This window comes from Falco rusticolus, chromosome 1 (assembly GCF_015220075.1).
Source record: "Falco rusticolus isolate bFalRus1 chromosome 1, bFalRus1.pri, whole genome shotgun sequence".
Taxonomy (NCBI): Eukaryota; Metazoa; Chordata; class Aves; order Falconiformes; family Falconidae; genus Falco; species Falco rusticolus.
The window spans coordinates 35,044,326-35,332,683 of NC_051187.1; the positions used below are offsets into that span (position 1 = coordinate 35,044,326).

Consider the following 288,358-nt stretch of genomic DNA (forward strand, 5'->3'; position numbering starts at 1 on the left):
AGAAAGCTCAGTGTAAACTAGGGGATGAATGTCATTTGATAGTAATTTTTTTTTTTTTCATAATCCCAAGTTGGTTTATTCGGAGATTTCTTGTATGGTTTTTGCTCCTTTGCTTCTCTTATGAAATATTCCATACAGTTTTTTCAAGTTTTACATAACTGTTTAGTGCCATAAACAATTATTAGTTAAAAACACGAAGGGACAAACAGTTCCTGCCCATGGACAAAACCAAATATTTACATAATTTATAATGTTTTATTAAATGTACATATAATTATTCCTTTGGGCATCTCCACATGACATTTGCCATTTAAAAATATGGTAGGATGATTTATTGTCATATGAAGAGCAACATAAGGTTTTTTTGGTTCTGAGGGAATAGAGAGATGGAGAACAGTTGTGGCAGTGCAGGGATGGGAATTGCAGGGGCTGAATGTTAGTGGTGTTGCCTGTGGGAAATATGGCAGAAGAAAGCACAGTGGAAGAGCATGGCTAAAGGAGGGTGGCAGGAGTTCAGGATGGGATGAGAACTGCAAAAGAGTTCAGAAGTCCGGCAGGAGAAGCAGGGACTTTGTAATATTAGTGACTGGAGAAACTTAGAGGGAGAAAGAGGCATTACATAAAGCAAGATGAAAGCTGTGTGACTGGATACTGCACCCAGTGAGAAGAATCCCTGCACAGGGAATCTTCAGCCTGGCCTGATGCTCATTATTTGTTTTCTTTTCCCTGCTTGTTAGTTGTTGAGGCCAATGGCCATTAAGGCAGTGGACCTCCTGCTATTGGTTTTATCTCTACTTTTACAGTCCTGTCAAGCAGCAGTAATGTAGATAAGCTGCTAGATGGAAGCTGTTCAGACGCTAATTAAAACTATACTGAGAATTAAAAGGAAAAACTCAGCTATACTGATATTGAAAAGAAACTTCTTAATAGAAGAGATGTCAGTTCAAACCTGCCAGTCAGATGGTGATGCTTAGCTCTGCTGGGTCAGCTCCTACCTGACTGACTTAAAGATTTAGACAAACCTATTAAAATACATAATAAAGATATGGCTATGTCAAGAAGAATCCACTCGTTGCCTAACATAAGCAAAGCAAGCCCTCATATAAAAATTGCATGGCTGATCCTTTTTTCCTTCTGCTAATGTAATTTCACTAATTTCAGCAGTGCTGCTATTGACTCGAGCATCACGCTTACACAGCAGCACAGATATATGTACTCTGCTTTCTAGCCGGCATCGTATGTAGCAATGGGTTATGTTGTAAAGTGTTTATAGTGTTTGAATCAGAAGAGGCTTCTGTAATCTTTCACTGGGAATTTTGACACAATCTATTATTTACAGTCTGGTTTGTGAAAGGAATTCAAGAGCTGAGGCCAGCAGAAGTAAAGCAATCTAGAAGGGTGAAACTAGCACTTTTCTTACAGGGTATCTTACTGGGTAAGTTCAGTCTTACAAAGAGCAAACATACCAGTTTCATACCTATGCATTGCCAAAGGCAGGACTATAGGGAATGGCACCACTCATGAGAGCATTAGTGTTTGAGGTGTCTGAAATGATGAACTCAAGAGGCCAGGGCAGTTAGAGGACAGCTTAAATTTAAAAATTTGTATCCATAGACAGTGGGAAGGATTAGAGTTCATCTCTGAACCAGGTAGGACAGAAGATACCTTGCTGTAGACATATTCATTATTCTGGCAGTTGCATGTGATACAGACAATACCTTGCTGTTCATCAAGGGCAGAACATACATTTGCCTCTGGAGGAGGGCATACACATACTAATCCCACAGGAACAGCTGGTTAATTAATAAAGCCATGAGGAAAATTCTGTTTGGCTTGTTCTCTCTTTTCTGACTTCAGGCTTGATGAGTCTGAGGAATGGAGGACTACACAAAAGCTGTTTACTGCAATGTCTTGGGACCTTCCAGCAGCAGAGAACGTGCTTTTTAATGGCTGTTTTGTTGGAAATAATAGTTATGCATCTGTATGGAGTTCATGAGCATCGTTCCATTACATACAAGTTTTAATGTGGCACTTGAACAGTTCCTGCCACATTAAAGCTACAGCATCAAGTACCACTTGGGCTATATCACTGCAGCAGGAAAACATAGAAAATAGGTCGTGGAAATAATCCTGCTGGTTCCAGTAATCAGAGTATACAATGGGGTCGAAAGTTCAGAGTGAGCTGGGGAATGCAGTCAGAGAGTTTCTTCTGCCTGAGTGCTGGACACGACATATTCTCTCTGAGGGGCTGCTGGAAGGAGGATTTCTCTTAAGTGGGACATAGTCATCAGCTGAGCTTGATAAAAAATGCAAAGTTTACAGAACCATTTTTTCCCTGGAACCTTGTGTCTTCCTTCCTCTCTGAAGAATGAAGTTCTTCAGAACAGAGTGGAGGGAAAAAACTTGTTAGATCTCTATATTGAGACATGTAAATTCTACGTACTGGAAATAAATCTAAGTTTCTGGACAGCTTTGTGATGGTTTGTTCATTCCCACTCAAAGAATTTAGACACGGTATAAGGGAGAAAAGGAGAAAATCGACTGGATGCACATCAAGTTTAAGATTAATTTTGGGTTAGAAGCTGTGGGTATAGTGATTATTATTTTTTTTTAAATAGTTAAATTGTTTCGGAATTTCAGATTGGTTATTCCTTTGGCATTTTGGCTGCTCTTGCCCCAGGGCCAGGACACAGGATCCAGTGCCATGCTGTGGACTTAATTCAGAATCTAGACCTCCTCCTGAGGTTTTGATACAGGGATTTGTGTCCCTGATTATCCCTCTACTCCTAGTCAAAGTAGAAACTCTGTTTGAAAACTCTCAGAGAATGCCAGGGCTGCTCACCTGGGTTCTGTGTATGTATGGCACATGGATAATAATAAAACCAGTAACTTGTGCTGGGTAAACTGTAGCTGTGTATAGGCTATGCACAGGCTAAGGTCCTACTTTTATATCCTCCTGGCTCCTGGCAACTGGTAGTTTATAGTGTACCCTTATGTGAGGGATGCATATAAGCCATCATGTTCAATAATATTAAAGGATCAGTTCTCCATGAAATAGTTTAAGTCCTTTCCAATCCTAGTGCCTCCACAACATCCTGCATCAATGAATTCCACAGTTTCAATTATAAAGAAAAATCTTTGTTTTGTCTGATTTAAACTAATGTATCAGATTTCTTCACTGTGGCTCCTTGATCCTTGTAGTGTGAGAAACAGTAAATAATAATATTTCATCCGTTTTATCCATAACACTCAGGATTTGCATCTCTCTCTGTCTTCATTCTCTTCTCTCTGAGCTGAAGAGAACTAGTTAATCCATCTTTTGTCACTGCTACAGAGTCCTTGCATGGCTATGCTCTTCAATTTCTGTGCATGTGAAATGAGGACAATACCTCCTACACCATAAGATAATTGGTGCTTCTAAAGAACTTATGGACTGTTATACAGAAAAGGTATTATCATAGGATTCAAAATGCTGCATGCAGATTAATTCACAAGTATGCATACAGGTGACATGAGCATACATTTGGACATTCTCATTCACAAATATTCTTACAAAATGTAGATATCAATTACAGGCATCAGTTTTTTCAAATTTGGCCATTACTTACTAGGACACACTCCCAAAATTATCTTGGCTCTAAAATACAAATATTCCTGTGTAAGAAAGGTATACAGTGAGCCCATTCAAGGTATTAATTGGTATTAACTGAAAGAAAAGTCCCACACCTTCTTATTCATTGCCTCGCTCATCAATCACAATTCATAGAATGCATCTATCATTCCTGGACCAAATGAAAAGGTAAGTATGTAAGTATTTCTTAAGTCATTTTACCATAATTAAATTTTGATTTGTCTCTTTCAAACCTTTATGCCCTTGCTAAATCTTTGAAAGAGAGATTACTGTAAGTAGAGTTTAAATGGCAATTTTTAAAGTTCTACCAGGGTCTCTTCTGAGGGTTTTGCTTATAGCTAGTTTCTTAATCATCAAAGCTTGTTTTCCTCTTGGATTGTCTGTTCAGATCACTTTGTTTTACTTAATGTAAGTATTCCAGCAAATTTCAGAACGAAATAGTGATGAGTGTGATTAGAATCAGAGCTTTGTTAAGCAGTATGAGAAGATCCTTTATTTCAGCAAGGGAGATATATCACCTCTGTTGCAAATTATATCATGCTGACAGAGTGAAATGTACTGTAACCTGATGAAAAAAGAACATGATCTAACTGTATTGATACAGGAGGAAAGAAATGCACACAATGTTCAAAACAAGTATGTCAGGAAGAGTTCGGTTTTTTTCTTGTTTTCATTTTCTAAAGCAGTTAGTGAGGTAATTGTTTCTCTGGGTAGAAAAGTACAGCCAGTGCCTGCTTGATAGGTGAGTCTTATTCATTTGCTCATTAATAGACAGTTTACAGTATATGTAACAGGGACAATCACAGTAAGAATGATAAAGAGCCATCTCAAACAGAAAATGTTACAGGATCCAATCTTGTGAAATTGTACACCAAACACTTCTTTAAAACCTTTTTTCAAGGGAACAGATGGATTGTTTACAGGCAATAATTAAGACCACGTCCCTCCCCTAAAATGGTTTTGATGTCAGGGCTAAATTTCATTTACTGTTACATCAAATCTCAGATTAAGTCATTATCTACTTCATCCAAACCAACAGAGACTGTCTGGATTAATATAGGGGTTGTTGGGAGTAATATCTACTTAAAAGACCTATATAGCAGTAGAGAAAGGAAAGCCCAATGGTGAAAAGCAGTATCACTGCGCACTAATATAAAGCAAAATTATTTGGGTCTGTGGTCTTGTTTGCAATTCACAGACTCCACTGCCCATATAAAAATCTATTGATATTTCCTGAGGTCAGGTAGTAGGGCAGTGTTTGTAGATGGTTGCTCACATAAAGGATTTTACAAATATGTAAATAATATAATTTACCATTGATCCAAGTTAAAGGCATCATTGCCATATTCAAACTGATAAAAAAAAGAGTAGTAGGATTGCTTGAATTTTTGTCTTGTGTACACAAAACCAGGCTGTCCTTTATCACTCTTCTCAAAGATTGTTTGATATTGCAGTTGAGGCTAAAACTTCTTGTATGGACTCACTGTATTCAATTTTTAAAAGTAGTTCATCTGCCAAAGCAAGTTCTTTTTAAGTCCTGCAGTCACTGACACTGCCAAACCTGTCTGTTTTACTGTTCCATCACTACACTTTTCATTCTAATCCATTGCTACAAAACATGCTTCTACTGAAGAAACCCATTTCCAGCTAAAATAGAACACAGAGCTTCCACTATACTTACTTTGTAAGCAAAAGTACTTATTTTTCAGATCCTCAGGTAGGTACACTTACTGATACACTCTTTGTAGGTGTTTGTTAAACCTGTACTTAAACTGGGCTTTGAAATGGCAGCAAATTGTGTGTTGGATTTATCATTAAGGGGGGTGGCAGGGGAGAGAAGGAAAAAGCATTGTCTAGTGCATGAATAGAAGAAAAAGGAAGCTTTTCCCCCCCATTTTTCAAACACACATGATTACAATAAAGATGGAATGAAATGTTCCATGGCCCCTATGATAGGCTTAACCAAATGTATTAAAATTGAAATTTATCCCAAAATTTGAGTGAGACAATGTGCTTATCCACATCTACATGCTTGCCTATAATTTCAACATGTAAGTTTTACATGGCATTATTTTCTTCTTGTTCTAAATTGCCATGAAATGTTGCTATAATGATATGACTATACACTATTCCCATCAAAAGAAAATCTCTGCCTGTTTTGACAATTATCATTTGTCCCTGAATGGTACTGTCTTTTACCACCTGAATAGTGAATAGTTATCCTTGCACATTAGCTTAAGTTTTCCAAGTCGTTTTGAAAATTACAGGCTAATAAATACACATGCCCTGTGTTGTTACCGTTAGTCTTAACAAAAATGTGGGAACAAAAATATTTTTAAAATAATTTTAAAAAATGAAGTATTATTAAAATGCTTTGGAAAATGGCAGGAAAGTTACTTTTTCTTTTTTTTTTTTTACTTTCAAACTACTCAGTTCTGTATTACCCAAATGATCATTCTCTGCACTTGCATAAAACAAAAATAGTTTTGCTCTTAAAAGATGAGATTTGGCACTTAGGGCAAAATTTTCCTCTCCAATCTGCAATGCAGATGCCTTTGCTGCAGAGCAGATTTCAACTGCCTTTCTGCATTCATTTCATGCATAAAACTTCCACTGACGTCTATGGGAGCTCCATGCATGGACTCCATTTAGACAACACAGAACAGGCCAGCGAGAAGAATATTCCCCTGATTTACCTTGAATACCCAGGACCAAAATCTGGACAAAGATTGAAGTCATGCTGGTAGCAACCATTTTAAGATGTTTCTTACATGATCAGAAATTTTTCTTGGAATAATTGAGAAGAGGTTGTGGTCTGTTGGAGAAGCTGATATTGTGGCAAGGGTTAGTACAGTTCTGTGACTAGTTTCTCTTCTCTGAATTGAACAAGAGGTGGTAACTCTGCAAACCTACTAGCTAAAATTTGCCATTAAAAGCATAGCATTGCAGTCTACGTTATGTGCAGGGCTGTTTCCAGCATGCAGGAAGAATTCATTTCCCTACAATGCTGCCTTAAAGATGTCTGTGCTCCCTTCCATTAGCAGCTGCACTGGAGTGGTTGGTTGGTGCATCTAACTACCACTGTCCCTCCAACCCGTCCCTTCTGTGACACGCTTAAGATAATGTGCAAAAATTCTACTGGGAGGAGACCCTCAGGATGAAGTGGATATGAATCCTTTTGGTATTTTTACGGGGAAGGTTCCTTCCCCTGTGTAGGAAGAATGTGTTAAAGCCAGTACCAGTTGCTGTTTCTGTGTGCCTTGAGGCAATGCAAGCAGGATTTTCTCTTTAAATCACTGCTAATTAGAATGAATAAATCTAACAAAACAGCAGCAGTGAATATTAATTGAAATAAACCCCCAAATCTCACCTAGATGTATTTTGAATTTTTCTGTTGTTTTTTGTCATACAAATGACGAGTCATACAAATAAATCTATTTATGTGTGGCCGTGCTTAAGAAAGTGTGAAAAAGCAAATAAAAAAATCACAGATGCCAGTGAAAATGTATTTTGGTAGAAATTTCTAGCAGAAATAATTATTCAGCCATGTTGAAATCTATTTCCCTCTCCTCCCTAAAACACTATATTTGAGAAAAAAGGGGGTGTGTGGTGTGCAGGGTGGGGAAGAAGGCAGTCATGTAGTTCAGATTTTCATGCAGGATGTGGCAAGTAACTAAAGATACAGGGTGAAATTTTTAAAAATACTTCTTGTTAAAATGAGACCTGAGCACCTAGCAGTCCTACTGAAAATGAGTGGGGCTTGGACACATTAGTAATTTTTTAAAATGTTTTTTTAGTAGTTTTTAAATGTTACTTCTCCTCTTGCAAGGACTGAAGTAGGTTCAGGGGAGCTCATGAAGCAAATCTGCAACACTTAGATTCTTCATGCATTGCAAACAGAAGAAAGGGCTAAATCCTGGTAGTGAACTGGTGCTACAAATGGTTGCCGAGTGCAGTTGCGTGCATTTTTCCAATAATATCTCACTGTCCTGTCAGTTCTTTACACTTTAGTCTCCTTTGGTTTCATTGAGGCTGTGCATATGAGCTTATTGTCCTTGCAGGTCCAATCACTAGATGTAGTGATCTTAACAATAAAATGTAAAGAAAAAAAGCAAAATGGATACATTTTACCTGTGTTTAAGTGGTGCAATAGAAGATTCTTTCACATAATTGCAACAAAGGCAGTTTTACAAAGTAATTACACTGAACAGGATTAAGGAAAGTAAAAATAATTTTGGAAAACAGATATTACAACATAAAGCCATAGAACTTTTGTTCTATAGGAGGAATAGGAAGACTTTCTTTGCATCTTATTACTGGCTTACTATTTAAATTTCTGTCTGACTACTTAAAATTAATTTATTTTATAGAACAGAACATTTTAAATGTAGTATCACATCTTTGTCTGGAATTTTGATCTTTATAAGGATGTAATTTTTAAATTTCTTGGATGGGACAAAAAACCTTTCAATTTAAATGCTTGATTTGCTTATGTGGTCTCTGTGTTTGGTTTTTTATATTTTTTCTAATAGCCTTGGGCAAGTCACATTTCATTCAAGCCCAAATTAGGTGTGAAGAGCTGAAACCTGCCTTCTAACTTTGCCCTCTTCATAGACTTGAAGAGAAGCCTCAGTAGGAAGGAAATCGGAAGATTAATTAATATCACTTGTTCTGGCATTAATCATTCACTCAAAAAATAGTATGTAAGATACAATGGTCAGCATTGATTTAAATATGTGAAGTAGATTTTTTTTTAAAGAGGAGGTGCTGTCTAAACCTCAAAAAAGGTTCTGAGATGAACCTTTGCTTACATGATTCATATTTTGGGTTTTTTTAAATGCTTTATTGATCTTTTCCATTCCATGGAAATGCAGAAAAAATCAAATTATCATTTTCAATTACAAAATAGTACAGAAGGGAACCAATTATTTTAAACCTTTCCTTTTTTAAGGTGTAGTCAACACCAAAGCTAGAGCACATCTCAGACTGTATATTCTGTGATTTGTAAAGTTACCAGTTCCAGTGCCCGCGAACCAGCTCAAAGTTGTCTTGTCTGATATACCAGGACAGCCTGTCTCCTGTGTAATAAATGTATTGAAAATCCGTGTGATCATGTCTCTACTAGCGCATGTTTTCCCATCCCCTGCCTGTTACTGCATTACACAAGAAATCTCCAAATTAGCCTCTAATCCTGGCAAGCATTTCTTGGACCATACCGCTATCCTTTCATGTTGGCCAAGTTTAAAGGGGGAGAAGGAGGAGGAGAAAGATTAGCCAGCTGCTTTTAAAACCCATCAGTGCATACTGTATTTACTGAGATGGCTAATAAAGACAAGCTTTGGTCCTCTTGATTGCTTTTCGGATATAGACCGTGTTATGTTTGGGGAACAGAGATCATGTTTTCTTGCACTTGTGTCTTGTGATTGGTGTATTGCTTAAAGACTATGAGGAATAAACTTGTGCTCCAAAGGAAGTTGGCAATAAAGTTACTCTATAAAAAGAAACCTGCAGTTAGGATATTTTCCTATTCTGAGTCAAAGCAGGGTGTCAACTCAGAAATTCTGACCCAGCGGGTCAGGAGGGTTTCCGGGACTTCTTGAATCACAGCTGAAATGTGTTCCCTTCCTTTCACCCTTTTGGCCAAAGTCCAGCTGGGATTATTACTCAGAATTATTTTATTCAATTCACTGTGTGACTGGTGCTTGATGTGAATGCATACTGTGTTTTCCCCATGCTGTAGCTTTTTTTCCTGTCTTAACTATTCTTGTTTCTCCCCTCTACATACTGTGCACATGACCAGTTCCCCCCTCCCTGTCCTGCCCCCGTCCCGTCCCTGCCCCATCCTCCCCATTTGGAAGACTTTTTATACCTAAAACACAGGAGATGCTGAACTCTACCGTAAACTGATGGAGATAACTGCTCTTGCTGTTTCCAGTGTCCTTGCTTATGGTATTTCACTTGTAAAAGAGAAACACCAGCGAACTTATAAGCTACTTGGGTAGTGATTTTATTCCAGAATTATTTTTTCATTAGAATTATTTGGAGAATACACTTTAAATGAAGATTTTTTTTCCTTTTAAAAAGCTTTGAACATTTGAACAAAAGCATGCACTTTGTTTCTGTTTCATCACATTTACAATAAAGACAGTACACAAAACATGGCAGTTTGTTCTGTATTGACTGTGATTTTGTGGACACATTTGTATTAGGAACTTTCCTCACCTATCTTTCTCTGTTTGTATATATGCTTGGCAACCTAGATGGAGAATAGGAAATATTTCTCATAGTTGTCATTCTCAGGTGTTACCAACTCCCAAATATAGTATAAGAAACCATAAATTATATATACCGTGTTTAACATGCGGTTCTGTGATAGTTTATGATGTGAAGAAGGGAAAATTTCAAATCTGCCTTTTGAAAGAGGGCAAAATGTAAAATGAGTTAATCTCTTCTCAGCTTAAGTTTGATGAAATGGAGCTAGTAGGACATACCTACCTGGATGGTTTTACTGAGTTTGATCATATATTGTATCCTATCCTCCTGGTTTTCTTCCCCCCAGGGGTACACTAAATTAACTGATGACATGATTTCTTTCTCTCGCCTGTTATGCAGGCAGCACATGCTAAGGATGAAATGGTCAAATGTAAAGATAATGCAGTAATTAGCAAAGACAGTAAGCACCTAAAAAGAGAAAAAAAAGTCTAAAAGGTGGACTAACAATGTTAGAAGGGAAATTAACTTGTAGTTAAGTGAAATTCATGACACGAGCAAATTCACTGAAGTTTTAGTGGTTCTGTGGATCAGAGCGTGCGTTTGCAAAGTGCCTTGTGTGATACCATTAGATAAAGCAATAAGTGGTAAAACAATGCAAAAAATGTCTGTGCCTTAATCATTAGGCTGTAATAATTCTCATTCTCTTTTGTCCAATGTATCTCTTGCTCTACTACACACTGGACTATCATCAAAGGATGGGTGGAGAACACTCCACCTAGAACACCCTGTAATTTAGTAGTTAGGTCATTTTCAGGGGAGATGTGGGTTTGAACCTCCTTAGGCAGATGTCTCCCACTTCCTTGTTACTGTATTGAAAGGGGCCATTGCCCCAGCATCTTAAGAGACCATTTTCTAAAAGGATGACCTTAGGTACCTAAACTTGAGGAGGATGTTCTTGGCTGGGGATCCAGTTCTGTCGGAGGTGAGCAGAGGTGGCCATGGAGGTCAGCATTTTTTATCTGAGAGCCCAGAGGTATACAGCCTTGCTGAAGGAAGAGGCTTCATTCATAGCCTCGCTTCAGTGTTTTCCACTGGCTGGGTTAGGAGCAACACGTTGTCTTCTGTGACTGTCTTGCTGAGGGACCTAATTTTCCTTCATGATTGTATGTGCTGAACACCACTCTAGAAGAACAGGGCCCCCCTTCCTTTAGACAGGGTGATGCATCAGCCTAAGTCCATTGTAAACCTATCCCTCAATTCTTTTCCTGTCAGATTAACGCCTCTAATAGCTCCCAGGTTTAGACCAAACCAACTAAGTATGATGTTGAATTCATGCCATTGCCTCAAGCTCTTGATCCTTCTCTGCTTTTTAACAGGAAGGTATGAAGTGGTCAGGAATCAAAGACATATTATTCTAGGTTGACTTGGCACATGTGTAAAGGACAGAGTATTTAAGTGATGGAGAATCTAGCTCTTATTTTTCCTCAGCATAAGTCTGGATTAAAAATCCGATGCCATGTTGCAAAGACTATCTGAAGTTCCCTTCCCATTCAAGACAGCCACAGTTGTTTATCTTTCTTATTTCTCATTTGCTATGCAATAGCCTACAAGGCTTCAAACTGTGAGAGCAAGCAGGGAATGGCAGTCTTTCCTTTACTGATTTTGCTCAAGCACATGCAGGTTATTTTAGATGATGATTCCTTTACAGGAGAAACAATGAACTGTATGAATCAAACATTTTCACAGCAGTTGAAAACTATAGTTTGGCAATGAAGGGGAGCGGGAAAACATTAAAGACAATGTAGTAATAGCAGACAGGGAAGAAAGAGAGAGATGGGGTAGAAGATAACAGGGCACTGGGTAGAGCACACAAGCTAAACAGGAAAAAATTACACGAGGAAAGGAATGTGAAAAAAATGGGGAGGTAAACATTAAGAAATCTGTCTTGCCAGGTAGCCAAGCTGTGTTGTCTCACTTTGGAAAAAGGGAAGGTTAGAATTGTTGACTGACCTCTGATGAAATATAGTATTTTCACAACATCTTAATAATAGTAGTAAAGTAATTATATTGCATAATGGTCTGAGAAATGGATACTTCTAACACTGATTTCCAGCACTCTGGCTTGCTGGTGTAACTGCCAGGATACCTTACTCCTTCTAATAGGATACACTGATACTCTGTCTTGCAGGGGTACTGCAAGTGCCATACAGCTGTATTCCACAGGGCAGGCCGTGCCCTAGCTTCAGATTTTGTGGTGCTTTTTAGCTGATATGTGTCCTTTAAGCACGTTTCTTTTGTTTGAGGTACTCTTACGGAAGTGAAAGACGAGGTTTGGTGTCCAGCACTCAGAACATAATTGAAATTTCATGGCTTGAGGCTTTTGTATAATTTGTTCAAGGAGTTTAAGGCATGTGGCCAAACACACAGCTGATCTGTGTTTTGGTTGTACAAATGTCCCTGTATTGAAACCTGAAGGGGATTTTTTCCCTTCTGATCTTCTCCTGGAAACGACTCTTAAATCCATGTCCAACAAACATTTGCAGTGGCCCCTCTCTCTCTCGTATTTCGAGACAGACTTACAGCTGGTTGTGGGCTGGGATGACCATACTGCAAAACCCCAAAACCAACTATATGTTTCCTAAAGGCAAAGCCCAAAGACTTTTGGGCCCATTTTTGTGGTGTGCTCCTGTGGTGAAGGATCGTTTACTTCACAAGTGATACCAGTGCACATGCCTAAGCACCACCTTTCCCATTGAGCACTTCTTTTCTTTATTCCTCCTTTACATCACATTTGCCTTTTCTACATTATTTATTTGGGCACAACATCTCTTATACATGCAGTCACTTCATAAATCCTGCAAAGGACAGCCTTTTTTCGCTCCTGAGTGTGCATAACGTTGTGTTTCGCAGTCAGAGCCTTACTGATCTGAAAACCTGCTGGTGACATTCACGTGTAGTTTGCCCTGTAGCTGAATTAACCCAGGTCTCTGGGAGAAAACCACAGACCTTGAGCTACTCCGCATTTCCCTTATGCGATACCTAAGCCGCTTTAAAACACAGCAAATTTATAACGTGTGGTGTCATCTCACAGACTCTGCCAATGAATGTAAATGGCATAAAGAGCATGTGGAACAGATGGAATGAGACATGCACGTAAAGAATTAAAGTATTTGTGAGGGAATTTGGCAAGGATATTGGAATGCTTCAAGCACTGTGTACGGGGGTGGAGGGAGGGAGACCAGGATGAGTTGTGGGGGCCTGTATGCTGGTGATCCATTTCTTTCAGAAACAATATGTGACCTATTTCTGTAATCATGCTAAACACAGCAACAAATACTCCTTTTTCCTCAGCTTCTTTCAGGAAGCTTGACGACTTCTTTAGTTGGAGAAAATGTTTCCTTGAGGAAGAGCTGTGGGTTGTTTGATTTTTCATTGCAAATATTCGAGCAAATGAAGGATAGCAAAGAGGCAAAAAAAGGCATGGGTGGGAATGGAGTGACTTGTTAGAGTCAGTAATGGTGCATTTACCTGTGCTCCATGTGAGGAAGCAGTGAAGAAAGTAATATACTAATGCAGTTGTTAAATTTACTTACATGAAATGACTTAGGGTTTTAATTTCAAAATGGCTTTATGTATTGGCTTAGTCTAATTATTAAAAAGTTACTTTTTAGGAGATTTTACACGCACAAAGAGTGAGGGGGTTTGAATGGTTCATCAAATTGGAAAGAAACAGGAAGTATTTTTATGTAGAGGTGACAAAGAAAGGCCACTGGAAAATGGAATTTTCTGCAGACTCTTTCCTTTTGCAATTCCTCTAAGCAGAGTTGGGAATGTAACACTTTTGATTGACTCATTGCATAACCTTTTTCTTGGAAGGTACATCTGGAAATTTGTCATCATAGTTTGGATTTGCTTTGAGTGTAGCCTTGCGGGGCACTGCTTGATCTGCTGCGTGCCACTGGTGACACACACTCAGATTACGGTGACATCCCAATCTTCAATTCAATTTTGTATTCTTCAGTCTTCCTTTCTCGTAAAGGGATCATAGAAACCCAAAATCTGTGGATAAATGTTCTTGCTGAGGCAAAACATCTAAATTCATGTATGTGAAAGGAAGGTTTCTTCCAGCCACGGGAAAAGCAGATACATCAACTGAAAAGATTTTTGAAAAGAAAGGAGTGACACTTATATGAGCAATGCAGACTAGCAGTCATGGGAAAAGGTAACAACTGATGTTTCTCATTAACTCACTAACACAGCTTTTCGTGGTGCTACTGGACTTTAAAGGAAGCCCACAGCCAGTCAGTTTGCCCAAAAAGAAATCCTGAAACAATGATGTGAATAGAAGAGACAAGTCAGGTTTCCCTTGATAATAATAAAGGGCTCAAATTACCTTCCTTTCCATCCCCAAAGGGGGCATAAAGACTTCATTTATGAGATTGTTTGCGCATGACTAATCTATTTCTACTTGCTAATTGTAATGACTAATGTGTGTTACAAGACAAATATTAGCTTGTAATAATACCTGAACAAGTAGATTTATAAGTGTTAAGCAAAAACACAAATAATTAGCAGAAGCTACCTGGTATTATCTTCTAATTAACTATAAAGACACTTTCTATTTGGAAGAAAACATACGAAGATTTCTCAAGAAGCTGTAGAAATAACTAGGCCAAGCTACTGTTCCCTTGAAAAAAAGGCAGTAGTCAGGTAATATTTAATTTTCACGGGAGCTGAATTCAGTCATACTTCCCCCACTGACGTCAGTGCAAGAAAAGCACTTTCGGCCTGTTCGTACCTGCTGAGACCATATGTCCACTGGGAAGAATTTGGCAGACATCTTCGAGTAGAAGTAATTACAAGAGACAGGAACAGTCCAGATACCGCAGTTCGGGAGTTATTTCTGCACTGACCACTGCTCACAGAAATTGATCTGAAAGAATGTTGTTTAGCAAATACTAGGTTTGATGCATACAATACTTTTGACTTGGACTGTTATGCATTGTTTAAATAGAACGTGAAAACTGCATTGATGTTACACGTACTTAATTAAAAGTGAGTTCTCTTTAAGTGAGGTGGAACATCAGAGTCATCATGGAATGTATCTCCAGTTTTTTGCAGTTGATAGACACACATACTACCATTTTTCCCATTGTTGAGTTGTAAAGTTTGTGTACAGGTTAAAGCACATCAGCTCATATTATATTTGAAAACTGGATTTAAAGGAACTCTATTGACTTTGATACCTCCTGAATGTGTGCTTGAATGCTCACAGGGCAGCACCCCCAGTGAATTGTACCCTTGTTGCCTGAGAAACAGAATTTGAGTATTGATTCCTACCCTGTGCCAGAATGTCCTTGATGGAAAGATAGCTGGTTAATCCCAGGCAGGAGCCAGAGCACACACCAGCATACAGGCAGCATGCGTGATTAAAGATTTTGACCTCAAGTTTTAGCTTGTGACTGAAGCAGGTGTGACACCGTAGACATAGTCTCTGAAAATTGATGAAAGTTGGCTCCTGGCTTCAAAGTTACAAGTTGGATATTGGCTTATAAATGGTATCATTACTTAAAAGGAGTAGTCTGGAATTACTTTTTACAATAATAATGTAATCCTTCACTTAAAATCTGTGAGTATTACCTAAAATATTTGACCTATATTACAGACAGTCATCCAGAATCCAAGTGGCTTGCCTAAAACCACAAAGTGAACTGAGGATAATGCTAGAAATGTCTCTCATGCCCCCAGTTCCTTTCTTCAGTTTTGATATCTTCCAAGTTTTTAATGTTCTGATAAGTGATCATAATATTGCACACAGAGAAATAGGATGGGGAGGCTCCCCTTTTGGCAGGTATCACAATTATATGTGAGTAGTGTGCGTAAGTCTGCAGTTGCAAATAAGTACAATGCCAAACTGTAGACTGGGATTGTGCTCAGGCTGCAATTCAGTGGTTTGCATCCTGTTGAATCTTAGTAAAGATTTAGTGTATTTACAATGGTAAACAACAACAAAATAATGATTTATGTGCATTCATGCAGTCCGTCATCCTGGCTTAATATTAGGAGAACAACTAGAGATTCAGAGGAATGATTACACCGAAGGTTTTCATTATAATCCAACTATACAGCTATGATTTTAGTGTAGATTTTACACAAAAATATTTCTTCCAAATACGAATTTGGAGCACCAACTGTGTTTTGCCAAATACTGTATTAGCCTGGAGTTCTAGAATGGAATTTAGACACTGCAGTTTGCTGTGACTTGTAGCTTTGTCAGTAGTTTTTAAAAAATGTCTGTTAGCAATGCTCGCTATACTTCTAACAAAAAAAACCCCACCCCACATTTCAGAATAAGTTTGTATCCATAAAGCCCCAACAAACATGAAACAATCAGCAAGTACAAACACTGCTTCTTTCCTAAGATGAGTGGCAGGGTTTGTTTAAATCAGCAGAGCTGATCTTTGCCCAAGTTAGGTCCACGTGCCAGAAAGCTGAAGGTCATCCCTGATCAGACTAGAACAGGATCAGCTGCAGCTTTAGAAAACACAATTGCCAATATGAACAACTGCCTCTTAGGCAAAGTGGGCATGAGAAGGCAAGGACAGCTTCTTGTTTTGGACCAGAAAACACACTCCTGTTGTGGCAGGTCATTGTTGCTTTTTCCATCTGGCTTTGCAAATCCATTCAAATTTTTAATTGATCTTCTGCATAAAATCTCAGTCACAGGATTTTCAGCAAAAATTATCTGCTGAGTTGATACTTAGGTATTAGTTATGTCATGTGTCTTAAGTGGGGCCGAGAGGCTTCGGTCTCCACATAGGAAAACAATAAATATCACTGTTTATTTCCTTTCTTTATTTGTCAAGCAAAGACAACCCTTTCAGATTCTTTCTGAAATGAGTGTCAGAAAAATTCAAAAAAAGCAATATTCACTGGGCTGCAGAAAAACGGAAGTGCAAACAGATATCTCTAAGCTTGCCTAGCAGTCTGAAAGATAGGTTCCCTTTAACCAAACATTTCAAGCCATGGCTAGTTTCTTGAGTAATCAAGAAAGAAGTTGATTAAATGAAAAGCACTTGAAATATTTTATTATATATGAATATAATTTCCTATAAGGAAAATATTTAAAATTCTTCATAGTAGTAAAATAGGATTTGCTCTGTAACTCCTTTTTGTATCAGGGCTTGTGAAACCTTAAATCTCAGAGAAATGTGTTGTTTCATTTAATAGGGCTTGGAAACAGGGATGACAACACAGGGCACCTATGGAAGTCTTATGCCTTTAATTCTTTTATTCGTTCTCATAATTTCAGCAGAAGCTTTCAGCACAACATTTATCTGCAGTTGATGGATCACTGAATGCTTACAACTGAATAAAATGAACATCAAAGACATCAAGTAAATTATTTTAATGGTTGGATCTTTCACAGAGCAAGCTTCACATTTCGTGTATTTTGTTTCCTATAAAAATACAGTTTATATATGTTTTAAAGGCAGAATTTGGCTATAGCTTGCTATTTGCTTTGATTTACATTTCTTATAACTGAGCTGTAAGTGAACTTGACAGCTTTGTGGCCAAAGGGAAGTCCTGATACTAAGGTTCCAGAAAAAAAGGGCTTTAATGAGGTCAGAGGGGTAACAGAATGTAAACCCAAACTTTTCTTATTCAATCTCATTATTACTGATGAGCCTCCAGTGGGTCCTCACTAGTTGTTCAGACTCCCAGTTTGGAATGGGGTGGAAGGAAGCAAAGGCAGAAGCAAGAACAGACATTAACTGTGAATGTTATAGAAATTATTACAAATACTGAAATGTGTGTGTCTGCCCAGAGTGAAATGCATGGGCATAGCCTGTGCGCTTTGTCAGTACACCTGTGACTGACTAGCTTGTTTAGTTTTTAGAAGAGTTATTTTCAGGGATATGAGTCTGAACCTTAATCTCTCTTTAAATGGTGAAGTCCATTACAGTGGCATCTACTTCAAACTGGTTTCTATTCATCTTATAAATGCTCACTGACTGTTTTGTTCAGGATACAGCAGAGACAGTGGCACACCCCTGTTCAGATCAAAAACTTGTTTAATGTTTTGTTCTCATATCAGTTTGCAACATAACTTTTTAGCCTAAGAGATCTAGAAATACAGGATGTGGAGTGCAGCAGTAAGATATACTTCTAATGATAAGAAAAATAAATCTAGAGGGAGGAGGAGAGGTAAAATTGGTAATTTGAATGTAATAGTGCCTATAAGGACTTGAATGTGAATGATGGGTGCATGTATGATGAAATATTAAAAATTATCCATTACTTACAAAGAATCTGCACACTGGTTGCTAAGGGCCTGAAGTTCTAGAGCTGTCATTTGGAGTTTTATAATACCTTTTGAGATTATGGTAACTGTTTCCATATATCCATATAGAAATGCCCTAGCCAAAGCTTTGATAGCTTGGATACTCTGCTCTTCTGTCTTCTAAATTATCCTTTCTTTCCTCCAACAGTGTGTGAAAGTGTTTACACCAGAGTACAATGAAAATAGCCAAATTACAAGGATGTAAAAGTCAACTCTCACAGAGCTTTTATTCACTTACAATTGCAGGATCAGGCCCTGAGCATAATTCCATGTCATCAATATAAAAGCATAATAACCTGAAACAGAGAGTTATCAGCTCCTATTTCTAGGTCATAATTAGTAACACAGCATTTTAAATTCCAATTATTTAGGTTTTTAAAAGTTTCTTCATAGTGCTTCACTTTGCAGGATTGTGGAATCCATTAGATGAACTTAAAACTGCAGCTTGGAAATTGCACCGTTTGCAACAAGAGGAACAATAACTCTCAAAAAGAAAGAATGAATATTAGAAGGGAGAAGAGCTGGAAGATAATAGGAAACAAAGAGAGAGTGCTACATTAGTCCAGACTTTAATGTGGTCAGTGATCAGAGACCATAAGCCATAGTTTTTATTCATCTTTTTTGTAACAGAACTTGAGCATCACTTTAAAAAGCACGAAGGTTTCTTAGGATTTACAAGAAAAGCTTTATCATTTCTCACCACAGTAAGGCAAAATGATTTCTAGAATTACAAAAAAAAGAAACAATTTGGAGTGATATACTTAACCTGCCATTTGCCCATACTTTTCCTGCACTTTGTCTAGAAAGGCCATACTGTCCCTGGCAGATTTTTTTTTTTCAATTTTAATTTTAAACTGCAAAGTAAATCTTGTAAGTTTGGCCCGAGAAGTCCATATATAATTCAGGGCAATATTTTACAATTCTTGTTTTTACAGCCATAAACACCTTCTAATGCCAAAGGGGAAGAGGACTTTAATCCAGATAAAATAAGATTCTTAAACACTGAAAACTGTACTCAGATTTATGGGCCGATTTTAATATTTGAGCTCCCATGCCAAAAGCTGCACATTCCACATGTGCAGCATGGGGTGTTGCCTGACTGGCTGTTTCCAAGGTCATAGCACATCAAACTACATCACCCATGCAGAGTTACCCTATAATCTATTCCAATAAATAAACTTGGAGTTTTGTTCTCAGAATGTGTTCGCCAAATGTTATTTCCATATTTACTTTGCCTTTTAGCCTTAAATCTTTTCAATTTCTTCTCTCGTAGTATTTTTATCCTGTATCTTATTTAACACCTTTTAATAAGCTGAATTCTTACCAAGCGAGCACAACAACATCTGAAAGATGAAATCTATCTCTTTGATGGTATGAAACCATGACCCAACAGGCCCATCCTCTGCCTGGAGGGCTAGTAGGAGCTTCATGTTAGATTATTAAATCCTTTAGAAACTCAAGTGTGTTTATTCATAACGCAAGGTATCTAGCCAACATCACAATTCTTTCCTCTTTCGAGTGCAAAAATAATTTACAATTAAAAAGTATTTGCCATTTTGCTCTGCCTAAATCACGCTTCCCTTTTATTCCTGAATAGTTTCAGTTGTCATTTGCTTCTTTCTGTCTTTCCAAGTAGCTCATTTGCTTTGGTTCTACAGGATATTTAAATGAGAATTTACAATCGTGTCTCACAGAAACCAACAGGGCATGCTGGTGCACAAAACTGTTCCTTACCTCCAACTAAAAATAAACACGTTCCTTTGTCTTCCTTTAGTAGTTGCCTTTGCAAGATCTTGCTGGCCAGTTCACTCTGTACTGAAACTTACACCACTAACACTTTAAGTTCTCAAAGGCCTCTCTGCCACATAAAGCATTCTCATGTGTTTTTTTTTAAAAACAAGTGAAAACTTGCTACCACAATGATAGCGTTTTGACTGTCAAATGGGACATCATATATGGGACTGCCTAAAGCTTTATTTTTTAATCTTATCTATTACTATTTCCAAAACTTTTATTTTTAGCATTACATGTTCTTGAAAGTATCAGTTTGCATTTTGCTATTTGCTTCATCCCTACCAGTTACACCTGAAATGTCATCTAAATATCACTGTGATGTAGGAAAGAAATCAAACGGCTTCTGTGCTCCTGAATTGTTTTTATCCTTCTATCTAAAGCCACATTTCTAGAGACTTTCCTTGTCTTTTCTCAGATTGGTTGTTGGCAATTTAAACTTCACACAGCCAAATTTAGCCATCTTTTTTTCCTCACTCCCTCACACTTCCATCATTCATAAAGGCACCATGCTACCGGTATTACTCTTTATAAAGAGTCAGGCACCTTTGACGCCTTCCTTTCTTTCACTGTTCATTCCTCTGTTCATGCCACTCTACACCGCTCTCACTCAACTCCTGCTGCTACTTCATCCATAACAGTAAGAGATCACCTTTTCTCTTTCTAGACAGTAAAAGACCTTGTCTAGGCTCCTCTTGCCTGCCACTGCTTCCTTTGCTGCCTCTCTTCTGTCTTTTACAATCCAGAGAACAAGGAGCTACTAAGATAATTTGTCTGTTTGTTGATAAAAGTATAAGAGCACTTTCTTGTAACTCCATGTACAGCTTTACGTCTGCTTCACCAGAGTGAGCTTGAATGTCTCATTCTTGTAATTCTGACTCACCTATTATCTTGAACTTTTTTCTCTTTTTGCTTTCCTAATGATGCGACCTTCAGTTAATCTAAGTCCTCTACAACAGTTTGCAGATTTCTTTCAACAGTATCTTGTAGGTGGAAAAACTTTCCCAAATTGGTTTTCCAGGTCATTAATCTTTCCTCAAACTGCTCCTTAATAGGTACTGTTAGTATAATATTCATATGAGCAGGGAATTTTCAAGTGTGTAACTCTCAAGAGGTATGTTGAAACATTGACCTCTGCCACATGTGTGCTTTTCTGACTCTCCACTCCCCACCCGCCCCCAAATCCTGACCTTGAAACAGTTGTGACTTGTGAGAAGCTTGTTCATGTAAGTAGTCCCAGTGACATCAACAGATTTAGTCATCTGAAGCTATTTATTTGTGAAAGCCATTTGCAAAATCCCTGCAGTATAACTACTGTGGGGTCTAGCATCACATCTGACAGTAGTCTACATTTGGTCTTTTCTTTATCCTGGAAAAGGAAAAGAAACAGAAACTTCGTGAAGTCCCAGCAGACTATCCCTGCTGCTGTGGATTATCAAAGGACAATGCTTAGTTACTGATGAATGGGAGCACTATAAAAATCTCATATCGCATCATGTGGGAAGGTTTGGAGTCATACAAGCTGTTTGACTTGCTTTTGTGCACTATAAAATAATCCAAGCTATTCATTTTTATTAAAAATATACTTAATTTTTACAGCTATTTCTATAGTTAGAGATGATTATAAACAGACTACATGGATCTGTCTTGCAGTATGTATGGGTAATGATGGTGAGCAAGGATGACTAATTCGAAGACTGCAGGAATTAAACTATGGGCCTCCTGAAGAAATTCTCTACAAACAAATCATTTACTTACATATTTATGTTCCTCTTAGAGGAAAGTACCCATCCCTTCAGAACATCAATATCTTGTTTTAAAATTCAGGCCATTTTTTATCTTTACTAGGAATAAACAAACATACTAAAGTAGCCATTCCTCTATCTTAGTAAAATTAAAATGTTAGTTTACAGGCAATCTGTAGATTATTGATGGTTTTTTGGTTTGTTTGTTTTTTAGAAAGAACATTTGGTATGGATTTAATGTGAGAAAATATTTTGTTATTTTTTATGTTAAAATTAGATGCTGTTAATTTTCTTTATGCCAGTGAACTAGTTTGGTTGTTTGGGGTTTTTTTATTCCTCTTAAGTCTGTGGCAGTATAGGTCTTTGGTTTAAAACCAAAATCATGACCACTTCTTATTTATAAACACTTGAACAAAAAAATGTAATTACTGGGTGAATTAAAAAACACTTCAGAAATTAATGCAACCTCATAATAAATAGACAATGAGACCCCTGGAAACATACCTGATATTAGGCCGTTCATCTGCAATATATTACAAGAAGATGCAATAAAAAACTACATAAATCATGGACAAAGAAGTAAAATTCTTTGAGTTTTAGTAATTTTAACTGAAATTAATAACTTGAATATAATGTATTTAAGAGCAACTTAAGAGAAGGGAGGAAACAAAATTATTTTCTTTGTTGCTTTTTGATATGTAGAATAGTTAGAGACCATTTACTTGTATTACATTCATAATTTGGGTCTCATATAATTGTCCTCCACCCTATCCTTTCCATTACTGGTTACTGTAGGGAACTGGAGAGGAAAATTTAGAAAACAGTAAAGATGACACTTGATTAAATTAGACCCAGGACAATCATTACTTGTAACGGAAAAGCTGGAATTTGTACTAATGAATAACCATAATGTCTAACTCAAACATGTGGAAAAATACTTTTTCACCTACAAATGAGTTGTCTTTGACATGAGATTTCAAACACTACTTCTTTTTGACACTGACAAAACTTGGCTGAACTCCAGTTCTGCTGGTGGTGTAAGAAGGGCCAAACTCTTCACACCCAGAGTTGAGAGAACTCTGAAGCTAGTGCTCAAGCCAATTGTATTCTTCTAGTATATATTCTTTTCATAAACTGATAGTACAGCAAGAGGTCATACTTTAAGGCAAAATAAAACCAAGCAGCTGCTTGCCATTCTAGCTTTGCTTTAGCCTCCTGATTTATGTCTGTCTGTCTTCCTCCATGTTTAGTTTGAAGCATAAGCAACACCTGCTGGTGAAAACAAAGTCTATGAAACTGCTGAGCCATCCTCCTGGAAGAACAGGTTTGATCATTACTGTAAGCTCTTGGTAAGGTTTCTAGAATAAAATAAACTTGCCTATCAATATTTGGACTAATTTTGTCAGGGTAGGTAGCTGGTTCCTCCCCAGAGTGCTTATCAGCTCTGTATGGTGAAGGCTGAGTGTGACCCAGCTGATTTCCAGGAGCCTGGAAACTCGTTTCTGCAGCTTGAGTTGTGTAATTGCAGCTTGCAAGTTAATACATTGGCAGAATTAATAAAGAAGTTCCTGTATATTGCTGCTATGGAAAAACGGTTATGTTTTTTAAAGCAGAAACCCCAGTGTTCTTGTTCATGTTCATTGATCAATTTTTTAAAATAAGTGAAAGAAAACAGGGACTAAAACTTGAATACCCTGAGTTGGGAAACACGTTCCACCACATACCATCTAGGATAATTATGCATGAGGAAGTGTCACTTGTATATGATATCTGTAAGTGGAATAATTTCTGTTTTAAGTAACACTATTGTCAGAAGACAGCAAAGAAACTTTCCTAGTTTGGTACTGTGAAGTGAATGATTAGACTGTAATGATTTCTACTTGTTTGTGATAACTGAATGTAATGTAAAGTCAAGTAACTGGCAAATTCCTTGGAGAGATGCTATCTTTTTTCAGTTTAAAAACAAAATGAACTTTGCAACGCAGAGATGTGGTCAAAATGTCTGACCAGTAGCCTTTCACAAATGTAAGCAGCAACTCTTCAACTTCTGAACATTGACCCATTACAGGTAATTTAATTATACTAAAGTATTTTTAATTTAAAAAGTAATTAAATGTTCATAAGAATCTTGTAAATTGTCCAAAGCAGCACAGTGTGAGTATATTAACATTTCTCCCCCTGAAAATGGATCTGAATCATGTGTTAGACCTCACATTTTCATGAGAAAATCAAGCATAGTAAGTCATCACTACTTGAAAGATCCCAAAGAGGAATGCTGACAACTGGAAATACCATTTGGAGGGTAAGGAGCATATGGAAGAAAAATGAATTCTGCAGTGTCTAATTCTGTACAGTATTGTTAGCTTTCCATGGGATAAGCAGTAATGTGATTCTCAATTTCAAAATACTACTATAATATCAAAATATCTTTTTCATGATAAGGGATGTTCTTTTATTCCAGAAATGAAACAGATCTTTCTTCGAAGGGTTTGTTGTACTCTAGGCAACACTTAGTGGTAGGGTGGCTAACTGATAACTGCAGTGTGTTTGCAAAGAACTGTACTATTTTAATACAGAAGGATGTGTGTTTCGTTGGTTAACGCATATTACTTGACATATTTACAAGTGTCAGATTGTGTTCTCTGTTTGTAACACATATTGACAAAAGAAAGTAATACTGTCCAAAGTACATACTCCCCCGATTCTGGATTGCCAGGCTGTAGCAAGCAATTTCTAGGCTACAGGAGTTTGGCTACATTGTCAGCTTTGCTCCTTACCAGCTCAGGGGTTTTACAGCATCTTTGTGCTTCTTTGATTCTCTTAGATGAACTGAAGGAGGGTAGAAGTCTTTCCCTAAGGTGAGTCTAGGCTCTTTTTTTGCTAATAGGTGTAAATAAATAAATAAATAAATTACAGCTGTAACTGAACATGAATATTTCATTTGTGTTTGAAAATGCTTTTTCTCTCACTAATATAGGACCAGTCTTTGCAAGACAGAATTTCTGTTTGGTGTGACAGTGAAGGGAACGGTGCATGATGGATGGGATTTGTCGGACAAAGAATGCACGTGGTAAGACCACTGGTCTTGGTGGAAATTTTCTTTTGGCCTGAATTCTATCTATTGCTCTGTGTATGTAATTTAGCTAAATGGCTGCGATGCTTGTTTGTGTTAGAGATTTGTTACGGTGAGGTAAGTCCAAACAAACTCCATTCAGTCATTAGAATAGATGCTAATCTTAATTTATTATGAAGAAAAGTAAATTGCAAAAAAGATGCCTAAATAAGATTAAAGTCACGATAAGGAAAGCTGCTACTGAGCACAGGGTGAGACCTCTTTCCACTGAATCAGATCATTGAAAACTTGCTACATTTCTGTATTAAAGCTTAAGTGGAATTGTGAAATAATCTTTCTCTTTCAAGCAGCAATATCTGCTTTGTATCACCTACGGAATGCTCCTGTTGGTGAGAAGCTCAGGCAGGTGAGCTTTAATCTGCCTAAGCAGATCAGGCTCCCACTGGTTTGAATTAAAGGGTCATTACGAACAGGGAAAAAATGACTTGTTATGAACATTACGTTTTAAACAAAGTATTTGGTATTCATCGTTTATTATTTTGAGTCTAACCTCTCTGCTTCTCCGCACCATGGCTGCTACAGGAACGGATTTCATTTGTTTATTTAACTTTGTTAACTCACTAATATTGTGAATTCCTTGTACTAAAACATAACTCCACAGAACGCCTGAAAGCTGTTCCAGAGGGAGTGCAGGGCGAGCTGCTCGGGGTGAAGCCGCGTTTCCCGTGCTCCGCAGAACGTAGCGTTGAACTTGACTGTTCAAGGGGAGCCCTTGGGGGGCGATACCCTGGTTTAGGGATGACAAGGAATGCGTTTCCAGGCCGGTTTTTAATCGCTTCGGAAGCCGACGGGTGCCGGGGCAGAGCCCGAGCAGGGGAGCGCAGCGGCCCAACAGGTGGGAGCGGCAGCGCGCTCCGCCGCCGGCGCCCCCTGCCCCGCGCAGCTCCTTTCAAATAACGTTTTCCTTGGCCGAGTGCGCGGCGGGCGTGGGGCGGCAGGGGCGTCCCCGACCGAGCTCGTCCCGTCCGACGCGGCGGAGGCGGGACGCGCCCCCGCGGCAGCGGCCCCCCCACCCCCGCAGCGCCCCGCCGCCCGCCCCGGCGTCGCCGCAGCGCCCTTCCCGCTACCGAGCGCCCCCAGCGGCCCGGCGGGCGCCGCGGCGGCGGAGGGAGGGGCCGGGGGGAGCCCCAAGCGCCGGGCCCCCGCCCTCCGGCGCGCGTCACGTGGGGCGGCGACGGCCAATGGCGAGGCGAGCTGCGCCTGGCGGCCGCCATTGCTGTCAGAGTGGAGAGAGGCAGAGGCGAGTGTGTGAGGAGGAGCGGGTGAGCGGGGCCGCTGGGCGGGCAGCGCCAGGCGGAGGGGGGCGAGGACGGGCAGGGACAGTGCTACCTCTCTGGGCCGGGGCTGCCGCCCGCCGCCCGCAGCACCGGGAGCCCCGCACGGAGCGTAAACAAGGCGGCGGGCAGCAGCGGCGGCAGCAACAGCAGCAGGAGGAGGAAAACACCATCCACCCACAGCCAGCGGCGGCAGCAGCGAGGGGCGGCCGGGCGGGGAGGGGACACGGCCTCCGCCGGCACGCGAGACAGCGCCCCCCGCCCGCCGCCGCCGCCACTGCCCGCGGCCCTCCCCCGCCCCGCCCGGCCCGCGCCCCGCAGGGGCCGCCGCCGGGCCGCGGGAGGAGACCCTCCCCTCTCCTCCCCCTCCGCCGCAACGCGTGCCCCAGCCGGGGGGGGGCCAGACCTGGACGCGGAAGGAGGGCCCCGGGCCCCCCCCCCTTCTTCTCTTCGCCCCGGCGGTACTGAGGCGGGCCCGGAGGACCGGAGGGGGCTTCCCCCCTGCGCCGCCTGCTGAGGGGGCTCGGACCGAGAGGCCCCCTCGCCCCGCCGGAGCGGGCCGCGCCGCCCGAGGATTACGCGGCTGGCGCCGGGGAGCGAGGCTCGCCCCCCCCCCCCGCCTGCGGCGCGCCCCCTGCCGGCCGCCCGCCCCCGCTCCGCCCGCGGCGAGGGGCCGGCCCGCGGCTGCTGCCCCGGCCAGCGCCGAGGAGCGCCCGCTGCTTCTCCCCCCGCGCCGGGCCCGTCTCCTCAGACATGCCCCGCTCTGGCGGCCGGGCTCGCCGAGGATCATGACTGCAGCGGCGAACTGGGTGGCGAACGGGGCCAGCCTGGAGGACTGTCACTCGAACCTCTTCTCGCTGGTGAGTGCCCGGGGGTGGGGAACGGCGGCTTAACCGGGCGCTCTGCCGCGCAGCTGGTTTGCCGGTTGGGTGCAGCTGCCAGGGGCTTTATAGTCGGGGCCCGTGGGGCTGCTCCTCCGCTGGCCCCTCCCCCGGCTCGGCTCCCCGTGTTTATTTTGCTCTTTAACGTGGTTTGCTGCGAGCGCGTGTGTTGCTCTCACAGCTGCGCTCCCCTGAATAGGAGAGCGGAGAGGCAACGGATTGTGTGTCCCCTGCCTGCACTGCCCGCATGTACAACCATCTTCTCTGGTAAACAGTCCTTTCTCCCCGCCTCCCTTGGCACTCCGTGCCCTGGGTGCTTTGTGCCTACTAAACTGGGGGGTGTGTGTGTGTCTCTCACAATGACAAACGCCATTTCAGCAGCAGCAAACAGTCGTGCAGCGTGATTGTCTGTCGGACTTACGCTCTGGGCTCCTGTGACTGCATGTCAGCTGTTGTTAGAGTGTGGTCTTATCATAGATAGTGCTTGGGGGCAAGAGGTAAAAAAACCCCAAACCAACAAACCCCAAACTGTTTAATTTTTTCTTCTGTGAAGTAAAACGGTGGCGGTAAACGTAGTATGCTGGGTAGTGTGTTTGCATAGATGCTGTCTACCCATCTTACTGGTAATTGACAACTTCCTACGCGCATTGCGTGGTTTAATGTGGCAGAAATTATGGTATCAGTTTTGGCTAGCTACAGATTTGTAACTTGAATTTGAAACAAGAAAACAGTTTGTTTCTGTGGAAGGGCAGAATCATTTGGAAATACCTTGCTTTATTTACCTGACACATAGGAACCTTCTCCCTGTTGGCTGGGCAACAGCTGAGCAGAGCGAGAGGACTCTGATCACTCAGAGCCCTCTAGTACTACGAGGGATAATGCCAGAGGGTAGGAAGGACTTTTTTAGTGCATGGTATGAAATAGTTAAAAAATTGTAATGCAAGTTTGGGGATAGCATGATAGGTGGTAGATACCCCCTTCTGCGCATCAGAGCTCTGCCAGAATTGGAGGTGAGTGCATATTGTTCTAACAGAAAGGAAGAGATTCTTTTATTAGCTTCCTTACAGGAATTAAGAGGGGAAAAAAAAGAAAATTAATTAAAAATGCTAATGATGAAGCTTTTTGTTTTATGAATTTTGCCTTTTATTGCCATATGTTTGTTATTTTGCCCCTGTGGATTTGGTTTGTTTAAGTACGTACGTTTGGGTTTTATTTTGCTAGTACCTTTTAAGAATCTGAGGCGAGAGCCCTACCTAGTTGCTTATGCTGCTAGGAAACTGGCCCAGAGATTCTTCTGTGAGAATAAATGCAATTCTTACTTTGTTTTCTTATTGAACTGTTAGATTGTAAGATTTTATCCTATGTTTCTGCCTGATAGCTATTTCTAATGGTTATTAATATATAGCAGTGCTACAACGTATCAAGATGCAGGAACTGTTAAGGTCATTTTGGCTAAGGCTGCTCTTGCCCAGTAACAAAAATAAAGCAGTAAGTGTGCAGGAGACAATGTGTCTGATAGTAAGAGCAAGGTAGCCAATGGTTTGTCCTTTACAGAAGCAGTTGTGAAGTACCCATTTACTAATGGAAAATTGAGTAGTGTGTTTTTAAGAAGTGTAATTTTTCATGTAGTTGCAATCTGCAGATCTGTCACTGGTAAAAATAATTGCTGGCATCCAATTAGCATAAATTATAAAGTGAATTTATTTCTTAGTTATTGTAGTTTGGTCTTCACACCCCCCACCCCCCCCCCCCCCCCCCTTACTAGACTAGGGAGATGTTAAATTGTAAAAAGGTGTGTAATATCACTGAAATAAGTTTGCCAAAATTCTTTTGCAGGTGGGTTTTATAATAATAATGAATTTAATGTGCAACCCTTTAATCTCCCATGTAATTTTGTGGGAGGTATCCGTACCTGTAATGTGGTGCGATGCTTGAAAATGTAATGTTTTTACTGATTTTTGGCTCTACTTGCAAAAATCAAGTAGTATTTAATTTTATTTTTTTTTAAATACAGTATATATGCAAACTATTAGGGTGACTTGTGTTAGTATTTATGTATCCGTGAAAGATCTTGAGAATGGAAATACTGACTGGAAATATGTGGCCCACACCATTGACCCTTGAACCTCACATTGTCGTATTAATTTCAAAATTTATGAAGTGTTAAAGCTACAGTAGTCTGGATTACTAATTAGAGAAACTTTTGCTAATCATTTACTTCTTCAGAGTAACAGAACAAAAACATGCACAACCTAAATCAGCTGTTGATGGGAATTCATATATTTTTTTTATGAGTGAGGTAGATTATAAATCTTTTTAAACAGATTCTGCTATTAGAAGTTGACTATTTTTTTTACCTCAGGTTTTGGTTTGGGTGTGAATAACAAAGAAATGTTCTTGACTGGAGAATTAAAGCTCTGAAATAATCTACTGTGATTCTGTTTGTTTATGTTTAAATAATATTTCTTCCCACAAACATTTGTTTTGTTTAAGAAGAACGCTATCTCCCCACCCCAGAGAAGCCAGAGCTCTGTGGTGAGCGAGTCTGGTTGCTGTAGTCGTTTGGGTTCATGTAACAATTCATGATTTCTAGCTGCTTTTTCTGTTGACTGTAGACAATCTTTAGAGAGAGGTTAGGTACACTGTTTCTTCTGAATCTTTTTTATGGGAAGTGTTTTCTAAAAGCTTTTTAGTGACTGATTTTCTTTTATCAGAGATGTCCAGAAAGCATAGAGGTCCTTAGAGTTCTTGACTCAAAATATTTCCCAGGAGGGGAAGGCACAGTCTAAATTTAAGGTTTTAAAGTTAGCTTTGAATATCCAGATGCTGAGTGTGATCTCAGACTTGCATAGATGGGTTTTGTGAAGTGTCCCTCAGGACCTGGTGACGCAGAGGGCTGTTGTCTGTATTGTGTGTCACTCCGTACTGAAGCAGGAATCCAGCGCCATTCTAGAAAATGGGTTAATGTTTGTATACTCTGTGAGGCAGAAACCGACACAGACAACCTAGACAAAGAAATCTAGAACTGTGCTCTAAATGTAAAGCATTTTTTAGTAAGATAGGAGCCAATTTGCATACTTGTCATCAGAATACCCCTCAGATACAAACTATACTGGTGTACACAACTAATAGACTTGCTCATTAAAAATATACCTTCTGTTTGAAATTGCTGTTTCCAGCGCAGCAGAAGAAATTATATTTATCTTACCTCTGTTCTTGCATTAGTCAAAATGTCTGCTGCTGCTTTTGAAAAAGAATGTCTGTTTATCAAAACAGTATTTAATAAGGAATTGTTAAGGGCCAGTTTATTTAAATACTCATTAAAAGTTGTCTGATAACTATTTGGAGGCAAAATGTTCTGAGGTAATAGGCTTTGTATTAAAATTTCAGACCCAGCTGGCAAACAGTCTTCCTGTGAATAATCCTTACTCATAAAAGTAGTGTTACTGAAAAATTAATTTGACCTTTCCTGTGAGTAAGGGTTAATCATATGATGGTGAGGGCTTGCGTGAAATGTGAAGATGTTTCCTGAACTGTCTGGCTTAATTGCTGTGGTGGATCCAAAGGCACAAGTCAGTCTGAAAGTTGGGATGAAGTTGCATAATGTTTCATATGCTGGAGCTGGGGTGTGTGTGTGTGTAAGTACAGCAAGGGGTGTCAGGAATGACCTAAAATTTGGAGCAGCTTTCGTGTGGTGAAAGATTAGATACTGTAGGAGTCTTCAGCCTGGAAAAGGCATGATTATGTTCTTGGAAAGTGAGACCTATTTATAGCAGACTTTATAGAAGCTGGTATGGAAGATGTTGTGAGTACTTGCTTAAATGTGCTGCCAGAAAGGTCCCCTTAGTAGGAATTGTGCCTTTGTTCCAGTCAGTGTTCAAAGGCGAATTTACAAACTGTAAATTAGTCATTGCTGCTGTTAGTTTTTTTCAGTTCGCAAACAGGAACAGAAATTGTTGCCTTCGATCAGTGAGTTTGGTTGTTGTTTTCAGAATGAAACTGAAAGGAGTCAAGGAAATCTGACATGGCACTGGAATTATTTTCCTAAAAGGTTTTTCATGGCATCAGGAAGTGAAGAATGCAGGGTTTGCTGGTGAGGTTCTCTTTGCTGTTGCATAATTGTCAGTAAAGGACTTCATAGTAAATGGTTGATTGCCCAACCAAATCCTTAAGTGGCAGTAAATGAACCAGTAGTTTTTCTTGATTATTGTATTATCACAAATGCAGTGTTCCAAGCGGTAGGCTGTTACTTTGGTGTGCAGGATGTTACATCACTACATAGTAGATATCTTGCTTGTTTGAAATTTTATGTAGGTGTTAATTTATGTGTATATATATTTAAGAAATGGAATTAGCCTCTCAAATTCTCAAAAAGTATTTGATTCTTTAGTTATCTTCAACCTGAATTTTATTAGGTTACAAGATAAAAGTAGAAAAGTGATGTTAGAAAGCTTGCTCACTTCCTGCTAATAAAAGATTTCAGGTTTTAAATCACTTGAGTAGTAGGTTTCTATTATGTCCTGTCAGCATATTGGACAATTTAATTATATCTACTAGGGTGTGAGTTTGAAGAAAATGGACCCAGATTTGCAAAGAGATTGGGATGGAGTGACATTCAGTTAGCTTGCCCAGCTTTGGGAGTGGAATAATGAATCTGCGTTGGGTAACTAACCTTCTCTGAATATTGCACAAAGAAAATCATGTATGCAGGAGTGACATTTGCAGTTGAGGACAAAGCATGCCAAAGAATCTCAGGCTAGCCACTAAGAAATATTTGAGTGAGGTTTTCTTAAATCCTGAATATCTTCTGAATGTACACCTATGCTGGGGCTGTGAATCCTTCCCCAATGACTGTGGTCTGATTTTGGTGACAATGCAAGTCCTCTGATGAGATGGCTGTTGCAAACATCAACGTGATTAAGAAAACACTTAAATGTTAAGCTGATGTAGTTACCTAGGATTTTTTTTTTTTAAATACAGCTTAAGAATCATAATTTTCATTTGCTGTAATACTATCTGAAAACATATATTTCTGGATTTTTCTAAATAATTAATGTAGTATGAACATTATAACCCCAGTTCTCACCCCCCACCCCCCCCACCCCCCGATTCATTTGATCTTGAATTTTTTTCCCCCTTCTGCTTCTGAGAGCACTTCCTCATGTGAATGAGAGTAAAAAAGGAACTCATTAATCCTATATGTAGACCTTTCTTCTATTATTTTCTTTCTTGGCAATATAGTTCTTTCGGAAAAAATCTAAAGAAACTGAAATTTTTGAGCTTCCAGGGGGGATTGTGGTGCATATGAGATATGTGTTGAATGTATTAACTTTGGCCATTAGATGAAGGAATGGATTTTTGTTTTCATTTGTTTATCTAAGTTTTCAAAAAAGTTATGCCTTTGAAAAGGGGTGTGTGTGTGCAGCTGCACTGCTTTTTAGATACCAAAACCCCATCAATGTTCCTGGAATGCCATACTTTGTAATGAGTTGATCATCTATGCTTGTTTGAAGCTTTCTGTTTATTGGATGAGAACGCTTAACCTGTTCTCTCCACTTTTCTTTGATCACCCTAGGGAATTAAACTTCCCTCCGGCCCACCCCAGTCTTCACTTTAACATCCTTAGTTGTGGCAGCATCCTTTTATCAGGGTTTGACTAAAATATCCCAGCTCATATCAAGAACATTGCTACAAATTTTCTCTCCCATCCTGTCACTGGGACCATGTTGCACCTTTCTGCATTCTTTCATAGTCTTCTGCTGGTGTTACATCTCCTCAAAGTTATTGTGCTTTCACATCCAAAGCCTTGAGTCCTGTTCCTTCTCTGCTTCTTAGTTTTCACTTGGAACTGACTGTCTCCTGACTCCAATATACACCAGAATCACCAAATTATAAATTGGTATCTTTTGTGTTTTTTTTCTAGCTGTTCCTTTGTATTTGTGGAAGGTTACCAGTTGATGTCTGCAGATGTACTCCACTGTTGTCCTAAAAACCTTTTTCCTAAATTTGTTTGTGGGATCCTACAGACAACCCAATAACACTGAATACATGGTTGGTCTTTTCAGACTGTTGTTAAGGCTGGCAAATATAGTTTTGTATTTCAGATCTGTGTGTATTCATTTGCCATTCTGTGGGTGAGTAATGTGCTTTTTTGTGTAGAGTCTAGGATGGTGGGGTTTCTGACTTGTTGGTGCCATAGTAACACAGATAATATGAAAAAAAAATGCTCTGACTGGAAGCATGCTCATTTGCATATTAACTTGCCAGTTTTAAAAGTACACAGGTGTTTTCAACAGAAGATCCTAAATCAGATCCAAAAGATTTGTTTATATGGAGTATGTATTTATGTGGAGGCATTCTTCTTCAGACCACACTTTTATACCACTTTCAGTTCAAGCTCCCAAGTATTGCTTTAATAGATCCTCTTCCCCTGAGTTTCCCGAATCAGCTGGTAGTTTCAAAGAGAATCCGACTAATAAAAATCTTCTGCCTCTAACAGATTTCGAAATATTACTGAAACATTGTGTTAGGTTCCCTCTGCACAGGGTTGTGAATATACTGCAGGGATAACAGGCCTGTGATAGTAAGAATGACAGCTTGCATCATTTCCTGCTGTGGCTTCAGCTCGTTACAGTGTCTTGCATTGGTATGATCACTATACTGTAAAACGATAATGATGTCTGAACATAAACCACTTTGATACCATATAGTACGTTTAACTTTTCAGATCAGGAGGGTTCTTAGCATTTTACCTAGTAAGATGATGCCTGTTTTCTAATATCTCACAAATGTAAAAGGTTTAAGCGGTCTTTCCTTTGGCTCGTGCTGTGAATTTTGCTTAATTTTGGTAAATCCTGACTCTCAGTCTGTTAGTAAAATGTTATTTCTCATTGAGTCGCATGTGGCTTAATTCATGTTCCTGAGCAGAATTGCAGTAGTGTACAGAAATGTGACTTGAGCCTTCAGTGGCATTCCCTCTTTTGTTTCCTTGAGACAGGAAGTTTTGTGTGTTGCTGTTGAATAATGTGCCCCTAGGCAATATTTACATTTATGTGACTAACACAGATCAGCTCAAATATACATAAAGACCTTGTCCCTATACTAAGGAACGTATTTAAACAGCTTATGAAAACGGAGGAAAATGGACAGTCTTCTAAAATTAATTTCTAGTGCAAGATATGACATGCATTTGTGTCACTTCTCATTAAGCACTTACCTCAGCTTGCTTTAGTCAGCTAGTGTTGCAGTTTAGTGTACTATTCTTGTTTATGAGAAGAAAATAATATTAATTGCAGAGGAAAAGGCATGGGTTATTTTCCCTTTTTCATTTTTCTCCCTCCCCCTTCACTCTTCTTCCATGCCTTAGTGACCACAAAATGATTCATAAGCTCACATTTAAGCCTGGATCATGGAACTGACCTAGTGAAAAACTTTCTCCCCTTCTCAATCCCTAGCCAGGTCTGTGTACCCCTTATTCCATTCTCTCTCCCTCCCCATCAAGTTTTGGCAGTGGCATGGATTGAAGCGAGATCAAAGTGGCTGTGTAACCACAATCCATGTCTTAGGGAAGGAAATTTAAAGCTTGTTCAGTAAAACTTGATTTACTTTATCTTTTAGCTTTAAAAGAGCTATGCTGTGGTCAGTGCCGTGTTGTTGCCTGTCCTTATAGCTCCATATTTGCTCATAAAATACAATATTTTGAGAGACCAGAGGACTGAAAACAAATTTTAGAGGAAAACTGTTCTTTACCTACTGACCAGGATTGGCAACCATCTGTTTTTTAGTGACACTGCATTCATAGCTGTGAAACCAAGTTTCAAAATGTGTTGGTTTTTTTCAGTATAAAACCACGACTTTTTTCTTACTGGAGTCTCTGGTTTACTAGGAATTCTTAAGTCTAGTCTAGTGTGTCAGCAATCTCTTAATGTCAGGTTTTTGAGTTTCACTTCACGTATAGCCACAATATAACTGAATTTGTAGGTGGTTCTGGGCGAGTTACAAAACTAATTCCAGGAACATCTTGTAGTGACCATGTCAAGTATTTCTACAAAAAAGTAATTTCTTTGCTGACAGACTAGGTTAATTGGTTAAGTTACTTTAGTCTGAATTTGGTGGTTTCATTTTTAGCCCAGTGTTTCTGGTTATTTAATTTTGTTTGTGTATTTTAATAAAATTTTTACATGAATTCTCTTGTGAATTTCAGTAACTTCCTTCTGGCAAGAACTGCTGGATTCTTGTCTTTGCAGGAATGACAGTAAGAAAGCTGGCAAAATGAATCTACATGACCAGTCATGTGGTGGATTTATTTACTACTTTCTATATTACGGAATATTCATATGAAGCAATTCCTGAGGTGGAGGTTTTTTTAAAGGGCTAAGGGATTTTGGCAGACTGCCTAACAATTTGAGCTTTATTTGATGTCACTGGTCAAGACATTGTTGATGTTAAGGAGTCAGGGCTGTCTGTATTTCTGCACTGTTACTACCTTCCTAGCCTGGAACCAGGAATCTGGGCGAGGGTCCATTTGAGCAGACAGCTATTTTGCTTTGCAGGTCAGTGATGGACACATGCATAGAACAATCATGTGAGCTGTTGTTGGTATTCACAAAGCAGTTCTGCTTAGATGTGGTGTACAAAAATGTTCTAGTTCTGAGCTTTTAAATACAGTTTTTTGTGTAAGGGAAGAAAAGGAACTGCACTCTTTAACTCAGTATGCCGAAGTTTACTCTACTTGGGTTGTTACTTCCTCCAGCCTCCCCCCCACCTTTTTTTTTTTTTCTGCCCATATGTCAGATTACTTGGTTTGGGAAACGTCTGATAGTCTATTGTATGACTGATGTTTGACGTTTCCTTCCTCCAGTTTAAAAAAAAAAAAAAAAAAAAAAAAGAAATTAACAAAGTTAAAGTTGGGGGAAGAGAAAAGATTCCTTTGTTTACTTGCAGATTTGCTTTTATCATCTTTTTTTCATCTGCTGGACAACTTTTCTGTAAGGGTTTGTCTTTTGGGGTTTTTTTTTGTTTTTCTTCTAATTTGGAAAATGGGCAGTTAGTTCTGATTCTGTCTTTTTGAAGGGGACTTGCAAACCTAATCGTTCACCCTGTCTTTTTGAATGAGGGAGGGATTCTTTGGCTAGCAAGTTGCACATTTGTTAGCTTTCTTTTGTGTGCTATCTAGTGTGAAGTGGTAGTTATTTTATTATCTGTTCTCAACCATCTACTCAGAAGTTAAAATATAATTGGTTCCCTTTTGTAAAGAAACTGGCTAAAGCGTTATCTTTTAGCAGGCTCTGTAAAATACTGTTGGTAACCTGACCTGCAGGGTGGTTCACTACCTAAATGTAGGGTTTTCTAAAATGAAAAGATGTTCAAACCCTTCTCTCTCTTTGTCTTGGGAGATGGCATTTTGCTTCCAGGCATTGTATGCTTCCATTGGATACAGCCTGCCTGGGTGTATATTCAGTTCAGACATGGGTAAGCTTATTCCACTTCTTCCCCATAAAACCACCCAAAACAAATAAAAATAGACCACGTCTTGTTTTTAAATGCTTTTGCCTGCGTTGGCTATACTGGGTAGGTATGTTCTGCAAGTACATGGATAGGTCTTGCGTAGTAGCATCCTCTGAAAGGGATTCCTACCTGTTTGGCACCAGTGTTGATGTTCAGATTGGCTTTTCAGTTTCCCTTTCTCATGCTTGGTTGTGAGACTGTAGCAACTTCCCATTTTATGTGTCTGTATTGGTGCAAAACCCAGTAAGTACAAGCGTGTAGAGGTGCACATCTATGTGAGTTTCAATCACGTGCTGACCTGAGAAGATGTTGCTGCCATCTTTCAGTTTCCTCATATTTTTGTGTTGAATATATTTTTTACTCAAAAAGATCTTCTCAAGTAATGGCTAAATCACAGCCCTTTGGCTTCCAGCCATGCTTATCATATTCTCTTTTTACATCTCTGTCTGATGAACTTAGTTACAAACTTACTTATAGTGGAAGAGAGCTGATGAGCCAGGCACCAGTTTGGAACAGTGTACTGATATTTGCTGAACCAGTTAAGGGACTGGAGACTTGGTAACCAAAGCTGTTCACTGAAGGTTAAAGAAGTTGATGTAACTCAAAAATGCCTTTTTTTTTTCTTTGTTGTTTTTATAATTAATTTTTTTACAAGTTCCTGGAGTTGGTCCTGGATGACTGTTACTGTTTTAGTGATGGATGTTTGGTACTGACTTTAAGGATGGCAGATCTGAGAGCTATTTTGAGGGTGATCATTGATGATGCTCCTCATGGGCTGATAAATACTTCAAAGATGCCAGTATGGTACCTCATTAGTTAAATGACAAGGCACAGGAACAGCTTTGTTGAATCAGAACAAAAGTCCATCACAGTGTCTTGTCTAAACGGTAGCCAGCGGTTGTTTGGCCTGCTAGATTTAAAGAAGCATTTTGTGGGTGCCTAGCAGCTGTCAAATTGATATGTTGTCTGTGCCAGCAGCCTGTATTACATGGCTTTTTGTATTTGGGAAGTCACTTAGAGGCTTGCCATGGCTGCTCATAGAAAAGGTGCAATTTTTGTGGGAGAAAAATAGGGGATCCAAAAGATGTGCTGCAAAAGTGTGCTCCCCCCTGTAAACAATAGCATTTTGCTGGAGAAAGAGATGAGTAGGTCAAGGACATAGTAATACTTCCCTTCAATAATCTCCCAGGCTCTATATGTATTTGGTTGAGAGACCTCTTGAACCAGGTAGGTATTTAATAGGTGACTTTTAAACTAGTACCCAAGTTTTTATCCTGACACACAAAGGTCAGCCATCTCATTTTAGTCTTGCATTCTTCTAATTTAATTTGATACTGGGTAGACACCACGAGCAGCTGTTCTCTAGAGACCTTCATAGTTTCCCTTTTAGACCAAACAGTCCTAATTTGTTGTATGTAAAATGCACTTTTTGACCATTCTTGTAATTTTTTTCCTGTTTTCTCTACTTTTTGATGTGGCAAAACAAGAACTGCAGTTAGTGATGAGGGTGCACAGCTATAGGTGAATCCTGGTGGCCTAACAATTTCTGTGTCACCTTCTGTTTCTTTCACAAGAATTTCTACCTTTTGTTTTTGTGTTGCCAACCTGTTTTTGCAGTGGACTTTAGGAAGATACTGTTTCTCTTCCAGTAGGTCAGCATGCACTCATTTTCCTTCCATCTGCTGTGTTTTGTTTTAACCTTTTACTATAGTATTTAACCTTGAAGTTCTGTGATGGTTGGGGTACATACCAGCAATTTGGGCCCTTTTATCAGATTACTCAGATTCTTCTATGCTTGCCGCTCAGAACTTTGTTGGTAGCTTCTGCATCTGCCAGAACTGCTGAAATTCAAGCATTAATATTGGAGTCCTTTCATATTTTCCACTGGGAAAGATGTTGAGACTAGTCTGACTTTTGTTTCTTTGAAACAATTTGTTAGTCTTCCTGGCTGCCTCTGCTTCCACATAGGCAGAATCACACTGACATCTAGGAGACTCAGACAAAAATTCCTCATTTCTGTCATTACTGTTTACTTTTTAGGCATAACAGCTCATGCTATTAGGTTGTGGCTTCTAATAATGGTATATGTGGACTCTATTTTGGAAGTATCTTGGTTTTTTGGTCCTCAGTGCTATGATACAATGACTCAGATGTCCCCAGGTACAGAAGTCCATCAGGAAGGTATCTGATAATAGGATTTTGGTTACATCTAAATCCTTCACTGAGACTTGGCAAAGATAAAAGATGACATACAAATGCCCTGATGCTGTTGCTTGTCACAAACAGTTCTGAAGTATAGCATTTAGATAATATGTTCCAGGGAGTATGAAGAAAGAAAGCAGCATGGTATGAAGAGATCTATCCAGTTTGAAAGTAATTTTAAGCATGCTTGCTGCATGCAGTGTTGTGCTCGGTTTCTTGTTGGTTTTAAGAGCAAATGAACAACAACAAAAGGTAATTTTTTCCATCCTTCATTTTTAAGCTTGTTAGTGACTGTCCTTTATCCTTTTTTTTCTCAGCCACTTGACTGTGTGCTTATACAGGGAAAGGTTTAAAGTCAAACATGTCATTCTGCTATTGATCGGTTGCATATTAAGAAGAATGATGCTCAACTCAGCTGGTTGTTCAGCTCTTTGAAGCACCAAGCATGGCAGTTTTCCTGTTGGCCACGGGAGGCCCATTTCAGAAGTAGATTTTTTTGGGATGCTATTTTTTTCCATTTTGAATTCAGAGTATGAAAAACTTTGAAGGACTTGGTTGATGCAGTTATTGCAATGCTTGTCTGCCAGTCGCTTAGCCTAGCAGAAATGTCATTTTGAAGCTGAGCCATGGCTCATTCAGTGCATGATAAGGCCTCTCTTTACTGCCATATGGTTCCTCCCTTTTTAAGGGGCAGAAGGGATAAGCCCTGAGGGAAGGGAACACCAAACATTCCCTGCTTTTTTAAAATGGATAGGATAAAGACGAGAATGTTAATATGTAGTTTAGTAAATGATCTGATTTCAGAAGGCTACACAGGGTTGAGATGGTTGCTTTGCTTTGTTTTGTTTTTTTTAAATCAAGGGAGTTATAGACCCAGGAGTAAAAGATAAGAGAATGTCTGTGTGCAGGTGCTTGTTGCTGCTTCAGTCTTACTGTAGAAAGTTGGGCTATCCAAATAGGAATCTTTCTCAGAGTGTCAAAATAATATATAGCTATGAAGAAAACTATTTTTTTTTTAGTTAAGCAATCTCCTCTCTTCCTTGATGTGTTTTTTGCCTCTGTTCTTTGGATTCACTTGACAGGAACTTAGACAGATGTTACTAAATATTTCATTTCAGTGGGAGTAGGGGACAAAAGTTCTTGTCAGGGTGTGTGTTTGTCTCTCCCATAAGCTCCTTTTGGTACAGAATATTTTTCAGTCCTCCTGTCTTCGTCCTCTTCGTCCTTCCTCCTTAGTGAGGGGTATCAAGATGACATAAATTTTATCTGGTATTTAAATGGCTTGAGTAGAGTGTGAAATGATATTTTGTTGCTGTGTGAGGATGATGTAGTGAAATGAAATGTTGTAACCAAAACAGATGGTGCTAATCTTGAATCTGTCTGCAAGATCTTGTAGCATTTAATTAAAACGGTGGTGTAATTCCCATGACACCTTTAACTACAACTTAAATTCTTGGACTATGAACTAAGGGCTTTCTCACACAGATTTTTACTCATGTGAGTAGTCCTTAGTATGAGTCTCTGGTGGCTTCAGAATAGCTACTTACTTGAATGAAGCTCTTTAAGAAGAGATTCTAATAAAACTGGCAAATATATATACATGTGTATATATATATGTATATGGCATTTACATTTTTTTATATTCCAATTTGAAACATAAATTGTAGACTAAAGACACTTAGCAACTACAGTATCCTACATAGAAGCAAACAAAAATCTAGATTTGAGAAATTGCTTAGATTGTGCCTGATGTCAGAGGCTGGTAAATAGTGTTTTAAGGTACTGTGAGCAACTTAACCTCTTCCCCTTGGTTAGAAGGGCAAATGCTGAAAGGTTTTTAATTATTATATTCCTTTGGTTAACTGAAACTTGTTTGTAGAGGTATCTGACTTAAATGGTGAGGTGTGGTTTTGTTTTGTGTTTTACCTTACTTCTTTTCTTAAGAGAATTTAGAGAAACTTATGTTTGAAGCACTGTGCAGACCTGAGTTTGAGTAGCACCTTTAGACAGGGAATTGGGAAGTATTTTTTATACCTGGTTTTCGTTTCGTTTTGTTTCAGACAGGAGAACTGAGATAGATAAAATGACCTGAACGATGTCATGTTGAAAAATTGAGAAAGTCAGGGTTGGAGCTGAGGGCCTGTGTGGTAGACGTCTAGATTTTTATTTTTTTAACTCATAAGACCCTTCAAGCCTTTTGTGTAGATCTTTGCCTCCTTTCAAGTATATCTTTCCTATTTTGGAAGTACTGAGGTACCGATTTTCTGGAGGCCTGAATGTGCCTTAGCTTTTCTCACCTTTCTGTACTATATGAAGCAGGAAAAATAACATATGATTATATAATTTTAGCCGTTCTTTTTAATGTAGAGAAGAAGTACAATAATACAGAAGTAACTCTAGTTTACACTTTGTGTGCCCAAATACAACAATTTCTCAAACTTTAGATGCTCTGCCTTTTTCTGGTTCTGCTGTGTCTGTGTTCTTGTATAAACTCTCCAGTAGAGCTTTGTGTATTGAAATGGGTGGAATTACTCAAGTCTTCTGGAGATGTTCATTTAAAATTGGTCTGTCCATTTCCCTTACAACATATATAGTCCAAAAAGCATTTGGTGGGGATGAGGAAAAAAAGAGGAGGTGGAAGATGTGTTTTGTTTGTGTTCCATCTGTGAGGACTGCAGAAGAGGAAAATAGTCACAGTGGCTACACAGCACTAATTATATCTTCAGGGTTGCTGGTAGCATGCCAGAATCAAGTTGTGCAGTGTGAAATGTTACTGGGGAATTGTGATTTTTAGCAGCCTAAACGCTGCCAATGTGAATGGAGCACTAGGAGATCAGCAGAAGACCCTTCCTGCCTGTCTGTTATTCTGATGTAAGCCTGAGGGAGGAAGAAGAATCAGAGCTTAGGTTTTATTTCTACTAGGAATTTACGGTTCTGGATGCTGTCCTGGAGTTAAAATGGCAACAGCCCTCAGCTGTTGCAGATAGATTCAATGGTGTCTGTATTTAGAGCATCAGACTAATGGTAGTAAAAGAAAGTGCTAATTTGCTTTCTGTCTTTCTTCTGCTTGCTTGTGTGTATAGGGGATATCAGAGGTTTGAATACTCTTAGTTCATTTGTTTTGAAGCTGTTTAACTGTGAAGACAGTCACCTAGGTGGAAGGAAACCTGTGTTTGCAGTCCTTTTCAAAGGACTATAAATGACATTCAGTGGCCATGTTTCCGAATGAAAGCCTTGGCATGGCTGTTTTCATTACTGCCTATCTCTTGGTTATGTTTTGGGTGGTTTTAGATGCCTATATGGAGTTTTGACATTTGAATGCACTCTGCTACCCTGATAGCTGATTTTGAATACATCAGAAACAGATCTTTCTGTGTCTTGGGAATTTTACTGTAAAAAGTTGAATGTTAGTAAAGATTTTGGATAGTACCGTTAAACAGAGAGATCTGATTTCTGTTTCCTTACAGGCTTAGCCCAGTGTATTTAGAGTGGGCAACTTACAAACGCTTTATTCTGTGTCCAATCTCAGTTAACTGAATTTAGAAAAAAATAAATTTTTAAAAGGCCCCTCTTATCTGAGTTCAACCCTTCACAGTCCTCCAAAACATATGTTCCTTTAGAAACCAAAGCAAAGGTCTCTTGTGTTACGCATGATTTACTAACAATGTTGGTTAATAGTATGTAATTCTAAGTTCTTTTTTTTGTCAGGCTTTTTAGTGTAAAGAACATTGTAGCAACCATAATAAGCTAAGACTACACATATGGGAAAAGATGCAAGAAACATAATAGATTACATCGCCTGGCAAGACTTCTGCTTTGTTCTGTATTCATTTCTAACCAGCCGTAAGTAAAATGGCATGGTTACAGTTTTGTCCTCAGGTTAGCGATCTTGGTTTTTATCTCAGTGAGTATTTCAGGCTGCTTTAAAACCAGGAGCCTTACTAAAAAGAGCAGCTCTACACTCCCTGACCTGCTTTGCTGTCTGCTGTCTTACTGGTACAAGCATCTTTGTGGCTATGTAATGAATTGGGTATAGGACTAATCTGAGTAGGGGGAAAAAGTTTAATGTAATATTTCTGATTTTTAGTCAGTTCATTTCTGTGTGAATCCATGCAAACAGCAGCACTGCGGTAAAGTGGAAGTAGTGGTAAAGCCAGGAGCAGGTGACTGATGCAGCGAAGGCAGGCCAGTCCAGCACTGCTTTTGGCACCAGTGCTTGCTTGTGCTGGTTTAAGGTGTACATTAACAACAGTCTCTGTGTGCAATTTTAATGTTCTGTTTTATCTGATTGGAGCTGTCACTGAAAGGGGAGATCCCACTCCACTGCTGCTCTCATCTGTGTGTTCTCACTCCTGTCTGCTCTAGTGATTATGTGGCTGCAGGGTAAGCTGTCAGTGTGCTGATCTGATAGATGTTTTTCGTTCTTTTTGTTTCTCATCTTTAAATTGGTGAACTGATTCCAACCAAACCCATTCACCTAATGTCTGCATGATCACCAGATCTAGTGTCAGACAGGGAGATGGAAATGCGTGGCTGGGGATGAGGGAGAGGCTGCCATTTTGGTAGCAGCCTGTGTTTGCTGCTGATTAAGCATAGATGAAACCGCGTTTAGTTCTTCAGTGCAGTCACCAGAACCATAGGCCATTGGCTGTCTTGTCTGTAAAAACCTTGCTGCAGAATGAGCCCTTTTAAAACTAGTAATGTTTGTTTCTTTAAATAAAGTATTTTTTTTAAAAAAAACTTCATGTGGCTGCAGATGTTTTCCCTATAGTGTGTTAAATACTTTACACAAAATATCTGTAGAGGCATAGAATATATGTAAGTGTTCCTGGTGCAATCTTCTCTTGTGTGCTACTTCTGGATTCAGATCTTCTTTGAATTCAGTTTTAATTAACATGAGGACAAAATATAGAAGTTCTGAGGATTAGTATTGATGCTTACCTATTAAAAATTTAAACAGAAACAGACATATCCAAATAAATGCACTGAATCACATTTCTACAACTTTGACCAGGAAACGGTGTGTGACTTCTCATTTTATGCTGCTACTAAGTTCAAAACCCCTAGTACTTGTCTCTTCTTAAGAGTCACTTTCTGTGCAGGTGGTCACTAGTGATCCTGGTTAGCTCTAGTAGCTTGTTAGTCCTCATAGACTGTAGAATTAGACACTTCAGAAGTTTGTTAGTGTAGAATTAGATTGGATTCGGCTCTGCTGATTTCTCTGTGCTTTTCTTGACTATATTTCATCCATAGTATGGATAGGATGTTATGGGTTGATACCTCTGAGCTGCCAGAAGGTTGCAAGAGCTTGCCTGCTGTTTCAAACACCTGATCTCTACTTGTTGCTGCTTTGATCAAGTGAGTGGTGCTGCTGAGTAACCTTTTTTTGATCAGTTGGGGTTTCGGGGGTTTTGTTTTTGTCATCCTCCTATTCAATGTTCCGTGTGACTTGCCATATGTTCCTGGTGCATTATGACATAAATGTTTAAAGAGGTATTTATTTTCCTAGGTTGCCTATGCTGGTACTAATCTTTGGTGTTTTCTGATTCCTAGTCATATTCATTATATTGTTTTGGAAACTGCACATTCCTTTTCCACGCTATAGATAGAGATCCATGTGGAACAGATGTAGATGTTTTGGAGGAGTGCGTGTGAGTACTTTCTCCTAGAATATTATGTAACATGTGAGGTATTCCAGTGCTATGCAGCACCCTACTGTGAAAAAAAAAATGTTGTCCTTCCCTTTTGCCTCTTCCTCCCCCATTGCCGTGCCCTCTTGTGCCAGGAACATGGCATACGTGCTCTGCATCTCAGCCAGTCCTGACTATCTTTCTTGATTTGCTTTTCTGTAGTTCCTCAACACTTTGAATGGAGAATCAGCATTTTTGCCTGGGTGCTAAAGCAATAGTGCTGGCTGTAGAAATCTTCAACAGGGATGATCCAGTACTGTCTGATTTCACCACCGCTGGTGTCCTGCTGACATGATACATGATGGTAGTATTGCTTCCGCAATGTGGAGCTGAAGGTGGCTGGTGGTTGAGGGGCATGCAAAAAGTAAAAACAATTTCACTGCTGCTTAGTGTTTTGTTAGGTTTTTATTGGTTTTGTTTTTTTCCCCTTCCTTGCAGAGGTCCGCTACTCTATTCCTGTGTGCCTGATGAGGCCTCTTCAGAGGAGAATTAAATAGGCAATCTGGATAATCAGTGTTTGGGGAAATAGCCCTTGAGGCATAGTCACAGGAACTTTAGTCATGGGCCAGAAGCCGCCTGTGCTAGGCACTGTACAGGTGGAATGAGGTGAAACTGTTTTAGAAGATATATTTATAAGATAAAAGAAATACAAGTGCTTTTTTGCTTGTGGTGTTGGCATGATGAACATCACCTTTAGCTCCTCATAGTGAACCAGCTAGCTCTGGAACAAGTAACAGCCTGCTTCCAGTTTTCCAGAGGTGAGGGAAAGTAAATTTTAGAGTTTAAACTTCTAAATGAGCAAAGTTTGTGAATTTGAAAGGGGAAATCCTTCTGTGAGACATGTAGTATGTGTTTTGGAGGAGTGGTGTAGGCCAGTAGGTTAAATGCCCTTGTGCAGATGATGAAAATAGGAGTATGTGATTTGCAAATGTTTTCTTTTCTTTAGGAGTAAAAAATCACCCTTGTTGGTATTTTTGATATGTACTGTCCAGAGAAAGGAAAGTTTAGATACAGCTAATTTATTACTTTCGCGGGGTGAGCGTTCCTGTAGGTAGTGTTGCCACTGCTGTGTCTTTTCTCCCTGGCAATGACTCTTCTCGTCAAAGGTGTAGGTACTGTATTTGAGTTTTTGCAGCCTGTTCCTGTAGACCAGCTGGCTTTTCCTGCGGGACCACTGTAGACCTGAGCACACGGCTATTTTTAAGCAGCAAGGTGGAGATGTGAATACTGTAAATGAAGTAGTGAGGGACTAACAGCAGTGAGAATGTGGTAACATGGGTTAGAAAGAAACTAGAGTACAAGCCCACTGTGAACACAGAGTATATACATACCATGTCTTTATTTGATAATGATGCTCATGCTAGCTAGTCTAAAACTCACACAATATTCCCCCGTGTGTCTTGGGCAGGCTCCCAGAGCCAGTGGAGAGGAGCAACAATCCTAGGAAACTGGGGAAAAAGCAGGAGGGGAAACCAGGCAGCAGGCTGGGGAGGGGAGAGGAAGAGTGTGATCTGTAGGGTAACAGAAGTAGATAAAAAGGTAACAATCTGGATGTTTCAAATAAGGGAAACTGAATGTGACAGCTGTGAGTATCTGCTATTAAAGATGAAAAGAAATAAAAAAACCCCATTAGAACGTTTTCTTTGCTGACCTGGTTCTAGCTGCCAACTGTTTCATGGTTTGAGTACTTTGGCAGCTTCTTCTCTGGCAATTGTTTACTCATACTGCTATGCAGTGGGACACTTGCATTCCTTAAGAATTTTCCACCTGTGTGGAAGAAAATTTTCCCTAAATGTCTGGGTGGCCATTTCACTGTTCTTTTTATTTTTCCTTGATGGTTAATAAGAGAATTCTGTCTGGTCAAGAGACAGTAAATGGCAGCTTTCCTTATTCTGTTCTTGTTCATTTGAGCAAAATAAAAGTAAAAAGCATGTTTGGTAAACCTGTAACATCACAATATGAAACTGTATTTCACCGTTTTCAGCAAGTCACTTATGTCCGGTAGTACTTTCTGTTTGTGACTTTCAAGTGGTCAACATTTGGGCTGACGCTGGACTCACGTGACCACCAAGTATGTAGGGAACGGGCCTTATTCCCTCTCCCTGCTTTTTTCCTTCTACCTTGTAAGCTTACAATAAGATAACAGTGAGGTTAGAAATGAATGAATCTGCTGGAAATGTCTCAAGTTGTGGTGAAAAATCTAAATGCAAGGGTAAGCCAGGTTTCTTTAGTACTGTTTCTAAATTTTTTTTCCTTGAGGTCAGAAAAGAGGAAAATATGGTAACAGGAGGAGTTTTTAACTTCAGCTGCTTAGAGCTAAATTCTAGGAATTAAACAATGAAAATGAAACAAACCAATACTGTGAACATAACTAAATTTTGAAATTGTGATTTAATGTCTTTTTTTGCGTTCATTTGTTTTCTCCGTAGGCTGAACTCACAGGCATCAAATGGCGTAGGTACAATTTTGAAGGTCATGGGGACTGTGGCCCTATCATTTCAGCCCCAGCACAGGATGATCCAATTCTGCTCAGCTTCATCCGCTGCTTGCAGGCCAATTTGCTTTGTGTGTGGCGCCGTGACGTCAAACCGGATTGTAAGGAACTATGGATATTCTGGTGGGGAGATGAACCAAATCTTGTAGATGTGATACATCGTGAACTGCACAGTAAGTTTCTCTCTTTCATTGTTTCTTGATGTATTTATATTTTTTCCAGTGAAAAAGGATCTTTGTCATTACTTGCTACCATGTGTGATTTTTGTCACAATTTGTGTCTTTAAGACCTAAAGGGAAAGACAAAGCTTGCAAATTTGACTTTGCTGCTGCAAGTGATCTGCATATGATGTGCAAAAAGAAATGCTAAATGAACTTGGGAGACTTGCATCCAACATCATTACTTAGATTTATTTTTTTTTGTGTGACATCTCGGATGCACAGTAAAATTAGAGTAAAATCTAGTTCAAAGGATAATAATAATAAAAATAAACTCTAGCATAAGGTACTAGTTGAAGGAATAAAAAACCTGTACTGTAGAGGCGGGTATACTCCATGTCACCACAGCTAAATCTGCAAGGTCAGAACTTGCAATATTGGTCATGGTACAGGATTTGAGCATAAATGGAGGCAAGCTGCAACAAGTGAATGTAATAAAAGGAAGGAAAGGAAAGGTAGGGCGAAGGTGGTAACAATAAAGTTCAAGTGATTGTAAGTTTTATGCAATTGGATTGTCCTTAGTGTCTCCAGAATGTGTAGCCTTAAAATGATAGAACGAAACCAACTTTACCTGTCATGATCCCTTTTGGATTTGACTCTATCCACTATATATTAATTTCTTTTCAATGGTGTATAGTTGTTATGAGTAAACCTAGTTTGTCTGAAAACATTGACTTTTAAATGATGCCTTATTAGACTGCATGAATTTTACCTCTATTTTACCACTTGGTGTCTTGAATGAAAATAACTGAAGTTCACCAATCCTGGAGTAATAATAGTAATTAAAAAAAAACAACCCAAACCAATAATCAGGATCAGTTCCTGGTTTTTTTTTCAATAAATTTTCATCCTGGTAAGCCTTTAGACTTTCTCATTACTTGGTGATAAAACTTGTATGCTAGTTCAAATATATCGAATATTGTATTTGTCCAGTGTGCTTTAGGTGTCCTTTATCCCCCTGCCTCTACCCCACACTGTGTTGGTCCTGGGTTATGGTATGTTTGCTTTCTTACTCATTACCCTGTTCTAACCACCTATCTTCAGACTGTAACAAACCTCATACATTCATGAATACCAGATTGTTTATTTGGTAATAATAGCTTGTGAAATCACAGATATGAAACACTCTGTGTATCTTCAGGCGTATTTCATGCAGGTAGTTATGTGATCATGTATAATTAAATAGATTGCTCAGAAGTGCTGCACCGAGCCATTCCACTGACATTAATTTTTTATGAGGCACCTGTTTTGAATGAAGGCATGGGTAATATTTCTACTTACCCAGCAAATCTTTAATAATATATGCTTTTCTTTTTGTGAAATACAGTTTATTTAATATTTCAAATGCAGTATATGGGACTTAAGTGTCTTTTTATTTGAGGGGAGTTGCAGGTGATAGCTTTTGTTTCTGTTGTAAATTGATGTAGCTTGTTTATGTCTGACATCTTGGTTACTACAATATAATGCTACTTCCAGCGATTGGAAGTATGGTGAAGCATTTAAATGTATGAATAGCTGAATCTGCTTGAGTATAGTATGGGACAGAGTATAGCAAATGGAGAATAGCATAACTTTGAGACCTTTTTTTGCCTGTTCCAAAATTTTATGAAGCATCTGGGATGAAGCCTTCAGTACAGTGACTTTTTAGTACAATGAAGTCTGAAAATTGTCTGCAAGAGCACTGTTTTTTAAATGTCAACAGCAACAGTATCACTCCAGTAAAAACAGTCTCAGTGTAGTATGTTTCACAACACAAAAGATACAAGAAGATATATCTATGCTGGTACAATAGCACTGTCATTGAGTGATGCTTATTTGCGGTGCTGTCTCTAATTTAAGTGGAAAATCTCAAAGGAAAAGGTTGTACAGAGGGGTGTGAAGAAGTGCGAAGCTGAGGTTGGAGATGGACAAAGCACTGCCTAACTCATTTAGGGGAATAAAATACGTGATAATTAAAAGATGAAATACGCCCCTGCTGTCAGGACCCTACAAGAATTTGGGAATTATCTCCTTTTCTGCTTCCTTCCACTGCAGGTTTTGGTATTCTTTGTAGTGTGTGTGAATCATATAATGATAGGTTACTACTTCTATATTAAAAGCACATTGAAACCCTCAAAGTGACTTATCAGATAATAGTTCAAAGTGATGTAAATTGTAAAAGTGTTATAAATTTTACTGCTGATAGGGCTGTCTTGCTCTCTTTAGTAGTATTCTAGAGTTGAAACATCAGTATTGACAAAATACTGAACATCAAATTCTGCTGGAATGAGTGAGGCATTTATGTACATTGATTCCGTGAAATATGATGAAGGACACTGTGTTCAATGTTTCATGCAAGTAGCAAGGCAGAAGAAGAAGAAACAAGGTTATTTTGCTTTTTATTGTATAAGCAGACCACAGTACTGAAATATTTGATAGTTGAAGTTGGTTTCTTGAGTCTACATGCCCTTGACGATATAAAGGACTTTGCATGTTGGGTACAAACAGAAAATAGGTAAGTTACTGAAGCACAGTCATTGACTTGCCTGACAGCTGAGCCACTATAGCATGCTGTTTGTTTTGGTATAACCTAGTCATTAAATAAACTGCTTAAAATCTTTTTTGTACAGGTTGGATTTTCACTGTGGTCAGTAACTTACAGCTCAATGACCAGAGCTTTGGTTTTGTGATTGTACTCGGACATTTAGGAGCACACCTCCCAGAAATGGGGTACTGCAAATCCAAGTGAAAGACTAGGGTATATCCAAAACATTTTCAGGTTTACAAATCCTGTCTTTTGAGATGTATGAACTTTAGGAAATAATGGCTTTTAGTAAGATCATTAATTTTTACCAAGTATGAAGTTGCTCACAATGTTTTGAATTTCTCTTTTGCTGCCTAGGACTTGTGCTTTAAATGTGAACTTTTTATTAGGGTAATAAAAATTCAGTGGCAACTTCTAAATTTAAGGCTTTATCTCTTATTCATTCAAGTCTCAATTAGAACTATTGATCTTTTTGAGTAACAGAGTCTCACTCAAATAATATTGTGTGACATTTAGTACTTCTGTTAAACAAATGGGAAGTACAGACTGAGACTTTTCTACAAACTGTGTGGGTTGCCTTATCTTTATAACATTCAAGATAGATGCTTTTGGAAGCAGCAATCTGCCTTTAATAAAAGCATTTTAAATAGTCATAGGGAAAACAACTTAGTAGTTCTAAACAGCAGGTACTAGGAACAGTTGTTTAGCTATTAGCTTTCCAAAACTGTGTAGGTAATTATAATGCTGTCATGGGAGATTAAGTAAAAACAATTATTTGCAGAACAGCTATAGATCAGTTAAGTAGTTAGATTAGCTAGACAGCTGTGAATTTCATAGGTGTGTCTCTTGCACATACTCCTACATTTCTTTTTCCTGCCAGCCGTAGCTGTTGTGTTCTGTGTTCTATTATGATTTAATTTAAAATTAAGAAAGATGCAAGATCTTTATTCTGTCCCAATTGAAAAAAGCTAATTGGTATGGGGTCACTGAATGGGAGAAAAAAATTGAGTGTATTTTTTGAGAAGTTGGGAGTGTTTTAGTTTGTGGAAGCTCTGTTTTCTCAGAGATAAATGCTATTTAACGATACTACTACCTGAAGAGGTTTGACAAGTGTTACAGCTGCTGTACCTTTTCCCATAATTTTTTTTTGTTTGTATTTTGGGTTTTCTTTTAAATCATGCAGAAGAAAAGGAATAGAGACGAGGTAGTATCTACTGTTGGCAGGTTTTTTGGACAGGGAAGTTGTAGTTTTGCAAGCTGTAGTGATGTCATTTGCATTTGGTGACCAAATGCCATCTGGAGCACCACAGAGAATTTATACTTGATTCTTGTGGGTGGTTTTTTTTTTTCTATTCTCTGACCCACCTGCCTTGTACCCTCTGCATTCCACATAGATTATAAGCAGGTCATACCTGTTCCTTAGTTGCCTTCTCTGCTTTTCCAAAGAAAACTTGTCTGACAGTTTTGTCTATAAACTTGTAATCTGCATATTGAGTTTATGGATATATTCAGCTTTGTTGCATCTGTGGTACAAAATACTTGACTTGTCAGGAATAATGCAGGGATTATGATGTGTAGCACTACTGAGAATATAGTTTTGGTGACTGTAAACATGACCCTGGAGATGGACTCTGGAGACTGTCAGAAGGTTAGACAGTATCTTGAAAATAAGTAAGTTCCTGGTATTTGATATAAGGATGCAGTTTCATTCAAAGAACTAGAAACTTAATGGCTTGTTTGCTTCTAATCGCTGATTCTGGTAGGCGTTTGGGGTTGCCATTGTGTCTTCCTCTGAACAAGACAAACTAATATGAGGAACTTAAGGCATCAGTAAGAACCCCCAGACACATGTCTGTACCCTCCAGCCATTACTGCTGGCCTCAGCAATGCATAGCACAGAAGTAAAAACCCCATATTGTGACAGGTGCTTCATCATATAGTTTCAAAATAGAAGCCTAACAGTACAAAGCTCCTTGAGAGAAAATAAACACAATTTTAGCACTTTACTACTCTTGGGACAATCATCCTTGAAGTGCTGGTAAAGTTGCAGTTAACTCTTGACTCACTCTCACTTAAAATTAACTTAAAGATATTTTCCTCTCAAATCAGATTAACAGTTATTTCTGTGCAACTTTTTTGTTGCAAGGGGAAAGACTTTTGGGGGAAAGTTACTTTTTTTCTGTGGGCTGAATTCTTTTGAGCCAAACCATTTGTTTTTTATGTATTGTCTGGTATATTGCACTTGATCCATTGAGTTGCTGGAGCTGCTTCCCCCCGGAAAAGATACTAATAAACTTTGTACTACATTGCATGTAGAACATTAGAGTTTTATTGGAAACTCTTAGGAAGAGTGGATTATCTTGAATTAATAAGGTAAATTGTTACTGCTCATGATATTCACAGCTTGGGAAGTTTAAAAATGTAGTTAAAACTTGATCTGTGACAGGAGAACATGGACCTTCAGTTCATTCCTGTTTATAAATTCTTGGCATATCAGGCCAATGTGGTTGTAATCCCCATGCGCTGATAAAAGTTGAGGAAAAAATGTTAGCTGTAAGAAGGACCTTTTGTAAATCCCCTTTAGACCATATAGTTGTAGCCCAGACTTAATTTCTGCTATTGTTTCTTTACCTGAATGGTTAGATTTTCACCTACGTGAAAACAGAGCATGCCAGGTATGTTTTCAAGGATGTTTCCTGAGAAGAATAACTTGCCAGAGCTCAGTTTAGGTGTTTTTATTACAGCTAGGTAGGGCTCTTGATACTCACTGACAAACTTCCAGATTTCAAAGTTTATTTTACAAGTTAAGTCTTCTACATTAAGTAAATGTTCAACCTATAAATGTTAGCTAGATGGTGTTTTTCAGTATTTGTTAGGGATGTAAAGAAAAATAATGGAAAACTTGAATTTTGGAAAAAAAAAAAGACATCTTTTTCCCCCCCCTGCTAATATAAAAGAGGATAAAGGAGTGAGAAGTCTCCTTTACTTCCATTTCATTTAAAAATAGTCTGTTTAAGGTTCTTTCAAGGTACTCTGTTTGGTTTACTGTAGTTGTAAGGAGTTGGGGAGATAAAAAAAGATGTGTAGTGAGTTATGTTAATTATTGAATGAGAAAACATTCCTGTCTGTCAAAACAAATACTTTAAATATTCTTGATTTTATGTATTGCTTCACATAAGTACCCCTTCCTGCAAAATGGGTATACAAATTAATAGTATTGCTTTTAATGAAAGTGCTGTTAAATCTTTCATTCTATTATAAGATTATGGAAGTGGGAAAGAAGGGAGTGTTTTGCTGCTGAAATTGCTTTATGGCTGGCTTTGATACTCTCTTGAAATTACCAAAAGGTTATCTCCATGTTTCCTTCTTTGATAGGCTTAGTTGAAGGGTGTACAAGCATGGAATGTGTATTACAACAATTTGTTTTATGTGCTCTAGATAACTACATAAAACCCATAACTATTGTTATGCTCAGTATTATTTAGAATGAGGCCAGCTAATGTATGGAAAAGCAGTTTACAAAAAAGGAATAAAAGGAATCTCAGAGGAGCTGAAATGGAAGCATTTTTGAAGGCTTTCAGTTTTAAAAAGAAGCTACAAATATCAAGCAGCTGAGTACCACTTATTAATAATTTGAAGTGAAATCTGAAAATGGTTAATTGCTGGTTCTTGAGTTAAGAGTGGAATTAGAAAGTAGGTTCATACGACGGAAGACTTTATTGGAATATTAAGTTACTGAAAAGTCTTTTTCTGGGTTGATTACTTTTAATAAGATAAGTAATTTCCATTTTCTTAATTGTCTAGCATAGATTATTTTCAGAGACGTGAAAACCAAGTTAAACTTTTACATTCTTTTGGAGAAGAGATAGGATTTAGAAGTGAATTCATACTTTCTCAGCTTGCAGAATTGTTCTATGACCCTTATATTTGACACTGTTAATTGGTGTCCAGTGATTGCCAGTTGAAGTTCAGCTTAGACAAAATAAACTTTTTCTTTTAAGGAGGCATATTAAATGAGGTTATTATGCCATCATTTGGGATTAAGGAACTGCTTCATGGGAAAATGCCAACTCCTTTTATACACATGAAGTTGACAAGAGCCTTATTGTGTCCAGGCAAGATGTCTTCATTTTATTTTGTTTTCTTTTTAAAATAAGTATTTTTTCCAACACCCCAACTTCTTCCTTCTTTTTACTTTAAAATTGGTTTATGGTTATAGGCAACAAGGGTATGAGTAGCTTACAAAAAAAAGCAATCAAATCTGAGTTTCCCATTTAGAAATCAGATTGCACTTACCTTAAATCTTTTCTTCAATGTTTTTTCGTCTCAACATTAACAATGAACCTCAGTGTTCAGAGTAGTATCAAATCAATATATATGGCATGTATGAACTCATCGATTTTAGTCAGTGGTGTGCCTTCCTAACATACGGCATTTCCCCCCTTTTTACAATCTGCAATATCTAAGTCTAAAGGTAACAGAAAAAATATGAAATCTAACTAAGGGTCATATGTATATGCTTTCTATTTTATTTTTTTATCTCTCAAAAGTTAACATTTTAAATCTTTTTCGTATTTGGGAATTTGGAGGTTTTACTGTTATTTGCAACAAATTACCTTCTGAAAACAGTTTGAGGGGAAGACACTGATGGAAGATGAAGCCAAGAAATTCTCTACTGAATATCATAATTTTTTCCTGTTAATCTTCCTGCTTTCAAAATACACGCTTAGTTAAGTTGGAATAGTTGAAATGTTGAGTAATTAGTCTTTAAGTTTTATTGGCCACACAATAGTTATTGTTTTTCTGTTGTGTTTTTGTGGAAAAATGAATTGGCGTTCATTGTGAAACATTAAGAGCTACATTCTGTAGTGACCATTTAATGATTCTTTTGCAGAACTGTTTCGGTAAGACTGGACTTCATAGCAAACCGTATACATTTAAGGGCAGAATAGTATTGGTCCTGCAAAAATGGTGCACAGAAAGTGCTGGAAATCTGAAACAAGATTATAATAGCTCAGAATCCTTTTCAAATAAAAGCTAGAGTGAGGTTTTACTAATGAATGGGAGAGAACTGTTGTATAAAGTGTGCTTGGAATTAACTAGAGTGTTGAGACCAAACTGAAGTCCAACTTTTGAATGTAAATAAAATTGATGTGTTACCACAGGCAACTCAGTGAACCACGTAATTAGTTTTTTTCCATGAAAAGTGAGACATTATACTGCAGCTGCAGCAAAGCAGTAGGTAAAGGATTTATATTCTAGTTATATGAAAATTAAACAATCATTAAAAGACTGTATTTTTAAAAGTGCTGCTTGAGGGGGGGGGAGAAGGAAAAAATCCAATCAGTAAAATTTATTTTTCAGCAGTGTGTTGGGCAATGTCATCCACCGTAGTTGATGTGTTTTGCTTCAGGGTATTTTTACTTTTTTTTCCAGTGAAATGAACTCACTTAACTGTGTGAAGTAAATCTAAGTTAGCTTGAAGTGAAATCTGCATTAATAGAGCTCATTACTGATGTTTGTATTTTCATGTACTGAGTAATCCTAAGAACACAGGACAAGCTTTACTGGTAAATTTCATCTTTTTAAAACAGATTAAATGCCATCTTTAAAAAAATATAATTAAAACAGTTTTGTATACAATTGCATTTTGGTAATTCCATTTTCAGAATAATAATCTTATAGTGACAAACACGTGCTACTGGATTGCAAATGGAAAACATAGAAACATACGTCTTGTGAAGTTAACCCATAGTCTCTTTAGAAAGGTATATTTTCTATTACATAAGAGTTAATTTCTTTATTTTAATGTTCCTATTAAAGGTTATAAATCTTGATAAAAAATTCTTGTACCCCAGTTGTGAGAGTAGTTCCATTTTAAGTGGACTTAATTATACATATGCACAAGGACTTGACAGTAATCTCTATTACATGTTCATTGGATACCTAGAAACATGTATATATGGGAATTTTAAGGTTTGATATATGGTTCAGTGTGTCAGTGATCAGCCATGAAATTTGAGCATCACTGTGGTACACTGAGAATGAAGGCTTTGAAACATGTAGTTTCAAATAAACATTAGGAAACAGACTTCAAGGCATGCATAAGTTGTAATATGTAATTTCCAAAACAGTATGCTGTAAATATGCAAACAAACGAACAAAAATATTCTTGTAGAGGAGGAGCAAATGCAAAACAAATGAGCTGTAGTACATGGAATAGCTTAAGAATGAGACTGAATTCTTATCTTTGCTCTTTGCACATGGGAATTGTGGGTTTCAATAGGAAAAGGGTGGAGTTTTGCTGTTAGTTAAATATTAGTTCCTTTTTGTAAAAAACCAAACAACTGTGTCACTCGCATAATAACAACTAAACTTAGACTTCCAGTGAAAGTGTTAAATTGATTTTTTTCAATACTGAATTTTTAAGTAGTTTGAAGGAAAAGTGTATGCTAGAGGAAAGGCACACTACTGAAATACTTTTACATTCTTGTTGACCTAAACCATGCTTCAGACTTTTTCATTTTCAGCTAAGCAGTGTAAGCATAATGTGCAACAAAGCTACCTGTGCTCAGATATTGTAAAATTGACTATTGTGTTCCCTTTAGTCATTCAAGTGCATTTCAGTTACCTTAGTATTCTCTTAGTTCAGGTACAGGCTGGTGTGAGACAGGTCACTGTTTCTGCTTCTGTGACAACTGGTGACAAGGTGTGGAGCATCACACCCTTGGCTTGCTTTCTTTGCTTCTGCCTTTTACCATCTGTAATTTTGATTTGGAATGAGACCACTGCTACTTCTGTGCTCTAGCACCATTCAACTTGGGTGTACCCCCTTAGTGGCCCGCTGCTACAGGGCTGAAGTACCTGTCTCAGCATGAAAACCCAGTGGTCTGAAAATAGTTATCCTTGCTAAAAGACCTTTACTGTCCTTATTTCTGTTCTTTAATAATACAGTATGTGCCAGTCTCTTCACAAAAACATGGGCATTTTTTGCTTTGGAATAGGCAGTGAGCCAAAGGAGTCAAACAGAAATGTTGTGGGGGTTTTTTGGGTTTTTTTTGGTTTTTTTTGTTGTTGTTGTTTTTTTTTTTTTTGTAATAAATTGATGGGTGGAGAGTAACAAATAACAAGGCAAAGTTAGCACCTGAAACTTCTGGACAAATATAAATGTGAAGTTCCTATATTAAGGAGTGTATATTGATAAACTTGGTGTCAGAAGGGAGAATAGAGGGTGACAGGTATGGCAGTTTGTAAGCAGGGATCCAGGAAGCAACTCTTTTCAAGAAACCATTTTTCTTTTATAGTTAACTGGTTTCATGACATTCTAGTTGCTCTGTCTTTCTGAAACATAAGTAATATCTTTTTTACAGTCAAGGGAAACTCCAGATCACAGGTGATGAAGGTATTGTACAGTGGTTTTTGTTGGGTTTTTTTGTGTGGGGTGTGGGGGTTTTTTAAAGTTGAATGGCTTTAAGAATTCAATGCGTATTCTTTAATGCTCTCTAAAGAGATGGGAAGTATGAACATCATTATTTTGTCTGCAGGAGAGCTTACATTCTTATGTGTTTATGGTTCTGGAAAGTTAGTTAACCACTTGGGGCATGGAAGTTAAATCTCTCGGCCCCTTCTGAGTTCTAGTAAAATTTGTGCTGTGCAATATTTTGCAACATATGTCAACTAAATTGAATGGCATCTGTTCTCTAAGGCAAATGAAGGTGAAATGTGTGGGTTTTTTTCTCTCTCCTGTAATTTTTTTTTTTTGCCTCATGTATGAAAAGGATGCCATTTCTGATATTGTGATGGCAATAAGCAGTGTGATTATAGAGCAAGTATGGCTTCTGTGTTTGATCTTCTCTGCTCTGGTTAAGCAATGGATATGGTATTGGATTATGTTGGGTTGTGATGGAATGATGAAAGGCTTCACTGAAAATCCTGCTCTTTCCAGTGATTCCTGAATGTGCCTGGGAATTCTGCCACTTTAAAAGGCTGCTTATCAAGAGAAATACGTGTTTTCTGACACAAGTTTTACAGGTTTGCTTTAGCGTGCAATTGGCTTATTGAAATATTTTATTTTTGTTTTTTTCTAGCCTTACATTTTGAGTAACTTAGAACTCAAGGAGTCTATTGATGTCTTTAGCAGCCCTCAATTGGTAGTCCAATTCTGATTTTCTTTGAAGAATGAAGTAAAAAATTTCATTGCTCCAACATAGTAAGAGCAATTATGAAAGCAAGATTTATTGTCGTTGCAAAAGAAATAGATGCAGCTAATATAACACCTGGAAGGTAAAGGTGGTGGTTCTTTCCTTGTTTGTTTCAGTAAGGTAAAAGGATATATATGCTGTAACTTCTTAGCTGCTCATGTGAAGTTACCTCCTTTTCATGGTAAAAATCACTTCAGAACAAATAAAAAAAATATGCAAGAGACTGATACAATTCTGCCTGCTGGAAAAGGAAGCGTTCTTTGTTCAATTTTAAGCCTGACAAGCTATTTAAACCTTTGTGCTGTTTCACCTTTGTGCTGTGTGTTGTGTTGAACATCACCGTAAAGCTTCATGTGGGAAACCGCATCTCTTTATGTAGATAGCAGTATATTGAACTATTGTGTTGTATATGCAGAAGCTGTATATTTGGGGGTGAATTGTTACGATTCAGCAATATGAGAAAGGATTGAGATAAATGAAGTGCTGGGATATTTAATAGGACACACTAAAAATGCAAAGTGGTAGCTGGAATTGATGTCAATGCTGTTGGTGCTGCTTCTCTGCTGGCTTGTTGGTGCTTCCAGCTGAAGTAAGGTCCTCTGATCCTCTGTCTTAGAATCTGCGCAAACTCGGAGCTAGAGTTTATACCCAGAAGAGTTACACAGTTCAAATGGAGGAGTTCCCACTCATCTGTTCCCTTTCCCACTCTTTGGGAAGTAATTTGTTCAGGAGCTAATAAGCAGATGAATTAAAGCTGGGAATAATAAACAGCAATGTGTTTCAGGGATCTCTCTAGAGAGACGTTGTACTTGGAGAAGCTATCCATTGAAATGTTTAACTTCTAGGCACGTATCTGCTCTCCCAGATGTATGTAGAATTACTGCTCAGTCATCCTCTCCCTGCCTTTTTCTTAAACTAAACCAGATTGTAGGTTGCATTATTTTTTTATTATTTTTTCCCTTCCTGTAAACCACAGGTTTAAGGTGTGGAAGATGGGAAGAAAAATGTTTTCCTTGCAAGATTGTTACTGCTTAGTTTTAAAAGAAGTAGACTATGGTACTCAAATTACTAACGCCTCCCTTTCTGCTATATGAGTTCCTGCCTGGCCTTGTCCTGAAGGTTTCTCAGTAAGCCCACAAAATAAAATTGGGGAGCAAACATTACACATAAGCACTTTTCATTGTTTACTTCCATGTCCTGTTCTAGACAGGTGTCAAAACTTTGTGCTGACATGCTCCACACTTACTATGGCTGATCCTGTGTTACAGCAATTTCTCAAATTTAATTGCTCAGATTATTGTGTGCTAACAATCTAACCAAAAGATCATAAGTTATAGATAAATTAAATATACGTATATATGTATAAAGAAAACCAATTACTGTCTTTGAGGAAGTAACTTGAATGGGAATCTACATGAGTTCAGTTTTCACCTCTCTGTGGTTTTACAGTTATTTTCCATTTTTATTTATTTATGCCCAAGTAATAAACTTGCCAGCAAACCTGTGTTATATATCCTCTAGGAAGGACGTTTGTTTTTTCTTTCCCTCATTGAGTACAGTTTACATTTTGTCTGTTAACATAATGCACTGAATAGGAGGAGTTAAAAATAAGTTTCTGAACTCAAAACTGGCCAAAATACAAAATCTGTAGGAGTGCCATAGTAGATAAATTAAAAGCAGAAAACCAAACACAAGTTACCACTTGCTATCTCTGTAGGCCTCCTGCTTACATTCCCGTGTCCTCGCCAAATTTTGGAAGAAGCAACTGACTTTTTAGTATTTTCATCTGAGTTTAATTGCTTAGCTAATTGACATGTAATCACTTGACTGAAAAAGTAGAGACCTTGGATTACTCATACATTGGAAAATCTATGGTAGCTATTCATTATTAAAGATACCATTTTATATAGCTGAATGGTATATACAACAAACATGATGCTGATTTAGCTGAAATAACAGAGGGATGTGGAAGGAGCTGCACACTGATAAGGCTGCATGATTCATTATTATGTTAGTTCAGAATCTTTCATTGCTCAAATTGCTGAGCTCTGTAGTTTTGTACTGTCATTTGTCTTTGTTTTAATGGGATTAAGTAATTATGTGTGCATTTTCTTTCAACTAACTAGCCTAGTAAAAGCATGCAAAACTGAATAGCCTATAAATTGTCAGCTCTTCTGTTCTAGAAAAAGTGCTTTGATTGCACTGCAGTTTTTAAATCTTGCTGCATATATTTAGATGACCTACTGAGGTGAGTAAGACTATAGAAGTAGTTTATGTAACTAATGGGCTCAGGGTCTCCCCTTGGGAACGTGGCATGGGGAAAGCAGCTCTCAGCCTACAGTACTGGAATTTTGAGAGCAGCATTTTATAGCAGAAATAACAGATATGTAACCTAAGGCAGTGACTCTTCAGCTGTTCTTTCAGAGAGTGGAATAATTCGTCATTGGAACAAATAATATTTGGTATTGACATGTGTGCTTTTGGCTGCATCGGTAGTAGTTTCAGATACAAATTTTGCTGCTTCTTTGCAAAATCCCTGCAACTGTTAAGACTTCCACTACTTTTTTTGTTAGCTTGATATCAGTCGGATTTTTTAAAGTATTAACTGCTAATCATGTGTGATGTCATATCAAGAGGAGAGCATTTGTATTTAATGAAATTGTCAGGTGTTTGGTATGTGATATCATCAGCTCACCTAATTCTTCTTATAAGATTCATACTTTACCATATGTTTATACTTCAGTTTTATCTTTACTATTAATTCAAATTATGTCTTGTTTTGAGAGTTTATGTAATCACTTTAATGAAGTGGTTGTGTTTGCTTGATGCTTCTTGTTTATTTTAAATATTGGCCTGGGGAACTAAAGATTTTAATGCATTCAAAATGATAACTAGTAGTAACTATGCAATATTCCTCTGTAAATTAATTTTTAAATGATCTCCATATAATAAGATTTTTGTACTATTATACTGTCTCATAATTTCATGCTAGAACAAACTTCTGTTAATTTGCATTAGTGCTAGTCCATATATGCCACAGCTATAGTTTTTCATTCCTCTTCTGGCTTGAAGTTATTTTGTCAGCAGATCCATTTTTTTTTCTTGCCTGAAGTTTTGCGTATTACGCTTGACAATGCAATTTCTGAATTTTGTAGAGTTGTGATTCCGTAATCCCAGGCAGCCATTTAAATTAACCTGTTATGATGAATAATGAATGACTATTCCAAAAATTACTTTTCTTGTTGCCTGTGCAGTTAGTCAGGAGGCTTTCTGTGATTGTATCAGTGTTGTGCATATTAAGCAGTCTTGGCTTAAGAACAGTAACTCGCAGGACCCATGATAGAAATGGACAACTCTCACAACACCTGTCTTTGGAGATCTGTGGAGGAAAATAAACCAGTTTAGGCCACCTTGTTTGCTTGGTTTACAAGTGGGAGTTGTTTTTATCCTGGTGTTTCCTAATGGAGTTGATGAAATTCTACCTGAATGTTGAATCTCTCATATAAGTTGTAGCTCTCATCTGGCTGTTTACAGTGATTTGTAAACTCTTCAGTAGATTGCTGTAAGACTAGATTATACTAGTGGCTACTTTTGCTTTGGGATTTTTAGCTGATGACCTGACTGTAACCAGGAACTCAAAGGTACCTTAGCCAAGCCAAGGTGCCTGCTTTTGCATTTAGCATTTACTCCCTGGCCACTCTATCTTAAGTTTCCTCAGCACTTTAACTCGTTAAGTTATCCAGGATGTGTGACTGAGGAGGAAGGAGTTGGTCCATGATTGTATTGTGCTATGATAAACAAGTAAGCAATGCAAATGATAAATGATTAAGGTGAAGTGATAAGCAAGCCTTGTCTTTCTGTGTTCTGGTAGCAGGGGAAAATTGGGAAAAGGAGGAGAGGTGTTGTAGAATTGTTTAAGAATAGCACATAACTAATGTCCTTTTTTATTGTTGCTCACACTACTTCCAGCTAAGTCTGCATGCTAATCCTCATGTGATTAAGAATGCTGGATAATGACACAACAACCTCTGCAAAGTAATGCTTGAGGAAGATAATCCCACTGTGTGCATTTGATGCCACATCTGGGATGAGATTATAAAATAAAATTTAAAAAAAAATACAAGCCTGCTTGAACTGTAACTTTTTGAAAGCCTTTAAATATATAGAGCTTGCAGAAAACTGATGGAGGTAAGTTACCCTGTATAAATGTATTAGAAAAGAATACAGAGTGCACTCAGAGTACAAAGACTCAAGTTTTATTTGCCATGGTTGTTGTCAATATGTAGCAAAACACTCAGTAAGTATTGTCTCAGTCTGTCACTGTAGCATGTTGAGCATTTGCAGTTGTAAATCGCTATCATATATCAGAAATATGGAATTTTGCAACCAAAGAAAAACATACAGAAACTTTGGAGTCACAAAACTTTGCCGTCTACCATAACTTTGGTTGTAGCTTCTGTTCAGTGTTGCAGCTGACCAGTGTATAAAGGGAGTTTTCAGAAATATATGTACTGTGAAAACGTAGCTATGTTTATGTAATGATAGTTTATTTAATGGAAGCTTTGCAAAGAATTTGACTGCCCTGTGCAGTGTCCAAGTCAAGAGGGTGAGACACAGCAGAAGTGCTAGGGCACAGTCATCTTAAACAGAAATTACATTATCAGATTTCTGTTAAAGTAAATTCAGAGGTGATATCTATGTTAGTAAGTAATTCTGTGGAATAAAAGCAGTTCAGTAGATTAAAGCAGTGGGGTTAAAGGTTCTGTAGTCCACACTATATGAAATTGGGGAGTTTGTTTCGGCTGGACCAGAAGCCCTCAGCATGCATGGCATTAAATTAGTTTAAACAATGAACCTTCAGTTCAGACCCTTTTGGGGTTGATGGCATATCTCAGCATGTATGGGCAACGGTTCTCTGCTTCCTTGCTGCCAAAACGAATCTGTTTTGCATATACCAGAACTTGCAGAGTGGTAAGATATAGGTGATCAGAGTTGCCCAGTATTTATGCTTCCTAAATGCTGCTGTGATAATGTGGTCTGCCTACAGTGGGTGTATTGCATGGGTGGCATTAGTTCCTGGTGGCTTTTTCCCTCAAGAGACACCATTTGTTGTGACAATGTGTATTTGTCGCATACATTGATCTGAGTGTGTAAGAGATTTGTTGCATCTCGGACTTTGTGTGCACGTAAGGAAAGTCTGTTCAACATGTGTACAATAAACCTGATGAATCCAGGATGCATTGAATTGATTGTGTGTTACCCTGCTGGTCTGCTGCAGGGTTGGCTTATGGTGGTCATTTGTGTAGACTGCCAAATGCCTGGAAATTACACACAAATGTTGAAAGTCCTCATGTTTCAGGCACGGTTTCTCGGCATGAGGAGAGAATGCAGCCACTGAAGCTGTGTGGATTGTTAGTGTGGATGTATATTTCCTTTGTGATGCCAAACGTGTTTTTTCTACTCTGAACTTTAGTGTTGTGCTTGTATGTGAGGGAATGCCTGTGTTCCTGGCCCTTTCATTAAACTACCCATCTCTTCTAAAGTTGCTGAATATTTTAACATTTCATCAATATTTACTGTGTATAAAAAGAATATGCGCCACTACAGAATTAGAATGTAAAAGGTCTTTTGGATGTTATCTAGTCAGTTGAAATAGAGTTGGGAAAAGACAAGAAGCCTTTACTACTGACTCTTGGATTTCTCTTGAATTTAGTCTTGCAAGTAATGTGGTAATGGTTAGTTTCTTGTTGTTTTGAATTAAAACTAAAACATCAGATTATGTGATTTACGTAGTTTAAATTATTTTGCTATTATTTCATTTACATTAGTCTTGTATTTTTGTTAGGCAAATTAATTTTTTGTTAAATATTTGTGAAGAGAATTTCAAAATACTGTGATTAGTTCTTTTATTTTGAAAGAAATAGTTAACGAATAGCAAAATGCTTTTGGAGCTCTGAATTTCTGGCAAGTACCATTGGTACAGAGTGTACTGAACTGTAAATGTTGCAGAGTTAGCACAAACTGTCTGATATAAAAAGCACGTTTTTCTTATAAACACTGGCTGGTTAACAGAGTTGTTGGTCTAACAGAACAGCTTTAAACAGTGACTGTTGCTTTTGAGTGATATTAAATATTTGTCTTGTAGTGAATGTTGTCTTAGGAAAAAATCGCTGTAGATAACAAATAAACCAATCCTTTCATTATGCAATATAAGTTCATTTGAACTTCCTTGTTTTTATCTAGACTGTTTCAGTTTAATTTTTATGTTTTGGGAGGTTATTCTTCACTTAAAGGTGGTTGGTTGTGTTTTTTTTTTTCTCCTTTAGAAAGGGTATTTGTACAGGTGTCTTCTGACATCAAAATTGGTTATGTTCTTTCTAAGCTTTGTCTTGTTTCTGGCTTTGTACTGATACTTTAGGGGGTCTGTTACTGTAATGTTTCAAGTGACAGGAGTTGCAACAGTAATGGAAAATACCAACTTAAGTAAACATTTTCAGGAAGTATAAAGCAGTGTGAATGTGTAAACCTTTCTGAGCTTAAACTCTGTAAAACTGTTCTCTAGAGTTCTCTACCCTGTGAATGATGGGCTTGTAGATTTATTTTCTGTGGCTGTCTTTTTATTTTTAAATCCTATGAATGTATGGCATGTAAAGTGTCTGTAGAACACTGTATTTTGTGAATGATCATAGGTGTATTAACTCACAACCAGGATCAACTGACCTTTTTATTATACAGTGTGATTTGTATATCACTCTTCCTTACTACTAGATCCTGTAGTGTATATCTTTCTTTTTTCTAGCTGTCTCTCAACTCAGTTGCAGGAGGTGATGTGCTTTGTGTGTGTGTGTGTGTGTGTGTGTAGCAGTACATACTAAGAAAGAACAGAGTGGAAAAAACACCATTGTGGAGATGAATTCTGTTTTATTAATGATAGTGAGTTTATAGTCAGGGATGATAACTTCTCAGCTCTTGGTATGCAGATTTGTAATTGTGTTGGAAGAGGAGGACAACATGTTAACTTGACTTATTTTTCTCTTTAAAATAAAAATACCCGTTGTTTAATTTGGTTTGTCACTTTAAGAACCTCCCTATTACTTTACAAAAAAAAATTTGTTGGGCTGTAGATGGCCTAATTTCATCTCATGTGTGTTTGCTAGACCTAAGGTAATGGGGTATCTTCTGGGTTCTTCGGGATAAAGAAAAGAAAGCTAAAAACCTCTTACTATTCAGCATAAAGCATTTATGTACCTTTGATAGTATAGCAATAAGTCTTGATTAATGGTTATCTTTGATAGAAGCTGGATGTCTACGACACTTGTCAGGCCTGCTAGGTGCTTGCCTATACCTTAAAGCATCTCAGAGCCTTTGAAAATTGGCTTTTTATGTAGCAATCGATCTTTTGAGTCTAATAGAATACTAAAGGTTTGGCTTGAAAGTCGTGATGGTGTGCATTGAATGGCATTTTAAATACAAGGAAAGTTATGTTTAAAACTGCCACCCTAAGACTTGGCGATTCAGTAATTAAGACTGCTCACGGTGGTAGTTTTGAACATGTAACAGAGGAGGAAAAAAGCTTATTATCCTTTCTGATGACTATTTTCCCCTTTTATTCTAGTGACTGTTTAATATTTTAGGAAGGTACGTTATCATGGAATCAGTAGTTGAGGTTGGAAGGCACGTCTGGGTATCTAGTCCAACTTTCCTGCTCAAAGCGGGGTCAAGTAGAGCAGGTGGCCCAGAATGATGTCCAGTCAGGTTTTTAATATCTCTGAGGGTAGAAACTCCACTACCTGCCTGGGGAGCCTGTGTTCAGTCAACCTTACAGTAAAAAAGTTTTTTCTTTCATTTCAGTTTGTGCCTGTTACCTCTTGTCCCATCACTGGATCACGCTGGGAAGTCCGGCTCCATCCTCTTAATTCCTTCCCATCAGATACTTCTACACAATGAAAGATGCCCCCAAGCCTTTTCTTCTCGGGGCTAAACAGTTGCAGGTCCCCCAGCCTGTCCTTGTATGACAGGTACTCCCATAGCTTAATCACTGTTGTGGCCCTTTGGACTTGGTCTGGTTTGTCTGTGTGTGTCTTATACTGGGGAGCCCAGAACTGGACACAGTACTCCCAGTGTGGTCCCCCTAGTACCAAATAAAGGGGAATGAGGAGGGAATCACCTGTGTGATCAACTGTAGTTCCTTGCTATAGCTGGAAATCATGTAAGAGACACTTAGGTCATAAGTGTCCAGAGAACATCCACCATATACTTGTTTTATACCACAAGTCTGAAAGTGTTCCCCACGCAGTATGTCATATTTGAACTATATAAATTGAAAGACCATGACCTGTAAAAACTGCAGTGCCACAAAAATTGGGCAAGAAGGATAAAGAACGACACCAATGTCTTAAGATTTTTGTGATAGCTGAGAATTTTCTAGGTGAAATAAGTTCAAATGGTCCTAGGAAAGGAGAGTTGAAGCATTATAGGAGGCCAAAGTAAAATATATTTTTTCCTTTTCAGTTCCTACTTGTGTATTTGAATAAGCTGACTTTCTTAACTTGGTTTCATCTTCTTTGTGGTAATCTTACTATTCTGTATTAACCAGAATCCCTGGTTCATTTAGGCAATAATTGAGAGTAATTAAGAAAGTATATGGCTGTCAGATTTTGTACTGTAGCAGTCACTTTGTCTTCATACATGATAGTTGTTTCTTCTAGTCTTCTAGCCTTGAAGAGGCTGACGAGAGAGAGTATGCTGGTTCATTAGATTTTATTCTTACTGTTCTTCATCTTCAATGAAATTTAGATTGGTTGTGTAATTCATTAAGAATATATCATAGGTTTGTGTGTCGTGTCTGTGTCTGTCCCCCCGTCGTGTCCCCCCCCCCCCCCCCCCCCCTTTTTTTTTAATATATTTTTTAAACAGTGTTTATCTTAATCTAAGCTTGGAAATTCTTGGGGACACTAGGTGATTCTATCCTAAAAGAAAAGTCTAGTCTTTAAAGATGAGCCTGGTGCCAGCTGAACCTGTGTGGAGTGTAAGTGATGGGGCCAGGCCCTCTTCAGTCAGCAGGACCTGCTGCTTGTGTTCATGCCATAGCTGAGCATGAAAGAAACCAACAAGTGATCCATTTTTGGTATCGGTAGTCTCCCGATGTCCAATCAGAAGGAACTTTTTGGTGGGCAAAAGGTTCAGGGCGGACAGATTTGGTGTTAGAGGATAAAAGAGCAAACTGTTTATCCCCTTTTTAACAGCAAAGAAAATTTAATTACTTAATGCTTAACAAATGAGCCAAAGCAAACCTTAATCCAGGCTGTTTCTTTTTAGCAAATTGTGTGCATGCCATTATTTAAATATCTAATGAGATTCTGGAAAAATTGATTAAACCAACTAAGAAAATATTGTGAAATGCAGCAGAGATGAAGAAATAATTATATTGCAGTTGAGCATAAATAATGATTTTTATCAATCTGATTGTGTATATAGCAGTGCTCACTAATGGTGTATGTGATTTCCCCCCGCCCCCCCCTTTTCTTCATTGTCTGTTTTGTTGTTTGGGGTTTTTCTCTTGGTGTTTTTTTTGTTTGGGGTTTTTCTCTCCACCCCCCCCCACCCCCACCCCCCCTTCTATAAGCATCAGTCTCCTGCTGCCTGTTTTGGGAATTCTGTCGTAGTGGGATGCTGTGCAGCCAAAAGCTTTGAGTAAAGAAAGAAAGAACTTGTGTGGACAGATTATCAGCAAGAAACATCAAGGGAAGAAAGTATCAAAAAGAAGCTTTTTTTTGAGCTGAACAAGTTCTGGTTGGAAATGCAAGATTTGGAAATACAAGGCCAGTCTGAAAGAAAGTTGGAAACTTGACAACCTTCCTGTAAAATATGCCTGCCTTTTATTCTTTGCATGCTAAATTTTGTGAGCCTATGAATCTTGCTTGTTTTTTGTTGCGTACTTATCATGTGTAGATTCGTATGCTTATAAAACAACCGAGCTTGCTTTGTCACTGGGTAAATGATTAGCAAAGGAAGAATGTTAAACAAGAAATACTTTGGAATGTTAATTGTAAATCTAATGACTTCCTTTTAAAATCAACCTGAAGCAAAATTCTAGTAACTGTTATTAGGAGGAAAGAAATGTGGGAGTATAAATTAGATAAAGCTTGCAATAGTTTGAACGGGATCTAGTGATTTGGGCTTAAAGGGGACTTTCCACTGGCATTTCTAGCATGTTTTGCGGCTATTTTGCAACTTGTAATGGAGCTGCTGCATAGGATCAGGTTTTGAAGCTGATGCATTTCTCCTCAGAAGCAGTTGTAATTTCAAGGCTTGAACTTTGGATGAAAATATATGTTAAGTTATATTAAGAGAATTGAAGGAAATTTAATTTTTGGATTACTGGGTCTTAGTAAGAGAATGTGTTGGGAGCAGTACCCCTTGTATGTAAGTGGTTATTTAGTTGTGTGAGTATAGATGTCTTAGAACTTAGTTAACTCTTATGACACCTAGTTAAAATACCAAAATGAAACACACAAAATGCTCTAAACCAACAGCAACTGCCCTTCTTCCCCCCCCCCCCCCCCCCCAAGTAACACCTGGCTTTAAGTTTTCAGCTCCTGTTTTTTTTGAGTGCCTCAAATTTGAAGCCACCATAATATAATTTCAACACTAGTTGTGCTTCTATATGTGACTGTAAGAAACAACTCCCAAAAGAACTAAGGGAAACTGTAAAATTGATATTGAAGGTGAAAAAAAAAATTCAAGCAGTGTGTTCTGTGAAGAGGCAAAAATGTGGGCCTTTTTACTACAAATTCTCTTTGTTTTGCTACTAATAATTGAGTCTTATTTGCTATTTTCTAAAATGGGTGAAAAATTATACAAGTAAGGACTTTGTAAAATAGATGTGCTATTCTGCCAAAACATTAACAGTTGTGTATTTGTTTGCCTGTAAGTGTGTGTCCAAAAGTGGGAAGTGAGGATTATCCTTCCTATTTAAAGTAGGACATAAAACTTGGACTTACTGGGAAAATTACTGGATCATTTTTGGTGCCAGTGGCACAATGGAATGCGGGGAGCTGTGGTGCACTTGAGTATCTGCTGAATTTTTACTTGAATAGCTGGAATTCTGTGTATGTGTCGGTGAAGGTGTGTTAGTAAGAAGTACTGGTGATAACGGAGGAATAAAGACTTTCTTAATTTGTTTAGAAATTACTCTCCCACCCCCTTTCAGTCTTTGATATATAAAAAGAATACAGTAGAGGATCTCCTCACTCATTCTGCCTCGGCAAACCACAAGAGAAGTTGTTAAAACTAGATGACATATTTAGTAGTTGCCTTGCCAAACAAGCTTTTTTCCTTTCATACTGTAAATAGTTTTTCATTCTTAAATAATGATCTTTTTATCTGCATTACATTTTCCTCTACAGCTAGACTCTTATTCGTAAAAATTTATTTTTGTAAGGGTTTTTCCAGATTTAGGAGCTGCATTTGATGACTCATAGTATTTTTTTTTTTCCTTCGCTTTATGCCAGGTATGAGCAGCTGTGTACTTGATAATTAGCTTACTCCCTGCCTTTGCTTAAACACTGCATTCTTTTCAGTGTGTTCTGGCTGAGGGGGAAAAAATGCTGAATTTTTTTTCTGTTTGCTTTTTGTGTTCAGCCTACAAAAGCCAGTTTTAGTAGGCTGTTGAAGCAGCCAGAATATTTAAATAGAGCATCTAAGTAAAAGGAGGACTATAGAACTGCTGTAAATAATCCTTTTTTCCCCTCGATGTCACTTTCTCTGAACATAGTAATTCTGGATAGTATTGTAAAAGTACAGAGGCAACAAAAAGCAGATGGTTACTATAGTTTCAGTGAATGAAGGCAGAGTTTTACTTGGCTGAAGGTATTTTCTAATTTCTGTCATCTTGCCTGGCACTCATGAAAGCTTTTATAAACGCATTGAAGTACCGACTATTTTCATATAGCATTTGATCTTTTTTACCTATAAAAGCAGAAGTACTATCTCTGATGTTTTTAAGTACATCCTTATGCTAACGGTTTTATTGCCACTATGGTTTACTCATAACTGCCTTCAGTTCTTTTGAATAGCAGAACTAGTTTCCTTGTGCTGTGTCAGCCACAGTCCTGTTAGAGTGAATGTCTCTCCCATTGACTAAAAGACAGCTATAACTTCAGGCAGAATTTTACTCACCTGAACTTCAGAAGACAAAAGCAGCCATGGCTTCCATGTCCTGAGTTGAGGTTGCGGTATGGGAAATCATAATTCGAACTGCGGAGGAAGTGATTAGATAACATTTTTATGAATCTGCAGTATCTATATATATATGTGTCTGTGGTCAGCTAATGGATGATGTTGATGGATGTTGTGCATGAACCCGTGTTATAATAAAATAGACAGTTCAAAATATGAAGGGGATTCTGTTTGCCGTTATTTTATTAAATGAGCATCTGCCCTGTGGAAAGCCTTTTTTACTTTAAAGGTGATTTTACAGTCGTTAAAGCTGAATTTTCTTTGTAAGTTGCATTTAAACCCCCCCCGGCTCCTTGTACATATGTGGATTCTTCTGTTGTGAGATCTTAATGTCTTGTGTAAAACTTTTTGTACTGTCCATATACCTTGTCGGGTCTGTGACAGCTGATTGAGGAGGTAAAGGTTAGCTGTGGTCCCAAACAAAATTCCTATCACTTAACAAATTCAGGAGGCGAAATTATTCAGCAGTAGCCTGATGGCAACCTGCCCCCCACCCCACCACTAGAAGGAAGAACTTTTTCAAACTCCTGCCAAGCAGCAGTTGTAATATATAGGCTTTGCAATATCAGTACTTTTTTTTTTTTTTTGCTTGATGTTTAACATCTGAGATTGAAATAGGTAGAAAACCTTCTTTTCAGAGGAGAGCTTAAGAGTTAACAGAAGCATCCTCAAGTAGGTGTGTGCACACTATTATTGTAGATGCATGTGGATATGCTTTGTGCTAATTTCTGTTGTTGTTGAGCAGAGTTTGGCAGAAATTATCTATTTTAGTACACGTTGTAGATAAGTGCATGCATGCAAGTACATTTACTACTGTGGAGGAAGACTTAAAAATTATAGCTTCCATTGTGCTGATATATTTTTGATCTAAATTCCATTAAAATTTCATGAAAAATGCATTACTTCCTGAAAATGAAGTACAAGAAAAAAATTGTGGTTTAGGTTAGTTATTTTTTTTTTTTCCTCTAAGTTGGACTTCATAGATGTCATGCTTCTTCTGCATACCCTGTGCCTTTTTCTAAACCTCTTGTCACGAGTTTGGCATCAAGGGGTAAGACATTTTACAAGGTTTCTGACTTATCTGAAGATGTGAGGAGTAGTAGTCTGTATGGTGATATGGGGCTTTTTTTTTTTTTTTCCAGTTTAATGTCTTTTTTTTCTTTTCCCAGACACTTATCTTCTCTTTGCGTGATAGCTGTCCTCTTACTAAAGAATTTACGATGGAGCTTTCTGACCCCTGACCTGCTAGCCTACAGCATTTTCTGTAAGATGAAATGTAGTGTAACATCATATATGCTGTATAGCTTTCTTTGTTGCAGCTGATGGGCTGTCATGAAAGAGGACTTCCATGCAGAAGTCATACTCAAAAATATTTTTCAATTTAAAAAAGCTTTTGTTAAATGTTCAGGTGTTTTAATCAGAAATGGTGCTTACTATGGGATCAGTGAATTGTTTCCTCTCTGGAATTGCTAAGGTTTTTAGCTCACGACTTAAATACTTACATTTGTGGAACCAGAAGCCTGCTGTCTGATCTTGTTTTAGTTTAGAGAAATGAAGAGTTTGTGTACGTATATACACAAAAATGTGTATTTAAGGTACATGAAAACAGCAGTTGAATGCTAAGGATCTTTTGTGCTTCAAATTTAATTAGGAACTCAACATCTTCATAAAGATAACACAGAGCTGTTTATATTTAATAGGTATTTAATTTCATTAAGGTACACACATGGTGTATGTGGGCAGGTGAAACCAGAACATACCTTGAGTTCACTAATGGCACCCTGTTCTTACTTAATACTATAAAGTAGTGATCTTAGGATTTCTCTATTGCCCGTTGTGACTTTGGCATTTGTGAGGTGCTCATTTTGGCAGCATTAATTTTTCATCTTTTTTTCAGTATTTGAATTGGCATGTAGAACTGAGGAGGAATAAACCCACCTATTTTAAACTACATTTAATGTTTGTTTTTTAAGATTGAGTGAAACTCAGTTAAAAATTCCTTTGTGCCAATACTGGAATAGGAAGTAAGAAAAGAATTACTATTAAAAAAAAAAGTGAATGTGACAAATCTGCAAGTGAATTCCTTTAATTAATACCACCTTAATCGGGTGGGCTTTTATATTACATTTATCCTGTATTCTAAGGAATGGATTTTCTTAAGTGTTACTGTGGCTAGTAGTGTCTTTGCTTTAGAGAATTGTCAGGTTTGATGTCTTTCATGCGCTCTGTAAAATGCCTGCATAATTCAGTGTTAATCCACCTTGATTTTTTTGTTTTTCTTGCTCCTATAAGAAAAGATTAAGCAACTAGAATAGTAATAAACATAGGAAAGGTTGCTGCTCCATAAGAAAGTATAAGCTGGGAGCAGAGAATCACAGCAGAACAGGCAGGGGCAGTGGGCTCACCAAGGTCATAGTATCACAATACTGGATCAAGAAGAGCAGATGAAGTGTGAGGTGGTGACCAGCCAACAGTCCAGACCACGAGGCAAGTCCACAGTGATGAAGCAGGTCCCATGCCAAGCCGGAAAGCGACATCAGTGGCTCAGGACCAGAACTGGAGAGGTTACAGTATCAGGCAGAAGTAGACACAGAGCTGTAGCTTTAAGCTTTGGCTCCCGCCCTAGGCTCTGCCTGAGCTAGGAGCAGCAGAAGGGGGACAGGCCCCTGCTGAGGCTTCTTACAGCTCTTGGTGTCATGCTTGGATGGCTGCACTGTCAAAGCTGGCCTGAGCCCAAGTATTTGAGCCCCTAGGAGTGGGGGGATTTGCTCGGGGATCTGACAGAGTTATGTAGGATCAAAGATCCATTTAGTATCCTACAACTGCTAATGACCTAGCAAATGTCTAGGGAAAGGGTGCAAGAGGAGAGCAAGAATACAGTGAAGTGTTTTCCAGTTCATCCCCAAAGTTCCAGCAACCTCCAGCTTAATGATATATTTGTTAGCCAGAGACTGTTTCTATGTATTTAAAGTCCCTGCTTGTTCTGCCCCCCTCAAATTTGTCAGACATAATTCTTGAAACCCCATTCACTGCAGACATTAACAGTGACTTGTTGTGAGGTGTTCCCCATTTGAGAACTTGCTCACATTACCAACTTCTCTTTGAGCGTACTGCCTGTATGTTTTGCTGGGTTCCCCTACTCCAAGGTGGTTTAAGTCACAGATAATCTGTAGGGAAGAGAAGGCTCTGCCCCTAAACTGCTTGTTGCTTTGTCCTAGCAAAAGTACTTCATGGGCATCTGCTGAACTGACTGGGTTAAAAACAGGAGGAGAGGAACTGAAAAACTGGTTGGGGACCAGTTTTTAGGGAGAGATGCTACATTTTATCTTCTTGCGTAATGTATGATTCGAATGATGTAACTTCTGAGTTGTGGACTTGAAGTTTGTAAAGGTGGAACATACAGAAGGCAAAAGTGAGGAAGGCCTGGAGAGGTGAATTAATTCCATCCAACATGGAAACTACTACTTCTATCTGAAAATTAAATAAGCTGTTAGGGAATCTTGTGTTTCAATCTTCTATAAGCCGGGTGGGGGGTGTGGGGGGGTGTGTCCCGTCCCGTCCTGTCCCGTCCCGTCCCCCCCGTCCCCCCCCCCCCCCGTTTAGCGATTTGTTCTGGGTTTGTGTGGTTTTGTTTTGGGTTTTTCTTCCTTCCTTGCTAAATGTAACTGAACCAGGAAGGAGAGGTTGTTTGCAACCAAATCCACCATCCTGTAAGCAGGAACACACAGGTGTTTTCTGTTTGTGTTTTTATTTTGTTTTGTCAATGAAGTAGCACTATCACCTAACATTTCTTTACTTAGATTCCTTTTTTGTGTTTTTTGGCTATCAAGAAACATTGCACTTATTTTACTAGATTAATAATTCTTCCATTCTTTTGTGTTTGTTTTTCACTTGGCTAAAATTTAACTTAAAGATGTGAAACAAAATTTGTAATGCTACAATTAATTCTATTCTAAATATGTGAAGAACTTACATTTAGATTAACTTGTTCTATTTTGTATTTTGCCTTCAGACCTTACCAGTTGCACTTTTAAAATTTACCTGTTTCTGGCAATCATGTCTTAGCATTACCAATTTATAAGTGCCTTTTATTTTGCATTTAATAGTTTATTTAGTGAATAAGTATACATTAATACATTGATTGTTTACCTTCCTCTTCTGATACAGTAGATAAATTGAAAGAAAGCAGGCATCTTATCTGAGACACTGAAGGCATTACTGGAGAGATAGAAAGAGAGCAGAGATAGAAAGAGAGCCATAAAAGTTGCAGCTATGAAAGCTGATAGAGATCAACTTTTTTGATGTAGAGAATTGGTGTACAAGTGAGAGGCTGGAATGGAAAGAAGATGTGGGGAGAACATATGATGTTTCTGGATTTGGGAAAGGAGAAGTCAGTGCATTGTAGGCAAAAACCTACACAGATTTGGGTTCTTGTCTTCAGTTCCCTTCCCTTGTCTCTTAAAATTTGGTTTTAATAAATGCCGTTTATAGCTTTGGCTAGAAGCCAGATGGACACTTCTAAGAGAAACGAGTGCCAGGACAGGAAAATCTCAACAAGGATTACTATTTCTAGTTAAAAGGTTGGTTAGACTTAAACACAGAGAAGGCTTTACGCAATCTGTTCTGAGGAAAATGAATGATTCAACAGTGTTTCCATTTAAAATTATTAACTATTCCTGGCCTTGTCCCTTCATCTTCAAGGAGCAGCTGTTCACATCGGAACAAGCAAAACTTTAGCAGTTTATTTAAACCAGGTGGCATAAAAGTAAGTTCAGTCTGTAGAAGAAAATTAAGTTTTGTCTCTAGGCAAACAGATTGTTGCTGACTGTCTGTGATTATGCGTTCCTGTAGACACAGGTATCAGATGGGTTCATGCATTATGATAACTATCAAAGCAATTTGGCACAGAGTCAAAAAACCTGTTAATAACACAAAATAACAACATAACGCTTTATCCTAGATGAAAATTTATGATGCTGTGGCTTTTGAATAGCAGACCTCAGTAATTCTGCTTAAGCAACATCCTTTTCTTTTAAGGGAATCATAAGTCGTTGATATTCAGAATTTGTTCTTCTACTTTGGAGATGTTCAGACTTTATTCCTGGCAGACTGGGGTAGGGTGGAGCGGGGAAGACTAGTGTGGCTATGGCTGTGTAATGCTGTATGTGAACTACTACTAAACTTTGCCAGCCTGGCTTAGATCTGGACACCCCAATCCTCACACAGAGAAATGAATCAAATTTGTTTAGTCTGCTTGAGCAACTAGCATTCCTGGGGTCAAATAAAAAATCTCCGTGAAGCAGATCTAGCAGATCAACCACTAATTGCCCATCTTCCTTTTGATTTCTACAGTTAAGTTTTTTTGTGCAACATCGCTGTTTAAAAAAAAAAAGTAAAAAAGAGGAAAAGGAAATTAATATAAAAAACCAAAACAGCGAAATAATACTGTTTTGTTCAATATCATGATAACCCTGATACCCAGAAAAGGAAAAAGATTATTAAGGAAAAAGTCTTAAGATCTTCAGGAGCTTCAGCTTTTTTCCTACTTGGTTATTTCCTACAGTGGATATTTCCAAACCCTAAACATGCTAATTTCTTAAAGGGTAACACAGGGTTTTTTCTCTTGTTAAAGCCTGGAAGACATTGGTGTTTATGAATATAAAGGGGAGTAATAGCGAGACGCTGTACTGTATGTATATTGATTTTTTTTTTTTAATAAGTAATAAAAATATAGATGGACCATGATATGAAAACACCTTGCTGCAGGAAAAATTCCCCAGGATACCTGATTATTCTCCATATCTACTGCTGTAATTTAGTAAGGAAAACTGTACCACCAGCAATGTCTGATTTTAATGTTGTACTTTCTTCCTGAGTCTATTCTTTAAATATCTGTGATTGAAAAAACGAAATAATTTTAAAAGCTATTTTGCTTACCATTTCAGAGGAAGCTTGAAATTGTTACAAGGGATTGGAGTGAGAAGGAGGCTGTCATTACCTGTAATTTTCAGGCATAATTTATTGGGTTTTAATGTTTAAATTTTATTCAGAATGGTTTTAGAAAATTATTAATACTGGGTGTACTTTTCTGATGAATTTTCATGTTCATTTAATAAGTGCTAGAAATCACTTCAGTATCAGTATGTAAATGAAAAAGCAAAATAACTTCGTGTCTCCTGTTCATGGCTGAAATTCTGAAGAATGTCATCTTGAACACTTAGTACGTGAAAAGGTTTGGTTTTATGTTGCCTAAGAATTCTCAAAAGTTCAGTGTTTAGCATGGCAAAATACTTCTCATAGAAACGTCTGTTTAACGTACACTTCTGGAACGATGCTGGGGTTTGTATTTTTGCTTTAAAACATAACAGCAGTACTTCTTCTCAGTAACATAGTCTCATCTGCAAGAGGCACAGCTAGATTTAATATAAACATCTCCACTTACCATATTTCTGAACCCTTGGCTGTACCTCATTAGTACTTCCTGCATTTTGCATTGAATTTAATGCATGCTGTCTTTTATAATAATAATGATAAACTACCCTCTTGGTTTTCTGTTGTTTTTTTAGGTTTCTGTGAATCCATCATCTTTGAATTGGTTTTACATCTTCATCTAACTATCTTTACTGTTGCTTGCTGAATTCATTTGAACAAATAGAGCTGAACAGTTTATGAAAATTATCAAAATGTAGTTCATTTATGATATTTTTTACCTTATTATTTTTCCTCAACCTATACTTTCTCTAATGAAAATGTCTATGAAGCATAAATAAATTTAAAATATAGATTGAGTAGCGTTAAAATTCTGAATTGCCAAAATAACATTAGACTTTCAAATATACTTCACAGTCAGAAGAGCCCCATTTCCTAGTGAGCTTATTATCTAAGATCTTCTTGCTGCCTAGGGCAGCGCAAGTAATTTTGTCTTCAGAGAAAGAGAGGAAAAAGAAATATTTAAGAAAAAACCTCTGGTTGAAGCCCAAAAGTTTTCTTTTTTGAGAAGTGGATTTTTCAAAAAGCTGTAATAGTGAAAACCAATTTCCTTTACCTTTGGTCCCATTAGATGAAAGTCTTTGGTTCAGTCCAAGTTTTCCTGCTGTGTTACTCTGTGTTCTTTGTTAATCAAAGTATTGTAGGTAGATTGTGTTCTGTGCTCACATGTGAGGATTAAGGTGGTAGAGAAGGTGTTTGGAACCTCAGTGTTCATAGTGGAATTCTTTTTTTTCCATGATAAAATTACTGGCCACCCCTTAATGCCTTTTTCAAAGCTCACTGGGAACTTGTTTTAGTCAACAGCCAGAATGTGAGCATTAAAATATTTCCACTATTAAGGAGTGGACTAATGGATGTTTCCTCATCCCACACCAAAAGAGAGATGACTGTTGGATATTGTTCGAGAAGTTGCTTTCAAGTATTGAGCCTGGCAGGATACTATTTACAGTGAGAAGCTGGTAGCAGTAAATACATGCATTCCCACTGGTCTCTTTTATTTGTGTTTGTATGTTTCAACATTGTTCAGCTTTCTTGATGCTTTTGAAATGAAAAGAATTTCCTAGGGCAGCATAAATATTGACCTCTCACAGGATAAAATACTGTTTGTACATCAGTTTTCCAACTGATCCATACGGCTTTTAAGGTGGGTATCCTGGCGTATGAGTAACTTCATCCTACTCTATATCCACTGTGCCATTGTGCTTCAACCAAATCTGTTGGGGGGGTAGAGGGGCTAGTCAGAGGCTGCTGCTGTTTGGATCTGGGTTGCTAATAAATATTGTATCAGTATGTCTGATAGTACTGTGGTCTCAAAGAATGTGCTGGCATTCCCCATGGTTCCCCATCCTGATGAGCATTTCTTTCCTTCAATAAATTGTTATCAGCCCTGAGTCTTCCCAGTCATTTTATTGCTTTGAATTTCTTTTTCTTAAATCTGTGTTTTGTCAGGCTGTTGTTTCCTATTTGCTTTTCTTACGATGGTGGAGTACTGTGCAGTATGTATCTTTACAGCTCTAACCCTGCTGTTAGACTGGTCTTTGTTTTCAAGTACTGATGAAGTGAGGTTATAGAGTTAGAAAACCAGCTCTGGTAACTTTTTTTGGTTTGGCTTAAGTAGAGTTTACAGAGTTTTCCCAACATTAAGAGGAGATACAGTCCAAAGCTAAATTTATGTTTGTTATTTCAGGAATCTGAGCATGTAAGGCTTAAATGTGGATTGCTTTTGTAGATTTGTTTGTGTAGGTTGAGTTGACTCTGTGGTGTAGGTTAAGTTTACTCTGTGTTGGGACTTCGTTGGCTGTTGATGCTACTGACCTAATTCAAGTAACAGTTGATGCTTTTTTCTGTCTTTTTTTTTTTTTTTTTTTTAACTGCTTGCTTGTTTGTCCCTGTTCAGCTCTCATGTTGAGTGAGGGAAGAACTCTGTCAGCTGTAAAAATATTTGACTATACTTCAAGAATATGTTTATTTGTTTAAACTAAGGAATACTGTCACTAGAAAAAAGCTGAGTGGAAGATGATGAGCATGAGTGATATATTGTTGTGTTTAGTCACATTAGGGGGCTTTTATTTGTGTTAAGTGAGACCAAAATTTCAAATGGTTTACCTTATGAACTTTGTAGATTTCATTAAAAGACCTGCTTTATTTCAGTGCTTTGGTTTGGAAACACATTAACCTGTTAGTGTTGTAAGAAGATAAATGTATTTAACTGTCTAGTCTAAATTGTGGAAGTTACAGGATAACATTTATTGCAAGGAGGCTGGAGTTTATTTCCTCATTTTGAACAGAAAACCAGGAGAGTGTGTGGGTTTTGTTGGGGTCCCTTTTTTCCTATGAAATTATTTGATTTTTATTATGAAGCCCCTGGTGACAGAGCCATCTAGAATAGATTCTGTTTCTGGCAGCTGTGAGACTTCTGACTTTCGGCATGATGGAGCTGACATGAAACCACTACCGCGTAGTGAAGCTGCTGAACCACTATCGCGTAGTGAAGCTGCTGTACTTCTGTGTGCCTCTTTGTATTGACATGTTTGTGTATTTGCAAATACAGATTTTGGCGGGGGGTGGGGTGGGGGTGGGGCATTGGAGGATTTTTTGAGCACGTAATTGGTCTTTGTTTAATCCAAACTCACTGAACTGCTGCCATTCTCTACTTTGGTGAAGCAGTATGTATCCTATACACTGGAGGGAGACTCCAAATTCTCTGTAATACCTTGCAGCGAGGAATTTGCACTTGAGAAGTGAGCCAAAACTGAAATGGTGGTGTCTTTATTTGCATTTTTTTGTAATTTGTAATAATCTGTGTTATGTAATAACAATATTTGTTTTTAAGTATACTTGGCTTTCAATATTTATGTACTACTTGGTAACTTCTGACAAGTAATTAAAACCCTGAAATCTGATGGGTGTTAGGGATTCCTGCATCCCTTGTTTCCATTCCCTCTCCCACTTTAAAGGGTAAGTGAGCTGATTCTTTACGTAACATCAGTCTTTATAAGTTTCCTGCTGCTTTTGGCACTTGCTAGCCTCTTAGGGCTCCTGGATTTCATTTATTAATTTTTAGTTACCCAGTCTGTATGTATGTATATAGCTGTCCTTTGCATAACGAAGACTGAATTACCTGAGTGAGATGTCTGATGTGCTTAAAATGCCAACAGGCAGAGATTTATTAAAATCTATTTGTTGGTTGGTTTTTTTGGTTTTTTTTTTTTTTTAAAGTAATAAATAATAAACCCATTAGATGCTCAGAGTAGAAATTCTTCAGTTACAGCTATTGTTTGAGGTCACTCACATGTATAAATCCAGAGATACTATGTAAGGGAAAACTGTATGAGAACTTGCTACTTAAAATGGGGAAAATACGTTGTTACTTACAGTCTAAAAACACTTGCAAGTTCCACTCCTGAAATAAAGCCTTGTGGATGGTGTAAGGCACTCGACTAAAAAAAGTATTAAAACACTCTTTGTACTGAGTAATAGTCTCTAGAATTGCATTAAAAGGTTACTTCTGTAATCTACGTAATTCTTGTGTTAAATCTGACATTTTTTTTTTTGAAAGAATTAACGAAAGTGATTTAAAGGGATTCACTCAATATAATAATTACCTGATAGTACTTGTAATAGGGAAGCATTAATTGTGATCCTTGCTGCTGAAAGAAATAGATGACCATGCATTTAGGGCATGTGAGGAAGAAAGAGTAAGGGGAGAAAAATATTTTTAATCCACATCCTTTTAAATTATTTTTTTATTATTATTTGTTGCTTAAAAATTCAGCTCAGAGATTTCTTAATTTACCTGACTTCCACCAAATGCATGCAGATGTCCTCTGTATCAGTAGAGCAGCCCCTGTGAGGAAGGAGCACAGCAAATTGATGGAACAGGAGCTGCCCATTTTGGGTGACTTCTGATGGCAGGTGTGGAGTTCTTTTTCTTTTCTAAGAAATCACAGATTTGTGGGTCGCTGATGCTGTAAACTGTAAGTTCTGAAATGCGTCTCAGCCAAAAGACACTGCTAGTTAACACTAAGACAAGACCGTTGAAGTAAATAACTATTTCTTGACATAAACTGGCTTGAAATTCAGTTCAAAGAATGCCCAGGATATAAAGAGTATTACTAAAATGGTCATGGAAGTACTATGTAAACTTTTTGTGAGGCTCTATTTATTGAAAAGTATTTATTACCTGTTTTTAACTAAGTATTCTCAGTGTTATTGTATTCATACTATTACAAAAATAAGATGCAGAAGAAGTTGTAGCTTAAGTGCTTCTGAGGAATCCCGTTATTAGCTCAGACCAAGTAATGTCATTTTACATGGGATGAATTAGGCTCATAATTGTAAATGGAATTAATGAAATTTGGAGTGTTTTGTCCAAAGGTAATAAAGGTAAAACAAGTTGATCAGCACACCTGTTCAAGGACTTATCTTGCAGACAGTAAGCAATTGTTCAATTTAATGGGATTTCTTAAGTAGAGAGAACAGTAAGTGCAAACATCTGGAACTTACTCCTCTGACAGGCCATGCCAGGTTTATTTGTATACATAATGAGCTATGTGTAGGTTTTGAATCACTTGCATTGTAACTAGTGCTGTGACTTTGCTTCTTTTTTTTCCTCCTTTTTCTTTTTATATTCTGGGCCAGATGTGGGTTTAGGTACACACATTTTCTTGAGCTGTCAAAGTTGTGTGGAACATTTTTAGATTACTGAAAGTCCATAAACCTGACTCCTTGTTGATAACTTGAAACATGATGCTTTTCTTACAGTTAAATGGTTTCGCCCATACTTCCACAGAGGCCTAAGGCTCAGTATTACACATAATATGCTAGTTTATAAATACATGCATAGTTTAAGAAGATACACTTAAAAAGCAGGATTATTTATTTATTTATTACAGAATTGTTCTTAATGGATGGTATGGTCTCACATTTTCATTCACAATGAGGCATTCCTAGAGGCTATCGTGAGTCAAGTATTTTTGATGCAAACATATTTTATGACCTTTCCCAAAATTCAGTCTTTGTGGGAACAGAGTAGGTGGTGGCCAAAGAGGTTTTTTTTGGTTGTTTTGTGGCTGGTTGGTTGTTGGTTTTTTTGGTTTTTTTTAACAGGACAGATTAGCAATCAAGAAATGATAAAGTTTTTGAGGAATGATAGATTTCTTAATTCCAAGTATCCGAGATTAAAATAAACTCAGAGATAATCTTTACATTTTTTAATTTCCTCACATAAAAATGTGATTTGATTGTGAAAACAAAAGACAATTGTGTGATTTTCCCCTAGTCTCCTCTCCACTTGCATTTCTCAAGGATTTGCAAAACGGTAAGCAATTTAGAGATGTGCAGTGACATTTAGGGGTGATTCAGTCCAGTACTATATCAGAGCTCCTGCCAGTTTTCTGTTCTTAAAACCCTTTCAGACTTTGCAGCATCTTCACAAAACCCTTAGTTTGAAGGGTGCTGTGCTGGTAAGTTCAGTGCTTTTGTAGAAACACTTTCCACTGAAATCATACTTAATGAAGCTTTTTACGTATTGATGTTGACAGTAGTAGTACCAATGCTGAGCTTAATATTAACCTGTGTTTGGGCTGGCATTAGAGGCAATGATCTGCATTTGGCTGCTGTGCCAGAAAGGCTGGAGAATGCAAGCAGGCTTTCTAGGCAGGTAGGAGATCTAGGCAGATGCACTTTTTTGTTTTCAAGTGGTCAATTGATTTGAAAGCCTTCAGAATTCCTGAAGACGGACTGGTTTCAGAATAGTGCAAGGTTTCAGCTAACGAGTCAGTGTTAAGGAAGGGTGAATCCTGCCGCTGGGGAAACCACTTAGGGAAGGCATGGCTTTCCTCCTGTAACTTCAATGAGTTAACTCGGTTAACACAGTCTTGGCCTTCTGTTCTGAAGGTGATTGAAGGATCAAGCTAATTATTTTGATTTTGGTTTTAATGTACTAATTTATTTCTGCCCCCCTCCCTCAGTGCTCTTTAATTTCATGTTGATCATACCATTTTCATTTCAGTCTTCAAGTAGCCTGAAGTATCCTCTAGGATTCCTGCAGCTTACCGTAACAGAAACTGTACATCGATTAGGCTCTCCTTGGTCAGGCTGTCCTTCCACAGTGGATTTCCTGCTTTTTTAATTTGTTGCTGACACAAACCTGTATTTTAAGGAAAAAAAGGAGGCTTTCCCTGTAGAGCAAATTCAGGTTTGCGTTACTGGAATGGCAATCCAGGGCTTCAGTGGAAGAATTTGACAAGATTAAACACTGCTGGCTAAAGTGCAAATTCATTAGGTAAACTACCCTTAGTGTTACATAGAATAAACTTTTTAATGCAGTCTTGGCAATACTATTCTGTGGGATCAGTTTCTTTCTTTTTATTACATTGAACTAATGTTGTCTGGTAAGCATTTCTTAAGGATTTTAAGCATGGTAAATTGTTTCCCTGGTCCTGAGAGCAGTATCTGTAGCTACTGTTACTGGGATCCCTGTCACAATTTCTTGAAACTCAGAAACTGTGCTGCCATTATTTGGCTGTAAAAAAAAAAAAAAAAAAAAAAATCCTGGCGATAAAGTTGAGTATGGTATTACTTTCACTACAGGTTTTCACAAGAGGCCACATACTAAACTATTGTATTATTTCTGTTTTACATTGCTCAGAAGTTGCAAAGCAAGTGTAGAAGTGGTAGTATCACTGTTGGATTTGACCCTCTCCTTAGCTTCAGTAAATGGAATGCTTAGTGGCTCTGAAGCAAAGTCCTTAATTGCTTTTCACTATGCTCTTCTTATAGAAGTTAAAATTCTGGGAGGTAATGTTTATATAAAATGATTGAAAAATAAAACATTTGTACAGGTTTGAGATTATATAAATCAAAATATTGTCCAACAGTCATCTTTATGCTGTTGGGTCACCTGCTTCAGATGGTCAGAAACAGCTCGGAGTGACCTGGGCCTGTAGGGTAGTTTTGGCGTGGCTGGTTAGAGGTAATTTTTAGCACTAGGACAAAGAGGGTAGTGAAATACTTCTTAATCTTGTTGGGAGCTGTTGAACCTGCTAAGTTTGGAGATAGGAGCATAAATAAGTTCTAGATTGAGTAATTGATGGAAAAGCACACACAGGTGGAAATTTCTTCATAAACAGCTGGTCCAGAGAAAGTTTTCTGGCAGCTGTGCATTTAAGTGGAGAGTGTTGGATAAAAGCATAAAAACTAATGTTTAATAAACTAGAAGAGCTCATTAAAAAAAATAGGGTATCTGCTGTATTTTAAACAGTGGAAATGCATCGGTAACGTTTTTTTGGTTTGGTTTTTTTTTTACCATCCATTGAGGTATCAGATTAATCTAAAGTTGTATGGACTTAGGGTTAACAAGAGGAAATTGTTTGTAGAAACATCATTTGTCTGAAAGGTGCCTGTGTATTCTCAAACTGTTCACTGAATAACATTTGTGGAAAAAATTGAAGTGGCTTACCTGTAGTAAATACAGTGATATAATTTACTAGGAATTTTTAAAGTGTTGCTCAGTGTTAAAATCTAAAAGATGAATTTGAACAGGCACAGACTTGATTAATTGGATCATCTTTCAGAGTTAGCAGATATTGGTCATGTGTAGGTGGACTCTTTAAAATGTAAATCAGGATAAAATGAGCTGTTAAAAGCATACTGTGAGTAGGTTTTGTTGGATTTGTTTGTGATCAAATAATGCAGGCAGGGATTTGTGAAACATAAGAAAAAAATCCTTCTTTATGGATAGTTTTTTGTTGCTTATCAAAAAGTAACACCTACTCCCTCCTAAACCTCCCTGTCCTGTAGCATTTAATATCGCACACCTGTAGTTCAGTCACAGTTGTAATCCAGCACAGGTATCCATACATATAGCAAATCTTTTTTTAAAGACTGAGAGGGAACAAAAACAGTTTTCCGTTCCATTTATCCTTATGAAAAGTCAAGTATTGTGCTTGATGATCCTGCAGTTAGGGAAATGAGCTGCAGCCAGATGGGGCTTGCATTTTATAGTAAAGCTGTTTAATTATCTGACTTTCTCCTGCCTTTACAGGCTCAAAATGTGAGAGTTTTAAGGCATTAAGTATTTTATTAGACTGACTGTCATTATTAATGGCATTACATGTCAGCTGGTGCTTTTAAGTCAAATTCACTGGTCTCACAGTAGTACTATTTAGTGCTATAGAAGAGGGGAATGAGGTGAAATTAAGGATAAAACTTCCTGCTTTTAATAGTTTTAGAAACAGTAGCATTGGTTGGGTGAGCAATACTAAGGTGTTGTAAGGTTGACATTAAAGTACTCTTGAAAATTATGTATGTGTTGTGCTGAGCAATAAACCAAATGTGTTTGCTGTAGTATTAACCATTACAAGGAGACCTGAGTATTCTTAAGAGGGGTGTATGTTTGTGTCCTCTTATACTGTAAGATGTCACTTGAATGCTTTATATGGAGTCGAAACAACTGTGCTTTGCCTTAGAAGAGGTATACAATTGTTACTTTTTAAAGGTTTTACAGTGCTCCTGCTTGAGTGGCTGAGAATGAATTTTAATTTGTAACTTTTTGTTATAAGGATTCTATTTTTGTGGAAAATAGTAATTCCGTGAATGTCAGAAATTAATGATCACTTAATTAATGATTATGTTGCTGTTACTATGTATGAACCTCTGTTTAGACAGACTCCTTATTTGGTTCCTTAAAAAATATTTCTTATTAGAATAATCACAGCATTTCAAAGACTTTCTTGCCAAAATTGGATTGCTCTTCTGCACTGCCGCACAATGTTAGTTGCATTAATTTAGACATCCTTGGCTTTTTCTGTTGCAAGTTAACTTATCAAAGTTTGTATCTTTCACAGTGTATATAGTGGTATGTGTTGAACAAACACCATAATTGCACTGCGTAGTAGGTTTTTCCCAGAACTCTGCATGAAGTAATTGAGGAGTAAGTTGGAATATTAACGGTATCCAGAGCAAGCAGTTGCCTGTGAATTGCAATTTAATGGAAATAGTAATCAGAATTCCATGAACTGTTTTGAGAAATTAACCTAAAAATTATTTCCAACCTGTAATAATAGTATAATGATAATGTTAAAGTATAATTATTTAATTTTTATTTAAATTCTGTATAGCAGGCATTGCTTAGTGCACAAGATTAATTGCCATAGTAATAATTTTCTCTTGCTTTAATGTTCTCTTGATGAAAAACCTTTTTATAAAAAAAGATGCATCAACCAAACTCTTTTCTCTTGGGTTTTATCTGCTTTGAGACTGGATGCAGTTGGTACTTGCTGTGTGTGGACTGCATGAGTGGGACTGGGTAGGCAATTTGTGCACCCGCCATTTCCACGGGAGTACCTATTTTTTGGAGGCTGTTTCACTTCTGCTCTGTCTCATACTTTTGTGTTTCAAAGCTTCAGAACTGTTTTTGCCTCCCTGAAAAAATAACCAAGATGTATTTGCATTTCAATTTAGAAAATACGAATATGAACAGCAAAACAGCTATGAAAATATTAAATGTCTCTTTTTGGTTTGCAGGGAAGATTACATGGAAGTATGTGAAACTCTGCATTTTCTACTGGGGGTGGTTTGTGTACAATTTCTAGCCGTGACATAGAAAATGGAAGATGAAGTTGTTCATGAATTGTACAAATTGTAGTAATTCCTCTGTCCTTGTGCTTCTGTGCGCAAACTGCTTCCTTTTCATATGTCTGCAGCAGAGCCTTTTGCGGAGTTAGTAGTTGCTAGGGCAACTTTCCTGTTTGCTGCTACCTGTTCTGGGATCCAGAGCCTGAACTCATGGAAAAAGCAACTTGTATTCCCTTACAGAGATCTTAGCAGAGATGTAAGCTTCACAGTGCTTGAGATCAAAGTTCACCTTCTTCTCTTGGGCATTGGCTGACAGTTTTAGGGAGTATGTTTTTTGGATCAGTCCAGGTTTATTTTTTTCTTTAGCGAGCTCCAGAATTAATGGAATTAATTTCTCAAGTAGCAGAGACTGTACAGTATAGCATACTATGCAGTCTTTCTTCTGTGTGTACCTTTGGGTTTGTATTTTTCCCTTGAAAGCTTAAAACTTCATGTTACTTAACATGACATCTTGAAATTCATTTGGTTAATAGCACAGTGCTAATGAAACTTCTGAAGCTATGGGCTTTGCCATTTTGAGATGTCCTTTGTCAATTCAATGGACTTCCACAGATTCTGAGCTTAACTGATGAGGTTTTAATATGTACATCAAACTAATTTGCCTCAAGTGTCATGTAGGAGTAATGGAAACTATTTCTAATGCTTTAGCTGTCATGCTGTGCTGTTCTTCAGGGTGAAGCTGTTCCAGGCAGTTTTTCAGTATAAGCATGATGCCTTCCAGTAAACTGGTCTTCTGTAACCTCACTTCCACCTTATTTTGTTTGTGTCTTTATAGAGAATGACAAAGGAGATGCTTGGAGTGCCATGCAAACAATAGAAGACCCTGAAGGCATTCATTTATTCATTCATGATTTATGGGCTGGGAAACAAAGATCTTATCTTTCTCCAAAAGTAAAAGAAAATAAAATGAAGTGCCAGAAAATAAACAGTAGCATATTTCTGGTTTTAAATCAAGTTACACATAAAGAAAACAAAACATTTGACACTAATCTATAAAGTGGAGTTTCAGCCATTCTTAGATAGCTCATTTATTATGCTTCTGTTATTATTATGCTTTTATTATTCCTCATTTATTATGCTCCTTCAAACAGATGAAAAAAATATTTTCTCTGTGTGGATTTTTTCGTTAAGGTCTTTCAACTTATTATTTCTTTTGCTTCCAAAACTTTACCGTTACTTTGTATAAGAAAGAGCCTCTCTTAACTGTTGTTGGTTTGGTTGTGCTTTAGCTTATTTTGTGAGCCTTTCCAGTCCTCTTTGTACTTATTTTTCTTTAGGCAGTGCTTAAAAAAGTAAAAATGTTATTGTTTGAAGTGTTTCAGCTAGGAAGAGTTATTTCTGGCAGAGAATGTGCTTTCTCTCAGCCAGCCCGCATCTGCTGTTCTGTAACCATTTCCTGCCGGGAAGCCTGATCCATGAGCTCGCTTCTCCCCGGGGTAGTGAGGGAATCGGGGTGAATGGGAATTACTGCCAGAATCCGCGTGACAGGTAACACGGAGTAGATGAATCGGTTCGTGCATTTGTTTGTAAGTAGTACTTCCACGTTGCGTTGAGAGCCACCCTCATGTGAGCTTGAACTACAAGACAGGTGAATGACCTCATCGCTGGGAAAAAGGGACAAATCCTGCTTTCCCTGATCTGTTAGCTCCACAAATTTAGGAAGCTGGGTTGCAAGAGTAGGTGTAGTTCACTTCAGGTATTGAATTCGTAGTATTTTTGTGGATAAAATTTAGGTATTCAAAAGTTTTAATATGTTTTAGTGATCTGACACGGCGCGTAGGGGGCGTGTATGTGGGAGCTGAGCTGGCAGGTCTGAACCAGTCTTCATTCTCATGCCTGTAACTGTGAGAAGCAGCTGAGGACAGTGACCTCTGGCACAACTGCATAGATGTATAGCGACAGCGAGAAATAAGAGAGGCTTTTGGTTTTTCTTTTTAAAGCAGCTAGAAGAGAAAAATAACTTTCATATGAAATTATCTTAATATCAAAGTACTTGGAGAATTTTCAAATTGCTTTGCACAGCTGTGTTACCTTCAGTATTGAACACCACTTTCATACCTACTTTTTTTAAATGGATCTTGCAGATTTTTTTCTCTTCCAAGTTAGGCTTTCCTTTCTTCTGCAGTAACATGTGTTTTTAATATAACAAAGAATAAAGTTGAACACTTCTTCAGAGCTACACTCTATTACAAATAGCTTAAGAAATTTTCTACTGTTCGGTAAGAAAGTTTGTTTCATTTTATAGAAAAAATCCTCTGCAAGTTTCATTTAATCAGATCCTGAAAGCTGTATCTGACAGTCAGGGTATTCAGTCCTTTTTCTATTTGAGCCAGTTTTATTGGTTATTCTTTCAGGAATTAAGCAATGGTTATTACTCGTTATGGGAGGGTTTTTCCATAGCCTACAAAAATTATAGTAGTACTTTTACTGCAATTCAGAGAAAACATATCTCTTGCCAGACTTCCCCCCCCCCCATCCCTTCCTAAATTTAGATTAATTGGCTGTGGTAGTAGTTGTTCTTTTAATGATTTCTAACAAGGTCATATATTGAACAATAACATCTATAAAGGGTTGCTGTAGCCTTCTGAGATGGTGTGCTTCTGTAAGGTAAGCATTTTGTGTGAAAGGTAATACACTGAAGACAGCAGTGTTGTAGATCATTCTAGGCAAGAAAAAGCTATTAAATACATTGAACGAATGAGAAATGTGGCGCTGTTCTTGGCACTCTCCTGTTCTGCAGACTTGCATGTAGGCAGGGGCAGACTCTTTTCTTACTGTTTTCAAGAGGCCATTTGCTGTTTTTTGTCAAAAAGAAAAGCTTCCCTCCCTCTCCCCCCCCCCCCCCCCTTTTTTTTTTTTTTTTAAGCAAAAGCTCTCCAGGCCCTGTGAATTATTAAGATCCGTTAGCACAGTTGCTCTTTCTTTGGGAAATTGGCTGTCAGAAGTAGCAAAAGAGCTCTTAGGAGTCTCTTTGCTTTTGATTAAGTGGAACAGTTGGATCAGTAACAGATTCCAGATTTTATATGACAGTTACTCATTTCTGCACAGCCTGGTGCGATTAGTGCAAATTCTCTGAAATAGGCATGTGTAACTATGTGCATATACAAATTCAAGATTTTGCCCTAGTCATAGGCATTGTGTGTCTATACACACACAAACACAAAATGTGACATACTTCAGATTATTATAGCATTCCCTTTGTTCTTTGAGTACATAATGTTGAAAAGTGTAAATGGAGATGGGTTTCATACTGGCGGTTTTCTTGCTAAGTAGGACCTGCAGTGACACAATAAATATTGTGTCTGTCAGTGTAACATAATTTGGATTTGCCACCTATTTAATAGAGTTATAGTACAAATTCTTTAAAATTCTGAATTGTTGGTTTTGAAAATCTTTGGAAGAATCAAAATACATAGCTTTCCTTCTTTCTAGAACTAGGAAGACTCATAGTATTACAGTACTTTTGGTACAGTCTGTCTGTTTTCATGATCTTCTTAAGGAAAAGATGATTTCCCTGTAACAAGTCCACCCTGTCCATCAGTTACAGCCAAATGGGTGCATTTGATTCAGTTTTCTGTTAAGCCCGGTTGCCGTGTACTGTGCTGCAGTACATTCCTGTCTGGGAAGATAATGAATATGTATTTCAATGGAAAGCTTTTTTTGATAAATGCTTTGAAGTTTACCTGTTCTTGAAACAGGTTTTCAGCTCTGAGGATTAGCTTGCTGAACTGTTAGCATATGTTTGCATGTATAACTTTCTGTACGGTGGAAGGAGATTTGTTTGTTGCGGTAGCATCCTAGAAAATACATTTGTATCTTTTAAAAGAAGTATTTTGTTTTTACTGGACACTTCTGGCCTGGACCAGTTTAAAAGGCTGGAAAGACCATGGAGCGAGCCTTCTAAAGGGACAACAGGATTTAGAACTTTGAACTTTCTGTTTTCAGTGTCATCTTCCGGACTGTGGGCTGTTTTGTCTATTTTAATTTTTTTTGATCTCTGTAGTAGAGAACTGGCTGAGCTAGGCTCTGAGAGAAATGGTTAGTGGTTTAAGGCCCAGTTGGCATTCTAGGTTAGCCACACTGTTTCTCAAGAGTTAATACAGGGTTTGATGCAGAATGTTACACCTGAGATAGAATGAAGTCATGCACAACCTGGGGCCAGCACAGCAGCTTTGTAGAAGATGGTGGGGGGTCCTGGTGGGCAACAAGTGGAATATGGATCAGTAGCAATGGCCTTATGGATAATTGCCTGCTGCTCTGGGAATTGATTATTCCTTCCTGTTAGGCACTGGTGAGACTGCATCTGGAATACTGGGGTCAATTTTGAGCTCCTTGGCTGGGCAGGGTCCAGCAGAATGCAGCCAGAGCGTGTGCCATAGTGGGAGGCTGCGGGGGCCGTGTTCTCTACAGTCTGAAGAAGAGAAGGTGGAAAGAGGAGCTGATTCCTGTTTCTGGCTAGTTGCTGGGTGGCTCTACTTGAGGAGGAAGCAGGCTCTTTGTATATACCCAAGAAAAATAGAAAGATAGCAGAAACAAGTTACCATAAACAGGCAGAAATTTCAATTAGGTATCAGAATATTATTATTTTTTTTACCCCAAAAAGGACGTTCAAACACTGGAACAAGTTGTCCAGCGAGGTGGTGGAATCTTAATCATTGGAGATACTCCAGACTTGTCTGGGAGCACTGTTACCTAACTTTCCATTTGGTCCTGTTATGACCAGGGAAGTTAAAGGGGCTGGCCTTGAGGTTTTTTTGATCTAAATTCCTTTGTTACTCCTTTGCTTAAAGTATTTTTGGAAGCCAGCACCTCACTTCAGGTCTTCTGTGGCCCAGATGTACATGCAGGCCTAGTCTGCGGGGAGAAGCTGCCTGGTTTCTGGTTTAATAAAAGATTGATAGTGGACATGAGCAAATGAATATTATGTATAGAATTTCTCTTAGTGCTCTCTGTGCAGCACAGCTTCTGCTTTCTGAAAAATTCCTCCTTGTATTTCAGCTTGTTTTCTGAGGTAGAAATATTTTCCCGTAGTATTTCAGTTTTAAAGAAATTAAAGTTCGCTGAACTGAAACATCCAGTTTGCTTTTTAGAGCATTTCAAGCATTCATCGGTGGTGGTGCATTGTGCTCTGACCCCTTTTTATATCCTGAAATGCATCTAGTTACCATTCTGTAATACAGCCTTAAAAGAAGAATATAGCACTTGCCACCTCTATCCTTTCACACTTGTTTTCTTGCTTTTTAATGGGGCAGAGTTGCATTCTGTTTGAATTTCAAATTGTAATGTCCTGACATGCAGCACTCAACACTTAAAAAGATGTAAATTGAACAAAAAGTGTTTTATGCCGTGTAGTACAAGAGACATCAAAATTGAAGGAATCGGGAGACTGACTGACCTGTGTAACTAAATGCATGAGCCAGTCCTAAGCTGTCTTAAGGATTTTACTTGGTCATCTGCCTGATGGGGAAGTGCTTTGTTAGATCTTCTTTTTCTCCATGAGAATGCATGCTGTAGCTGCTTTTGATGATCTTCTGCCTTCCTCGTCTGTATTGTAATTTGAACAGCTGAATATTCTGTGACTTTCTAATGGAACTTTTTAGTAAGAAAGATACTTTGAGGGGACCTTATTCTTAATGAAGGTGTGCTGTTTTGGCAGTGGTGAGGAGTTTGCCTGTGTGAGATCTTGGGTGCCTGACATGCAGAGTAATCCAGTCTCCACCTAGAAATTATGTTCTTAAAAATTAGAGGAAGTTGGTAAGAGGGAGTGAATAATTTGTGAGATACAATCAAACTATTTTTTTAGCATGTTATCTGTTTCCTCTTTTAGGAAAATATTTCCTCCAAGCTATCATCATGTAAAGGTCCATCGTGCGATCTTATGCTCTAAAACCAAAGCCTGCTGTTGGGGGAAGTTGCTAATTAGGCAGAAATGGGATTTAACCTGTCTTATCTTTAAAGGCCAGTTCATCCTGTCATATCTACATTCAGTCATGAAAGTACAAGTGTAGTATCTTTCCAATACACGTTTTCACCAATTTCTGTGGGCCAGAACTTGTTGTTCCTTGTCTTCAGACAGATTATTGAGTATCTGAGGAAAAATGGTTTGCTAGCTACAGTATGATTACTTGGCACACGTCTTTGTGTTGAAAAGTTATTGAAATGGATGAGTGAGGCTGGGTTTATGTAACAGCAGCCTCAGAGCTTAAGTGAAGGCAAGATTAAATAAAAACATATTTCTGTATTAATGCAATTGGACCTACAGCTATCAAAAACATAAAGATTTTGGAAAGGCTGAGTAAAAGCTACACCAGGCAAGGTAAAAGGTTTCCCATGAAGTTACATTGCAATTGCAAAAGCAAGAGTACTGATCAGTGAATTCTGTGTTTATTTTAGAGAAGCAGGAGAAACTATCAGAGAAGTTGGGTCAGGAAAACTGGAGCCATGATCAGAATAAACCTTGGAATGGAGCCGTAAGAAAACCTCAGAAACTGTTTAGATCATTCATTGTGCAGAAGGAAACTTGGAGCTGTGACCAGAATTGCTCTTTCTTGCTGTTTGATTTCAGCTCTGTTCAAGTAACTGCAAAGAATCTACGGCTGTAACCTTAATCTCTTCAATGATTAACATTTTCTGAAGGTGGTGTGCCTAGATTAGTGTGCTTTCATAGGGGTGAAACATGCAAATAAAGCCAGATTGAAGTTTGGATCCATATTACTATGACAAATAGATAAGTAGTTTAGGACAGCTTTTGTTAAAAGCTGTGGTTACTTGTATATCCTTTTGTGCCTTGGAGGGAGTTGGAATGGCTTGTTGGGTAGTGTGTGAGATTTAAAGCTAAAAAAAATTTGGATGTCACTTAGCCAGCTTCCAGTAGGGAGCTATGGTGTGGCTCGCTCTTCCTTTTGTTTATGTTCTTCCTTCCAATGTATTAAAAAAAAAAAAAAAAAGAGAGAGAGAGAGACAAGATGCCCCCTCCCTTGCCGGAGGCTGTTTCAAATCTTTTCTGTCCTTCTGAAGCTATTTAAAGAACTGTGTATTTGAAAACATTATTAACAACATGTATATAATCTTGTAATAAAAGGGTAAAAGGTCATGATACTTTATATAGGTATAGTGCATTTGACTTCAAATTAATAACTTTATAATTAGGCAAGGGTAGCAAAATTTAAAAAGATATTTTATGTTGGTGTGACCCACAGAAGAGCTCCAAGTAGCTCTGAAACCTTCAGAGTTATAATATGCTGATGTAAAAAAAAAAAAAAAAAAAGTCCCTTTACTTCTATTAATGTGTTGTCTTCCAAAAAACACCCTTGGTACTGTGAATAGTGTTTGAAATGAAGTTTCTATTCCAAAAGCATAGAACAGAGTAAACTGCACACATAGTATTTATACTAGGGCTTAGACCAATTACTTTCCCCCATGCTTCAGCTTTTTTTTTTACTGATTTTGTTTCCTGGAATCAGTTTTTCATTATAGCTGTAATGTAACGTTGTGAAGCTCCACTGAAATACAGTAAAATGTGAATAGTGTACCTTCCCCCCCCCCCCCCCCCCCCCCCCCCCCCCCCCCCGCCAGAACCCAAGGTAGGGCAAAGTAGAAATTTGAAAATTTTAGTTGGGGTCATAATGCCTCTCAGTCTGATACTTAACAAGAAGTTTAGATGTGCACAGCAGCATAAGGTAGTGGTGATGATTTACTGCTTGTTTATTTATCTCTTTTCTGTAAGTAAGCTTTATGTGAGATATGCAGGGAATGTTCTATAGATTGAGACACTTGTTGCACTTGTTTTATGAGCCATGCAGTGTCTACAGTGCATCTTCTTTAGATAACAGAAAAAGCTGTGAAGAATCTAATGAGTTAAGGAGTAGAAAACACAAAGTAAATATGATGGCCAAACCTCAAAATAATACATGAATAACCTATAAATATAAACTAATTTGAATAGTATGTGCCAACATAAATGATCTGTTTGAATTGCAGCATTAGTGAAAGGGTAAGGGTATAAAAACTTGAGCTGTTATTTTCCTACTCTGATTTAACCTCACCTGAAACTTAAAACTCTTTGTTTAATGGCACCTGGTTGTATAGCTGGCTGCAAGCGTTAAGCAGTCTTTTGGTGTCATTGTAGATGGAATTTTTGCATATTTGATAATATAATTAATATGTTTATTGTTTAGATGGAAGGATAAGACACTTCTAACTTGTCATGGAGTTCAAGAGTTATATTTATCTGGAAGTTATGAATTGCTTCTGAGCTTCGAGGTATTCCACTTTTTTTGTGTTGCAGATATAGATTAAATGACAGACATGTTTCAGATCTCACTAATAATGCAGTTACTGCTATAGTAAGAGGCAAGGAAACCACAATTAAATAAAAAAATTTACTACTTGTTCTCCAGGAAGGAGAGTGTACACTAGCTGATGGCTGTTAAGTCTTTTAATCCTTTGAATAGGTGGAATGGTTCTGACTGATCTCTAATGTCAAAATCAGGTTAGCCCTTGGGGTGGAAGACTGTTACAGAAGGAGAACAAATAATTAGAAATTATGTTTTGTTTTTCAGCAAATAAGATATTCATAAGAAAACAATACAAAGACTAACCTAATAAAACATTTAAGATCTTTTTGCTCATTAGATGAAATAAATTTGAGGAGCTGCAAGTTGATAATATATACAGTCAAAAAATTAAAAAGAGAAATTGTAAAATTCATAAATTGGCATGTTTGCATGCATGTTGGAAGAGTTAGTAGGCTGTGTTCCTTCATTTTAAGCAGCTGGTGTTCTCTTAAGGTTCAGAAAGCAAAAGGCATGGTTAAAGAGTTGAAACCAAGATGTAAAATGTACTTAGGTTTTTAAAATATCACTGACAGTAACTGGAATGCTCACAGTGCTCAGGTGGAATATGAGAATGATAAAAGCAGAGTTGTAGTCTTTGTAGCTTTCTGTTTGCACATGGTTGTGAAGTAGTATCTGTTGCTGTCTGCCTTCTATGTATGTTTCTACAGTTCCATATTTTGATGAGTAAGAGAAACACTTTATCGTTGTTTTCTTTCTTTAAACTACAAATAAGTGTAAATTAATCACAGTTAGTGGTTGCTTCTGAAGGAAGCACTTCTAGGATGGATGGCTTTTGTGTATGTTTAGTATGTTGATAGTTATTGTCGAATAGACTTTCTCATACTGTGTTCTGTGAGTAATGGAAGATGAGAGGCTAAGGGAATTAAATCCCCGTTTACTCAGCGGCTTATTGTTTCTCTATTTTATCCCTGAAAACCTCTGAAAGATTAATTAACAGATGACAAACATCTTGGCTTCAGATATCCATCTGAAATATGTGATGTGTCTTATAGCTTATAATAAATTTCTTGCTACATTAGCAGTAAAAAAATACGAAATGACGCAAAATTGACAAAAACCCGCAAATCTCCAGCTTAATATTGTTAAAGGGGCAAAGAATTGTTCCAAAGGTGTGATAATTCCTTTAACAATCCAGAGTATTTAGCTCTTAATCACTGTCATCAAATCAGCCCCTGCATAAGGTATTTTCCAGAAGGAAGGCAGAACAAACCAGCAGCAGCAGGGGAGACTGGTCTGGCTCGTTATTAATGTGGTCCTCCTTGTAACAGTAGAAATATGAAGTTTGCTCTTAAAGGACTATAAAATGTCATAATGGAGCGTGTCCTTTTCAGGCCTCTGTGAATGCTATGAAGAAAAGTTACTTAGGCATTGCAGCTTTTTGCACTGAAATAGGATTACATTATTTTAGATATTTATGCAGTTGTTTTTAAGCCCTTTAGGCTATACAGAAACATGACATTGTATTTGTAATTACTAGGTGTTACATGTGTAGTTTGTTTAGACATTTTAGACAAGGATATGTTGTTTAGAGCATGTGAACCCTAATGTACTATCATGTAAATTGGAGAAATCCTTTTTAAACGATAATTAATTGTGCAATTTCTTTTCTATTTCCAGAAGATTATTTCCCCTTAAACCTGTATTCCAGGTGGTACTGGGAATCTTAGATGCCTTTGCCTCTAAAAAAGATGCTTCCGGCTATGTTTTCAGGATCATCTTGGTTTGAATCTGATCCACTTCCAAAAGAAACAGCAAATTCCTTCCCCCTTGCCCCCAGATGTGCTTTTCTGCCCAGCTTTGTCGCTGTTAGTGACTGTAAGTCACAAGAGGTCTGCGTGCTTGCAAATTCTCATAGAAGCTGAAAAATAGTTTGAGGGAAAAGTGGGGATGACAGAATGGAAGAGAAATAGAGAGAGGAAAAAATGATAGAGAGAGGGGTCAGGCTGTAGAAGCCAGGGAGCAAATGTCACACGCGATGATAGAATACATATTCAGCCTGTGTTGTGACATGGATATTAAGCTGTAAAGTTGTAGACATTGAAATACCCCGAGGGCCTTCAGTGGAGCAGCTTCTGAAGTAAGAAGAATGGTGACTCAAGTGCTTATACAAAGTTTAGAGAAAAAGTCTGCACTGTGGTTTTCTTAATGCGATGCCTAAAATGTGTTTCCGTGCCTTTATTGCTGGTGAATCTCAGTTTTCTGTGCTCTCAGAGAAAAACTTAAACATGAATTGTTAAAAATGCATAAGGTGAAATTCTGGAAGGCCCTGAAAAAATACTGGGGTTTGAGTATTAGTAGGGTCTAAGCTGTTTTATGTGACAGCTGGGATAAATCTACGTGGCCATCTTCAGGTACCAGCGCAGGAGCAGTCCCCATACTCCCGGAGAGCTGGGCATCGTGCAGCCACATTGGCTGCTCAGGGTCTCAGTTCTTGCCTTAAGTGTTGAGTAAGCATAGCTTGGTCACATTTCCTTCTGTGCGAAGCTTAGGCACGTCTCTGAAATTTTCAGTCGTACTTTCAGCTTACCTGCACGCAGATTAAATCAAAAGTAAATCACAGTCCACACCTCTAACAAGGTATGTAATTCCACCTGCACTTGCAGGGTGGCATGCCTAGCAGCCATTATCAGATTGTGTGTCCGCACATAAATACATAGATGACTTCTGCTCACTAGATTTTTTTTATTTTTTTTTTTTTTTATTGCTTCTGGTCCAGAAGCAGCTATCTATAGTTGGTTGTTTTTTGTTTTTGTTTTTTTTACTGCCTCTGGAAGAGAGCCATAACAGGAATGGCTGGCATTAGTCTGTGGTCATACTGTTGAGCATTGGCTTTCTGTCTAATTTGTCAGATAGTACAGCCAGAGCATAGCTAGATGTAGGGTGTGTCTGAAATTCATGTAAGGAATGTAGTACAGTAAATGTAAATCACTTTACCTGATGATAGGACATGTTTTAGGGTATCTTCATAAGAGAGTAGCTATTTTCCTTTTTCTGACATAAGCGGATCTTAAAAAAAAAAAAGGGGGGGGGGAGGAGACATAAATGTATTCTCCCCCCCACCCCCCTTAAGGTTTATTTTAATTTTCATTCCATCCAAAGTTTGAAATAATTGGTGGTGTTTTGTGCAGAAATGTTACTTACACAGTCTCCTGAATTGCTCTAAACTGAATTGTTGAACACCTTTGTGTTCCATTGAATGAGGACAGGTTTTTTGCTTAATGGAAACGCCCTCTGCTCTAGCAGTAGCTACACATGTACACTTGGCTTTGAGCTGGCTGAAAATTATTGCAGAAATCTTAAGTGTCAAGTTAAATAGCTGTCCAGTCTAGCAGCTCGCTGGGGTGAATGCTGTTTGGTGTGGTGTTCAGTACTACCAGTGGAACAGAGCGAAGGACGACTGTCGGTGGAGGGCGTAGGAGTTGACAGTGTGCCAGGCTCCTGTTGCTTATTTCAGCCAAATTTGAATCTGTTACTTGATAACACAAACCCTTTGGTTTGTTTCTAATTTTCTGAATGATCCCATTGCATCTTTAATGCGTACAGTGTCTTACACGTGTATATTAATCATAGATGTAAAAGGCTGGGGGGTTCTTTTTTTTTCTTTTTAAGATGGATTAATTAATACTGTTATGGTCTTTATGGATGATGGTGCTGAAGCACAAATATTGAGTTAGTTGGTTGAAGTCATCACTTTGCAAACAAGAGGGGAACAAAAGACAGGGTTTCTCATTTTTATTTATTTTTAGAGCCTTATCTATAGCTTCCTGTCTTTTTTTTTATCTTTTAAAGGAATAAGTCTTGTACAGCAAGCTTTGTTTTCTGCATTTTTATTTCCTTTAACAAATACCCAAAGTCGTAACTATTATGTTGCTTTATTTAAAACAAAAACAAAACAAAAAACCCAAACAAAAAACCCCACAACCAACCCACACGCAAAAACCCAATACCAACCCCAGAGAAAAAACTCCCATAAATGCAAGGCAAAACCGAGGAGTACTGCTTTCATTTGAAACTATTTCCTTGTGGCTTTAGCTTAAAAAGATAGATAAATTGGGATAGCCAATGTGGTTTTGGGGGAACTGACAGAATAAAATTTCCCAGTATTTTCTCTGAAACCACATTTTCTGTTCATAAATCTTATAATATTTTAAAAATACTTGTATTTAATTCACTCTCCCTATTTTCAGATGTGGATAATTTTCTGCATAGTTAATGCAGCTATGTATTAAAAAACCCCTCGTTTTGAATTTTAAAAAGTAAAAGAGGTCTTGTTTTTCAAAAATCAAACTGTTCCAGATCAGTTTTAACCTAGATATTTCAAACGTGATTTGGTTTGAGAGAAACAGTTCTGTGAATGCTAAAAGGAAATATATCATCCCTCTGGGCAGATGCCATTAAATAAACATGTGTTCACTACTACATAAGAATATTATTTTTTCTAATGTGGCATATGCATGACAAGCACAGAAGGCTTAACTGTCAAACTTGAAAAAAATATCTGTATAGCTAATTCTGTGCTTGCTCTTAAACTAGCTTTTGCATATGCTGTAAGTGTTGTTTTTCTGCATAAAATTCTTTACTTTTGCTTTTAAATATGCATTATAATACTGGGGCTATAATAAGCCATGAAGTAATAGAACATTACTGGACACCTTTAAGGGAAATTATTTAAAGGAGAATATATGCTGATATAGATTAGATGTTATTAAAACACCTGACATGTCAATATAGTTTGTGATTAATTTGATTTTACTGAATAATTTGTAGAACTTTCTCCTCTTTAGGCATTTTGAATAGAGTGAAATAAACAAAAAAATCCCACCCACTTCTCTGAAAATGAGATCAGTTGAATTGCATTTTGGAAGATGTAAATTCTGTTCTTTGTAACGCAGTTTTAAAGGGAGGTTCTGCAGGTAGTTAGTACAAGATCCATTTTACTGGCCATCACACTCATTAAACTTTTTTTTAAATTCCTTTTTTTTATGGAAACCTTCAGATTTCTTGCTTTTATAGATCTTCTGGACTGAATAAACAAGATAGAAGAAATGCAAGGTTTGCTGGCTAGAGAGGTATCATGTTCTAATGCTGAATTAAAACATGGTTAAGCCCAAGATTTTAAATTAACTTGTATTACTATTACAAACAACCTGCCAGAGTGAAAACAGTGCAGAAATCCTCAGTGGTTAAATAATCAGATTCTTGTTTTAACTTTTGAAAACGGGCTGTTCCTAAATCAAAGTTACTCGATAATGATGTTGTGTTGTGCATGCTGATTAATGTATGTGGTAATACTCTGTTGGGATGTTATAATGTGAATCTTTCAAAAGTGTTGTAATTTACATTGAAATTAATGATATAAAACTCTGTTTATTTCAGCTACTTGTATATGGGTAATTATAGATGGTGGTTTTTCTTCTGTTGGGTATTGTTTTGTTCTAGTTATTCACGTTCTTGATGAAGTGAGAGGTTTTTTCTTTCTATTCCTCCTCTGACTCCTGAGTTCAAGTGAGGGTTACTGTTGAGCATGGGCAGGTTTGAGCGTGGCGTATCTGTGGGATGATGTCAGGATGCTGAAGCTGGAGCATATCCTGTGAAGGAGAAGGGAGGGGATGGAGGAGCCCTGTGAAAATGAGTTACTGCATTTCTGCCTCGTTCCTCACCTCCTCTTTCCATGACCTTAAAACTGACTTTCTCCCGTGCAGCCAAACATAACTTACTTTGGGCCTATGGGAATAAGACACCTTACTATGAGCATAAATGAAAAAAAATGTGTTACTTCAGCATTTGATATTAAAGGATAGGGAATAGGTTGACTGGCGTTTTCTGTAAACGATTAGAAGCTGCTAGGTATGTCAGTACTCGAGACAAGCTAAGGGGAGGGAAATGGTCCCAGAAGAAAAGAAAAAATTCTGGGTAAGAAATGAAAAATGTTGGTGAAGGTGGTCTCTGGCATTTCCAGACTTTTTATCTATGAATTCTTCTTTTTGTTGTCTAGACTATAGTTTGCTTTGTATCCTTGGACTAGCAAACTCTTGACTAGAAAGTTCATCGGCAGATAGTAGTTGTATTTGCGTTTTTTGGAAGGAGAGAGGATGAGTGGTTTCAGTGTGTTCTGAGAAATGATCAGGATTAATTTATGAAATTAGCCAGGCCAGAGACCTCAAAGATGCACTTGGTTCAGCATAACCTCTTTCTGCTGACAACTGCCTATAAATGTCATGTGTTCTCTCTAGGCAAAGGTCTGTGTGAGGGGGGTCTGCAGCACGGAGAGCCTCTCCTCCAGGGAAGCTTTCTGTGAAGAGCTGCTTCTGAGACACTATGGCGTGAGCAAAATGAAATGATTGCTTTTAAAAGGTCCATTGTAAACTTAAAATATAATTGTCAACAGAGATCACATTATTAACAGTGTCTTCCTTTCCCAGATGTTGTACAAACATTATCTGTTGAATCAAATATATCTGGACAGTCAAAATAAACAACCTTGCAGTCATGATGTCTGTAAAGAGCAGGGAAAGGTGATGCTCCTATCTGTGGGCTGGAGGGTCACACTGGTGGTATGTAACTTGGATGGACTTGGGGGCTTTTCATGGCTGCAGGAATGGAGTCATCAGGCAGTTTCTTGTAAGGCTCAAGCTGAATTTTTTTTAATCATGAATTCATCTCTGCCGTAACATTTGTCCATGTTACAGTGATCCAGCGAAACTGAATTGTTTGAAAATTTTGGGCAAAAGGCAGTCAACAAAAGTAAGTTTACAGCAGCTCATTAAGGTGACCTGTCACAAACGTGTATCACCTATCAGCCACATATTTTGGCCCTATAAAAGATGGCTAGTTTCTGACTTTGAAATAGTACATTTCCCCAAACCTACTGAAAATAATGTGCAAAAATAAATGCAGCACATGGCACCTCTGAGTTACTTGTTGAGCCCTTCTTATATCATGTTGTATCTTTTAATAAATTTTGAAAAATCAGGGCTTATTGACATTCTAGATACGGTCAATTACCTTTTTAAGGTTTACAAAAATGGAAGTATAATAATTATAATACTGAGAATTGTCTGAGAATCTGGATGTTGTAGATTTTTCTAAGTAGCAGTCACAGGGCCTGCTTAACTAACTCCATATGGCCAAAAGCATGTAGTCAGCCTTTAAGTGGGACAAAGAGTGTTGGAGTCTTAATGAAATATGCAGTAATCATCAGGGCTGTGTTAGCTCTTTACATTATTTCACACTGCTGCTTTGAAACAAAGAACAGGATGTGGCACATTTAATGCTTTCCCCTTGAGAATCAGTTGGAGTAAAGTTCAATTTTTAATTCAAAAGGCAAAGGAAGCTGTTACAGAATTAAAGATGCGGATGCTGCCCAGATGAGCTATAAATAACTGATCCATGAACAGCAAAACCTCTCTAATAGTCATGAAAAGATAAACGTACACCCCTACAGCAGCATACTCATCATAAACCTGTTCTCTCACGTTTGGGTGGTGTTTTTTTCTGCTGAGTTATTTGGCTATAAAAAAGTGGCAACCAGGTAAACTGAATTAAACTGGGAGATGCAAATAAGAATTGTACCTTGCAAATATAATTGCAAATGCCTTTTGTTTCATGGTTACATGAATCTCTTACTGTATATTTTGCTATTCACACTTTGTGTGATCTTGTGTGACAAAACACTTAATGCTTGTGCCTGTTGGGGTGTGCATACAGCCTGTGTGGCTTGGTCTTCTGACGCATGAAAATGGAGTGGCAGCATTCTTGATCCTCTTGTTTCTCTTAATTATTTTTTTGATTGACTGTCTCTGTCCAACTTACTGTGTAGCTTCTGGTGCCAAGTTTGTATAGCCAATAGTTTTGGTAGATTTTAAGGAATATCAGAGAGGTGCTGAATTTCTTCTGTCTCTAGCTGACTAGCATACCAAACTATTATACGCGCTCGAGACTTCACAACTTAGTGTCAAAATTTGCTCAGCTTGTTTCAGGAATCTAAAAGTCTTAAATAGGTGAGCTAACAAGTAGGACTGTGTTCTTTGGTGGTAATTCTTTACTCCAGTACCTTTTTGACTGGTGACTCTATGGTTCCTTACCAGTAATATCATGGAAGGATGTTTTTTGTCAGCAAGCTGCAGTAGGATCCTTCTGACATGTCTGTTGTTCTTGCAGATGTAGAATACTATCTTGTATTTCTAGCTTCTGGAAGGATGGCTAGCATAGGTGAGGTAGGTGTACTCCTACAGGGGCTTCTTCGTTAAAAATAACATACCAAAGAGCAATAGTTACTGTAGGTTAACTGTTCTTTGGCAGAACTCCCGAAGTGAAAATGTTGTTACTGTGTCAACGTAATACTTCAATCCTGATAGATTTGAAATTGCTTTTGAGCTGCTTCCCTCCCATTCTGTTGTTCAGATTAAAATGTAATCTGGTATCCACTAGGTAGCCAGCCAGTATTAAATTAACAGCTTCCACTGAAAATTCTTTGTGTTCTAAGGGTTTAGCGTACATTTGTTTGACACAAGTATCTCAAAGTTCGGAAGGTGTCATTCCTAAGCATTATGAGTACAGAACACAGTATGTACTTTTTTTAGAAGTTTTTGTTTAAAAGTTGTTGGGGCTTTTTATTATTTCTTGAATAATGAATTTATTTGAGAATGTATTTAGTGTTTTTAGAGCGTGGTGAAGTAAGAGCTTTTTTGTTTTTTATATATATACACACACACATACACCTTCCTTTGATACACAAAAGCAAGAGAGTTTATTAAACAGCTATAGGATGATGCATGTCACTTGCACTTCTCTTTCTTAATTTGTAGTTAAAAAATAAGCCAAATGAGAAGTTATTTTTTCCCCCTCTTAGTTAAGCTTGTGTGTATCTGATTCTGTAACTTTTTCCAAAATCAGCTTACTTACAAATACTTGTTCACATGCTACAGCGTCTGCTATATTTGTGTAACCTCTACTTTCGAAGTATTCTGCTAGTGCGTTCAGCAAAGCATGTAAGGAATCCCATTCTTTGGTATGTCACTTAAGCGCATACTAAAATCTTTTTCTCATTTGCTATAGAATTTCATAATGGTTTGTAAGGGGGTCAGTCATCTCAGAAATACTTCTCTTGCCCTTTAGACAGTATTGGGCTGTGGCTGTTACAGGGAGGAGTCACTGACATTTTGAACTGATTACTTCTTGTAAATAAGAGTCACTGAGTGTTAAGCGAGTGGTAAGTTCAAAGAAACTTCCATTAATCTTGCCAGCACTTTAATTTTATCATCTTATTTACTTACCCGTTTTGGTGCAGAAGAGCAGTGCCTCCTGCTAACAGATACAGTGACACCATGTGCTGTTCCAAATGGAACTTCAGTTGTGAACAGGGACTTGGACTCCTGACACACAGAAACGGTGTGCAGGGGGGGTGTCTCTCCTGAAAGACCTAAATGGTGATTTAATCTATTTGTATTCCGTGAACGTCTGCCTATAGTATAATCTTTTTAATATTCATGTTCATATATTGTACATCTCTCTTTCTAAACCTCTGATGTAAATTAATATCTGTACATTTCTGTTGTTGATTTAAGGTGTTCTTGGCTGAGGATAGAGGGCAGGGAGAGGGCATAGGGATCTCGCTAGTACTGTGCTTCTGTAATGGTTGGAGTAAGGAGAAGCTGTCTGTTAATACTGTAATTAGGATCTCAGCATTTCCAACGTAATAAAGTCTGCGTATGAGGACAGCTTACAAGGTTGCTGTGTATGTGCCCTTAACCTTGTCTTGGAAGCTGGTGTTGGCACCAATGGACGCAGTGGTGCTGTCTGATAGAAATTTTGTACTGATGCTGGTGGCATGCAGTGACTAGAGGAAATGATGCCGTAATTGAAGTTTTTTTGGGCTAATTTGTGCCTGATGTCCTGTTAAAAGGCATTTTAAAATGTATAGAGACCAAGAGGAAGTTGTGGGGTAGATATTTTTTTTTAAATGCAGAGTAAATATAGCATTCCAATGGTGGTGTCTTGTCAAAAGAAAAAGACATTCAAAACAGTTTTTGTGAAATACAAAAAAACGACAGTAGTGAGAACAAGTATATATTGCCTTACAGATTTGCTGGCAATTCGTTGGGAATGAGAAGAATTTTAGGTATAAAACACTGCTTATCAAATTTGTTTTCCCATTGCGGTATGAATCTCTTGCTTTATGCTGAAAGAGATCCTAGTGGAAATGAACTACTTGTTAAATAATTCGTCTGTCTCTTAACTGTTCTGTCTTGAAAAAGATTTTTGTTTGTAGTGAAATTATTTTTCATGCTTAAAGGTAGGATATTTATGCATTTGCTACCAAGGCTCTGGTAGCTCTTTGTAACTTGGTTGAATTAAATTTTGCATAAATGAAAAATATCAATAGTCTTCCAAAATTACCCCCTGTGACCTAATTTTTATTTCTTTCAGAAGTCACAGGTAAACCCCACCACTTCTATGGCCAAAAGTAAGTTTTGGTGCTGGAAATTAAACAACAGCAGTAGTGACCTTTATTTTTAATTTTAACTAAAATAATGGTGGTCCAATTACTTGAGACATTAAATCCTCTCTAATTGTTATTAGAAAGAAGCTGCATATTGACAATTTGGATGTGCTAATGCTTCAGTCTAGTAAGAAAAACAGAACATCACAGAGCACAGATACTTGTTGTTATTTGTGAAATCAAGGTGTATTTTGCTTCTCATGTGATACTTGCTGCAAAATTCTGGGGCAGTCTTCCTGTGTCGGTAGAATTAATTTTATGGGAAACAACTGGGGCCATGATTATGTTGAAAGCTAATTCAGAGCTGCGTGACCAATGTAGCAGTGGTGATGGTGGACTTAGTAGTCAAGTACAGTTGGGTCAGAAGATACAGCTGCATAGAAAGCTGTGATCAGAAGGTAAGGAGAAAAAAGGTTGATACAGGGGATGATTATTTTTTTTTAACGTAAAACAGCTCAGATGGTAGCTCAGAGTAATTACATACTACATACAGAGTTACTAAACTGGGATTATCTTCCCATTTGTTATCCTCTTTTAAGCAACCTAGATATGTGTTGTAGAAATTTCAGTGTATTGTAGCTGGATTTTTATGCCAGCAAAATAACATCTAGAGTACTTGTAATGTTTTGTGCTTAAAGGCAAAGGCCTCTTACAGGTTATGTGGGTATCAAATAAGCAAGGAAAAAGAATAAAAGAAAACAAATTGAATTGTCGGTAGTGGTTATGTTTGGTAATTGCTCTTTATCAGCATAAAGAATGTATAGTATAGTGAATTTCCAACAGGTTATGTTTCCACTTGTTTTACATTCTACTTGGGAGGGGGAACTAAGCAAAACCCAGCTTTTTGATAATTTTCAGTTGGAAGCTTCAATTGCTGTCAGATTATGTTCTTTGGCCAAGAGAGATCAAGCTGAGCAGGGCTGCCAACTTGATGTGATATTTCAGATGGATATTTTTCATTGTTAACTTGCAGTTTAAACTCGAGCACTGTGATTTGTATTTAGCAATGTAGGAGTGTGTGTGTGGTTTGCAGTAGTTAAAGAGTTGCTATTTACATCCATAGCGTGACAAAGTCAATTAAGCATGGCTTTGCTGCTTCTGTTGTAAGTAGGTGAGAATTTGTGTATGGTTGTAGGCGTTCTGAAGTGAAAGATTTATCATATATGTAAAATCAGCTTATTTTTGCTTACATGAAGGACAGCCACAGTTCTTGCAGGCAGTCTTTTGGGTTTATAATTGTATGTATACTTGCTTTTTTACACTAAAATTGTTGACAGAAAGGGAAAATTGTGATGTCCATTACAGTGTTTAAATGTCAGTTAAACCAGCCTGACAACAGATTTCTTCTTCTCCCCTCCCACCCCGTATTTGATAATGATCCCACAGATTCCCTGTCATATTCAGTCAGTATTCTGAATTTGCTTGTTAAATTTCTGGAGTGTCCAGTGGAATTGGTTTGATGTACGTCAGAGGAGGCTGTGGCCTAAGGCAAGCACAAAAGGACGAAACACTTCACTGCTGTGCAAGTGTTATCTGAAGCTAATGCGTGGTGACATGGGCTGCATGGTCAGCCAGAACAGAGTTTCGGCTTAGGGCGTACGAAGATTGCTGGGATCACAGTGTCAGCTCTGATTTCAATTAAGTCTTTGCAAAGAGTTCTGTGCGTAGGTCCTTCTGCTTGACAGCTAAGGTCTTTCTTGTAGGATGCATAAATACACGGTTCTCATTTACTGAAATATGAGGAAAACACTAGAGTGAACTATAATCTTAAAGCTGTGTTTTTAAACAAGATTAAAATACTTCAGTAAAATAAGTTGGGGTTTTTTTTAATAGCATTCTGTTTTCTCATGTACAGTGAACCTCTGGACTAGGTGCACAGAAACATTTTGAGTGTAGAAAGAAGCTGCACGGCTGTGTGTGCATAACAGTGTCTTTGAGTGAATTAGCCTAAATAGCTGCTAGATGCCAGCTCGTGGGTGTGCGGTGCTACACTGTGTGGATTGACAAGAGCAAATTTCTGCCAGCATGGGGATCTCTGCACTTCATATTGCATCCTGCAGAAATTCCTTGAACGCTTGTGCTGCTCTTGCTCATGTTTGGTTCCGTACGATGGCTTTGATATTTCAGCATGGTGCTACAGTGTGTGTTCAAGGCTGTCTTGTAGGCTTGTCTACTTTTTATTGCCCTTTGACCCTGGATTTAAGTATGTAGATTTATAGAAGGAGTATCCTTCAAGGAAGATAAATTCTTGACATTATTCCTCATACAGTAGCTGTCACTTAACTGTTAGGAGCTTGTCTGCTGTTTCCAGAATGGGGACCTTGGAATTGAATTTAAACAGTCCCAATCAAGAAATGTTTCAAAAGTGAGCTGTTAATGTGGATCTACAACCTTGGTTTCCCTAAATGGGAATGAGTGAGGAAGATACCAGTACAAAGGAAATACAGTCAAGACAAGTAATGGGTGGCACTCCTCTTGTTTCCTTTGGGTTACACTTCAGAAACAAAACCATGTGTGTGGCATATTGTCTATCCTTTGAGTTGCCTTAGCTCTTAAACTAACCCTCGCTTTACACATAACACTTAAGGCTGGCAGGTGGAGGATAACACCCTCCCCCCCCCCCCATTATATTCTTGCATATGGTAATTTTTTGTGTGTCTTGTTTCCAATGTTTAGAAGATGACAACATCGACCAGGATGATATCAGTTTGTGGCTGTTTTGCCCTTTAAGCTACTGAATTAAAAATAGGAGTGAAAACATGGTGTATTGGTGACCCTTTGTGAACAGAATTGTTCAGATTATTCCAAAACACCTGATGCATATCTGCGTCTGCTGCAGAACTGATGCTAATGGTAAAATGGCAAAGAAACATAGCTTGCTGTGAGGGGCTGTGCTTTCTGTTTAAGTTGGAGGTTTACTGTTCATTGTTTATTTTATTAGTAGTAGCAGATTTCATATGCAACTGAATTGAGCAGGTTAAGATGAGGAGTTAAAACATCTTCCAAAGACTAGTGAAGCTGCAGTTAGGGAATACCTCTCTTTAAAGAAATGTCAAGAAACAATTTTTATTTTCTATATGTTCACCTATTAAACAGCCATTTGAGTTTTGGAGAGATTGAAATGGCAAGCACTTATTTTATATATATTTCTCCTCTTTATGCACATTTCTTGGGGGCATAGGAACAAAAAGGTACTAATGAATTACAACGGAGAGCTAAGTAGTAGAGAGACTTTGAGAAAAAGATTAAGAGTCCTCATTAGATTGAAAGGGGAAGCAGAAGCCACAGATAAGACTAGGGAAATTAATCTTAGGTTGTGAAAGATGACACCTGTTCTGAACTTGTGTAAATGTTGAGTGGCTGACAGCAGTGGAAGGGCTTGGCTTTTTTCCATTTTGCATGCAATTCAAGCAAGTTTGAAAAGGGGAAGAACATTTTACGTACCATTATAAGCAGATGATTTACTCGTCATTGACCTAGCAGACCTCTGCCCAAGTGCCACAAGACCTTAGAAGGGTATGCCAGTTGTGAGGCTTTTTCCCTATGTGAGCTGACAAAGGAAATGTTCTGAAGTTGACAAGGAGTGACTCAGTTTCCTAGCAGGTTAGGAAACATTGAAGTAGTAGAGTGGATTAGGTCAAGAAGTCTTACAAAAAGGCTGCCTCCACCTTTGGGTGGTTCTTTGGTGTCTTGGTGACTGTGATGGCAGGAAATGGGTATATGTTGATCCCTGCCTCATGTGAATGGTCTAATTCATGTTTAGTTTATTGCTGGGCAGGTCAGCAAGTCTGAGTAAGCAGAAGGCCCAGCCCATTCATTCCCCAGTGTCTTTAGACTTAATTAAATCCACTTCCAGAAAAGCTAAACTGTTTGGGAAAAAGATTAAACAAGACAGTCTGAGTAACTGAAAACGAGAGAAACTCTGAATTGTCTTTATTTTAAAAGATGTAAGATGACTGTGAACACTGGGTATGCTTTACACTGTATTATACTTTTCTTTACGCTAAATTATTCTTTTCTCTTTGTGTGTATCTACAGATAGACTAATTTATCATAATCTTAAGTACCATTTTAATAAGGCAAAGGGAGATTTTGTTACTGTTTATTCCTGGGGTCCTTGGAGAGCAAAACTTCAGAAATGTGTAGTAATAATTTTTAAGGGCAATCTGCAACCCTGACTTTTCCGAAACAAAGTACGCACAGTTGCCTTGTTTCTGATGTGGTCCATATGCAATGGATGTAACTGGTTAGTCAAAAAGTAGCTGGAATAAAAGGAAAAGGAGGACAGAGTCACATAGGCATTGCTGGGATGGTTATCTACTGCCTTGATAATTAAGGTGAGAGTTCAGAAACAAGTATGGTATTTTCAGCCATGGTGGAAAGCTAAATTACAGAAGTGCTGTTATATTTGTTGCTGAGGAGGTCCTGCTGTGCAGGTAACAGTCCAGTAAAATTAGAGTAAAATTAATTAAATAATCTGTAATCTTTCAGGTAGGTCTTATGTAAAGAAACATTAAACAATACTGAATTAAAATACAAATTCATGGTTTTTCTGTTTGTGATTTGTACAACAGTTGCTCGTTCTTAAGTATGCTTTCTTGGATGAGTTCTTATTCTCCTGCTTACAAGCCCTTTCATTTTGTTTCTGCAATGAAGATATAACAATTTATGACATCACATTAATATCCATGGCAACAGACTGTAAAGTGAACAACATATTACATTTGCATTGCAGAATCAGCGGTGAGGGAGATGGCTCCTGTTGAAACATGGATATGTGAAATAACTCCAACAGTGAATACAGGAGATGCTGTGAAGGGGAATTTTTTGTAGATGCATCTTCTCAAGTTTTATAAAACTGATTGCAGAATGGTTCTCCAGTCTTCAGTGATTTGTTTTTTCCATCCCTGATGCTGTATATAATGTTGTGTGATCTTAGTATTTTTTCCTGCAATACCTTCTGTTTACAAATAGGAATAAATGAATATATTATTATAAATAAGAATATGCTGATGGAGGAATTGTTTTTCTGTCCCCATCTGAAAGAAATCTGTAGTATTCCTCGCTTGAAAAGGTGAATTGGAATAGATGGGGATAGGGAGGGAGAGGGGTTCGTTTCCAACGGAAACTTTTTATTTAGTACTTTTGGTTTGGGGTGGTACTGTGTTTGTCCCTCTTCCTTTGGCTGGCCAGCCTTACAAACAGCCGTGTATTGTGCTTGTCTGATTGTCATGTTGATGTTTCTGCAAAGGGAGAGGAAGAATCTCCGAGCACATCTATACTGATTAATTTATAGCTGAATTTTCCTGTGTTGAAAGGTGCTGACAACATAGCAATTGTAATAACAGGCAGCGCTAGTGAAGCTCAGCGTTATAAAAAAAGCTGCCTCAATGTAGCACAGTCCGTCATCACTGTGGCAGGCTGGTTAAGTGTGAACTTGAGCTCAAAAAATTTTGAAACTTTCCAGGAAAGACCAAATGTGTGAAACTAATTAGTTGAAAATCAAAGACGTGTAACTGTTCAACCACTTGATGTAATGGACGTACGGATTTCCAAATATTTAGCCTTTCTCAAGGAATCGTTACACAAGGTTTGATACTGGGCACTTAGACTTTTTCAAGGAAGTTATTCTGCTTTTAAAGCTGTTTCATATGGAGGGTTTCATTTTAAAAGTAGCAATTAAACTGTTCCTATTGAAATTCATCCCTCTTCTAAAATGTTTGTTATTGAATGTGGTCAGTTTTTTAGAAGTTTTAATTTTAGCATTTATGATATTGTATCCTTTTTGAAGTCTGAGAAACAGATCCTATGAGGAGTCCAGGAACTGGTTACAGGTCGCTCCCTCTGCTGGCTGCTGACAGAAGTTGGCAACAAAAATGAATAAATTTCAAAGCCTGCTTGACATTCTGCTGGTAGCATGCATACATGGTGGTGGTGCACAAAACCTGTTATTTCACTTTTACTTCAGTTTAAATAGTGGCAAGCTCCAGTAAACATTTGCTTACAGAAGAGCACAAAGTATTTTGGCATGCTTCTTGGAGAGTACTAAAATCCAGTAAAGAACAAACAAAATGACAAAAATGTGTTTGTCTTGTCTCTGAAGTCTTTTATAGCCTTTTATTTTGTGCCTGTGGTTTTGAAAGTCTACTGTTCTCTCAAAAAAGATGTGTATGTGAGGGAAACAGTTTGCACTCTCACATTTTTAAAAAGAGGCTTCATTTCAACCACTTCTGCTGTTCTTTAATACCTAAACTTAAGATGCATTTTCTTTTCTTTTCTTTTTTTTCCTTTCTTTTTCTTTTATCCAAAAAATAGTAGCAAAACTTGAGAGTCTGGAAACCTACCTTTTATTTTGAAAATATTTATAAGCATCAAGTCTGACCATAAACACCTTTGCAATAATGTTGGTTATTGTTGAAGCCTGACCCTCTGCTTCTAAAGTATGTATAAAAATTATAAGCTGAAATCTAGTGCTTAACTTTGCTACTCAAAAAACTGTTAGCAATATTAAATTTGGCTTTGCCTATTGCTAACTATTACTTTTTATTTGTATATTTGCTGCTGGATGGGTGGGGTTTGGGTTTTTTGAAATGATTTCAACTTTTGCTTCTGCAACTTTTAAGTAAACAAATGGCAAAGTCAATTTTGTAGTTCACTTGTGTAAACGTGTAAAATATTATAATGAGTTCCAATAGGGAGGTAGGAAAACAAGTAATAAAATAAGCTTTTAAACGTTATTTTCAAGTATTGTATAAACTAGAAGCAAATGTGTTTGCTCGATTCCTCCTAGTTTTCAAAAATTAGTATGAAGAGGACTTACCTAATGTTCCACATATAATGGAATTAGTGTTGTAGTTCACACTTATAACCGTTAGCTGTTACGTGTTTGTGGTACATGTGTGTTTAACATGGGAGACTGCTATAAGATATTTCCTATATTCCTAAGTTAAGTCAATTTTGTTTTCTCACAATATAGCATTACAAGTAAGTTAAGGAAAAGAAACTTCCTAATGAAAATTGTTGTTTCTATAACTATTAGGTTGGGCAAAAAAAATAAAGGAAAAGAAGAAAACAGTGGTCTGGGGGCTGTGAGTAATGGCACAGTACCATAAGGAAGCATGAACTGAGAAAAAGTAAGCACAATTCATAATTTTTACACAGAAGAGTAAACTCGAATTTAGCTAATGGAAATCCAAATATTTACTTGGTTAAGTAAGCGTACAACTGAGATGGAAATATTACAGTTTTTTGTTCCTAGCTGGGTGGAAGGAAGATAGCCATGATCATGGAGAGATTAGGCAACATTACACTCTTAAATTTCTCTATAAATGTGTCTTTGGATAAGTTGGAGATCTTGTCTTTGTTACGTTTATAATCTTAACGTATCAATTAAAAATTGTGGCAGCCTGCAAGCATATTGTAAAACAGCAAATAATAATGAAAAAAGCTGGCTTGCTTAAAGATGATTATATTTTTTCCTGTCTGTAAATGTGCTCATTGTGTAACGCGAATGCATTAGCCTCCACAAAATGTAAGAAATGAAAGGCAGCAAGAAGCAGTTCCATTGTTATCACTCCAGGCATGTCTAATGAATCGTGTTTCCATGTTCTCTTGGTCACGCTGCAGAGTGCCCTCAGCCAGGGCTAAGCCTCCTGTAAAATGCTCTTTTAAGATGATTGTAGCAAGCGCAGAAATGCCGGCTGCGGGGGGGGGGCGGGGGGCGATGGGGAGGGGAAGCTGCAGAGAGCCCTGCTTTCCCTACAGCTGCAGGGATTACTCACAGGGCTGGCGCAGGAGTGACGGCCAACTGGTTGAGTGGTGAGTGGAAGGCTTTTCAGGGACTTGGCTCATCAGAATTGCAGTTTAAAATGGAATCGTCTGTCTTGAGCTGTGCAATTGTTTATAAGGCAAACCTGCCTTCAGGAGGAGGGAAGAAATCATCCCGGTATCGCTTTCCAAAATGATCTATCTGTGTTTCAAGAATGACGTCTTGCATACTTTATAAATGAGAAAAGACTTTTTGTTCCGTTTGCTTTCCAAGTATGGATTAATAAGGACTGTATTTTTCCTAAGAACAAGCCTTGTGTTACTCTGGTGATGGCTGAACTAGCTCTGATTTCTCTTTAGAGACTCACTGGCCTCATACATTCTGTTACCTCCGGCACAGCCTCTTGACTGTAGGGGATGGGGAAATACACTCAACGCGCTATCGATGAAAAACACTTATGTTTAGAGAAGAAAAGTATTAAGTCCACATTCTCCTTCCATTATCAGTGCAGAAAGGAAGATCTTACTGGTGCAGATGTATTGCAGTAGTTCTATCTTCTTTGAACCTAGAAAGATCAAAAGGCAGAAGTGGGGGGGTTGCAGCTGATGTGTGGAATGAGGGTTGCACACTGGCTACAAGAGTCCTGCGTGGTCATTGAAAATGGGAGGGAATGAAGAAAACTTGGAGGTTCAGAGGGAGAAAGAAGAGAGCAGGTCACGTTTGCAGAGTTGAGATTGTTTCCTTGGATTAAAAAAGTATAGTGATACTTCTTTTTAAAAAAAATTACTTGCTTTCAGATCTTCTGGGTTACTTTTATATGCTTCTGAGAAACTATTTTTTAATGCCCTTATACCAAGAAGTTGAAGAAGGAAATGAGATGTAACGGAAAGTGAAAAGTTCAGAAATGTGGGAGGAAATTCTAGAAGCTCCCAGGAGTAAACTTAAAGTACTTCTTTCTTAGTGGCATCCTTAGCCCTGAACGCTTTAGGGGAAGATGGTGAGAGTCTCTCCAAACTTGTAGTCTGTTTTCACTATGGTCAGGTTAATGCTTTTCATCTATAGGAAATACCACTGCAAAGAAATATAAAGTAGCTTGGAAATAAAAGTGCTTAACACAAACACATGGTGGGACAAATGAAACAGTTTAAATCAGGGATTTGGGGGGAATTTTCTGGCGCGCGAGAGCAGGTTTCACACTGCAAACAACTTCCTGCTTTACTCTAGGAAGCAGTGTAAATGGCATAAAAGTTTTGCCATATTTATGTTCATTTTACTTGTTCTTGGAACAGAGCTAGTGATTTTAAAAAGCATTCAAAGCAAAAACCACACAGCAAACTTAACTGTTTTATTTGGAATCTCTTATATCTCTGAAGCGAGCTGCTCAGCTCTCTGGCATTGCTAGTTCTGCATTCCTACATAGAAAGCAGACTTGAACTATAATTACACAGAAATGTTTATACTGATTTCATAGATAATACTTTTGGTTTTGGGGAAGTTAGATATTGCCCCTGGATTTTTGGAATATTTGGAAGTGAACTTCTAAAAAACCAGAAGTGATTACATACTTTACATGATCACTTTGTTCCTAATGCCTTTCAAAATGTTGCATAGTTAACCATGGCACTGGGAAAATGTCACTATGAAGATCTGCATTGTCGTGTGTTACAATGGAAAGGTGAAAGAGACCCTGCAGGAGTAAAGGAATGTGAGGGTATGGAACAGGAAGAGGGAGAGAATGTAACATTTAATGTATATTTTATAAAATATAATTTCCTACCTACTAGGAGTGAGGAAGCAATGAAAGTAATACTTCAAGTAGTGCTAACATAATCTAAAGTGCAGATAGCTACCTCTACCATCAGTTTTTCAACAAATAGCTATTATGCTAATTTCTGTTTCAGTAGGCAACAGTGAAAGTGTTGTATTCCTGTGATATTCGACAGCTGTTGTCTTTGAAGGTTTTATTTATGTTGCTGAAGTGCAACAATTTTAGTTTCATGGTCAACTCTGCTTGAAAGTGTTAGTGTTTATGTATCTATTTATATTTCAAAAATTGTGGCCTATCGAAATACAAACTTGGTCCTGTCTGAACAGCGGTTTTCAGTGATAGTATTAATTAATTTTGTGATTTCCCTGGAAGTTTTCCCGAGAATTTGTGATGTTAGGATACTGGATGCAAATACCAGTATGGCACATATTCTTAACCCTTCACATAAGCTCTATTTGCAAATACATGAACACAAAATGGACCGTTCTGGTGAGAATTTCTTCTGTATTGGTTCTTTTTTTGGCTGCCGAGTTGGCTTCGGAGACAGAGAGCCATGGTGAATTCTCAGTATTGTAAGAGGTGAGCAGTGCCATTTCCCTACAATCATAACCAGTGCAAGGAAATTAGATCTCTAAGTGGGTTGAATCTGATTTAGTAATAAGTCAATTTAATCCCTAATGACTTCAAAGACAGATTTTACAAGGTGATCAATGGCAGTATAAAAATGATCGATCAATAGCATCGCATTTAATTGGATTTTTATGGGTATAATATAGTTTTTCAGAATTAATGTACCATTGCGTTGCTTTGTAACTCTTTTAACTCAGTTTTTTAGAAGAAATGATGCTTCAGAATACTCGTTGGACTTTGAAATATTGTTTTAAGGGCATGCTAATAAAGGTTAAAGTGAAAAATTAAATGCTTGCTTTTAGTAATTGAATTTCTGATTTTGTTCAAGTTATTTGGCTGTGTGTTTTTAAAAACTGTTTCTACACAAGGAAAAATCCCCACATTCTTCATATTTCATGGTGACGACAAGACAAAATATCAAAGAATAAGAAGGAACAAATACTGATCTGAATATGAACCCTGTGTAGCTGAATAACTCCCCTTCCTCAGCAGTTTGACATAGTAATCTTCCCTCAAAGTAATCTCCTTGTCCCATGTGTCCTGCTTTAATCTATCAGTATTTCTGCAGTGTGCAGCAAGAAATTGATTTTCAGTAATTTTAATGGCTGAATAACTGGTGCTGTCCCAGAGTGTTTTTTCATATTTGCAGTGGCCAATGTGGTAACTGAAGTCAGTGTTCTGGATAATAGGTTTCATTAGTTTTGATGCCTGAGGTAAAAAAGCAGTAGGTGGGAATAAAGACTGTTTTTGATGTCTAGACGTTCATTTCAGCTGTTGCTGCAATATGATACATTAAAAGGAAATATGTAACATAGCTCTGAGGAAATATGTATTCTTTGAAACTAATTCTACTTTTAAACTGCATAAGGCAGTGTGACCTGAATTATTAAAATGTGGGTGGCTGAATTTCTTAAAGGTATAACTATCTCTGCAGTGCCGCCACAGTCTTAACTTGCTTTCTCTCCTTCCTTCCTTCCTTCCTATATTTCTTTTAAGTAAAATATGTCAGTTTGGTCACTGAAGCAGAACAGAGATCTTATTATCTTTCTAGTATCTCTGCTGGGGGACCTAAAATTATTGAAGTATTTGCTTTGATATTTTGCTGTGACTTCTCTCCTTGAAATTTTTATAATGGTTCTTTTTCTTTCTTTGAGAACATGGCTGGCTTCATAAAAATCATTGGACAGTTTGAAGACCTTAACATGTCTGACTTGAAAATAATAATAATAATAAAAAAAAGACCCCAAGCCAACTAAGCTGCTCATTAATGTATGTTTAAATTATAAATTTCCAGTGTAAGCCTAAATTATTGTAGCTGTCTTTAATTGTTTTAGCATCCAGTCTACAGGGATAAACTTAGAAATCAGCACAAATGTTCTATTCATTTTTTGAAATGATGAAAACTAAATGATTACAAACATTTAAAAACTTTATATGTGAAAGCTTTCGATTAATTGCCATTCTGTATGGAGACTAGCAGTGAGATTTACTGCCTCAGTCATAATCCATTATAAGTGTCAAATACACCTTTTTTCTTTTTGTGTTTTCTGCTAATATCATCTTTGGAATGAGAAAATAGGAAGTATTTTCTCTGTGGAAGATTTGTTTGCAACTGAAAAAACACTGCATTGTGTTCTCTTTCAGGTGTTAAAACCAAAAGTCGTGGGTGGGGGTTTTTTCCTTATTCCTATACACACTAGTACGTTGGATAATGGTAATAGGCAGGTACTCAACTGTAACATTAACTTTTTTTATTTTTTACTACACAGTGCTGCCCTGTCAGCTGACACAGAATTATTTTTTGCTATTGTGTCTGTTAAAATGTTGCTTGGTGTTTTATTACCTTTCCATGAAAAACTTTAAGGACTATTTATGTTTCAGTCTAGAAGAGTTAAGAAAGTGAAAATAATGATGCTTCTCCAGATAAATCAATAGAATATTCTTGTACAAAACTGGCTATCTCAAGTCTTTTCTTTTCTTTTTTTTTTTTTTCTATTTTTCTTCTCCCCTCTTGAAAGGTACTGAAAATCTCACTCTTCTTTTTGGATCCTTATGCTTCTTTAGTGCTCTCTATCTCCACTGGATTTAAAGAGCATATACCGAGAATGATAGAGTAAAGGCAGTTAGACTAACTCACCCAGTCAGTTTATAGAAGTATAGTTAATGGCAGAGATGATGTGACCTTGTCGTCTTGTTTCCCCCCCCCCAAGTATCCACATTTTTAGAGGTGGAGTTTTAATAAGCTTAGTTGTTTATTTTGAGACGTAATTTCATGTAAAAAAAAAAAACCACCAAAACACCAAAAAACAAACAAACAAAAAAACCAACAAGACACACACAGTAATTGTTTATTTTGGTGAGAAATGTAGTGGTAAAGTTATCCCTCTATTGCAGGAGGGATAAACAGCGAAAAGGGTCTAAACTGCCTGTTTCACAAGAAAGTACATGCTACTTCCAGTTGTCATCCTTGAATACTGTGGAATGTACACATGCTTAGATGAAGTAGTTGGCATATACTGATAAATGTATCACACGGATACAGATATCTATCACAGTAAAGGATCAGTAGATCTGACAGATCATACAGGTGAGAAGGAGCCTGGACTCCTAGAGGTCATCCAATCTGACATCCTACAGAAAATGGGATTGCCACAAACAATGGATGGGGTTAGTGATGGTTTTGACTGCCCAGGTCCTGGAAAATAGTGACCACAGTTCTGTCCCATCTGCTTTGCTGCCTCTCCAAAACTCTCAACCTCCTCTCTGACTTCCATAGAGAACAAAGTAGTTCCCTGCTCTGTCATACTCTTTTAGTAAAATTCAGTCTTTACTTGATTCTTCTGCTAGAAGTTGTCTTTGAAGATGGCTTTCACAGCTGTTGTGCAGCATCAAATTTGTTGCCTCTAAAGAGAAATATTTTCAACTAGAGAAACAGAAAATTACCTTCAGGACAGGATATAGGTGCTTGGCTTAAGTACGTTTATGAACCTGTGCAGCACCTGCTTTATGTTAGCTGTGTGCCTGAGATTGCTGTCAGGCAGCACTGAAAGGCTGACGAAAGCTTGAGTTGAAAGCATTTAAGGGTTAAAAGCGTTACAAATCGTGTAGACAGACGGAGACCAACAATTATTTCCTAGCCTTCAATTTTCTGTAAGCAATTTAAAATATTCTTCAGAATCTAAAATCTAGTTTCATTGTTACAGTGTGAGGAATTTTGCAGTTTGCAGGGATAGTCTAATTTGTAGGATTTTGCCAAGTTTTGGTACTGGTCACCATTTGCACATGGAAGTTGTAACTTGCTCCAGTTATTTAAGCTCTTTTCTTTTGGAGACTGGATCAGGAAGCGAAAGAGCAGAGGCGAAGTAAAATGCTGCAGTTCTGATTATTATTTTTTTACTCTAACAGCTGTATGTACATACTCTCAATTGTGAGATGTACATTTTTAGTAGGAAGAAGTATTAGAGGTAATTACATTTAAATATAGTGCATTAATTTATCTGGGAATCAAAGGTATTATTTATTATAGGAAAATGGTTCTGAAGATGTTTTATGATACGCTTAGGGTTAAATTTCATAGGGAAATTTTATTTACATTTTGTATATAATTTTTTTGAATGCCAAATAATAAGAAAGCCAGTTTGGAAAATTAGAATATTGAGGGAAGACACCACTTAACTCTCCCCTTTTCCCTGTTGTACTCAACTGCTGCTCCTCATTGGCAGGCTTGACCCTAGGGATTTACCTACAAGGTAACCGTTGTGAGGTTAACAGTGCTTTTGCCTGCTTTTTTTTCCTAGGCTTAGGGACACATTCCCTTGCATAGCCATTCCTTCTCCTGAGTGCAGGGTAACCATGAATGCAGCTGTGGTGTTGTGTCGAGGAGGAGAGCGCTGCCAATTTCCATTTCCTCATGTTCCGTCCCTTCTGCAGGTGTACTTAGGCTTTTCTGGGCACATGTGTCCTGGGGAGAGGGTCTCAGTTTGTGGAAGAGTAAGAGAATGGTATAGCCTGAAGAGGAGCTGTGCCAGTCACAGCTGAGCGGGGCAAAAGAATACAGGTAATGTCCGGTACTTAAATAATTTGGTATTAAAATTATTCCAGCCCTACAGAATATTACCTTATAAACGTTGTAAAGCGGTGTGATCTGATCTTAGTTCTTCTGGAGCCAGTGGTGAATTTATACTTGCAGAAAATAGTTTTGAGAGCTTATACAAGCTGTTCTTTCATTGGGTCCCATCAGTCTGTGCATACTTGGGAGCAGATAGTCAGTTATGATTGAGATCACCAGACTGGCTTTGAGAAGTTTCCTGTAATGTCATGGAATAAGTTCTTAATCTCTCCCATTTTGCATGAAGTTCTTAATGCAGGGACAATACTGGCTTCTGGCATGAATGCCCTGATAGGATTAGGGTGAAACTCAAGAAGAGCTCAGTGCCCTGTGGTGGTGAATTTCTTTTGGCTTTTACAGGTTCTTTCAACTTCATGACAGTATCTAAAAAACTGAATTTTTATTAAATATGGAGTTTTCATAGAGATGAACTTGCGTGTGATCTGTCTCATACTGCAATGTATACCTGTTTACATATTTGAGAATTGTGTAGTTTTTAAGTGCAAGACTGGTACAGTGTCTTAGGCTCCAGTAGTTCTGAACTGTACAGAATTTATACATCGATAGTTGCAAAAATGCATGGAGATTCTGAAGTTTAAGAATACTGTTTTAAATATGAAAACTGAGGCCATGTGAAGTTCTACCTAGTGAACAGGTATGGCGCATTACATACTCTGTGTCAGTAAGGTTTTTGAAAGAATTAAAGGGGCCTTTAATGATTTTACAGGGAAAGAGATTTGGCTCATGCTTGTGCCCAAATGCCTTTTCATTCTTCTGGGGAAGTAACTATGCTATTCAATAAGGTGATTTAGGTGCTAAAGCCCTGGCTTTTTCATTCCGTAAAAGGAGAGAGACTCTGTTACCAATATTTGCATATCGCAACATTACATGTTCAAAAAATGTGCCTCTTCTTGTTTGAGGTTTATATGACTTACAGTTGCCGGGAGAAGCAGCAGAATAATGAACAATGCTGGCTTTTGAGGCTTTGAAGCTGTAGTTGAATACTGCTGGCAATATTAGTGTTTTTCATACAGCTGAAACTCCTTAGAAGCTTTACTTTAAACGTGATTGTAGAGTAAACTATGCTTGGATAATAATCTCTGCATGATAGACATGCTGTTGGAGGATTTCATCCTTTAAATTGTCCAAGGAGGGATGTTAAGTATTCAGTTCCTAACGTGTAGAATTTTATGCTTGCATTTCTAAAGATCTGCTGAGTATTCTTGTAAAATTGAAATGACAGAACTCGGACAATTAACAAATTCTTACTCCTTGACAAAGTTATTAAATCATCTGTTTTTATTCTGCAGCTCAGATCACATCTTATGGCTGAATAAGATTTATAATCTGGTACAGGCATTCCAAAAATAGTTTTACTCTTGGTAGTTTTAGCATCCAAAAGAGTAAGGACAGCAGATATTTTTAAGATTTCTCTGTCCTTCAGGCACTCACTCAGTTGACTAGTTCATGCTGCACTCCACTGTGAGAGATTATTTTTCTTTAAACTCCCTAAAATCTCTGCAGTTTTGTACTGAGTTTACAGTTTTTGTTTTTGAATAAAAAAATTGTGTGTATTTTATACATTTGCTGGGTATTGCTTAAACTGCAAGAGTTTTAAGTCAGTACAATGAAGGAATTTCGCTTGAGTGTGACAGAGGTTTAGGATAGTTATTTAATGTTGTTTAAGTTATGTAAATTGATTTTACACCTTTAATGATTCACTTTGTTTCTTGTCTGCATCTGTGGTTGAATTTGAAAGGATCTCTCGGCAGTCATGGCAAAGAATGATCATGAATTCCTCACCTCCCTACTTTTAAAACTGAACACTCCAAACAAACGTGTTACTTTTATGCTTTTGTGTTTCTTTTTCTTTAAATTCAAAGTTGGTGTCTTCAGCAAGTAAAGATTAAAGCTACTTTGGCAATACAGGTAATAGTTGAAACAGTTTAACATGCTGCTGTTGAAAATTAAAGCTGTTGAAGTTATATTTTGTATTAATGTTTGTATTTCCCGGTATGAACATGATGATATTTTATGTTTTTGTAGTGGTGGAAGAAGGATTGTGGGAGAATGGACTCTCCTATGAGTGTAGGACCCTGCTCTTCAAAGCAATCCATAATCTTCTGGAAAGGTAAGAAAAATATCTATTGCACTTAAATATTTCATTTTTATATTTGAAATGATGTAGGATATCTACAGACCATTTATATTGTTACTGATCTTAAACCACATGTTTTTAGAGGTAGAACTTTTAGTGCAAGAGACACAGGATAGAGATGGATCTCTTAAGTCATTGACTCTGGGAATGTATCATAAAATGCTGTGCAGACTGATTAAGCGCTCATACAAAGAATAATGTCAGTATATATTTCTCGTTGGATTCTTGCTGTGGAGCTCTATCAAAGGCAAAAAAACCCAAACAATGTTTTCACCTTCTTGAGGTTCTTACAGATAATATGCTTATGGAGAATAATTGTATCTAACCTCCAGGTCTTTTGATAAGGCTAAATAGTACCTGTCTTAACAGGTACTACTGAAAGATCTTAATTCTGTTTTTCAAATCACCCTAGGTACACGCATATTAGAATTTAACTAAATTTGTGCACAGTATTCAGGGTGAAGCTTAACAGTTCTGGGCTCTGACAGGCCTAATGTATCCTAGCATTGCTTTCTTTTGTCTTGATGATTTTTATACGTGTATCTGTATACACACACACTTATATATGACTTGATTGCAAAGTTATTCTGTGATTAGTTAATACATTTATAGCTTTTTCTTCTTAATCCAGCTATCAACTCTTAAACTGACTGAAGATTATCTTGTTATTAGACCTTCAGTGTGTGACATTACATCTTAGACACTATTGCATTTAATTCTTTCTCCGTTAACTGCAGTTCTCCAGGTCATCATCACGTTCTTGTATTGTATCTGTTCTTTTTACAAATTTGGAGATCTCAGTTTTAAGTGTCATTAGGCTATTCCCACTTTTTCTGAATTTATAATAATAATAATCACAACAAAAGGTAATGCATCTCACCTGTACCTTTGTGTTACAGTAATTTTGTAGAATGTAGCACTGAATATTTTTTCATTCCGAAAGTAAGCTAATTGAAAATACTTTGATCTTGTCTCATTTAGTATCCTACTTGCTTCGATGTAGATTTACTAATAATCAGGTTTGTGTTATGTTCCTGAGGTTGTGTTCCCATGAGTGCAGTAATTGTCCCCTTGACTGCTAGTCACCTCTCCGTGCCTGCTCACAAGTGAGGTTTGGGTGGCTACCTGTGTGCATGTTCACAGGTACAAGGGCTAGTTGTATTTCCTATTTTCTATTTCATCAGGTTTTTTAGGGGATTTTTACATAAGTATTAGAGTACTTAGAGTGAATAAGTATAAAACTTAAATTCTAAGTTCACTATTTCTTTTGAGGCTTTGCAGTATAAAAGGGAAAAATAATTTTGTGTTTATTCATCTGTGGTACCCAGCCAACTGACTTTTAAAGTATGATTCCTAGTGGATATCTTTATTCATTGGACCTCTTTAAGCTTAGTGAAGTAATTTTTTTTAATTTTTTTTTTTTTTTTGGTAAAAAGTAATTTAATTGAAACCACTTGGCAGAGTTAGCCAGATCGTTCTACCCAGCTGTGCCTGAAAAGTCTTCAGAGCTCTTTTTCTTTCAGCTGTAGGCTTTGAAATACAGGTGGTCAACGCACATCAGGTGTGTGCGGAAAGGCTCGTGTCACTGCCAGGTGATGGGTCTGGTGCCACCGGCTCAGCCTCTGTCCTTGGGGACAGTCCCATGGCGCTGGGGGGCGGGTGGCATGCCTTCTGCAGCCCCCTCAGCTAAGCTGTCTTGTCATGGAATAGCTGTCGAGGGGACTTAGGTGATGGCTTACTGAATATCTCCCCAATTAGCTACCTCATTTTTACAGTATTATAGGTGAGTTTATTTTAAGGTATACACTATTTTGGTGGGCTTTTGTTTGTTTGTTTGTTTGCCATACGAAACCTTGTTAACATCATGATGCTTTTATCGAAAAATAACAGTGTATATGGGCTTTATTAAAAAGAGAAATAACACTTGAAAGACCCATTTTTATCCTGCATTTAGGAAAAGCTTGATCAATCAAAGTCCTGAACTTCTATTTGACCTTACCAGAAGGTGGTAGGGCCGTTGCCAGTGCTTGAAGTTTTATGGGTTGTTTGGGGGTTTATTTTTTGTTGGTGAAGGACAGATTTTCCTTGGGAAGCCCCTGGTGTGCCCCCCAAGCTGTAGCTGTTGGCGGGGGTTTTCGGCCTCTCGGAGCCGCCCCGGCGGGGGGTGAGTGCCGTCCGTGAGGGGAGGGCAGGGCAGGGCAGGGCGGCCCGCGCCTCCTCGGCCCCGGGGAAAAGGCGGCAACAGCTGGAGAAGGGGCGGCAAAAACTAACGCGGCAGGAAAACCCGGCGGTGGGAAGCAAATGGCACCGGGGAGAACCGTGTTGGGGTGACCCCCACCACCTCCTCCTCCTCCTCCCGTCTCCTCACCGAGGGGCTGGGGGGGGGGGGCGGGGCGGGCGGGAGCGGCGGTGAAAAGGCGGGAAGCTGTGCCCGGGCAGCGGGGAGAGGTGCCTGCTGTGAGGTAACCCTGGCAAGGGCGGGAAAAGCCCTTTACACAACTGCTTATATTCTTCTTTTCTTATTATTTTTTCTTTTTTTTCTTTTTTTTCTTTTTTTTTTTTCCTTTTTTCCCCCCACAGTACCCAAATTAGTGATCAGAAGTTTGTTAACTGGCAATTTAGAAAACGTTAGAAGATCTGAGGAAATAATACTTGAAATATTATGGTATTATTTCATAATCATTAGTGTGCCCTTGTCAGGTCACATTTTTTCATGGAAAAAACAGAAATATGAGAGGTCAAGTGACAGTGTAATGCTCCAACAGCTGTACTTAACAGGAAAGTATCACTCAGCCCTAACTAGCAAAATGAGCCAAGGAGTTCAGAGTATTTTATGATCTTATTTCATATGGTTAAATAACTGCTTTTAACTGTATACTCATTTGGGATTTTATGACCAGCTTCTTTTTTGATGCAAGTTCATTGTTACAGCTTACTGTTACTAGTTACCATCGAGTGCTTATACAGCAAAAATAATGCCGTGCTGTCATTAATTGTTCATTCGGCCAAAACTGAGATCCATGCTTCTGTAGTCATGTTTCCCATTTCATATGGGATTAGACTATAATAACCTGTGATTTAGTTTAGCATGTGGAGGGTTGGCTGATTTTTAAGGCCAGGTCTACCCATGAAGACTTCCCCCCCCCCCCCCCCAGCAAAGCAGCATTAGTTTGAGGCAGTTAAACCTGTCATTGTGAGGCAGGATGATGTGGCATTGAAGTGTGTGTGATTGGAGAGAGTTTATTATTGATGTAAACTTCACAGGCTTCCTTTTGTTTGTATAAAGCGGGCTGACACTGACAGGCTTTCTCTGATAGCAAATATTTCCTAGGGAAACAGTTGCTGAAGCATACTACTTTTTTCCCACTGGCACAAGACCAGTGCCTTTAGATCTCTGCTGGTTTAGCTTTCATATTCAGTTTAAGGTATTGGTATATTCAACAGAACTGGAATCTTTTTGCTTTAATTGAGAAAGATCTGTTAGAATTTTCTGGAGCCTAGCTTTAGCTTTGGAAAACCCTGCCAAATTTGTACAGAAGAATTAGAAACCTATTAGTATCTACATTGTCTGTCATTCATTTCCTATCTGTGTCTTCTGGGTATGCTTTTGAAGTATAGATTGCACGTTTTTTCTAAACTTTGCAAAATGTACTTTCCCAGAAGGTTTCATGTGAATTTTAATTTTTTTGATTTGTTTTGGCTAATCTGTAGCAACTGCTATAGAATTAAACTATTAGAAAACTTTGAAGAGTGGAGAAGTACAGTTCTTCCACCTAAAGAAACACCTATCAGACATGAAATGTGTAGGGAAAGCTCATATATTACTCATAATTGTAAACAAACTGCTAGCAACAAATGACCATTTTTTAAAAATTTTAGAAACATAATATTTACCTTACTGAAAACCGTTCCTTCATAACAAATTGATGTGATCCCTTGGGCAGTATGTTCAACTGCATGTTGAAGCATACTTAGTGTTGTCATATTGCTAGTGTGATTCATCTGTAAAGTGGATTCAGAAAGGCATCAAACACTCCTTGTCAACCTAAATTGGTTATTGATCAGTTTGCATCCTCAGTGTTAGTTGTGGCATTTTTTTAAAGCCACAGAATATACAGTTGCTATAAAGAAATTGTGCACTTCTAAAGGGACCACAGAAAATGGGTAACTTATTGCTCTAAATTTAGTGGTGTGGGAAGTATGTTTGTTGGAGTGCAGCTTTCTGAGAGAGGAAATGGTAATTACGGAAGTCTCAACACCTGAAATCATGCTGTGGATCATGTGAAGGGAAAAGGGTTCATTGTTAATATTTACTTAATACAATTTCCTGTCATTCATATACTATACTATGCCATTTACATGCCAAAAATACAGGAGTGCATATTCTTTATTGTGAAGTCTGAGAGAAGCACTGTATAGAAAAGAATCTGTACCATGAATTGTCATTGTTCAAGAGGAGGAGTTTGAAAACAAGAATGATGGATCATTCAACAAAAAGAGTAGCATGGAGCGGAAGAGAATCTATTGGAGATGAGGGGAAAATGCATATGTGAAGATCAGCATCAGTGACAGCATCATGAAATTGGACAGTGATTTTCTATGACTAGCGTGGGAAAATAAAGTTACATGGCAAAGTTATGTGGAACCCAGCAGCTACAAAGTTGATTTCGATATGATGGGAATTCAGCTGCTTAATCCCTTAGATTTTCTGTCTTCAAAGACTGCTTTTAATTACATCTTAAGATGTAACTAGTAATTGTTGCTGTAATTATCTTCTAGGTGCTTGATGGATAAAAACTTCGTAAGAATTGGAAAATGGTTCATAAGGCCCTACGACAAGGATGAGAAGCCTGTTAATAAAAGGTAAGGCGATCTGATTATTGAGTACTGTTCCTGTCAGTGTTGTATATGGCATGATGGTAACTTGATGCTGCATTTTGGTGGTAGTTTTTCCACTTCTTTTAACTTTGTAACAAGTGAAAACACAGACAGTAATTTGTTCAGTAATACACAGAAAGCAGTTAAGTAATTTTTCATGTCTTGTTGTGGTAATTTAAGATACGAAGGTGAGAATGGTATTTATCCCTTAACTCCACAGAAATATCATATTCTTTTATATCTTTTGAGTAGTATCTGCCTGTTCCTCTCATTATACAACAGAATTCCAGGCAGTTATAACAAATTATTATAATTTCTGGACACTTAACCCCAACCTGACTTTTTAAGCAGCAAAGTAAGTAATACACAGTTTCATTTATTTTCTTTAAAGACACCAGCCTTGATATACAGGTTTCACTGATTAGGCAGGCTGACAAATCAGACTTATATGTCTGATTAATGTGCTTCTCTTGTAGCAACATAACCATGGAAAAGGGCTAGCTGTCTCCACTTGCTCATTGCTGTTTCCTCTCCTAGCTTTAAAGGTTACAGTGTTCTCAGATCTTCTGGTACTTGCATTTATAGTCATCTGCTAAACAAGTTCTGTCAAAAATAATCTGAGTTAAACTGAAACACAGATTTTCTAACGGGAATCATTTTGACAGAACTGGGTTAGGAAGTGACTAAACATGCAGTTATGCTGGAAGATTTGAAGGTAATGAGCCAGTGGAAATGAAGCGGGGTGGTAACTTCTTCATCCAGCGTAGCTACAGTCACAACAGCATGTCTGATGGCAGCTGTAGGTACAGGTGGAAATTGTTCTGTAGATCGTACATAACTTCTCCCTCTCATCTCTTTATCTCACTGCATTGTCTACAATAGCAGTGTCTTACCTCTGCTACATGTTAATACTGTGAACAGTTGGCTTCTTTCTGCAACAGACTTTGTTAACCAGGTACTTCCAAACAGCAGTTGTTTTTAAGGTAATTAAACATGGATTTGTCTCCTTTATAAAACCAGAAAGCATTAACTTAGCATGGGGAATACCTTTTTTTTTTTTTTTTGCTGTTTGCTCTTTGTGGGTAAGTAGACTTACACTGTATATGTGTAACCTTTGATTTCACATCGATCTAATGGCAAGAAGCCATTGAAAGGTCCAGGTTTTCCCATACCTTTCTCTGTCCTGGCTGTTCGTAACCACCTTCCTCCCTTGTGTTTTCTCTGCTGCTTTTCTGATCACGCCAAGATCTAATTTATTTTTTTGGAAGATTAATTCCCTAAAGTGACATAAGAAGTGGTGTCTTCCAGCTTTTAGAAAACCGAGACAGCTCCTTTCAGCAAAAGCTATTTGTTTTATCAACTTTACTGCAGCCTGAGTGCTGAGATTAAATGTGTTTGTGAGTCTCATGTCTTTTCCTGGTGTGTATCAGTTCAAGAAATGAAGCGTCTGAAATAGTGGATGCTGTGTCAAACAGCAGCAGCACTGGTGTGGAAGGTATTGTGATTTTGGAATTCTGGCAGATTTTATTTATGTGTCTTATTTACATATGTGTAACACTGAGTCTCTTGTACAGTGAGGTGATCTGTAGAGGATAATTACATTTGTAAATTATTCTACAGTATGCACAGAAATATATCTGGTCTGGAACATGTTCCAAACCATGAATTCCTGTTGAATTTAAATTGTATTAAAAGTATTTCTGCATATCAAATTTGACATTTTAATGGCGAATTTTAGTGTCAAAGGGTAGACTATTGATTTGAAGAAGATAATGTTTATTGTTGGTTTGTGTGGGTTGTTGGTTTGCTTCATTTTTTATAAAGTACTTCTCAGTATAGGTCATTTAGATATTGCTAAATAAATACTTTTAAAATGGTATATAATAACTGTGGCCTAATATGAGATAGGTTTTGTGTTGTTTCAGGTTCTTAATCTTTCTGCTATAAATATATCATTGGAGTTAACTAATCTTACTGAAAGATGGTCATAAAGATGGCACAAGTTGACAGTGGAGTCAACTGTGGACAGTAACAGCAAATAGTAGGAGGCTTTGAGGGCTAATTTGTCCAGACACCTTTTATGTAATTCTTTAAGCTTTCTTTTGCAGTGTAGCACAAAAAGCTGTCTTTACACAAATTAAGTGATTGACATTAATTCCATATAAATTCTTTGTTAAGTTCTTGCTCTAAGCAGCCGCTTGCTGTAGATAAAGCAGTAAGGAGCAGTCACAGAAAGCAAGGCCAGCTGAGAGTGTTTAGGTATTTTAGCACTATGGGTAATGACTTCATAACCAAAGAAAGTGGTATTTTAAAAAAATAGTAGCTAAATCCATGTTAATATATAAATTACTAGAAATAAGTTGCCTTGTGTATACAGTGATTAGGTTGAAGTCTGGGAATGAGTAATCCCTGCTGAAAATGCAGGCACTATTCCCCTTGAATGGGCAAAGATAAAGATAATGGATCTGTATAAATGTATAGATCCCTGAATGAATGAAAACTGAGCAGGTGTCACTCTGGCAAAGAAATACAAATGGTTCTTAAGTCTACTTTGATACTTGTGGCAAAGTTAGTAATCTCAAATTTCCAACATCCTGAGTTTACGTCATTTCAGGAATATACGGAAAAGTCTTCGACTGGGCATAAATGCACAGGGAAGGAGTTAAAACTCATGCGACAGGCTTTCAAACAGTAAAATGATTCAGGGCCTGTGATTTTTGTGAATGGCATTAAAGGAGAAGGGCAGGGAGTTCTGTGAATTTAGAATGGAGTCAAAGATGAAGTGGAGCATGGCAGTGGCTGTGACCTAGTTAGTCCTGAGATGTGAAAAGGAGGTCTAAGAACAATAGGTGACCTTCTGAGGCAGTGTTAGAAACAATATGCAAGATGAGCTTTCCTGGTCTTTTCAAGGGGGAGTGAGGGAACAGCAGAGGGAGTTACAGACAGATCCCTAATACAGTTTCATTTTGCTTACATTGCAAACCAGATGCTTTTGACAGGAAATTTAATGCAGAACTTGTGGGTTTTCCTTCCTGAGTATCTTTAATGTTCTCTGTCACTTACTAAATAATTTGGTGTGTCTTATTGTCTGTTCTACAGCAGTGTGTGTCTAAAATATGTTTCCACACTACTGCTGGAAAATGGCAAACTTGCTTATTTAGCTACACAACTTCCTAAAGGAGATCTGTATCTTTGGAGTTTGCAGACTTTGTATGATGCAAGGCACTGATAGTGCCTTCCACTGTCTAGTAAAAAATCATCTTCACAGTCTATTCAGAATTACTTTTCAAGTTTTCTGGGGGGGGATTTGGTTTCAGAAAGCACCACCATAAAATGTTAAACATCTTACTGGCAAATAAATTTATGACCATCTTATGCAAGAATCTTTGCTAATTTTTTAAGAGATGGTTTTCTTGGTGGGTACTAGGAAATTGGGGGGGGGGGGGAGTCTGTTTGTTTTGATCTGTATGAACAACAGAAGTTGTTGCGCTGTTTTTAATTTGCTTAAATGTAAAGAACATGTGGGGGAAAAAATGTTGCTTTTTGTAGCTTAAATAACGGATGGTTCATCCCCTCTTCCAAAAGTCTGTTGGGTTTTTTAGCCTTAAGAAGAAAAAAGTTCCCTCAGTGAAATATTTTGTAGTTTGTTTCTTTTATTTGTTAGTAGGTGAGGAGACTGAAAGATAGGAGTGGTATCTAGATAGCTGCATGACCTTCTGTGCACTTGAAACAGTGGGGATGGAAGAGTGGAATTAGAGTTACGCTGCAATGAAATACAGTTTCTTGATACCAGTTTCCAAACAGATTTCTGTTTGTTACTATCACGTAAGACAGTTGGTTATGACAACCTCTTGTGATGCTGACAGAATATAGACATGTCTGAGTTAGGAGTGCATGGGCTGTATTTTAATAAATACAGTATCCCGAACATTCACATGTCAACTCTTCCCCCTTAGTTCTAATCCATGAACTTTTACCACTGTATCAGAGTTCAGTTAGCTCAACCATATCCAGTTTTGCTCAATAGCTGTGTTCATGTCTTTGCAAGCATCACAATCGAGTGTTAATCAGTGCCATCAAAACCTGAAGACTGTAGACACTTTAAGCACTGGTTCCTCTTTGAGATCTTGGAAATCATCATTACTTTCAGTTTTCCGGGAGTAGTCATAGGATTTATCTAAGGAATATCTGGATCAGTGAAAGCAAAATTGTCTTTAGGATTGTTGCAAGCTGCATTCACTTTCTTTTACGCTAGGAACTCCTGTCAGGCAGTATCTTCATATGAAAACATCTGATTTAGTGAGCCCTAGAGAACTGCCGTGGTGTGCCAGAGAGGAATGGGAAGCTAGTGCCTGTCTGTAAGGCTGGAGCACCTTGTCTGAATCTGGTGCAGAGGTTTGGTCCTGGCACATGATATTACACAGATAATGTCCTTTTGGCAAATGTTATTGAGGTGTTTCATTAAATGATGACGTAATTCAGTAAAAGCATGATAAAAAAAATTAAGTGATCTATGTAAATTTTTAATAAGATTTTAATTCCTCAGCTGAGAAGTGGTAACTGATTGTGCATGTAGAGTTCACTGCAATGCAGTAAGAACGTCTCAGTTTAAAACCGAGCATCTTAATTTTCTTGAATTTGAGAAAAATAAGCCATATAAATTGTTCTAATTCTTTAAGATTATGTTCTTGTATTTTAATTGTGCTTTAAAAAAATCAATAATGTGATCATACATGTTTCTTGAAAATGGTGTATAGTGATACTATAGTAATATGTATGCGCAGTGTTGCCAAGTAATGCCATCATAAATTAGGAAAGACTAGGAAGGAAAATAATAAAAATCAATCTAATTTAATCTTTAAAAATGTGTGCTTATTCCTGACTTGTCAAAATAAATGTGATAGAAATACTAAGTAATCATAAATACTGTTTATTTTTCAATAATTCTTCTTACCCCTGTAAAATAAGCTTTTCTATTTTAGTTTAAGAGGCTTAGTTCCCAGACAAGTATTTTTCATGTTTTTTAGGTTTAAATTCTGAGATGTTATGTTCATCTTTGCTGAGTTTCTTCTCAGTCTTATTTACAGTTTCAGTAAAATCGTACACCAAGCTAGTGTATTATGCCTCTGGTTGGTTAGGGGTTTTTTGGGTTTTTTTGTTTGGTTGCTTGTTCTTTGGAGATTTTAGATTTTTGTGTATGTTTTTGGTTTTTTGGTTATTTTCTTTTTTTTTTTTCTAATTGGTCATCTTATGTGTGCTAAAGCTGCCTTAATTCTTACCTACTCTGAAGGATTGGTAGTGTAACCAATGGAATGGAGTCTGCATTCATATTTTAGGAGAAGGAATAGACATAAAATACAGATTATAAAATAAGTGTTTTCACATGCCTTTTTCGGAAGAAGCTGTTGTCATTGGTGTCAGTGTGTTTATATTTATAAATATGTTTTAAAGTAATTTAGTGTAATTACATTCAGGTCTATTAATCTAATACCACTAAAAGTTTTACTGTCTTCTGACTATAAAACATAAAGATATAATATTATTAACAACTTAGGGTTACTTAAGGTTATTATTAACATTTTGGAAAAATGCTGTTCAAGCACTACGATTTTAATTACTATTATCAATTGTGGATATATGCTACTCTTTGTCTTGGGTTATTTTGTTTGTGTTGTATTCAAGGATATTGTATGTAAAATTCTTGATTGAAAACGTTAGTACACTGTGCAGGAAAGAAGCATTTTGGACTGAAGGTCATAATGTTCATGTGCTTTATTATCAAAGTAACTGTCTAGATAAGCTATAAATTAAGGAGTGTTTTGTATTCAGTTGTCTATTGTTTTTCATTTAATAATGGAAGTAATAAAGCAGTATCTTCTAAAAGATGTTTTTACAGAGCATACTGTAAAATTTTCATTGAATATATTAAATATACGATCCAGTTTGCATTACCTCTGCACAGCTCTACAGTATGGCTACAGCTGTTATTTTTCACGAGTGTCCTTTAATAAATGAGACAGGGAGTTAGATTGATATAATTGTAGCACCTACTGCTGAGGACTACTTTCTTCATGATAATGACCCATCCTTTTCATCTTCCTTTCCTGGAATAAGAGCATTAAAAAGACCGTGGCAGAGCAACCCCAGGCACTGATTCTTCAGATTCTTTGACCCTTGCCAATCAAGATAAAGTCCTGGGAATGATAGAAAGAACCCTGTTTGGGGTCACTGGTAAGATGTCACTGGAGCAAGTGCTTCTAGCATGCTGCCTATACCCTCTTCTGCTAATTCAAATGATGCTGTAGAGTATCTTACACAGCTGTTGGCTGAGTGCACGGAACTGAGCCGCACAGCTAAAATAAAACATAAGGGATGTTGATAGGTGTGCTGTTGGTTGTTCAGTCTTGTGATATTTTGTGAACCTTTGATAGACATGAGTTTGAAATTCCTTCTTCGCAAGTCTACCCTTGTCTTCGTAATGGGAGTTATGATATTACACTGACCTCTTTGTATGGATGCAGCATTATCTCAAAACAGTCCTGCTAGTAATGAAATTTATGGTGGTATTTGCACTGTGTGTTCTGGAGTGCTTGTGTCTCTCTGGCAGGCACGATGTCAGTTGCGGGTCCCTCATTTCATACAGAAATTCCAAAGGGTGGGCAGGGTGATGTGAGGCAGGAGGGTATGCAGCAGAATTGGCAACAGTTGATAGTCTAGCCTGGCAGAGTCTTGTAAAACAATGTTTGTGACCTCTAGGTGTGTGGCTCCTAGTGAGCTTCCAACACAGAAGCAAGATACTGACCGACATCTACCAGTTTTAAATGAATTGTTAGCAGAATTCTTAGCCCTTTGTGTCTTGAGAAAGAAGCATACCATCTGGCCCACTGCCTTTGAAGGTAGCCTGTTTTCCTGGGCTGTGCTAGAGTGAGTTGAAATGCTCAAGGTGCTGTCACAGAGTATCATGGAGCTTTCACAAGTTCGATATTGGTGAGGTGCCTGTGACTTGAATTGCCTTTTTTCTTCGGAGATACTCTGACTCCATCTGTTTCCAGTGTATGCTTATAACTACTATTTCCTGGTAGAATTTTGAGGGAGCTGAAATACACACTTTTGTGGATTCCCATTTACAATGCAGATTGGTTATTTCTAGAATTTTGAAGTTAAGAATCTTTTTACTGATTTAATGAATGTGCATGAACAAACATAGAAAGCTGCTCTTGTCATGTTTCTGGATTTTGTAAAACACTCTTGTAGGCTATTACTTGCTGGCTACATTTATTGTATAGGCAAATATTTTTATTTTTATTTTTATATATATATATATATATATAAAAGGTTACTGGAATGCCTATATGTATTCCAAAAGTTTGCATTATTTAATGTAATTGAGACTACGTTATTTTTCACACTTTTATAACTTTCTTTTAAAAAGTTATTTAAATGGTTAAAGTATTTTGGACTAGGGGTATACAAACAGCAAGCAGCTCAAGAAAATCGGAGTTGTGTTTTTCTGTTGGCTATTTCTTTTCTTTTTTGTGTCTTATTTTTATGTAGTTTACAAGTGACTTAGCATCTTCATTAAGTGTTTTTGGATACGCCTGTGTCAGGCACTCAAACTTCAATAATTATATATGAAGTCTGGCTTAATCAGGACTTGGTGACCAATTAGTGAAGTCCCACTAATGTTTAAGCTCCTTTTCTCATTATACACCCACTATTGGCACTGTATATAAAGGATAAACTAAGTGCCCCTGATGTGCTGTTAATTAGATTTGTCAGGACTCCCAGTTGCACTGTCTGCCAAACACAAGTGTTGTCACTTACTGTATCAGTAATGAATTGACTTAAGGGCTTTTGTAGATATTTGGAGTGCCTTAGTTTTGAATACTTAAATCTGTTGCAACTATAATTGTAGTTACAGTTATAGCTCTGCTTTCTGTACTGCAACAGTCTCCACAAACAAGAGATACTGGCTTTCTTGAATTTCTGAAAATCAGGCTGGATTTTGTGCTTAAAGTGAAGTGATTTAAAATCCTTGTAGGCAGTAGGTGGTCGTTTGAGTTCTGCAAAAACAGTGGCACTGTAGGATTTGTTTTCAGTCCGATTCAGAAGTCAATACGCCACCTCATATTCCTAAATAAAATTGGTGACTAAAGCCAAAAAATTCTTCAAATTCTCTCCAAAAATAGAAAACTTAAATTGAAAGCAATTCCATTGAATTATTTTAGTCAACAACAATACCTTTTTCATTTATTTTTCTGACACTTTTATACCTCTTTGAAATAACTTAATCTTGAAATACAACTTTTTTTCAGAACAGAGTTATTTAAGTTATTTATTCTGGAAGTGGGTTTTCAGAGGCTTATGTTCACTCTAAAAAATTTTTGCTAGCCCTTATTTTCTAAAGACTTGGACTGAAGTGGAATTATACTGCTGTCTGATTGGGTTTTTCCCCTCTTAGTCAGTCAGGAACCATTTCATTCTTGGTTAATCTGTCTGCTAGCACACCTTCAAGCATTAATGTTCATTTTAACTGATTGAAGTCACAATTTCAGACTCTCATTTCTCCTTTCTGTCCCCCAAATGTTTCTTTCCCAGTTTTTCTCTTCCTCTTAATCAGGTTTGGTTGTGTTTACCTTTAGTGAGTTCTCCTCAATGTGAGCTGTGCAGGTAGTATGCCAGCATAGTGTTCTGTGCATCTCTGTAGGCTGTAGAGTAAGTATTGTAAAATATTGCAAAATAATGTCATCTTTGTGCAATACCATGCTGTTAGGCAATCACGTTGATTGTTTAAGAAATCATTAGATGATGTGATATAAATGGACCATTCTGTGACTAATCTATCAAAAAAAAAAAAAAAAAAACCAAACCCAGAAATGCTTATTTTCAAAAGATAGCTGGCTGGAACCATTGATAGAGTTAAAGAAAAAGCAGAATTAGTCTTCTGAATGCTTTTAATGTTTTAGCTTATTAGATTTTCAGATTCAGGATAACAGTTTTAAAGTAGCTTGTCTTTGGTGTTAATTTACTGCTACTTTTGAAGATCGCAAACTTGAATGAACACTTGGTATATCATATGTAATCTAAATAAGGCTATATAAAGCAGCTATTCTGTGAAGGACTAGTGATGCAAACAGGCCAATGTTCTTTTAATAATGAGCCAGTGAGCACTGGCCATCCTTTTCATGTTAAAATGAACATTGCAGAGGACCAATCTGCTGATCTACAGTAATTACAGAATGGATAGATCTTAAAATATATCATCATTAATGAATTCTGTTAGCTTCAATTTACTTGGCAAGGGAGTAAAGCAAAGTTCTAAAGTATGGCTCCAGTTCGTTGTTGGAAGGATAGAACTAATGCTCACTGAGGTTTTCAAGTTACTTCTCACCTTTCTGCTTTGTTTGCTTCTGAGGGTTCACTCTTCTCATGCATAGTGACTGTAACTGAGCTCAGTAATATTTTTTTTTTTCAAATTGTCTAGAATGGGAGGAGCTGCAGTTAGAGCACTTATATTTGGTGGTACAAACAATAGTTTGTTTAGTAAAATGTATTATGAATCAACTGGTGGTTGTTACTCTGATGCTTTCTCTTGAGTGCCTTGTAGCAAGAATTACTGACTAGCGACTAGGCTTTTATTTTTTGTCTTTGAAAAAAATCTCATCGGAAGAAGTTTAGCTGCTTCACTGACAAGAGTGGGGCAGGATGGGTAGGGAGGAAAAGGTTCTGGCAGAAGATGTGTGATCAGTTGCCTGCATACCTCCCTCAAACTGCAATTTGGGGGTTAATTGTTGAGGAATTGTGTCCTTTGAAGGCAAAACCTCAGGAAGAAGTCTCATGTCCTCCTACTCGGAGTTGCACAGTACACCTTGTTCCTTTGGTCTAAACTTGAGACAGGTTATATGTGGTCTAAGCTGAAGGCAGGGTGAGGAGCATGTGCAGAGTAGGTAATTTCTCAGTCACAAATGCTGGGTGAATTTCAGGTGCTTTTAGTTTGACAGAGAAGTGACTTGGTGTGTTCTGAGTTGGGAAATGAGCAAACACTGGATAAAAAAATTCTGAGAAAGAAAACTGGAGCCATTTGCTGTATTTGGGTCTGAGCTGACTAGTCTCGCTTCTGGTAGGATATATTCACTTGTATGGCTCTCTTGCTTCTGACTTGTGATGTAGACAGGCCTCTCTTTCCCAGCATCAGTCATAGCAGATATTATGTTTTCTTCCCGAAAAGTCGGTAAACATACCCCCCCCACCCCCCACCCCACCCCCCCCCGTAATATATCAGACTGCGTTTAGTCTCTCTAGACTTTACCCTGTAAATAAAGCAAAGGCTGGGTAATGACTAAGGAGTAGACCTTTTTGCAGGTGCCCAGCAAAGAGCTCACTCGCCTCTTGAGCATTGACAAACTATTCTTCTTTACGAATAATATGCTTCACACTGCCATCTGCTGACATCACATTTGTCATTACAGCAGGGGATCAAATCATGGCTTGCCTCTGTGGTAAGATGCGCGGTGCAAACTGCTTTGTTATAATTATACCTCTGCAGATTTGCCATTAGAATACTTGGATGTGGATGCTGTTATTCAGGATTTGAAGTACTACTGTTAGATTAGTTTGTCTGTTACAAAGAGTCTACGTTACGTAGGAAAAAGGCACTCTAAATCCTGAAAGTGTGTCTCTGTAGAATGACTTCAGTCAATATTTTGGTCAGGGTTCATCTATCCAGGGAACTGCAGATGAAGTATACTCTGATCTCAAATTGCTCATGTGGCAATGCCTTTTGATCCTTGGTGATCTATAAGAAAAAACAGCAGTCATTCCTCATGCATCACTGGATTTAGCAATGTCTATGTGATTCTTCTGTGTGTGACTTCCAAGATAGTTTGTTCCTACATGAGTGATTTCCACCATTTCTCTCCACCCTTTCTTCTTGGCTTGTTGTTCCAAGTTTTCTGTCAATTTCTGAGAACCAGTCCAGATTTGGACTGAAAACCAGTTTTCTTAAGCTATATTGTGTAATGATTGCCATCTTAAATTTCAGCAGTGCATTTACTAGTTACAGAATATTTGGGAAAATTGAAACTTGCATGCAGAACAGTTATGCTCCCCTGATTTTCTATCCGTCTGGTTATGGTGACAATTCTTCTTTTGGTATTTCCTCCCTGGGGGTGGGGGATGGGGAAGGCAGTCCATGAGAAATGGGAGCCACCACCTTGAAGGTAGCTATATGAATCAATCAAAGACTTCCAAAATATGGACTCATGATTCACACCACAACATGGGAGAGCAAGGAACTAATCCTAATGGCCACTCTGACTGCAGTCATGACAGGACTGTTAAGAGAAGAATCTTAGGAGGACAAGATGGTAATGCAGGGGTAGATTGAATTTCCCACCAGAAAATGGAATTTTCTGTCATCTTTGAGGAAAGCAAGCTGCAAAAATTACTTTGAGGGATCTTGACGCTTTTTTATCTCTTCATGTTGCCAGCTGTTAAATACATGGGGTACTGCAAGTGTTTTTTGGATGATGAAATCAGTACATTTAATTATATGATTTCCATCTGTTGACTGGAAAGCTGATGGAGAAGATCTGAAGGAAGAACATCAAAATACTTTTTTTTTTTCCTTGCTGTAGGATCCAACAGTCTTAATTTATGCATTTGTATGTCTGATGTATGGAGTTATCCTTTTACTAGTCTTCAGATTATGTAGAAACATGTCTGTGTGCGTACACAATGTTACTTAAACAGTGTTTATGATCTGATGTTTTGAACAACAGTTCCCTAGCACAGGGACATATAGTGAAATTATTAACTGTCCCACCCAGTTCCTAGAAAAAGATTTAATTTAGGAAGGAATGGAAGTGTTGCCATGAGACAGATGTGGCATTTAACCAAGTAAGATAAAAAGCAGTGTAATACAGTCATTCTGGATGTTTCAGGAAGCTGTCTGCTATTATGTGCTTCTAGTTTCTTAAAAATAAATATACCCAGATACTCCTCTTAAATAGTCCCTTAATGTAAAAATTGTCTCCAGCAGTGGTCAAAACTGGAACAACTTAGGGAAGACTATAAGGTCATGCCAAGAATACAGTTATTTTTCTGTACACTTGGTCAGCTTCCTGCTGGTTTTGGCAATACAAGTCGACATATTTTTGTGTTTAACAACTGTTGATGAATTTTTCTTTTGTGAGTTTAATTGAGTTTGAACCCACACAGAATTTCAGCATGCACAAATACTTGTTGGTAATTAATACCATAGCTCATCCATGTAATGTGTGTGGGGGCAAAAATCTGGGGGTTTTGTTCTAATTTTTTCATTCATTAGTGCGCTGTTAGGTCTTATGCTTCCTGTATGAAGGAGAGAATGTAACTGTCTATATCCTTTTTTGTCTCAGTCCTTTTCATTTTAGCGTGTCTTCTCTTTTGTTTAGTTAATGTCCTTTCCGATGTAGGTTCTGTATATATTTAACTTCTTTGTATGGAAAACATTCCGTATTTCTTACCTTTTTTGTCACCTCCTTGTGCATCTCTTATTTCTACTGTCGTTCCTTTAGATGGAGGAGATTCAGAATGATACCTGTTTTTATGTGAATACTGACATGGTTTTCTGGGCTGTTGCATGGTATCTTCTGTTCGCTCTGCATCCCTTTCCAAATTCTGTTGGTTTTTTTTTTTTTTGTTTGGGACATCTTTGCTATTTCTGAATTGATGTGTCTCTGTAGAAATATTTACTAAAGTTTGAAGAACTTCTTTCCTGGCCAGTAATACCTTGTTCAAAGTCAGAATTCCTAAGGAAGAATTTATCCCCCCCTGCACCTTTTCTATATGTTTATCTATATTGATTCCATTTGTGGGTTTGGGTTTTTTTCCTTAATGCAGTCACTAACTGTTGTAAAGTTGTACTGCAGTTCTTTGCCTTGAGTTCTGGTTTTCCTATCTTTTCAGTATCATAGTAGTAGCAGAATTTGTTACAGTCCTGTTTGCCCTCTTCTACTGATTCTCATTATTTTGCTTTAATAATTATAACGTTTCTTTTAAATGCAAAGTCAAGGACTGTGTCTCAATACTGTGAAGAAATCAAAGGAGGCTAAGTGATCTCAGGAGAGGTACTTAAGTAGCTATAGTGTTTATATAAATGAGAGAAGTAAAAGAACTAATTAAAGTAAGCCAGAACAATGTATAAACTACCACACAGACCTGTTTAATACAGTTTAATCCAAACCTGCAGGACCTCTATTGTATTAATCGTAAAAATCAATAGAGAACTAAGTATGTTACTGATGGAAGTTACTATAGAGAAAGCTATTGTAAATGAAGGAATTAAAATACTCTAAAGCAGTTGATTGAGAAATTCTACTAGCCAGTGGGTTTAATTATCTATTCCCCTACCCCATGTGTCACATTTTATTTACAGGAGATAACACTAATACTGTTAATGGGACTAAATCGCTGCTCTTCTATTATAGTGAATGTTTCCTTAATATGTAATAAAGCTTGCAGTCTAGCAGGATTTTCTGCTGTACTTCATTTTTCTTAAGGCCACTATTGCAAAAATGTGAATATTCACAATTGTCACACAGACACTGGTGATTTCAGTTGAATCTTCAAAGATCATAAATGCTACATAAAGGGAAAATGAGAATACATTTTAGATGTAAATGACTAGCTCAAGAGTATAAAAAAATATCTCTATTTAATGTTCCAAATTCAAATGACTGTTTTGTGTTAGTGGAGATAATTTAGTTTGAATTGGGAAAATAAAATAGTCAATCCTTTTACAATATACTGTCATAAGAGATCTGCGAATAAGTGTGTTAGTTCAGTGACTTCTGTTCAGGTTGAAAACTAAACTGCTGTTTTGAGACTGGACTGACTTTGTTATATGGTGTATTTTTTGTGAAAGTTCTTTTGATTATGTATTTATCTTTAAGAACAGCTTCATATACTGCAGCTTTGTCCTTTGTGCAGTATTACAGAAAAAATCTAGCTCTCGTGGAGAGCAGATGGACCAACAAACCCTTCACCAAACCTATGTAATGGATTTATTTTAGAATCTAGTTCTGGTACAGTGCAAGCAACAGCAACCAAAAATTAAAACCAGCATTGCTTTTTTTTAGACTGTCATAATGCCTTTCTGCTTTCTGACGGCATGCTTTAATATTATGTGCCTGTATGACCTGTCTACTACTTGGAGGTGTGCTTTTTTTTTCCACTCCTGTTTTGTTGTGGACTGCTTTAATAAAGCTGAGCGTACAATGTCCTTGATACAAAACTCAAGAGATTAAACCAAGAATACTTGGCTTCCACCACCTTTGGAGCCAGGGGGGATATTGTTCTTTCTTCATGTGTCAAGTTACAAGAGGTTTTGTGATAGTTTCATGCTTAAAAAATTTCAGAGCTCTTTTTAGAGGTTTAAGCATTACTCTTTAAATGACAAAGTTTATAATTTGAAGAAATAATCTGGACTAAAGTCTTTTTTAAATGATGATGTTTTCTATAGACGTTCAAAAACAATTAGAATCACAATTGAAATTAAGTGCTCACGTAGTCGGCAATGCTACAGTAATTTCACCTTTACATTTTGCAGATGCATACTTCACTGAAATTCCATTACTTTGTTTTGGAAAGTACTAAGCTGACTTTATTGATGTGATTTTACTGTTAAGCTTTTAAATATAAACCTTTAAATACAAAAACCTTTTTATAAAGGTCTCTATAAAAGCCAGTCAAATGAATTTTTACATACTGCAATGGTAGCATATTAAAGCAAATAAATAATTAAAGCAGTTTATTGCAAAAAGTACACTGGAAATGTAAACATATATTAAGCACGAAAGAGACGTGTTTAGTTACACACATAAAACAACTAGAAGATCAGAGAAACTCAGTTTTATTTATTAAAAACCTGGATGGCACTGCAAAATAATAAGATGAATGTCATTCTGCCAAAAGCAAGCAGATCGCCAGCTGAACTGTGTAAAAGACTCATCTCTCTTCTACAGTTCCTAAATCTGCAAGATGATTTTTTGTTGTAGTTCAGAACCTTGAGAAACTTGGTTTTAGGTGCAATTAATAGCATCTATGTGATTTAATATGCAGGTAGCTACTTGTAGGGTATTCAGACATGTTTAGGCACCTACTTGGTGTTTATTTCAGTTGGAGTTGGGCATTATTTGTTTCTTTAAGATCCTGCTTGGTGTCTTTTTTTTTTTTCCTTGTCTTACAGCAAGCAATTGCTTTTAAAATCTAGCTCTGGTGATATAAGTCCTGTGTTGAGAAGATAAGGATATTAAATCCAAGTGAGGGTTTGTGAGATTTGGTATTTTAAATACCTGTGGTTTTTTTTTTTTTAAAAAGACTTAAAACTTTCCAGAAAAGTTTTATGTAAAAGCTTTGATTTCGTTGTGTGCTCCTGTTAGCTTGCTTTCCCAGTCCGCTCCTTGAGAAATTTCTGTTAAATGAGGAAGGCTTTTCCAACTCTTTTTGAGAATGGCAATAAAAATACACATTTAAGATTTTTACTTGTGGATAGAATTATTTAACTTTGTATTCATATGGCTCTGTGTGTGCATATGTGCACAAAATCTCAAAATACAATTTTATGCACGTAGTTTCTGTCAACATGCCAGAGAATATAGTTCATGAGCAAAAAAAAGCCCTCAGCTGACACACTGCTCTTCCTGGCTTTCTTGTTTTGAAACAATTCTGGAGCATCTGTCATTGTTTCACACAATTTCCTGTAAAGCTGCCTGTGGCAGTTGCGCTCATTCTTTATTACCCAAGGGCTTTGCTAGCTATAAAATAATGTATCTGACTACCTAATAGCCTAATATTCAGCCTTCCCTGGAGAAGTGGGAGTAGAAAGCTGTTTTTACTTTCTTTTTTGCTGACCATGCAAGCCTGACCCTATCTGAGAAGCTATTACTGTACTGTTGATGAGGTCGAAGGGATTTCCTATGGTAATGGCTTTTCTGGCTAATAGATGGCCTCTTCTGTGTACCAAAGAATGGCACTCATCAAATTATGTTAAAATTCTGCCTTAATACAGATGACACATCTGTATGTGATTATGTTTTTAACAACACCTTGGTTTTTTGCTTTGTTTGTTTATTAGTTTAGAGACCCCTTATACTGAAATGAACTGTAAATATAGTACAAAAATATGATGCCTACCGATGCTTGGACTCTGCTTGTAGGATAATTACAGCATACACACACACATTACATCATCTGTACATATTTATAGATATATGTTGCCACTGTTCTTTTTAACTAGATTTTTTGGGAAGGAATATAATTTCAGGTATTTTAGTGAAAAATGGAAATGTGTATACAGAGCTGCTCTTCTGTTTTGCAGTTGAGTAAACGGTTGTGCTTCCTATAGGAATTTTTCTGTAAAAACCTAAATAACAGCAGTTAGAAATAATTTAAATTTTCTAAACCTAATGATACTGCTTAAGGATCAAGGTGTGGTAAATACTTTGCTATTAGTTAATTTTACATGCAAACAGTTCCATTGGGATTACTTATAAAACCATGTAACGGTATGTTTGAAGATTTAAGTCATGCTTACATGTGTCAGTGCTGGAAAACCCCAACCATGGACCTATGCTACTGTTGTGCCCTGTAACTTGATTTATTAAAAACAAATGAACAAACCCCAAACACAACAATAAACCTGTATTAAAAAATCAAAAATAGTAAAGCAAAGGAATACTTAACCACTCTTTAGGTGGATGTTTGTTTTTTTTCAAATGAGATACTTGGAAATAAAAAGATGTTAATATAGGTTTGACTTATTATGAGGTAGGCCTCAAGTAATGAAAAGTGAAATAAACTAATGAGTATTGGTCAGGAAACACAGTTTTGTGGGTGAGTTTCTGACAGCATAAACGATACACATCTGTATTGTAGACGGTGAAAGTGCAGTGTGTTCTGAACTAGGATAAATAATGAGAAATGCATTTTGAATGTTGCAGTTAGAACATCATATAAAAAGTATTGTATATGATGCATGCTGGCTTTAATAGTACTCACACTCCTTCATCTGCAGTTTGATTACTTCAAGTTCTTATTTAAAAAACACTTGAGCCGCACATAATTTCAGGCTATCACATTCCATTGAAGCCATTGTAACCACATGATTGTTTAAAGTTATGTCCTTACTTCCTTGTCTGGCTGAATTAGGATACAGTCTTCATTTGTACATTCCAAACCCATGAGCAGCTTCAAAGAGATTCTTTTCCCAGCCAAATAGCCTGCTAATGATACTTCAGCTTTCTGATCTGAATGTGGAATTGAAATCTCCATTTCAAGTTGAGCAACTTTTTTGGATTGTTTCCTAAAGCAGGTATTAGCTATATATGGAATATAAGATTGTGTGATACGCTATAAAGGCTTAACTAGCATATAAGCTGCCTGATTTGTTTCTGGACTTCCCACTTGCAAAGCAGTTCAGCAATCCTTAATAAAACCCCCCTGTGTGTACCAACACATGAAAACAGGAATTGTGTATTTGTTACATACTCCTGTTATACTATCTTATGCTAGATATTATTCACATGTTTTGGGGATTAATTAATCATATGCTTGTCATGTACCCATACAATCTTAAAACTTTCCCAACATGACTTCAGGTTCCAAACCATATGTTTGGCTGTATTTACTGACAGGATGAAGGGAGTTAAGTTTCTTTCTCCCTCCTCCCTAGATGACCTTTAGGTTTTGTACAGGTGATCATTTGAGGTTGGTAATATGTGGGTGTATATATATCTCTACATGTGTATTTAGAAATACAGTGATCTCATCACTGTTACTTCTTTTTTTTTTTTTTGTGGGATGATTTTGTTTGCACAATGCACACAATATAGCTTGCATTTCAAGAAGCACTTCAAAAAGTGAGTCCTATTTTTAGGAGCTTAATTTTAGATAGGAATTTTATTGCCAGGTCAATATTTAGATTTTCTTGTTTGCTACTTGCTCTGACCTAGTCTCCATAGTAGATAGTAGCACTTTAAGAATGTTAACAAACTGGTTTTGATTAAAATTTTGCCTTGTGAACAGTGCATTATGAAAATGTTTGCTGATGGTTGAAAAATGTTAGCTGTGCTGTTCCACCCAGGTCATTTTACTACTGGGAGAGTGTTTATTCTTAAATGTAAGAAGGGAATGCAGGTAGTGTGATTCTTTTCCAGGGAATTACTCTAATGCAGAGATAGTATTTTATGTCTGCATCTTGAAAAGCAGGTATACTATAGTATAATTTTATTATTTGGTACCATCCCGTTGTGCTGGGCTAATCAATTCAAACACAGCAACCACCTTACCCTCAAAGTCTGAAATGGCACAAGAGGAAACAGCTGAAGCAATGTAAGAAAACTGTGATATGTGGTACAGGATTGACCTCAACAATAGACGGCACTTTGACCACCTCCAAGCAGTAGCATAGCACTTGCTTGGATTATCTGTGTAATAATTTGCCCATAGATGTTAAGCTGCAAACTGAAAGACTTAATATAGGCAGGAAAAATTAGCAAGGACAAGGCAAAATTAACATGGACTTCATTCACTTCTTTTATGTTGTCATACATTCTCTAGCCTTTACTAGCTCGCTCTCGGTAGCTTTAATGTGAAAGCTCACCTTGTGCACAAGCCAGTACTGTGAAATGCTGCCATGCTCAATAGTTGAAGCTGGTTGGTTCCGTTAGTGATGAAAAGATCTAGTGCTGGAGTCTGGCAAGGTGTATTTACTGGTAGAATTTTTTACTCTGTCAGGAGGAGCTTGCTGTATAAAACTCACCTTGAAGAAAATAGCAGTCGCAATTCTGTACCACTATGGAGAACAGAAACTTTCCTTGGGAGCGGGGTGACAGGCTTTGCAACCCACACGAATGCCTTGAGTTAGAAATGGTGCATATTGCAGAAGGTTCTAGTATAGTCACCTTGGATGGCAGGAATTAGTGAAGTTTATATTCTCTTGTGAAGTGTTGTCAATGAAGCCAGCCAAATCCCAGGAAGGGGTTGAATTCAACTTTTTTCAACGTATGTCTGGTTTTACTTAAATTTTTCCTTTATTCTGCTGATAATGTACTTAAAATATTGAGACTGAAGGTGGATACTAACAAAATAATTACACATTCCTGTGGTCTATACCATTTCTTTACTGTTTGTTTGAAAAAGAAAACTAATGACTGTGCCCCGACATACAGGGTGGGGAATGCATGAAGGGTAATCCCAAATCTTTTTCTGACTGCTCCTAATGTATACAGAGGTGTAGTACCAAGTTGTCTTAAATAGGCTAACAGCACTAAATGTAAGCCTCTTTTCCATCCTACTCACTGGAAGAAAAGGGTGATATCATGTTAGTGTTTAAAACAAGCTAATACTACTGCATAGGAGTAACTCTTTCTAGGAGTCTAGAACTCACAAGTTTATGGATTGTGTGCCTCCATGGTATCAAATTTGGTTTCTTCAGCTCAACGGTTGCAGTCTGTGCTTCTTGAAGGAAAGAAATAGAGAAATCTGTTTCTTCAAGTGACCTAAATAATTCTCCTTATTCTTATACTGAGCTATGTGTTACTCTTTGCACACGCAACATTAATAGGATCAGATAATATCGAAGATTTGCGTTTTTGGTTTGGGTTTTTTTTTTCATAATTATCTGTTTAACCTTGTGATTGAGGTTAATGTATCTTCTCCATCTGTTACTAATTCAGCTGAAGTAAAACTAGTTTGTCTGTTTGGAGGCTGTTGGCTTAAATGCTGGTGAGTAACCCTGAGAAGCCATGAATGATGTAATTATCTGACTTTGTATCATTTTTAAAGGTAAAACCGGTTACTGATGCAGGCCACCAGTACAAATTCTAGGTCAAAAAAATTCAAAGCTGTGTTAATTCTGATAGATGTTTTGCAATCATTGTGTGGAGGAATTTTGTAGATGCTGTTTTAACTTCCATGTTCTGAAACTCATCACTGCACTTCACACTAATGAGCAGACTGGGGAAAGAAGCCAAGAAATTAATGGACCATAGAATCTAAATTACCCTTTCAACCCTGAAGGAAGTCTTCCCTTGTACTCAACTCATGAATTGATCCTAACACAAGGAAAACAGAACCTGCTGAAGCCATCTGACAACAATGTTTTGACTTGTTATTAAATCGGCATAGTTTTTACAAAATCACACTGTGCCTTGTATCTAAATAGTTTTCCTAGATTTAGTTTTCTTTCAAACTTCCACATGTGATAAAATTTGATATCTGAACACCACCACCAGCCCTGCCCCGAGCCCCTGCTCCTTTGAATTCCTGTAGCTGCTGGAAAATTGAAATCTTTTCTGCTTTATGAAGAGAAGTTTAGAAATGGAAATTCTAGGGCTTGCTTAGATTGGTAACACACTACTTACGATCAGCCTTTCTTAGGTAATAGAAGAACAAATTGTAGGGAAAAACATAGTTAACTACAAAATTCTCATGAGACACATGTTTTTAGGTACTTCAAGAATCTTGATATTGTTTGCTTAAGTAAAAATAAAGCTGTACAGAATCCCGTCTGTAATTAGTTTCATATGGTTTAATTCTTTGGCAACAATTGTAGTGTGTATACTGTACCCAACCAGGGCCGTGTAGTAGTTCGTATGTAGGCATCAACTAGTTTGCTATAGTACTACCTGTTACTTGCAGTGAGACACTGTTATAATCGTTGCTAGTTTTCCCAGTGCTGATAGTTTCTTTAAACCATTATATGTCTTATTCCAGTGATTTTGTACTGCAAATAGGTGTTACCTTCCTCCTGCAACCCAGACAGACAGTGTTTTACAGCCAGTTAGTGTTTGTTTTTTCACTTAAGTGACCTTATTCTTACGGTTCACATGTACTGTGTATGATCATGATATGTATGCTTTGTATGCGTTTACAGATAAGGTTTTTAAAAAGATGAATATGGATGTCTTGTTTTCAGCAGTGAATGTGTAATGGAAAAGATGGATTTTGCACTACATGTACCTCACCATTCCCACCTCTAAACGCTGACTGTAGTGACTCAACAACTAAGACTACTAAGAAATCTTTCTCTGCTTAGAGTTTGTGAAGAAAAGAACCAACAAACCTGTCTAATGCTGGTATAGCTTAAATTTGCAAGGATCATTGTATTCAAATGGTTTAAAACAGTTCTCAAGAAATCAAACTAGCAAGAGGTAGCTCTTTGGTCTTGCAGATTCATCTCCAGTAGGGCATTTGCCAGCATAGTTATGTCTGAGGAGCGGAGGGGATCAGAGCTTTCCTCTTGATGCCAACAAGTGTTTTGAAGTGTTGGCTATATATCATTGGGATTTTTACACCTGAAAATAATCTCTAAGCATTCCATGCTCTTTTCAGCTTAAGATAATTTATTGTATGTTTTCTCTTGGTGGTTTTTGATGGGTGGTGGTGGTGGTGTGGTTTTTTTCCTCCAAAAGAGATCAGTGAAATGGGTCAGGAGAACTGACTATGTGTCTTGAATTAGATGAGCTGTTTCTAGTTTTCTGAATTCTTTTGAAGATATTCTTAGAAGTACCAGAAAGAACAGTTTCCCTTTAAGCTTGATGTAGGACTAATTGTATGACTGAAATAAGAATATCTCTTGTTCTATCACTATGTAGGAGGGTACATACAACATTTAGTTAGCAATTGCTAGCGGTTACGCAGCCACCAACCTCTCAAACTTATGCAGGAAGTAATCAGAAACTGACTACTTGTGTGACAAAAATAATTTTTACATATCAATACGTAAACAGATTTTTACAAACATATAATTTCATTTTTATCACTGAAATGCTTCTTCCTCTAAGCAGATACTTGCTGAAAGTTAAATTTATGTAAAATACAAATGTGTGGCTTTTAAGTAACTTTAGAAATTTCTGTATAATGCGTACACAGTGACAGAAGCAAGTTCTCATTACTGATACTCTTGCAAGACATAAAATGTTCCCAACTTCTGTCACTTATGTATTATTGGCCAGTGTGACAAAAAGCATAATACTTTAAATGTTAATTTTACACTTAATTTTTACACAAGGACTATGTAAAATTTCTTTATTCGAGGGAAGCTTTTATTTTTTTTCTGAAAGCCTGTCTTAACTAACAGTGTCTTAAAGAGGGCAAAAAATAGGCTACAGAATGCGTAAGAAATGTAGGGACTTTGATCCTTGTAGGCCATTGAAGTATGAAGAAAGTATGGCATCACTCATGCTTTTTGTTAATTTAGCTGGGGGGGTTTTGTGGTGGTTGATGGAGGGAAGGAGGCTTCTTTTTTCTTTTTGATGTTTGAGCAATTCTATTGGATTGTGTTGGTGATGGTCAGGAGAGAATAACATTTAATAACTTAAAACTGCTGGACGGCTTCTTCTGGTGGTTGGAGCTTTGGTCAGGAGGTCACACATGGTGCTTCCTCACTATCATAAATGTTCTGCTCCTTGGTTTGTTTGTTTTTTCTTCATTTGGATTCTCAGTGGGCTTTATGAAGTTACTTTAAACTTCATTTCATTGAGAAATGTGAATGTAGTTGGGTTAAGTTGCATACTTAAGTCTAAGTGATTGGGTTTGACCAGAAGTTACAATGATGAGATGAGAATATAAATCAATATCCTTTCCCAGCTCCGGTCTTCTAATTGAATTGTTGTCGTCCAGCATGCGGTTCAAGGCTCTTTTATTTCTCTCGTTAAAGTGCCAGTCCTCTGTTTTTGCAGAAATTCTTTGAATTCATTCATTCATATATTCGGTATTTTCTCTTTCACGGGTGAAAATTTGATTCTCATGGAATCCTACTCTATGAAAAATGAATACCAAGAGTCATTACATTGGTGCAACGCACAGTTCCAAGGAATTGCAGTGATGTTCTGTGCATGCAGGCAGAGAGTTGATTTGCCTTTGCTGCATGGAGTGGGTCTGAGATGTCCCAGTGCTTGCCAGCTGTCCAGCTATGCCTTGGGTACCTGCAGGGGCTGGGGTGAGTGGGTCTGCTTCCATTTATTCCAGAAACTGGAACACGGTACAAAATTGGATAAAACATTTCTTCAGTTGTGTAGAAGTATAGTACTAGCAAATACAGTTTTATTATAAATACCAATAAATAGGGACCTTAATTTAAATCTTAACCGAATAAAATTCCAAAGGATTGCTTGTTTTTGACAAATGCAGGTGAGGAAATGGATTTATTTTTTTTCCCCAAAACTTGTCTCCCTTGAGTACTGAGAGCACAATCACCTGATAAGAGACATACTTGTCAGCTCGTTAGTATTGGCAGCTAATACTGCAATGGGAATGAAATTGAAGCAAAATAGAGTAAGTTTTTTATTGCTTGTCTGCATTCCTGTCTGCAGTTTGCTGTATCTTAAAGAAATACCTACACTGAGACTAAATAAATGTAACTTTATGGATTATCTTTTGCTGAAAGAATGATTTTTTTGCATCTGCTTTTTGATTTTGTTCTTGAAGCAGATGGAGTATAAGAAGAAACAAGGAAGCATTTCCTTCAGTTTGGATATTTTGTTTAAGCACTTACTGTAGTGTCTTTAGCTTAATGAGCAATTTTAGAGCCTTGTATTTGTTCTACCTGTTTCAGTCCTAAGTTGTAGTAATTGTGTTGAACTAGAAAAATGGCATAGGCTTCTTTTTTTTTTTTTTAATTGCTGAATTGGGATGCAAAAATGGGATGCAATATCTTTATTAGAAAACATATCTTAAGCCAGTTATTCAGGTGCTTTCTTTAAACTGATTGGCCTCTAGCTACTCTTAATCTGTAGTAGTGCTATTTTTCTTTGTTTTCGTTCTGTGGATTTATTACAGTGTGCAGGAGGTAGCAAAGTACTGTCAGTTGGAAGTGGAAGTTCTGTGCTCCGTGTGGGTATGTGAAGAGTATTTTTCTGCTACCTGCTGATTTAGGGTATTCAAAAACTTTTAGTTAAACCAATGATGAGCTTACTAGGGATACAATGTTATTTTAAGATCGGTTTTCATTTCTTTCGCTGCAGTGTTTGAAGTACAGAAAGGTAATTCCTTCAGTGACATAAGAGGTACTATACAGTGAGATTGTTTGTTTTATCTCTGTGAAAGAGGAAAGTACTATTACCAGGGATGTGCTTACTTTAGTCTGTTCTTATTAGAGGGTAACAAAATAAGACATAAATGTATGAATGCTGTATCTAACAAGCAGGCTTCTCAGCAGGAGTCCAGCAAAATCTTTTATAGCTTCTGACATGTTTTCTGTTTTTTGCTCTTGGGCATAAAGTACCCATGTGATTTTCTTAGCAAATAGGTTACCAGTAAACCAAAGTAGACCGACTTTGAATCTACCTTCATAGTATTCATACCTGAAGTTGTTATCCAAAAACATGCCTACCAGTATTATCCTGTGATGAAAGCCAGCAGATGTTTAATCACAAAACGCCATGGAAATTCATGAAGCTATAAAAATGCTGGTCTAATTGCGGAAGGCTTACAGCCCATTCCTGAAATACAGATACCATGTAGGTATATGCTTTCTCATCTGTCTCTGCACATTTTGCAGGTGTCTATAAAATTGTGCATACTTGATCTCTACATACATTGATTTGAAGACTTTTGCTCCCTGCACTTATGAGTCTGCTGTGTCCCTGCCCTCATCTGGCATCTGTTTTCTTGCGTAACTTTGCTGTTTGTGTGCTCATTTTGCTACTGCACTGGCACAGTAGAGGCTTGGGGAAGATGGAGGTGAGGGTTTGCCTTATCCACCAGCAAGGGGTTACAGCCCACAAACAACCACTTTTGCCAGCCCTTGTTTCAGTAAGATGGAGGAGCTTGGAGTTGTGGAGGGATGAAGTGAGGGGGAGTAGAAGTCCATTGATATTCCATGAAGAGGAGAGAAGGTCCAAGCAGAGATGAAGCAGCATTTGTAGCGTATTTGTCCCTGTTTTGTACCCAGTGTTGTTGAGGTGGGGAGCAGGGGAAGAATATGGGAAGGTGATCTTCACAAAGAGTAATTGTATGTGATTCCGACTGTGGGAAGAGTCTGCTGTGTTACAAAATGAAAATGTAATAATGATATTTTACATTTTAATCCAGGGATTAAAGGTATTCAAAGATATTTAAGCCTGATAGTGTCTATTTATGTTCAGCTTCTGTATTAAAAAAAAAAGGAAAGAAAAAAAGAAAAAATGATTATTTTAAGAAATTTAAAATTTTGGGACCTCTGCACAATATAAGTCCAACTTGTGTTCCATGTTTCACTGTGCAACTGAACAGTTAAGTCTTTCTAGTCTTTTTTTCTGTGCAAGAGAATTCTGCATTTCCTACAAGCACAGAGAAATGTTAAAAGATACAGAATCTGTTGGATTTGTTCTGACGAGGTTAACAATAAAGATGACAATTTGGAAGAGGGGTTTGGGGCTTCAAGCAGTAACAGTACTAAGATCTGCCAGGCTAAGCTTAGAGTCAAGGTCTCCAAAAAACCCTCAACAACCCAACCTAGCCCCCCCTCAAAAAAAAACCCACAAACAAAAAACCCAAACAACCCCCCCCCCCAAACACAACACAACCCCACAAAAAGCCCACAAAACCCCCACACACATAACCCAAGCCCACAAAACCCCCCCACGCGCAACCCAACCCCACAAAAAGCCCACAAACCCCCCCCCGCGCAACCCAACCCCACAAAAAGCCCACAAACCCCCCCCGCGCAACCCAACCCCACAAAAAGCCCACAAACCCCCCCCCGCGCAACCCAACCCCACAAAAAGCCCACAACCCCCCCCGCGCAACCCAACCCCACAAAAAGCCCACAAACCCCCCCCACGCGCAACCCAACCCCACAAAAAGCCCACAAAACCCCCCCCCGCGCAACCCAACCCCACAAAAAGCCCACAACCCCCCCCGCGCAACCCAACCCCACAAAAAGCCCACAACCCCCCCCCCGCGCAACCCAACCCCACAAAAAGCCCACAACCCCCCCCCGCACAACCCAACCCCACAAAAAGCCCACAACCCCCCCCGCGCAACCCAACCCCACAAAAAGCCCCCCACAAACCCCCCCGCGCAACCCAACCCCACAAAAAGCCCCCCAAAAACCCCCACGCGCAACCCAACCCCACAAAAAGCCCCCCAAAAACCCCCACGCGCAACCCAACCCCACAAAAAGCCCCCAAAAAGCCCCCCAGAAAGCCCAAACGCAACCCAACCCCCCAAAAAGCCCAAACGCAACAGAACCCCACAAAAACCCCACAAAACTCCCAAACGCAACAAAACCCCACAAAAATCCCAAACGCAACAAAACCCCACAAAAACCCCAAACGCAACAAAACCCCACAAAACCTCAAAAAAAAACCCCAAACTCCACACAACCCCACAAAACCCCCCCAAAACCCCAAACACAGCAAAACCCCCCAAAAAAACCCCAAAAAACCCCAAACACAACAAAACTTTACAAAACCCCACAAAAACCGCCAAACACAACAAAACCCCACAACCCCCCCCAAAACCCCCAGACATAACAAAACCCCACAAACAAAACTATCCACTATAATGTACTTTTCAAAATAAGTAACTTGATTTTCCTTCACTAAAAGGAACTATATTTTACAAACTTTAATTATATTTTAGAAACCTAATATTTTCCTGTCTGTGTCTCCTCAAGTTGGTAGCCTGTTTTACAGTTCATACTCTGTCTGCCCAAAACAGTCAGATCCCTTCAGAATTTTGTTTTCAGCTGGGCTACTAAGAGAATCTTCTCTTTCTGATTAATTATTTTTTAAAAAATAAAAAAATATCAAAACAGTGTTAAGAAAATTTTCTCTCCTTTGAGAGTGATGTTTGTAGTGCTTTTAAGCATTCTTGTTGCATTTCAGGTGGTCTGAAGTTTGCTGTTCTATTAGATCTGCGGTTTCTTCCCAATAATTATTTTTTGAAGGAAAATAAAGCCACATCTTTATGAAGTAAACACTACTACTAATCATGTGTTGGTAAAACTAGGACATCAAAAAAGAGGAGTCTTTTAATTGTCTCTTAATTGTGCAAAGAAGACAAATTCCTGTAGCCTGATTCTCAGAAAGACCTAGTATAAGGATTTAAAAAAATTTTAGGCTCAGTAAAAATGCCCACTGTCCTAATACAAATACTTTGTGAATCTGAAAGTAATTCCTTGAACCTGACTCAGAAGCACTTATCGAAGATAATAATACTTACCAAAATTTTTCAGGTCATCCCTGAATAAATTTCCTTCATGTGTCAACTGTAAAATGATATGCTTTGAAATCAAAGGACATATACAGATTTCTTTTTTTAATATCTGAGTTGCTTCATGAGAAAACAAAAGACAGTAGACAGCTAGAGTTTGCTGAATATTTACTTGCTGTTTACTTTCTGTTACTCTGGACTAAATAGTCCTCAGATTTATGTATCGATGTACTCAATATACTCTTGTGTACTTCTCATCTGTCATGAAAAAAATAGGAAAAATAATTTATTTATCGAGGAGTTTAACTCAAAACCTTTTCTACACATGGAGGATTTTAAGATTTTTCCCACAATTGCACTGCATTTCACCACAGTGAGGTCTTGTCAGTAGTACTGCTTTCCAAGCTTTGGATTTTCTCAAAGGAACAGTAGTTACCCTGCCTAAAAATAAAACCCTATCCATCTGCACCCATTTTGCTCTTCATCCAGCGTGTAGGATGTGATCAGAAATATTAGCATGTTCTCTGTAATTCTGTTGTGCTTACTGGGAGGTATGCAAAAGTCCATGGTAACAAAACAAAAGCACTCAAGGGAGTAAAGAGCCTTTGTTTTAACCCTTGTGAAATAAGGCTTTTTCTCAATTCTGTTTCTCAAGTATATAGTTGTTAGGGTTGTGATACACTCCATTTCCAGTTCGTGATTGTATAGAGTGACACTGAGACCATAGCAGTTGCTATGGTAACGGGGTTTAAGTGGTAAAGATGCAGGTGTGGTGTCGCTAGGGCAGCATTGTCTCTTTTTTCCCCCTCAACTTGATAATAGAGTGAATTTACAGATATTTTTAAACAACATCGTGTGACTCCATTCTGTACCAGTTCTGTGCAAAGAGTTACCTCTTACACCTAAGATTTAAATTCTGGAATAAAATGCAAGTCTGGACTTAACCTTTTTGCCATTCCACTGATAAGGATGTTTCCATAGGCCAGGTCTGTCATTTCAATGACGGTAAGGTCAGGAAAGTTTTAAAGACAGAATAAAACCTTTTTGTGCAATTTATCTATTGCTGTCTGCAAATAATGGTATCTGATTCTCAAGACCTTCTGTAACACCTGAAACAGTCTCATTTTACAGTAGAATTTTTTAATAGGTCACTAAGCATTGACAAAGGCAGCTTCTGTTTTTCTGATAGTTAAGTAGAGTCGGTAGCCTGCGTATTGAGGAAATCATACGCCCTAAAGGAAAAAGTGAAATGATTTGCATGTTCTTTACTCCTTTCATTCATTTTCAATGTTAGTATTACCAACCTACTCCACACAAGACCACACATTATAACGTATGTTCTGACTTTCCTCTTTGCTCACGTATATTTGTGTCTTTTTTTTCTATAATAGTTGAATGTGCTGAAACAAAGGAGCTTGATAAAGGTCTGTATGCAGACAGCTGTTTAAGTGCATGATGGAAGCCTGACATCTCTGTGGGAACAGCGTTAAGATTATGCAGCCTATTGTACTTGCATCTTCAAAAACCTTCTCGTGTTTCCTGATAGAAATCAGGCTGGTGAACAATCCCACCATTTACCAGAATATTTTCAAAAGGAAGTGACTCCCCCCTTCACAGGGCATGTAAACACAATGTTGTGAAGACTCTGCCTGTCTTCAGATGCCAGGGGTGAAAAAAGAGCAGGTCAGTGTTACCAAGAAAATTCTCTTTTCTACTGTTAGCTCTCTTCCTTTTAGAGGAGAGGGATACCAGAACAAAACATATGCTGTAGCTGCTGGGATGTGGTGGAGCCAGGCAGCTCAGGGTTGGTAGATAGCTCTAAAGAACAGACTGAGTACTGGGTGAGGCTGCTCGTTGCATAAAATAATTGTCTATATCAGAAAGAAGGATGTGCCAATGCAGAGACCAGGGTTTGAAGAGGCAACAGAGACCCTTGCTGATGTGTGAGAATTTCTTTGACCATTCCTTTCCAGTATCTTGCATTATGTCTAATTGCCTGCTCTTTACAACAGTGCTCGTTCTTGTCCATGGTGATAAAGGTGCTGGAAAGACTCACAGGAGTGATTCCTGAACCATTCCAGGAATTCTGAACTACTAAAAAGAAAAGTCTTCTCAGGCTGTCTTGCTCATTCTGAAACTCCAGGGAAATAGCAGTTCACAGTAGTGTAAAACGTACCATGTCAGCCGCTGATGGAGGATGTATGTGTAAACAATCAACCTTGCAGTAGACAAAGTTATGGTAGGTTCTTTCAGAGGGGCAGCGTGGATCAAAAAGTGATTCCTTGGGAGTGAAGCTTTTTTAATCTGTCAGAATAGCTTCTAAATAAACTCTTTGTGTGCTTTATAGCTGATGAGGTATTGCTTAATATGACTTGCAAAAGTGAGAAACTTAAAAAATGGGAGTGGAGGAAATGGATTTAGAGCTCCTTTTCTTTTGGTTCCATTTTATTAATTATGGTATGAGACATTTTCTATAGGCTAGACTGAAAAAAATTGGAGCCTGAAGCTGCAGACTATGCTGAGGGATATTGATGTGATTTCAGTCTAACTCATTTCCCTTTTCCCACGTTTACTGGTAACACCTGTGTTTTCTCTATTTCTGGATTCTTCAGGAATAGGATGGTAACAGTAATAGCTGTAGCATGGACTTGAGTCTAGATGTTCAGAAATCTTGGCAGGCTGTCAAGTTACTGGGCAGGAGGAGAAACCAAAATTGGGAAGTGGTTATTTTTTTTTCACCCTGTAATTCAGTCAGAATTTGACAGTATTTTATTGAAAGCATGAAGAGAATGTTTCTGACCTTGAGGAAAATCCTGCCAAATCTCAGTGACCTGTTAGAAATAATGAAGTCTTAGGGGGTTTCAGGAAAGTTTTGTGAACCTTGTGCAATCTAAACACTTCAGAGGTAAGTGTAAGTATAGCTACTTTACCTTATAGTAGCTTGCACATATGGTTCATGGAGTTCAGCTTTTCCTTTCATTTAGAATCCTTTTCAGTACTTTATCTGGTGAGGCTGGTTTGAAGATCAGAGCAAACTGCGTCTTTTTTCCCTGTGTTTGCATTATCCACTGAAGCTCAGAATTATATGTATGTAGGTCTCTGCACACAGTGCCTATACGTGTGCAAGAGCAGTGTGCTTTCTGCGTGGTAATTAATAGACCAAGACATCTCTTAATGTCTTTAATTTTGTTTTCATTTTTTGTTTATAGTCATTTTGAACAGCGTTGTTTCTCTCTTGCAAGCAAACATGTGCCATCACAGAACTAGTCTATGAAGTTTCAACCATTTCATTTCTCTACGTGGGTGAGAATTCAGTACAAAACTGATGTTACAGCACATTCCTGCCTAAGGAATTGTTTGAACTGGCAGAGATCCTGAGTCAGCAGTAGAGATGGCAATATAGGCCAAGACACAGGAGCTGGGTTTTAAAGAGACTAAGCCTACTTAAGGTTTACACAAAGTTCTCACATGTCTCAGAATGGAGAAATCAGTAATGGTTTGTCATAACAAAAGACTGAGGATGAATAAATGATACTCTTTTTCCTTTCTTTTGATGGGCATTTTGTTTCACTGTCCCAGCATGAATGGGTGCTGTTCACGAGAGCTTTTTGTTTGGTTAAGCATACTGTGCAGCAGGATTTGTAGTTTCGTTCTTGTAAAGGCACATAACTGGTATGCCAGGTGTTTCTATAAAATACTTCTCAGCGCAGAACTGTGTGTGTGTTTGGTGGTGGTTTGTTTCTGGTTGGTTGTGGGTTTTGGGGTTTTTTTTTCCATTTTAGCAGCAGTTTCAGAGAGAAACTTGTTCTCAAGGGAAAAACTAAGGAGGAAATAATTTATATTATAAAGTTACTTGGTAGAACTGAAAACAGGAAGCCTTGCATTTGGTATGACAGAACAGTTATTTTCTTTCTCTTGAATTGTGTTCTTGGAACATGTTTTCTTTAGTTTTCAGATAATTTGTTTATCATATGTCTATGTGGATGTTTAAAATACAACAAATCTTGGACTGATGTAAAGTAATAGTATTTTACTTTAATGTCTCTTTATCTGAGCTTCATGTGGCTTCAGGACATGGTTTTAACTACAGTTTATTGGAAATACTATTTCTTTTCAAACTTTGCTTAATTGAGTAGCTTATAGAAGAGGTGAACTTCTTTATTTTCAGAGTTACAGTTTTGTGTAAACAGAAGAATGTCATGTTCATTCTGATACCCTTCAATGTGTTATTTTGTGGGAAAGTAACATGTCCTATCCAATTCTAATATTGGTGAGATTGTGAGTGGTTTAAATAGGCAAAAACCTCAATTTATCCCCACCCAAGATTGTCTTGCTGGAGTTTGCAGGTTTGGGATGGTGTCCAATGTCTCAGTTACCCATCTGAGTAATTATTTCCTTGGCTGACAGATCCATCTCTCATTTTTGATACCATTTTCCTGGACCTCCATAAAGAAATGAAGTTACGGTCTCTGTGAAGTGATATGAAGTGATACAGTGTGACTAAATTTGTTAAACTAGGTAGGTGTGCTTGGCAAGCAGAAATGAAAACCTGATTACAGAAGAGTAATCCTGGAAGGAGGATGGTTATTACAGAACCTGAAATTTTGGGCTTTCAAGTACAGAAATAAGAGGTTAAACAAGATGTTATCTTCTAGAATTAATTTCGGCCAATTTAACATTAACTTAAATATATGAAAGATAGAAGACTAAGGTGACAGAGAAAAGCCTGTAGAACTATATTGAGGGAAGAGAGGAGCAGTAGGTAGGTGAGGACTAGAAACTAATGAAAATTAAAATAATTATCTGGGACCTGCAATTGTCATTTTAAAAAAATAAAACATTCAGGATATGATTGGGAGCTGGAGCACAAGAGGATAGAGGAGTAAATATGGTTGACTGAATTGTGAGTCTTTCTTTAATACTTCATATCCCTGCTAATGCTGTTCTTTCTGTATTACTAAACGCAATTTGTGTGCCACCTGTTTCAACTACATTCACTCACCAGGGACATCAAATGGGAGTCAGCATGTAGAAGCTAAATTATTTGGAGAGGATTCAGTGATGGACTTAAATGTAAAGGGATTAATTGGTCTCTAAACTAGTCAATTAAACTGTACTCTGAAAGTGGAAAGATCACAAATGCATGGCAATGAATAAATTAATGCATTTTTCATGGTTTTAGTGTTTTCTACATGTTGCTTAATGTTGTTTTGAATCATAAAATTTATTCCATTAATTGTCATCATACTGCATAATGGACACGTGAAATAATTTTGTGCAACCATCCTCCTAAAGGACAGCTGGTAGCAGGCCTACAGCACAAATTTAAATGTATATTAATGGGTATTTACATCTTTTGTGGCCTCTTTTACAGACAACAGAGCAAAGGATAACAAATTGTCTCTGAAACCATGCTGTAAAATAATGGGGCTCAGGTGTCTTAAAAATCTGAGTCCAACTCATTAAACCTTGGATGCTCTTTAATATAAGTGTGAAGGACATCATGTACTTAGTCCATGGTACTTGAGCAAGGTGTGCAGTATGACCAAATGTAGATTTATATGCTTTGCTTTGTGGCTCTGGGTTTTCTTGTTTTGTTGGGGGTGGTTTCATTTTTCAAAAATTCTAATTCAGCTAAGGTATTCAGGGACAAAAATTTTACAGTAGCGCTGTCCTTCTGCCAAATCTAAGTTTAGCTGCAAGTCCTAGGAGTATTAAAGCTCTCCATGGAGATTCATATCTCTTCACATTCTATAATTTAAACACTGGGTTATTATCTTAGGTTTATGATCATGTGAATGTATCAGAAGATATGTTTGGGAGAGAAAGGAACATAGTCTTCCAGCAGTTGCAAATCCAGTTTCCAGTTGCTATTTTTAAATTGATCTAAGATGATCAGAAGTTACCTAGTTTACATGGTCTAAGAGCATGGCAGCTTCCTCGGTGGAAAGCTCCCAGCGCTGAAGTTTACCTGCCAGAAAAACTAAACATTGGTTCATACAGGGAGATGGGTACATGGGGTTAATACCTGATGACTTTAGACTTTTTAAGGTTGTGTGTATGTATGATATGAAACTCATGATACAATGTTATTACTTCTACTTTTCCCCTGAGGTGCCCATGACAAGCAGCTGTTTGAAAACACAAGTCAACTCTGCATTAATAGATTTTAGGTTTTGACAATAATATTCTTCTTCATTGTATTGAAGAAACTAAGTAACCACATTTCCCCCTGTGGATGTACTTGTTTTGTGAATGAAACTGATAAATGTAATTTCATCTTCAGTGAACTTAATGACAACAAAGTATGGCCTTATGTCCCTTCTTCCCTGTCAGTTGGCCGTATTTTTTCAAGAATATCCTTTCTGAATGGCCTTAATCTAATATAATGTTACTTTGGATAATAGCGTTCAGCTTTCATGGGGGTGAAGGGAAGAAGGCTGCATTAACCTACATTAGCAGACAGCAAAAATAAACGTATGTTCAGAGACTTTGCTAAGAAGAGGGGTGGCTTTTGATATGCTGTGTTTTTATTTTTATAACTTACACGTCAAAAGTATGCTATGTATTTGTGGTCTGGTATCTTAACTGTGGTGACATAGCCTGCATGCATGTCTGGAGAGCATCTTTGTGACTGAGTGAACAAGTAATTGAAATTGAGATAGAGCAAATTAGTTGTAGTATCTATTAACTTGTGAATTACTATAGATTGATATTACCATGCCAGTGCTTCTGAAATTAGTCAAAAAGCAATGAAAAAGAGGACTGCATGCTCTTTAAAAATTCAGGTTTATTATTGCAGGAAACATTTGTCTTTTCTTTCATGAAGTCTCAGGTTTTGTTATTTTTGTGCCCCATTTTTAGGATTTATATACAATGATCTTATAATCTAGAGAATTCAATGAATGTAGTTATTATATGATAATCACCTGTGTGATGGCTAGTGCCTGTCATGTATCAAATGTCGAACCTCTCAACATTTCCCTCGCCCTTCCCCCAAGGGCTAAGAGGGCTCTGCTTTCAGTGTTAAGGTGCCCGGCCGAGTGTGGATGGCACGGCTGACCGCCAGAATAGGTGCCCACATTTCAGTAGCCCACTGATTGCCAGCATGCAACAGCTGCTAATTCGAGAGCAGCATGACAATATTAACGGAAGGGATGATACTTTTACCTATAAAGACTGCTGGAAACATCTTTATGGGGGGTAAGGGGAAGCCTCCTTTTTCCAGAGCTTCAGGTATAGATAGGTCTGTGACCCGCAGGTGAATCATTGTGCAGCCGTGCCAGTCAGTGACTGTAATCCAGATCACTTTGTGAGACGAAGTAACTGATAGCTGTATTACCTGTGATAAAATTACCAAGGAAAGCTTAAATTTAAGGAGACCCGGGGTTTAAACTTTGCAGTACTGAGCTGTTAAGAAAAGGTCAGTTTATGCCTCAGGCTTAAAAAATGGAATAGTCGGCTGGCAAACTTCCATCAGTGCCAGTCAGACTTGTTCTTGAGGTTTAGGTTAGTAAAATGCAAAAAGATTTTTTTCAGTCCTGATCTCTAGAGCACAACTGCTCATGACAGTTCTGAGGTGATTTTATGCCTGTATGGTATTTAATAAAATGCTAAGACTAAGAAAAAGAGGGCGCTTTTGGAGATACCACATGTAACTTAACATGTAGCTTATTCATGTGCTGTGGATAAGTTATGTGTCCCATTGAATATATGTGCTTATCTGGCTGCATTCCTGTTTTGAAGAGTATTAGATTATCTGTGGAAATGAATTTTCCAAAGAAGTCCATTACAAAGACTTGGAAAACACAGTGATTCAGACAAGGAGAGAGTGGTGTCAGAATGGTGACGAGCAGTGAGTTTAGAAACTTTATATGCAGTTTTTCCTGATGTTGGTATTTTGAGTATGCTAAAGCAAGAAAGATTGCATCATCTCTGACAATTTTCTGGTTAATTTTCATTCATTTTGTTCTTATTACCAGCTGGCACTATAGTTTAAAGTGTTTTGGGGGCATTTGTTTTTTTTTTTATTTTATTTACAGTTTACAATAACTGATAATACTGGTACAGATACGAGCAAATTCTTGATTTTTCTTAAGGACATGTATGTGAAGCTCAGAGCTTCCAGTGAAAAATGTGTGTTTATTTCAGCTTTAACCTGAATATACCTGTAACAGCCTTCATGTTTCTTTTTTGGTGTGCTTTTATATTTTATTGTAAAGCCTATATCCTGTATTATAATAGATACAGTCACAGCAACTTCTTTATTTCCTAAATAGGATATGATCCAGTGTCTTATCAAAAGGAATTTATATTCATAATGAACAAGACAAACTGGCAGAATCATTTTTTGGTACTGATATTTTAAATAATTCAAAATAGTTGTAGTTCTAAATCAGCAGTATTCTTAAGTGTAACACATATGTAAAAAACCAAAAAGTGTTCAATAATCATGAGTGCCTCGAGCTATACATTGTGGTATAGTGCCTACTGCATCACTTACCTACTGCTAAGGGGAGAATGCTGGTTGAAATCTCATTGCAGAAATTTTATTTCATAGATCCGTAAGACCTCTTCCCCCCATCCTCCCAATTTTATCTGATATTGATTAGATTTAGCAGAAACTGGATTTTATAAAAAAATAATGATTTAGCACATACAATTTTTAAGTGAGCTGAAATTCTGTTAGAGGAAAGCTGTTACTCTGTTTATCTACTCTTGTCTGCAGACAGTCTATTTTCTAACCTGAAGTGCCTTAAATGTTTCTACGTCTTAAGTATTACTAGGAAGATGCACATAATCTTCACCTATTGAGTAGTACTGTTTGGATTCCTGTAGCTTGATCTGCAGGTTGCATCCTGTTAGAGAGATGAATCATGTCCCATTTGCAGAGCAGGAATCGTGTAAAGTTGTTTTGAATGGGCTGGGCTTCTAGTCAGGAAGCGTTAACTAAACAGAACCCCTGCATTGCCATACTCTGATTTTAACTGATTAATTTTTATGTTAGCGGATGTATTGACCAACCTTTTTGTGCCATCTGTCATTGTCCCATATTCCTGCGTATATGGTATGAGGATAAATATTATCCTTGATCCAGGGGCTTTCAGCCTTCCTTCTTACTCCATGTTGCCTTTGGTATTAGCTGATATGAAAAACAGGATTTGTCCATGGATGTGGAGAAAAAAAATAAATGTTGCAGTGGTCACGGCAGCCCGCTGTGTAATTTAATTATTCAGGGATGTTGTGTTACTTTGGATTATTTCTTTGACCATCAACAGTCTAGAAATTGCTTCATCTTAAAAATAATGAGAAGCAAATTTTAGATTAGAACAGCGTATTTTGACAAGCCACATTATATATACATGTGCAGCTAGTAATAAATCAATAAATTTCCATGTTCAACATGCAACACTAATATGGAAAAATAAGGGGTTTATTGTGAGTAATTATGGGAGGTTTTCACCTATCATGGGTGTAGTATTTCACTGAGGATTCCAGGAATAAAACTGCTACTTCAGTTGTACATGGAAGAAAATCTCGCAGTGCCCATGTGTGGAAGGAACTACTTAGACATTTTAAATAGTCCATTAATAAAAAAAACCAAACAAATATTAAACACTGCATTAACGTCTTGGGAAAATATGCATATTTCTTTATAGGTATAGGTTTCAGGGAAAGAACGAGATAGCTCTTGCTGTAGGACATGTTCCTCCCTGCAGAAAACATGTGGCAAAGGCTCAGTGATCTTCTTTTCTAAAGTGAAAACTTCTGTCTTCCTAAGCTTGAGTGCTGTCACAGTGTAATTTACTTACAGTGTGTAAGGCCTCTTACGTTGTTCTGTATACAGTGCAGTCCATCTTTATTATGGTCATTAAAAAAACCAAAGATGGAACCATCTTCATCTAAGGCATCATTAACAGCCAGTGCAGAAAATGCAGAGCCGTTTGTACTGTGTTCATATTAAAGATTATGCACGTTGTACGTAACCTTTCCTCTACCAAAGAGTTGACATGGGTCTTGTACGTAGAGACAATGTGATATAATTACTCCTCAAAATGTTAGCTGATGTGATGTGCAGCACTTTCCCCTTGACTTCTTGGAGGTGTTTGTACTGCTGTTAGCCCTGTCATGCTACAGATTGATGTATCCATTTGAAGTATAAACACCAGTGTCCCTCCAGGCTCTCAGGTCATCTTGTGCACACATTTATACAGAGAAAAAGAATAGATGGTTGTTACAGATGGGATCAGGGAATCTCCACAGTGAGGCATGTATTAGCCTTGGCAAGAGGTTTTGTTGGTGACAACTGAGGAAGTGTTGAGATAGTAAGTCTGTAACACAGAAAGCGTTTAGATAATGTTATCTAAATGCTTGCTGCATTGTGCAACTGTTATCTTAGTACTTCACCACTGGAAAAACACTAAAGGTAATTAATATTTATACCAAGTTTCAGTGTGTGCATCTCATACATTTAATAAAAGAAAAAAAAAATCCAACGGCATATATGAGACAACATACTGACTTAAAAAATACAATCGTTAAAAGCCCTGGGTAGTTCTGGAAACTGATGTTCTCTTCCCCTCCCCATGTTTGGGGTTTTTTTGGTTTGTGTGTGTTGGGGTTTTTTTGTTGTTGTTTGTTTTATTTTGGCTTGGGTTTTTTGTTGTGTCGTTTGTTTTTTTTTCAGGGAGGAGAAAAAGAAACAACAAAAGGAGTAATTGCCAAAGCAATATGATTTAATCTGAAACTTGCTCTTCTGTATTCCTGTTCTCTGACTTACAAAAAAATTGTGACTTTGGGCAGAAACAGCTACAGAAACACAGATTGTTTTCACACTGAAACCAGGTTTCTTACAGTATCAGTTTCCCTTGTTCATGAGACAACAGTGTGTGTCATATGAAGAAAAGACATTTTGAGTCCTGTGATACAGTGAAATGGCTGCCGCGCATGGTTTCAGCTGGGTCTTCGTTAGCCTTCAAACGAGCTCCTACTGCAGGGACTGCTGCAGTTCAGTGCCACAGCCCTCTCTCCAGCTGTAACACATCATGTGTTGGATGCAGCTGGGCAGCAGGTCTTCAGTTAGCAGTGGCCAACAGATGGAGTTTACAGAGCACGAAATAGGCTCTAGGTTGCTGTTTCACATATTTGAGTGTGGGCCTGCATCTGAGGCCATAGCACAGAGAAACCAACTGTGTGAGTTTCATGCCTCGTACAGAAATGTGGTCAGCTTTGTGCTGCCTACCATTTGTTGGAAGGCTGTTGCATCCAGAAAACTGGAATTGTCTCATGTCTGGAAATGCTTTCCTTTTTGGTTTAGTTGTGGTTTCTGCAAAAACTGTTACTAATTATGCCATGTTTCTTGAATGTATATTACGAACTACTGAAGTTGTACTTCTGAATAACTAACTTCGTCTAATTTCAGCTTGAGCAGCATTCAGATTCCATCTGGTAGGCAGAGAGCATGTTATGGATTACTTGCAAGCATGAGAAATGCCACATAAATGTTTTGCCTCTCAGACTGTATCTACACTACTTATTAGAGCAGATGGGTCATGATCTCAAGAACTGGTGTGCTGTCATCCAAACCGCTTTACTGTTGCGTGCTCCCTACTCGGCTTTGAGCAGTGGCAACTAGCACTCTTCCAAGGCAATGCCCAGGAGACGTTCTGGGGATAGCACGGCCAAGGATCATTTCCAGTAAATCATTGTGGATGATGCCCCCCTTTGGGGGATGAAGAGGTTTTATCATATGAACATGCTATTTCCCCTAAGGGCCAGAAAATAGGTCCTGGCCTTTTTTATTTGCTGCTGTTAATGAAGTCTCAGCTCTAGGTCCTTTTCTGCTCTCTTGGTGTACATGAAGAAGGTTTTTCTGCTAACACCCCTGCCTGGCAGGTCCCTGTAGTTCCTAAATTGGATCATCATGTGTCCTAGAGAAATGTACTGGAGATATGGGCAGTGTGAGAGTGCCTAGTTTCTCTCGTTTAAGGAGAAGGCGCAGGTCACTATGCATTGGAACAGAGGGTCTGACGTCTCTCAGATCAAAGCAGGCAGCCTTTCTTCTGTCTTCCCAATGCATTCTGTCTGTGGCTGTTCTGGGAACTTGTTTGAATTCAGACTTCACTGAGGATATTTATTTCCAGACTATTTTAAAAAAAGTAATTTTCATACTGGGCTATTAATTTACTCTCACTGATCATAAAACGTGATTAATTGTACACCATCAGTGGCTTTATGGACAACTCCTTATAAACTAAAGGAGAGAAATGACTTTGCCAGCAGCCTGGTGGCAGGGAAAGGGAGCTCAGGCACATCTGTAGAGAAAGAAGTACTTTAAAAATCCTCATCCTTGAAATTGTTCTAAAAACAGGATGAATGTTTACAAATACAGGATTCGCAAATTTTCACCACATTCTTCTAAGTAACCTTTAGCGTCAGTATTGGCATCTGTTTCCCATTGCGTTCTCTGGGTGTGTAAGTAGGTTGCAGTGTTTGGAATGGAACCTAGCTTAGAAACTGCTGCACAGCAGCAAGTGTTTTTCAAAATATAGAAACACTTTTCAGTGAGTGATTAAAAATCATTGAAATAATAATGATAAAATTGATATCATAAAACTATTTTTAGAATATCCCTCCAATAAGAAAAAAAATTGTGATGTTCTTTTAAGTTTTTTTAGTAGATTCTTCATGGTGCTCCCCCCCCCCAGTCCCAAAGTAATTGTTGTTGGTAGTTTTTTATTACCATTTTCCTGAAGTAATTGATTTCCACATTTGTCATCCAAAATAAGGTATTTTGAAATGTTTTATGAGGTACAGTTCTACTTTGTGTGCATTTAGTACATACATGCAAAGCTCAGTTGTGAATTGTAATACGTCGGCATTTTTGTCATCGACATTATTTGTATGGAAATAATCTCTTTAAAGTTTGAATGCAGACTAGTGCAGTTTCCACTGTGTATTTATATAAACCTGCTAACAAATGGAAAAAATATCTGAATCTGTCAGATATTCTCCTTTCTCTGCCGATGTTGTGTAGTTTAAACATAGTCATGTTTTCATAATCCTCATACGATTTTTATGTATAAGTAAATTTAATGTAGTGTTATTTCCTTTAAGTAATTTAGAGTAACTGAGGGATTGGCATTCATAAAGTTTATGGGTGGTTCTGAATATTACATTGACAAGGTATTCAGTTACATTTTTAGGAACTCGGAGGTTATTTAAGGTAATGAAGATCGCACAGGAAAGATCTGAAAGACAGTTGTTGTCAGTTGCAGGTGATTTGGTGCCAAATTGAGGGTTTGATTGATGTAAATGCTCTTTATATGAAAGTTTTTCTGTGTTATAGAGGAAAAAAGTTACCTTCAATACTTAGGAGAAGGACATAGGTGATTTCTTTTTTGGCAGCAGATTATATGACATTGCTATTTCTTTTTGGGGGCTTTTCCTTATTGATTTACTTGCTCGTAAAAGCTAGGGATCTAAACATCAAGAAAGATGACAAAATCAAGGAAAATAGCATGGAATATTTGTCACTGTGTAATTGGGGAGTGATTATTATTTGTTTTCTTTGTATTTCTATTAATGGAAGCCTTTTATTTAAACAATTACTGTAATTTTAGCATTTAAGTCTCTCTCAGTGAACATAGTAGAAATACTCCTGAAAGTATATGCTCAAGTGTTCTGCTGGTTCAAGACCACAGTGCGTTTTTCAGATCTTGGCCTTAATGCAGGTATAGATGGAAGTAACATATATTCTATTTGTGTTCTGTATATTCTATTTTGGTAGATAATGTCCTGACTGAGACAGCCATCAGTCACCTGTAAAGGAAAGAAAGGTTTCTGAAAAGGTACCTGTAAAAAAGGGACAAGAATTCCTGCGTAGTGTGACAAGAGTACAGTTACAGATTTACATTCTTTTTAAATGTTTCTAATTTTTTATAGAATAGGATAAAAAAAATAGGTATTGCTTAAGTTTGTGTTTAAACTTGCTGATGCAAAACTGCTGCAGTTACTACTGTCTCTGGTGGCACTGTTTGTATGCCTGGAAAAAAACAAGGAAAGGAAGAAATTAAAAAAAAAACTCAAACCCTAAATGGTAGGTAGCTGTAATAATCCATCCTGAAATATATTTCATACTAAGTTCATGGGTGCGTGGCTAAGCACTTTCATTTTATATTATGCCCAAGCCATAAATAATTTTAAATACTCCCAACTGTTTGTTTTTTGGTTTTGTTTGTTGGTTGTTTTTTTTTTAATGCATTAGATGCTTCAGTCTGATTCAGGTTTCTCATTTGGAACTTGTAGGGAATATGTGGCACATTGTGCTCCCCTCGTAAGGATCAGGAATGTCTGGTGGCTTGCTCAGGCTGGTCACCTTGCTTTCACACTTACGCCTGAAGAGACTTTGTCCCTTCTTCCTTTTTTCTGGGTAGCAGTATAGGCTCAAAAACATGATTCCGAAGCTAATTTTGTTCCTTGCATAATTCATTAATAGGTGCAAAGTAAATGTATAATGCAGGTATTCAAAATTGCTAGTATTTGTGATTATTGTACTTGTTCTGCGCAGGTATAAATTGACAGCTCAAGGTATTCCAGCAGAATCTGTAGAGCAGGGAAAATAGTTTGGAAGCTGTTTCACAAGCCTCTCTGGGGGTTTCTGATACTTTGAATGTCAGAGAGATAAGAAAAGAGTACAGAAATGAGTGAGTTTTCAAATCTGGAGAGGTAGTAGAGTGGCTTCTCAAAAGCCTGTCAGCTTTAGTTTTTGAACTGGGTTGAAATAAATTTACATAAAATAAAGCAAAAATCTGTCCGAACATGGTGCTTAACGTTTTTAGAAACTTTAGTTTCCTCTGCAGTTTATGGTTAGCTTTTTTATGGTACCTTTATTGGCACAAGGAGTGGTAGATATGTTACAAAAACTGGATGTTGATAAAACACTGTTGGAAGACTAGTGAGGACCTGAACAATTGATGTATTTTAGAGCTTTAGTCTCAAGTATGTAGGTCTTGAGGCACATTGTAGTGCTACAGCTAAGTAGTAGTTAAAAGTAAAGCCTCAGTGCTCACTCTGCTTCTGAGGGCTGACTGTTTTTAGCTTGGTAAATTTTCTTCTACTTCAATTTTATTTGGAGATCTGTCTCACACACATTTGTAGCGAGAGTGATTTCTGCAGCCTGGTATTTAAGGAATTGTGTGAAATGTACTAAAGACAGGAGCGTCAGGAGGCTGGGATGCACATGCCTGAGTGGAATACATCAGAGTGTGGTGACGCTATTTTCTTGAAATAAAATTCTTATTTGTTACTAAAGTAAACATTTTACTCTGAATCTGCCAGAAGCTTATTAGGAATGTAGGAAGTCCCCAGGCCTTGATCTTTGTTATTTTTAGCCTTGAAAGCTGAGCTTATAGCAGTGACTGGCACCAGAGGGAGCATCAAATTCATGTAACACTCTTCTCTTGCAAAGCACTGTCAGACCGCCCTGGGAGGGGAACAGGAAGGAACGCTTGGTGCTGGATGTGCGCAGAGCAGCTGGGGCTTACTGGCTCAGCACAGAGTGCTTCATACCACAAGGTCTTGTTAGCTGTGGTCTGAAGAAAAGGAAAACCTGAGTGACTGAGATCTGTTGCTTCTCTTTCTGTAGCTGAGTGCGATTTGCTTTGGATCCAGTGTTAGAAATGATCCCTTTTTCACTAATGAAGTATTTATTGCTGGTCATGAGTAGTAATACTCATTGCTATTAATCTGTCACTTTTGCAGAAAAGTAAAATAGCTCCCACTGTATTTGTAGATCTTTTTTTCCTTTAATTAGTTGTATACACTTTTACTCCGAGGCTATTTAATTTTCTGAACTTAATGATTAATTTTGGTGTTAGCTGATTCTAGGTTGAAAAAGTTAACGGCATGCATTCCCTTCCCTGCAAAAACAAATGAATCTTCTGTCTTTTAAACTCTGATTTTGACAATTTCTTATTCTCAGTGTTTATGGATAGTTGTGAATGTTGCAGAAGATTGCACGTGATTTGTTCGTGCCAGACCGCTTTGCACGAGTCTTGAAAGAGTCCCTGTGTGGTCCCAGAAGGCTATTTTTTTCTTCAGTTCAATAGAAGACAAGCAAGACTTTCACAGTCAAACACCGTAGGAAGCTTGCAGAATCAGGAGGATTTCTGTGTAATATCCCAAGACAGGAGTTGAAAATGACTACTTTACAAATAGCTTTGCTCCCTGCTTTAGAAAGGCTGACCTGCTGCATGCTGAACTCTTTGCAGAGATTATCCCTGCTTGATCTTAGACCAGATTTATCATTTTTAAAATTTATTAAGACCTTTTTTGTATTAAGGACTATCATCCTATTAGTAAGGAAACTAATGGGTTTTGGTTAAATAATTGGGCTTTGCTGTTACTTTTCTATTTCTTTATGTGCCAAAATCCATTATTCTTTTTTATTATTGTTAAATGAATTTATTTGTTTTTCTTGTTGGGGCAAGATAGCTGGATAGAAATACCTGGAATACCTCCCTCCCCATGTAAATTAATGATCAATTTTCACAACACTGATGATAGTGAACTTCCTTTGCCTTGTGAAAATGGAAACCTATTGAAACCTTTTATTTCATAGAATTAAATTATTGCTACAAAGTACTTCTGAATACAAGGTGATGGCACCAAGGAAATTTACTTGTTATCTGTCATTTGAGTAACCTTTTCTTTCCAGGTTTTTCTTAGCTGACTGTTTTCTTCAGGGTTTTTTTTGCAGTAATATTTGAGGGTCACAGAAGAGTAACCTGTAGTACAGGATGAAAAGTTGTTCTACATGATGTGTAGAATCATTCAGAGGTTTAGTGAGATTAAAACAGTTTCCTATTCTAGACCATCAGTGCCTTTGTTTAAAAATAGCTGACAGTAGTAGAGAAGTTGATTGACTTAAATACTAAAGTGAAATTATTATAGTTGCCTGTGTTATTTCTTTTTGGTGAAGGTAGTGAAGAGCTGTCTTAAAAATACTGCTTACATTATGGCTGATCTAGTGCCAAAGCCAACAGCTCTAAAACTATGTGCAGCTATTGTATTGGACAGAAAAATTGCTGCATAATTACCACTTTAGCTCTGTAAATTTTTACTTCATTAAAATGATGATAAAAAGCATGAAATGTGTTTTGTTTTCTTTTTTCCTGCAGCTTTGTGTCAAGGAATATTTAAGCAAATAGTTAGCTAGGATGGGAGGTCATTCTATGGGTAAAGTGGGAACATTTTGAATGCCATTCACATCAAATTAAGTTTAATCGTCAGTGGCAAATCAATAGTTCATCTTAAACCATTGTCAACTTTTTTAAATACTCATGTGCCTTTATTTTCTTTAATGGAGATTCTCATGAGGTGTTAGACAAACAGCTTTCCTATTCCTTTTTTATTGCTTTCCAGCTAGAACACAATACAAAGTGAATTTTGAAGAATTTCTGGGGACCCCTGCTTTTTCAGCTTGAATCCTGGTTAAAATCCTATTTGTTTTAATGATCTTATTACTTGAAATAAGTAGGAAAAATCTTCGAGATAATTGCCAACATTGTCAAATAGTCATCTAGTGACAGGTCATTCTGTTATATATGGTTATCAATCAGTCAGTGAACCTGTTGTATTCAGTAGTTGCAAGCAGCAAAACAGGAATATGTATTTGGCCTCTAAGGCTATGGAATTGCTATCTCCTATGAGTTCATTAACATGCTAATAAATCTGTTTCTCATTTGTCTCCCCCCGCCTCCAGTGAACATTTGTCGTGTGCCTTCACATTCTTTCTTCATGGGGAAAGCAATGTGTGCACGAGTGTGGAGATTGCTCAACACCAGCCAATCTACCTGATCAATGAAGAGCATATCCATATGGCCCAGTCCTCAGCGTCACCATTCCAAGGTAAGTGAGCTGGATTTGGAGCTCTGTGTACTTCACCTCACTTCTGTGTGGTAGGGACTTTGCTCCTGGGGCTGTTATCTTCAGAGGGGAATAAAGTAAGATTGAGTAACTCTTCAAATGGGTTAAATTTCTGTTCAGAAAGTTGTGGATGTAAGGGAAAATGTTAGGACTTCAACACTATATATAGCCAGCCATAAACAATACAGGAATTTTCCAGAGCTTTCTATTCATTAATGTTGCTTTTAAAGCTATGTGCATATAATAAATAAAACAAAGAAATTAATCATTTTTGTTTAAAAAGACTTACTATTAAAGAAAGTGAGCACACTGATTTGATTTTCTTACATGGTGTCCACTGGGCTACAGTCTGTAACTTCTATGCTACATGAATACAAATACTAAGCTTATCTAATTCAGGAGTACTTTTCATTCATAGATTGCCCACTGTTTTGGCTTTTAGTTTTAAAAAAAAAGAGAAAGGGGGTGTCTATGAAAATGTATCAGAAACAATGAAAAACTGGAAGTATCTGCAACTATTTATTTGTCAGTGCAAGAAATTAGAATTTTATAGAATTACGTTATTGGCTTATCAAATGCATGATGCAATTGTGGTGCAATGCTCTACATCAAAAAAATTTAAACATATTTGAGTCGCTGAATTATACTGTCTTTACTACAATCTGAAATCAGAATTTCAAAGCAATTAAAGCAAGAAGTCTTTATAAAATGAAACATACAGTAAAGAAACACCTAGAGACTTATAAAATGCCCATTTTATAGGGATGTTAATTTATAGAAGCTTTATTATTTTTGTTTCTATATATATAAAGTTTTGATAGAGACTCAGACACTTAAGTCATAGGAAGTTTTATTTCAGTGAGCTAAATCCATTCCTCTCTCAAATTAAATATGACTAAAAGCAAAACTGATTCTGAATGGGAATACCTGTTGTTGAGCAACTAGTTCTCCTTGTTTGTCATGACTAGTCACCTTCATGTATCGTTATCTCTATCGTTTTTAATGCTGGGACGTCTCTGGTACTGTATGTTCCCGGTAAAAACCCTGTTGTTGAATATCTGTCCTCTGTTACTTCCACGTACGGTCATCCTTTTGCTATAGTGCGTGCTGCTTCAGTACACTTAGATTAGTTCATTGTGAAAATTATTAAACTAAACTGCAAAAAGGTCCATTTTTAGCTCAGTAAGGATGGCTGTAAAGGAAGCTAGTGCAGTGTAACACAGCTTTGAATGTATAGCCTTACCTGACTTTGCAGTAGCTTTCCCCTGAAGACAGATCCTTAGATTGGCATGCAAATGAACTGACTCAAACTAGAGGCAGACTGGCTGGTACATAGCTGCAATATACATACTGTAGGGGCTGTTGTTTCTTACTTTACAGTTTTGGTGAGTCCTTATGGTTTAAATGGTACACTCACGGGCCAGTCATACAAGATGTCAGACCCAGCAACTCGTAAACTGATGGAGGAATGGCAGTATTTTTACCCTATGGTGCTGAAGAAAAAAGAAGGCATGAAAGAGGAAGAAGAGTTGGGATATGACAACGATTTCCCTGTGGCAGTTGAAGTCATTGTTGGTAAGTTTCAGTATTCTGCCTGAAGGTTTATTTTCCTCTGTGTGATTTTTAGGAAAAAAAAAATCTAATTAATCAGAAACAGCCATTATAATTTTCCTATCTTCTCTTGTAGCTCTCTTGACACTGGAACATCTGACTAGTTATCTTGCCTCAAGCTTCTGTACTCCCTGTATCCCACATGCTATTATTTGCAGTATCAAGCTACTTGTGTCAGCCCTGTACTTGTTACAGGGAGTTGGATGTATATTAGTATGTGAAATTCCTTAGCTCTTTCTATTTCGGGTAGTAAGTTTTGTCTAATTGACATTGAAAACAAGTTGAAGTAGCTAGGGCTGCTGAATATTATCAGGTGTATTTAAGACTTTTGGTTTTCTGTTTCTTTGTAGGTGGTGTAAGGATGGTATATCCTTCAGCCTTTGTTCTCATCTCCCAGAGTGACATCCCCATGTCACAGAACACTGCCAATACTGGAGGCCATATAAATGTGGGACACCAGGGGCTTGGAAGCGTGAAAGATCCTGCTAGTACCTGTGGGATGCCACTCACTCCACCCACTTCTCCAGAGCAGGCCATTATGGGTAAGTAATGAATTTAAGAGGCTGGACTCAGCCTTTTGTTTTTGCATAGCTTGTGATAAGTAAGGCTAAGTGTGTGAACAGTAGCAGATTAATGACAGGCAATAGACTGAAAGTTAGGAGAGGACTTTTCTGTGGTAGGTGAAACCCAATACTTCAAACACGTCTGAAGAGGACACAATTTAAACAACACTTTGTGAATTCAGTTAAACTCTGTTTTCTATAACTGTGTGTGTTTGTGCAGCTATATCTGCACAATACCTGCGAGCCTGGATTCTGGCAGTGCTTTAGACAGATTTTGCCAGTCTTTATGAAGTGTTAGCTTTCTTGTGTTGGGATGGGAGGAGGGTGTTGAGTCATTACGGTACAAGAATACAGTGAATGTTCAAGAGTATGTAGCTGTTTTTGTAAAGAGCTAGAAACGCAGCACTTAATTAAGCATTCATTAATAAAAAATTTGCAAATGCTAGCTACTGTTTTATGCCCAACACAGTTCGGTTTTAATTAAGGGCCATTCAAAATAAATGCATAAGCCTGTGGAACTGGTAAGACAGAGCTGGGCCTCCCAAATGAAGTCTGACGTAGGCTTGCACGGTAGGCACACAGCAAATGGAGTGCTGCCTTATATTTGCTAGTGATTTAATGTGTTTTGTCAGGGTAGAGTATGCCTCTTTCCAGTATTTGGATCCATAGTAGTTCAAATCTCAGAAGCCATCCAAATGCTTGATATGTGGTGTACTGAATCCTTAGTATCTTCCTTCACTGAAATGAATATGTATATCCTGTTGCTCTTCAGCCATGAAAATAAATATCTGTAACCTGTCGTCATCTGGAATACAGACAAGACCTTAAGATTAGTTGCTGTCAGTGTGGTTATGCTGTAACAAATTCAGGACTGCAATTTCAAATGAAAACTAAGGAACAGAGAGGTCAAAAATCTGTTGAGTGCAAACTTCTAAGATAATAAAGTAAAAAAAAAAAAAACCAAACCTGATACAGAAAAAAGAAATTCAGTGATTTAATTTTTTCCTCAAAAAATGTTTTGAAGTCACATTTATAACTGATTATTTTTTTCTGTGTAGATTGTCTTCTGAACTTGCTCTTTGCAGACTTGCGAGTTACTAACAGAATTACAAGATAGTTGAGCTTGGAAAGGGACCTCTGGAGATTGTCTTACCCAACTCTTCTGCTCAAAGCAGGGTCAGGTAGAGGAGGTTGCTCAGAGCATTGTCCAGTCACGTTTTGAATGTCTCAAGGGACAGAGACTCCACAACCATTCTGGGCAACCTGTTCCAATGGCTGACCACTTTCACAGTAAAAAGTTCTTTCTTATGTTTATATGGCATTTCCTGTATGTGAATTTGTGCCCATCGCCTCTTATCCTTTCACCAGATACCACTAGTTATATCCTCTCTATTCTCCCTGTCAAGTATTTTTATACACTGGTAAGATTCCTCCCCCAGCTTTCTTAGCCTGTCTTTGTAACCTTTGTTAGTAATAATTTTGCAAGTACTGCCATGTTTTATGCTTTGCAAATGTCTGTTATTTGGAATTGGAGTTCTCAGATCACGGAAGATTCCTTGACTTGACTCAAATTCGCAAAATCATTAAAGACCACTCACCACTGAGCAACCTTCTGCTTGAACTTGTACTTTTTTAGAACTTGTTCGTTAGTGCTTACCAAACTATACAGAGCAATAGAAGTGTTGAAGACATGAAGTTCCTACAGGTTTCTGTGAGGCTGTGCAGCCAGTTGGAGATAATCCTTGTTGTACTCTCACTGAGGTCTAAGGAGCTACCAAGCCCACGTAGCCTTTATTAGACAGTTTCGCATCAAGAGGATCAATCTTGATGCAAAGCCAAAAAAAAGTAATAATTGTCGGTTTCTTTGCCATGGAAGTGCTTGTCTGCATTCAGTTGTCCATCAACAGTGCCTGTATATGAAGACAATCAAATATTTAGTATTTACTGCTAATAATATAGAATGTGAGATTCAAATTCACTTTGAACAGTGTTTTTCAAGGCAACTGATAGTTAAAATAAGCAAAAAGCTTATTAGTAACTAACTGAAGCAAGACAATCAACTTCTAAATAACAAATCTCTGTCAAGGTACCGATGCATATTTTAATGTGCTATTCTATTGCCTTTTAGACATTATTGTCCCTGAAACAATATCACAAGGGGAGATTTTATTTTACAATATTTGTAAATTACTAGTATCTAAAAGGTGTTTGTGTTGTCCAATCTGGAAGTCACAGTTTCTGTTTGATCTCTGCTATTGTTTGAGGCTGATACAAAATTGTATCAGAGGGGTGTTCCTCTCCAGCGAACAATAAAAGGATTCCTTTGTATTATATCACACACCATTTTAAATAGAGAAATTGGGGAAATGGATTGGAAATATGTGTCACGCAATTCGGAGTCAGTAAATGGGATACATAAACTGGATTAGTTTGAAGCATGTGAATAATACTTCAGTTCTGCCCCATACTAGTAAAACTGTGGCTGTAGTACCATGTCCAGTTTTGAACACTTAGAAGATGTGGACAAATTGGATGGCATCCAGGGAAGTGCAGTGTGAATGATTATAGATTTTGCAAATGGGACTTACAGGAAAAGATGGAAAGAACTGAGGTTGTTTAGTCTAGAGAAGAAAAATTTGAAGGAAGCACGGGTGTAAGAGTCTTCAGAGACATAAAAGGAGAAAAAAGAAAATCTTTTCTTTGCAACCAATATGTAATGAACCTAAACTGGAGCAAAGGAAAACTAGGTTAGACAAGAGGAAAAACTTTTATCTGAGGAAGGATAATGAAGAATTAGAGTAAATTGACTAGTGGGAAGTTACAGCATTTCCATTAGCAGAGAGATCTGCGTGGGTTATTGAGGGGTTTTGGAGGTTGGTTGGTTTGTTTTTAAAGAACAGGTTAGTCAAGTATGTTGATGCAGCTTTGAAGCAGGGGATGGACTAGATGATCTCTTCAGGTCTCTTTCAACCATATATTCCATGATTGTGTCTAAAGTATGTAATGAAACAAATTGCTACTAAAACTAGTGAATGGCATTTTTCATGTGTAGAAACAACTGCACAGTAGGGATAGTGAAGTAACCTCTGGTGGGTGGCTGGTTGTATCCTCCAGTATTTATACCATTACATAACATAATTATTCATGTGTGTTCCAGTATTTTGTCAGTGATTTTCATGGATCGAAATGAGTGTCAGTGTATGAGAACAAAATGGTTTTGCCTGCTGTGAAGTTCTGTTTCATGTTATGTTGTGCATTGCTGCACTGTATAGGATAAAAATGTTAAAGAACTTTGGAAAATTTTTTTTTGCGCTCAACTGTAATGTGAAAGCTGTAGTAGCTCCTTGGTTATCCTCTCATACCTCCTGTCCTTCTCTTTCCATTAAACTTCCCCCCGCTCCCTGGAAGTTCTAACTGTCCTACTATTGACATATGTGATGTGTATGTGTACACATTATGTTTGTTTATATACACACATTCCTCCCCACCCTCCCCCGAAGAGGACAGAACTGCTAATTTTGAAGTTTTGACCTGTTTGGGTTTTTTTTATCATCTGTCAAGTTCATAGTGTTGTAGAACATTTGAAAGCCAGTGAAATAAATTGTTAGAGCCACAAACCTCAGTATGTCTGGGGATTTATGGTTTTGACTGCCTCTTTTTTTAATTAGAATTCCTTACACAAAGAGGTCTAACTGGAGGAAAAAATAAGCATGAAGAATTGAAGAACATACAGGGTTAGGCAGCTTGTGCACAATTTTAAATGTTGTATTTTGAAAGTCACCTAACAGAAATCCGTGGAATTACCTTGTTGGATGCAGTGATGTATAGCAGTGAATCCTCTCAGTGTTTCATTCTTAAGGCTTCTTAAATTGCGTCAGGCAAAAGGACGAAGTGTTCTGTACACTGATTTGACCTTGTTAAAATGCAGCATATCCTTACTTACTTTTCCATCCAGAGCAGAGCGTAGTGTTTCTCAGCTTCCAGGCCAAATGAACCTAAAGCTCCCTCTACTGTTGTAGTTCGATTTTGTAAAGATGGCTGCATTAAGATTTCAGTTTATCTCCGACAAAATCGTATTTCATAGTTGAAAAAGAAACATCTGCTTATACACAAGCTGGTAAGGTTTCTGCATCACATACAGAAAGAAATGAAGTACGGAATGTAAATCAGAGTTTTCAGGCTATTAACATGGTGAAGTAATATCTTCCCTTGTTACTCCTTTGATAATCAATCATACAGAACTACTGAGAACATCACATGCTCTGTTAATAGTATGTGCTAATGATCAAGTGTTGAACAATTTCTGTAGTAGTATATATCTCAGCTGTAGGATTTTACCAAAGCAAGTTTTGATTCTGGTATTTCAGTCCAAGCATATTACAAAGAGCAGCACACTAAGCCATTCATTTCTTCAGTGAGGTTTTATCTTGAGTATAAAGAACTGATTCTTGCTTTGAAATAGGCCACATAAATTATTGGTTTTCTTAATAGATGCTTTATAGAACCATCCATATTATAATAAATTTAGTCTTTAAAGCAGCTCACCAAAGACTATATAAATACAAGTTTAACATCCAGGATAATTGTGAAACAACTCTTTATCCACACTATTTCTTAGTGATTCAGTACAAGGCTGTAGGGGGCTATCTGAACTATCTCTGTTTAAGCAGCACAGTGTATTATCTCACGTGAAGTGCAGTACTTGCACACCTATTGCACAAGTACCTGCTATAACCTAGTGCCATCTTTGTTACCTGAAAGGCAGGTGTTGCTTTGAAATGTACTTTAGTCAGTCTTTTGTAATGATGTTTAAGCATTTTCTAGTGAATGTGAAGATCTACGTACTCAGCAGCCTCGTAAGAGGGAAAGTCTTTTCAATAAAAAATATCAAATGTGAATATTAAGAACAGCTATAACATTAATGCTTAATTTGTGTTGCAGGAGAAAGTGGATGCTCTCAGAGCAGTATCAGCCATTCAGCTGTACAGGAGGGGACAGTCAGTGTGCACAGTCCAAAGAAATCAGGCAAGATTACTCCAAAATTTCACAATCATATGGTTCACCGTGTCTGGAAGGAATGCATTCTCAACAGGTCACAGTCCAAGTAAGGCAGCAGTCCTGATGGCTTTTTTTATTAATAATGCATAATATATAGTTAAAATTGAAATATTTTTGCCTCAGATACTGTGATTCCTCACAGATTTCTTTTGCCGTTAATCAAAGCTAATGATGCAGAACAGTGTTATCAAAGCAAATTTGTTACTGTGTTCAGCTGAAAACTAACACTTAACATCGTATTTGCAGTTGTGTATCTTAATTGGGACAGTCTTTGAGGTTACAAATCTATAATATGTGCCTTCAGCTAGATGCTTTCAGATTTATTGATTGCAGTTTCTCGCTCCATTTGTAGTTACTAGACAGAAAGCTGGGTGACTGAAGAACCCAATATCAAAGTAATTACCAAAGAGTGTATATTTGATATTTAGAACTCTCAGGGTAATATTTGTAAAGCATTACATTGTGTGTGTTGGATTAAAATTCCGATCGACAAGGATATGGTAAATTCATGATGTTAGTATCATAGGCCTGTATTATTGGAGATTTAAAGTATATCAGTGGCATGGTGTGCCCTGAAATCTTTATTTTTCACTATTTCCATGCAATTTTCTCATTGAACGTCAGAAGAATTTCCAGATTCAGTTTAAATTGCTTGCCCCCTTCCTTCTTGTGCTCAAAGTCCAGACGGAGCTATCTGATGTAGAGCCAGTACCATCCTCCCACATAAATCAAACTATAAATTTTAAGCAGTAGTAGAGGGAACTACTGTTAAATGTAGAATTCTATTTCAAAGATGAAGTAGAAGGAAGTAATTTATTAGAATGAAGTAATTTATTTGAGGGGAACATAAGTGAATTTATGCATATGCATTTTAAAATTTCCGTTTTGCAGAAGGTGATAACTACTAAAATAATTTTATGTTCTTCAGGAGGAATCAACTTACAGCTGCAAATTTGGAAGAGGAAGTTCCTAACAATACTGTTTCTTGGGAGTTTGTGGATCCAGTCCAAAGAGTCAGTTGTTCTTGTTCCAGGTGAGCTTTGAAGAGAGTAAGCATGTATCATATTGGAAGAGCCATGCTTAATTCAGAGGTACTCTTAAAAAAGGGAGTAACGTTTTAGCTGGGAGAAGAGGAAACTAATATCAAAACTGTGATCATCACTTATATTCAGGTGATTAATATTCATCTTGTATCGTTGTCATTTGCAGTAGTCAACTTGAGTGGAAAAAATGATCCTAGACTAGAGAATGGGGGCCAGAATCACTCAAACATTTCTCGTTCATAATGAGCTCATCCTTCAGGCTTTTCAGAGATGTGAGCTTTAAAGTTCAGAGTGGCAAGACTCATGATGAAGAGGGGCAGAAGCTGCCTAAGTTTCCAAACATCCTGATTGAGGAATAGTGCAACTGTCCCTGTTTGGAGGAAGAGGGCAAATATTCCTAAGAATCTCTCTACTCCTTGTACCTCCAGTCGATCTGCCGTGACTCATTGGACACCAAAAAACACCCAAGAGAATATAAAACCTTTACAGCATGTTCATCCACTGTCAACTGGTTAAAAAGAAATCAGAGTTCACTTTACACAAACACTTTTAAGAGTTTATTAAATTATCTGTCATTGACGTATGCTTAAAGTTCCAGTACTGCTCACTCAGGAAAGGCAAACTAGGCACCACCAGTTCTGCTTAACCATTCTTAAAACTGTCAGAGAGATGTTACAATGCTAGAAAAAAACCAGTTTCTAGTGAAATATGCTGTGAAACTGCTTCTGCTGAGATTTTTAATTCCTAAGGTCATTATCTACGTACAGGTTTGATAAAGGGTTTTTATGACCTAAAGAAGTTATTCCTTAAGTATGTACAGATGTAAATGTCATTTGTATGATCAAACTGAAATGCTGATCATGTTATACTAATCGCTTTGGGTTTGGCTTTTTTTTTTTTTCTGTCGTCATCCACCCCAGTGCCCGCCCACCCTGCAAGTGGTCTTTGCCAAAATAACAGTCTATGCAACAGCCAATGATGTGGCTAAAATAATTCCCTGCTTTTTGTCTGAGCTGTTTTTCCTTTTTCTTCTTTATTTTTCTTTTATCAGTCAGGCAAATTGGAGAATAATGCTGTCATTAATAATAGTAAAATGAATATATTGTCTAACCAAACTCTTAAATGTGTTACCTGCCACCGCAGTCTCTGCAGAGCTTTCTGTATAGATTTGGCTGTACAGGGAAATCGAGGAATGTAGGGTTCTCACAGTCTCTGAAGGGTTGTTGATTAGAAATTTCCATTGTCCAGAATTGAATGAAGCAAAATTGTGTCCTTGTACCTTTTCTGTTTGACTTCTTGTGAAGCCAGTTCTTTGTGTATTTAGAAGAGATGAAGGGATGCAGAGGAATTGTGCGTCATATGGGGGGCAGAGTCTTCAACCTGGAGAGTGTGCTGTGAAAGTGTTGCTCCTCTGCAGCTCTTTACCCTTCGTTATATGTTCCTTGTATGTGTATACTCAAGAATACGGGACAGATACATGTTTTGTCAGGATACCAGGTGTTTCCTATGGAAAACTGCTGTCCAGCTTCGCCTGGGACATCATCAGTAAACGATGGAAACCTGATTCTATGGATAAGTTCAGCTGCATCTGCAAATTCAGTCTTTTCATGCCTCCAGTGGTAACTACCTCAGCCTGGAATTAGTAAACACAGCAACTGGGAAATTAAAACATTATCCTTGAAATGAAGGCAGTACCTGATTTCAAAGAGCAATAAATGTTTTTGCTGTAGCTGCAGCAATTGGATGGCTGCTGTCATATAGATACTGGTTTAGTCATTACTGTGCCCATTCTATGTATTGTATAAATGAGCGTATAAATGTCAAGATAAGATCTTAAATATGGAGTCTTAAAGAATTGTCTGGTACTCGGCATGAAATTCAATCCTCCATAGACCGAACTTTGTGTGTTGAAAAACAGAATGTGTAAAATAATTTTCTGCGGTCAGTTAAAATACGGTGAATGATGGAGAATTAAGTCAATGAAATGTTACAAGAACATGCTTAAGGCAAATCTTCAGTTACTAGGGCATTAGCTCCCCATTATGGGTGATTGCAGCTAAAGACCATCTGCTGTAGCAGAGAATTTGCAACATGTTCTGATAACAGCAAAGCCCACAGAGAAAGCCTGGATGATACCACACAGCGTGGATGGTTACAGGGAAAAGATGTAGCAAGTACACAAAGTTGTAGTTGTACCATTTGACAGCCACTGCGTACTGTAAAACTTGGATGTTTTCATAGCTAGGTCATAAAAAGCAGAACTGGTAGGTCTCTTGTGATAACATACTTTATCTTTGTAAGTAAAAAGCATATTACATGTTTTGAAATGTTTTGCTGTCCTAGATATTTTTTGTTCATAAACAAAGAAAAGGACAGAGTGACTTATTTTGAAATGACTATTTAACTTTAAACAGGTGTAAATATTAAGCACAATACATCTTTCAATTTCTGCTTAGCTTAAAAAAACCAAACAGCTAAACAAAAAGCCCCAAAAAACAAGGGCCAATAAAAATATGGACAGAGTTAGATGTCCCTGTTGTAACACCCTTGGGGACCATCAGCTATATGATGAAAATACTTTTTAGCAGTACCTGAAATACTGAAATTCAGTCCTGTGCTTCCTGGTCTCAAAGATACTGGATACAAATTGGAAAAAAACATATTAAAATATAAAGCTAGTGATAAGTTTGTATATTATTGCATTTTTTTTGTTTTGAATATTTTAACATATTTATTAATGCTTTCTTCATCAGTCAGTAGTTGCTTTTTTCTTTTTTATTTTTGTTTTGTTTTGTTTTGGGGCTAGAGTTGTACTTATTTTTCCTTACCTGATAAGGAGGAGGCAACTGCTGTGAAAGCATTCTGCCTTTCATTTTATCTGTGAACTTAACTAAAACAGTTCTGATCTGTATCTTTGGTAACAGATGCTCAAGAGCATGTGAGAGTAGTGGTGTAGTTCCACAGCAGTCGTTTTATTTGAAAGGCTATCTTTCTTTAGGGTAATGAAACAACAGCAGCCTGGGTTTTTTTGTTGTATTACCTTCCATCTGAGCAGTACTAAGCTTTTATAAACATTAAATCTTTCCTTTGAATGCTGTTTTCTGGAGACAGTCTTTTTCCATTTTATCGGGTAGAGAAACTGCAGCCAAGTTGGCTTGAACAACCTAGTCCAGATCCATGTGACCATTTCAGAATCTGTTAAATGATGAGGAATAGGCATAAGATTTCTTAATGCTGTTCTTTGGGTGTGGTGGGTTTTTTGGGTTTTTTTCCCCCATTTGATCAGATAACTGTGTAAACCATGCAGTGACTTGTTTCTGCCTCTGCTTTCAGGCACAAGGTTTTCAAACAGCGTTGTGCTGCTGGCTCCAGCCGTCCCCCAACGATAAATCAGCCAGGATTCAGCGTGGGAACATCATCATCTTCATCATTGCCACCTCCCGCCTCTTCAAAGCACAAAACAACAGAGAGACAGGAAAAAGGAGATAAACTGCAAAAGAGGCCTATGATGCCATTTCACCATCGGCCCTCTGTGACTGAAGAGCTATGCATGGAGCAGGACACATCAGGGCAGAAACTGGGATTAGCAGGAATGGAGCCCTCTTTAGAAGTCCCTAATTCCAGAAAATATGAGAAGGCGCTATCTATACCTGCTAGAAACCCGAGCAAGCAAATGAATATGAATCCTATGGATTCACCCCATTCCCCTACTTCCCCTCTGCCTCCCACACTTAGCCCGCAGCCCAGAGGCCAGGAAGCAGAGAATCTGGACGCGCCTTCCGTACCTGTAAACCCAGCACTCTACGGCAGTGGGCTGGAGCTTCAGCCCTTGCCCAGCTTAGATGATAGGACAGTCCTTGTTGGACAGAGGTTACCTCTGATGGCAGAGGTCAGTGAGACAGCATTATACTGTGGGATAATTCAGAACAATGAGTCACTAGATATGTGGAGGACCTATAGTGTCCCATCTAGTGACGATCCAGAGTTCAGGCCACCAGATCTTCCGTGTGAAAGATACGATGCCAAGATGGAAATAAACTCTGACAGCACTGCACTGAAAAGGTAAGAGTGCAAACTGATCTGAGTGGGGACTTCATTAAATTTTAAGCGTGACCAACCTCTATTTACAGTTGAAACTGGAACAAGTAGGAGGCTTCACTGTAGCATCAAAATTATATACGTTGGAGATAATGTTAAATGCTTAAATAGAAATGTGCTATTTTTTTCATATCTGGCTTTATAGAGCTGTTAAATCTTTTCGTAGCATGTATCACAGTAATTTGGGCAAATGTATGAGTTTTATTAAGCTTATGTCTTTTGATCATTTAAAAAAAAAAAAGCTGTGTTTAGTTACGCAACCTTCTGACTACATAAATGCTTGGCTTTGAGTGAAATTCTGTTTATGACACTAAGAGGCACTGCAGTGTGGTTTGTCCATTTGTGTGGGTTTAAAATTACACTGTACTGTGCTTTCTGCAAGTAGGAGCTGACACTATATTATGGAAAAACACTGCTTTTTTTTGTAAACCTACTATCAGATCTTTGAAACCAATAGGAGCTTTACTATTAACTTCAGTCTCTGTAGGATTGAAACTGAAAACCCTTGACAGTTTTTCTGGTCTGCACACAGAAAAGGGCATACGCTAATCCCTTGTAAATGTTACTTTAGAAAAATTAGGGTTAACGTGCAGCGTCTTCCTTAGTAAAGAATATGAACTACCTAAACGTTAAGGATTTTTCAGCTCTGTCTTTTTATTTTTTTTTAAACAGATTTTCTTTTATGCAAAGATAGTTAATTATTTTTAAATTTAGCATAAGAATTTGAATTCATTTTATCCTGGCCTAAAAATTACTTTTGCATTCTGACAATGCATAGAAAAGCTGTACTGAAGAGAGTAATGAATGAAAATGTGTAAGCTAAAATTAATTGAGGAAGAATTTTTGAGTTATAACAACAATGATTTTGGTAATTACAATGAAGTTTGCTAGGTTGAAAAGGTTATGTGTACTTCAAAGTGTTCTGAATTATCCAGTGACAAGATTCTTTATTCATTGTCCCAATGTAGTTCTTAATACAGTAAGATGTTTAATATTAAATGTAGGCAAATGCATCCTTTAATTGAGGAAATAAATATTCCTGCTAGATCGAGGAGGATAGAGTGAGGCATGGGCTGTATTTGTGTGTGACAGCTACAAATCTTGAGAGCTGTTACTTTTCTTTACTGTAAAAGGTATGTTTTTGTTTTGTTTCACGATGGCTTTGCTTTTTTTATTTTTACTTTCAGGCTCTTAGCACAACCTAATAAACGGTTTAAAATTTTGGAAGAGCAGAAACCAGTGCAGACACTGAACTATCTTGACCCCTTGCCTCTAATACAACAACCTGGAGAAGGCTGGGGAGATGCTAGTGATCCTTACACTTTTGAAGATGGTGACATAAAGTACAGCTTCACTGGCAATAAAAAATGCAAACTGGGGACTGAGAAAGATCCTTTGAAAAAGAACAAGGTAACATGTAAATCCAGAGTCTTTATCACTGACATTCCTGTTGGACTTCAAGTATGTAGCACAGTATTTGCTCTACAGCTTTCAGGGAGACAGAAAGCCTATTCCACAGATCAAAATTGGAGGGAGATGTATTTCTTTCCTGCACTGGCTCACAGGAAAAATCTTCATTTCACTGCGGTATTTCTGAACCGGTAGTTGCTGTCATCCCTCTGAACCTGTTTGTATATGAAAACACTTCTGTGGCAAGGAATGCCTCCTATTTATATATATTCAACTTGACCAGCAGCAAGTTCCAGATTTAAGCTAAGAAATAAAGTATTTTGAGCCTTTTAGTCACTTGTAGAGATGAAAGAATTTGCTGGGCTTTTTTTTTTTTTTTTGTTTCCTTGCTTGCTTCAGCTTGATATATCACCTCGCTGCAAAACTTAGATCTCTCCAGCCCAAGTTTATTTTAGTTCCCTTGGGCAAAATTAATGTAGCCTTCTGCTGAGAGGATTTGTGGCAGGGGCTCTGTATTGATTTGAGCATTTCCTTAGAAGGTGCTCTTCCATATGTGACAGAAAACAATTTAATCACCACTCTTTGGTCACCTGCCCTGCATGCATGATACTTCTCATGTACCTTATCCATTACGCAGCTGTTTTTATTGTGTGACTACTCACTTATTTGTTCTTGTGCAGGTAGCACCATGCTTAAAATCATAGATGATGTGTTTTCTGGAGAAATTGAGGTGGCAATTATCTGTACTGGCTATCAAAGTGAACTGATATATACATAGTCCTTTGTAAATTATACATAATGTTTCTGATTTTCCTGTTATGTAGATAAACAGCAGACACCTGTGTTTTTTCCCTTCTTAAATCTTTGTTTTACTTCTCAAAGCATTTAACCCAGAGCCCTGAGTTTGGCTTAACAGAGGAAAACAATTGTTATTAGGTAGCTTAAATTAATATCCGTTAAAAACTCTTGGATTTTTTTGTATAGTCAGAAGATGGAATTGGTACCAAGGAAATACCGACAACAGGTCATTCTACACCAGTTCCTGACGGAAAAGATGCCATGTCTATTTTCAGTTCTGGTCCTAAGACTGGTGAGTGAAAGCTCTTTAATTTGCCCTGCAAAGCAAAACCACTCAAAGCTATACAATAAAATCTGAAAGGAGAAAATCACATACTGAACATTTTACTGTAAGGTGACAGCTATAGACAGCTCCTGAGATGGAAAGAACTTGATTCTGCTTGTCCTTTTTATAATAACATAATTACTACATTTGTTTTAGAATATTCAAGTTGAGCATTAGCTACCCTTGATTCTTTCCTGATTGACCTTCGGTGCTTGCTTAGAACTTGACTGCAAGGTTATTTCTAGACTACATCATAGAAAAAGGGCCTCAGTGATTCTTGTTTCTCCCCTGTTGAGAGTGAGAAATAAAACTGAAAAAATGCAATTTTGTGTTTTTTAACTTTGCTTTTTTTTTTCCTGTGTTTTTCCTTTTCTTTTTGATAGATACCCGGCAAGACAATGCTGCAGGCCGAGTAGGCTCTGGTAGCCTGACACAAGTAACAGATCTGGCTCCATCTCTTCATGATCTAGATAATATCTTTGATAATTCAGATGAAGATGAGCTTGGTGTAAGTCTTTGTAGGACTGAGTGTTCTGTAGACTTAAATCTTTGCCAAGAAAGAGGAGGAGGAGGATGGAATCCTAGTGGTGAGTGATTCTCCCTAATAGATAGGAGAGGCAGTTTCCAAGTAGGCAGGCTTGGATTTTACTGGGAAGAACTGCTAGCAAAGAGAGGTATCCTTTCAGAAGATTGATCAAAGAGAGAAATCGTCACTGTGTATAATTCAGGAATATCAGGAGATCGTTCAGGTAACATCAAAGCTTGTGTTATCTGGCAGTTGTTCGGTCATGAGGGGCACCTGTGTACAACTAAGTCACTGACTCAGTCATTGCATAGACAGGCTATAAGAATACTTCCGTGGGTAAAAAAATTCATTACATCTAGTTTTGTGTCCTCAGTTTTTGTCTCAGTATTTTGTGTTTATTTGAAAGTTAAGGAAGAGATCCTAGTTTCATTAACTGGTGATTTCTTGGTTTACCTTGTCTGAGAAACTGCCCAAATTAAAATAAATTCAACCTTACTGAATTTCAGTAATTCTCAGAAACATGTTTCTTTCTATTCCTACAAGCAGTTTATTTTAGTGCAAAGAGGAAGAATTGCTGAATATTAGGAAGAGCAGATTTACATCAGTTATCAGGAAAAATAAGACACAAGGAAAGGCAAAGATTTAAATAATTAATATTTTTAAGCTTAATCTAGTATAGCCATAATGATCCTGAACTGGCTGATAGGAGATAATAGGATTTGAAAGTCTGATGTCTGGTTCTTGGCAGTACTTTTCAAGTACACCAGTTTATATACCACTTCTGCCAGTTCTGTGGTTCCACGCAAACTACACTTAAGATGTTGCAGTTAATGTGTAAATCTACTACAGGACTGTTCTGTCAAAATAAAAATCCCAACCTTTTTCTCTCAAGTTGGCCTGGACAGACCTAATATTCTTCCTGTTTTAAAACTTGCATGTGTTGAGCTGTCGCCTGTGGTAGTCCGCTTATGGCATTCCTACTCTGTGTCATATTCTCATTATTGTCTTAGAGTAGTCCAAATGTGGAAGCAAGTAGAGTAGTCACAATAATTTCAAGCTTGGTGTTTGTGATAACATTTTCAATATAATTTGTGTGTATAGAGATATATATGTTTATATGTACGTATCTGGGGTGGGGTATAGACAGGCAAAAATACCTCAGAGACTTTGTTCTCTTTTGTTTTAGTGTTGGAAGAGACAAAAAAGAACCCAGGCTCCTTGGAGGGAGTGTATGGGAGAGTAGAAAAGTACACTTATTTCGTTCTTGTGAAATCTCATTCAGAGAGTTTTAGAATTTTTAATAGCTTGTGAGTTCTAGTATTTTGTATAATTTTTTAATATGGTATGTGATTCTTCTGCTTTAAGGCTGTATCACCAGCTCTTCGGTCATCAAAAATGCCCGCAGTAGGGTCTGAGGAACGCCCTGTAGGGAAGGATGGTAGAACAGCAGTACCTTACCCACCAAGTAAGTAACGACAACTGATTACTGCTTCGCTGACAGTTAAAATCCATACTGCCTTTTCGTAGGAGGCTTCTAATGTCACTTTTTCAGGACTAAGAGGTAGTGTGCTCATTTTGTTTGGTAATTAACAGGTGCCGATATCGAAAGAGGATAAGCAGTTTTTAATGAAAACAGTGGATGGTAATATAGACATATTTTTAATGTGCCTGCTGAGATTTGAGATGCTCTTCCTTTGACATTATTGTCTTAGATTGGAAGTATGGGAGGGTTTTGTTATAAATCTTCATTTAGAAGCTATCCCCTCTATTCTCAATTCAGTATTTAATCTCAGTCACATCATTGTCATATCCCTCTTTAATTATAAATCATTCTTCTTTTTAAAGAATTTGAAGAGTTTAAAGCTGTGATGTATCAATTGACCATTATAGTGCAACCTGTCTTGGAAGAAAATTGCGTTTGGCATTCGACAAATTCAGACTAAAATCACCTTTATGATGTAATCTAGATGTGGACATGCATGAATAAAACCAAAGAACTAGGTTCTAACTGAAGACACATTGTAGACCCTTTACAGATAGATGGTTATGGTAGAAATTAAGCTTGTGCAGGCACTACACATGTACGAGGAAGGGTATAGGAGTGCAGGGAACTTAGAAATTACATTTAGTACTGGAAATGTTTGAAACACATGTTAAAACAACAGGGCTTTTTTGTACTGACTTGCCAACAGAAGTTGCCAGCAACTATTGGGATAGAGAACTTGTACTTTCTGAGGTGTTTGGGCTTTCTTGCATTCCTTGCACCTGAAAGGTGGTTGTAGTGAGGTGTTGCAGCAATAGGATGAAATGGCCTCAAGTTACACCAGGGGAGGTTTAGATTGGGTATTAGGAAAAATTTCTTCACCTTCTTCAAGGGGTTGTCAAGCATTGGAACAGGCTGCCCAGGGAGAGGTGGTGGAGTCCCCATCCCTGAAGGTATTTAAAAGATGTGTAGATGTGGCACCTGGGGACATGGTTTAGTGGTAGCCTTGGCACTGCTGGGTTAGCAGTTGGACTAGATGATCTCAGAGATCTTTTCCAACCTAAATGATTCTGTGATTCTGTTTATATAGGTGGCATTTCTTTTGACATGAAAGAGAAATGTGTATATGTACATGTGAGCAGAAAGGTGAGAATTTTTGGTATAACACCAACCAACCAAATTATGAATTACAAATTACTTAGTGGTGAGGAGGAAGAATGTTTGATTTTTGTGGCCGCTATAAGCAGAAATCAAATCTCTCTACAAATCATCCTTTAATGCCTTCTCATTAACTTCAGCTGGTAATGAGAACAAATTGAGGAGAAGAAAAAAAACAGTCTGAAGGAGATGAGTCAGAGCTTTATGGACCCATAAAAGCTGTGCTGATTTACTCAAATGTAGAAGTCTGAAGTATACAGAGATTGGATTTTGACAGGTTTAGTTGATCCATAGCTTTTTAAAATATGCAAAGCTTTTTCAAGCATGACACACATGAAAATGAATAATGATAGTTAGCCTGTTGCTGTAGGGTTGGGGGATTTTTTGTAATTAAACTTTTTTATGAATCTGCACTGCAGAATTTTGCTAACTGGAGTGAGCTTGAGTGTGAGAAAATGATCTACTATAGAGCTGTACGAAATAAGTTAAATAGAAACACTTCTGTTTTGTAGCTGTCCCCTTGACGCCAGCTGTTGAGGCATAACAGTACCTGCAGGGAACTGAAATGCCTTGTACATCATCATAAATCCCTACTGACCGCATTTCATTTTAACCTTCCTTCCTGTCCCCCTTTCTCCAGTTTCTAAAGTGCACTTCTCTTTGTTGAAAAACAGAGGCAGTGGCTAATCCAGCTGACATCCTGAAGATTATATTTCATACTAGCATTGGGTTGAAAACAGTTTTTTCCATTCTACTGAACCTGTTTTCAACATTAATTTATTCTGTATCAGGACAAGAGTAAGCCCTTACAAATTCAGAGGCTAAGGTAGGGGGCAGAGAAAGAACTGAGTGGGAATAATTCATAGCCCATTATTTTACTGCTCCGGGTTGTGAAAGAATTTGGGTTGAGTTTTGACTGTTATTACCAGCAGAACTCCATTTTGAGAGGACTTCACCTATTTGAGTTGTTTCACTTTGTCTAAAGAAATAAATAGACTGGCTGTCTCATCTCTGCACAATTCTGTTAAGGCAGACAGGAGATACAGCTTGAGGTTGCAGCATCCTACAAAAATGTACTGTTAGTGTGTGTATTTGTATACTAAATACAATTTTAATTCCATCACTTATTTCTTTTTCAATTAGTTTTTGAGACTAGTACTATGTTTCACCCATTTGGAGTTCCACAATGCAGTGTTTACCAGTCCGAAATTCATCTGTATTTATTTATGAGTTTTCCATAATCTTCAGGCTGCAAACATTATTGAGTACAAGTATGTCCTCATGTCCTATCAACTTGGGTTGGATGTATGTGTAGGAATGGAGATGGAATTAGGCATTTAGTCTGTCAGAAAAAGTATTTAAGAAGAGAAACCTAATTCAAGTCAGGAAAAGATAGCATATATTCTGAATTTTAAGCAAAATAAATATGGAAGCTGGTACCTGGAAGGAAAGAGAATGTAGCTGGGTGGAAATGCAAGACTGTTTTGATTTTTATTTGACTACATTACACTTCATAAAGCATTTCTTTTGGGTTTTTTTGTATGTTTGTTTTGGTTAAAGAAGAAAAATATATGATGGATGATTATATTACATTCATTTACTGAGAAGTAATTTAGGAATTTTTCTGGCTTAATGGCTAATGATGCGAAATTATAATTTTATGGCTTCCTCTGACATTTGTCACTTTTGGATGTCTGGCAGCCTGATTCTTAAGCAAAATTTCCTATGTTTGTGTTAGCAACAGTAGCCTGTCTTCTCTTCAGGAGTTACGTCGCTATGGACCAAATGAGACTACAATGACTCTGTGTCAGTGGAAAAAATGCAGCCAAGTGCACAGTAATTCCAAAAGCCTCCTGTTTTAGGGCTTCCTATCAGCTCTAAAAAAGTGAAGGAACTACTCTGTATCTCCTTAGGAACAGCTGCTGGGGTGAACTTTGCATTAATGTTGATTGATCTCTTCTATTATGTAATATTTTGTTGTTAAAATTGTACATAGAATTTGGGCACCTACCAGTTTGTTGTTTCTGCTGAACAATAAACTTGCAAAATATCCCCAGGAATTAACTTTTTGTCCAGATTTATACTGGTGTCAGAACTCTAGTAAGTCTGTAGAATCTGTGCTAGGTTTTAACTGATGAAATAAGAGCTCATGTTGAGTCAGTCACGTCTGTTTTATTGGATTTCCTTGAGAATTTGTATTTTAATGATTAACAGTGCATTATTTCATCACATTTAGCTGTGGCAGATCTCCAAAGGATGTTCCCAACACCACCTTCTTTAGAACAACACCCTGCCTTCTCCCCGGTAATGAGTTACAAAGATGGAATAAGTTCAGAGACTGTGACTGCCTTGGGAATGATGGAAAGTCCTATGGTCAACATGGTTCCAACACAGCTTGCTGAGTTTAAAATGGAGGTGGAAGATGGATTAGGTAGCCCTAAACCTGAAGAAATTAAGGTAACATGCCGAAGATGCGGTATTTTTATTACCTCCTCTATGTATGATTTGATTTTTATAAACAAGTCACATGTAGTGTGTGAAAAGGACTACTTTAACAAATATGAACTGGATCCATATAAAGTACCTTACCAGTCTTTAGCTGGGAAAAAAATTTTCTCTAGTAAAAAGAGGTTTTTAATTGTTTCCTTTATTTTAACTGTAGGTATTTTTCTTCTCGTAATTTTATGTTTGTAATGTTTTTGGGTGTTCTCAGGAAACTAACGATATTGTATGTGAAATGAGCCCTATGCCTAACAGAAAGAATGTGCATATATGAAAAAATATCATACTTGTGACTAAATAGCTGTTAAATGATTTATTTCTTCAGATAATTTCTCTGTAGCCCTTTTATGTATAGCCACTCCTTGCTGCCAGTCTCTGGGGATGCAGCTGGGATAAAATCGTGCATGTAGAAAGGCTGCCTTTTTCTCTCTGAAATGTTGCCTTTTTTGGTTAGGGTTGAAAATCTCTGAGAAAGCCCAGGGGTTGAACTTGCTCTGTTTCTTCTTCAGCTGATGTTACTTCACAAGTTTTAAGGCCAGATGGGACCATTCTTATCTGACTTTCTGTATAACACAGGTCAGGTAATGTCACATAGTTACTCCTATATTGAGTCCTGTAGTGTATCTGAGTAAAAAACTATTTTAAAATGGGGACTCTGCTGCTGGGTACTAGTACTCACCTCCCCAACTTTACATACCAAGATGTATCCATTTTTCCATAGCATCACATGAAAGGGCTTAACATAAGCACCTAGTGTACATTGATTTGTATTTCATCGTTCCATCTTTAGCACAGGTTAAGAGTTAGGATAAACTCATTCTGCCTGCTTGTGTCTACTCTGCATTACTTAACTTTTTGGGCCAATTTTTGTCACTTTTGTCAGAAGTTATCGTTATCATATTTTCATGCATATAGCATGAGGGAGTGTTTTATTTAAAAATGCACAATTCCTTGTAGAAATAATCACCTTGTTCTGCAGCAAGCTCATTTGTATGCAGGTAATAAAAAGGGAGATACGTACTATAACTCTGTCGTCCTGGTAGTTCCCAGCCCTTGATTTTATAGACTAATTCTTCTCCTGCAAGCCCACCCTGTCCCTAATCTGCCACAGCCTGTTCCTTGTCTTTCAGCAGCCATTTTTCTCCCCGACACCACCTCCTTCCTGCTCATTTGGTGTTCCTGTCAGTGCTGGAATTAACTGAAGGCTTATTTTTAAGCATCTGCATTGCTGAGAGAGCTATACAAGGAAAGATACAGCACTTGCAGTTGCATGGACAAGAAGTGGCTATATATCAATATGAGAATACTGACATATAAATTTATCTTAGTATAAATGATTTAGCTATGAATAAGTAAATTTTCCTGCATGGCAGTAACAGTATTCCTTAGGCAGACTGAAAGTAAAGCACAGGCAAGCCGCAGGGTGACTTTCTCTGTAAGAGCATTCGGTTTTGCCCCTGGGAGGGGAGGAAGTAAGACAGCTTGTTGCATTCAGGGGTTGTGTCTCCCTGTTATGATAAAGTGTGTCTAGTCAGTCGGAGTTACCACTCACAGGGCTGCATGCTAAGCTGACACCTGTGAAGGGGCTGAGCTGGCAGAGAGCTTTTATAGACAATTCTGTTGAGAGAGACTTTGCAAAAGTGTAAGGGAGTTAGTTGTCAGTGTGCCCCTGTGAAGACAGTGAACCGCCTGGAAAGCTGGGCGGATCTAGCAAGTCTGCCTTGTTATTGCAAGATCTCTTCTTCCTTCTTCCCCAACTTACAACTTGAGGGCATGATGAGAAAAAGATTCTTTTTAGAGGCTTTGCTGAGGTACACCTGTCCGTTTGCCTTATGCAGTTTATGTATCTACCACTTTTTATACCATTATAGAAGTTTGAAGTAAGTTTTCTTAGAAGGTTTGTAAGACTTTGCTTTGCCACAGACCTTGGTGGGGGGGGTTTCTTCTGTTTGTGCAGTAAACGATTTGCCTAAGACTAGGATAAGTTGGGTCTGTAAAGAAGATCTGGATTGGAATTTGTTGAGCTGAAAGTTTTTGAGTGGGAGCAGATTTTAGGGCGTCATTGATACAGAAGATATTTTAATCTCCCTCACAACCATTTTAGGAGTATTAAAATACATATTTCAATTCTGCCTGATAACATTTCCAACAGCACGGTTTAGTTGCTTTTAAGTGTCACACCTGCTCATACACACCAGTGGGGGAAACAAGCACCTAAACCCATCGCTAATCATTTTGAGAACATGTAAGTAGATTTCTTGTGCTGAGTATTCAGCTGCTGAAGATAGTAATCCACACATTTCTCATTTCTCAATGCTTTACAAGGTGCAAGGGAAAAATGCAAAGATCTAATGAGATGTTAAATACTGAAATTCTGAGAGAGATTACTGTTACTATTTTAATAATGGCTTTTACTTTGCAGTAGTGCCTCAAAAGGACTAGCTCTTTTCTTCTGAAAGAAACTTGGAATAGCCCTAGAAACTCTGGCTGAAGTTCTTGTCGTCATTCTCTGCAAACAAACGGCAGTCAATGAAAGTCCAGTTTGACTGGTCTTCATTTATATTTATATTGAATATTATGTTTACTAGATTGTTTATATATTTATACTTAATGATATGTTTATACTTAATATTTGGCATGTGTAAAGTGTCCATTGCTATTACTTGTATTATATTATTCCCCAACATGGTGGTTATTCAGAGAGGCTGACTTAAAGCACCTAAGGTTTCTTCACACTGTGACTCAGCCTCTCTCTCTATTGTCAGTAGAGAAGCCTGGCAAAGATCAGTCTTTTTAAGTGCCTAAATTAGGTGCTTAAAGTTAGGCAGTGTGACAATTTCATGGTACAGTACTCGCTTTTCAAACATAGCTTGTCTAAAATGAGGGTAATCTAATGGTGAGATCTACTGACATGGAAGTTGTATAGCATCTCAGTATAACAAGGAGCCTCAGCTGAGTTTCCTTGATGGAACTGCTCTTGAATATTTTGTAGAATGAATAAATGTACCCAATATTGGAAAAAATGCAGTTGTAGAGGGTTCAAACAGTACAATTAATGAAAATAAATATCTAAAGAGCAACCTTACCATATTGTTGTAAGCAATGTCACTTGGATGTTACAGGATTTTTCGTACGTGCACAAGGTTCCATCATTTCAACCTTTTGTGGGCTCCTCTGTGTTCGCTCCACTGAAGATACTACCAAGTCAGTGCCTCCTACCTCTGAAGATACCCGATGCCTGCATTTTCAGGCCTTCTTGGGCTGTTCCTCCTAAAATTGAACAACTTCCTTTGCCACCTGCAGCCACTTTCATTAGAGATGGCTACAAGTAAGTACAGTCTTGTAGGAAACTAGTTGGTCATATCTATACCTGAAATGGCTCATTAATTAAAGTGTTTGTATGTATTATCAGTGCTTTTTACTACATACCAGAACCATAAAGTAACCTGCAAATGTATTTTAAACCTTTTAAATATGTCACTGTTTCAGATCAAAAAAGTTCTGATAGTTGGAACACTGGAATTTCAAACAGCTTTAGGAAATTGGTGGTGTTACAGTATGTGTCCACTGCACTCTTTGTGCTTTCAAAAGAAGAGGAACATGTGGTACTTAAATGAACTACAGTTTCTGATACAGGAAAATACTGCGATTCAAACATAAAACAGAAGTATTAGGGAATAAAATCAACGCACTTAACCTCTCACATCTCTGTCCTTCCATTTCAGTGTCCAGTTCTCCAGCCTACCATTATGCTTCCCTCTTGTTTGTATGTGTGTATTTAGTTTGAGCTTCAGCCTGATCATTCCTGGTCCTGACGATACCAGTCTGTCATCTGAGGGCTTTTAAAATTTTAGTGGGCCTGTGGCAGCGCTCTTCTCACGTTAGCTCTTCTGAGTTCTTGTGGTTTAACCTGAATGGGTCACTTCTGGAGCTGCTGTCCTCCCTTTTCTAAATACTAAAAGAAAAGATGCCGAGTATGAGAATGCTGTGACCTGTAAGCAAACACTGCTATTAAATTTAAAAGCTTGTATTTCTTACTCAGTTCTCAGAAATTAACAGTGTTTGTGGAAGAAATTCATTGCTGGAGATTTTGAAAGCTGTCACAAATTTGCACCATTAAATTAATAAAACCTCTTAAAAGCATAGTAATAGTACAAAGGTCTCCTGCTGCACTGCATTCATTTCTAGAGGAAGTAGCCTGTATCTTTAAATCAGTCTGTAAATCCTTTAAATCAGTCCTTTTTCAGCTCCAAAGGATCCTTCAGTGTTCTCAAAAGAATTGCAGAAAAGAAATTGTAAACCCTTCATAGTGCCTAGGGAGCAATTTAATTCTCAGGTTTTTTCATAATAGTAACTGATTCACCAGGCCTGAGCTGGTTATTAATTTCAGGTATTTGTTGGGGGAAAAAAAACCCTTTCATTTTCAATATAATCCAATTAGAGTGAAGATTATTACTGCAGGCTTCCGACAGAGTGGTGATTGCCAATCAAGTTTTCTAGGTCACCTTTTCTTATTAGTCTGAGGCATTCAGTATGCTTCAGATTCAGAACTCCTTCAGACCTTTATTCATTTTTTTTTCCACTCTTCCTTTGAGATGGACATACATCAGTTCAAGGTAATAAAATGATTCTAAGGAATAAGGTCCTCACTGTTTTTCTTTTCAAGTCACTAATGATATGTGAGCATTAAAATAGTACTCCTTTTAAATTACACAAAATAAACCCTGTTTCCCCTCCTTTATTAAGAAACGTAATGAGTTCTTACACTTTTTTCTTGCCATAATATGTGATGAACATATTTCAAGAAAAGTGAGCAGCTTTTTAACGACTTGGAAAGAGTTAAGTAAAAATCTTATTCTTTTGATTGGCCTGTGTTACCTGTTTCTCGATATGAGTCATTCTAAAGAGAAGATAGAACTCGTGGTAACGTACAAACTGTTCTTTGGTCACATGAATTTGGCAGAAAATGAAAAAACAGAGTAATAAAAACCAGTCGTGACAGGAGATGACCCAAAAACATGATTCTTGGCTGTACTGGACTAAGAGTTTGTAATGCAGTGTTTCATATTGTGCTGTGGACTGCATAATCCTAAATGAGCACATGCATTTGTAGTATCTGATATACTGTTACCAGCTGCATACCCCCATGAGGCAATATTGTATATAACTGCCACATGCATCACTTCCGACAGCTATTCAAAGTGGTGATTTCTAAAATAAGGTAAGATTTTTATGCCTCTGAAATATTATTTTCATTCCCACTAATGTGTATCTCTTTACAGAGGAATTGTTTAAAACAACAATTCTTCCTCTTTTTCCCTAAGAGAGTTGAAAATATCCTAAAATCCTAACTTGGTATCTAGAGATTCTTCTCTAGAGCGTTTGTGTTTTAGGCCACAGGAATAATCTTTAAGAGGGCTAAGTGCTTGAGATGATAGCTTTTTATTATAACGATAAGAAACAACAGCGCTGATGAAGAGAATTGCAATTTCAATGAAAGACCTGAGTAGAAGGTTACGAGCAGAACGCATGTTCTTTCTTGAGTACAGTTACAATGAATCCTTTCAGTTTTCACCATCTCCTTGTATTTAAAAACAAGTTTTGACGAAATCGGTCTTCACAGCTGACCAGTTTGTGATGGCATTTGACTCTCTTTTTCATTTTTCTCACAGCAATGTGCCTAGTGTTGGGAGTTTGGCTGACCAAGACTATCTTCAGATGAATACTCCTCAGATGAATACACCAGTGACGCTAAATAGTGCTGCTCCGGCCAGCAACAGCGGAGCAGGAGTTCTGCCGTCACCAGCAACTCCCCGCTTCTCTGTCCCTACCCCACGCACACCCAGGACCCCAAGGACTCCTAGAGGTGGGGGTACTGCGAGCGGTCAAGGATCTGTAAAATATGACAGCACAGATCAAGGTTCACCTGCTTCTACGCCTTCCACAACACGACCGCTTAATTCCGTGGAGCCAGCCACCGTTCAGCCCATCCCAGAAGCCCACAGCCTGTACGTCACCTTGATTCTTTCAGACTCGGTGTTGAACATCTTCAAAGACCGTAACTTTGACAGTTGTTGCATATGCGCCTGTAATATGAATATTAAAGGTGCAGATGTCGGCTTATACATCCCAGATTCATCTAATGAGGATCAGTACCGTTGCACTTGTGGCTTTAGCGCTATCATGAACCGCAAATTAGGTTACAACTCCGGGCTCTTCATTGAGGATGAGCTGGATATTTTTGGCAAGACCTCAGACATTGGCCAAGCTGCAGAAAGACGACTGATGATATGTCAAAGCAACTTGATCTCTCAGATGGGAGAGGGAGCTAGAAGGACCCAGGAACCTCCCATGAGCCTCCTTCTCCTCCTCCAGAATCAGCACACACAGCCTTTCACATCTCTGAGCTGCCTGGATTATATGTCCTCCAATAATCGTCAGACGCTCCCATGCATGAACTGGAGTTATGACAGATTGCAGGCAGACAGCAACGACTCCTGGATAGAATGCTTCAATGCCCTGGAGCAAGGCAGGCAGTATGTGGACAACCCCACCGGTGGAAAAGTGGATGAAGCCCTAGTAAGAAGTGCCACTGTCCACTCTTGGCCTCACAGCAATGGTATGGGTCAGAACAGGTTCTGGTTTTTTCTTTGATTTTTCTGTGACCTCTGTAAATTTGTTTGAAATTCAGCAATCGTGAGCTGCTTAATCTTTATGTGGGAAATGTTATGCATAAAAATATTCTAGAAATAATGTAGATTTCTGATTAATGAAAGATTTCTGATTTTAAATGTATTTTAAAATACATTTAAAGTACCAATAATCCAGTTGTCCTTAGACTTTGTGATCTATAATTGTGAAAATCCATGGAGATTCACAAATCTGATGCAAAACAAATTCAGGTATTGAGGGCAAGGCAGAATTATGGCCCCTTGTTTTTTTGGAGAAGGGTATAAGCAATCAGTAGAAAAGAAATGTGCTGTATGAAAGTGTCGCAAAGAAAAAAAAAGTGATTTTATAATCAAATATTACCTATATTACATGTTTATATGTTGAAGATGCTTTGACTTCTTATGAACTGAGCTGGACAACAACAGTGAAACGTATGTGAAAAGGACTATGATGACAGCTGTGTTTCAGCAGTGTTTTCATAAAGTACCACATTCAATGCCATTAAGCTGATTAGAGCTGTAGAAATTTCATGGGCATTGTGAAGAGCAATGCAAAAGAACAATACACAAAGAAATGTTGTCACCTCAAAAATAATCCTTCCTGTTCCTCACTGAAAATGATTGATGCCCTTTTGTCATTTGCAGTATTGGATATCAGCATGCTCTCCTCCCAGGACGTGGTGCGCATGCTGCTGTCGCTGCAGCCCTTTCTGCAGGATGCCATCCAGAAGAAGCGAACAGGAAGGACTTGGGAGAACATCCAGCATGTGCAGGGACCACTCACCTGGCAGCAATTCCATAAGATGGCAGGGCGAGGAACCTATGGTACATATATTGCAGTATATGCCAACAGTTAAAATGAAAGCAGTTTTCTAGAAATGTGCACTTTCTTCTGGAAATACATTGGAACAAATGGGTGCTTCATATGGCTGGGGGGCTGTCTGCTCCTCACATGGTTTTAAAATGCTTTAAAAGGCATTTGAAGCACGTATGAATGCCATAGTGCAGGTTTCATCCTTCCAGATTGATGAATATTTAAGGAGTGCAGAAACGCCGGGTGAGGCTGAGACTCCCTGTCTGAGGCTGGCTTTTGGCTTGTACTGAAGCTGGCTGGTACGTAAATAACGCACAGAGGAAGCTGCTAAAACTGAACCAAATCCTAATGGGAAGGGGCTTCCTGAGCTGGTACCAATGCACCGTGGGTATGCCTCCTCCACAGAGAGGCTTCTTGTTCTAAGGTTTCCCATAGTCTTAATAAGAAGTTTAAATTTAAGTATGTCCTGACTGTGACACTTCTAGAAAACACAAATTAACAAACAGATTTTGTGTGTGCCTATTTGCATAATAAGGAGTGGCATTTAAATATGTATTTCTCACCTGCAGTTTATTGCAGTCTTAACTGACGCAGTCTTGTTTAGTGGGTTTTTCTCTACAGTTCCATCCAGTTTTGCTTTATTTTCTTGCTGTTGGTATTTAATATATTGCTGTTTTCCTTACGGGCTGGGACAACTTGTGGTAACCACAGTTCCTGTCTAAAGCTATTGTGCTTCCCGAGAAGTACTTCTCATCTAATAATTTCTACAGCATTTGTAACTTCTAAAGAGTTAGGGTTTGCCAGTTGTTATCAGAGAATAAAACTGAAATTGCCATATAGTAAGTAGCAGAGCCTTTGATATAGATTCAGTAATTTTTACTGAACGTTAACTTTATTAAAAAGTTGGATTCTGTTCTGCAGAAACTACTTGCTATGTTTTCAATTGATTTTTTCCTACAATATTTCTGCTAATGAGTCTGGGAGATAGCATGCTACGTGGGGCGGCAGTCTGCCCAGCTGCGAGAGGAGGTGCTCCAGAGCACTCTCCTCTGGAGAGGAGCAGGGGGCAACTTTTAGAATTATGGTAACTTTGCTTAGTATTGTATACCTGGGAATAAGTTTGCCCGACCATTTGATTTAGTAATTTTACACAACCAGGTGGAGGTAGATGAGGAACTATAAAATCAAATTTTATGTATTCATGTTATTACTTCTGATTGAACAGGAACTCCTGAGAAGTGGTTATGGTTATGACAAAGTAAAACCATGAGATGAAGCCTTGGGAAGGGCAATACGCGTATTTACAGTATACTGAAAGATGTTTTATTGCAGCTTTCTAGGGAAGTTTAAATGGTGCTTGGATCAGCTCCCTCTCCTTTGGCTGACTGTACTTTGATTATATGACATTTCTTAAGTACAATATAAATCTTTCTTCTCCTTTATTAAATACCTTTTTCCAAAGAAAAAGGGTGTGGGAGAACATGGTTTATCAGGCATGATACAGCCTCGATACAGGTTTCCACTCTTATGGTCAAACTTCTAGGAGACTCAGCATGGCAAGGGATTAGCGATTTCCAAAATTCCTGTAAAATAACCCACTTCCTGGTACATCAGAGAACCCACTGCAGTTAAACCAGTTATTTTAACACTTTTTTCTTTCTTTTTTTTCTTTTTGAAGGCTCTGAGGAATCTCCTGAGCCTCTTCCAATCCCGACTTTACTAGTGGGTTATGACAAGGACTTCCTGACAATCTCTCCGTTCTCCTTGCCGTTCTGGGAGAGGCTGTTGCTAGACCCATATGGAGGCCATCGGGATGTCGCCTATATCGTGGTGTGTCCAGAAAATGAGGCCTTGCTCGATGGAGCCAAAACTTTCTTCAGGGACTTGAGTGCTGTATACGAGGTTGGAAAGAGGAACCATGCTGAATTATTTCTTCTTAAGTGTCATTTCTGCTGTACTGCATGTTCATTGGGAGAAAGCCATGGGTTTTAAAGTAGTGATTTTCTGAATAGGGATTTCTTGCATTTTGAGGACTTTCTGCACTTCCAGAGTCCAAGAATACCATCCAATTGATACACTGTGATTCTCTGTGCATATTGGGGTATCAGTTGCCATCTGCTTTTTCCAGTACGCGTTCTCTCATTTTACAGAGGATGTAACACTAGTATTAATACAGTTGCAACTGAACACATGAAGGCCCAACCAAACCTAAAGAGCAAGGAGCAGGTTAAAGAAACTGTTGCTTTCTTGTAATTGCTAGGCTGGAGACAAAGCCCTTTCCTTTTTCAGTGTGCACATTGTGTACTCCTGAATACCTAAGAATACTTTGTGACCTTCGTTTTGCTGTAAGTGCAATTCAAGGCAACAGATAAATGTAGCCTTTTGGTTTTATATTTATTAAGTCGCCAGATGTGTGCTGGTAATAAGGGTTTACGCTACAAACCAGTCTGCATAACTTATTCAGGTGCTTGGCATTTAGTTACAAGCATTTCTTCTTTCCTCACCAGATGTGTAGACTTGGCCAGCACAAACCAATCTGCAAAGTGTTACGTGATGGGATTATGCGGGTGGGAAAGACTGTGGCACAAAAACTGACGGATGAGCTCGTGAGCGAATGGTTTAACCAGCCCTGGGGCACTGAGGAGTGCGACAATCATTCCAGACTCAAACTTTACGCGCAAGTTTGCCGGCATCACCTAGGTAAGTCTGCCATGGCGCTGGTAAGGCTCTTCTGCTTTCTGTAGGCATTTTAGAGATTATTTGCAGTAGGTGGACACAGGGCTGTTTCTTACAGTACAGATTATGATCTGTTTAACAATAAGAAAGGCTTTATCTTAATTTCTTAACCCTTCTGTGTTAAATTGCCTACTTGAGAAAGTTTTGTTGTCTGGTGATCATGTCAGAGATTCAAAAGCTGATTCTTAATTTTTTATAAAAGTCAGTTTGGTCTACAATGTTTGTATGTCTGAAAGATGTTCCACACAAGACTGAATGTATAAATTGATCTGGTTTATGTGCTACTGATCTGTAACATCACACCAGCGTGACGGCAAAGTGCATGGTGCCTGGAAGTGGAACGGTTATTTATTTAAGAGGCAAGTTCACTAAAATTCGCAAAGGAAGAACGAGTTAACACAGGTGACAAAGAGGAAGTAACAGTATTCTTGATGCCTGGGGCTTCAATCTACAGGGTGTGGATACTTGGAACCACATTATCCTGAAGGCATGGTCTCCTCTGCACCTCATGTAGGCTGACTTCCATCCTGAAACAGTGACACATTGTAAAAGATTAGTCTTTTTGTTTCATTTTGGTTTTGTTACGGCAGTCTGCTGTATTTGTTCCTTTATAACAGAATGTCAGATGTGCTGGTTTCATGGAGGAGTGTAGAAACTGAGAGTATGGAAGAATATAGAGTGTGCTGGGGTAGTATCAGAAGACTGGTCCTGGCTGAGCCTGGCTGAGTCCTTGGACTCGGATATCCAACATGGCTGTCCCCAGATTTCATCTGGGGAGAGACATGGTTCTGCCATCCCAGAATGGATCCAGAGGCAACATAACACGCATTGTATATGTGACTGAGAAACAGGATCTTAGCACAAGGCACAGGCCCATCCAAGAGGTCACTGGAAATACATTTGTTGAGACAGCACTGGTGAGCATGACAGACCATGATCACAGAACAGCAGCCATGTAAATGGTCCATGCTTGAGCTGAAATATGCAACCTATTTTTTTGTTTAAAAATAGTCAGGAACTTTTAAGTGGTTTCTTGAAAAGTGCTTACTCCTTTTGCTCCGAAAAAGGCGTGACAATTTGTCTGCTTACTTTGAGGAGTGGTGATCTGGTTTTGGAAAAAAAGCTTAAGCAAACATATCAGAGTGACCTGGGCAGTTCTACAGGCTGCTGAACACTTGCCCCATCCGTTGAAGAAAGTTTGGGGCTAGGCTAGAACAGGCTAGGACTCATCTGTCTCAAATGAGTCTGCTGCCTCATTCAGTCTGCTTTTAGTTTTAATTTACCATGTGACTTGGAGGAAGGAATTATTACAACACTACTTAACACAAACACCCCAGGCTTTCATGCAGAAATATGTAGCATGTGCACAGCCAATTGATGAATTGGGCTGTTCAGTTCACACCTGAGGCATCTGGCAGAGGCAGCGTTGGAATCTTCCGCTAACGGTGACTTACCACCTCTGAGAGTAAATAAACAATGAATATTCATTTCCTCTTTTTTTATTATTATTCATTTATCACTTACAAATAACCACTGTGATATCTCTCTTTCTGATACTGAAGAGAAATAACTATATTAAAGTTTGCCATTGTTGTAGCTCAGGTAAAAAGAACTTTCAGATTTTCAGCCTAACAAAGGGAACCTGCAGGAGATTGCCAAGCTGAACACTATATAAAGCTGTTATCGCAGCACAATCTAGCCAGAGATAATGACATGTCAGTACCAACTTCGGTTCACAAAGCTCCACAAAGTCAGTCCTGTTTTTGAGGACATTTGATTCATACCAGTCAGAACCGAAACCCTGAAGAATGGATTCCAAAGTAACTATTTATAATGGAGATTATAGTCACTTAGCATTTGTATACTCTTAAGAATATTCCGAAAGTGCAGAAAATATTGTATGACTTTATGGTTAATGCAGTTCACTTTGATCTGACAGACAGTTATTAATCTCCTTTCCTCTTTATATGCAATTTCAGCACCTTACTTAGCCACTCTGCAGCTTGACAGCAGCCTATTGCTACCACCTAAGTACCAAACCCCAGCGCCAGCAAGCCAGACACAAACAGTACCTGGGAACACTGGACCTGTACCCTCAAATTCAACATGTCTTTCAGCCGCTGGGGCACCACCAACAGGCAATTCTTTTAACTCCACACCCAGCAGCGGGACCACTAGCCTTCCAGCGGGGAGTAGCTCATCCTCGGGATCCTCTGTGCCGCAGCTGTCAGCATCTTCTGCAACACCTGGCGTTAACCAGATGACCGCTACCTCTACTCCAGGGTTTAGTGGGAACATTGGTTCAGGGCAAAACACCAGCACTGGGGGAAACACAGCAGACCGCTCGCAAGGAAGCACAGGCCCCGGAGGAGATACAGAATTGGGTCAGAACTTACCACAACAGCAACAAGAAGGACAGGAAGGGTAAGTTTCTGAAGTGCTCAAATGACTCAAAGTACTTCTAATTAAATCCACTGTTGTCCTGCTCTCATACAACACATAACCTTCAAGCCTTATGTAAATCCTTGAAAGGAGAGGCCCCTCTGACACATGCAGTACTACTGACCGGGAGCAGGGCCCGTTTTTACTTGTTCATAGCAGTTACTGATAAAGGGAAAAAACACCCCTCCCCTTTTTCATTACAAAGGAACAAAGCTTGATTCAACTGTATGAACATGGATGTTGTGGTTCTGTTTGAGATGCTTTAGGATACCCCACCTGGCCTGCATTTGCTGTACAAGAAAAACACAGCGTGTCTCATGGACTCTGAGCCATCTAGCTCGGTGTCACCTGTGTCAGGCACTGCAGGGTGTCTCACGTGGCACTAAATGTGTTTTACGTGGGCAGCTCCGTCACACTTGTAACGGTAACAGACACAGGTTTTTTTCCTAATTTGATTGCATTGCAAGTGTTGTTTTGCAAGCAGGTATACTGTGAGGTCAGAAACAGGATTATATTGCTGTTAAATCTTAGCAGTACAACCTTTTTGAAGACTTCATTATAAATAGTCATCATCATCAAACATAACAATTAGGAAAAGTTTTTTTTAACATCTTATTTAAGTAACTTTATGAGTGAACATGTTTTTCGTTACTCTTGTAATAATGCACATTGCTAATAGTCGTGATATATGCTTATGGAGTTGCTGTATCTTAAGTGAAAAGCCCACATCCTGTTGTAGTTCGGGTTATCCTTAAGACATCTGTTCACTGGATCTATGCAACATACCATTTTATCAACGGCAGTGCGGTTTCTGACAAAGTAAGTCTGAGCGGCATTTTATCACTTACAGATGTTGAGCCTCCTATTCATGGCCGAGGCATGGAGGAGTGTTTTACCAAGCAAAAAAATGTTCAGTTGCTCCTTCCATTACCAGTGGAACCTTTTCTGTAATCAAACAGAGGGCTTCAGTCTCCATGAATATTACTTTGGCACTTTTCCTCAGTTCTCGGTTTCTTCTCTCCCCCTTCCACCTCTCCCAAAAGAAAACCTTAAACAGCACCAAAACCCAGGCATGCACATACATAAAAAAGAAAACTCACAGAGCTAATATTAGTCAACTTTTCCATATTCTTCAGACGTAATCTATTCTGACTTCATTAAATGAAATTATGTTAGACTTCTGGTAAGTATCTTTAATGTCTAATTAATAACAGGTATTTTGGATTAAGAACTGCTGTAAGTCATCTGTCCTCAATCACTGTTGTCAGTTTTTTTAGTTTTGCCTCTTGACATAAGAATCACTTCGTACTCCCCTTCTCCTCCTCTGCTTCAGCCTTGCACACATTTAACAAAAAACAGTTGCAACTGAATTTAACAATGCGTATGTCTCCAGCGTTACAGAGAGGGAGAGAATAGGGATTCCCACGGAACCAGAGTCTGCAGACAGCAATGCCTATCCTCCAGCAGTTGTCATCTACATGGTGGATCCTTTTACCTATACTGCAGATGAAGAATCTGCCTCAACCAACTTCTGGCTGTTAAGTTTGATGAGATGCTACACAGAAATGTTGGATAACTTGCCTGAGAATATGAGGAATTCTTTCATTCTCCAGGTAATTCTACCTTCCTCTGTATCTTCACACTGGAGACTCAGACTATCACAACATACTTCTGATAGATATGCTATACTAAAAGAAAAAAAATGCAAGATAATATATAAAATTACATGATGTTTACACAGTATTTTGTTGACAGTACCTTATATTAAAAAAAAAACCAAAAACACTTGCTTTTGTTTTGATGAGGAAATTAATTTAAGGCAGCCACATTATCCTCACATCAAATCTGTTGGATGGTTCTAGCTACCACATATGTTGGATGCTTCCCGAAGAGGGATTTCAGTTATTTAAGTTGCAGCTTGGGTTGCCATTGCCAAAAATGTCCAGTTGCTCCTTTGATTACTTTGCATGTCAAGTTGTTTGCGTTTTATATTCTCTTGATTTATACTGTTTAATCCAAAAGAAGTATGTGAAACCAGACATTTAATGCATAATTTAACTATTGTATTGTTATTATCTGCTGCTTAAAAATAATTTACCATGTAACTTGACATATAATAATAGATACTTACTATGGAATTACTTAAGAATTGAATTTGTGTAGTCAGAAGCAGAGCTTGGCCCATTGCCCAGGCTGCCTGCATTTTGCCATGCCTCCTCTTTCACAGTGGCTCAGGCTCAACAAATGGGGGGGGGGGGGGGGAATGGGAGGCCAGAGATGGCAAGCCATGCATGTACGTGTGCAACACATGCACGAAGCATGATTTCTGTGTACCTTATTCATGTATGCTCAACTTGGCTTAAAAGTATTTTAATTAAAATTGGGGGGAAAAAACCAAACAAAAAAAAAATTGGAAGTTATTATAGTCTCAAATTGGGCGTGGAAAAAATTAGTCATTTTTTGTAATCTTGATCTCATTGTTCCCTGAAATGATGGGGGTAACTGTCACCGCAATATTTCTGGTGATGAACTGAAAATCAGATTCACACCTTTTAAGCTGACAGGTAGTTTAATTGATTCAGACCTGAAGACACTAAAAATAAAATAGCCACTGATATCGCAGTGTCTCAAATACAAGAACATGTAAATTGCATATTGAAATTGGACCTTAGGCTGTATAAGACGACTAACGGGCTTACCAACACTTTCTAAGTACTGCTTCTTTTTTGGGCACTTATATTTGTTTCTCAAAATATGTGGCATTTTGCCAGTTTAAGTCAAAAGAGTAGACAATTTTCTCTAAGTACAGGCTGACACAATATAGTTACCAGGACAGTTTTCTCGCAGCTGTACCACAGTATACACAAATATACAATAATTCCAAAATAAATGAAACCCAAATGTTTACATATTTATTAAGAATATTAAAGTAGAAAAGCCCAGCTTCTGAAATTCTTGGATAAAGTTGTCTTTTAAAAACATGCAGTCGCATTTAGTATGTAGAACATGCTACCAAAGTTCCAGTCATTCAAATAAGAACCATAGAGTATAAATATCTTGTGATACGTAAGCTTCATTACTAATAATACTGAAAAAAAAAAGAATCTGCTTGGGTCTTACAGTGTTAGATACAACTGAAATATTTTGTATTGACAGTTTCTGCTGCAAAGATCTCACTGTTCAAAAGAAAAGATGTTTTCACAGCCACATGTAGGACATTGTATTTCTCAACAGTACCTGTAAAAAAAATAAAAAGAGTATACAGGGATTTCATTCTGATTTTAGAAAGGATTTGAACTGAAAACATTATTTTTGTCACACTTTGTTTACTTCTGAAGGAAGTTCTTGTGCAGATGGGTGTTAACCACCAAACTCACATCCCATAGGCAAATCAGACTGTAGTTCTGTTTCTTGCTGGTTGAACATGTATATTTAAGTGACTTGCTTCGCAGTACTTTCTGAAACAAATTAAAGTGAACAGCAACATAAGACTGCTGAGCTTCCACTGTTTAGTTTAGTAAATTTGTAAATTGAAAAGGAGAAACAACCGCATAAATCATTATAGTAGAATCTTCATTTTACTCTCTACAATCTTTAAGAATGACACCATAGTGCTGATTGCCACATGACCAGCAAACAAATCCTAATTCTAACCACAAACTATGGAACCAAACCTGCCTAAACACAAAGTTCAGAATACTGCGATTATATAGTAGTAAAGGCTACCTGCAAATGTAGGTGTTGATCAGAAAAACAATTTTTTAAAAAATAAAGGTGTTTGAATACAGGTGTTTGGTTTTGGACTGAAGATTAAAAAAAATTAAAACTGCTCCCCAGTTTTAGGGTATTGCTTTTAAGTCACTAGTAGTTGCTTCTTGTGGTATACTTTGATAAATGTTATACATGTAATTAATTACCTGCCCTTCCCAAATTGCAGTATGAATGAGAAAGTAGACTGCAGAAAAATAAGACTTGACTGGGGAAAATAACCTGTGCTTTTTGTGTAGTTGATCGGGTTACTCATTCAGTGTTTGTATCACAGAAAGCAAAACCCACCTGGTTTCTAGTCAGGTGTGTTTGTGAGCTGTTACTGATGTAGCATAGTGCTGTTCAGTTATCGTGGCCCTGTAAGAAGGCTCCACCGTTACCCTGGATGGTAGGAGTGTCAGCTTTCTGAGGCATTTTGCAACCTTAAATATATCATTGTCATGAAACCAGGGGTTTTGTGTCAGGGAACAGAGTCGCTGCATGTTGCAGCCATCCATGCAAAAGGGCAGCTGCCCTGACAGGAAGCTACAAATTCTGTAATGCACATAACTGAATACCACGTACAGAGTCATGGCTGTTAAAGGGCTAATGAATGTGCGAACCTGGTTTGGTGTTAATGAACAGCACTTCGAAGACTTTCAATCATGTTTTATTGTTTATATGAATTATGCAGATTGTGCCTTGCCAGTACATGCTGCAGACAATGAAGGATGAACAGGTTTTCTACATTCAGCACTTGAAGTCTTTGGCATTTTCAGTGTACTGCCAGTGCAGGAGGCCACTGCCCACGCAGATTCACATCAAGTCTCTCACAGGCTTCGGGCCGGCTGCCAGCATTGAGATGACCCTCAAAAATCCTGAGGTTAGTATTGGTGTCAAGAAAATGACAGCCTGGTAATAAACTGTAACCGCTTCTCTCAAATATCAAAGAAATAGTAGAGAAAATACTTCTAGGAGTATTTTTTCAAGGTACAGAAGACTATGATAATATCAAGGGAAAGGGTAAGCTAATACTAAATAGAAAATTGTAAGAAAAATGTCAGACTACTTGCTTTCAAAACATTTTAAGCTTCTGGTCTTAAGTCATAAACTAAAAGGTTAAAGATCAGTGCGAAAGAGGAGAAAACGTGTGCCGTTGCTCAGGATTCTGAAACATTTTGTTGTATTAGTCTGTAGTACTCCCACAAGAAAATGTTTATGTCCAACCTTTATTTATATATACATACATATGAATTCACTTCCTGTGCCTAATGACAGATACTATAGTAATTCCCTGAGGTAATGGAGAAATCCCCCTCTTTCAGTGGGCTTATCTTTCATCTGTTTTTCAAACTGTAAATATTCAAGCCCCGTTTCTGGAATTTCAGGGATTTCAAAAGAAGAGTAATCCATCCTACTTTCCACGAAGGTTTTTCATTCTTTGAAAGATAACAATGACTGTTTTATTTAGATTTAATGGACCAACTAAACACTTAAAACACTTACCTTGGGATAAAGACATGCTTGTTAGGATTTAAAAACGTAGTTTCAAAATCATCATAAAACCAACCTATCACCACATTCCATTACTCACATAAAACCATAAGCTCTCACTGAAAACCTCTAAAAGCAGTATCACCCCAGGCGGCTCGTCTTCAAATTCTCTCCTCATGCTTCCCTCAAAAAGCTATCGGTTCAGCAGGGTGGATTTTGCAGCAAGTCACAACAGTCATACTTCAAGCTGTTTAGGTGTAAGGGGAAGAGCAATAAACTTGTAAGACCCCTGCAAGCATCTCCCTCCCTTTAATTATGTTCCTGCTCTCTTGCCAGGGTGGTACACTTCTAGAAAGTGACATAAGCAGAAATACGATACCCCTTAATGTCTCTGACAAAACACCGTAACTTATTTTTCCTCTAAGCAGATTAACTTGCACTTTGCATTTCATGTTTAATTTCCTGAAGTTACAAGACACCATAAATGGGGCAAATATTTTCATGAGCAGCTTGCATTCAGCGTACTTAATTAATCAGATCTCTACTTTTTCCATTTCACATGCGCTTGCTATTCGTCTGCACTGCAGACTTCCAAACTTCATGTGAAAAAATAAGAAAATACCCTGACCATTTCTAAATTATTGAACGTGTCTGGTCAGGCCCATCATGTTTTTTCTTCAGAGAGGAGTTACAAGCAAACATGGGTTTAGGGCTGACCATATGGCAAGCAGCTTTACAGAAGATGACCTGCAGGTCCTGTTTGGACAAGATGAATGTGAGCCAGCACGTGCCCTCTCTTGAGAGAGAGCAGACAGGGTGCGTTAGGAGGGGTGCTGACGGTAGAGCAAGGGGAGTGATAATTCTCCTCTCCTCAGCACTGGTGAGACCTCACCTGGAACATACTGTGGCTGGTTCTGGACTCCTCAGTACAAGGAACATGGACATGCTGGAGCAAATCCAGCAAAGGGCCACAAAAATGATGAAGGGATGGGAGCATCTGATAACTGAGGAGATACCGAGAGAGCTGCAGCTGTCCAGCCAGGAGGGCTCTGATAGTTGTGTATAAATACCTGATGGGAGGGAGTGAGGAAGATGGAGCCAGGCTCTTCTTGGCAGTATCCAGTGATGGGATGAGAGGCAGCGGGCACAAACTGAAATACAAGAAATTGTGTTTAAATGAAAAACACAAGAAAACTTTTTTACTGTGGGGGTGACTGAACACTGGAACTAGTTGCCCAGGCAGGCTGCACATCTCTGTCGCTGGAGGCGATGTCCAGTATCTCTGTGTCCAATGACGCAGATACCCAGAGTCCTGGGCAACCTGCTGTAATTGACAATTTGAGCAGGAAGATTGGACTAGAGACACTTCGGGTCTCAGCCTCTTGCAATTTTATGACTTTTTTTTTTTTTAAATAAAAGATGAATTTAATAACTTACGACTGTTAGGCTCTACAGGAGGACTACACATATATTATTTACAATACTAATTTGCTTCTCCTTATTGTTAAATGGTGTTGAACAGCCTTGACTTCTTGCAACCCTTTACACGTTTGTTTTCTGAGGGGTGAGGGGTATTCTCTTAGAGAGAAGCACTAACACATGTACTGCAGATCTGGTGAATTAGTTCAGTTCTGATTCAAAAACCAAAGCATTTCTGAAATAAAACTGTGAGCTGTAGGACTTAAAGAATTTCTGACATCACACCTGATGTTCATAGAAAGTATGTTATACCTAATGCCTAGATAGAAAACCAGAAGTGAGTCTGTCCGAGCAGTTTCTGAGTTGCAGTTCTTGGTCCTCGCATCAGATCATGCTGTGCACTGTTCTGTAGGCAGTATGTGAATGGAAGGAGGTGAGCAGACAGCATCAATTGTAGCAGAGGGATTTACAGAATAATAGGTTTAAACTCCTGCTGTTTCAAAGTCTGGTATCAGCCTGTCCAAAGACTGTTTTCATACCTTAGTTTCCCTATATATATATATAAAAAAAATATTTAGATAAAAGTTTGAAGTGCACTAGTTTTAACTAGCAGAAATGAATTGTCTGTAAACACCCTTTTCCCAATATCTCTTGAGTATGAATGCCTTGAATGTACTTAGTATCACTCTTATTTTTCCATACTCACTGCCAGTCTGTGTTTGTGTGTTTCTTGCATTAAATAGTTTTTGACATATCTGCTGATGATTGTGTCAATTTTATTGCAGAGGCCCAGCCCAATCCAGCTATACTCGCCTCCTTTCATACTGGCACCCATCAAAGACAAACAGACAGAGCTGGGAGAAACATTTGGAGAGGCCAGTCAGAAATACAATGTCCTTTTTGTTGGATATTGTTTGTCTCATGATCAGCGTTGGCTTCTGGCATCCTGCACTGACCTTCATGGTGAATTGTTGGAAACCTGCATAGTTAATATTGATTTACCAAACAGGTAGAAACATCTACTTTTTACCTTGTATCTAGCTCTGTAGTTGTCAGCCCTCACTCTCATCAGTTTTTTGCGCATCCCTTCTGATCATAATTCATGATGACCTGATCATGATAATGTTACAGTGAGAATATCAGTTGGTACTTACGTAACTTACAAACTGCAAAGAAAAAAAAGTACTGTGTTACACTTGTTCTACAAATGCTGCCTACAAATCTTACCTTCCAGGACAACTGATGTGTTGTTCAGCATATTCACTGCAATAATAGTACTGAAAGCGCACATACTTTTTCTGCTCTGTGTTAGTAAAAAGTAAATTAGGCACTCTACAGAACTGTAAGAACTCCTATAGAGGGGCAAGCAGTGAAACAATTATGTAGACTAGAAATCTGAATATTGTCCTCAGTTGTCTTCTTACTTCCCCTCCCCCTTTCCTTAACTTCCAGGTCAAGGAGGAGCAAGTTGTCTGCACGTAAAATCGGTCTGCAGAAGCTGTGGGAATGGTGCATTGGTATTGTGCAGATGACTTCGCTGCCTTGGAGAGTTGTCATCGGGCGGCTCGGCCGCCTGGGCCACGGGGAGTTAAAAGGTATGAACTGTCCGTGTTCTCAATGCCTTGGGGTGCAAGGCTGAATGGCTTAGAGCTGAGGGCGATGATCCTACCCTGGCAGTGAATTTGTGTATTGGTTTGCATAAACAATCTGTTTGTTTGTACAATGGGTTTGACATTACTCCCTCCTGTCTGGTAGACGTTGTGTAGATTAATCACGATTTGCGAAGTGCACTTCCAAGTGGAAGACATGGGTTTTGTCACATGTTAGAAAAAGGTCTGAAGAATAGTTACCCTGTCACAGAAGTAAAAATAGGATTCAGTTCTGATTCCTAAACTTAAACATAAATGTAACAATTATTGCAAAAAAAGTTACTGAACAAAGAATTTTTTTTTTTTTTTTTTGTGATATACAAAACTACCTGATAATCAGTGTTAACCAGCAATAAGGTACACTCTGCAACCTGCGAAGAGTTCCCCAGATTCAGCATTCCTAACAGCTTAAAGGAGCTCTGAGCGTTGCAGCTATAGGTGCCTTAATCCAAGCAAAGGCAGGGCCAGCCTTGCTTCCCTTCAGCAGTGATTCCTCTCACTCATCCAAAGACAATGCGTCAATGCAAAGATGCATTCAGCATCTTCCGTTTCTAACGGCTGTGGCTGCTATTCAGGTTTTGTTTGGTAACTGGAAGAAAATGGGATTCTGAGAGGGATTCTTCATCCATCTCCTCAGCTGGAACATGAAGATAAATTAGACGAGAGGATAAAGATATTTCATGAGCGTTTGTCCTTTTATATCAGTAACTGAAGGAGACATGAATCCTTCTGGTTACCTTATTGTAAGAGATTCTGTATTTCATGAGATGGGAAAAATACTTAAAACCAGTGCACAATGCATAACAGTTCAGTCTGAAAGCACAAAGGAATACTCTAGGGGGGAAAAAAGCGGTATATAAATGCCTTCTCCTGTATATCACATGCAGGGGAGAAGAGCTGTTGCCTGCCCTGGTAGGGGAACGTGCTACCCATCACGCACACAGGGGCTACATGGAATGAAGGCAGGAAAACAGACTAAGAATTTAATCAACTCCCTTCCTCTGTTTGGACACGTAATGTCATTTAAGTGGCTAAATGGAGTTTCTTGAATGGATATCTGCACCTCCATTGAAATTTGCTTTGTTTAGTGTATTTTATTCTAACAAAGTGTGTGAATTTATCTCTCTTTGCTTACATTTCAAGTTTTGCAATTAATGCAGCATGTTAGATGAAAGCAGATGTCCTTTTTGAAAAAGGGATCAGTGCATTTCAGGAAAAGATTCATATGTACAAAAAAAATAAAAAACACAAAACAAACAAAAAAACCCCACTTTTAAAAGTCTTTAAAAAGATTCCAGGTACCTCCTCCACCTTACATGTAGAGTGAGAGACTCATTCTTGAAGAAACACATCATCTTCAGTGATTTGTCAGAGTAATGCAATTAGCTCATGGGAACACCAACAAACTACCACTGAATAACTGCCTGGATACCCACTCTGCAAGCCATGCGCCTTACTTACATGGGGAGGCGGTCCAGAATAGTAGAGTGTTTAAGAAGTGCAAAGGGTTATTAATAGTTTGCTATTTTCAAGCAAGTGCTGGCTATTTCAGGACTCTGTTCTGCTCTATCATCATGTTTATTCATTTCAGACTGGAGTATCCTCCTTGGGGAATGTTCCCTGCAGACAATCAGCAAACAACTGAAGGAGGTGTGCCGCATGTGTGGTATCTCATCGGCAGACTCTCCTTCTATCCTTAGTGCCTGCTTAGTTGCCATGGAGCCACAGGGGTCCTTTGTGGTGATGCCAGGTAAATTTTATCCACATATTTAAATGCCAAAGAAACTCTTTTATCATACTTATCACCTAAGCACATTAATTTTGGGAGACTTCTGGGTCCAACAATAAGACCTTCACTAGTAGGGCTAAATGTGGGAGAAAACAGGGTAAGCCAGCAGAATCCCCCAACATACCACAAAGAGATGCTGTGTTGGGAGCGAGGGTCCTGGGGGGAAAGGTTCTGACAGAGGGTTGCCCCTTTCCCTTGGGGAGGCCATGCTTTCAGGTAGACAGGTTCTCATCAGCTGAATGTGACGATGTAGATGCCCTTGTGCAAGGAGGACTGCAGACACTTGAGAGTCTACAGTGTGAAAAAGGAGGAGCCTGTGTAAATGGGAGCAAGGATAAACATACTTGCCTTTTCATATGCTTATTTAGAGAGTTCTATTATAAGCAGCAGTCCACAGAGTTAAGTTGCAATAAAATTAAAATTTTGAGGTTCCCTTTATTAACTTGTTGTATTACGTAAGCATGTACTTTCTAATGTATGTGGTGACATATCCTTACAAGCTGCTCTGGTTTTTGAAGCTTAGAAATAAAAATTACTACACAGAACAGAATTAAACAAGCTTGAAAATTACTCATCAAGTTGAATAATTTTCAAAGCAGAGATTTTGTGACGTGAGAAAATAGATGGCAAGTTATGCTTTTTTTTCATGTCAATCAAAGTGGAGTATATTTCATAATTATACAGATATGTGCATCAAAAATAAATTTAATTTGTTCATTTAACAAGTAAATCTTTGATTAAGGGGCAGCAGAATGAAAGGAAAGGTAGGGTATTGTATGAGCATTCACGTAGCTAAACATTGTCTATACAACCTGTGATCTTAATTTCAAGCTCTTCTAGTAATTTATTCTTGTTACAGTAAGAACCTTTAAACACGCATATTCACTTCCGAACACAGCTTAGATGCACAAAAAATTAATTGAACACAGAACGTATATTTTGAAGATTACGCAAATTAATGTCTCTGCCATTGCTTCTGTCCCGGAAGATGCTGTCACTATGGGATCAGTGTTTGGCCGGAGCACTGCGCTGAATCTGCAGTCATCTCAGCTGAATACCCCTCAGGATGCCTCCTGTACACACATCCTGGTTTTCCCAACCTCTGCTACTATCCAGGTAGCACCAGCAAACTACCCCAATGAGGACGGGTTCAGCCCTACTAATGGTAAGTGAGCACGCGTCTGGTGTAAGAGGTGAAACATTTGCGAGTACTCAGTGGCTGCTCAGCACATAAGCAGAGCTGTGCCAGTCACGAGTGAAAAAACCTGAGTGGAGCAGTGTTCTCCCATGGACCCATTCCACCTAATTTAAAGAGAACACCGCTGTACTGTATGGTTACAGGATGGCATACTATGGGGGTTTTCTGAAGTCTGTTCTCAGATAATCATGCTGATTTATTCCAGAAGCGATGTGGACTAATCAATATGCGAAATAGCACAGGCTATAAAATGCTCTTTCTTGTTGCTGTGATTTATCAGGCTAACTTGTGTTTTATAGTAGTGCTTCACTTCATGCCCTGTTGTGTACAAAGCTGGTGAGGAAGGAAGTACTTGTTCTAGAATTTTAATCTTCTTGTAAAGTAAGCAAAATAGACCAACCTGAGAATTCTTCATGTTAGCAGTGTGCTTTTTCAAGCATATCTAACCCTATAGTTTGCAGCAGCAAGACTCTGACTAACACTTCATATCAAGTAAGTATTTTCCTAACTGTTCTGCTGTAAATACTTATCAATGATTGTAAAATTATTTAAACCAAGAGTAGCTACAAACATTTACAACAGAAGTATTTTATGAAAAGGAAAGTATAGTGACGAAGAAAAGCCCACTCTCTTGCAAGAAAGAGTCCGCTTTGATCTGTGCCTCCTGGAATTTCAGTGGGCCTCCCAGAAGGGAAGTTACCCCTCTTAATGCCTAAGCAGCTGTCCTTTCAAGGCCCCAGAATCCTGACTGAACGCTGTGCTGACAAATATTTAACCTGCGTTAACCTGCCCTTTAGTGCTTCAGATGCTAATTAGAATGAGGTACAAGAACTGGCGTTTTCCAAAATGGTGTTAAATTTAATTTTCTTAACTCGGTTCTACTTAATGATTAAACTGTTTTCTGTGCTATTAGCCATCTCATTTCTGTTCTGGAGGCCAAGCAGAGCATGACATTAGTTCTGTTTTGTTTACTGAGGTTGTAGGAGAGAAGTTAATAAACTTAATTCATTGCTTTTGCAATGTTTCTCCAGAAGATGAAGAAAAGCAACCACCTGTTTATTTCAATACTGGGACTTCCAGTGAAATTAGTTCAAGACACATGTGTCCTTTTGCATTTTCATGTGGAGTAAATTCTTCTTTTTCAAGAGAAATTATTTATTGGAGTATGTAGAAATGCATGACTCTTATTTAGGGCTCTGCATGTTTTAGTATAATTTGGCTACAATTCTAATTAATCCAGTTAATTCAGACAGCTCCCATTGTCCCTTTGTGCCCTAAAATACACCTTAAACGCCATTATATTGTTTAAATGTCTTTGCCTGCTGAGAAATCTGGATAAGAGAAAAAACCCTATAAACCATATTGTGATGCTTGTAATTTTTTGCTCTGTGTTTATAATCTTAGCTTTCCATTATGTAAATTATTCATGGTATAACCTGTGTTGCAAATGACTGAGCAATGGAATATACTTCTTACAGAATGCAAACATGTTTTCACTGTATCTTTTTACGCCTTTCCCACAGATTAACATAAGCCAAATTAAAATAGCAAGTTATGATAATACAACTGTATTTAATTTCTGAGATGAAAGTAAAATATTAAAAGCTGTGTTATAGGAAATCCTGGTGCAGTGTTTGAAATAATCATGAAAGCACATTGCCTGTGAGTGTGGAGCAGGCCTTGCTGCCCTTATTGATTCTGGGAGCGATTTCCTTGAAGCCGCTAGGACTGCTCCCAGAATAGTTTGAGCAAATGTGCCGAAGCGCTGGCGTGTAGCAGTAGAAGCCCAAAGAGCAGCACCTGCTGAGAGTAACACATGTAGGTTTGTTTAATGTACTTCAAGTATTTTGTTAATGGATTTCTCTGACCGACTGCAGAGAGGTGTCATTTTTTCTGTTAGAAAGTTCAATTTGGATTTTTATTAAGCTGGTATGACAGGATTTTTGTTCATTCTGTGACCATCGTTAAAATTCATGATTTTAATAGGTGTCTGCCAACTCTTCCTTTCAAGTCTGTGCGGTTGCAGTCAAAGGTACTAAGAAGGATTAAACAGTGAAGTGTTTATCTCTCCTTTCATCTGTCTCAAGATGTTAAAAAAAAAGATAATAAATTAAAGGGAATGGTAGTACATTACAAAAATGAGTACAGCACATTGGAAATTAATTGTCTTCCTTTCCCTTTTCAGATGACATGTTTGACCTCCCATTCCCAGATGACATGGACAATGACATTAGAATTTTAATAACGGGGAATCTTCACTCTTCACCAAATTCCTCCCCAGTTCCTTCCCCTGGATCACCATCTGGCATTGGAGTGGGATCACACTTCCAGCATAGTAGGGTAAGGCTGTAGCACTTCCAAGGGGATATGCTACTTAAAACACAAAAAAAGACCTCAATCCTCCAATAAAATCTCTTTTTCCTGTAGATTCTCAAACATAATTAGATAACAGCAAGCAGAAGTTAACGTTAAAATTGAAGGTGCTGGTTAAATACTGTTATAGAAGATGCCTCTGCCTTAACCATTTAAGTCTCAGGTTAATTGTTAGTGTACAAGATAATTGAGAGGAAGAGACGAGGAGAGAAAAGCAGAAAAGCTTTATTTTTATGTGGTAAAGCCACACCTAATGAACCGGTATAAATTTAATCTGTACTCATCCATTTTTTTCTGGAAAATCATATGGAATGTCCCTGGCACAAAGTGTGACAAGTCTTTGAGAGAAAGGAAGATACGACAGCTCCGTTCACATGAATTTCTAGGGGAGGCAAGAAGGGAGATAATTCTCCTAATAATAAAACCCTACCCTTAAAAACTCCGCAGGTGCTGGATGTTTATGCAGATGTTGTTTTCTTAGTAAAAATTAGCCCAGAGCACATAGTGTTTCTAAGGTATTTTTGTTTGAAGTGGCTTTATAAAGTTGGTTCCAACACCAGTGATTACTTAAAATGCAAATTATTTTTGGTAATTCAAGGTATTTTTTTGAATCAGCTTTAGCATAATTTGGATCGTGCTTGATGGAACTCTTTTACTCATACATTTAATTGTGTAAGAGACTTAGTTGTACTCTTAAAATGGTTTCCATCACAAGTATGTAGAACTTTGATGCTTCATAATTTCCTGTGGAGAAGTTTTATTGTAGAAATAGTGCATGTAAAGCAGTAGCGTATTACTTCTTTACTAAATAGTACAATATTTTGTTTAAAAAACAGGCTAACTTTTATGGAAGGGACAGATAACCCCATGCATTTAAAAGTTCTGGTTTACTGATCTGTAGTAATTTCAGTAACTGGATCTGGATCTGTTACTATCACTGGTGGCTTCAAACAGTCTCAAGCAGAACTAGAAACCTGGTATGAAAGGAAGTATGGAGTACTGAGAAGAGATGCGTGTACAGCTAAGATATATGTCTGTGAATGATGCTGCTCAGCCTTGGTAACAGAGGACTGCAGTCTTCTAAATGTAAATAAAAGATCTTAGGAAAAGAACTCCTATTCCCTGAAAATTACTAACTAAAAGGTGTTAGTTTCATCACCAGGAAGGAAAAAGTCCTGCCTGTATTTTCCTTGCAACAGCTGCAAAATGCTTCAGTGGTCAGCTTAATACAGCCTGGGAGTGAAAAACCCCTTCTGCGTCGGCCACCAGAATGCTAATACTGTATGTTGTGATCTCAGTACACAACCTCCTTACCTTGTGTTAATACCCCAACCCACCTTCCAAAGGCCAAGTAATTGCACATTACTGTTGCTTGGTTATTTCAAACTGGTATGTGGGCAAATTAAAGGTTTTAAGTTGTGTTACTAAACCCTCCAGCCATGAATCACAACTCATCACTCATTACAGTTTCTCCCTCTTACTTAGTTCATTCAACAACCTCTATTCTGTACCACTTCTCAAAATGCATTTGCAAAACTTACTTTCAATGGAACTCCATCCAAGTGGCTTCAGAACAGCACTGAAAGGTTAATGAACACAGAGCTTGGAGACCTGGGCAGACCATTTCTAGATGAACCTGTCATAGTAATTCAGTTTAACCATTAACAAGGGCCTAGTAATTGATGTGTAATTTTTGGTTTTAAAAAAGCAACAGCGTGTGATCATTACCTTGTGGGTCGGGGAAGGTCGAGCCTTCGTCCATGCAACCCATAATTGATTGCTGCAGTTGAGCAGCGTAAGGCCTGACCGCTCCGCAGCCAGTTTGCTGTTAGGCTTTCGGAGTGCCCACAGCCAGGTGAGCTGCAGCCTTCTCCGAGCTTTATGGAGTGTTTAACTTCCTTTGATTCCTGATCAAGATATTACCATTGGAGAAAGGCCTGCTTGAAGGACTAGCAGTGAAGGCTTTGTGATTAAGCTGGCTTCTGTGAAGTGGAATCTTTTTCTTAAACCTTTTGACTTAAAAGATGTGTATGGATTAAATGAACTGCTGTCCCCATTCTTCTGGGTTAAGTTACAAGCCAAAATACTTCACAGGCATCTTTTGGGTTCTTTCTCTGTGAAATAAAACTGAAAGCAAACTAGGTGTTTGCAAACCCAAATGCATTTAAAATAGGAATGTACTCTAGAATGGAATGGCAGTCCCACGTGCCGATACCCAAGGAAACCCTGGTAGGTTTGGCACTGTGGTTCGTGACAGATAGGATACATATATATGCAGGCACACAGAGAATGAGGTAAGCAAGCTCACACCAGGTGCTCCTATCCAACAGCCTCGGGTCGGACAGGGTATGGAAGGTTCATCTACATTTCACTCTACAGAAATAAAATCACAAACATATACGCTGACAGGCGGTGACTCAGTCTGATGAAATTTTAACTCTCTCCTCTCTAACTCTTTGGTCCATATATAGGTATATGAGTATCTAATATTGCAAAAATACAGCATATGAATAAGTAAGTGGTATAAATTGAAAAGTAAGACAGCTGTTTCCTTTTCCCCACACTTCGCATGCTGGGTAGTGTCCAAGTGCCCACAGCAAGGAATAGCAAGTGTAGCATTTTTTTTCTAAGCTCTGAATGTAACTAAATGAGTAACTGAAAAAGCAAACAGCCAAACTTTGGAAGTTGCAGGTACTCTCTGTTCTTCCATATTCCAGTATTTAATGCATGCTTTTGCTAGCTGAAGTTAGAAGGATCTGCAGTGCAAACTGCTGGTTTTGCTGTGCGTAGGAAAAGCCTATGAGGCTTCATAAACTTAAATCCAACACCAGTCTGCATGCGCACAAGCAGCTGTTCAGATTCACAGCCTGAGCCCAGCACCTCGGAGTTACTCTGCAGCATCAGATTCCACACATGCTGGGTTCCATTGGGGAGGTTAACATTGCTGTTTGGGAATCTAAAGTGATTCTGGAATATAAGCCTGGAGAACCCAACGACAGGGGAAACAGGAAGGGATTAGACAACTTTAAGATTCGTGTGTGACTAAAGGATAGCTCATTAGGAACAAGACAGAACTGGATAAAATACTGAGTAATGAGTAAACAAAGTTAATGTTATTGGAGTGGGACATAATGGCGTAAACCAACAAACCTGCCTTTTCAACTCTTCTTTCAGAGCCAAGGGGAACGTCTCCTTTCCCGGGAAGCCCCGGAAGAGCTGAAGCAGCAGCCTCTTGCTCTCGGATACTTTGTATCAACTGCCAAAGCTGAGAACCTTCCGCAGTGGTTCTGGTCGTCCTGTCCTCAGGCCCAAAACCAGTGTCCCCTTTTCCTGAAGGTCTGTCGTGGTATCCTTTCACAGGGGAAAGAGAAGAATTGTTCTGTTTATAGCCTGTGAATTTTCTTTGAAAACGTTGGCTTTGCATGTTACTGCAACTGTGACAATCCTGGAAACAGAAATGCAATTTCAGGTTTAAATTTGCTTAAGATAGCTGGCTATTGAAACTTAAATCTGTGTTGCTAAGGTCTTTACCTGAAAATGGAATAGTTCGGCAGCTTCTAAATACAGAATCATCGCAGCTCGATCTGCTATTACAGAAACATCCCAGTTTTCGTTTTCAGTCAGCCTAAGGCAGGAGGGACATACCTTCTGTTCTGCTGTACTCCAGTTATGACACACAGATCAGAAGTTAGAAAGGAGAGCAGCACCTCCAGGTAGAGTATTTACTATCCATTTCTGTTCCCCTAGTTGCACAGTAGAGTCTGCAGTGTCAGAGTGAACCGGATACTTTCCATTCTAGAACTGCAAGTGCTTCTGTGACACATAAGCAGAACTGGCTCAACTACTAGAGAGTCACTGAGCCCTGTAGAGTGTCATGCAGCTGCTTATCTGAATGAATCAGAACAATGTGAGCTAGTGAGCATGGAAAGAAGGTGAAATATCTGCCTTGGCGAGCATCACATAACTATTTAAGCAGACAACGTATGGAACAGTAAAGTTAGTACCATTCACTTCATCCATTCCCAGCTTTAATTAACAAACACTAAACATTTTTGCAAGACTCTTTTAACTCAACTCCCTCATCCGTGTCTATCAGGCAATTATCAGAGTAAAGGTGTTCAGTGTTTCTCAATTCTTTCCTCGTGCAACAAAAGCGATTTTAGGACCACTGGTAACAGTAACTTGCAGTCAGCCTGGCAGGCTTTGTGTCCAGTGTAGCATCTCCACCAGCAAAGCACTGGACCTTACTCCTTACACTGCACTCTTCATGGGTCGATCTCCGTGAAGTATCTGCTCTTCCTTAAACCAACAGAATGGAGATCTCAAAATAATATGAAAAATTAACCACCATGGTTTTGGAGCTAGAGAGGAAGTTTTATGCTAAAGTTAAAACTACCTTTTTTTTGTGAATGAGTAATCCAAAGACTGTTCCAGTGCCAGCAGTAAAAACATAGTCAGTAGAGCTCCAGGCAACTTCATGAATTCCTTCCATAAGCTTATACTAGATTTGTACTAGAGAGAAGGAGCCGCCACCCTTCCCTACCCCACCACCCCCCAGCCCAACACAATTGCGCTCTCAGATCTAGGCTGAATTAAATGTTTAATTTGACTTGGAACATGCTGTTTTGGTTTGGACAATTTTTAATAAAAGCAAGGGGCTGAATTCATGCAGTGACTTGTACACCATTCAGTGAGCAGGGGATGCTGTCTCCTTCATGCTGCACAGCACTGCAATTAGGAAACTTGTATGGCATGTGAGGCGTACATATTCAAGTCATCTTTGTCTGATTTGGATTAAGTATTTTTGAGCTAAAGTATTTCACCTCTAATGTGCGTGCCATAATTGGAGGAATATAAATTAGAGGTTTTGCCTCGGCAGGCTGTGTGGTGTATTAGGCTACCCACTTGAAAGGCTTACGTGGTTGCTCTACTCCCGGCACAGGATCAATATGAAATCCCTTCCCTACTCCTGCACAGACTAATGCACAAGCCTTGCTCCAGCAGAAGGGTAAGACTGGGAAGGCGTCGCAGCAGAGCAGGACGAGGGCTGCCCACAGCGCTCTGGTCAGACACCCCAGCTCAGTGCGGCACACTGTGCTGGGCCTCCTGCTGGGAGAGTCTGAAGACTCAGGACAGTTTGTTAATGAAATACAAAGAACCACTGACACATCCCAGGCATTCCCCCTCATCACTTCTTCCCTGACCAACATTACAGAATTCAGCATCCTTTTTTCAAGTTCCTTGATTCCAGTCAAAAAGAGAAGTCAGTTTATTAAAAAATTTAATTATTGCGGAACTTGGAACATGGTCATGGTGAGTTCCACACAGAATTGCCAACTCTTCTTGCTGCCCTGAAACAATTCAGAATGTATTTGTTCACTGTGACTCTTTAGAAGTACTTGCCTATACGAAGAGCTAATTTGTGCTTTTTTTCCTTTACACAGGCCTCATTACATCACCATATCTCTGTAGCGCAGTCAGATGAGCTTCTACCTGCCAGAAATTCTCAGCGAGTTCCTCACCCCCTTGACTCTAAAACTACATCAGATGTCTTGAGGTAAGGCCTTCTAGGTTTTGTGTTTCCTCCCTGAGGTTCTGGGGACTAAGCTCTGAAATTTCAGAGAGACGTTTTCTTGTCAGCCGGGCAAAATTACTTCTTGGTTTTGTCAACAGCTAGTAACTCTCCTATGCCCTACTCGTGTGTCTCAGAGCAGTGGGCAACTCTTACTATAGCTGCTACCTCCAGCAGCAAAGAGTGGAACTTTGAGGGTTCCTTCACCAGTTTTCCACAGGACTGTACAACACTATGTATGTAAGGAAAACTTAGAAACAGTGTTGCCTCACCAAGTGGACACCTCGGTTTACCTTCTAAAGATTGTTGTGTTTACCTGGTGGTCTAATCTGGACTGTGCCAGTGATTACTTTTACTCACCAAACTAAACTGAAGGAGATAAAAGTACTCGCCTGATACCAGTATCTTAGGAATTGGATATAAAGAGGACATTCTTCCTGAATTAATATAGACTTGTGTATCATATTGTTGAAGATAACTAGAGCACTGTTTGCCTCCATCCCAGCTGCTGGGGAAGGAAAAAAAGATCTGGTTTATGAGACAGCATACAGGGTGGGACAGCCAGTGAACAAACACATACATGAAACCTGGAGAGATCAGCAGGAGACATGAGGACTAATCTAATCTAAGGGAATTGGTGGTGTATGTATTCTACAAGATCTGGATTTGCATCGTCTTGAGGACTGAGCTATCACAGCTGTCCTGGTGTACTCCTGCCTTTTTATTTTCTCATAAAAGGGTGATGCAGTGCATGGGGAAAGGTCAAGATACAACAGACATAAGTTACAACATGAGAACTTCAAACCCAATGCAGGATCGCACAAGTGTGCTCAGGTACTGTCACAGGTTGCCCAGAGAGGCTGCGGAACCTCTGTCCTTAGAGGTGTTCAAGACTCAAGTCTTTGAGTATGGGGGTATTTGAACCTCTGTGATTCCGTACGCCCTCACTGGGGAGGGCCTACATTCAGGTAGCTTGGTTCAAGTTCAGATGTACTAAACCTAAAAATCCATGCTTCCCCTGCTCCCCTTTTCAGTGAGTTTCCCACTGTGTCAACACCACCAGCGTTGGTACAGCCAGGCAGGCCTCGTGACATTGCATCTCCGGGAGAAACCAGAGATAAGTTTAAGTAAATCTTCTAGAAGAGACAAGAAGGAAAGGAGTAAACAATTCCAGTTTCATTTCTCTCTGCATTTGTCTTCTGCAGGTTCGTTTTGGAGCAGTACAATGCACTGTCCTGGCTTACGTGTAACCCTGCCACCCAGGATCGCAGCTCCTGCCTTCCTGTCCACTTTGTGGTGCTCACTCAGTTGTACAATGCCATCATGAATATACTTTAATAGATAGAAAAGCACTTGTTCTTCTGGCTTATTCTCCCCTCAACCTGAGAAACGTGCCACAATCTGCAACGATCACGATTTTGCTTCTCTTCAGACCAGTCCTGTGCTGTGCTTCTGTTCCTCCAAAAGCACATGTGAATTCTGCAGTGTTCAGAACTAAACCACCCATTAACATCTCTGGCAGCTTCAGTCCAAAATCTGGGAACATCCAAGAACAGTGAACACAGAGTAACCTCAAGCCAGTGTTAGTTTGGTGGCCCAGGAACTACTGGTCAGTGTGATTATTTTTTTTAATATTTTATTTTTTTAAGGAAGACTACAGTATCTTTTTGCATTAGGAACTCTGATAAACAACCAAGAGCAGTTTCAGCCCTGCAAGTAAAAACACATTGTAGTGACCAGTTTGGGTTGTCTAAAACTTATTTCGTTGTTTGATCATCGTAAACTGGGACTTTGCAGGAGGAAAAAGGCAAAACAAAAAACCACAAAACCACACAGTTGTAGACTCGTATAAATATTAGAGTTTTCTGTCTACCTGGAGTTCCTGTCAGAGTGGATTGGGATGAATGCATGCATTTGTTACCTGTCCATGTAGATATGAATGGTCTGGAGATACTTTATTTATTTTTAGGTTTGGGAAGGGGAGGGATTAAATTATAAAGGACCAGGAACAGTAGAATATCTTAAAAATCCAGCTCCGTTCCACTGTAGGGTTATTTATCTACATACCTCTCACTCTTCTGACCTAGAAATCAAAAATGAAGCTAGTAACAATCAAAGTCCAAGCGGGGAAGGGAAGCGTGTTCTGGTAAGGACAGACTTGTATTTTAAGGAATTCTCACCTGCATTTAGCCTGGTTAAAGCAAGAAGTGGCCGCTGTTTAATGAAGGATAACACTACCTAATGGAAGAGGAGTGAGTGAGAGGTAGGGAGGAAAATTACTTTAAAGCCCAATGTAAGGGCAGATGGAAAGTGGTAAATTAATCTATTGTAGAGCTATGATTGAAATATATTTCCAGTAAATTTAGTGATGCTAGAAAACTATTTACTGAAACCCAAGTCGCCCTTTAATTCTGGGCAGACTCGTCCATGTACATATCCAAAAATATGGTTTTTGTTTACACTAAATCAGTTACAAATCTGGTGTATTTTTTCTGACTATAGGAATATTATTTCAAAGAAATAATTTTTAAAAATTATATCATTAAATTAGTACTTGAAGTTATACCACTGTGGTGGAAAAGTTACTTTGTTTAGTAAAATGATTGCCATTTTAAAGGTTAATGGCTAATTGAAGTATTTTTATGACTCCTTCATTCCAGGCTTCAAGGGGTTTATATTTAAACTCCATTTTCTAATGTTTGTTGTTGCACTGTGCAGCAGGCATGGACTGCCTTACATGAGGGGTCGGGCACTTTGATCAGGCTGTGTGACCTAGTTATCTATCTGTGGAGAAAAAACTACAAATTTTAAAGTTCTTCCAAAAGACTTTCATGTTCTGGTTAAAAAAAATGAAATTCTAATATTTTAAAAAGTATTTTTCTTGAGATAATGTAACATTTAAAACAAATTATATAAAATAATTAAAAAAAAAAAGAATTGCTTGTGTAATGAGAAGGTGAAGTCAGAGAAGTAACCTGTAAATGGATTATTTCATTCTCTGCACCAAACCTCCCATGTGGGTATCCTCTTTGCAATGTATAGGTTAAAAAAAAAAAAAAATCTGATATCAAACCATTTGTATCTAATGTGTACAGTGTAAAATTGACTTTAAAAATATTGCAGTACTATTTTTTCTTAATCAGAAAAGAAAATTCTCAAGGCCTTTTGAAGAGCATAAAAAGATGAAGATTGTAAACTTGTATAAAAAAATTTAACTTGGGGAGGAAAAAATGTAAAGTAGACATTTGTAATCTTTTACCATTTGGGGGTTATTTGTTCCCAGGATTCATCTGAACTTTGGATTTTTATTTTGTTTATTGTTTTTAAATGGGCCGTTTTTATCCAGGGGCGTTTCTTCCCCAGAAACCTGGTTCTAAGCAAAAATTAAAAATAAAAAAAGGGCAGCAAGGCGTAGTTTTCATCTGGTGTTTTATTTAATTTTTTTAAGTTAAGAGAAGCTGGTGACATATTTATACGTTTTTGTGCAAAATAAATGAATGGCAATAGATTTTAAAGAAAAATCTTATGTACTTCAGTGTGAAAAGTTCTGTATAGTATTTCCCTTAAATATGCATTATTTTACTTGTGAGTTTTTTACTGAATTAATCTGAAATGTACAAGCCCTGGCTTTCCTACAGAGTGAAGAAAGTTATTTTATTTTTTTTTTTATTTCTAACTTTGGAAAATCATGCCTAAATCAGAATTATTATTACAGTTGTTTGAGCTAAAGGGAGAGGGAGGGGGTGGGGAATGTCCAGCATGCTTGTATGTATATTTCAGAACCTTTTTTAAATGTAAAAGCTGTACATTTCTGGGGAGTTCTGAATTTCTTTTTGGTTTTGTTTTTTTTTTTTTTTCTCTGAGCATTTTGCAGTGAGCTTCTTTTATATATAGCCGACAATTTGAAAGAAAACAAAAAAAAAATGTGAAGTTCATTTTAAATCTACAGTATATCGCTGGTACAATACACTAAAAAAAAAAAAAGACTTTGATAAAAAGAAACAATAATAATAAAGACCTCCATTTTAAATGTCATTCATATATACCTTGTGGATGAGAGCTATATACTTTTACACACTTTTTTAGATGAATAAATTATTGAATTACTGAAACAATTGCTGGAGTTTTATTCTTGTGAGTATTCTCAAGTTTGTACTCAAGATCTTAAGTTTTAGCATTACCAGTGAAGAAGGGCTTGCCCTACGAGGTGTTGATTCTGGGTGATATGAATGGAACTGAAATTAATTTAAAGGCTCTTCACTATTTCTTTACTTTAAAGACATGCACTCCTGCCTTCCCTGAGTTAAGCCGGTGCCTGCCTGCCTCTCCTATCTGCTGCCTGTTAAAGCTCCTTTCAGAGTCATAGGGCTTATGAAAATAGATGAAGTTTCACTTTGCAACAGTACTTCTCTTTAAAACTGAAATCAAAGCAAAATCTTTCTATTTAAATCGTCTGTTGTGAGAGGAAATTTGGTGCCACTAATGTAAATGCCGATATAAGCAGATTTAAAATTCTGCCAAATGGGGCGGGTGCAAGCAACCTGGCAGAACTGGTGGCACACACACAGGAGTTGCTTTACATTAGCAACTCTAATCATGAAACCTTCGTCTATTACAGAGGAAATTTCTCTGTATACAGCAGGTGAGTCTTTAACAGGAGATTTCAGTGGCATTATCAGTCTTGCAACCTCCCCCTGCAGCAGGATTGCACGCAGGATAACTGAAATACAACCAGATGTGCTGCTTCAGCTTGCTCAGGAGAGGCTGTGGAATCCCCATCCGGGATGAGCCGAAGAGGCAGCTGGTGTGTCCTTGAGCAGCCTGGGCGAATTCTGCCCGCTGTGAGCAGGAGCGTGCGTGGGCTCTTAAGACTTCAGGAGGTCACTTCAGACAGCCACCCTGTATTTAGCAGGTTCATTTCTGGACTGTTAAAATGAGATGAGAGTGTTTCTGCAGACCCCAAATGCATTTAGAACTGATCTTTGTAGCTCACTCTCTTGCAAAGTATAACAAAATAACTTATTTTTCCGTGAAGAGAGGGAACCCACAGCTTCTGTGGCTGCATCAAGGAATTGCCACTCCATTTCATGGCTGTTTTAGTGGTCACTCGGGATTTCCTTAGTGCTTGTGATTTCCAGCCCACTCTAATTTTGGTGCACCTTATTTCTAAATTTAAAGTTAGATTAGTTATAAAAACAGTCCCTAAAATTTTGCCTTTTTATTTCTGTCCCAACTTTCAAGCTTCTATCTTTCAGTTCACTTTACTATCAGTAAATCCATAATAAATGACGTTGTACAATTAACTTGTACAAGTGGTTAGCGAATAGTTACACTTCAGCCTTCCATTGTGAGTGCTGTAAGTACAAGGAATTACTGCAGAGCAGTATTTTTTTAGATGGAGATTACTTGGCAGCTAATTCATGGGCTTTGAAGAGAAAAACTACCAGTTAAATACTCTATTCCATAAAGACTGTAAGGAAGAAATGAATGAAAGCACTAAAATTAAAATCTCAGTTGATTTGTAACAAAGAGTATTTATGACAAATGGATACAGTACTGTGATGATGGTCTCTTTAACAGCAATGAAGAAAAAAATTTTGATAATTAGGCTGGCATTAAACTACTCTTCTTTTTCCAACTACCATTCTGTTTTGGGCAAAACAACATGGCCACCTGAAAACAGTCTGAACACACATAGAAAGCATCAGAAGTCATGAAAGTAAACATTAGGTTTATGGTCTGTCTCTCACCATTTATGGTGGAAATAGAAACAGCCCTGAGATCCCAAAACAGGAAGTCTTTGGTCTTTAACAACAAAGCAGTATTTATAAAACTATGCTGCTTCCACTTCCCTATTTTGAAACTGAACCTTAACACTCTCAACAAATGTTTACATGGGCAGACCCTGTTTGATGTTCCACCGACTGTTCCCCTACCAGGTATCAAAGCGGCAGGGCTCTCCAGGGCATACGTAAACCTCAGCGCTGTTTTAATAAAACCTGAAACAAGGTGACACCGGCTTCTGTGCGAGGCCAGCTCTGAGCACCAGCTGCCCTCGGCTGTCCCTGCCTGACGTCCACCTTGCCGATGAACGTGGACTTGGGCTCTCTGGTTCTGAGACCATTCAGTACACATCGGTTCTAGTCTGGCGCTTGTCAGTCAACCGGCAGGCTAACCATGCTGTAAGAATATAATACAGCTTATATAAGCTATAAACATATAATACATGCTCATTTATCTGTATAAGCATTAGCTTTGTTGCCTAAAAGGACTACCTATTAAAACTTTTCAGAACTATGAAAAAACAAAACCAACCAAAAAAATGCTTAGCATCAAGGCCCCTTCCAGAAAGCCAGCAAGGACACTAACTGCTGGAACTTACTACAGACTTTCTACAAGAATATCTTTCATGGTCCTGCAACAAGAATCCAGGGCAACACCTGCCAGAATCTGCTGGCTACCTCTGCTTGCTCCGCAGAGCGTGCCCACAAGGGCCAGGGACTTGAGTTACCGAAGGCATTACAGACCCTAACGTGGATCTGGGGACACTACAGCTGCCTCTGCTGTATATGCTTCCTCCATTCCCAAAGCCACGTGCCATTTTTCAGTTCTTTACCGACCGCCTGGTACCTAGCCTGGTACCTCCTCTGCCTTTATGCCCCAGGAACTGCTCTTACCAATGCATGCGAATATCTTAAAGGCGAGTGTCAGGAGGACAGGGCCAAGCTCTTTTTAGTGGTGCCCAGCAACAGGACAAGGGGCAACGGGCACAAACACACACAGGAAGTTCCATCTGAGCATGAGGAAAAACTCTTTATTTCAAGGGAGACAGAGCCGTGGAACAGGCTGCCCAGAGAGGCTGTGGAGTCTCTGGAAACATTCAAAACCTGCCTGGATGTGACTCTGTGCAACCTGCTCTAGGAGAACCTGCTCTAGCAGGGGGTTGGACTCTATCTCCAGAGATCCCTTCCAGTGCTGACCATTCTGTGATTCTGTGAACGTGGTTTCTGTCCCACAGCATGTGCACCTTTTCCTGTTTGATGGACGCTTCATTTCAGATATACCTGCTTCTGCAGGGTAGTTGTCATCTACACATCGACATCATCTAACCTCACAGGCAGTGATACCCACTCCAGCTGGGTCATTTTAAAAGACACAGACAGGCCAGCAGAAACCGGATTCAGCCCACATGGCAGCCACAGCGGCCTAATCCTTCATAAATGGAATTTATTTTCCTTACACAAGAAATCAGATATATGTTTTGAAAAGTCCTTCTAGCCTGACACTGTCTTTGTTTTTATTTAAATGCTATGCCATTGAGAAAATGTCAAACTGGCATAAATCTAGGAACAAACTACATTCTGAAATGCATTGCTGCTACCTCGAGTTTTTTTTAAAACTTCCTGCCAACAGATTCCAATATCTGGAATCCCAATTAAAGGCAGGGACACACACCCCTGCACAAAAAACTCACTGGCTCCTGCAATTCTGTAAAGCCTAATCCCACAGATGCGGAGGGAGAAAAATCCTGGTTTTTTACCTTTGCAGTTGGGTGAGTATTTTAAAACGTGTTTTTAAGTCAACCTCTTTTTTTGTTTTTTGTGTTAGTTATCTGCGCTTTCCGTGCCGTGTCACACGAACCCCACGGAGCGGCTGTGCGGGCTGCCATGGCCCCTACCTTCCAGCAGGGGGCAGGCTCTAACGGCGAATGGTGCCGCAGGGCCCTCGCAGAGCGGGTTTTAAAAAAACAAATTAAACTACACACATCTACAGAGCCGGATCATTAAAGGTCAACCACGCGAACAGGTGTGGGTTCATTGGTCAAAGTGCTCCACCCCTACTTGTAATCAGTTTCGGTGGTAATTTCATTAGTGCCTGGGGAAAAGACAAGTACCAGAGAAGCAGGTGATGGGGTAAGGTGCGTATGGCAGGGAACGAGAGGCTGTTAATCCCGGCAGGGTAATGGCCCATAGAAGTGCTAAAAGAAAGGTGCTGTGAGCAATTCTCCCAGCTGCTGGGTTAAGCAGCATTTTAGAGTTAAAAGTAATTGCCCTTGTATTTCTTTCTCTGTTCAAAAAGGAGGGAGCGTGTGGAGTAGGCATTTTGCTGCAGTGACACACGCTAGTGCACAACTGGATTGTCAAGCAATGGACAGGAGAGAGAAAAGAAACCTGAAAGGGAACACAGAACAGGCAGCGTTCAAGCCTGGTCTCAGGGTGACTTTAGACATAAATAACAGGGACTCCAAGTGGAAAATAACACACACTTCAAGAGCGGGCCTGTCTCATCAAGATCCATGTTGTTCTCTGTTGCAACAGAACGACAGGCAGATAGGACACCCTTCCTTCACTGTTAGCAGTGGAACTGGACATTTCCCCCCCCCCCCCCATTGCTCGTTTGCCCTTCTCTTAGCACTTTATGTTGCTGACTTGTTTTTTGATGTTGGGCCTTTTTCGCCAGTGAATTGCTGATTCTATTTAAAAGAATCATGCTTCCTCTAGCACACTCAAGTAAACATACAACGCTCTTTCTAGAACTGCATTTTAGCACTGATGTGGCAAAACCTTCCCTCCCTAAACAATTTCAGTCAGAGGCAGAGAGAACATAGAGGGGGGAAAAGACAAGCAAGGTAGAAGGGTGAATTAAAAAAGGAAAAAGGTGAATCAAACTGTTTCAACAACTAACCTGAGAACACCTGTGCCTAGAAAGTGGCTCCCTTCCACCAGCTGTGGGAACTAGGCTTCATTTTCTGTGAATACCTCTGCTTTTGTTAAGTCATTAAGGCAACTTGGATTGCGGAATCTTCTGTCCATAGAGGCAACATAAATCCTTTGTTATAGTCTACAGATTCTTGATCAGGGACTTAGGATGTCCTGCGTTACATTTGCAAGCTTCTCATCTTTAGGGTCCTCCACCACAATTACTTTGTTACTTTCAGCACTTGCTCATTTCTGTTCTTTCTAAATACCACAGCATAAGAACCATGGCCCAACCTGAGTCTGCACTCCCTTTTGCTTAGAAAATAAAAACAGAAAAAAAGTTTCTATGCAATGTTATTGCTAAGGAAAGCCTGAAAGCAAAATCTCAGTGCAAATAAGAAACTCAGAAACTGGGTTTTTCTTCTGTTATACAGCTTGAAAACAATGGTTCAGTTCAGACTGGGGATCATACAGGGACTTGCACACCCTTAACCGTACACGCGTGTACCCATGCAGGCAGAGAGCTGGACAGAAGATGTCGTTCCCTCTGCTGAACCCAACAGCCACGCACAAATGCACACAAGCAGCTGAGCTGCCAAGCCAGACTGCACCTGTTCCCCACAGCCACCAGGCAAAGCCCTGCATAGAGCACCAGCCCCCCCACCTTTCCCTCCTCTCATGGCTTTGCAGGAGAGCCCTGCTCCCTGTCCCGCAGTCCCCAGTTAGACCTCTGCCTGCTCCCACCTCCTTCCTTCCCCCTGACATTTAGCAAAGAGCAGGGGAGTGCTGCACTGTCTCAGTGTCATAGGCGCTACCACCAAATCAGCTAACAGGGCAGGCAGACAGCAGCCCGTGGCACCCGTGGAGGCGAGGGGCGCCGGCACTGAGCATTAATGCATAATCTCAGTATGCCTGAGGCCAAGCAGTTAGGGAATGGAACTGCTGTTCCAAGTTTCTAAATTTCTGTGCAACTACTATCCACCAGTTCAGCCTCCTAAACAATTGTCTTTCCAGTTATTAAGTCTATGGTCATACAAAAGAACGGTTCCAGATTTAATAAGTAAATAAGGGAGGCGTGCAAAAAGGACTGGGCAGAGAGGAAAGATCTAAGCTCTAAGTCTGAAGCTGCCTATGTGATACTAGGCACATTGTTGGCTTTGTTACTCCTTGTCTGTGTAACAATCGTAACGATACTGATAGGCTTGTCTGGCACTCTGGTTCATTGTAAATGTAAGACCCTTGGACAGAAGAATGCAGAGCATTAGTCTGCAAACTTTAGTGAATGTACTAAGATGATATAAATTTTTTCAGGACAATGAAAATTAAAACTTCCTGCAAAGACTTACAGAAGGATTCCAGAATGTTGAGCAACTGACCAATAAATACCAAAAAAGAATTCATAGTAAGACACAAAAAAAATTTCAACAAAATTATGCCAAACACACAGGTGTAGAATTGCCTCCTAACTAGGGTACAACCTTAGGATATAAGATAAATTGGGATGTAACATCCAAAAGATCTTAGTCACTGTAAGTATTTCCATGAATAAAAGTAGCACAATGACTTTGAAAAATTAAATGAACTCTTAGGACTTAAAGTGAGAGAAAGTGAAACAGTCAAGCCACTGTATACACACAGTTTGCCTATGCCTTCAGCTCTGCCCGTTCCTGGGGCCATCCAATCACAGCAAGAATACAATAATACTGCAAAGGTACAGAGAAAGGTAACAAATACGATGAAAGGCACAGAATGCCCGTAATAAAAAGGAAAGACTCAACAGACCAGGATCATTCACTTCAGGGAAAAAAAAAAAAAAGTCTTTAGTTATGCAAAGGCCAACAGGGAATCGATTGTCCTCACCACAAGACCTAGAAGACATCCTCTAAAAACTGCACAGGTGTGCTGGTTTTGGCTGGGGGAGAGTTAACCTTCTTCAAAGCAGCTGGTATTGAGCTGTGTTTTGAGCCCCAGATGCGATTCACATTTGGCTACTGGGAAAATGAAGGGGAGCTTTACCGACTGTGTGTGTGAAGCCACACGACATCTTAAATCAGAGCGGCTTTCAATCCATCCCAAAAGCCAAGCGCGTTGTGCAGAGCCCTGCTTACAGACTCGGTTCCCAGCCTCTCCCAGTCCTGGCCGGATGGAACAGCGATAGGTTCTTTATCGCAATTTTGGCAGTCCTAGGAACAGTTCAGATCCACGCTGCTCCAGCCCTAGAATGCATCATCTCCACCCAAGGGCTACAACTGCCCATCCCAGCGCTGTTCCTGCTCCACTGGAGGAAATTCAGCTGGAGAAGATGGTCTTCCTTACCTTTGTATGTGAAACGATGCAATCACGCCTCGGTTTCTCGGTGTTAACATAGGACGAATGCAGCATGTTACAAGGCAGGGCTGCTATGGCTTTCCAAGAGAGATTTAAATTTGTTTCATGATGTACATACCTTGATCTTGTAGAGAGAGGTATGACGTGTTTCCAGACTAGGTGGCCTCTGAACTGGATGGATGGTCCAAAATATCCTTTTTTTGGCTACTCAGAACTGCCAGTGGATTGGTGCCTCTCATCCAAATGGTGCTTTCCAGCCCTATATTCTCAACTTTGGGCCAGAGCCCTTCACGCTTGGCTTCTCAAGCCCCAGAACTGCCTTATAGGCTACGCTGGATCTTATTAATTTGAATCCGTGCCATCTCCTTCTCTCATTTACCACTTATTGCAGGGGGCTTTGGTTGCGTGTGTGTTGGCATCAGGATGCTGTGAGTTCGAGGCCCCTGCCTTATGTTGGCTGAACTCTGCTGCCTCTGCAGATTGGGACTGGCCTGGTATTTCTTAGGCAGGAGAGAGGTAACTCTGCTACTCCGGTGCTATCAAAAAGCATCAGCATTTGCACTATAACCACACTTAAAGAGTCCTGCACCAATCAATGGTCTGGAACCTCACTCCCAAACAACTGCAGGACCCTGATGAAGTGATAGGATGTTTGAAAAAAAAAAAATATGCTGTGACTGCTCCAAAGAGGCACAACTTCCTTGGCTGTGCTGGGCCCTGGCCAGCATCTACCAAACACTGCTCAATATTATGCAGGACCCTCAAGGAGAAGAGAGGGAAAATATACCAACAGACATCATGGCTAACCAGACACTGTATCAGTTGCCCCTATAACTAAAAGAAACAATGGAAGTGGAAGTCAACTCATTTAGTAGGGGTTGAAAAGCTTCAATTTTCTCCTCTGTCCCTAGACAGCTCCATGGCCCAGCGTGATTGTTCCCCTGAGGGGACACAGGGCACTGCTGCCAGAGGCACCAGTCACACAGGGCACGACCCAGTTCAGCACAGCTCCTCCACTGTGCCAGGCAGCATGCCAAATGGGAACTTTGGCCATTCAAGATGGTGAGCAGTTTCCTGCCAAAAATGGCTTCATCCTGGGCCCTGACTCAAGCTAAAGCCTAGTGAAATTCAGAGATCCACTGTTGCTTCAGTGGGTTGGTAATGGACAGGTACTGCACCTTCACGTCCCTCCTCTGGCTGCACTACAGGTAGAAGTGCCTGTCTTACATCAGGTTTTTATTAAAGAACTGGTCTCCCCATTCCCAACCCAGCATGTTTAAGAAGATTGGCTGAACTTTTAGCATCGTTAACACCCCATCAATGCTGTGTGAAACGTGCCTGTAGGCCAACACTGGGGAAGTGTCCATCTGGAATCCATCCCTGACATGGATCAAAGTCACATGACGGCCTGTCCCCGGACATTTGGAAGACTCTGCTGTGGGGAAAGGAGGCCTGCAGTAGTTCTAAGCATTTAAGACTTCTGATAGGTCTAGCTGTCAGTAGCCCAAACTTTCTGTCCATGATTTATGCTCTGGCTGGCAGAGAGGACTAAGAGGAGAGTATCGTGTTGCAAAGGGAACTAGCTCATCTTTGACCAGGAGTCAGGTGAACCCTCACTGCTTTGCAAGATGAAACAAAGCTGAAGCTTCCAGGAAGGAGCAAGTACCAGCTGAAAAGGAAAAGTCTGAACTCTTGAAATTAATCTGAGCAGGAAGCAGAAGAGCAGGCACTCAGAAGCTGGCCGAACTAAGGACCAGATAAGTACAGAGATGGGACAGGGGAAGAAGATCTTCACATACAAAAAGGTCTGCTTAGTTCCTCTCATAGTTTGTGTCAAGGAATCACAGAAGGAACTGTAAAATCTAGGATAATTTTTTTCAGAGCCACATGCTTTGCTTGACTGATGGGAAAAAATGCAGGCCATAAAGGTATTACATCCATAATACACATCTGCAGTGAAATCGGGACCTACACAAAAGTGAACAGGCACATTTATCCAGCTGGGAACATAGCCGCTGTGCAGTTTTCCTTATTGGCCTGGATCAAATTCTGAAAAACTCCCAAGAGACATGTGGGGCTTCCACTGACCAAAGCAGCACAGAGGAAAGGAGTTTGTTTTGAGATAGTGCCTGATAGGTTCCCACACAGCAAGATGGCTGAAGTTTAAACTATCTACTTCAGAGCAGTGAAGGACTGATATGCTTGAACTCAATTACTCAGACACCTCCTCTGACTTCATGACTTTGGAAATAAATCAGAAGAGGGCTGATTAATGCCAGTCTCACACCCTGCTCCCCCTAAATGCTCAAGGGTGCAGGCATGGCATCTTTGGTCCAAAAGATGACTTTGCAGTTGATTCTGTTGTGCCTGTCTCTCAGAAAATGGCCTCCTTTTCCCAGAGATTTTCGCTGTGCTGGTTTTGGCTGGGTAGAGTTAATCTTCTTCATAGTAGCTGGGGCTGTGTTTGGACTTGTGCTGGTAACGGTGTCGATAATTCAGGGACGTTTTCATTACTGCTGAGCAGTGCTTACACAGAGTCATGCCCTTTACTGCTCCTCACCCCACCCCACCAGTGAGCAGGCTGGGGGTGCACAAGAAGTCAGGAGGGGACACAGCGGGGACAGCTGACCCCAACTGAGCAAAGGGATTTTCCGTACCGTATGACATCATGTTCGGCATATAAAGCTGAAGGAAGAAGAAGGAAGGAGCGGGGGGACATTTACAGTGATGGTGTTTTGTCTTCCCAAGCAACCATTACATGTGATGGAGTCCTGCTTTCCTGCAGATAGCCTGCTGATGTGAAGTGGTGCATAAATTCCTTATTTTTCTTTGCTTGCACATGTGGCTTTTACTTTACCTATGAAACTGTCTTTATCTCAAGCCATGAGTTTTCTCACTTCTACCCTTCTGATTCTCTCCCCCATCCCACCACGGGTGAGTGAGTAGAGTCTGTGTGGGGCTTAGTTGCCAGCTGGGGTTAAACCACAACCTTCACTCTGGCAGCACTTGGCCCTCAACACATATCAATTGATACATAGTGCTTGTCTGGACACATTTGGACCAGTTCTGATTCTCTGGCCCTTTCTTCTCTCCCCTGCTTTCCAAATAGCCATCCATGACTGTTTACTTTGGCAACGCCTGCAAAAAAAAATAGTCTCAATGAAAAGGAAAAATCCATTAGGAAAAGCCAGCTGAGTGCTAAAAGGCCCGTAATCAGTGGAAAGTTTAAAGAGCACCGCTCTTAGAGAGGCTGCGGTGCCTTTCCAACACCTTCACAGCAATGTGTGAGGCTATGACATGTCAAAGTGAAGCCCCAAACACAGGCACCGTGCCAAACGTTAGGCAGAGGACAGCATGTATGTCTGGGTGGGTGGTGGGTAGGAAGTTGCTTATGTAGAAACAACTGCGTCAGAGCAAGTAACTGCAATCAAAGCCATGACATTTCCCCTAGCTGGTTACAGCACACAGCCTTGGTTGCTATTCTTCTCAGTCAAAAGTGAAATGAGAGAAGTTTATCTACAGCTCAGAATTACACCTTGACCAAAGCAGGAACTTATATTTTAAGGGCCAGTGAAGGTCAGAATAAGAGGATCTCAGCAAAGCCAGCTGTGTCAGAAAGGCAGTGCTAGAAGAGGGTCTAAGGCTGTAGAGAAAGAAATGCCCTCAGAACTGTTGTCTTCCTTGATGTCTGCAGCAATCAATTTAGCCAACAGCTGAAGAAAGCAGGGAATATAGTTCAAGCTACAATGCAGCTGCCCAAGAAATACCTCTCAGCTACTGATCCCGAAGTGAGAAATGACTGCTCAGTTAAGCTATATGACATATCTAATGCTCCAGTCTCTGAGTAGACTGACTTTCTTTGGGTTGCAGAACCCTCTGTACTTCAGATGACCACCATCTAATATTTCACAAATCCACCGAATTACAGACTTGCAAAGCATCACACAGAAGTCAGTGAACTGCTCCTTTCAGTTCCTGTATGAAGAAGAAGTATACACCTTTTTCTTTCAGGGAGTGATCAAAATATTTGTAATGATTCTGCTGCTCTGTGAATTGTTTTGTTAAAGCTTGATAGAAACAGTCAGGATTAGGTTTAGTCCATTCTCCTTCATCTTCTATCATTTTTAATCCGTCATGTAAGGAAACTCAGGCACAATTTAGCCTCTAGAAAGTCTATGCCATTAAAGTATGTGTACACTGCAGTCCAAAGGTGAGCTTACAGATCAGGAAAACCTATTCAGCCTTTCCCATGCACTGTACAAGCTTGTCTTCAGCTCCAGGTAATCACATGGTATCCACAGCCCAACTCACTGCCACGACATGTCCCAGAACCTGTGCTATCTAGCTGATAGCTCAGTATATCTACACAATATCCGAACGTGGACAATAATACAGAGCAGCCTTTATCTGCATGCCAGCACAAGCACAGCAGGTTCAAATTCCTGCAGGTAGAATATACTCTTGGAAGGTGCTTTGATTATTGAAACCAAAACTTTTAATTTTCCATAGAAGATAAAAAGGAATGGGTGAAGGGCTTGGACTGGTGCTAAAGTGTACTATTAGAGTAATTGTGATCTCTTCTGCCACTCAAGATGAAGAATGGGTAATAAAATTTGACTACTTGAGTCAGAGGCAAAATGGAGACATGAAAGAGAAGGGTGTTTTGATACAATGCTTTCAGCTGTTCTTTATCTTTCACATAAGCTACATAGATACAAACTTCTAAGACACGCCTAAACAAAAGCGTCAATAATTTAAATTATGTTGGGCTACATATAAAGCCACACAAGAGGCAGAAGTCCCGTGAAGTAAAAGGCTTTCAACATCCAGGGCTGTCCTGAATGAGAACAAATTTGCTTCCTCTTCTGATCCCTTTGGAAACTTTCAGTGGAGGAAACTTCAGAGTATCACATTGGTTTGGGATATTCAAAACATCTTAGTGTCAACTTTTAAGAATTTTGCATTTGTACAGAAAAGCAAAAAGGTGTATTTTATGCTTTTAGAAGTCTTCCCCTAACTCCAACTTTATTATGCAGTAGAATTTTACTGAAACATCCTAAACTGAGAAAGCCATGGAATTTCAGAGACGTATCTCTCACATTATGAAAATTTAATCACAAAACCCTAGATGAGTTCCATATGGCCAGTAATGATTCAGGTACAAAGACTCCAGCATAAATTGAGTTTCCCTTCTAGCAATTAGAAAATAAACTGGTATGGAAGAATAAAAACAGCTGTGTCCTGAACCTTTTATCATCTACAACAGATGACTGTAGAAAGACCTGTTACCCTCAAATGGGCAGAAGAAGCAGGTACAGATGAAATACCTTTGAATTAAGTGATTATACTTTTTGAAATAGTCTCTCTCCCAGCAACAAAATCTGGAAATGTCCAGCCCAGGCTTTCCCAATAAATGCTGTACTGTTAACAATGTGTAGATATGTTGCTATAGTAGAACATCCCTATCTGGGCAAGGTTCAACCCACTTCAATTATCTTCTTGTTAAGAGGACTTGATTCATTCAGTATTTTCACCTGTCTCTGCTGTAAGCCAATCCTAAACTACCATCTGGCTCTCTTGCTGACCAATTCCATTCAGCCTGTCAGGTACATATAGCTAGATCTATATGCACACACTTGCTCCTCCTCCCCAGCTATATCAATGTTATAGGAGGCCTTTAGGTTCAGTCTGTGGGGTTTGTTTGTTTTGGGGGTTTTGTGTGTGTGATTTTTTTTTTAAAAAAAAAAAACAACCAAAACCAACTGCTTGGGGTTTTGAAGCAGTCTGAGTTTAAGGTTCTATTACTAATCACTAAAAGTAGTTTACAGCAACAGTAGCCTGCAAGGTAAGAAGAATTTTCTTGTACTGATAAACTTTTCATGTTTGTGTTGCTATGTCAGTATTTTTTCCTGTTGTTTTACATGGTGATTTGGTTTGGTTTGTTTGGGTTTTTTTTATTTGGATGACAATGCTAGATAAAGATGTAGCAGGTTTGCTTTCTCACAAGGAACTGTACAAGGACTGACAAGGCATATCTGGTTGCTAACAGCTTGTTGTCTCCTGGTTATGAGACTGGTTTTGACCACTACTGTCTAATTCTTAGCCTAAGGCTCTTTTTCTAATGTAAAGCCATGTGTCTGGAGGGTAAAACTTATACTCATGTGGGCTTAAAGAAACAGTCTTTGCTTATGAATATGTGGAAGTAAACAGTTCCTATGTCCTCCATATTGTTTTGCCTACAAAGGTATTATTAAAAGTACTTGAGAATCTTATGGGCTGATAAATGGAATAGTCTTGGAAACCTCTCCCTGAATGCTGATTGAGGAATTGAGACTAAAACCTAAGGTAGAGCACTATACTACCCTGTGTGAAGAAATCTGATTTGCTAACTGGTCTTTTTGCCTAGATCCCTGCCTAAGAGGCATCTTGCATATCCTTGACACACTCTGCTCTTCCTGTGTCTTCTCTCTGTTAGGAGTGAGTCCTTATATCTTCACATGGCTTAGAATATATGATCAGTCCTCATATATCCTAGAATATGGTTTAGCTGCCATAAATGCACTGCAAACCGACTGTTTACCAGCTGCCTACCCTTGTGCTTCAATGCTATTACTTAAATGTTTTTTCAGGCTTTCTGCCTGTGAATGTGACTGCTGCTCCTATGTGTTTTTTCCAAAGTACAAAAGGAAAGCTTACAGGAACAGTACAGGGTATGACACAGCTCATAGGGAGTGGTCCGGACACCTTACATTTGCAAGCTCTTTCTTTTTCACCTCAAGGGGAAAAAAAAAAAGGCTGTTGGAGGCTGGCCACGGGGGCTACCTAAAGAGTAGTGTTTGGGGCTGTATCCTGGCAAGCTAATTTTTTTTTTTTTTTTTGCCTTGGTCTGTTTCTAGGACACACACTTGTTCTAGCTGGATTGCAATTCTTTGACTGACCATATAGCTTAGGTTTGAATTTGACTGCAAATGTGGTCAGGGTTCAAGCTGTGTTGGATTTTTTTGTAACAAGCTGTAGTAGCTGCTTATATTGCTCCAGAAGAAACTTGTAAGTATTTCATATTGTCTATACTCTGCTCTTACAATCAACAGCACATATTACCCTAATTTCCATATGGAAAAATAATCAGGTCCCCTGACTGGGCCCCTTAAGAACTGGAAATGTCTTGGATCACACAATTGGCATCTACCCTCTAAATGACAATTATTTTGGTTCTTTATAGCCCCTTCTAGTCAGGGTCCTGAAAGCAATCTAAGATCAGAAGTAAAGTGTGTGTGATCATCATGCTAGTACAGTAATAATCTTAACCTGTCTAAAAGAGTAACTGAGGCACAGAAAATGGAACTGACCTGTAAGGAGTTGCTCAGGAAGTCTGGAAAGCCTAATCAGCAGTGGTGACCTAAACCTTGACTCACAGGCCTGTACTTCTGGGTACCTTTCCCTGCCCTTTCTTTTTCTTACCTTCCTGTCTAAGAAAATCAGCTCTGGGGATAAGTACTTGTTCTTAACCTTCCATGGATTGAAATTTCAGTTCAGTAAAAAACTCGCTGCCAAGAAGTTCTTGCTAAAGAAATGGTGATGTGCTGCTGTCATTAAGAAATACCTTGATGGCACAGACAGGAGAGAGAGGCCAACCATTAAGTTCTGTGACAGGAAGTCTTCTGTCCTACCTGACATCTATTCTGTAGTCCTAACCTGCTTTCGAGTGCCAAGTACCTCCCCTTTAATAACCAGAAATCTGTGAAGTACTTGGCATTCTGAAATGCTTTATAAATGCACTATAAAACTATATAAAGGGATGTATAAAAGAAGACATAAATACATCTTATGCAGAAATGATAAAGATGAAGTTGGGGGGGGGGAGGGGACAGGGACGGGGGGACGGCGACACCCAGGAAAGTGTGTGCTTTCATTTTCCTTTTTTTTTTTATTCTGAATTTTTTCACCTTGACTGTGAAATGAGTGCTGTTACTCATGAATGGTCTCTGGCCCGGACCAAGGTTTTGGTTTTCCTCAGCAGCTGGGAGTGGATAGTCATAGTGTTATATCCACCATCCTGGCAGCAAGCAGCTCTCCCAGCCAAGTTGATGAGAATCTGTCACTTTGCAGAAGGCCTCCTCTTGTCTCTTGGGCAGCAAGAGTCTGGGAGATGAACAATTTGTGCCTCATGTACATCTTTGGAAGACAGAGGGTCATAAAAGCCACTCTAAATGGGCACCTTATTGACAGTGCTCACCTTTAATGGCCTTTTTGTGAAGTTACAGCTTGGCTTTTAGGCCCTTTTTGCAATTCATCACTTAATCTATACACGCTACCTTGGCCAAGAGTTGGACAATGGGGCCCACTGTGTCTGGTTTTGTTATGGAGCAGCCAGAGTGGCTTTTAACTAAAACAATGTATCTGAAGGAGAAAAATATAATCGCCTTGAATTCCCAACTGATTCAACTTACTTAAGGCAGCTTTGCAAACACTGGTGTGTGCAATCAATGAAATCAAAACTGAAGCTGTGTAAGTATGGCAGAAAGGAGTAAGAATGTATTTGCCTTTGCATGTATAAAATACAGGGGGAGAAAATGTCCGGGGAAGAAGGAAACAGCTATACTTGCAGCTAGGTCTAGAAAAAGACCACTTTTCTATGATATGAAATATTTCATTATTAAATATAAGGGTGTATTAGATTGGCAAGGAAGTACTGGTATGCAACCTTGAAATCAGCTGGGGGCCCTTCCAAAGGGCCTTTCAAAAATCATGTGTCTTTTGAGACAGATCAATCCTGTAATCCATTTGGTAGTTCTTTTTAGGAATTGGAGGTGAAAAGAGGGTAAAACTGATTTCCCCCCCCCCACCACCAGTCTTCTAACATTGTTGCACAAAGGATATGTGGTTTGCCCTGGAATGTGTAAGGCCCAGGGTGCTTTGGTGGCAAAAAAGAAAAGGAACAGCCCAAACCCTGGTGAGACTTGGAATGCATGAAACTAACTTGCCTGACTCTCCCACTAAAATACTCTCAGATACAAATGGAAGACATGTATGCACACCCTTATTTGGGGGGGCGGGGGGAGACAACTCCTTCTCTAGGTGCCAAGGAAAGATGTAACTTGCCTTCTGGCACTACTGTTCATCTTGACAGAACCCTTAACTACACGAGGGCCTACCTCACTGAAATCTACTTGTGATCCCCCATGTGCTTCCTCTTCTCAGGCTGCTGGCTATTGTGAATCCAGTGGGAGCAGGGGCACCTGGTCCAGGGAAGGATTGGGCTCCAGTTGTTTGTGGGCTTCATTGCAGTGCTGGAGTATTTATATTATCACCTTTTGGCTCAGGAAGACTAGTAACTTGCCATTTCAAGGTGGGGTGCTCAAATGAGACTACTTGACAAGGGGTAATCTTTATTTTCCCCAAAACATGAGCTGTCAAATTAAGGTGTGGGTTTTTTAAAAATGAGATTACATTTTTGGCTTAGGTTCCAGTTAAGCTAATGTGGAAAGCTACACATCTCTGGAGGCTTCTAGAAGTAATTCAAAAGATGAAAGTAAAGCCTCTAGAAAGCCAGTTGGGAATACTAATTCCTTTCTGTGGAATTTATCCCACTTTAATTTGGTTCTAGATACCTGAAGTAAAGCCACAAATCTGGCAACCAAATAAGTGGGTGGCCAGTCCAACACTTTATAGAGTAGCAACCATTGACCTCAGTTAATTCTTTCAACAGTTGATCTGTTTCTACACTTAGTCATTCCACCCGCATCCCAGTTTTTATTGGGCCTTCAGTCTTCCAAAGAATCTCCCCCCAAAAAGGAAGTAGGCCATGCTTGCCCCCTCCTTCTCCTTAACTTAAATGTGTAAGGGAAACCAAAGCAGGTAATAAGAATTCAGCAACAGTGGTGTTTGCCTGTCGAGACTGAAGCCTGAATGACTGCGCGCAGTAGGCCTGTTGAAGCATTAGCTCCATTTGCTTTTTGTCTCTTAGACCCCTACACCTGCCTGCCATTTAGCTGCCTCTGAAGGCTGGCCAAGGGACATCAGATAAAATAATAAAAGCCACATTGAAGCAGTTTCAGCTGAAACGGTATGAGTGGAGGCGAGATGGGGATTGGAAAAGGCTCCCTATAAAAGAGCCCACACATACATGCGAGAAGGTCATTAACTTGTGCCTTGTGCTATCTTTGCAGTCTCTGCTCCCTCTCTCTCAATTATTACATCAGAAGGAAATGAGAGAGCACTTTGCCAAATACTAATGGACTTGATGTTTTCATAATCTCAAGTGCACAACAATCAGAGCTGTTTATTTTCCAAAGAAGACAGGAACCAGGGGAGGAGGCTGAAGACCATGCCATTCTGTCAAGGTGGGGGGGGAAGCCCTTATAGAGAAGGGCTGAGACTGAAAAACAAGTATCTAGGAACACTCTTGCAGTTACGACTCTAACGCTTATTTCTGGGGAAAAAGGTAATGAGAGTAGCTAGATACTGTCCCATAGCCAGTGTTCCTGTGCTGTTCACTATATAGCAACTGACAGTATGTGTCCCAGTTTACAAAACACTTCAGAATCCCACTTCAGTATGAATTAAGAAGCTTTAGCCTGCTTTCTGTATGTCTGACTGTAACAATACGGCTACATGCTTGTTTCTGAAGAGTGGCAAGAACTACTGGGTGAAATGTGGTGCTGAGGAGACATGAGGATATGACTGAGCTGACCAGAGGGGTCTCTGCAGTGGCACGAAGAAGTCAATTCTGTTTCCTGTTGTCAGTATCCAGTTTTCCCACAACTTGAGAGTTGAAGCCTGCATGAAAACCCAGGTCTTGTTTACAGAGGGAGCTCAGCAGTATACCTGTGCATCCTTAGATCTGTGCTGGTGTACAAATATTGAAGTTCCCCTGAAGGCAGCTAGGACTGTGAGGCTTCTGAGCCACTGTAGTCACCAGGATGTTCCACCTGGTGGGCTTGTATAGAGTTTCAGTCTCATTGGTGGTGTGTGATTCAGGGGAGCTCTGGAAGGCATTTGATTTTACTAAGTGAAGCCCATGTGATCACTAGGAAGAGAAGGACACTTTGTGTTTTTTCTTGCTGCTCAGACTTTGGAAGGTTCTGCCTTTGACAGGGGTCTTAGTCCCCATTACAGTGTAACAAGGCACCTGTAAAGGGAATGTGTATGCAAGGGCTGATAAAGAAATTACTTAGTTACACCAAAAGAGAATTTTCAAAGGATCCCCTACCAATGTCTTGTATTCTTATACATCACCTTTCAAAGGTTGTAACCAGAACAAAGACTTTGCATAATTTGGGAGAGTCTTTGGACTAAATCAGGATTTGACAACCTTTCTAGTGTTCACATGTACTTATTTGTACCTATGATCAATTCCAAATAATTGCCTGTGTTCATCTATACAGGCAGATGTTCTGGGCCTTTGAGAATTCTGCACTGGGTCAAGATGCAATAGGGCTCTTCATTACCGCTGTTCAAGCGTTCTTCCCCACTATCTTAGCAGTTTGATTCCAGCTGCCTTGTACACAGAAAAGAGCTTTTAGTCTTGTCCCCTACAAATGTATTATTGGTGTAGTACTCAAGATCAGGAAGCTTTCCTGTTAGAAAGCAAAGGATTGCCTAGTCTGCTTCTCTGAAGACTGTATAAACCCAACGCCAAGTAGGAACGAAGTTCCTGGACCCCATGTTAATATCTAAAATCAAAAAGCTATTTTTAAACGGCGAGCTCGGGTAGCGGGCGAAGAGCCGCAGCAGGGGGCAGGAAGGTTGTGCTGCCGCTCGGCACAGCGACTGCGCTCCGGGTCGCTGCCGGCAGCCGCCGGCAGGTGTCGCCGCAGCCCAAGGCTGACGCGCTGCGCCTGCCACCCGCGGTCCCCCGCCCGCGCGGGACAAAGGGGGCTCCGCGAAGGGCCCGCGGTGTTTCAAACACACAGCCGGGCTGCAGCCTCCCCGGCCGGCTGCCGAGCCTGCCGCCGGACCGCACGGGTGCCGCCTGCGTCCCCTCTTCGTACTGAAGCCTAGTAAGTGCTCACATACAGAGTGATTTTGGACTCGGTCTGAGGAAAGAGATCTGATAAAGATCTGGTTTACTTGGCCTAAATCAGGTACAAACTTCAAGAATGCTTACACTGAAGACGCAGTTGTCTTGGGATGGTAGGACCATCTCATGGGAGCAGAAGGCAGTATTGGGCATCTTGTGGACCATGTCAGTAACTCCATGATTTTTCAGGTGTCATGAGTACCATTAGACTTCAAGAAATTTATGTAGCACTTCTGTTTGCTATCAGTGCTATTGTTTTGTTGTACTTGAAAATACAGTACCCAGTACAACAAATTCTCAGTACTTGCTGGTGGTGTGGCATTTTTGAAGTACAACCTCGGCAACACTGTGTAATGTAGGGTGGTGCTTTACAACCACGCACATCAGATCAAGAGGCTTTCTGTATACAATGGTGATAACAATTAATATTTTAGCACCAAGCTTTAAACATGTTTTACATCCCATATGATAATTATAAGCTGCTGGTATACAGGAAGAGACAAATGTAGCTGAGATAGGAAGTGATTACTATCCCCAGCATAAAGTGAAACTGTATAAAGGAATACTGAATGTGGATGAACTGCCTGTGTCACCTTCAGAAAAAGGAAATACCCCAGACTGCAGAGATATACTTGGAAAAAGGGAGATTTAAAAAAAAAAACAAAACAAAACAAAAAAAAAACCCCAAAACCCCAAAAAAATCCCAAAACCCCACCAGAAAACTAAAACATTAGACAATCGCTCTAATTCTTTGGAGCTGATAGTTGGAAATGTACCCAAACCACATCAGGAGTCAAAAGTCCATCCTCTGAGAGAACAGATGGGGATGCTTTGTGGCTCATGTGGATCCTCCCTGTGTATTCACTTATGCACTACTCATTAGAATCTCATGGAAATCTCTAATTCAACTAAATCAACCTCCTCCTACTCCTTGGTGAAGTGTGTGTTCAATCAGAAGAAAGGTTTTTTAACAGTTCCCACAAAAAAAAAAATGCATGTTAATGAAAAGGAGAGGCATCATCAAGGGACAGGCAACATAGGCAGCAGTGTTACAAGCAGGTAGGCTCTTATGGACCCTAATAGCTGGTCCTGCATCACACCCGTTCCTGATCTGCAGCACATGCACTATTCTTTCACTTGTTTTTGTCTCGAGCAACCCAGCAAGGCTATATATGGGGCTTTTTCCCATCAATCTCTAAAATGCATTTCAGTCATTCACACCCGGTGGTAGCCCCACTGAGACATCAAAGCATCTTGTTTACTGTTTTCAGATTCCTTCTAAATATTTCTGTATGCAACATTCAGGAGTTCTTCTCCTAGGAGTTTTGCTTGTGTTTTAGTGCTCTGAGATTTCTATTAACTTTGCCCCCCTTGTTTCCTCCCTTAAGAATTCAAGTATGTAGCTCAGGCAGGTACTTGTCTCACTTTAAGAAGTGGCCAAGGGCTATTTAATGATTTGGGTTTATACAAATCACACTGCCTGCCTGCCTAAGGAACTAAGTACCTGTGATACATGGTAAAAGCACAAATTCTTCTGTAAGGAACAGGTTTGTTTTTAAAACTAAATGCACACCCAGAACTTTCTTCAGTGATGGCCAGACGAAAGCTGTCCAGCCCAAATTAGCTAGCTCCCAGCTGTCAAAACTTTCCTTCTCCTTTGGACAATTGTCCAGATGGTGAGGGGTGCGGTGTGGAGGGTGATAGTTTCTGGTTTAACATTTTTTCAGAATCAACAGTAAGGGACAAGAGTAGTGCTGTGGTTCCAACCTCTTTTGTCTTCAGCTACTTTAGATCACAGTAGGTTTTTTACATGTTAGAATTCTCCTACCAAAGCTGCTCATGGCCAGAGTACTTGAATTCCTGCAATAGTAGAGTGATTACTGCCCCTCACTCAGGACAATTATGTAGTCCTTCAAAACCTTGCTTGCACTTTTTTGTTATATTGCATTCTCTCCATTGTAAGTGTGGGGGGGGGAAGATGCCCTAGAAACTGACAAAGTACATAAGGTTCAGTGCTGGTGACAAAAGGAGGTTAATATTTGCAAGCAACCAATGTAATTTCTCTTGGTATTAAATGATTCTCTCACCACTCAGACGGTCAAGCATCTGTAATGCTAAAAGCTTCTGTTTTCAGGATGTTGTTAGGCATTGCAAGATTCTTCTGTTTAGTATGTATGTACCTCAGAGTTAAAAATGCCCAACCTGCTTGCTCGGTGTCATCATGCTGTCTTCTGTAGTTCCACCTGTAGTCCTCCTGCATTACAGGACTAGATACAAGCCTGTCTCTGTGGGGAGCCCTGTGGAAAGAAGGTAAGGGTTGATCCAGTTGTGGGACATGAAGTTGTTCTTGTAAGCTACTCCTGACTGGAAAAATGAAAGTATGGTGCCTTATAAGAGGAATGGTCTATTAGCAAATCTTACTCTCATGAGAGGGGGGGGAAGTATTTTAAACCCATCTTTCCCCCTTTGTAACTTTGGAGTTTGATGGTTTTTAATTAAAATATTTTTAATGAAGCTATAATTCTGAGTTAGTAAGACCCACAGAAAGACTGTGGCTCCCTTTAAAAAGTTAAGCACAGGAGTGGAGAACTGGTAGAGAGATGCTGATAGCTAAACATTTATTTAAAATAAAAATTTGTAATGGAAGATATGTAGGTAAATATTCTGCAGACTTTTGACAGCTTTGGAACAGTGTTGTCCAGCTACAGCATTACCCAACAGAAAAAAAATATTTGAAGGTCGTATTTTCAGCTTCCCAGAGCACTTGAATCTAGGGCAAGTGTTATGGGGACAGATCCAGGTCTGCTACTCTGCGTGGCATTCTTCCTTTTGTGCATCACCATGGTAAACAGTTAGGGTTGCCAGGAGCTTGGATGCATTGTTTGTCTCACTCCCTCATCCGCTCTCCCCCTCCTTCACCAAATGCTTTCTCGGTGATTAGTTACTGAGTAGAAGGGGCTCCAGTTACCATGCAGCCTGCCATCTCTCCTCATTTTATTGGAACTAATATCCCACCTGCGATGATAAGGTTTAAACTTGTTTAATCTCCCAGCTTAGCTGTGGTGTTTTAATATTTTTTAAATGGTTGTTTCAGAAAAAGGGGGATTTAAACAGGTTTTGAATAAATAATAAAAGCCCTTCTCACAGGTTGCAATGCAGGCCGGGAGGCATGAACCATTTTCATCAGGTCAGATTTCATGTTGGGTTATCCCAAGGTGGCCTGACATTGTGGCTACGGATTTACAATGAAACAGTCAGATGCAAAGCAGTTTATGGAGGAGAAACTGCTTTAATAATGCATTTCCTGCTCAGCAAACAGCAGATACAGTGACATAGGGAATGGGAAAGGGAACAGAATCTCTCAGAAAAGGAACCAGTTTCTCCCTGGAGTTTAGTAACTTTTTTTGTTCCTATAACATGTTTGGGGAGAGCAAGGTTGACTTGAGAGACATCAGAATGCATTTCAGGTGAGAAATAAAAGACAAGTTTGTAACATCTTGGGCCTGATAAGCTGAAGTCCCATCTGCATTGTTTCAAATTTAAGGGAAGGGAAATAGGTTCTCATTTCAAGGCAAAATTTCAGTTGCGTAAAAGTAAGACACTTCCTCTGGAATAAGCTGGATAGAGTGCATTGTGCTGATGTGTAGAACACCTTAGTTTGTCTCCCACTCCTTGCTCCCTGGACTGGGAATCCCGTGTTCTGCCCCAAGAGGATTGCTCCTGACTTCTCTGAGCAAAATCAAAGCCATAATACCAGGTGCCTAGAAGAGTCTTGTCCTCTTAGTCCAAGGCATTAGTATGCACTTCAGGTTTACAGAAGCATGTGTGCATGTTTGGGGTTGTAAAGCCTGTAAAACTAGGCAAGATTTTTATAGCTTTGTTCAAGACAGTTCTCGCTTCTCCTACATACTTAGGCACAATTTAAAACTGGAGTAAAGCAAAGCATTTTGAGTAAACTGGAGGTGGCTTAGCCTTCTTTTAAAGGCAAAAGCCCGCCTTTTAAAAGTCAACTGCTCTATGGCTCGGTTTCAGAAGAGCCCAAGCAGCACCAACTGGATGAACTTAGTGCTGTGCAATTCTTAAGGTCACAGAAAAGATAAGGTGGGCATAGAGCAGTTATACAAATACTACCTATATTATTTCTGTTCTTGGAAAAAGTCCTGACAAACAGTAATTCTGCGTCCTGTCTCTGTGTCATACCAGAAGGGAACTTGGCTGCAGTCAGCTTCAAGGGAAGGGAGGGCCATCGTGTCTCAAAGATGGATCTTGTCAAGCTCTGAGCTCATGCTTGCACAGATGAATTTGGAAGTGCAACTCATAAACAAAACTAGTTATAACTAGATGAGTTAGCCATGTCCCCCCCAGATGGCCTCCTTGCTAACCTGATTGAGAAGAAGTGTGGACACACAAGGCACTTTGGGGTAGCAACAAGGACAGCAAAAAGGATAAAACTGTCATTGGTGTGTAAAATCCTCTCTTACATGCTTTGCTTGTCAAATTACCTTTGAGCTTCTCCAGGAAGCTTTTGTGGACAAACCAGCAAATAAGAGCAATTTACTTCACAGCATATAATCATAGTTCCAGTATTCCTACCTATTCAACATAAACAACCACAGGGCAAAATCATGTAAAATCCAGATGAGATTGGGTATATAGATAACGCTAACAAACCACTGCCTCCATTGCACCTTCTATTTGAGGGAGAAGAGACTGTTTCAGCATGATTTCAAAAGCAGTATTCTAGTTTTGCATCGCCTTGAAATAGTGAACTATTATCACTATCTTTTTTAGCAATGCCACAGAAGTCAAGTAATGACTTGCTACACATACTGCTAACTTTGTGAAAAGCCCTGTGGGCAGAACCTAAATACCCTGAACTGCAGTTGTCTGCCTCAACATAAAAGCATCCTTCCTCACCAAAACCAAACAAAACCCACACCTAAATTCTTTATGGAAAAGATGTGGTATTGCAGGCTAAAGGGGAAGTATAAAACAGGAAAGATTTTTTTTTTTTTTTAAAAAGGAAGAGTGGGGTAACAGTGAAACTGGGATCCATTGGTCTACTAAAATGAAGTTACAGAGAAGAACAGCTGAATAGAGTATGTCAATGAAAAGATTAGGAATTTAAGGATCATAAAAGGCAGGTTAAAACATCAATATTAAAGTGGAACTTGAACTACAGGACAACCAAATATTCTCTGTACATTCAGAATATTACATAAAACAACCATCCATATCTTTGGTAATTTCACATATGGAAGAAGCTATTTCCACAAGGGCCCTGCACTAACTGAAGAACTTGTTTTTCAGTTCCTTGACTTGACTCGCAGTTTTCATTTCGGGAGATATAGAAAAGCAAACATACAGACAGTTGAAGCTTACAAGTTTAAGAATGAGCTGAAGTCTGATTTTGGTAACAGACATGTCTGGCCAAGTGATACAGAGCGTTTAGCTGGAACTTCACTAAACCAGACAGTGCGGGAAAGCTCTGTAGTTAGTCTGACACTAGATACCTACATGAATACTAATCAGCTCTGTTCTTTGCCAATAAAGCAAAGATTTGTATCATATTTATTACATGTGACACCAAGAATATTCTAAGGCAAAATTTAGAAAGTCAATAGGCTGCTACAGTGTTGCAGTTTTTCTACCAGGTGTGGTTTTTCAGCTAGCATCTGTTCTTCCACAAGGTTTTATTTTCAATTTTTCAGAGTATACTAATTGCAGTTGTTCATTTTTAGTTTATACAAATATAGCTAGATAGTGGGGATAATGAGTTCAAAAATAGCTATGCCTCTCTGTGCCTTTTACCAGCCTGTGCATCTGCTTAAATGAGCTGTACTCTGATCAGTTTAATAGCCTTTTATCCCTTTCAACACTTAGTAGTGCCAAATAAGATTTTCCTTGTCTTAGCTCTTCCCAGCATGCTTTGTTCAGGAGAAAACGTAACTGGCATTCCAACAAAGCAACCTACTGTCCTATACCCTGCCTCAGCTTTAGTACAGTGTCAAGGAGGAACCTTTATGTTGAAGAAAGAACAATAGTCTTAACACCATAGGGAAGACCTTCTAGAAGCAGCAAAAAGTCCCCCATTTCTCTTCAAAGAGGTACAAGCTAAGCCCACAGAGAAAGGCAACACCAAGGGCCCCGAGAGAGAGGCTGACTATGCTGTACAGACTGAGGTTTCCTGAGGGCTATTTAAAAATAAAGTTTGATCTTTTTTGGAGAAAATACTAAACACGTCTGTTACATCTAGGTGAGTTAAAAGTTGCAGATAACAAAACTATTGGTTTTGTCTGATTAATTATTTGTCAAATATTATGCCATAGATGCTGGCACAGGGAAGAAATGTCTGCAATAAGTGTGTTTAATGCAGTGTTGCATGCTGGATCATAATTGGATTCTTTCATTCTTGCTGTAACTTGGCAGACTGAAAAGCTGTCAAGAAAACTTCAGGCAGTGGCAGAGAGATTGACACTACCCTCAAACAAAACAGGGAAACTAACTTCCAGGATCGTGAATGCATATCAAAATCTCACTGTCCTTGAAGATTCCAATACATTCCCAAGTTCAGTTAAAGTATACTAACATTCTTTCTTCAGGTGGTAACAGGCAAGAACAGTCAATGAGACGCCACAAGCAAACTTTCTGGTTGTATATGATGGCAACATACATTGGTCTAAAATGCCATCCCTAAAGAATGTTTGGGGTTTTGTTTAAACTGATCCCTGCTATGGCTGCTGCTGAATTATGCAACACAACACCGATGTCGGACAACCTCCTTCTGATGCCTGTGATGCTCACATGTGTTTGGTTTCATGGGGGTAATTCTGTCTGAACTTTAAAGGCAGGGGTTATACACCAAGGAAATGGCTTGTGAGAAGGACCTATGTGCAAAATACAGTTGGCTAGTGATAAGGGAACACACATGGTAATTCTGCTTTCTGGAAATGTAAAGGAAAAGACTTTTCAATGCATGCCAAACACTTAAATCCGGGAGCATTCTCATGAGACTGGTGGCAGGTCATTTGTGCATGCAACTCCTTCCCCAATAAAGTCACTGTTCAAACACACTACCACCCCCGAGTAAGCAAGAGATGGGCAGAGAAATGGATGGAGAGTTGATTTGTCCACTATATCACACATTGCCAGGATAAGAAACACAATTCCACTCTGATCCTCCTCCTTTTGTTGCTGCAGAATACAGTGTCTTTCATACTAAGCTGCAAGGGTGATGCTACATGTCCTATGCTGAGGAAATAGGCAATAAGTACCACTGAATAACTCGTGTGTTGCATCAGTAGGAGTTGAAACTTGTTTGGGTGGTGGTGTCTCAGAAAGAAAGAGTGGGAAATCTGATGGATGCAGACCTAGCTACAGAAAATAGGGGTCATTTAAACTTGTAGCAATTGGAATCTGCACAAGTGGGTCTAGAATGCTACCAGTCTGGTTTGCAAACAATTTGGCAAAGGAGCCAGCAATTGAACATGACTCAAAACAGGAAAGAAGCAAACCCAATGGAAACAGCCATATGTGAGGCAACAATTGTTCTCTGTTTAAGTGGAAGGTCGCTACAGGAAAGCAGTGTCTGGAATTAAGAAAGTGACAAGTTCTGTTCAGTGAAGTACTGTGGCAGACTTTCTTTTGCCAGTGAATCTGACTTGAGGTACGTAGTCATGGCCTTGGGTGCTGCTTTCAGTTATGCTGATTAACTGTAGGGCAGCATTATAGACTGAATCACTGAAATAGCTGTCTGTAAAGGTTACTTTGAACTAGAAAAAATTATCTGCTTCAGCTGATCATCTAGCCCTGTGAATCACTGTACTGCTAGAATGGCTAATTTCAAGCAGCACAGATAAGTAGCTAGGAGTAGTGGGATCGGGGAAGCAAGGGATAGGACTACTTCAGAGGAGTTTGCTGGTGGAAGGATATCGTGGATATACCCTCTTAATTTTTAGGGATTTAATCCGTAAATCTCATACTTCATGAGTAAATCCTACTCACAAAAAGATCACTGACTTCAAACAATTCCCCAAGAATGCAATTTGTAACATAAACTGCAAAGACTTAAGCTTCTGCATTAGAAGAACAATTTTGTCCACGGATTTAATAATTAAAAAAACATTGGAAAGTAAATATATATTTTCCAGATAAAACTAGCCCACTGCCCTACTTGTCACAGGATCTGCATTATATCTGTAAAGAAAGCAGCTAGCTTTCCCCTGCCAGCCCCCAGTGTCCTCAGGTGCAGGACATGCATATAATTTGCTCTTGTACCTCAATCAGTGAGCAAGCAGAAAAATAGAGGAAATTAATTTCTCTCGTTCCTTTTCCCTCTGTCCTATTTTTTACAAGAGCCTTTTAAAAATGTTGCTTACTATATGATTATGCTCAGCAGGGGTTTGTAACAACCTCATCTTAACTCAACTACCTCTGCCCTTGCTCTGGAATGGCTGGTTGCCTTGGCAATCTTCTACATGCGGTGCTCAGGAGCTACAATTATAGTGCTCTTCTCAGTAGTGATCCTCTTAGTTCTTTTTCTTAGAAGTTCATAACAAGGAGATACAAAAAGATATATATAATGGATTTCATTGCTCCAGCCTTCTGTCTCCTTCATCCCTGAAGGAAGCAAATTTGTGCTATCTAAACCTGTTTGCTCTGCAACAAGGAGGAAAAACCTTCTGTTTGTGTAGAATAAAGTACTGTTTTAGCTGAATGTCACAACCAGTAAGTTAAGCCACCTGAGGTGGTAAATTCGAGTCCCATAAACCCCGAGGACTAGAGCAAGGGCCTCTTGGGCCATTCTACAGCAAAAGCAACTGTGAAGGAAGCTTGCTTTGTATTGCATTACAAAGACTTCAGACTAAAGGTGCTTACTTTGCAAGTAAAATGATTGCAACTTTAACTGCTGGCTCTGCAAACTCAAGATAAATGCATATGAGCAGTAGTTTACACTGAAATGGGAGGGTCAGTTGCTTTAACTCCTTATCAGTTTAGGGTTTATAGGTCAAACCTTGTGCTAAACTACACCAGTCACATATCTGTGTATAATAGTGATGAACAGAAGTAAGACCTATGTCAGCTCTGTGACATGAGCAAGAGATACTAAGACACAGTGCAATGTTGTTCTTGACTGTACTTGCTCTGGTGGGGGTGAATGTGGGTTTTCAGTTGAACATAACTGGTAACAGAGGGAGAAGCAAGCCTGTCAAGTAAACTCTCCCATAGTAGATCATTATTTTGGAGAGAAATCTGAGGACAGAAATCAGTTTAGTTCTCTCTCCGTAAGCAATGGATGGGTGCATAAAAGGGTCATATGTTGTTTAAATCTAAATGCTGAAACTGTATTGTGTGCCTCCATTTGTTGATAGTGTGAGTACCTGAGGAAAGGCACCTGTTTTTCTTACTGCTGAGATCGGTAGGCTTGCACAGTGACAGAAGTTCTCACCATGCACAAACTGTGGGACTTCATAACAGAAATACTTAATTGCAGCTGGCACTTTGGACACTTTCAGTGCCTATGCCAGTGGGCGCTTAGCTGATGAGTGACATCCTTTCTGACACAAGCAACGTGAAAACTGCAGAGGAAGCTAAAATGCTGAACTGCTGGTTCAACAATTAAAAGCAAAAAAAAAAATTGAGTCCTAAAGCCTAAACATTTCAGTTATTCTAACTGTTAAAACACAATTTTTAAAAAGGATCATAAGTTTGCAATTTTGTGCATGTGGGTTGTCTTCTTTCTCTTCTCCCCCCTGCCTCCCACTGTGAAATGTGACCAGAGATGCTGCTTTGCATGAATATGGCAGCCACCAGCAGCTGGCTGAGATGCCATTGTTAATTAGTCTTTATTCTCAAATGCTGTTCAGATTCAGAAAAGGGTGAGAAATGCCACATATGAGGGCCATGAAAACAGTATGATCTCACAACCAAAATCACTAATGCTGAACACTTCCAGGCAGATCACACAAACACTTTGCGTACAGAATGAATTCAAATCTGACTTAGAGGAACAAAACTCCACTGGCAATAAAAGTTCTTGCTTTAGTTGAGAAGCTATGTGAAGGATATAAGAACCAGCTTTTCATATATTATACTCCTTCAGTACCCTTTCACAGGGTCCCTGCTCTTAAATGGGTGTGCAGTGTTGGGGAAGGAAAGTGGTAAGCTGTTTCTACAGAACTAAAATGCACTGATTCTTCTCAAAAAACACTTGGGGGTGTTGGCTGATGAGAAGCTCACCATGACCTGGCAATGTGCATTTGGCAGAGAAAGCCAACTGTACCCTGGGCTGCATCAAAAGCAGAGTGGCCAGCAGGGTGAGGGAGGGAATTCTCCCTCTACTCCACTCTGGTGAGACCCCACCTGCAGCACTGAGTCCAGCTCTGGGGCCACAGCATAAGAAGGACATTGACCTGTTGGAGTGTGTCCAGAGGAGGGACACAAAGATGATAGAGGGCTGGAGCACCTCTCCTGTGGCTGAGAAAGGGTTATTCAGCCTGGAGAAGAGAAGGCTTTAGGGAGGCCTTACAGCAGCCTTCCAGTACCTAAAGGGGCCCACAAACAGGCTGGAGAGAGACTTTGCACAAGGGCAGGTAGTGATAGGACAGGGGGAATGGCTTTAAACTGAAAGGTAGATTTAGACTAGGTATAAGGAAGAAATTCTTCACTGTGAGGGTGGTGAGGCACTGGAACAGGTTGCCCATAGAACTTGTGGGTACCCCATCCCTGGAAGTGTTCAAGGCCAGGCTGGACAGGGCTTTGAGCTTGGGGCTTGAGGTCCGGTGGAAGGTGTCCCTGCCCATGACAGAGGGTGGGTAGTGGGGGTGGAACTAGATCATCTTTAAGGTCCCTCCCAATCCAAACCATTCTATGGAAAAAAAGCTTAAGGAGATATCATCATTGATAGTCCAGATGCCTGAGAGTGAGTCTGCCAACTTAAGTTCTGAAATTGTCATCCCTCACATGGGTATAGATACATTTACTGAATCAAGGTTGAAAAGACTTCTGTACATCAGAGCTGTCTCTTTCCAAGACATTGTAGCATTCAATGAGATAGCTTTTTCTTGATGTTCAACCCGATACCAAGATGCTATACCGGAGAAGCCCTTTGCAAGCTTCATTCCAGCAGATGCACATGGCCTCTCTAAGGCTTGGCTAGTTGATGTTTTTAAGAAACAAAACAAAATCTTCAGAAGCAGGACTCAGCAATAATAGTTGCCATCAATTCAAAGGCAGCAATTCCTACAGTAAAATAGTTTTCCTTATTCAACTATCAAATCTTTATCAAGAAAAATGTCTTGCCTCTATCTCCCTATGCAGTCTTCAGTACAGAGGGATAACTTCAGAAGTTCAATCCCATCCTGTTATGACAACCCAGATATCTGTTTGTCACTGAGCACCTTCAGACTCTATGGTTTTAACAGTTGGAGTTATGTACTTGATGCTCTCCTGTGTATTTTAAGAGCTGTTTTTTAGTGTTTTTTTCCCCTCAAGAATATTCATTAACTATGTAGCAATATATTTGCTTGTTTCTCATGTGGTTGAGGCAGGTAGTTGAACATGAACTCCAGTTCTTGGGTTGTTTTTGTTTTTAGTAGTTGTATTACTGGTGGGGATCATTATAACATTAAACTTCAATGGGAAAATGTAATAAAAAAGATGTCCTGCTTAAACTGTTCTGCGTAGTTTCATGTAGGAATTATGCACAAAGCAAGAAGTCAAAGTAACTTGTTTTCAAGTCTACTTCTATAAATTTTACATCACAAGCACATGTAGAGGGTAGCCAGGTTGCTAGATATAAGACAGAACATTTCTGCTCAGACTCACCCAATGGAGTTTCCTTTGCTGTTATGCAGTTTTTCATTCATAGACTGGCCAACTATTTTTCAATGTTCATTTCCACAAAAGATGGAAACTGGTGTCTAGAGGAGTCAATCAATATGATGAATGCAAGACAACTGTTCTTCATGGTCACAGCATTATGTTGTTCATAGTCCTCCAAACCTATCATTCAGTGACACAGTTGCTACATCTGTTAAGGCAAGGTTAATCCTGCTTCATGGTATTTCAGGATTTATCAAATTTCCCTTGCTGCATATACCAAACTAAGAACTATATTTTTGAGTGATTTATAGTATAAAGCAAACAAACTCCTCATAATCTGCACAGGCACCTTACCCAAAAGTCATATAGAAATATCACTTAGTCTGGTCTTTCAGTCTTTTCTCTATCACCAGCTCTTACATAAAAGTTTAAATCTTCAGTTTGAATGTGAGTTTATTACACTGGCCTCACTGTGCTTGGCTGCTAGTAACATTTATCTAACATTGTTCACCTGCACATTTCAAGATGCTTTACACAAAGTATCTTCATTCCTGTCCTCAAATCTCAGGAAACAGAGTCACTCACCTAAGTCATAGCTGACAGCATTTTAGATAACATAAGCATTTTAAATAGCATTTTATTCCTGTGTACTGGTAGGTGTCCAGTTGTTCTGCTTATAGACAGCAATATGTTTATCAAGCTCACTCTTACTTCAGCCATATACTAATCCCAAAGCTTGAAGACATAACTACATGAGAAACCCTGGAGAATGCCCTGAGAAATGCCCTGGAGGCAAGAGAAGAAGTCTGGAGAAAGGAAAGCTTTCCCTTCGTGGAGGAGGATCATGTTGGAGATCACTTGGCAAACTTGATACCCACAAATCCATTTGCCCTGGCTGCAATCCAATAGAACAGCTAGAGCAGGTTTCTGCTTCAGCAAAGACCCAGGCTTGGTTTTGGTCAAAGGAGCAGCATTCATCTACCACTTAATTGCAGCTATCTTCAGGGCAGAAATTGGCAGCCATTTAACATTATGGAGTAATGTTACACAATAGTTCAGGACAGAAAGCAAAGGGTGATGTATCTATTGAAAATTCAATGAGACATTAGCTGAGAGAATATAATTAAAGGTGAAATTTGGATGGGATGTCAGGACTAGCACCTCTACACTTGCAAAGAGTACTGCAGGATGTTTAGTAACCATGCCTCCCAATGAATTACATGATATATGTCACTAAGGGCAATGTTGCATTTACTTGGAAGCTCTTATCATTGATTGTTCTGTAATCCTCTTTAAAATGTATGGAATTTGACAAGATCGCATCTTAAGATGGCATGCAAGCTATGACTGCACTTAACTAGATCTCCAAGAATCTATGCATCTTCACCTTTTTGCCCTTTTCTTTTTCTTGTTTGCTGCAACAGTCAAAGGAAACAGCTTTTTATGTGAATGATGATTAATAAGCAGCCCTGTTGAAGGGTGATGTAGCTGGTGTTAAGAACAGGCTCTTTTAATAGACACTTTAAAATGTGTTCTAACATGTGAAAATGATAGGCTGTCAAACCACTATTTGGGTATACACCAAGATAATAACATGCATTTGAGAAAAATGATAAGGTAAAATACACGCTTTTACAGTATGAAGATAAATAGTGAAATATACACTTGCATGCCTTAATGTAAAATAAGAGGGTCAAAAAAAAAAAAATCAATTTAGAGTGGAATTATGAGTAGTCCAGGCATTTCCATCGCCTTGTGCTTCAAATAACATCAAATGAATGCCTGATCTGCTGTATTTGTGCTTGAATTAAAGATACAAAGCATTTGCAGTGTCCATTTATCAGCTGTTCTCAAAATATTTCCTCAAGGATGAAGGCATCTCAAGACAGGACTTTGTTTAAAGGTTATGGCCATAGTTTCAGGATGCAAACTTTTAGGCAGAAACATGATGGGATCTTTTTGAAAATAGCAAAATTAATGGGAAACCGTAAATGAAAATGAAGCAGTAGGATGTCTGGTTTGCTTGAGATCAATGCCAAAACATCACTTTTCTAATTTGCACAGAACCTTGAAAAGTATCAATTCAAGTTGTGAGCTAGTGAAAGGATAGTTGTATTTTTCTGGGTTTTTTGGAAGTATACAGCAGTTCAGAATCCCCTTCCCTGACTGCTGCATTGACCTCTTAAGAACAAAATGCCCAAGCCTTTGAAGTTTAACATTAGATACATGTAGTGAATAATAGTAATTTTCCCATTCCTGTTAATGTTGCCTTTTTCAAGAGTCTGATAAATGTCCTCTCCCTTTATAAAACGTTTTGATTTTCAGTTCTTATTTCATTCTTTAATCTTTGTTATGTGTCCAACAAAATAATTCAGAACATTTCTCAAAATAGCATTAGCGACCAAGAATAGAGTGCCGGCCCTTTAAAGAACTAGATAAATGAACTCCGGGACTGTTGCAGATGTATTGAAAAATCTAGGGAAACTTTCTGTACAGATTCTCTGCTTTTCAGGATTACTTAGTTAACAAGAATCTGAGCAGTTTGTGGTAGGGTCTTCCAGTTAGCTGAGCTTCATTGGGAAGGATATAGGGCCCAATGACACACACACTGCAGAGAGCTGCCGAGTCCATCAGAAAAATAGTGTGTCACATTCAGTTAAGGATTTGCATGTACTGATCGTACTCAACTTGAACTAGAACCAGAATGAAACAAGTATTCAGAGATGTACATCAGGTGTATATTAAGACTTTCACATAAAGGCTTGAAAACATGATCTAGCAGCTAGACTTCTCAGTGTTTAAGGTTACTCTAACTCTCCAGATAGCTACACTTTGAATAAAATAGATGTTTCAAAGTAGATCTCAGTGTTTTAAATAGCATCTGGATGGGCTAAGTGGGCTAAACCAGTGCTAGATTAACATACCCCCAGCTGTGGGTAGCAACTGCAATCCAAATCTGAACCCAGATGCTGCATTTGCAGTTCAGGAAAATCCTGAAAGTTATTTTAAAATGAATGGGAATTCTAGTTGCATGACTTCAGCTACTGTTTTTAATTTGAATATAGAATCACAACCACTGATAAGGAGACTGAGTACTCTCTTTTTAGAGACATTTTAGATTTTTAAAAATCCTGCATATTCTCAACTGCATTTGGTTTGGATTAAAAAAAACCAGGATTGTGTCTACTCTCTCCAGAAAAATTGACTTCCTTTTTGAGTACATCCTGAATGTTCTTATGTATTCATCCCAGATTGAAAGGCTCATGTCCCAGACGAAAGACATCAGAGCTGTTCCTCTTTTTGTCTTAGGGGGGAAAAAACAAAACCATACAAAAAAGCAATGCCCAGAATGCCAGTTTGAACCATGCAGGAAACTTTCCTTACTTGAGCAGATTGCCCTGGGGAGACAGCGTAGATACCCTATGTGGAGTTGTTCCAAACTCTTCAAACCAAGCATCAAAGAAGCAAGCCTCTGGCTTAGAGGTGAGAAAATGATGCCCCGAGGGGCAGCTTCTGTGTCAGGCAGATAGCAAGCAATGGGCTTGTAAAACAATATTTGAAGAAGGGTAAAAAAGAGCATGAGGGAAAGGGAAGATATTCTTATTAGCTGCAAAGTAAGGCTTTTCGATCACAATCTCTGATGAACAGCAGCACTATTTGGACAGTAAATCACTGTGGCCCACTGAGAAACCTGTGCTGATAAAAGAGAGTCTGACAGGCCAGGGAAGAGGTTCAGGGTGGCTTGCAGGGAAAATCTTTCATTCCAAACACACACACCAGGCCAGCAGAGGCAGGAGGAGCAGGTACAGGCAGGCAGTCCTGAACAGGAGGGTGAAATGGGATTTCAGTTCGTTCTTTCTACAAAGAGGATAGGAAAGCCCCTCTCTGATGCTTTTACTTGGGGAAAAATGAGGCTGCCTTAAGATTAAGATCCTTCCACCTATGTCTTCCTGTCAGCTCCTGGGTCTAGTGACAGAACCCTAAATGACAAGGCAGATCTATCATTTTTGTGGAACAAACCTGAGCAAGCACCACTTGTTTGATGGCAGCTAGGCATCAACAGCTGGATGCTTGTTAAAAAGCCTTAAAGAAAGAAAATAAAATTGGTAAGAGCTGGTCAGATGAACAAGATAAGCGAGTGCAGTCACAATACAATGACATCTGAGTACGTTCAGAGATCACCCTTCATGCATCTGGTACACAGCTAGCAGGATATGAGTGACCTATAACATCATGCATTTCTTGTAAAACTTGCACTTCTTTGAACCTGCTTATTTTATAGGGGCATGAATATCACATTTTTTTCCTTTCCTTTTTCCTCCCTGCCCTTGTGCACTTTAAATTGCCTCTTGCTATGGGGGCGAAGCTAATGTGTAATTTACATTTCCTGGAGGTAAGAAGGAGGAAGATTGGAGGAAAAGCACCTAACTGAAGAATTTAAGCACTTTTCTCTAGATTCCTCGAACACTGTAGGTATAAAATCTCACTATTCTGCAGGACTTTTGGGAGATGCCTGAAAAACCTGAATTAAAGAGGTGATTAGAAAGGAAAATAACAAGGGAACGTTTAAGAAAAGCTTAGACAGATGTTTTGTTCCTTTGCTAACAGAAGGAACAGATATGGAAGACTACACTTTGCCCTTGATGCTAGATATTAACCTTGATACTGACCTTCACATCATTCCATTTTAACAATACCTGCTTTCCCGGTGGTGCTCCATAGCATTAGTGTAGAACCATCCCAACACCTTCATATTCCTACTATTTTACAGCGTTCCTCTTATCTTCCATCCCTTAAGTTTCAGTGAGCTAGATGTAAGGGCTAGGGGATGAGAAAAAGCCCTCCCATGCAGTAGTTTGCCCCTGGGCCATTTCTGCCAGTCCTGAAAGGGTATGTTGTGCTAACAGAGCAACAGAAAGGCTCCAAATGCATCAAAGATTCTACTTCTGAAATTCTAAGCAGTTATGAGTTTCTCATTGAGGTTATTCTGTGATATCTAAGTACAAAGCAGCAATGCTGAGGCCATCTGTCCTCTGTTTGAGGCTTAGCTTCCACTAGTTGTAGCAGATTCCTTCTGCAATCAACACTTGCCCAAAACATCTTGCTGTGTCCTATTTTTTGCATGTTACTACTGGTCCAACTAATTTGGCATTCACATGCTAAGTTGCAATTTACTTGTGAACTTCCTTGGTACACTTGAGAGAATGGGGAGGAAGAAAACATACATAGGTGTTGAAGCACTTGACTGCTACGAATGGGTGAAAATACATTTAGAAAGTATTAAAAATAAAAAGGGCAACAAAAACCCCAACAAACAGGTAGAGTCTACTGTCTTGTCTGCTATGGAAAGCTTGAAAGGGGAATTCCGGCTTCTGCCATTATAAATAAATTGCCAACAGCAAGGAGGTACTAACTAGTTAGACACGGTACTTTCCCCAGGAGAAGAGTATCCTGTTATATCATTGAGAAACATTCTAACCTGAGGCAACTGATCTTAACAGTTCAGTGTCTTAAATTTAGGGAAAGAGAAAAGAACAATGATAGCACTTGCTCTTCTTCATTGAGGCGCTTGCCTTGAGAGGCCTCTCAATTCCACTTTAGATGAACAAAGCCACTGTCCTTCTGTCAAGCGCTTACATGCAACACAGTTCCACAACTTCACTGATCGAGACTATTTAAATTGGGTAAACCTTGTAAATCTTCTCACTGGAGAGACAGCATCTTGCAGCCGCTATCAGATCACACAAGGGGAGTCAAATTTGATTAGATCATGGCTAAATCTATCCCAGCATCCTGTCTCTTACAGTGGTCATTAGTGGATGCAAATGGAAAATTTATAAGAAACAAGGCAAGTACAAAGTAATCTTGTACCAACTCAGTCCCCCCAGGAATTAGGGATCTTACAAATAAATGACTAATGGTCTCATAACAGGCTTTCACTTGAAAGCAAGCCACCTTTCCTACCTCCTCCATCTCTATTTTGAAACTGCAACTTTACAGTCAACGTATATGCAGAAAAATACATCTGTAATAGGTTAAGATAGGAAAATTCCTCAGCAAAATTCCCGCCTCTTGACAAAAATTAATTCTGAGTTAACAACAGATTTTGAAATGAAGGAAGGGGTTAAAACAAAGTCGAGGGCTTGACGAAGTCTTCATCTTTGTAACTAATAACAATCTGGCTTAAAAGCACTCATTCACTTCTTGACTTAACCCTGCATCTTGCATCTTCCTTAAGAAAGCATTGACACAAGGCTATTGGATATTTGGAGACAGAGAGATACTTTTGATCACTCAGGTTTAGTTCTATGTTATTTTTTAAAATAAAATATTTAGCCTAGCCACAAGAAAGACTAATCATAGTACACTGTCCAGGCCACTTAAAAAGCTCAGATGTAGGCTCAGTTTACTTCAGACAGAAAGGGGTAATAAATCTGAGCCTTCCAAATTCTTTGGTGGATGCTTTCAATAAGAGGTTAACAAGTAAAGGAGCAATGGAAAGTACTTTTATTAACATAACATTTGGGGTTTTTGTTTTTCTTATAAATGCTCAGTCTCTTCTTCCTCTGAGATATGGCTAGGTCCGGGTTTTTTTGAAAATTTAGAACTTTTCTTTTACAATTTACAAAACAATTTAGAATGTTTCCTTTTAAATACTATAGAACTTTCTGCCTGATTTTCATAACAAAATGAATCATTTAGTGCGACCTGAATCTGTTTTTTATGTCTTGATTTGGCTGTCAGACACACACCCCCCCAACTAAATTGGCTTAACTGTGGGAGATACTGTATTTTCTAACAGGAGCTGAAAGGCATGGACATCTCTCAGTTGGAAGTTTAACTATTTTCAACCAAGAGTGATAAGTGGTTAACCTGTTTGTGTTTCTCTCAGCAATAAGCTATTTGGTGGACTGGTCCAAGTGGTTACAAGCATGCAGAAAACCCAATCCAGAACACATTTGCATGACCAGATAGAAAAATGTTCAGACAAGATCCATCTCTTTTCAAAGATCAGATCTAGTGAAGCTGGAAGAGGACGTGTTGAGAAATTCTTTACGTATTCACATGATGCTCTCTTATGTATATGGATAGTGTCATAGAGGACAGTATTTCAGAGTTCATATTCCACAGACCCTCAGTCTTAGAGGTAGCTCACTTAAAGGCAATGTAACCATCCTGAATGGCTGCATTCACTAAAGCTAATTTCTTCCTTACGTTTTGACTGAAAGACATTTGTGCTAAAGAGTTTGGGTTTTTCCTCCTTTAGAAGGTGCTGATTAAATAGTTGGAGCCATGTATAATAACAGAAAACATTTTTAGAATGTTAATTCTTGACCTCTGATAATCAAGCATACAGAATTTAATATACCTATGTATTTCCAGCAGGCTACAGCCAAGTCCTTTTGTTTTGCAAACTGTACAACCATGCCACAAAGGAATGGAGACTTAAAACACGGGAAATTGATGCCCTTTTGGTTGAAAGTAGTCAGAAAAAGCCAAGTCCAGGCACATTATATTTAAATATATCTAGATGTTTCAAACGGCAGATGGGAGGTGCTTGTGAAAATCTTATTAGGCCCTTTCTAAAAATCTAAGTACTAGGTACCTTCTACATTTCTAAACCTGGTCTAGGAATTTCTTATTCTATCTGCAGCTTCTGAACGTAACAATTTACTCTGAATTAGAATACGTCTCTGCTTAATAGAAGAGAAAGATGTAGCTAAATGAAGACTATGACACCACTGCCCCACCCCACCCACAAATCTACACAGAGTTAAAGTATCAAATGAAGTGTTACTATGTTATTGAAAACAAAACACATTCAAATGTTAAATGCTGCAATGATCCAATGACAGAACAAAATGCTGTGCTCCTACTCTGCCCTCTAACACTGCTGTCATCGTCTTCCTCTTCTTCCTCCTCCATCTCCTGCTTACCCCCAAAAATGGTTAAAGATCAACAAGCTGTAATCTGGAGCTGAGTGCACAGCCATTCAGGTCACTGCACAGAAGCCAAATAGACTACATTATTTGAAAGAAAAGGCCAAGAACTCTTTTACTTCCCCTCATCCTGGGTCAGTACCTAGAAGAGATTTTTATTTTAATAACACTGTATTCCACCTAGAAAAGTGGAATTTATGCTTGACTAACAGGCTGCAGAACATAAGCTGCTACTATTGAACATTTTTAAAACATACAGAAATATAGATGGATCAAATCATGCTGCCTTAACAACTGTGGGTAAAGAATGCCGTGCTCTAGGTTTCATAACCAGGTAATCAAAAGAAAAGACCTAATTTTACATGTAACTACATCACTATCAGTTTCTAGAGCCTAACTGCTAATTAATAATTCAGTGTGGGAGGCCCTCATCAGAGAAATGGAGTGTGATTGCAGGCAGTGGGGGAGCCCAGTCTCTCTCAAACTCTCTGACCCATGTGTGTGCTGAGGGATGTATCTTTTTTTGTGTATCAGTATGCATCTGTCTCTTACAAGACCACATACACTTGCTGTCCTGTAGACCCTGAGAGTTAAGAACAAGTACAGCTGAAAGTCCTCTTCAAACCTTTCCAAGGTCAGAATGCAGACCCCCTGCGGCAGCTCTGACCTGTCTCACCACAGTACAGATACTCTGCTGTTCTGACAGGCTGGCAGTTCATCACCCAGATGAAACGCTCTGATCTCTCCTGTTTGTCAGCAGAGCTGTCACAGGTGAAATTTCGCAGGTTTCTAAAGGTAGGTGAATTACAGAGTCAAACATGACTTGGGGGCAGAGACAGAGAGGAGGGCAGGGAGTATGCAGTTATTTCTTTAAGTCTTCAAGACGTCTCAGGCATGGTACTTGGTGCTTCTGTCTGGCTCTTGCCCATGACTGTACTGGAAGAGGCCTAAGGGACAGTTCTTGGAATTCTTCAGCTTGTCAGGGACCTGCTGCTCAGCCAATGGGCTACATATGGATTTCTTAGCTCTAGGAGGTAAAGATTTAAGCCCTGTATTAAGCCATCTTCAAGACTCTCAGACTTCCACTATTCATGTTAAGTAGGGCCTTCTGAGCCCAAAATCATCATTTTCTTATACATGAAACTTTACTTACTTTTCCATTAAGTCCTATATTTTTAAGTTGTTAGGAATCTTATGAGCATGGAAACATGAATCCTGTATATCCTGTACAGAGCCCTGATACAGGGCTCTGAATCTGACAGTAATTCCAATTCTGCAGTTCAAAGCTCTCTTAAGCTGTCAGAATGCAGAATAAGACTTAAGTTTTGCTGTTGAGTTGTGAATAACAATAACGAACACCAACTAGTCGTGTTCCTTTTTCACAGTAGAAACTTGGAAACAGCCACAGACTGACAATCATTTGAAGGACTCCTCAGAAAGAAACAGCAGACACCTTCAGGAAAAGCCTAACCATGACTGATAGTAGAGGAAAGAGAAAGGTTATAGGTTTATCAAGCATGAAAAATAGTTATACTGAAAGCAAGAAGTGTAGTAAACAGAACTGATCAATCTATACACCACTTACATATTCCATAGCTAATCTCACTGGCATTCCAACAACAATTTGACAGTGTTCTATCTTCTCTGTAATTGGCCAGATATTTAGCAAATAAACCATACAGCAACTATTAGTGAGCTTCATTAAATAATACATTTTCCTCCCCTTTCCACTGGTATTAAAGTAGCTCAGTGGCACACTGTTTAGGAGAGAAGGAAGCTAAAAAACAGGATTTACTAAATATAAAATTGACTGACAATGTGAAAGCTAAGTCCAGTTCATTCTAAACAGATAATTTTGTGATAGCATGAGTGATGGTAGGAGGTCGATACTCTTTACAGGGAAAGTCCAAGGTCAGAATGTACTAGTGGCACACTGAGTATTTCCAGCTTCCCTGACATGATATACACTGCATATAGTTGTGTGACTCTAGTTGTCCTACCCTTAGACTCCTCTTTCTCGTCTCTTCAACCTCAATGCTAAAACATACTTTCCTTGTGAGAACAAAAGTGGTGAAAGTGATCAAAATAGATTAATTTACAGAAACTGTCTCTTAAGTAAGAGAGACACAGTTTTAACTCTACAAAACAACTTTGTTCTAATAGATCTATTACCCAAAGCATTTTTTTGGTATACCCGTGGTGTTGTGTATGTATTTATGTTATTGCTTTGATCAGTCAAGTGTTGAAGATACAGGCCTCCTTCCCTCACAGTTCTGGGCCCTGATACTTATCCCAATCACCAGCTACCTGAAAGAAAAACAGCATATACTCAAAGATAACTCTGGTACGCAAGTTGTAACATTTATGTGGACATGATCTCTACTTTACTAATGCCATCAAGGTATCTCAAAGGAAAATAAAATAGAACAGAAACAGCTCAGAAACATGCTGCTATGAACAGTGAGGAAAGGATGATGTTAAATGTGCAACCACTTCCTTTTTTCAGATTTATTTATCTATTCTATATTGGGAATGAACTGCCCCACTGAAATATCTCTATAAGCCAGCAGAAATGTTTATGGATTAGGAATGCTGTGAGAAATATCTTCAGAGATGCAATTTCCCTAGTGTCCCCCATATGGGCAAATCATGAATCTCCATCACAAAAAAATAAAAATACCATTCTACTATATGTTGTTTATATATAAAAGAATTGGCACAGGCAAACAAACTTGTAAACTTGTAGTTTACGTAAGCCAAGATTTTGCATCTTACAGGGACTAGTACCAAATGCTACAGATAAAGGTGAAATAAAATAAAAACTGATAGGACAACTTGCCCCAAGGAGAATTCTTCCTAATTGTGAAAAGTTAGAGAATGGCTGAAAGATGAGTTCAGACAGTACAAAAGGAAACAGATATCAAAAAAGGGACACATACAGGGAGAATTTTGCTAATTACACAACTATACATAAGCTAAGTTGTTGGGTTTTTTTCCCCCACAGAGTAAGTTTCTTTAGATGATGGCCTTTTACACACATGGGAGCAAACCGTAAGCCTGGTTTTGATAGGACACCCTAGAGGGTTGCATTCTTACCAACATCCATGTAAGCCTCTAAATAGCTGTACAGGGTGAAAACTTTCTGAAGCACTCCCCAGTTTTCATAGCACAGCCCATCAGGAGGGTCACAACGAAGCCTCATGATGAGTGGCTACGGTGCATCTGGAAGGGGTGTCTGGTTTCTGAGCCAAGAGGCAGAAGCGGGACCCCAAGGGAAGGCTCTGTCCCTGACCCCCTTTGCCCTCCCTTGTTCTGATCTTTATTGGGCCGTCTGCCTCATAGCATCAAAGGCAAAAGCAGGCCCGTGATTTGTCCTACAACAGCTCTATAAAAAACATAATTGCCCAATAACCCCCTGTCTGCAAACCAAGCCATCTTCCTGTTTCTTCTCTCATAAAGACTATTTGACAAGCCTGTTCCATCAGCTTATAAAAACCTAGAAATAGTTGCCTTCCCTGGAAAGAAACTTTGGAGAAAAACAGAGAAGAAACTAGTTTCTCTTACGTATATATGTAGAGTGTGTGTGTGTGTACATATACATACATACACACTAAGATTTCCACAGCAAGCAAAATATGTAAACTACTTAAGGCAGCCAAATTACCTACTGGCATGGCAAGCAAAAGAATTATTCCTCCTTAAAATAAGGACATAAGCACTACATATTAAATTTATAGGGTCAGAAATGTTCTGTACTTTAATTTAAACAAAAGTGCGGGGGAGTATGTGCTGTTAAACTAGAAAGGTAATTAATGACTTTTAAGTGGTGCAATAAGCATTATTCTGAATATTCTGGCATTATTCTGAAGCTGCATATGATCAGAGATGATTTAAGGTTGTTCTTTTTAATACTTTTCTATCACCCTAAAGAGCTTATTTCCCCCCCACAATAACACTGCTGCAAGACTCACCAACAAAAACGATCCTTCAGCCTTCCCTTCAATAAGGATGCTGATGTAAATTGCCAGTCACCTTCTGGTTAGTGTAGGGAGTAGCTCATTCAGGCTACATTCTGTCCTCAAGCATCCTTGAGAAAATACAGAGAAACTCCAAATTACAATTGGTATACCTAAGGTTTAAATCTAGATCACTTTGTGCTTCAGCCATCAAAAAGTAATTTTAAGTAATCTTTTGATTGAATAATCTTGTGTCTGATGAAAACTTTGAAAAACATTAGTTATCCAACAACTTGTCTGACTGTCACAGGTTTCATCGAAATATTTAACATAGATACACAATTAAGACTTGATTTGTGGTGCTGAGATTTACACTGCTGGCAAATGTAAGAATATTGCATTTTCATTTACTTTCAATACAAAATACTTGCTTTGATATGCCTGAGAACAATCGCCTTGGGATCTGTTCCTCCCAAATGATGTCAAATAAGAATTCTCTATTAATATTAGTGGATGAAGGATCAAGCTCTTCAAAAACAAACAATGAAATAATTTATGACTACTGCTATGGGCCACATCTTGATGTATTTACTTTATTACACATGCAAGACTGTCAAAGTCAGTGAGGGCCCCAATGAGAAAGAAAGGTGGTGTGGAACTAAAAGGAAGATGCTGATTTCAGATTCTAAAGTTCTAATTCCATGGATGTTTCAGAATACTCTGATTTCACACTGGTGTATTTTTGACCTAGGAGTTGATTCTACAGTTGTGTTAGCAAACCAACCCAAAGCCTGGGGCAATGACAAAACCAGAAACTGTAAGGTGCCCTTGTCGATAAGGCCATTCATTCTGAGAGGATGCTGGAAGTCCATTTTGCTGCTCATTTTACAGCCAAGGCCTGTTTAGATTGTGTCTGAAGTCAGTGAAGGGAAGTGGGTGCCTTACGAATTTTTTCTTGACTTCTAATTTTTGTAAGAAACAACAATCTGAAGTGGACTGAATAACTTGTTATCTAATATGACTGATAATCTCTCCCCAGCTCTACCGGTAAACTGGTATGTTCAAGATATTTATCAAACACATATCTAGATTTCCAAGTCACAGCATGCAGCACTATTACTGTCCATCAATAAGCTGGTGTCCTTAACCAACAGCATCACACCTTAACTACAAGGGAAGTCAGGACTGGAATTAATTCAGCAACTTTGAATATGCCAGGTCCAACTTAGTTGCTGTCCTAAATTCATTCTTGGGATAACTTCAACACTTCTGTCAAAATGAAGAAAGTTTATCAGGTTGATTTTTTGAGAAATATGGTGGGTGAGAAAGAAGTAATATTTTGGACTACTGTTATAAGTTCTCCTGCATCAGGTAGTCTGAAATCAGTTCAGCTCACATGATGCGACTTTTTTTAAAGAAGAATGACAAAACTGGAATTGTCCATTGGTCTTACTATAATACATTGCTACAATGTTGAATATGGTCAGCAGCTGTAATTTGAAAGTTTCAAGTAATATAATTATTTCTTTCACACTATACAGGGTGTCTTGTCATGTATTTTCCTAGCTTTTTTTCAGTCTTACATAGAAATGAAATATTTCATTTATTTTCCTTTCAGTTACCTGTTCTGTGATTTGTACTCACATAACCAATTGTCTCTATGGGACTGAGTCTTGATTACAATTATGTATCTCCAGATTTTTATACAGCTGCCAGTTGCTGCTGGCTAACAATCTGGTTCCAGCATTCACTCTCTTCATTTCTTACCATGAACTGATTCATCTCTGTTATGTGGTCTCCTGTGATCAGACAATTAAGTTGTCAAAAGAGAACCGTTTCCCAAGCCTCCTCTATTTCCTCTGCATTATTTCTATTCATCGCAAGGCCAATGCATCTTCTTATGGAACTGTCCTCTGTACCTCCCCAGCAAATCTGCTGCAACTTTCCAGTAGTTACACTTCTGAAGTAACTTCTACCCTCTCTCCAGGCTCTTTCCTTCCCTTTGCATCTAGTGGAGAAGCAACACCTCTCCATCCTTCCACAAACTGGAAAGAATTAATCTCCCAAACAGTTACACTCAAGAGTGACCTGTCTGGTGTGGGCATGACTTCCTGTGACCCAACGCAATCCAGGTAGCTTGTCTTACAATGTGAGATGATAGAGTGCTACTTGTCTCAAACACTGTGAAGTCAGTCTTAAAGAACTAAACCAACTTTAAAAATACAAAAGAAGAAAAGAGAATATCACCTAAAGTCAGTGTCTGCCTCTTTCTCCTGATGTTTGAAGGCTTCTCACCTGTCCTCTTAGTGCTTCCCTCTGTCCCCTCCCTGGATAACTTGTTCCCTCCTAGTTGAGCTAAGTGGTGAACACAAATATTCTTAGAACACTTTCAGAAGTAATGTATATACACTGAGTGAATGCTGAGCTCACCCTATGATAAGAAAATAGTATTTTTGGTCAGTGAAGACTTCAGGCAGTCTCAAGTACAGCTCGTCCAGAATGGCAGAGAGATAGTGGTCAGTCACATACCTCAGTCATCCCAATCTTACTGTACGTACTGGCCAACCCACAAATTCCTTCTGCTTTGTGTCTACCAGCAGTCTTATCTTCTGTTCAGGAGCCTACTGCTCCCACACAATTAATCTCAGGGACTCCCTAGGAATCTATTCTCCTCTTTGCCAAGGAAACCTCTCAGCAGCACAGCTACCCCTGTTTCTAACTGCTCCTTCCCCTAACCTTATTCTAGCCCTGTGTGCCCTCTGCAAATGGCATGCCAGTCTCAGGAGCCAATTGCTAGCACAGATACCTCCACCTGGGGGAAGCAGAGAACCACAAAGAGCTTACTTTTGGAAGGTTCCTGAGTATTCTGCTTCAGGCAGGAAGTTAGCTTCTAAATATGCATAATCAGACTACAGGTTTAACAGCTGTGCCAGGTCCAACACCAACACTGAACAACCAGAACTTGGCCTAAAACCTGCTATGAGCAGGAGTTATCATCTAAAGGAGGCACTGTGTTGGTTTGCGCTGTCCTGAGAACTGGACTGGCATCACCTTTTGGAAGACTGATAAACTTATGAGTTTCTTCATAAACTTCCTCCGCAAACAGCATTTCCATGTAAAAACCTAATTCTGAATCTGTTTACACCTCATACCTCTAATCTATCGATGCTGATAGTTTCTCTCAAGGAAGGTTTCACCTATAGCTGTATATGGCTTTGGGATTGATGCAAAACTGCGGTTACAAAAAGCAAACGGCATGATGCTGGACAGATTCATTGCTCTTGAAGTTGGAATGTCAAGCTTGTCAGGGTCACCAGGCTGTAATGCATGTATTCCCTTAATGAAGGTTGTGTTACATATATCGAATGATTACTACAGTAGTAATTCCTAATTCTACGGTACTGGAGAAGAAAAGAAAGTACACCGTTTGTAATGATATATATTATTAACGTGCAGTATTTTTGCAGTAAAATGTATCTACTTCTATGAGGAAAACAGAAAGGTGCTGGACACAGCACTTAGCATGGCATACTGCATTTGGAGCAAAAAATGGAAATGAATTGCTGCTCTTAACAAAATGAATCAATGTGTCAATGGTGAAAAAAGTCCATGCCGAGCAGCAGGAACTTATTTTATTTACAGGTTCCTCCAAAGATGCTAATGTAGTAAAAAAATGGTAACTTGCCTTGAAACATTAAAAATCTGAATTGGCAAATCTGATATTTAGATCTGTGGCACAACACCTTCAAGTCCAGTGCTTACCTTTAAGACTCCCTGCTCAGCAACTGTTCCACAAAGTTGTTTAAAATGAAGGTCTTGATCCTGCTTAGCAAATCTGCATGGTATAAAGTTGAGCTAAACCAGAGCCTTGTTAAATAAAATAAGGCTCAGTGCTGACTTGGAAATTTGTTCATGCTATACAGAACTGAGATTCAAAGTAGAAGCCGGTAGAAATTGTGGAAGAACAAAACTTTCCTCTAGTTCCATCACTCAGGCTCTTACACATGTTGAAAAATAAACAGCCACCAACTTTTACAGCAGCAGGGCTTGGAGTGCACTATTGGGAAACCCACTAAACCTTTAAAGGAGGTACCTTTGGAAGTATTTTATAGACACTCATCTCCCCAGCAAGAAAGTTAGTGCTGGGAAGAGACATCTTTAACAAATAAATAATAGTTTATTAAGTCACTTGTCTCCACAGCAGGAAATAAACTAGGGGGTGGGGAAGGGGAGTGGTGGGGTGACAAAGGAAGGGAAACAAAAAAGTTACCCTTGCAACCCCTCTGCTCCAACAGACCTGTATTTATTTAAAACACTCTTCTCCCAAGACAGATGGAAAAAATAATTAAACCAGCCACCCACCCCTTTTATTAAACTCCTTTGTGACCACCAGGGATACGATTAACATGGCCACCATAAAAACCCAGTCCCCTACCCTCAAAATATAGAGAAAAACACAAGCAAGGGTGAGACACCGTGCAGGGCAGGAAGTAAATTAAGAACCTGCCTCTAGGGCGGTGAGAATATTTTTTAGAGTGCCTGCTGGAAAATTTGACAAGAGAATCATAGTAAAGGGGTAAGCATTCAGCTTATCTCAGCAAAGCCTTGAGGGCTCATGGAAAAGAATCTTCTTCTTAGGCAATCAACTTGGTGTGGAGATGTTGTGTGGAACTGCCATAGCTCAAAAGCAGAGTTAAGTACAGAGGATACATAGCCACTTGTGAGGACAGAATGGCAAGCTATAGGTTATCCAAAATTTTCCAAGTTTTTAAGCATGCCCAAATCCCCTGATGTCCCATGTGCAATTACAGAGACAATTTATGTGGTGTTAGGCATCTCACCCATTATCTTTATTTGATTCAATGGACCTTTCTATTGTCCTCCTACTGCTGCTTCAAGGCTCTCCATGCCTACAGAAAGTCAGGCCAGATTTCACCAGGAAAACCCGTTTTCATTTATTATAGTGCAATAGAAGTCTGGATTTCTCCAGTTGATTGCATCGCACCAGCAACTATGTACATGGATCTCATGCAGCAGATATTTTTTCCCTCTACTAATGCCCTCTTATAGTCACTGGCACCTTACTTTCCAGTCCAAACCAGCCTCCCTTCAACAAGATAAAAAATACTCAGGACAAACAACTTTCATCCCATTGTGATGACTCTTCTGTGATCTTTTAAACACCACTGCTCTGCCTGTCATCAGAATCATAAGAAAAACAAGAAATCTTAAAACTATTTGTAGCTATTCATATGCATTCTCATTGGCACAGTCACTACAAAACGGGATGGAAATTAGTAATTAATAGAAGATTAGAGCAGGCTTTATGTACATGACTCTCTGCAGTTACAAAAAGAGTCCACACTGAAGGCATCGCTGTACTTAGACACTGACTTTACTGGATTATTTCCATGTTATCTTTAGTAAAAACTTACCCTCTCTGAATGTGTGTATACCTACATTTGCTCCTGACTGCAGCACTTTGTTAGGATTACCCCTGAGCAAAAGGAGATCTGCCAGAATCAGTATGTAGAAGGCTTTTCATCATAGCAGCCTGATGAAAAAATGTTATGCATAGTGTCTATCAGTGCATAATGGTGATCAGAAGCCATGCCAAATGTGGCAGCCTAGAACAAGAAGCTGCCAGGATAAAATGATAGCCATCTCTATGGTGCAAGATCTGTCCGCTTCCCAAACGAAAGATTTCCATTCCATGATTGCCAGGGAAGCTCCCTGCACACTGTCATCATGACATAATATATAAGGAAGCATTGAAAACATTTTGAATATCTTGTGAGAACACATTCATAGAAAATATTCCTTGATTACATTTGATTTCAGGCTGACCCAGGAAGCACTTTTCTTGCCTTCTATTAACCAGACCTGAAAGTTCTAATCTCCTTCCCTTAGGAGGCCTAATAGCTTAGTTTTAAGTTGTTAATATAGAGAAAGCTTGTGATTAGTATCCCCTGTGCTGTGGTAGATGTTGACTGTAGGAGGGTAAGTGATACCAGCTCAGGTACAGAATAAACAATATCATTTGTATGGATAAAAACTCTCCATTGAGTTGTCAGAGTGACAATGTTTTATAGTGTTCTGTACATACAGAAGAGAGAGATAGCTGGAGTGCATGTAAGAGGAACATATAGCCCAGGCTGACAATTTGCTATAGATAAAAGGACTGAAATAGAAGATGCTTCCACTTTTTGAAGAAAAAAGGGAAGAGTAATATTAGCACTGCATAGGTCAGAATCTCCCCTGTCCCCATAGTAAAATTAAGGTTTTCTTTAATAAAATGGTTTAATAATGCATGATTAGTAGGAACAGAGGAATGGGGAGACAGTAACTACAATACTATCCAATTAGGTAAAAAGTAAGGAAAATTAGAAAAGTAGATATTAATTATATCTAATAATTGTTAGTGTCTCTTACAATAGCTGAACATACTTTACAAGCACTATGTTACTGGTATGTGTAATAATAGGTAACTAGGGTTTTGGTAACTAGGGTTTTGATAACTAGACTACTGCATGACTGCAGATGCTAGGGAAGATTTTACTAGTAGAGTGTGGTTCAGCAAAAGGGCACCAAGTTGGGGATCTGTGATTGCATTTATTGCTGATTCTGCTACTAAAATTTTTTGACTCCGTGAGTAAATCACTTTGTCCCTGTATCTATGAAATGATAAGGACAAATGGGCTTTCTTTATAAGACATATATTGACATAAATGGATAAAAAGTGCTAAAATTAAAGATGAATGCTATTGGATAGCTGAGATTAGACATAACAAAGCATTACTGGCATGTACAGTCTAGGTGGAAGTGGAAATATCTGCTGAGCTGGATGTGGAAGTCTCATAAAAGTGACTACCCAGAGATGACAGCATCATGATTTTAATGTCCTGTGTGGATAGCTTTTATACAGCAATGTGCATACTGTTCAGTAGAGTTTAGGATATCTTTATATAGCTATTTTAATGTCTAGCTACTAGCCTAACTACTTCAAAAATAGGTTTAATTTATATGCATTATATGACATTCTCAGTAGGGATCACAATTCAACAACCCAGCCTGAGGATCTGAGGGAGGATCTGACCTTGCCAGGATTTTAACTCATGGTTATTGGTAATCAAAGTATTTCTATCCTGCTGCTCTGACAACCAATCTGTTCATCTGGCAAGCAGTTACTAAACAGTTGATGTGGGCTGGCCCTGCTCACTGGCATTTTATCATCACTTGTAACATTCATCAACTGTTTGTGGGGATGGATCTCAAAAGAGAGATTTTTGAGGTTTTTAATCAATTTCCTGAGTTCTGCCCATCAACAGTGTCTTCATTTCCTGTCACTTTATAAAACAGGGTTAAGTTACAGTCGCAGACGTTCTGCACTACTCTAAATCCCACTGACCTACGTCAAGTTTACACTCATCTGGGATCCTGCTTCAAAGACTATGGGAATTGATGGGAATCTTCAGCAGACTTGTATATCAAGTCTTCCAGCCTTGACCCTACATTGTTCAACTCTATCAGTATTTTACCATTCACCTGAATAGAAGGAGGAATAAAAGACTAGTGAAGTGGCAGTTCAGCCCTCATTGTGTAAATTGTTTGTGAATTTAAAAAAAAAATCCTAGCAGTTGATACTGAATTAATGTCACAAATTTTGCATTTAAGTAATTTGTTATAATATTTAACTAACAACTAGTGGATGCTTCTTTCTTATTCTATTCTGAAAGAGATCAATTTCTGAGTTCTATGGCAGTGTTTTATGAAAAAAGATCAATATGTATCTAAAGATTTCAACATTTGGCTCTTAACTAGACATTTCTGATAACCTGGAGTTTAGCTACTACGGGACAAAACTTTGCCTAATTAAAATCTTAAAGTCTAAGGACTGTGAAGTAAACTTACACTAGTTCTAGCTTAAAGATATCAGGGACTTGACTAGTGATGTTAAGAAAAGCCCAAGTGCATTAGGTAGATCGATTGCTCTAACTTTTATGACTTAAAGTGGGTTTCTTATACAAGTTTCCATATGTATTTATTGACATTATTTCTTTGACAACTTTGTCTCACTGATACCCAGATCTGTGATCCATTATGCATAGGACATTGTGTTTAAAGGCATCATCTGATATGACAGCTATGGCTTTTTTTTTTAAAGGAAATGTGTAGGTTTTTTCCCTTTTTATGTAATTTGGCAGGTGAATAATGAAATAATGAAAGCAGATAACCTAAACCAGCACACACTACAATAACAGATTCATAGGTGATACTAGGGAATTAGTATGAGAAAAAATGCTCAGGAAAACTACTAAAATGACCATCTTCAGTAAGCTAAGGTAACTAGCTGTCTTGCTACAGACAATTGTCCCTTGAACTGGTCTCTAGTTACTAAGAGATAACAGTCTGTGTAAGAGAAATCACATAATAGAATTTTCCCAACATGAAATTTAGGTTTATGTTCTCAAAAGCAAGTAATCACAAAACTGAATTTACTTACCTTGCTTCCAATTTAACTTTAAATAAAATAATATTGCTATGAGTTATTTAACTTACCTATCACAGTAAAGTGGGTTTGCTTGTACTCAGGCAAGCTTAATTCATTTTGATGCTATCACTGTTTCTTTCTCAACTAATATATACAATTTTGTTCTTAAGTTTAGCCCACTTTTGACAGACAATTCAAGATGTCTCAATTGTGTCAGGAAAGAATCTTTCTAGGAACTGATACATAACCAAAATTTTCTGCTTGCATCAACCAACCATTTGTCTATGAATTATTGATAGCTTTTCACAACATACTCTAACTTGAACTTAACACTCTTTCCTCTTCATTTTCTGTGTCACCTTTTGGAATTATATCAAAGCTGAGAAGGCTGGGAACCTAGTTTGCTTAAGATAAAATGTGACAAGCACAAATGTCTGCTTTGGCATGAAGATTCCTGCTCTTAAAAAAAGCAAGCATTAGCAGGAAACCCTGATCCTGGAAAAAAATAACTTTATGTACTTTTGAAACCTTGAGGCAAACTTAATTAGCTGTGAGGCATGAAGGGACAAAAAATTATTTGCTTATGCTTTCAATATACTGTGCATGGTCAGAAGTTCTAAAAAACACTGCAAACTGTTACTGTAATTAATCAATACCATTCTGCCATTTCAGTGAAAAAGGTACTATTTGGCAAATGAATAGGGATTTCAGGCAGACCAGGTTAATTAAGACAGAATATTTATTTATGTATCCATTTACTTTATAAATTTATTTATTTAAAAATAAACTGTAATAATAAACAATATGTGAAAATGGGTTCTAGGAACCTGATCAAATATGCATTTAGTTCAACACAATCTTTCCATTGGCTTCAGTATTCACCATTGTTCATGTTGTAATGCTAAAGAGTATTGGAATTAAGAGATTTAGTAAAAATGATAGAGGAATTTGTCACTGGAGTGGATGTCGGTATTTATTTAACACACAGAAATCCTAAAACTCTTCAAGGTGCTATGTATAATTAATGCATTCCTTCTTTCATTATGGGCAAAGTTTAAATTACTGTGACTCTGAATCACTGAAACACTTAACCCTGTATTTGACTCCAAGTAAGACCCTAAAGCATACTATAGGCAAATTAGGTGTTTTTGTTGTATAGAGGCAGATTTAAATTAATAAGCACCAACATCTATTATGTAAAGATGTCTAAATGCAAACTGATACCATAAAATTAATTTTCTTCTATATTTGTTTTCCAAACAAATATGGACAAAGGACATCAAAACTGAAAAGTCAAGCACTCAGACTTTGGGAAATAAATCCAGGTTGCCTGTGCACAACTGCACCTATAACAGTATACTCGGCCACAGACATATTTATGACAAAGGAGAGGCCAGACACAGCAACTGTGTGCTGTTTTTCCTACTGTTTTTGCCCTCCTTGTTCAAGCAAATCTCTTCAAAAAATGAATAAAAAATCAAGGAAAGTTTGATCTGAATTAAGAACTCAGAAAAAAACAGGCAAGGAAATAGGAATTTGAAGAAAATGAAGCTCATAGCCTATAGTGAAGATAGTTTTTACAAAATATTTTTGTAACTGAAGAATTGTGATAATGCAGCACTCTGATTCTCTTTGGCAGCATGATTATTACTCTTCCCTTAATCACTGTCTATAAAATAATAAATACTACTATCTTCTGGTTTGGATATGTAGATGTACTGTGTCTTGGCATATTACTGAGAAAACTTTCAGACAAAACTCGTCTAGCAACAGTGCAAGAGCAAACTATGTACTCACGTCAAGCTTCATTTTTTTAAGCAGTAGGAAGAAAGGTTGATGATTTTGATTTGGTTCATCATAAAGATAGGCAGGTCTTCATGAAACTTTTATTCAGGTTTACCTTGAGAGAAACCCTAACATCCATACAATAGCAGTGTTGGTAGCTCTTAGTCCTGCTTTTGTCAAGTGTCTGAAACTGCAGCTCCTACTGTCAAAAATTATTTAATCACTATGTGAAATAGACATAAGAATCAGTGGAACATGTGATTTATTTCTCCACTAAATTCCTAAGAAGGACTTGTAATTTAGTTGCACTGAAAACCTGGGAATGGACAAAGTTAACAGAAAGAAGAATCAAGAAAGAATTTTACATTTTTACATCTATAAAGAAAAAAGGAAAGAAAAGGCTGTAGCTGAAACATTTTGTTAAAAGATCTTGCTTTGCTTACGAGAACCATAAAAGGCATGATGTGATAGCAGGTTTATTCATTTCTAATTATGGACATGGCTTTATCTGCAAGTCTTCCTCCCCCTCCTCTGCTAACTGCCCCCCCTCCTTTTTCCTCCTGTCCCCTGGGGCAGCACTGTGGTGGGGCTCAATCACTCTTTTATTAGTTGTGATATACTGTGGCTAATTCCCTTAATCTGGACCTTGCTTTCCTATAAAGCCCAGACCTCAGGTATTGAATTTCCCTGATCAAAGTGCAACCAGTGTGGGACACAGCAATCTCCACTAAACAGGGGAGCTTGGGAAAGCTCGTAAATGGAGTAAAAGAAATACACATACACACACGCACCCACAAGATGGTGCAATCAATTGGTAGAACAATCACGTGTGAAATATTACTGGCTCCTTAAAGTGCTGGTTCTGGGATTTACTGCAGTGTATTAATCTGCTATGCTTAATGCATTGACCTTTCACCCCTAGCAATTCAGTAGACGGTGCTTGAATTGCCAGAAGCTAATACAATGGATTAGGAGCAGAAAGAGCCCACCATATTGAAGTGCCACGACAGCCCTAAACTGTATGATCAGTAACTTCTCCATCTTTCTTAATAGTGCCAGACAATGTGGCTACCACAGAAAGGCCTGTATTGACAGCAGAATTTCTGGAAAGGGAGACAGTGGAATAAAGGCTTGTTATAAAACAATAGAGAAGAGCAGTCTTGTGACTGAGTCACAAGACATGGATTCAGAAGAATTTGTTTTATTCCATGCAGTCATTCTCTCCTTGTACGTGACCTTAGGCAAGACGCTTCACTTCTTAGGATTGTATCTTTCCTATCTGCAAAACTGGGATAATGGCACTTACCTTTCTTTCAGGGGCAATGGTGAGGCTTTGTTCATTGACATTTAAAAGGCACTTTAGGATCACAGGATTTAAAGTGTTATATATTCATGCAAAATAGTATGATATTCAGTTCATTAAATATCCATCTAGTTGGAGAAAAGAATGGAAGAGAACCTCCCTTCATATATACACCAGGAAACTCAATCATTAATCTAAAAGCTTTCTCTTCAAAGTGCTGTGTTCACTTGAACCAAAAAGTCAGCTCAGGTCTAAAAACAAATGCTATGCAGACTCACAGAAATGTGTAGAAATAAATGATACGGAGAGCAATGCATTCTATAATGGTGAAATAAGCAAATGTCCTTCTCCTGCTTCCTTGGTCATTCAAAACCTCTACATTTCATGTACAGAACACCCTTTGGAATTCAATTTCCAATGTTAACTCTTCAATGTCGTCTTAAACTATTCTATATAATTTAACAAATGGTTACACAGTACTACTGAATTCAAGAGAAGTGTCCAAAAACGTCATAAAGGAGATTATTCTAAGTAATTGCTATCAAATACTATTAAATTCTGAATAGTGTTAAGCCCCCTACACCCGCCTGCACAGGCACTCTCATTTAGGATTAAAGGGACCTCTATTTGATTTGTTTTACTTCAATACAAAATAAATTAGGTTGACCTGAATTAAAGGCCTCTTCGATACTCAGGAAGAGTGTCTACACAGGGATTTACTATGCTTTAATTGATCTACTTAAAAAGTTAATTTGGATATTTTTTCCCGACATGCTCAGAAACTACCACAGAGTACATGTGTCATATTTACAAAATGATGCAGTCTAGAGTTTAGGGCTCTGTGAATATGCATTCAGAATGTACTGCTTCAGTGAGCTTACTGGTATTGCTGCGTACTCCTCAGAATTGGCATATACTTACAATGATGAATGATGGTGAGATTCACTTAATCAAATTTTGTTTATCTGAAGTTAGGTCTCTAGTCTAAGTTTGTTGCATATACTAACTGAACAGAAAGATATGCAACCCTAGGAGATGACAAAACCATCTTGGTATGCATCTCTGATGTTGCTGTTAGATGATTGCTTTAAGTCAACGTAAGAGGAGGCTGTCCCCAAAAAATTTCACCTCATATTCCCTTGTCCCTAGCTGCATGTTTCACCATCTCTCTTGTGCCAGCTAGCATTCATACAGCCGCCTAAAAAACTGAGTCGGGAAATTGATCCAACTAAAACCAGCTTTGCACAACAACAAGAGAGAAAAAGATTAGTTACAGAAGAGTCACTGCATGATGTCTCAGGCAGGCTTGATTTTGATTGTGCAACCATATCCTAAAAAAAGCAGGATGAATTGTTTTCCAGATATATTTCTTTCACTCTTGCAATCATGTGAGCTTTGCAAGTTAGCTTATAGCAAACACCTAACTTAAAACAATTGAAGAGAAAGAAACCTAGCCCCAAGAATTCATACTTGTGCAAGCTCCTATGCATGGAAGTAGGTCTGAGCTTCTGGGCTTCATTCCTTGTGGTTAAGCATCTTTCTTCAATTTTTCACAGCTAGTGTTGTCAAAGACAGTTGGAAACTGTCTTTAAGTGCCCCATTTATAGCATCTTAAAGGAACCTAGTTTCCAGAAAGCACTGGGAGCCCATTCTGTGAAAACGATCACTCAAGCAGGGCACTCAACACTACTAATCACTTTTAAAACACTTGGCTCCATCTAAAAGGAGTTACATTATTTTTTTAATAATAAACAAATACATACATATTTTATCCAGCCACGTGAATATTAAGAAACAGTCTTTACCTGTGTGGTACTGCTGTTCACATGGCACATGGATCGGACAACACACTGCGCATTTCAAGAACATCTTGACTCAAAACATGGCAGCCAAAAGGCCTAAGTGCTCAACCTGAATGGCTTTGAAATCAGAGCCCTTCAAATCATAATTCAAGGACTCTGGAGTAGCAAAGGGCAGAAGAGATGAATGGCATAACCCAAGAATGGATCTGAGCAGAAGGGATGTCACAGGGCTGCAAGGGACAGTTGGGAAATTTCTTTGCCCTGGTGGGTTGTGGGCCCTGCTGCTCACTGCCTGACATCAGCCACTTGGAATGCCAGTAACATAACACCCCTGCGACACTTGGTGCTCCTGCCATACAGTTTTATTGCCCTGCTTCCACTCTCTCTGGTTTATATCGGATTGTGTTTTCCAAAGACAGGCAATAAAGAGGGGAGGAGGGGAAGGGGGATTTATAGCCTGCTAAACTAAACTTCCCTGGGCTTGCTGTCCTCTGTCCCAGCCCTCCTTTTGCTGCCCTGACTGGTCTGGAGGAATAGTGCTTATAGCAAGGTCTCAGGGTGTGAAGGACGAGGCTTGTCAGAGTCTACTTGGTTTCTCTTCTTGGGAGGTCAGAGAGCACACACCGGTCATCCACCAACTCAGTTGTTTGAACGTACCAGGCACTGCACCATGCTGTTATAGAAAAGCATGTAGGTTTTTTTCACGTGCTAATAATCTCAAGACCAATCTTGAATGGCATACTTAGAATTTGCCACACAAGGCTCTCACTGTTTGTGGAAGGACTGTGGAACAAGTCAAGGCTTACAAAAAACTGGCTTAATAATGCAGGCATCTTTAGTACCCCTGTGAAATGACTGTCAAGGTATCTGCCTCAACAGATTTAATGTGAAAGTTTGGCTTGCTGCATGTGTGTTTTCAAGCATGGCATGATAGTACAATGTGGCTTTGGATCTTTATAATATAGATCTCACAAAACTGGGAGCTTTTAGAATGAGAAATCAATCTGGCTAGTCCTGAGGAGGACCTCCAAAACACCACTGTGCCACTGGTTGTCCCATTCCATAGTCCTTAAGGTATCTGAGATTAATATATGTAGCTAGAAACAATGGCAACTGTAGTTTTCTCAAGCAATGCTGTTTATGGAAGGGGTAGCTAGAATCCCGATAGACTGCCATTCAGGCATATCTGCTTTGTGACAGGCATAACAGCACAATGAGATTTTGACATGCCTTATAAATATGGAGGGTGGGCATGGGATGGGGGAGAGTGGAGGTGGGGAAGGATATGGGACAGGGAGAACTATTTCCACACAGCAAATACTTGGCAAAATGCTCACCCAAGGCATAAGTCTCTAAAAGAAAGATTTTTATCTGAGATGACCACTCAGTGGAACATTCCTCAAACTCACATGCTGTTCACAATTTTAAAACATCCAATCTCTGCTAGTATATCCTGGGAGATGGGATAAATAAATGGAATTCTTCCCAACTGGATTTCCAGTGTAATGTGGTATAGGGCTGAGAGAGGATTAAGTGCAAAGCGACTTTGCGAATCAAGACATTGCATTCAGGTAAGTGTGGCAGATAAGTGGGGAGGTGGACAAACACCAGTAAAATGCAAGCCCATGCCACCACGTAAACAGTGAGTAACAGAATAACAGCGTGTTCCTCTATCCTGTGATAAAACTGTCAAGTGTCTCTCAACTGCCTGTCATTGACAGAAATTTTAAACCACCTCTTACAAGCGTGATCTCAGTGCCAGGTGCTCCCTTCTGGTCTCTCGTTCACTGCTTTCCAACCACCTCCCTCTTTGAAAGCCACCCTTTCTGTGGTGGGTAAGGTGAACACACCACCATACAAACACCACGCAGTGGAAGGTATTGCATCAGCTCCTCTGTGAGGTGTAACAAGCAGTGAAGGGGTGAAATGCAAGATGATGATTCTGCAATGAATTTGTGAAACTATGATGTTCAAATTGTTTAAGACAGCACTGAACAAAGGACAAGAGAAAACACTGTCCTGTGGGGAAAAATTTAGCAATGACAGAGATGAACGGCATAATGGGACTTTTGAATCTTACATTTCTCTGATTAAGAGACCACACATCATAGCTTCTAAGTCCAGTTCAGCTGCACATCACGTGACATGCCAAACGATACCAATCAAAAAACCACCCAACATTCAGGTTAGCACGTGGTTGGGTTTTTCACTTTTTAATCTTCTACCATGAATCTTACAATGGTTTTGTATCTTTAGTGTGTTATTAAGAACCAAACAAAGGACTTGGAACTGCACTTTCCAGGGAATTCTGGGTTTTGCAATATTACATCTATTACTTTTACGAAGAACTTGGTTTCAGCTCAGTATGAGGGACTACCATGTGCAACACATAAAAAAGAAAGGGGGAATCTGTGTCTGGACACTGGTCACTCCTCCTGTTGCATTTGCAACATGAGCCTGTTTGTTTTTTTTTTTTTCCTCACAGAAAGCAGATAAACTGCTCCAGCTTCAGCTTTTCTTTTTCTTCTTGTTCTGTACAGAGGTAGCAATTCCTGGTAAATGATCTCCGTATGGGTCTTGAAAGGGGAACACTACTCAGGCCAGGTTCTTGTGTTTCTATAGTTTGTTATTATCCATTATAAGGAGAAAAAACCATAATGGGGCAGGGGGAGAAGGAAAACCTGGTATTTGGAAAGCATCATCACTTTTTCCCAGCAATAATTCCCAGACCCCTCCCACCACATGCCAAGAGAAATCCTTCATCTCTTCCCTAGCTATAGGGACAAGATCCTTTGTATACTGTGCACTTATAATTTATCTACATGTGTGTACTTTTGGTAGCCTCTTTTCTTCTTACCTGCCAAGTGGTTTGTGAATCTTTGCTTCTACCCAGTTTTGACCTGCCTGACAAGCCAAAGTCATTATGATGGAATTTCACTAGATGGATTCAGAGACAGTGAGGAAAGGGCAAGATTGTTTTTATGCAAAGGCTTCTTTTGCAGATGATGGGGTACCATTCAGGAAGTTTATGATACTGAATCAAACAGAGTATCTGTGTGAGGTCAACTCAGAGAGGGTAATCTTCACCTGTTAGAAAGGCGTCAGAGAGACATATGAAACATGAATGTTCTGCAGAACTGCCAACTCTTCTGGAGAGTCCTGCCTGGCTTCACAGCCTGCGGGATGACATGGAAGCGAATGCACCAAGTATAAATGAAATATTTATGCAGCCATGTATCCATCCGAGAATTTTTATTTCATGCCCTTCATTGCAGTAGTATGTGATCACATTTGAAATACAGATAGGATATACATGTCCAAATAGAAAAAAAAATGCTTTTCCATCCCTCCTTGTATAGCAAGACAGTTTTAACTCATTTTAGGAAAACTGAAGTTCAACTCTGCAATTCAAAAGCAACACCTTAAGTGCATGTGAAACTGTGAGCATAAGTTGCTACAGTTCCTGGAGAGCAGCAGGCTTCTTGAGACTACCAAACACAGTTTTCTGCTAAAGCAATTTAATGTACAAAGCTTCTGGGTTTAAGGGGGGACTGATCTATTTTGTGCTGCTATGAATAGTTGTGAGACACTATGGATGTCTTTAGAGACTGGAAGCTAATCAATATTCATATTAAAATTCAAGATCCACAAAATTTCAAGGAAATTTCTGCTGTTCTCTGTGGTGCATCACATAGATGTGCAGGGCTTGAAGCTACATCCAAATCTCTCAAAAAGTCAATGAAACACAAGCCGAGTATCTAGGATAGGGTCTACCTTTTGTTGCAATGATAGACCATGCTAAACCCGGATGTGCCACTTACAAGTTAATCCCTAGAGACAATTTCCTCTGTATTACAGACTGGTAAGCAAAGACAACACTGGAATAATTAATTCCACCTTTCTTTAGAAGATCCAGCATAAATTGGCTAAGGAATCATTTTGACTTGTTAGTTCCTGGAAGAATAAGTAACTACTCTAGACACTTCTAATTAAACTGGCATTTCTCTATTAGCCAGCTGTAACACTTCTATTCAGGTCTTCTTAAATTTTCCCTGTTCAGAGCGATAGCAAGAGATAAAGGCACCATTTATACTCCAGAATTACAGATCAGGTCTAAGTGGGAGTTATAGTTGCATGTCCTTCACTGATCATCTACATGGGAATTAATTTTACTGTTTGTGAGGGAGAAGGCAAGTATTGTCATGCTTTTCAAACATTACTATGCCTTTTTTTTT

At 38.6% G+C, this 288,358-nt stretch overlaps 1 protein-coding gene across 3 annotated transcripts; it reads left to right on the plus strand.

Moving 5' to 3' along the window:
• Positions 1-23,697: 23,697 nt before the first annotated feature.
• Positions 23,698-227,972, plus strand: MED13L (mediator complex subunit 13L). 3 transcript variants are annotated; one of them, XM_037387908.1, is made up of 33 exons: positions 23,698-23,792; positions 24,549-24,582; positions 24,702-24,794; positions 46,841-47,078; positions 121,395-121,479; positions 126,286-126,369; positions 171,332-171,477; positions 172,876-173,070; positions 173,457-173,648; positions 178,611-178,773; positions 179,656-179,760; positions 183,104-183,832; positions 185,056-185,278; positions 186,263-186,368; positions 186,785-186,909; positions 188,293-188,392; positions 191,805-192,025; positions 195,193-195,398; positions 197,743-198,689; positions 199,387-199,566; positions 201,234-201,457; positions 202,063-202,255; positions 204,271-204,715; positions 206,127-206,346; positions 209,175-209,363; positions 212,179-212,402; positions 212,846-212,988; positions 214,634-214,792; positions 215,820-215,996; positions 218,215-218,369; positions 221,577-221,738; positions 223,847-223,959; positions 225,180-227,972. In XM_037387908.1, the coding sequence occupies exons 3-33, from the start codon at positions 24,765-24,767 to the stop codon at positions 225,310-225,312; spliced, it is 6,612 nt and encodes a 2,203-aa protein (XP_037243805.1). In that variant the 5' UTR covers positions 23,698-23,792; positions 24,549-24,582; positions 24,702-24,764; the 3' UTR covers positions 225,313-227,972. The 3 variants fall into 3 exon arrangements, with proteins under 3 accessions (XP_037243805.1, XP_037243714.1, XP_037243897.1); XM_037387817.1 differs by lacking the exons at positions 23,698-23,792; positions 24,549-24,582; positions 24,702-24,794 and adding an exon at positions 26,064-26,991; XM_037388000.1 differs by lacking the exons at positions 23,698-23,792; positions 24,549-24,582; positions 24,702-24,794; positions 46,841-47,078 and adding an exon at positions 112,128-112,207.
• Positions 227,973-288,358: the final 60,386 nt, after the last annotated feature.

Excerpts from the sequence above, each read along its gene's own strand:
- MED13L (XM_037387817.1), top strand. The coding sequence starts at position 26,920 with ATGACTGCAGCGGCGAACTGGGTGGCGAACGGGGCCAGCCTGGAGGAC. Across the intron at positions 188,393-191,804 it reads AGCAGTACCTTACCCACCAA|CTGTGGCAGATCTCCAAAGG; the intron begins GTAAGTAACGAC and ends CATCACATTTAG. Across the intron at positions 202,256-204,270 it reads AGTTTGCCGGCATCACCTAG|CACCTTACTTAGCCACTCTG; the intron begins GTAAGTCTGCCA and ends ATGCAATTTCAG.